General features: G+C 43.5%; 2 protein-coding genes across 47 annotated transcripts; one reads left to right on the forward strand and one right to left on the reverse strand.

Moving 5' to 3' along the window:
* Positions 1–353: 353 nt before the first annotated feature.
* On the reverse strand, positions 354–204,889 carry CCNY (cyclin Y). 46 transcript variants are annotated; one of them, XM_061435814.1, is made up of 19 exons: positions 204,801–204,889; positions 193,017–193,116; positions 187,763–187,886; positions 168,486–168,632; positions 165,320–165,417; positions 165,036–165,178; positions 156,398–156,586; positions 145,962–145,997; positions 142,012–142,168; positions 121,345–121,451; positions 38,282–38,356; positions 34,620–34,654; positions 27,478–27,578; positions 13,892–13,927; positions 12,099–12,156; positions 11,887–12,006; positions 7,225–7,391; positions 3,635–3,797; positions 354–3,005 (listed from the first exon to the last, which is right to left on the reverse strand). In XM_061435814.1, the coding sequence occupies exons 2-19, from the start codon at positions 193,058–193,060 to the stop codon at positions 2,889–2,891; spliced, it is 1,917 nt and encodes a 638-aa protein (XP_061291798.1). In that variant the 5' UTR covers positions 193,061–193,116; positions 204,801–204,889; the 3' UTR covers positions 354–2,888. The 46 variants fall into 46 exon arrangements, with proteins under 46 accessions (XP_061291798.1, XP_061291802.1, XP_061291801.1 ...); XM_061435818.1 differs by lacking the exon at positions 187,763–187,886; XM_061435817.1 differs by lacking the exons at positions 187,763–187,886; positions 193,017–193,116; positions 204,801–204,889 and adding an exon at positions 173,644–173,874.
* Positions 110,800–119,187, forward strand: LOC133259011 (endogenous retrovirus group V member 1 Env polyprotein-like). The gene is made up of 2 exons (XM_061435889.1): positions 110,800–110,906; positions 115,513–119,187. Exon 2 carries the CDS (start codon positions 115,732–115,734, stop codon positions 116,758–116,760), a length of 1,029 nt encoding a protein of 342 aa, XP_061291873.1. The 5' UTR covers positions 110,800–110,906; positions 115,513–115,731; the 3' UTR covers positions 116,761–119,187.
* Positions 204,890–210,020: the final 5,131 nt, after the last annotated feature.

Consider the following 210,020-nt stretch of genomic DNA (forward strand, 5'->3'; position numbering starts at 1 on the left):
AGGGCGGAGATAGTCTTGCCAAAGACCAAGAGGAGGAGCTTGGGGGGTGGTGTGGGTGGGCCACCTGGGAGAGGGGCCAGGTGACGGCCCCAGCGGGTGCATTTAAGGCACAGCAATGTCTGGCATCTTAGCGGGACCTCCCATCTTGCCCTCCAGTTGGTTTTAAATCCAACTTTTTTGCCTCTCCCAGTTTAAAAGAAAAAACGTAAAACAAAAAGGGAAAATTCATTGGCATACTTATTCTCCCAAACGACTTTAAGTCAAATCTAAACTTAAAGGCAATAAATTGTGTGGTTTTCTTCACTCTTCATTAATGAAAACTGCCCGTTCAAAAACTACACTAAGACAATGTATTCCTAAATAGCAATCCGGCTTTAATTGTAGGGCATGAACCACCTTGCAAACAAATTACATCACGATGATTTATCAATAGGTACTGTACTGGGTGTTGTTGGGCTTTTTTTTTTTTTGCAAACTTAGAACAAACCAGAGAATGTAATGTTTAAGTCTTCTTCATCATGTAGAAAAATAAACCCAACCTAAATTACCTTCATGTCAAGGGATCCATTCTGCAAAAGCAAAACTGAAATCTACACTTACAACAGAGTTTTAAAAATCCTCAGTGCAAGAAACATAACCAATTAATACAGATCAATGCTCAGGAATATGGAAAATTTTCCTATACAGAGGTAGAATCCAGTGCACAAGGCTAAAACAATATTCAATAGTCTAAGCAAGACCGAGTCAGGCTTTACGGAATCCACTTTAAGTCAGCAGACTGTATGCACATACATACAATAAATAGACTATACAATTTTTTAAAGTAGTTTAATAAACTCCACAAAATAATAGCAGATGCATTGAAATATTTACATAATTCAATTTTCAAATCTCTCATTCAAATAAAAGGGATAAAAATAAGATGTCTGCTTGAAAGGCAGCAAAACCTCTTTCCTGAAATGGATCGGTAAAGTAAGATACTCTACATGGGAGGAACTAATTTATTTGAGAGGTATTCATAGTCAGCTAAGAAAATATGTCCCTTTTTAAGCTATATAGTTTAGGGAATATAAAATGTTATTTTCTACATTTTTGGGGGGTCTCTATTTCATGTTCTAAATCCAAATCTTACTTGAAGAGAGCAGCTGATTTTGGAACCCATATGGAGTATACTGATACACAGTTACAATGGAAAGATAATTAACTTTTCATGTTCCACTTGTTTGCTTTTGAAAGTTTAAGCCAGAAAGAATCTAACAGTATTTCTGGCCCACACAGTTGGGTTTACACATGCTACAAACTTCAGGGCCATCTGAGTAGCACTGGCCTTTGTGTTCTTGGGCTGCTTGGCTGTTTCTGAGTCCCTCCCACTAACAAAGCATGTCTCCTCAGGGGCAGGCATGTCTGGGGAGCAGGTGTATGAGTTCAGGGCACAAGACAAATAACGTAAGATTCCAGAGTTTTCCAAGCTCACACAGGAGGGTGGTAAAACACAGATTTATCTACTGCCATTTGCCTCAAAGACCTGATGAAAGAAAAACTTAGAAACCTCTGTCCTTGTGACCCGAGAAAATATGCAAACCCCAAAGCACTGTATGCTTCACTGACCCAGATTCTTAGACTTAACTGTGAGGTTCTGTCATTAACCCTTCAATTTTCCTTGCTACAAAAGCTTTCCATTTGGCCCATAAGGAAATGAAGAATAGTCAGAAATGAAAAAGGACGGTCATAATTAATGACATGTAAACCTTCACAGCTTTAGTTTCATATAACTTCACTAAGCACCCACAATGAAAATGCAAGTTGTTTTTTATTCAATCATTCTGTGAAAAATACCTCAGTAAATAGGAACATTTTGCCCTTCAGTGATCTTCCATGTGAATACCCACCCCACCCCCTTTTTTTTTAATTTTAGATTTTTAAAAAATTTTTATACAAATAGACTAACTTTGATTTGAAGTAAACATATAAAAGTTGAGAGGAATATTGCTTGCACAATGGACGTGGAAGTAGAGGAGTGGGGTGGGCGGGGCGAGGAAGGGGCTGCCCCTCGGGGCAGGCAGAGAGAGAGACCACCGCAGGATCAGAAGGCACAAGCACCCATGTGATCTAGAATGTTCCTGGGGGAGGAGCTGGGGGAAGGGAGTCGTCTGGTTCAGCACTACAGTCAAGCTGATTCCGCCACTGTGGAGAAAACCGGCTAGGATAAAGGTGCGCAGACACGGGACAAGTGCCCCCCTGGAGAGCAAGAAAGCTCAGAAGACAGCTCGCAGGAGTGGTGCAGAGAAACAGCCAGTGCTATTTATTTGGATGTCTGTGCCATGGTGGGTACAAACTATATTCTCTGCTCTGTGGGATCAAAACCAAAACAGAATAAAACAAACAAAAATCCCCCCCAAATCCCCGAGAAGCAGCAAGAAGGAATGCAAGAAGTCTTAACGGGACATACTGATCCGGGTGGGGTGGTGAACGCGGCGCGCGCCTTTAATGCGCATCCAACTTTGTCACCTATGCCGGGCTCTCCTATCAGGTTGGTTCGGCTACTGACCGACGGGGACTTAGGAACCAGGCCAAGCCGCTCCCTGCCTCTATGCGACTTCCCGTCCCTTCCCTGCCTCCTCCAGGGTTAGAGTCTTTTTCCTCCACGAAGGAAGCGCTGACCCGGGGCTGGGAAGGCGTGGACGGGATCCCATGGCACCGACTTCCCGTCCTCGGAGCCCTGCTGCGCGTGTGCGCAGCCCAGAGGCGCTCATCAAGGCAGCCTGGCGGAGCTATGAATTAAAAAGAAAAGGAGAAGGGAAACAAAACAAAACCACCCCACGTCTGTCTTTTCTCGAACTAAAGGAGAAACTGAGGGATGGCACGGCCTCCGGCAGGGACGCCCACGGTTAGGAGATGATGGCCGGGGACCACCTGGGCAGAGTCAGATTGTCAGCACTTGCTGACCGCTTCCTCGTGGGTCTTCTCAGGTCCTTGTACTTGTCCTCGCAGAGGCGGGAGATGGCCTGAGGGGCAGGAGAGAGACACTCAGATCAGCCCCGGGGCCGGCACCCTGCCCACACTCTCCATCCTTGCAGTGGGCCAGCACCATCCGCGACACTGAGGATGTGCGGGATGAAGGTGCCGAGGGCCCCGCACCTCCCCTGGAAGACGGCTCTGACCTGTGAGCCTTCTCCTCCCCACACCTGCAGCCGCCAAAGTCGGATGGGAAGAGGCCAGTGCAAGTGCAAAGCCGAGCTATACGTAAGACACAAGTGTCACACAGCTTCACAGTGACGGCCCTAAACCCAGGTCAAGACCAACAACAAGGCTGTGGAGAAAACAGCTTCAAAAAATGAAAAAAGCGGATTCAAACCTTTCTGGATTGCCAATCATAGGGTCATCTGGTATCTTTTCCCTTATAAAAGTGAATGCTGGTTTAAAACGGGTTTTAAAAAACTTATTTGATTTAAAAAACAGAATCAATGCACGTTAAATAAAAACCAGTACTGAGAAGGTTATTAAAAGTATGAGGTTGTACCAATGCAATCCAGGTCATCTGGTCCTTATTTTATGATGACCGGCAATGGCAGAACGAGCCTGAGCACAGAGCTCTGCCGCAGGAGTGTACCCGCAGGACGCTGGTGCCTCTTACCTCCAGCTTGTGGGCCCTCTCCCTGCTCAGGGGCTCCAAGGGGAAGCTCAGGTTGTTGGCTTCCGCCAGAGAACGAAGATCAAAATAATACTTGGCATAAACACTGGAAGGAACGTTGATGTTGAACTGGAGCAATTCAAGGAACTGTCGCTCTAGCTCGTTCCTGCAGAGTAAGACAGAAATGCACAGCTCAGCCACCGTCCCCACCGCAGACAGCCCAGGCAGGCTGCCGGACACGGAGGCCACAAGACCGCACCCTCCAGGGAGAACAGCCATCTCACCGGCGGCCCGCTTGGACGCAGAGTTGCCATCTCACCACCAAACTGGTGATAAAAGCCAAGCCCATCTGACCCAGTGCCCAGAGGATGAGGCCTGATTAACTGGGATGATCAGCACCAGGAAGTGCTTCAGGGTGACCCCAACACTGAGACCAAGCACATGTGTGTGTGCACACACATACACATGCAGCGGGCTCTGGCCTCACCTCACCACATGAACCATCAGTTCAAACGGGGCAGAAGACACAGTTAGGAGCTGTCAAACAGAGTCCAGTGAGACTGGACGGCTGCCTAGAGGACAGGCCTCCGAGACCCAGAGGATCGCCTTGCGGGGAGGGAAGGGTGGGGAAGCGATGAGCAGCTTCCTCAGGACCATGGGAGTGCAGGAAGGAGACCACCAGTCTCAGCATGCACCCACCCACCCCCCCAAACCCTAAGCCTAACCCATCACCTGCAGGGTCTGTGAGGACCCACAGCTGGGCCACCCATCTGATCTGACAGGTCTAGGTGGGCCCAAGAACATGCATCTCTAGTACGCTCCTGCTGCTGAGCCTTCCCTCCTGCCTTCCCTCCTGGATAACAGTGCCTGGTCCATAAAGGAGCCAATCCCCTTATAGCTGATGAAGGCTGGAACACATTGTAAAACGCCCCCATTAGCAGGCCCACCTCTTGGTAGTCACTGCCAGGGGAAAAGCATCCTCAGGGACAGGTCTGTCTGTCAGCACTGGTCCTGGGCCAGATTCTCAGTTCTAGGCCACCCCCCGGGCAGCACCCTGGACTCACTTCTGTCCTTTAACACAGTCTCCCCTCCTCCTCTCCTCCGAGACAGAAACCGTGACATCTGACTGCAGCCTGGCCCCAGCACAGCACCTGACACACAGGTGGTGCTCAATAATTAGTTATTAATTATTGAATGGAGTGGACCAAGCGTAGCCTGGGTGGAGGGATCAGGGAAAGCTTCCTGGAAGTGACAGCTGAGCTAAGTCTGGGAGGCGGTAGTGGCTGGTTCCCTGACAGCAGCTCCTAGGCAAAAAATAACTGAGGAACCTCAGCAAGTTGTTATCGAAGGCCTGAGAGCTTTGGAGGGAAAGATCAAGACATCGAATTCAGTTCATCTAATCAGAAGGGCTGCTTCCATGCAGCTTTGAGGAAGAAGTTAAGCCCCAAATGTATATGTGATGTCAAAATTTACACTTCTAATGACTTTTATTTATGCATGCTTTAAGTCAGACTTAGGAGATCATCCTGTGAAATAACAAGAATCCAGGTAAGATCTTAACAAGACTTGGGAGCTGCCTGTGGACACACTGCCACCTAGTGGCCAAGTGGTGACACTGCAGCTCCCATTCTCCAATGCCAGGAAGAAAAACCAGTGAGAGAGCCAGGAAGCTATTCCCACCCCAGATGGTATCTAGACACCACTGCCTTTTGTTGAGGGTATAACCAGGATTAAAGTCGAGAGGAATCTGGTTTCTAAGAAGGCGGCAGTTTCCCCAGGTTCCTTAAGGGAAAAACAGCCCTTCTGAATATTTATTTTTTTAATGTTTCTGTTTATGTTGTGGGGGAAATAAAGATTTTAGAATGGCTGTGTTTTCAAACTAGGGCAATATTTAGAAAATAAAAATAATTCCCCAAATTTGAATTTCCAAACAATAGCAGTACCTCCTCCAGGGATACCTGACAGCTTGTTACATGATAAATCATCAGAAAACTAAGTGATGCAGAGGGAATGGGCTTGATGGATTTGCTACTCTCAAGGGTGTGTGTGTGTGTGTGTGTGTGCATTTAGTTGCTCAGTCGTGTCTGACTCTGCATCCCCATCAACTTTAGCCCGCCTGGCTCCTTGTCTATGGGATTCTCCAGATAAGAATACTAGAGTGGGTTGCCATTTCCTTCTCCAGGGAATCTTCCCCAGGACATCGAACCTGAGTCTCTTTCGTCTCCTGCACTGGCAGGTGGATTCTTTACCATTAGCACCACTTGGGAAGCCTAATTACCAGTAAATAGTTCTGATGTAAAAATTTATAATAAATAAATTCAAGTGAATAAACCAAAACATTTCCGAAGTATTTGTTGCATTAGGTCATCACTGTAAAGAAACCCAGTTGATTGATGCCACTTAGCAACTTTCGAATGGGGCTCTACAATGAAAGAAAGTTGTTTTCATCACCTCATGGCCTATCGACTTTTCTAGAAAAATGAGCCCACTTTAAAGACCAGCTATTAAGGGGCAATCCCACTCCTCGGCACAGACTCCAAAGAACAGAGAGTAGGGCCTCAGGGAGGAATTTGCACACTGATGTTCACGTTTACAGCAGAGTTACTCAGAGCAGCCAAAAGGTGGAAGGGACCAACTTACGGTCTGTATGACAATTCTCTTAATAACTGTTTTCAGCTTGAAATAAAATCAAGACTTTAAAAAATTTTTTAATTTTCTAATTCTTGCTATCAAAGACTTCATATTTTTCTTACTTTTTAAGGATAAAGAATGACAGGTGCAGGAAAGAGTCTTACTGGTCTGTAGTAGGAAAAGGCTCTGTGGCAAAAGATGCAAGAACATAAACAAGTGTCCCCAGGGCAGCAAAAAGAGGGGGGATGCCCAGCCAGCCAGCAACCGGAGGAAGGGGCAGGTAGGGTCCAGGGACATGGATGGGGTCTGGGACACAGTGGAACCTCCTCTAGCAAGAAGCGGCTGTCCGGCTTGAGGAAGCCAGACAAACAAGATGAGAAACACGTCAGTAAGAACTGGGTCAGCAGTGCAGAAGTTCATCCTGATTGTTTCCAAAGCAGCTCCTTTCGTCCTGACCCCACTTCCTGTACATCCAGCCCCAGGGACCCCAGGCCTCGGGCTGCAGGTGAACCCAGAACAGTGCCCTGAGAGAGGAGTGGCCCAACCGGGAAGCACAGGAGGACCCTGAGGGACAGAAAGTTCATGTGAAGCCAAGTGAACTTGCAACACGTGTCAAAAAGCAGTGATTATCTTCTGAAACTGAACAGAGGCAGGGAGCATTTTAGCCTGTCTGCTGCCTGTCGTCAGTCTGCAATGAGTACAGAGTGGGGATGAACCCCACCGCAGACGGGGAGCAGAAAGGTAAAGGAAGGTTCCCTGGAACATGGTTTCAGAGACTAGATTCATAAGCCAGAAAGCTTGTCCCAGTACCCATCTGGGACCCACAGGACGAGACGCACAGGTTTTTGTAAATCCTATCCGCAACCGTGTCCTTGCTCAGCCAGCTCACAATAGATGCACAGCCACGGTCACTCACTCCTCCCCGTGCACGTCCACACGGGGGCGCCCCCGCCCACACTCACATGTCCTCCACCGTGATGTCCTTCAGGATCTGGCAGTAGTCCACGTTCCACACCGCCTGGTCATCCCACACCTTGGAGGCCAGCAGGATGGCCCCCAGAACAATCCGCTTCCAGTTGGCCGGACAGATGTCAATCTCTGCGTATGTGAGAAGCCGTTCGAGGTACACCTGGAAGACACGGCCACACCAGCACCCTTCAGCCCTAAGCCACAGACAGAGGGAGGGTCAAGGGCTCCCTCCCAAGCCCGGCAGCCAGTCTGTGCGGCCTGTGGTCTGTGAACGGGGGCCCAGGTGGAGAAGCCCAGGGAAGCTGACGAGGGCCAGCACCTTGTCTGCCTCTGCCACTCAAACAGGAGCTCTCTGCCTCTGAGATGAGGGCTGGCACTCAGCTGTCTGCTAAGTCAGTAAACAGACAAGTGATGATGGTTCTTTTGCTTAAAACATTTCATTCTGCTTCCAGTGCTTTACTAATGAAAAGTCAGTTCTTTCCATCTTAAAAAGCAGGATTTTTATGGATGATCTCAGATACCAAGTACTCCTCAGACCGGATGAGGGGCACAGTATGAAAGACAAAATAAAAATCATGAGAAAGAAATTACTAATATAATCACAAAGACAAAATAGCCATACCCAATGAGCTGCCAAGAGGCCCTAAGTTTCCTGAGAGGTGATGAAACGGGAAGCCATCATGTCCACCTTACTGCCCCACCCTGGTCCAGTGACCCAGCCCTGCCACCGTTGGCTGCGTCTCTCCCCAGGCAGGGCAGCTGCCCTCCTCCGGTCTCTCCCCCGAGGAAGCCAAGTCCCCTGAGGACCACGCCCGGGCCTCACTCCCACCATGTGCCCAGCACTCAGCACGCCGCTGGTTCAGGGAGCGGCCCCCACGTGCTGGCCTCAGGGACACAGGGCCCTGCAGGAAGGACGCTCTGGATGTGGAATGCGGCTACAGGAGAGCAGGTCTAGGGAGGCCTGAGTGGATGAAATGACCACAGCAACGGCATTCAGGAAGGAGCCGCGGTCAGAAGCAGGCGGGAAACTCAGGCCCTGGATTTAGAGACAGGTGCGGGGGGAATGGGGGGTCAGAGGAGACCACTCAGGGAAGAGCCAGTCCCCTCTGCGGTGCTCAGCACTAAACATCTGAGAGGCCTTCAGAGAGGCCTCTGGGGTCACGACACGTGCCTGCCAACCGTGCTCTATGGACCTTCAGGGGCGCTTCCAACGTCCCTCAGGGACAGAACAGCACTGGGCTGTGACAACCACTGGTGAAGAAATGTGGGTCACTCAGCAGAGGTCAGTCATCTTTTCCATTGTACAGATTTTAGTTTTTAATGGCATTTATTACATTCAAGGAGCAGGAAGAGTAAGCTAATGTTTTAGATCATTATTTTTGTGTGAAAACTGAAATCCTTCAGCGAGAGATCCAGGCCAGGCTGAGGGGAAATTTAATTAGACACCGACCTCAGGAGCCCAGACTACATGTATGTTACAAAGGTTGATGACTAACTCTTCTTATTCCACCAAGAAAAGAATTTTTTAAATGTGCCACAAAACTGTACTAGGAGCAGAAAACTGAGGCTGGATCTAACTCCAGATTTTTTGAAGCAATCATTATGGACACTCTTCAACCAGATCCCTAAGACGCTACTCCTTTACATAAATGAGCTATGTAAACCTCTCCAAGCTCCCCAATGAAATAGCTTCTCACTGACTCAGTACAAAAAGGTTACTCAAAAAAAAAAAAAAAAAAGGTTACTCAATTTTGTTCTTACTTAACCACAGTAGATATATATTAATAGGTACACTAGGTAACATTTAAAATAATGTTTGGAAAAAAACAAGCCATCTACCACATCTGATATTCCACTAAGATGACCTGGAGAAATTAGATATTAGATATGATAACACAGTCCATTACCGAGGGGAAGCAGATGTTATGTTTGGGGAGAAGGAATTCATAAAAGCACCACATAATAGCATGCAATTTGGAAGAATTTGCCAAGAAAGCTATATTCAAGGATCAGCTGTAATTTCTTTAGTAAACTCCCACTTGGCTATTTTAATTTTCTGCCAAGTAAAATAATATACGATTGATTTTTTCTGAACACCATTCCCTACACCATTGCTAATAGGACACTGCTGCTCAATTAAATTTTCAGATTTAATTTCCTAAGAAGGACCATCCTGAGAGTCTCTAGAAAATACAGGTTAGTGACCGCTTACAGAGCATTCAGGTGACTGTACAAAATAAAACTGTTGGAAGGCATGGCGTGGGGGAGGAGGAGAGGGAGAAAGTGCACAGTCACGGAGTCCGGGGTGCACGGGACCACACTTCTGAGGATGCTGGGCTTCCCTGTCCATCACTCAGAGCAGCCCCGGGGGGCAGGGAGAAAGTGCACACTCACGGACTCCAGGGTGCACGGGACCACACTTCTGAGGATGTTGGGCTTCCCTGTCCATCACTCAGAGCAGCCCCGCCCACACTTCTGAGGATGCTGGGTTTCCCTGTCCATCACTCAGAGCAGCCCCGCCCACACTTCTGAGGATGTTGGGCTTCCCTGTCCATCACTCAGAGCAGCCCCGCCCACACTTCTGAGGATGCTGGGTTTCCCCGTCCATCACTCAGAGCAGCCCCACCCACACTTCTGAGGATGCTGGGCCTCTCTGTCCATCACTCAGAGCAGCCCCGGTCCGTGCACTGTAGGCCCTCACCCACAGCTCAGCTGACTGGGCCTCCCGAGCGCTTCCTATTTGCTAATATTTGAGGTAGCTGGATTCCTCACTGGACTTTATCTGAACAGCACTTTTGACCTCGGTAGAAACCACTAATGTGCCCTAAAAAGGGGGGTCTCTGGGGTCAGAATGGATAGATTCCACAGGTGGCCTCTTCACCAGAGCACCGGCCTCCGAGAGGCACTTTGGGGCCAAGTGACAGCCCTCAGGGCCGCCGCGGGGGACCCAGCTGAGCTGGCATGCCTGGTGCTCCTGGACACGCGCAGCAGCAAGTGGCTGAAGGCTCTAGAAGCGTCTCCCACAGGCAGGCAGCGGTCTGGTTCCCCATGGGCAGTGGGGCAGAGCTAACTGTGGTCCTCCCTGCCTCCTCTGGGCAACGGGCCAGGCCACCAAGGGAAGGCCAGGAGAAAGGCAGACAGGGACGCAGCCCGCCAGCCCCAGCCCAGGCCTGCTGTGAAGGGTTGTTGTGAGCCTGGAATGACGGGTGGGACCATCACACGCCGGGCTCGATCGCAACACAGAGTTGGCTGCCTGGGCCAACCAAGCAGACCCCGGAGACTCAGTCTGCAGAGCTGTGCCTGTTGTGAGGGCCCCTGACGCTGCCCACCTGTCAGCTATAGCCAGAGACGCTCATCTCCTGCTAAGCCGCCAGCTGATGTCCCAGGACAAGGGAGGATTTCAGCAGCTCCCACAACTGACAGACACACACCACTCCCACAGCACTCCCAAGACAAACTAACCACCCACGTCTGCTTGGAGACGGGAACAAACTACATGTTCTCAACAGAAGTCTCTGCAGAAACTATGTCTTTCACAGGACACAAAGCTTCTTCACGCTGATAAATCCAAACTGGAAGGTGCTACAGGGCAAAGTCAGGTCACCATTTTCTTCAGAACAGAATGCAAAAAACCCCACCACATCTTGAAACAGGAGCTTCAATAAATCTTTCTTCAGGGCGTCAAATAAGTACTCATTATCTGATTTTCTTCCTCTTCTTCCCCCTTTGTCACAATCTCCCTTCATTAAAATGTCAACCCTGCTGCCTGGAGGGGGTTTTTTGAGGACTTGACATCCTTTGGAGGAACAAAGCTGAGCCATAAATATGCTTCTCAGTCATGACCTCAGGGTTTATCAGCAGGCCACATCACCTGAGGAAGACTTGCTGGATGTCTGTTCACCTGTCAGGGGGCAAGTTCCACAAGAGAAGGAATTCACAAGCAAACCGGTCACTGTGCCATGAGCTGAGAACAAGGGGCTCTCAGTGTGGCGGAGATGTGGATGGTCCTTACACTCGTCGTCATACCACAGGGTCTCTTCTCAGGGAACTGCATGGGCCCACGGGACAGCCCACGCACTGGCAAGCCCGTTTCTTATCTGAGTGGTGCACAGTGGGAAAGGTCAGTGACAGCGGGCTCCGCTGTCAAAGCTGCTTCCCCAATGAGATCGGAGCTAAATCAACCGTCCCTAAGGTTTTAAGAATCTAAGGAAGGTTATAGGTTTTTAACTTGAGTCAATGTGCAGATTATGTCCACGCTGTCTCTGAATGTCTCATGAATGTCTCAGAATGTAAGATGAATGTCTCATCTTATAGACACGTATTTACACAAAAATCACAGAGGAGAAGGCAGCAATTACAGCAGTCCTCGCGACGTAGGGAACCAACACCAGAAACCTGGACATCAGTGAGGTGGCCCTGGTCCTTCTCAGCACTGTGGACCCTGCATGGGTCGTTTCAGCTTTCCTGCTTCTGAGTGTGATCTGACAAGGGGCTTTAGGTGGGACTGCGGAACAGACCGCATGCTCTCTTTTGGGAGATTCAGTTGCTATTCTGGATAAAAGACAACCCTGAGGTGGCGTTGGGGTTCCCAGGTCTGCAGTGGACACTCCCACCTGCACCCCACTCGATGGCCATGTCATCCTGCGGGCACTCACCAGGGTGACGATGGCACATTCTGCAGTCAGCTGAGCAGCACTGAACAGTGTCCGAACAAACCGGTAAATCTGCTTCTGCTCTGGGTTGTGTTTGTCATAATCTGGTGGCACTTCGGATTTCTGGGGAGGGAGACATTCTCCATGAGTAGCCGCCCCACAGGAGCCACAGAGACATGACTGGACCATACCCTGGGACCCAAGGGGAGGGTTACCGAAAGAGGGTGAAGGTTTTCATCGAAAATATCCAAGAGCATCCTTCCATCTGGGTCCCTGGGGAGGAAAGTAACAGAAAACGGAGTTTCCCTTCTGTAGCAGAGTGCCAGTCAAAATGAAAACAAAATGTATTTTGATTCAACTGTTATTTCAAGAAACAGAGGCAGTACTGTTAAGAGATGCTATTGATTATTCATGAATTATAATTTGCTTTTCTTGGGGACATTACTTAATCACTTTTGAATAGTCCATAAAATAAAGGTTATGAATCCCATTTAGTAAAGTAAAAATCAAAGATTTTCATTTCTTGAGTTTTCAAATGCACCAAATCTAAATTTCTTTAACATCTTATTTCTGAGCAAAGTTTGATGGATCTGTTTAAACTATCACTACGTTGTCAACACAAAAGAAGTCTGAGGGTGAGAATGAACACGCAGCGTGTCCTGGAGATTAGTCTGAAATTCTCACAGCATGCAGCTTAACCACTTCACTAATGAGGGGCTTCACGACTGTATTTTTAAAAAATAACTTTAATGTATGTATTTATTTTTGGCCGTGCTGGGTCTTCGCTGAGGCATGGGCTTTTCTCTAGTTGCTGTGCAGGCTTCTCGTTGCGGAGCACAGGCTCTAGGCACGTGGCCGGCAGCAGTTACCGCACGTGTGCTCAGCGGTGGTGGCTCCTGGGCTCCATGGCACAGGCTCAGTAGTTGTGGTGCATGGGCTTAGCCGCGCTGCAGCACTCGAAATCGTCCTGAATCAGGGATCCAACTTGTGTCTCCTGCACTGGCAGGCGGATTCTTTACCACTGTGAGCCATCAGGAAAGCCCCACGACTCAATTTTGAAAAACAACAGGGGCCATGTAGAAAAGTGCACCTGGCTGTTACCAGCCGGTACCCACACAGACCCACTTAAAGGGGCGGCTCTCTCCATGAACGCGGGCAGAGGGGGCGCTGGGCTTGGGGGGCCACGGCCATGTAGAAAAGTGCACCTGGCTGTTACCAGCCGGTACCCACACAGACCCATTTAAAGGGGCGGCTCTCTCCATGAACGCGGGCAGAGGGGGCGCTGGGCTTGGGGGGGCCACACCCCGCTAGTGACGGCTCTGCTTCCACCTGACTTATGTCATTTGAGTGTTGCCTAAAAAATTTTCTTTGGAAACTGCTGCTTTGGTAACAGCAAGTAACGTTCCAATGTCAGTTAGGCTCGCGATTATCAGAAGCTGCAGATGTGCCTCTGCCATGCACCCCCATGGGACACACCAGTTTCTGCTCTATGACTTACTGTGTGCAAAAAGACGAAAGAGAGCTCGGCTGAACAGCTAACTTCTTATATGATTTTTCCATGATTCACTTCTAAAATTAACTGAACTATCTCCAGACTCCCATCAGAAAGGATTGCTACCACCTTAAAAGAGTTTATGACTAACTTTACAACAAAACTGTTTCTATGAACTTCTTTTTCATGTGAAAGCTGTGCACAGAAACTTGTTAAAATATTTTATAAAAGACAGAATGTTTAAGTGAATGACACAGAAAATAAAGTCAAGAGGAGGCTGAATACTGTCAAGAAACTCTGTTCTCTTTTGCTGACTTCCTTTGGTTTCCTCTGACTCAGAAGTAGTTCAGTACTTCTCTGGGAGGTGTGGGTAAACTGTGTTACCTTTACAGATTCTATGAAAGTGAGATAAGAATACAAAACTCAAAGGCTGAGGCAACTAGAACGCAATAGGAAAAATGTCATTGCAGATAAAATGTGATGTTTTCAGCACAAAATTAAACAAAATCCACATACCTGTTTTTGATGTGGTAATATATTGCGAGAGCTACACTGTAAAATAAAATGCAGGAGTTCAGTGTTTCATAAGCATATTCAAGATGTTGCATTTTCTCTGGCATTAGTCTGATCATAAGTATTTAGAACTTAAGTAAAACGATCCATCTGAACAGCCCCCATTTAATTCAGAATGCTGATTAACAATATGCACTCTTCAAAGTAAATCAATCAGATATTTATATCCAGCAGTTATTAAATCTTTTCCAGAAACACCAAAACTTTGTGATAGTCAGAAATAAATTTCTCTATCTGAAATTTTAAGCTTTCTTCACTTTATAATATAGTCATTATGCAAAAATTAAGTGATTAAATTAAACTCCTCTAGAGGTCTCCCAATTCAGCACCTGCTATTTTAGGCAATCAGTGGTTTCTTTATAACTGCCAGAAAAATGTGAATATTACCCACAGTGGTTTATCATTTTTTCTCTTAAAATCAATAACCTATTGGCAATCTGCCTAACTTATTCATTCATCTGCTGAAATGGTACTTACCTCTTATTTGTAATACCTTATAGTTTAATACCTTAAAATTTCATTTTACATTTTAAAAGAATTTAATGAAGACATTCCCATCCCCTGAATTTTCAAGTACTGTTTCTCTGATTATAAAATGAGATATATTCATATTGTAGAAATTTTTGGAAAATAAAGTATACAGAAAATAATTCCTCTGCCCAAAGATGATTACTACCAGCTTGAGATATAGAGACATCTATTCCTAGTTACCTATAAATTATGTGTGTAAGCAAGCAGGCTGGCATCCCACTTTCATCCTCATTAACAAGTTTCTTACCATTAAAATGTTACTCAAAAATACAACTTTAAATGGCCGACTATATTCCATATTCCACCATACTTTATTAACCATTTCCCTGTTCTTGAACATTTAAGTTGTTTATAGTATTTTGCAATTATGATTAACACCATAATATTCCCACAAATAAACATTTTGTGACCTATTTCCACAAAACATCCTGTAATTGGAAACAGGAGGTTTCTAAGGTTGTTAATAATCGTAAGGCTCCCCCAAACATACCTCCCAAAATCTTTGCAGAAAAGCTGTACCAGTGTACACTTCCTCACCAGTGTCTGTCTCACTTCACCTTCACCAACGCTCACCTTGAATGTTTTGAAAAAATGTTCTCCAGCTGGATAGAGTAAAAAGGGTAACTGCTTTCAACCTGAGTTTCTCTGATCACCTATCAAGTGGGCAGGGTTATTCAGGCTGAACTGCCCAATCTTTTTATTACTTCCTCCTTTGTAACCTGTCTAGATCCTTCCACAATTTTAAAATTTGAAGAGGCCAATTTTTTTTTTTTTAAGCTTCTAAGAACATAGCTAACTGGCTGCATCAGATTGTGCTCTGGTCTCTGAGCCCAGGAACTGCCAGCCAGGGCCCCAACATGGAGCAAGCAGACTGAGCCCCAGACACCTCTTCTCACTCAGTGGTGCCCACTTAGAGCCCGGGCGTGCACACTGGACTCCAAAAGGCCCAGACATTCACCCACGACCTGACACAACAGCTCATTTCACTCTGCCGAAAGAGAGCACGTTCTCCCAAATCTCTCTTTCCAGATCTATGAATTCAAGAGATTTTAGATAAGTGTGAAAAGTATTCCTGAGCAAGTGTAATATATTAGTTCTCCTAAAATCCTAAAAAGCATCTAAGCTGATGAAGGAATTGTAATTGGGGTGAAGGGACTTCAAAAGTTTAAAAAATAGTGGTACAGTTTTCCAAGTACCTTCACATGTACCTAAAAAGCCCTGCCATGGGAAATAATAAATGTTACCTTTTCTATTTTATAAATGAGAAAATTCATGTAAAGATATCAGATGTCAGGATTTCTAACTTATATAATGGTTTTGTGCACTTTCATTCTATAATGCTGGCCTCTGGAAAAAAGGAAGAGATACTGTTTTATTCATTTAAAAGTCACGCTGTGATGATTAAATTGAATGTTTCATATGATTGGGTTTGGTAAAGTGATTACTTTAACTGCTTTAGGAAAAAATACGGTCCCTGTGCTCCCTGTGAGGAAACATGTCATAGGAAAAACATCACTGGACTGAAGTCAGACCAGCTGGGCTCAAAACCTGGCTCCTTCATCAGTTAAGAGTTCATCCACCCCTCAGAGCCTTCACTTCACATTCAGACAATTCAACCTGCATTGCAGAGTGGTTATTACAATCAAACGAAGTAAATAAAAGCATGATCTCAAATATAAAGTTCTCAAATGAAAGTTACTATTATTACTGCTGTTGTTGCCCAATGAATGATTCCATCTCTGGAGGTCTTCCAGCCTCTGTGGAGGGAAAGTCTCAGGGCCCCAGGTTACTACTATCTCCCGTATCTCTAGAACCCAAAGCCAGGTTGGACGTTATCATGACTCACACCCCCGTGAAACACAGGGATGCTCGGAAGGCCAATGTCCACTCAAGGTCAAACCCCGAAAGTGGGAAAACCAAGCTGAGGATGCACGTGTGGTCTAGCTCTACTGGCCAGTTCAGCAGGTCACGGTGAAAGCAGCAAGCAACTCTTGGGGGCAAAGCCTGGCCAGCTGGAAATGGAATCAACCCCAGGCTTCACTCCCAATGGCCAGCTGGGGAGGCCTGGCCAGTCTGCCACATCCTCAGAACTGGCGAGGTCTCCAAGGACAGGCCGACCAGAGGGCTAAAGCAACTGCCCTAGTTGCAGAACCAGGAGGAAAGGGGAGCCTGGAAGGAAAAGAAGCTATTTTCTTGCCCAGGAAAACAAACCCCATTTCTGACAGCTAGCACCACCCTTGCCTCACTTCTGACCTAGAGCTAGGTCAGAGGTGCCGGGTTCTGGAAGGTGTACGAAGCTGCTCTGATCCTGAGGCCAGGGGCCATGGATGGTGTTGCTGCTGCTGCTGCTGCTAAGTCGCTTCAGTCGTGTCGGACTCCATGCAACCCCATAGACAGCAGTCCACCAGGCTCCCCCGTCCCTGGGATTCTCCAGGCAAGAACACTGGAGTGGGTTGCCATTTCCTTCTCCAGTGCGTGAAAGTGAAAAGTGAAAGTGAAGTCGCTCAGTCGTGTCCGACTGTGTGCGACCCCATGGACTGTGTAGCCCACCAGGCTCCTCCATCCATGGCATTTTCCAGGCAAAAGTACTGGAGTAGGGTGCCACTGCCTTCTCTGATGGATGGTGTGGGCAGCTGCAAACAGCTCCTCACCACCTGCACCCATCCTCTGAGCACCAGCCCCATGCTTGTACACAACTGGGGGCCTGGGGCGGTTACAGGGGCACCGGGGTGGATGGCAAACTCTGAATTCATACCACAGCTATCAGCATTCAGGGGAAAAATCAAGTTCTCAGGGAAGATATCATGCCTGTGAAAAAAAAGGAACACAGAATTGTGTGCAAACCTGTCACACATCTGCTTCTTTGACCTTTCAACCCTCCACCCATTCCCTAACCAGAATGTGCAAATATGTTTGCTCTTTGGGCAATCCCCAATTTACAAAAGAGTTTTCTTTTTTTTTTTAATACGAATTTTATTTCACAGTACCTTTCAGTTCCTGGATTTCCAATTGGGTCTTTTTGTAATTTTATTCTTTTTTCTGGCTGCACCGACTAGGTATTGAACCCAGGCCACAGCCATGAAAAGCCCAGAATCCTGACCACTAGGCCACCAGGGAACTTCCCAGAGGGTTTTCTTCTAAAATTAGCTTACAAAGCACTTGTAAGAACCCAGAGCTTTTCTCAAAGGTCAAACGTGGTTAACAGAAGATGAGTTCAGCCCACAAATGCCCCTGCCCCGCTCTGCCCACAGGAAGCTGAATGACTGATTAGTGAGTTTGTATCAATTTTGACATCTTGGGGGAGGAGACCACAGGGGCCTTGGCAGGTGGCAAAATTTCAGAACAGGAGAGCATTCAGACGTCGCACACCCTGCCCTTCATGACATGCATTCCCCTTGTGCAGGCAAAGGCCCTGGCTGAAGTCTCCCAGGCCCGCTAACACCTCAAAATGACCATCACCAAGTCACGTGTGACATACAAGATTTACAGGGAAGGATTCTGATGGTATGTCTACAGTTAGGGTCCACCCTGCCAAGCTCTCAGATCCAAAATGGACATTTGTAAAAACAGGGCACGTTTTAAACAAATAAGCTATTGCCTGAAGGCATCTCAGATCTGGGTGGTGCCCAGGGAAACCACAGCGTCCACACTGGACTCTTCCTCTGGACACTCAACCCTCACCACTGCCCTAGCTTTCCAGCTTCTCTTCCTCTTTTTTTTTTTTTTTAACATTTATTTTTAATTGAAGGATAATTGCTTTACAGAATTTTCCTGTTTTCTGTCAAACCTCAACATGAATCAGCCATAGGTATACATATATCCCCTCCCTTTTGAACCTCCCTCCCATCTCCCTCCCCATCCCACCCCTCTAGGATGATACAGAGCCCCTGTTTGAGTTTCCTGAGCCATACAGCAATTCCCATTGGCTATCTATTTTACATATGGTAATGTAAGTTTCCATGTTATTCTTTCCATACATACATTCTCTCCTCCCCTCTCCCCAAGTCCATAAGTCTGTTCTCTATGTTGGTTTCTCCACTGCTGCCCTGTAAGTAAATTCTTCAGTACCATTTTTCTAGATTCCATATATATGCGTTAAAATATGATATTTATCTTTCTCTGACTTACTTCACTCTTTAATAGGTTCTAGGTTCATCTACCTCATTGGAACTGACTCAAAGGCGTTCCTTCTTATAGCTGAGTAATGTTTCGTTGTGTATCTGTACCACATCTTCTTTATCTATTCATCTGTCGATGGACATCTAGGTTGCTCCCATGTTCTAGCTATTGTAAATAGTGTTGCAATGAATAATGGGATACATGTGTCTTTAAATTTTGGTTTCCTCAGGGTATATGCCGGGGTCATATGGTCGTTTTATTTCTAGTTTTTTAAGGAATCTCCATACCGTCTTCCATAGTGGCTGAATCAATTTACATTCCCACCAACAGTGCAAGAGGTTACCTTTTCTCCACACCCTTCTCCAGCATTTACTGTTTGTAGACTTTTTAATGATGGCCATTCTGACCGGTGTGAGGTGATATCTCATTGTATTTTGATTTGCATTTCTCTAATAAAGAGTGATGTTGAGCATCTTTTCATGTTTGTTAGCCATCTATATGTCTTCTTTGGAGAAATGTCTGTTTAGGTCTTTTTCCCACTTTTTGATTGGGTTGTTTGTTTTTCCGGTATTGAGTTATATGAGCTGCTTATATATTTCATAAAGCAATCTTTTGTCAGTTGTTTCATTTGCTATTATTTTCTTCAGACAACATTCTGAGGGTTGTCTCTTCAGCTTGCTTAGTGTTTCCTTTGCTGTGCAAAAGCTTTTAAGTTTAGTCAGGTCCCACTTGTTTACTTTTGCTTTTATTTCTATTACTCTAGGAGGTGGGTCACATGGGATCTTCCTTTGATTTATGTCATCTAGTGTTCTGCCTATGTTTTCATCTAAGGGTTTTTATAGTTCTGGTCTTGTATTTAGGTCTTTAATACATTTTGAGTTTATCTTTGTGTGTGGTGTTAGGAAGTGTTTTAATTTCATTCTTTTACACATAGTTCTCCAGTTTTCCCAGCACCATTTATTGAAGAGGCTGTCTTTGCCCCACTGTGTATTCTCGCCTCCTTAGTAAAAAATAAAGTACCCATAGGTGCATGGGTTTATTTCTGGGCTTTCTATCTTGTTCCACTGGTGTATATTTCTGTTTTTGTGCCAGTACCATACTGTCTTGATGACTGAAGCTTTGTAGTATAATCTGAAGTCAGGAAGGTTGAGTCCTCCAGCTCCATTCTTCTTTCTCAAGACTACTTTGGCTATTTGGGGTCTTTTGTGTTTCCATATGAATTGTGAAATCTTTTGTTCTAGTTGTGTGAAAAATGTCATTGGTAATTTGATAGGGGTCAGAGTGAATCTGTAGACTGCGTTTGGTAGTATAGTCATTTTCACAGTATTGATTCTTCCTACCCAGGAACATGGAATATCTCGCCATCTGTTTAATGTCATCTTTGATTTATTTCATTAGTGTCTTATAATTTTTTGTGTACAGTTCTTTTGTCTCCTTCAGTTCAGTTGCTCAGTTGTGTCTGACTCCTTGTGACCCCATGGACTGCAGCATGCCAGGCCTCCCTGTCCATCACCAACTCCTGGAGTTTACTCAAACTCATGTCCATTGAATCGGTGATGCCATCCAACCATCTCATCCTCTGTCGTCCCCTTCTCCTCCTGCCTTCAATCCTTCCCAGCATCAGGGTCTTTTCAAATGAGTTGGTTCTTTGCATCAGATGGCCAAAGTATCGGAGCTTCAGCTTCAACATCAGTCCTTCCAATGAATATTCAGGACTGATTGATTTCCTTTAGGATGGACTGGTTGGATCTCCTTGCAGTCCAAGGGACTCTTAAGAGTCTTCTCCAACACAACAGTTCAAAAGCATCAATTCATCAGCGCTCAGCTTTCTTCACAGTCTAACTCTCACATCCATATGTGATGACAGGAAAAACCATAGCCTTGACTGCTGCTGCTGCTGCTGCAAAGTCACTTCAGTCGTGTCCGACTCTGTGTGACCCCATAGACGGCAGCCCACCAGGCTCCCCCGTCCCTGGGATTCTCCAGGCAAGAACACTGGAGTGGGCTGCCATTTCCTTCTCCAATGCATGAAAGGACTGGATGGACCTTTGTTGGCAAAGTAATGTCTCAGCTTTTTAATATGCTGTCTAGGTTGGTCATAACTTTCCTTCCAAGGAGTAAGCATCTTTTAATTTCATGGCTACAATCACCATCTGCAGTGATTTTGGAGCCCCAAAAAATAAACTCTGCCACTGTTTCATTGTTTCCCCAACTATTTGCCATGAAGTGATGGGACCGGATGCCATGATCTTAGTTTTCTGAATGTTGAGCTTTAAGCCCACTTTTTCACTCCTCTTTGACTTCATCAAGAGGCTCTTTAGTTCTTCGTTTTCTGTGGTAAGGATGGTGTCATCTGCATATCTGAGGTTATTGATATTTCTCCGGGCAATCTTGATTCCAGCTTGTGCTTCTTCCAGCCCAGCGTGTCTCATGATGTGCTCTGCATATAAGTTAAATAAGCAGGGTGACAATATACAGCCTTCATGTACTCCTTTTCCTATTTGGAACCAGTCTGTTGTTCCATGTCCAGTTCTAACTGTTGCTTCCTGACCTGCATACAGATTTCTCTGTATGCAGAGGCAGGTCAGGTGGTCTGGTATTCCCATCTCTTTCAGAATTTTCAACAGTTTGTTGTGATCCACACAGTCAAAGGCTTTGGCACAGTCAATAAAGCAGAAATAGATGTTTTTCTGGAACTCTCTCACTTTTTCAGTGATCCAACAGATGTTGGCAATTTGATCTCTGGTTCCTCTGCCTTTTCTAAAACCAGCTTGAATATCTGGAAGTTCACAGTTCACGTATTGCTGAAGCCTGGCTTGGAGAATTTTGAGCATGACTTTACTAGCATGTGAGATGAGTGCAATTGTGCAGCAGTTTGAGCATTCTTTGGCATTGCCTTTCTTTGGGATTAGAATGAAAACTGACCTTTTCCAGTCCTGTGGCCACTGCTGAGTTTTCCAAGTTTGCTGGCATATTGAGTGCAGCACTTTCACAGCATCATCTTTTAGGATTTGAAGTAGCTTAACTGGAATTCCATCACCTCCACTAGCTTTGGTCATAGTGATGCTTCCTAAGGCCCACTTGACTTCACATTCCAGGATGTCTGGCTCTAGGTGAGTGAGTGATCACACCATCATGATAATCTGGGTCTTGATCTTTTTCGTATAGTTCTTCTGTGTATTCTCGCCACCTCTTCTTAGTATCTTCTGCTTCTGTTAGGTCCATACCATTTTGTCCTTTTGTCCTTTGCATGAACTGTTCCCTTGGTATCTCTAATATTCTTGAAGAGATCTCTAGTCTTTCCTGTTCTATTGTTTTCCTCTATTTCCTTGCATTGATCACTGAGGAAAGCTTTCTTATCTCTCCTTGCTATTCCTTGGAACTCTGCATTCAAGTGGGTATATCTTTACTTTCCTCCTCTGCTTTTCGCTTCTCTTCTTTTCACATCTATTTGTAAGGCCTCCTCAGACAACCATTTTGCCTGTTTGCATTTCTTTTTCTTGGGGGTGGTATTGATCAATGCCTCCTGTACAATATCAAGAACCTCCGTCCATAGTTCATCAGGCACTCTATCAGATCTAATCCCTTTAATCTATTTGTCACTTCCACTGTATAATCATAAGGGATTTGATTTAGGTCATACCTGAATGGTCTAGTGGTTTTCCTTACTTTCTTCAATTTAAGTCTGAATTTGGCAATAAGGTTTTCTGTGTTGTCTTTATCTCGTTTTGGTTATCAGGGTGATGGTGGCCTTGTAGAATAAGTTTGGAAGTATTCCTTCCTCTGCAATTTTTTGAAAGAATTTTAGAAGGATAGGCATTAGCTCTTCTCTAAATGTTTGAAAGAATTCTCCTGTGAAGCCATCTGGTCCTAGGCTTTTGTTTTTGGGGAGATTTTTGATCACAGCTTCAATTTCAGTGCTTATAATTGGGTTGTTCATAATTTCTATTTCTTCCTGGAAGATTAAACTTTTCTAAGAATCTGTCCATTTCTTCCAGGTTATCCATTTTATTGCCATATAGTTGTTCACAATAGTCTCTTATCTTATAGTCCTTTGTATTTTTGCATTGTCTGTTGTAATCTTTTTTCATTTCTAATTTTGTTGACTTGATTCTCCTCTTTTCTTGATGAGTCTGGCTAAAGGTTTGTCAAGTTTATCTTCTTAAAAGAACCAGATTTTAGTTTTATTAATCTTTACTATTCTTTCATTTTTTTTTTCATTTATCTCTGCTCGGATCTTTATGATTGCTCTCCTTCTACTAATTTTGGGGGGGTTTTGTTCTTCTTTTTCCAGTTGTTTTAGGTGTAAAGTTAGGTTGTCTATTCGATGTTTCTCGTTTCTTGATGTAGGATTGTATTGCTATAAACTTCCCTCTTAGAACTGCTTTTGCTGCACGCCATAGGTTTTGAGTTGTCATGTTTTCATTGTTGTTTCTAGAAATTTTTTGATTTTCCTTTTGATTTCTTCAGTCACCTGTTGGTTATTTAGAAACATAGTGTTTAATCTCCATGTGTTTGTGTTTCTTACAGGTTTTTTTCTTATAATTGATATCTAGTCTCATAGTGTTGTGCTCAGAGAAGATGCTTGATACAATTTCAATTTTCTTAAATTTACTGAGGTTTGATTTGTGACCCAAGATGTGGTCTATCCTGGAGAATGTTCCATGTGCACTTGAGAAGGTGTATTCTTCTGCATTTAATGTCCTGAAGATATCAATGAGACCCATCTCATCTAATGTATCATTTAAGACTTGTGTTTCCTTATTAGTTTTCTGTTTTGATGATCTGTCCAATGGTATGAGTGGGGTCTCCTACTATTATTGTGTTACTGTCAATTTCTCCTTTTATGTCTGTTAGCGTTTGTCTTCGGAGATGGCAATGGCACCCCACTCCAGTATTCCTGCCTGGAAAATCCCATGGATGGAGGAGCTTGGTAGGCTGTAGTTCATGGGGTCTCTAAGAGTTGGACACGACTGAGCAACTTCACTTTCACTTTTCACTTTCCTGCATTGGAGAAGGAAGTAGCAACCCACTCCAGTGTTCTTGTCTGGAGAGTCCCAGGGACAGGGGAGCCTGGTGGGCTGCCGTTTATGGGGTCGCACAGAGTCAGACACGACTGAAGTGACAGCAGCAGCAGTGTTTGTCTTATGTATTGAGGTGCTCCCATGTTGGGTGCATAGATATTTACAATTGTTATGTCGTCCTCTTAGATTGATCCCCTGATCATTATGTAGTGTCCTTCCTTATCTCTTCTGATATTCTTTATTTTCAGGTCTATTTTGTCTGATATGAGGATTGCTACTCCAGCTTTCTTTTCCTTCCCATTTGCATGGAATATATTTTGCCATCCTCTCACTTTCAGTCTATATGTGTCCTGAGGTCTGAAGTGGGTTTCTTGTAGACAGCATATATATGGGTCTTGTTTTTGTACACATTCAGCCAGTCTGTGTCTTTTGGTTGGAGCATTTAATCCATTTACATTTAAAGTAATAATTGATATATATGTTCCTATTGCCATTTTCTTAATTGTTTAGGGTTGATTTTGAAGATCTTGTTCCTTCTCTTGCATTTCTTGACTATATAAGTCCCTTTAACATTTGTTGTAAAGCTGGTTTCATGGTATGAGTTCTCTTAACTTTTGCTTGTCTAAAAAGCTTTTTATTTCTCCATCAATTTTGAATGAGATCCTTGCCGGGTACAGTAATCTTGGTTGTAGATTTTTCCCTTTCAGTACTTTAAATATATCCTGCCATTCCCTTCTGGCCTGCAGAGTTTCTGCTGAAAGATCAGCTGTTAAACGTATGGTGTTTCCCTTGTATGTTACTTGTTGCTTTTCCCTTGCTGCTTTTAATATTCTGTTTAGTCTTTGTTAGTTTGATTAGTATGTGTCTTAGCATGTTTCTCCTTGGGTTTATCCTGTATGGGACTCTCTGTGCCTCTTGGACTTGATGTGACAATTTCCTTTTCCATGTTGGGGAAATTTCAACTATAATCTCTTCAAAATTTTTCTCATAGCCTTCCTTTTTCTCTTCTTCTTCTGGGACCCCTATAATTCGAATGTTTGTGCGTTTGCTATTGTCTCAGAGATCTCTGAGACTATCCTAAGTTCTTTTCATTCTTTTTACTTTATTTGCTCTCCAGAAGTTATTTTCACCATTTTATCTTCCAGCTCACTGATTTGTTCTGCTTCAGATTCCTTCCAGAGTATTTTTAATTTCAGTAATTGTGTTGTCTCTGTATGTTTATTCTTTAATTCTTCTAGGTCTTTGTTAATTGATTCTTGCATTTTGCCCAGTTTGATTTCAAGGTTTTTGATCATCTTTACTATCATTATTCTGAATTCTTTTTCGGGTAGTTTGCCTATTTCCTCTTCATTTATTTGGACTTCTGTGTTTCTAATTTGGTCCTTCATTTGTATAGTATTTCTCTGCCTTTTCATTATTTTTTTTTTTAAACTTATTGTGTTTGAGGTCTCATTTTCCCTGGCTTCAAGGTTGAATTCTTTCTTCCTTTTGGTTTCTGCCCTCCTAAGGCTGGTCCAATGGTTTGTGTAAGCTTTGTATAGGGTGAGATTTGTGATGAGTTTTTTGTTTGTTTTTCACTCAGCCTTGATGGGCAAGGCTGAGTGAGGTGATAATCCTGTCTGCTAATCATTGAGTTTGTATTTTTGTTTTGTTGTTTAGATGGGGCGTCCTGCAAAGGGTGCTACTGGTGGTTGCATGATGCTGGATCCTGTATTCAAGTGGTTTCCTTTGTGTGAGTTCTCACTATTTGATATTCCCTAGGGTTAGTTCTCTGGTAGTCGAGGGTCTTAGAGTCAGTGCTCCCACTCTAAAGGCTCAGGGCTTGACCTCTTCATGTCCTTCTTCATCAGAGTCCTTGAGTAGTTTCATTGCTTGTTTCAACAAGAAGAAAACCCACCAACAAGGAACTATGAGCACCTCAGTAAGAGGGTGTTAGAGTGTAGAGCACAGGGAACTGCACCTAGTGCTCTCTGGTGACCACTTTAGGCATGTAGTCAACATCACAACATCACAGTGATGAGACAAACGGATACCATAGACCAGTTGTCAGTGTTTACAACGAGAGACCAAGTCGATGTGATGTTTTCTAGAAGAGTCCAGCATCTGTGGTAGTTCTTAAAACAGGTTAAGTTTTCATTTTTTTTGCAGATACAAGTCACAACCTGATGAGACTGAGGGTGTCAGGTTGGACGTTCCACCCTTTGCGTGGGAGACCCTTTTCTTTGTCTTGGTATTAACCATAGGTGACACCTTCGAGAGAATTGGAAGGCAGAGGTCCACAGATGTCTGGGGTCCTCAGCTTTGGCTACCCATGAAACCCTCCTGGAGGGGCTGACAATCCAGATCCTGGATGTGTGGGGCCAGACACATCTCATGGAGCCCTTAAGCCCCTGCGGGGGCCTTGCAGGTGCAGTATGGCTAAAACTGCTGATGCACAAACCACACACACGACTTTGGAGCTGGCACCTCTCAGACTCAATACCGAAGTATCCAACTGTCACCCAGATATCCTGCTGGGCCCCCGAGTGTCTGTGTCACAATCAGGGGCAGTGTGAAGTCATCCCTGGAGGAAGTTCTGAGCAACAGAGTCGGAGGCCCAGGAAACCAACTGGCCCCGAAAACGGGTCTCAGACCCCAGGGAGGCTGAGCTCCAGGGCTGGAGTGGGTGCTAGCTACCAGGTCTCCAGGCTCCCACCCCCCAGCACCTCTCGTTCCTGGCATGAAGCTCCCAGGGCAGAGTGGCTTGACCAAGGGCCTAACAGGGGTGAGGGCACACATGGTCCCCTAGCTGTGAGTGTCCACCATGGGGTGATGCCCACTGGTCACCACCACACCCTCCATCACCAATGGAACAAAGGAAGAAGCTACATTCCCATTTAGGTCTTAGAGACATGCAACTCACCCAACTCTCCAGGTGGGCCCACCTCCCACCTTCCCCCTGGAGGGGACACTGTCCACAGAAGACTATCCCAGTCTCCACTGCCCAGCAGGCCTAACTCACTGTCACATATGGGCATGTGCAGGAAAGGGTTTCTAGACCTGAAGGCCTGGCCCAATGGAACAGAAAGCATCTTATTTAGAAAGCAAACACTCACTGCACACGATGGCACAGAGAGCTGTTAAACATGGATTCTCCTTAAATGAGTACAGAGGCAAAATATCCCAGGTTTTTCACAGTGAAGCCTAGACCAGATCCCGAGCAAGTGGGTCTCTATAACCTCAGTCAAGGCTTCCTACTACAATGCTGGGGGGCACACTTCAGGGAAAACCAGTGCTCCAACCCTCCCATTTCCCACTTTAAAATAAGGGAGCTGAAGCCCAAAGGTCAAGATTTTAATCCAAAGACTCCCCTTCCTCCCTTAAACCCCACTTTACAGCAGAAGCCCAAAGTGAAGGGTCTTCACTCCCACCCTCCCCGCTGGGGAGGGAGCCAAGTCAGAAGCCTGCTGTCCTTGCTCCAGACAAGCACCCTTCCACGGTGCCAGGCCTGCTCTCTACTACAGCCCCAAGTCAAAGTGGGACCCATCACATTCTGACAGTAAAATTCAAGCAGAGTTAGGCTGGGATGGAGTCCATACAAAGTGGGAAGGTAGAAAGCATCCACAAAAACAAAACTATGCTTAACTTACAATTTCAAGTCATTGAAAATTTTGGTCTTTTTTGTAAATAGTAATATACATAAATATTTTGAACATCTCTACATTTTAACTCCCCAAATCACATTTTTAAAAGACTCCCTGAGTATCAATGTCCTCCCCCTACCCAATCCTACCACTCACAGATCCCACAACCAGTTAGCCAGCAGGTTAAGGAACAGAAAAGACATTCAGTTAAGGAAAAAATGTGTATACCCACCATTTAATTGTATACTTGAGGTTTGGTTGACTGACTGTGCTATCATCTAGGAAAATAGTCGAGCAGGAGCTGTATTTCCTCGCTATTTGTCCTGGAGGATGCTACAAAAACAATGGCAACAAGACAAGAACAATTAAAAAGGGGCTCAAAATTCTTCCAAGGAACATCATCCCCTTCACCTTGAGACCAGCCTATAGAGGAAAAGTGTCTTACCAAGAAATGTTAATACTACCAGCAAGTACAGCACAAAACTCACTTTCTTCCTACCATGGAATTCCATGTTCTTCCATATAAAAAAGTCACCACCACCACTCCCGGTCCCAAACCTCCATCAGCTCAGCACACTCCCAAAATCGAGCATCAAAGGGTGTGCTGCAGAGTCCATAAAAATCACTGAGAAACAAGAAGCATGCACTCTTCTCACCAGCAGAAGCCCATGCTTCGGGGGCAACCCCGTGTGAGGTGCCAGAATCAAGACAGGAGTCCACAGCACCCATTTTTTCCTACCCCTGAGGTACAGTCGATTTGGGGACCATGGAAGAGACAGCCACTGTTAATTTAGAATCTCCTACTCCTGAATTGAAGACAATTTCAGGAGGTGAAGATGTAAAGAAAAAAATACTCCTTCTTTAAGGGGAAAATACATTTTAAAGGTGCAAGTTATCTGATGCTTTTGAAAATATGACCAGTGGATGAGTTTCAGGTGGGTGCCTGTGGCAGCTGTGCACCTGGTTCTCTCAGGCTGTGTAAATTTTGAGCTCTTTGGAAAACTTTAGAACTGAGAACTATAGTTTTAGAACTATATTCTAAAACATACTGCTAAGGAAAAAGAATTTAAATTACATGCAGCTGACATCTAACTGAATAGTAAGTAGATTTCTGGCAATTATGTGGGCAATGTGATTAGTAGATACCAATCTGGATCATTCTTGCTCAAAGCATGCTAAAAAAAAAAAAAAATCAAATCATCCAAACGAGTTTCGACTGGCCTGGTGCTATGTTGACAATCAAAAGTTGTCATTTTCAGCAACCAAAACAATTAATTCCTTAAGGATAATAACACTGCCCTAACTCACCTGCCCACCCCCAGGGAAGCCCTTAGTACCCATGGTTTATGAACATGAAGGGAGCCTTAAAGCTCATCAGAGACCAAATGCCCTGTTTAACATTTACTTCTTATTTAATAAGGTTTCCCATGTAATAGGGCTTCCCTGGTGGGCTCAGACGGTAAAGCTTCCGCCCGCAATGCGGGAGACCCGGGTTCGTTTCCTGGGTTGGGAAGATCCCCTGGAGAAGGAAATGGCAATCCACTCCAGCATTCTTGCCTGGAAAATCCCATGGACTGAGAAGCCTCATAGGCTACAGTCCATGGGGTTGCAAAGAGTCGGACACGACTGAGCGACTTCACTTTCCCGTGTAATAAGGGCTTCCCTTGTGGCTCAGCTGGTAAACAATCCATCTGCAATGCAAGAGACCTGGGTTCAATCCCTGGGTTGGGAAGATCCCCTAGAGAAGGGAACGGCTACCTACTCCAGTATTCTGGCCTGGAGAATTCCATGGACTGTATAGTCCATGGGGTGCAAAAAGTCAGACACAACTAAGGGACTTTCACTTTCACATGTGATAAAATTATAGAAATATGCAACAGCCTGAGAAACAGAAGACAGTGTTATAAACAATCTCCCCTCTTGCTGATCATCACTCCTTGGGGCATACAGTTCCTAAAATCCCCACCAGAGGGCACTGCACCACTGAATCACTACAACCCTCTGGAGCGCTGCTTTTGCGAAGGGCATGTGGGTCAGGAGGAAATAACCAGAGTCAGGGAATTCAAAAGATAAGGCTTGTTCTTGGCCAATGTGTTTAGGCACACATTGTTCTGTGCCTGTGTAAGATAATACGCACAGTCGTGTCTGACTCTTTGCGATTCCATGGACTGTAGTCCGCCAAGTCCTCTGTCCATGGGATTTTCCAGGCAAGAGTACTGGAGTAGGTTGCCATTCCCTTCTCCAGGGGATCTTTCCTTCCCAGGGATCGAACCTGGGTCTCCTGCATTGCAGGCAGATTCTTCACCAACTGAGCTACTAGGGAAGCCCTGTGTAAGATAAGGACACCAAAAAAGCCTGTCAAGTTCAAGTTTCTGGAGTGCAATTTTAACATGGCATTTTTCACGTCTATCAGATTAATCACAACAGTTTCATTAAGACAAGCCAGAGACATTAAAAACCATTTTGATCTCTTTTGTAGGTCAGGTAGCAATCACACTTAAGTCACAGACAAAAACTTGCAATCTAATAATAGATTATTAACGTGTGGCAAGTTTTAAAGAAAATTCTTATGAAATTTTCCCCACCAATGGAAAATCTACTATAAACAGAAACCTCAACAGATATACTTAACTCAAAAATTCAGTAATTAGTTGATATATTAAAGAATCTTTAGAGATACAAGAGAATTATTATTTAGGAATAATCACAACAGTGAGGCAAAGGACAGCAATGACTGGCTTCTATTTATGAGGTTTCCACTGTTTCCTCTGACACAAATTTCCTAAGATGAAAACATGATGGGCACAGCCAAGAGTAAGTGGTTTCCCTTAGAAAACATGAGCACTAGACTTAAGGAGAGGAGGTCAGTGATACACCAGGTCACAGAGTGGGCACTTCCTCATCCTCCTTTCAGGAGTAGCAGTACCCTTTGGGTTCACAGGGTTAACTGGAAACCAGCATCCCCAGGGGCTGGTCCTGGCCTGAGGATCCCCCAGCTGTTAGTCTGAGCCCTCTATCACTAAGGGCTGGTGTGCCAAAGGGGGATGCCAACTTAGCTTTCTGACTCTTTGCAACCCCATGGACTGTAGCCCACCAGGCTCCTCTGTCCATGGAATTCTCCAGGCAAGAATACTGGAGTGGGTAGCCATTCCCTTCTCCAGGGGGTCCTCCTGACCCAGGGATGGAACCTGGGTCTCCTACAGTGCAGGCAGATTCGTTACCATCTAAGCCATCGGGGAAGCCCCCTTCAAACTATTTAGTAATTTCTAAATTGAATAGAACTCCTTGGCATTGTTATAATGGGGTTATGTATGAAACCTTATTTGGGCATTAAGTCATTTGCTGGATAGAAGGGCTACAAGGTTCACAGAATGTATACTTCTCTTGATCTGACATCCACCCCCCACCCAAAAAAAAAAAAAAAAAAAGCTGAGAGAACAAGGATCCCTCCACAGAAAGGCTCCTGAGCTCAGTCAGGGCAGCGCCCCTGCCTGGTTCCTGGTTTGAGCTCTTTTGTGTGGCAGAGGCAGGCAGGGATTGTGCTCAATAAATTTGTGTTCTATTAGGAGCAAAGCTCCCAAAGAGACAAAAGCAAAGTTTACAATTTTTAAAATTTCAATTCCTGGATCACATTCACTTCATTCCTTAAGTTCTATGGCTTAATACTTATGAAAAAACTATATCCGTACTCAAAATACCAGAAAGACTTTGATCAGTTTTGCTACTGAACTTGGAAAAGTAAACAAAATTTACTTACAAATCTAATGAGCAATAACAAAAATAACATCAACATACTCAGATGGTGCTAAAATCACCTTCTGTTCAGTCCACTAGGTAAACAGGCGGACCAGGAGTCATTCTACGAGATCAGACAACTATGACTTCAAGACTTTTTCAAGGTCCCCCTGTATCAGCTGGTAGATTTAGGGCTTGAACAAAATTCTTTTGGCTCCAAGTCCAGCTACAAATGTGGCTCCTGCTAAACTGATAAAGAACGCTCTATATTCCTTCACAAAGTTTTTACAGCTACCACCTGTCTCAATATTAAGACAAATAACTGTGATTATTTTGCCGAGGGTAAAGAAGGCTGGCCATTCAACTCCTGACTCACTCTGTTTTAATTTTTTCTTTAACTTAGAATGATCAATTCCCTTCAGGTACGCTGTCATCAAGGGGAGGAGAATGTCATGGAAAAATTAGGCTAAAGCAAAAGATGTGCGTTTTCCTTAAGTTTCAGGAGAGAGATTCCAGATTCTCAGCCACTGACAATGCCACCCACAATTTATAATCAGAGACTACCGCATTTTAATTAAAAGATTCATTAAAACAGCTAGCTCAAACTTCAGCAAATTTTAAGCTGCTGTTGCTGCTGCTAAGTCACTTCAGTTGTGTCCGACTCTGTGCAACCCCATAAACAGCAGCCCACCAGGCTCCCCGGTCCCTGGGATTCTCCAGGCAAGAACACTGGAGTGGGTTGCCATTTCCTTCTCCAATGCATGAAAGTAAAAAGTGAAAGTGAAGTCGCTCAGTCGTGTCCGACTCTTAGCGACCCCATGGACTGTAGCCCACCAGGCTCCTCCATCCATGGGATTTTCCAGGCAAGAGTACTGGAGTGGGGTGCTACGAACTTTAAATAAAGCCATTTACACAATCTTTGCTAAAATACCTAAGTGTCTCTATTATAATGTATTAAATTTTCCTCTGTTTATCTGATAATTACATCTAAAACATAGCGCTGATTAGAATATTAATCTTTATAATTTGCCCTGGTTTAACTTACTGTTAAAACTCCCCCAAAGGGTTTGTCCTCAAATAGCTTCAAGATTTAAAACCTATAATACTTCTTTTAGAAGAAGCTCCTTTTACTTTGTAAGTCTCTCTTGGCAGTTCTCAGCCAGTGAGCAGTGCCCTCTTTACCAGCCAGGGGTTCCTTCTTTTGGCCCCTTCCCTGGAGGCTGTATCCAAAGTCAGCTTCCATCACTTGCTAGACTGGGTTACTGTCCAGGAGCCAGAAAAGGCCTTGTTTCTCTCCACCTGGTGGAAGCTATTTCCCTGTTGTGACCATCACCCCTCACCTTTCCTCACACGGCTGACCTACGTCCACTGCTTTTTCTTAAATAGCAGCCTCTTTACTGTCTTAGCAGCATGTACTAATAAGCAGGTTCTTCAGAAACTTGAAGGGTAAATTAAGAAACAACATCCCTCACAATAAAGCAAATAAAAAACACAACGGATTTTATAAACAAGGGCAAAGAATAATGGTCATTCCAGAGTTCAACAACAAAAGAAACTACAAATGTTAGTTGGGGCCCCGATTCAGAAAACAGTGTTCTCTGTCTTCAGATGAAAAGCTAAACAACTTGTGTCCGGGTGGCGCTTGGTATGACCGTCTGAGGACTGAATGGCCCGGGCCAGCCCCCTGGGGCCCAGGCTGGTTCCACTGCTCGGATGGCTAACTCTTTGTGCCTCACTTTCCCCACATGGAAGGCTGGAGTGACACGCAGTTCCTCCTGGGCAGAGTTACCCAGCACATTAGACTACAGAACAGCGTCTGGCACAAACACGGTATAAAACGTGCACCAGACTGTACTGACGATTACTATTACCACGTCCCGTCTCCTTATTGCCCTAACTTATGACACTCGAGGGTCTCAAAACTTGAAAAGCACAGCTGGTTTATTAGCCTAATTGAATCTGCAGGTCCTTCCACTCCAATTCTACTTCAGTTGGTTGAAACAGCACATTCCAGTGGCTTCTCCCAGTGTGCGCAGAGCTGAGATGCCACTGTGCAATGTGGTCTGGAGGGCACGCTGTTAGCCGGGCATCTGTTACGTAGCTCAGAGATTTCTTCTATCGGCACGAGCACATCTGAGCACATTCTAACAACTGTGCTTCCGCTCTTGGTGTCGGGGGGCAAGAGGGCTGGCAGGGGTGAGAGGACACGCTGGGTCAGGGGCACAGCGCAGGGCAGGTGCCAGGATGGTGCGCCGCAGAGCGTGAGGCCGTGGGGCACAGGGGAGATGTGGGGCGTGCGGCTGGCACAAGGGCAGGCCTCCCCTCCAGCCACTTGAATGGGGCTGCAGTGACCAGCAGAGGTGGTCTACAGGCTCCTGGGCAGACGTGCTGACTGGGGGGCAGTGTTCCAGTGCCCCTGGCATGTGAAGAGGCGGGAGTGAGACTTACAGAATGGGGTCAAACCTCTCATCTCTCCAGGTCCAGGCAGACACAGCTTTCAAAAAAATCAAAAAGGGCATAGCAGTTTTCCACATATTTTCCTTAAGACACAGATCGTAATTTCACAGATGCTTCACACTGCTGTGGCAAAACTGGAGAGGGCCAGGAAAAGGCCGTGAATTGCTGTAAGAATCTGATAAAAACTACAGGGCGTCTCTCCAACCCTGAGACCACTGCCTACGAAGGACTCACCAACCTCCTATGGGCCGAGTGTGGAGCCCTTTGGGTGCAAGGGTCCGGCTATGAATTTCCTTTCAACTGCATTTTGCCCAGATTTTCAAAGAGCAGAAGAGGCAATACTATGGCTTTAAGTCTGTTTAGCACAAAGCTCCATCGCCTAGTACTTCAAGATCTACAAATACTTAAATGCAGACAGTTTAGAAATCCTGAGAAAAAACCCTGAGAAATCAAACACATCATTCTCGTTTTGGATATGAGAATTGATGGCATATACTTATTTGGTAACACACCTGCTTCATCAAGAGGCCTAAGTTTAGAGGATGAGGATGTGTGGCCATAGTTCTGGTGGCTGGGCACCACAGTCCTGGGGGGGGCAGCTTGAGATCACCCCCGGGCAGGGTGGAGGGAGGCTGGCTGCACCCACTGATTAAAGGAGAAAAGATCAAATATCTTTATGCCTGGCCAGCAGGGCAGGGAGATACTGCTCAGAATGGCTGAAAGACTACAGCTGGGTTTTTTTTTTAATTCATTTTAAAATTCAAGTGTTGTTAAGTTCATCCTTTCTTAGAGCATCGAAGGAAAATGCAGACTCTACTGCACCTATAAACAACAAGGGGGAAGAAAACATGTGTTTGCTTATTCAAACGGGACCGAGTTAGGAGACAGTCACTCGGGGGAAGGGAGGCAGGAAAGGACCTGTGGGATCTGCTGCCACCCTGTCCACGCACACCAATCCAGGAGCAGCAGCAGCCCAGGGCTTCAGGTCACACAATGGCCCTGGCGATAAATGCCAAGCCGTGCCCGTCCAGCCACAGGCCAAACAGAGACTGAGTGCCCTGCAGCCTTCTTCACACTCTTCCACGTGCAGACAAGACTCACAGGCCACTTCCCCACTGCACACACAGTGTGGTGGTCTCTGGACAGTTATTATGAAGAACACAGGGGAACAGCTCCACTTACATGGTTAATGAAGAGACTCTTGCGCTTTTCTCTCACTGTGAAAACAAAAGATGCAACAGAAATGTTACACGCCTGCGTGCGAACCCCTGGCAGGTTGCTGAGGATGGGCCTCTGTGTCAAGGTCCCGTCCTTCCACCCCAACATATCCAGCTGCTTGATTATGACTTAAGAAATGTGACCTGCTCACATGCAGATGTGACCTCTGCTAAGAGAGCAGAACATGAAACCACGTACATCACAGCACCCAACAAAACCACTGCACCATAGTTAACTGAGTGGTAACGGCTTCCCAACTAAAGAAACAGTAACTAGTAAAGCTCATAAAATTCTGCATGTGTCCACTAATTAAGATGGTCAACAAAAAGCAGGACTATTTATTTCTAACCAAAACAGACCCATAAAGGTCCATACTACTAGGGTGAAATAAGACACGACATAGTGACTAGACAACAAATGATAACAATACTATCCATAACTGGATTGAAATACAGAACACTGGACATCGGAAGCATCACTGGAAACCAGTTACTCTCCGCGCCGGTGCTGGGGGCCTCCCAGAGCATCCTGCCCCGCAGGGAGGCCGAGCAAACTCACAACAAAAGCACCCCTTTTCAGAGGCTGTTCTCACGCTGCTGGCTGTGTGGTAGGGTCAGCACCCCACCTTCGTTTCCCAGACCTCAGTGTTTCTCAAAATGGGGGCCTCTCAACCTCAAAGATGTAGAAGGGGGAGATAGGGAACCCAGAGGAGATTTTTAACAACCTAGTATCACTGAGTTTTGCATTTTCTTTCCTGAAAACTCCCTTTTGAGAGTATATAGAGTGAGAGTTCAGTCAGGATGATCCCCTGGAGAAGGGATAGGCTACCCACTCCAGTATCCTGGGGCTCCCCTGGTGGCTCAGACGGTAAAGAATCCGCCTGCAATGCATGAGACCCAGGTTCGATCCCTGGGTCAGGAAGATTCCCCGGAGAAGGGAATGGCAACCCACTCCAGTATTCTTGTCTGGGAAATCCCATGGACAGATGAGCCTGGTGGGCTACAGTCCATGGGGTCTCAAAGAGTCAGACACAACTGAATGACTGTGCACAGCACAGAGTAATAGTTGGACCATAAAGGAGGCTGAGTGCTAAAGAGGTGATACTTTCAAACTGTGGTGCTGGAGAAGACTTCTGAGAGTCGCTTGGACTGCAAGGAGATCAAACCAGTCCATCCTAGGGGAAATCAACTCTGAACATTCATTGGAAGGACTGATGCTGAAGCTGGAGTGCCAACACTTTGGCCACCTGATGTGAAGAGCTTACTCACTGGACAAGACCCTGATGCTGGTAAAGAGTGAAGGCAGGAGGAGGACGACAGAGGATGAGAAGGTTGGATGGCATCACTAACTCAATGGTCATGAGTTTGAGCAAACTTGGGGAGACAGTGAAGGACAGCAAAGCCTAGCACGCTGCAGTCCATGGGCGTTGCAGAGTCGGACGGGACTTAGTGACTGAACAACAACAACACAGTAATCAATCAACACAGTTAACAAGCAGGTCACTGGAGAGGACAGAGATATATTTAAACCAAAACGAACATCAGCTGAAAGGAAAAGGGCAGGCGAGGCTCTTTGACTGAGTGTGGATGTGAGGTCCTTGTCTGGGAGGTGCTGCGCCTGGCGTGGAGAAGAGACCCGCGGCTGCTCCAGAGGGCATGGAGATGCTACAGACCCCTTGTCCACTTTCTGCAGGCTCCTGAGTGTGTCAGGTCAGCCCGGGTGCCACCAAATGGCAAGAGCACTGGACACGAGTGACAGTCATTCACAGGCTTTAGGGTGTACTTTCCAGAAACTCCTTACTTTTAAGGAGCTCCCACAACCAGGCGAGAAACTCTTAGAATTAAGTGGATTCTAATTCCTTACTGTCAACAGAACTGAAGGAGAATAAGACTGAATTGCAGCGATGAGGAGGGATTCTGGATGATAAATCCCTTGGAGATTCTGACACATACACCAAGTAGCGTAGAACCTATGGATTCTTCAGTGTTTCACTGCAACACATCCCCTGAGTGGGGATGGTGGGAGGAAGAGCCTAGCGGGCAAGCGGAGGGAAAGAGGAGGAGGAGGAGGTACAGGAGTGTTCGCTCTGCAACCTGGGAGACAGGACACCGCACAGAGATGGGTGTCGGTTCCTCTTCCTTGTTTTTAACCTGTGAGACTCAGGTAGATCCTCTACACTCAAAGGGAAGACCCAGCATTTGAGGAATGAAGGAAAAACAGAAGGACGAGAGTTGCCAACACACCAGTGATCGGTGGAGGAGGGGAGGGTGAGAGGGAAGGGGTAGATGCGCGCCCCTGACTCACACCCGGGGATCCTGTGAGGTCGGAGGACCCTGCCATCCGTTTCCCCATGACAACCAAGCCACGTGTCATCCACTTAAGAGGCTCTAATGCCATTCCATGTGAATCTAGGTAAAAAGCTTCTGGCTGATGTTGGTCTGTGCCCTGAATTCACAGGAAGCGAGAACCGAATCTGAAAGTGTGCCAGATTCGTGTGACTTGTTTTCACAGTACTATATTAAGTGCAAAGACTTGCTTTTGACTTTCATTTTTCATTGTCCCAAACCTTCACCCCACCAGCACTTTCCTGCCTGGCAATAACCTCCCCTCTCCATGGGCTCCCACTTCACCAGGTGAAGAGAAAAATGTCCTGCTTAGCTTCCACCCAAAACATTCAAAACTTATCTCACAAGTATTTGATGCCTACAGTGGTTTCTTCTTATACACTTAAAAAAAAAATGCACCAAATTCTCTCAGATCTCATCACTGGCCTGCTTAAATCAAGATCACCAATATTATATCAGCATTATGCTACATCAAAGTTGTTACCTAGCCATAACTGAGGAGTTATCAGTTCTTAAAATGAACTGTCTTAAGTATGTTTGATTACTTTTCTAGTTAACTTAGGATCTTCTCAAAATGAGAGCTTAGCAATTTGACAAGAGTCACGGCTAGAACCCCCAGGACCTCAGCACTGTCAGTACAGCATCATATAACAGATTCCTCCACTGCTCTTTTCTGCAGGAACAGGCTGTGTCCACTGTATTGTGTCTTTTATCTCTCCTTTGTAGCCAAGAGCCAGGGAACAGTGACATAAGTCAAGGGCTGGAAAGAGGGGAAAATCCCCCAGAAGAAATTCCACGCCACAGAACAAGCAGCTGAACACAAGTGTGACAGAAGGAAAACATCTACCCCTAGTGTGCAGGTCAATCTGGCTCTCAAATGACACAACTGAGATAATGGTGTTTTTATTTAGAGTTGTATTATGATTTCTTTCTATATACTATCCAATACTTCTGATCTTTAGAGAATTTATGCAAATAATAAATTTTTAAAGGAAAGTCTCTGATTCTCAGGGTACAAACTGCCTTGAACTATCCCAACTGATTGGCAAAATGAGGACAGTTGCTTCAAATAGTAAATTCTAAAAATATGACTTAATATAGAGAAACCTCAAAGGGTAACCACCCAAACATCCTTCGTGGTCACTAAGGATGACCACTAGGATTCTATCTTTATCCTGAGAATCACAGTGACTGGAAAATCAAGACAGGCTAGTTACCAGCATAAGTCTTAAAAAAAAAAAAAAAAGAAAGAAAGAAAGAAAGAAAGAAGAAAGAACCTACCGTCTGTTTGAGATTTACTGAGGAATATCGTGCTGGCCCGAGGATGGTCTGAGGGATTGAATTCCATGTTCAAATCTTTAAAGAAAGAAAAAGAAGATATATTAAAACCCACCTGATAACTAAAGGGCATCAAGATTTTCAATTTTTTAAACCTTAGATTACTAAGACATTCAAGGATTCTGGAAGAAACCAACAGTTACTGTGTTAATAGATTCTTCTAGGTTCCACTTTGAACACTTGACTATTCAGAAACTTGAGAAAGTCATACATTAAAAATTAGACACCTGGCTGGAGATCTATTAGCCGAAAACTCCATTTTCTTTGTAAAAGTCTGTTCTGCACCAGTATAACTACAAAATAGCAGGACAACGTCCTAACACGTAACTAAGGAGAGGTACGTGCTAAAACTGACTCATCTAAATCCACAGTTAAGCGAGTGGTATTTCCTCGTTAAATGTGATTAAAATAGGATATATCTCAGCCAAATTGGTATCTACACACTCTGCTTAATTAAGACGGTTATTTTCTGAAAAGGCAAAATTAATTCTTTAGAGCAAAAGCTCACATTGCCCATCTGTGGGCATAATCGGGGCCACAGATGTGTTTTGTCTGATTCATTCATTTTCTTTCTTTTTTAATAAATTTGAACCCATGCATAATTTCTGTATTTCAAACACATATCACAAAGGGAAAAAAACTTATTTCCAGCTTCTCTCGAGAAATCAGATCATTTAGCAACACCAGGACCCACCCCAATGGTAGCAACTGGCAGGACCTAAGACCCCAGTGCCCAGTCCTCACCCTCTGCCCCACCACCCACTCCTTGGGGCCGTTCCTCAGTTCCTCCCGGCTACTGGCATATGCCTTTGTAATTCTGCCTTAGAACAGTCTCCAAGGGCTACAGGCTTGTCCAGTATAAACAATCAGAATCCCATCACAGGGGAGTTTTTTCAATTAAAAAAAAAAATTCCATACGGAAAGAATGGTTAAGCAAAACAAAAGAATAAAGATACAGAAAAGAAGAGAGAGGACCAAAATTAATGGAAACTCAGAATGGTCTTCAAATCAGCTTCTAACATCACAGTGAAAACTTCTGAGTTCCATCATTTCAATAAATTTGCAAAGAAATCTAATCAACACCAACAAAAAACAGAAGGTATCTTATCCTTAGCTTTAATAGCTAATCTAGTCAAAGATAAAAGCAAAGAAAAAACAAGGATGGTCACACGTTGTTGTTGTTCTTGTTGTTGGGGGCATCCAGGGCCCTTGCAAAGTAGCTCGCTGGGCTCAGGGCAGCCTCAGCTCTGGAGGGTGTTGGCGTGTCTGTGCTTGTGAGTTTTCTCTGGAGCCTGCCTTGAAGGAGAGAATGACTGTGTCTCAGCCTGAGGTGCCACCTGCATTAAGGTGTAGCAGCTCATGACCTGGTGAAAGGTGGGCATTTGTGACTTGCTGGTGGAAAGAAAGAGAATCAGATCAGGAGAGCCCTCATGGTGCCTGTGGCTCATGTTAGCTGGGGCCCTGACTCCTTGTTTGTTTTTGTGTTCTATCGCTTCATTTTAAAAATACATATTGTATTTATTATTTATTTATTGGGTTGCCTCAGATCTCAGCTGTGGCAGGTGGGATCAAGTTCCCTGACCAGTGATCCAACCTGGGCTCCCCTGCCTTGGGAGCACAGAGTCTTGGCCCCTGGACCACCAGGGAAGTTGCTCTTTGCTCATTTTAACTTGAGGATCATATCCCCTGAGGAGATAAGTATCTACCTGCCAATCAGGAGAGAACATAGGGGAAATGGCTTCAGAGTCCATTCAGAGTGGCAGGTTAAAGCCTAGGGCTTGCTCTAAGCCAGTGGTCCCCAACCTTTTTGGCACCAGGGACCAGCTTTGTGGAAGATAGTTTTTCTACAGATTTGGGTGGGGAGGATGGTTTTGGGGTGATTCAAGTGCATTACTTTTATTGTGCACTTTATTATTCTTTGTTGTTGTTCAGCCACTAAGTCATGTCTGACTCTTTGTGACCCCATGGACTACAGCATGCCAGGCTTCCCTGTCCTTCACCATCGCCCAAAGTGTGTCCAAATTCAAGTCCATTGCATCGGTGATGCCATCCAGCCTTCTCATCCTCTGACGCCCTCTCCTCCTCCTACCCTCAATCTTTCCCAGCATCAGTGATTTTTCCAATAAGTCGGCTGTTCACATTAGGTGACCAAAATACAAGAGCTTCAGCTACAGCATCAGTCCTTCCAATGAGTATTCAGGGTTGATTTCCCTTAAGATTGACTGGTTTGATCTCCTTGCTGTCCAAGGGACTCTCAGGAGTCTTCTCCAGCACCACAGTTGGAAGGCATCACTACTTTGGCTCTGTGCCTTGTACCCTGGAGGCAACACCTGATGGCTGTCACAGAGACCCCTTTGAGGTGAATGCCTCAGAGAGAAAAGGCAACTTTAGGAGATGTCGAGTCCCTGGAGTTGACTTCAACCCACTGCTTCTTTATGATGATGATACTTATTAAGCTTTCCAGGTGGCTCAGCAGTAAAGAATCCAATGAGGAGACGCAGATTCAATCCCTAGATTGGGAAGATCCCCTGGAGAAGGAAAGGGCTGCCCACTCCAGTATTCTTGCCTGGGAAATCCCAGGGACAGAGGAGCCTGGCAGGCTACAGTCCACAGGATCACAAAGAGTCAGACGTGACTGAGCACCTCACACTAATAGAACATTATAAGAGTCTACAGCCAGACTTTCAGGTGAAAACAGAAATACTCGGTCACAATGCTTTCAGTCCACGTTTCGGCCGAGTACAAGGCATGACAGGATCCCTTTATTCAGAACTGAAAAGAAACTGACAGAATTTAATACAGCAATGCTGTGAGCCTTCCATGTCTGTGGGAACTGCACCTGTGGGTTCAATCAACCTTTGGTCAAAAATAATGCATTTGCCACACATGGGCATCTATTTAAATAACATTCGTATTGCATATCTGCAACTCTGTATATAAAATTTACATAGCATTAGGTATTACAAGTAACCTAGAGATGACTTAAGGTGTACAGGGAGATGTGGTAGGTTATATGCAAATCCATGCCATTTTATATGAGGGACTTGGGCATCCATGGATTTTGGAACCAATCCCTGGTGGTTACTGAGGAATGACTATATTCTCCCATGCCACGTAGCCTAGTTTTTTTCTGTCCTTTCCACAGATGTCATAGCCTTGTTCATCTCAGCTTTTAAACTAGCACCAATGCTATAAGGATCCCTGTGATGGTGCCTAAGAGAAGTGGGAGTCATAATCCATGACTGATGGTCTGGAAAACCAGAAAAAGAAAAACACGACGGTGCAGCAAGGCCTAAACAGTGCTGGGTCTAATTAGGATAGATGAGGAGACATAAAAGACGAGCTGCAAAAACCAGAAACTTTCACCTCCCACCCACTTTCTCCACACTGCCTGGCCTCAGGTTGGTGGTGTTCCAGTGACTCATCCAAGAGATGAGCTTGACAGCATCAGTGAGTAGAGGCCGAAGGACTCAAGGACCCTCTGAGCACTTGGTAGTGTTTTAAGAACAACTGTGGTCAGCTAACCACCCCAACCCAACCTCAGATGACTCCATCAGGTCTGTTTCCTATCTTTAGACAAATGTATTTGACATGATCATAATCTTAAACTTCTAATTTCAATTTTAGGTTGTCACATTGCTAACTGTGACTAGGATCTGCAAAGCAATGATGGAAAATCAACAAATAAAGCCTGTTAATTTTAAATCAGTTTGGTTTACTTTTATTTTAGTCACTACTGACCCACTGCCTGAAGATCAGCAACTCTCTCCATTCATTAGTGCTCCATTCATCAGAACCTGACCCCAATGGTTTGCTCCATTGGTTGCCACCGGGCCAGCCCCAATCCCTGCATCCCGCATTAGCACCCCTATTTATAAACCCTGCTGCTGTTGCTGTGGCAGCAAACTGCTGCTACCACAATTCCGACTGATTCCAAAGCCATCTTTTGTACCCCCGCTGACTTCATGGTTTTTTTTCACAATTATTCTAATGCGCTCACATTTGGTCATTTTCTATTCTCACTCTCCTGGGGGCACACCTATGCATGGTGGGCCTCCAGCCTAGGTCTGTGCACACATCTGACTCACACTCATGTGCTCTGTCTCTCCATCCACCTCCTTCCAAACTGCCTATCTCTCAGTCTCCTACTCACTCTTGTTCTCTTCCTGTATCTGTCTCCTCTTTCCCTCCCGCACCCTCTCTCCAGTTTCACCACTGCCCCTTTCAAATATTTTTTGTTAAGATGAATCAAAGGAGAGAAAAGATCCTAATGTTTAAGGCTAAACAGAGACTGTTCTGCCAATACAGCAACTAGATAACCTAATAAGCTCTCACACTACAAGCACTAAGAAATCTGAGATAAAATACAAGACCTGCATTTAAAAGCCTAGACAGTGAGGCAAGGGAAATGGCTTGAGCCTCTAACCGAAGAGTGGAGTGGAGTCTTCTGGCAGAGCAAAGGCTGTCTGGCTATGTGCCCTGGGTCTCGGGTTTCAACCAAGGTGACCACATGTCTTGGTTCACACCGATTATTCTGGCACAACAGCCAATTCTATCCTCTTTACTTATAATGTCCTGATTAGGAAGTTAGCTTACTTTAGAAAGAAAAACACCAATACAGTATACTAACGCATATATATGGAATTTAGAAAGATGGTAACAATAACCCTGTGTATGAGACAGCAAAAGAGACACTGATGTATAGATCAGTCTTATGGACTCTGTGGGAGAGGGAGAGGGTGGGGAGATTTGGGAGAATGGCATTGAAACATGTATAATATCATGTATGAAACAAGTCGCCAGTCCAGGTTCGATGCACAATACTGGATGCTTGGGGCTGGTGCACTGGGACGACCCAGAAGGAGGGTATGGGGAGGGAGGAGGGAGGAGGGTTCAGGATGGGGAACACAGGTATACCTGTGGCGGATTCATTTCGATATTTGGCAAAACGAATACAATGTTGTAAAGTTTAAGAGTAAAATAAAATTAAAAAAAAAAAAGGAAGTTAGCTTATTTTAATGTCCTGCAGGATAGGATATAAGCCAGTATAGGGGATACAAGTTAGAACAGATGCTTGTATATGTGTCTGAAACCCTCAAAGAGATACAACTGCAACAAAAACTGAATTAGAAAACAAAGTTATCTATAAACCCAAATGAAAAAGGAGCTGGGCCTCAGAAGGGGAAACATCTCCCAAGGCCCCCTCCCCTGCCCACACTGACTGGTACCCACTGGTCTGTCCGAATCTTCAGCATGGTTCTGGAGTTCCACTCTACTCTGCACATATAGTCCAGGGAACCCTGTGACAAGACTTTTACACCAAATTGGTCACATGCCAGTGAGACCCCTGTGTGCCTGGCAGAAGTAACTGCAAACCACTGCCTCTCTGAGCCCCTCCAAAGACAGGCTCCCCATCCCAAATGACATGACTCAGAGGAAATGATCCACTAGAAGTGAGAATCAAGAGACACAACAAATGATGTGACTAGAACCTGGATAACAGAGCTGGTGAGAGACGGCAAAAAAAGCACGGGCTGAGGTACTTAAAGTCCGGGAGAGAAAAAGATTAAAATGTACAACTGAAAATGACAAGACTGAATTCTGGCTTCTCCTCTGCCACGTGAGCAAATCACTTAAAGATGATGGTGACACTCTGACAGGCCACCAGACCCTGTGATGATCAGAGACACTTAAAGCTTAAAGCTAGTGGGATTCGGGGGCCCCGTGGAAAAGCTGAGTGGGGCCCTCAGCCCCACAGATCAGCACTGAGGACAGAGACCACATGTACAAAGTCCAAATGCTCAACAATAATCAACAAACAAGCTGAATAATGGAAATACATAAGAGAATGATCAAGTGAAGCAGCTCTTCTCAGCTTTTCTTTTTTTTTTCTTTAAAGAAAAACTGGCAAGAACCAACCATTAACTCACATGTAGATTAATTCAAAGAGAAAGAATCTCCTAGCAACCAGCCTCTCCTGAGGCCTGAATCAATGCTATTACCAAACAGGAAAACCACCACTTGGAACATTGATATTTTAATATCAGGCAAATAACTAGGTCTAGTATGGGCAATATTGGTAAAATTGGCCATTGCAGACAACTAAAAAGTGTCTGAAGTGACACACTGAAAGTCAGCAGAGACACTTGAGTCCCAATTATTACTTTATTCAACGGTCAATAAATATTTACTCAGAATCAACTTGATGCAGGCATTGCATGCAAGAAATACAAAGTGAAAATCCCGTAGCCCCAGGAATGCTGAGGCCTGGGGGCAGGGAAGCAGTCAGGGCGGGGCGGTGCCACAGAACCCAGGAGAGAGCTGAGGCTGCTGTGAATTGAGTCACACTGCATGCTGAGTGAGGGGAGAGGGATGTGGGGGTGCTGGGGATAAAAACAAACGCACCAAGAACACTCAGTCCACAAAAAGATTCACCTCTGATTTTAGAGGCAGGTGGGACTGAGTAACATCTGGGACAAATGAAGTCAGTGATACTGAGATTTCCCAATAACAGATCCGACAGTATTTCCACTTTCAAACACAAAACCACCAAAAGGCACAGGTGCCGTAAGGAACACAGAGCACAAGCAAGAGGTGGCAAGAGACTCTCTGATTAATTGTCAGCGAGCGATCCGAAGCATTCGCCAGGCACCCCACACATGCAAATGAGGGCCACATCTACAGCAGCAGCAGAAAGCGCTAGAAACAGAGACTATGGTTATATAAATCAGGAATTATCTGAAAGCACTTTAAAGAGAGGAAATAAACCAAAGAAAAAATGAAAATAAGATTACAAAAGGATATCTCGTGAAAGACAGGAAAACAGAAGATATAACTCGGGGCAAGTGCAGTGTAACCTATGTGTGAGGAGAGCTGTTGGGTGAGAGACACCAGAATGTGGGCACCGAGGTGCAACGCCCCAGAACCGTCTGAGGGGAAGAAAGACCTGGCTCCTACTCAACGCCAACAACACGGGAATAAATGACAGGAAAGGAACCAGTCTGCCTCTCTTACAGCAATTCTATTCCACAGACTCTGAAGACTGTTCTGTCAGTTCCAATATGTCAGCCGAGAGCACGTCTACAATTCCAAGAGGTCAAACTCACTCTGCAAATGAGATCACCCTTCAGTATAGACCTGATCTATATCTTATATTCTAAGAAGAAAGTTAAATTCAGAATTCACCTCCTACTTCAGTCTATAACTTCAACCTGCCAATTCTGGAGAAATACATAGAAGGGAATACTGTGGCCCTCTGAGAGTCCTACTTGACTCAGACACAAGGAAATGGGATGCATAACTAATAATAAAACCTGAGAGGCAACTGCCAGGGCCTAGCCGTTCTGTATTTAATGGGGTCTGTCGAGCTTCAGAGGGAAAGAAAACAGGCAGCCAGCCAGACAAGACGTGCATTCAGAGGAGCCACACCGGAAGATCAAAGTAAATAAATGTGCCTCCGAACCTGCCATCACAGACCTGCTGCTCGGTTCACCAGCACCGAACTGAAACAATCACATTTCGTTTTTGAAGCTGAGTCAGCACCAAGTCCAGCAGGAGAGAAGCGCGCTGCGGGCTCTGCTGTCCCATCTGAGGGCTCAGCACTGGGCGCGCCAGGCTCCAGTCCCAGCGGCATCGAGGCGCCGCCAGGTTTGGTGAAAATGCATTTTTTTGTCCTCCCTGCACAACCATCTGGCCAACGGTGGATGCAACTGAACAACTCTCAGCACACATGAGTGCAAGCACACACGCCAGCACACGTGACACCCCTCAGTCCTCTGCAAAACCCGAGACACTGAGACAGGGAGGACAGGCAGCCGAGTGCCCAGCCAGCTACTAAAACAGTCATTGCGACGGCAGAAGAAAACAAAGGCACATTTGACTGGGGCAGGTCACTTAGGGTCCCTGGTTTGTTAGCCTAGTAAACAGTGTTCGACCAGTACGCCAGAACCAGGGGCTCAGCACCCGTCCTGTTCCTCTCCTGTCTAGATCTGGTGAGAGATCAGGCACCAAGCCTGCTCGTGTCCCCAGGCCCGAGCGGGACAGCCAGGGTGTCGGGCATCTTCTCTGTGCTGGCAGCATGGTGGCGACCTCAGGGGGAGCAGAATAGGAGCAGGCCCTCTGGTAGGTTTCTTGTGACGGAGAAGAGGAGGGGAGAAGGCCACATTTATTACATTTTTCCTACCACAATCTTCCAGGTTTGGTGAAAATGGATTTTTAAGGCAAAATTTTTCTCAGCATTCCAAGAAATCCATGATCAACCACATACCCTGGTGACTATGTTCAAAATAGGAAATGTCACTTGTTTGCATGATACAATGAACTGCCCTTTGAGAAGAGGAAAACACTAGCAGGGATTAGCTTTGATTTTCTTCCATAATTAGAATGTCCTAGAGCATTCACTGAAAGGTCATCCTGCCATGGTTACCGCGCCCAATGGAAGGGGACAGTTCCAGCGACATCAGGCCCTCGGAAACCCTCGGGTACTATGGTCACTGCATCATGCTTCTTCGGAGTCGGACTGGTGAGAGGTTCTGAGTCACTGACAGCCTCCTCCTCAAAGCACCCAGCGGCCACCTCTGATCCAAGCAGGGATCATACTGCTTCATGGGAGTTTGTGAACAGAAAACACAGATTTGGACAGGTCACAATCGAAAAATTGATAAGGGCCACAAGTACATCAGTAAAACGCCAATATTATTATTACTAGAGAGCATGCACAACTGCAAAAAGCCTTAAATATACCAGATCTTCTTTTACCTGATTAAACTCTTTTAAAAAGTCTAGTCACTGGAGAGAGAAAAAGTAATTAAAAAGAATTAAAATAAGCTACGCCTGCTCAATTTAGACATCCAACGAGTAGCTTTTGCTAGTTACATTAAATATTAGTATTACGTACTTTCTCACATTGTAATTTCAGACTGCAATCTGAAACTATGAGTCATTCATTTAGTTTTGGGACTCTATCCTAGTGATATGATCTCACATGCAGACAAGGCTTTAATAAGCCCAAAGATGTTCATTACTGCATTATTTATAATAGGAAAAACAAAATTATAAATAATCTAAATGTTCACTAATAAGAGACTGAATAAAGCAGGTGGCAAATTTACAACATTTAAATTTGTAGCTATTACAAATAATAAGTGTTTATAAAATGCATAATGCGTTTATAATTGGGGAAATGCTTCTATATATCATGCTAAATGAAAATGAAAATAAAAAATTTGTACACAGTGTCACCACAATTATATGTCACCCAGGTTTGGATTTTATTGCTTTGGTGGTAGTGGTTTTAAGTAAATCTAGCTTTTAAAAGTACTAAAAGAAACTACACAAAAAAATGTTCACAGTACTTCTTTTGTATAAGGCAAGCATAGGAACTTTTTCTCTTTTCATTTTCTTTCTACTTTATTTTTTTAATTGAAAGATAACTGTTTTACAGAATTATGCTATTTGCTGTCAAACATCAACGAGAATCAGCCCAAGGTACACCCATATCCCCTCCCTCCCAAACCCCTCTCCCATCTCCCTCCCCATCCCACCCCTCTAGGTTGATACAGAGCCCCTGTTTGAATTCCCTGAGTCATACAGCAAATTCCCATTGGCTATCTATTTTACATAGGGTAAAGTAAGTTTCCATGTTACTCTCTCCAGACATCCCACTCTCTCCTCACCTCTCCCCGCGTCCCTAAGTCTGTTCTCTATGTCTGTATCTCCACTGCTGCCCTGCAAATAAATTCATCAGTACCATCTTTGTAGATTCCATATATATGCGTTAGTATACGATATTTATATTTCTCTTTCTGACTCACTTTGCTCTGTAAATAGGCTCTAGGTTTGTCCACCTCATTAAAAGGGTGTGGAAAAAAGGGAACCTTCTTGCATTGCTGGTGGGAAAGTAAACTGATACAGCCACTATGGAAGACGGTATGGAGATTCCATTAAAAACTAGGAATAAAACCACCGTACGACCCAGCAACCCCACTCCTAGGCATATACCCTGAGGAAGCCAAAATTGAAAAAGACACATGTATCCCATTGTTCATTGCAGGACTATTTACAATAGCTAGAACATGGAAGCAACCTAGATGTCCATCGACAGATGAATGGATAAAGAAACTGTGGTACATATACACAATGGAATATTAGTCATAAAAAAGAACACATTTGAGTCTTTTTTAAAAAAAAAAAAGCTTTTCTATATGTTCCAGTTTTTCTCTGTGGACATATTTTGCACATTCAAAATGAAGAGAAAGTTAGAGCTGCCCTTTATATCATGCTACAGAGCGTTAAATCTTACCATTAAATTTTCAGCATCAACAAAGACAAAAAAATTTACTCTAAAATGGTGGAAACTTCCATAGTCACTTAGATGAAAAACAAAGAGTTGGTAGTAATTTCATATATTAGATGGGAAGTTAAACATTACAAATTAAACAAGGTTAAATTTATTTACTGCTGAACAGGAATATTGTTTCATTCCAGATAAGCAAGGTTATGATTGGTTTAAAGAAGACCAATACCACTGTTGAGCTGATATAAACTAAAAGGCTATTTTGATATCTGAATAGGAGGTGTGCATGAAAAGTGTGCATGTCATTTCTTATTTCAGCAGCATTTAACCTAAAGGTATATGCAGAGATGGGGCTTCTCCTGTCGCTCAGCTGGTAGCTCAGCTGGTAAAGAATCCACCTACAAGGCAGGGGACCCTGGTTCGATTCCTGGGTTGGGAAGATCCTCTGGAGGAAGGCTAGGCTACCCACTCCAGTATTCTTGCTTGGAGAATCCCCCAGGAGCCTGGTGGGCTACAGTCCATGGGTTTGCAAAGAGTCAGACATGACTGAGCGACTAAGCACATATGCAGAGACAAAGTCTCACAGAAGAGTAGGAAGCCAAGCAGAGCACCCAGGGGCACCCTGAGTAGCTCAGTGCCCCAAAGAAATCCCAGGATAGACCTACACATTTGGGCTAAAAGCCTATTAATTGTTTCCTGCCTGTTACTTCCTTATCCAATTATCTGTGGTCCCAAATCACAGACACAGCACAAATAGCCAACTTTGGCTAAAAAGACTGAGCAAAACCAGTGAACAGAAATCACATGAAGCCTGCAAACGCCCCAGCGTCAGACACACTATTTCTGGCATTTCATGGTAGACACACTACATTTGGATTATTATTTATAAAGCTTTTAAGCTACTGAAACAACACTGCTACTAAATAGCAGTGTTAGATATCTTAGAAATTAAAATTTTATATTACTTCCAGTCTTGCCATATTTTTTCTTTTTTTAGGATTCAGAGTTAATTTTGGGGGGGCCACACCATGCAGCTCCCACCAGGGATCGAACCTGGGCCATGGCAATGAAAGTGCCGAGTCCAAACCACTAGACCACCAGGGAACACCCTTGTCATATTTCTTAAGAAACATGAATGTACAGTGTTAGAAATAACTGAGATGTAGACAACGATGATGATGGTGATCAATCATCGTCACCACCATCTTCGTTATCATCATCACCATCTCAGGCCCAGAGTGCTGGCTTTTATCCTCTGCTTTTAAATATAAATGAAAACCAACCTGCTTCTTCCCCTCTAACCAGCAGAGCAGGGAATCATAAACAGCCCTGGGGAAACATCGTGGGCAGGGGGGTGGGGGTGGGTGGTCATCAGCTTCACAGATCCCACAGGGGGCAGAGCAAGGACAGAAGGCTGTCTCTCCTCACCACCAAACAAAGATCCTGGCAAAGAGGGGAAGCTGCTCGAGAAAGACGATCTGACACAATTTTATGATAATTCCTGTTTCTGAGTTTTGTGTTCCAAATATATACTATCTGTGGCAAATATACACCACCCATTTTCACTCAAAGCAGGGAAGGAAAGGGAATGACTTCCTGCACACAAACATGGTCCAGAGGGCAGCAGATTTAGGACAGGTAAGTACTATTTAAACGAACTAAAATATTCTGTATTTGGAGGGGATGGAACAAACTCACATTTTCCACTGGGCGTATATATTTGTCCAATGTTGAAGGGGACAATGCTTTAGAGATTGATTTGACACGTAAGTATTTTGAAGGGAAGACTTTTGAACCTCACTAATTTATCTCATGCCAAAGAATGCTCAAACTACCGCACAATTGCACTCATCTCACATGCTAGTAAAGTCATGCTCAAAATTCTCCAAGCCAGGCTTCAGCAATACGTGAACCGTGAACTTCCAGATGTTCAAGCTGGTTTTCGAAAAGGCAGAGGAACCAGAGATCAAATTGCCAACATCCACTGGATCACGGAAAAAGCAAGAGAGTTCCAGAAAAACATCTATTTCTGCTTTACTGACTATGCCAAAGCCTTTGACTGTGTGGATCACGCTAAACTGGGGAACATTCTGAAAGAGATGGGAATACCAGACCACCTGACCTGCCTCTTGAGAAACCTATACGCAGGTCGGGAAGCAACAGTCAGGACTGGACATGGAACAACAGACTGCTTCCAAATGGGAAAAGGAGTACGTCAAGGCTGTATATTGTCACCCTGCTTATTTAACTTCTATGCAGAGTACATCATGAGAAACGCTGGGCTGGAAGAAGCACAAGCTGGAATCAAGATTGCCTGGAGAAATATCAATAACCTCAGATAGGCAGATGACACCACCCTTATGGCAGAAAGTGAAGAGGAACTAAAAAGCCGCTTGATGAAAGTGAAAATGGAGAGTGAAAAAGTTGGCTTAAAGCTCAACATTCAGAAAACGAAGATCATGGCATCCGGTCTCATCAATTCATAGGAGATAGATGGGGACAGTGGAAACAGTGTCAGACTTTATTTTGGGGGGCTCCAAAATCACTGCAGATGGTGACTTCAGCCATGAAATTAAAAGATGCTTACTCCTTGGAAGGAAAGTTATGACCAACCTAGATAGCATATTCAAAAGCAGAGACTTTACTTTGCCAACAAAGGTCCATCTAGTCAAGGCTATGGTTTTTCCTGTGGTCATGTATGGATATGAGAGTTGGACTGTGAAGAAGGCTGAGCACTGAAGAATTGATGCTTTTGAACTGTGATGTTAGGGAAGACTCTTGAGAGTCCCTTGGACTGCAAGGAGATCCAACCAGTCCATTCTGAAGATCAGCCCTGGGATTTCTTTGGAAGGAATGATGCTAAAGCTGAAACTCCAGTACTTTGGCCACCTCATGCGAAGAGTTGACTCATTGGAAAAGACTCTGATGCTGGGAGGGATTGGGGGCAGGAGGAGAAGGGGATGACAGAGGATGAGATGGCTGGATGGCATCACCGACTCGATGGACGTGAGTCTGAGTGAACTCCGGGAGTTGGTGATGGACAGGGAGGCCTGGCGTGCTGCGATTCACGGGGTCACAAAGAGTCGGACACGACTGAGTGACTGAACTGAACTGAATCTATCTCACTTCTCAATTAATAAAATTAATAAATAACACAGTGTTACACTGTGGAATCAAACATTTACTATTTTTTGAAAAAGGTCCAAATAGCCATCATGTTCCTCTACCTTTTCTGCTGATTGGTTACCAGTCAAGAAAAATCAATATCTAAAAGAATATTTTTTATTTCAGAACTTTATAATATAGTCCAAGTCCCACACTTTGGAGGAGTGGCTTAAGCCTCCCATCAGACAAATAACCATAAAATATTTTAGGAGATGGTAGGGTGTCCTAATTATTTTCCAACAGAGTGTCTCAAAAGCCTTTTCTTATGAGAGTAAAGGGTATTAAACAGATTATATAACAAATGTGAGAGTTCTTAAAACATGAACTATTTAGAAGTAAAAGTACCTAATGTCTGCAACTTATTTTCATATGGTTCAGGAAAAAAAAAGTATGTAAGAAAGAAAAAATAATAAAGCGATTGTGGCAAAATGTTAACTACATTTTGTGGTAACGTTAGTACTATTCCAACTTTTCTGTAAGTCTGAAACTGTTTACAAATAAAACATGAAGGAACATGTATCAGCAGGTTTAGTACACAAAAGAAGAGTTATTTAGGTTATGAACTCTTTCCTACAGACTCTCTACCTTTCCTCATTTCTGGTTCTCATCCAACCCTCCCTAGTCAGACTTGTAGGAAGGCAGGCTCTCTCGCCCCACTCCCGGCTCCAAGCCAACTCCAAACACGGCTTCTGTTTCTTCTCACCTGAATCCTTTCTCACCAAAGTCATCAATGACTCTCATTCCCGACACACTAGCTCTAAGCAGACTCCAGCTTTTCTGGTAGAGATGTGACTCCAACTACTGCTCTGCTGTTGTCTCTCCATGAAATTTTCTTCCTCTGACTCTTAATTAAGACTTCCCTTAGACTTCAAATACGATGCACTTTTTGCCCAACTCCTGTCAATTCCCAGTGCTGTGCCCTGGGAAGGATCCTGAGGCTCCACTGTAAACCCACGCAGGGCAACGGGCCCTGAATTCACGGTTTGCCAAAGTCCAACCTCAGCACGTGACCTTACACAACAGGGGCGACACCGATGCGCTCTGCTGGGCACGTAACTGGTCATTTAGTGCTGGTCATGGAGACAAGCTGACCTTTCCAGCCCTTGGGTTATGCCCAGGGACACTTTTCATATTGCTTTACTCAGACTTTTAAACTGTTGTTTAAAACCTTTCTCTATAACTGTTTCACTGTTTAAATTTTTTTCTATCTAAAACTATAAATGCAAACTTTCCCTTTCATAGATTTTCTTATAAGGTTGGGTATTCTCAGTATCTTCAACTCTGAAGCCAAGTTTATTTCCTGAGAAACACATTTTCTTTCTCTTCTAATTTTACAGTGAGTCATTAACCGAAATTAACTTTATATAAAAGGCATCTCCACTGTCAAATGAGACACAACAGATAAACTCTTACCAAATGTATAAGAATAACCTCCTGCTTTTTCCATTTAATAGCCTAATTTCTGGGTACAGTCTATTTATAGACCACGAAGATAAAGAAAACAAGCAGCGCACATACGGCTGATGCGCAGAAGAGGCACTCTATGTAACCACCCAAGGCCACACACACACAACATCTGGGAAAGCTCTGGCTCTTCCTGTCACCGTCCCTTCCACAGTGAAAGTCATTTCAAACAAGACTGTTGCTGCTTCTACGCTGACAATAGTCTAAAAGCCAACTTGTTCCACACTCACAATGGCGCCTTTCTGTGAGACGGTAGAACAGGCTGTGTTCTGAAGGAGGGGGCCCGACACCTGTCGGAGCTGAAGAACCCGCAGCCCAGCCCAGCCCAGCCCATGACGCGCTCCACAGGACTGCCGGGAGCACAGAGGCATCTTTCAAAGCATGGAACGTTACACAACAGTGCTCTTCTCAGATTGTTGTATAATTGCAGCACTTGGGACTCAGAATTAAGTTCCTATATTATATTTCTCTTGCTACATTTTATGTCCCTTTAGTATGAGGAGAACTTTTATGAAGTTGACATTTTGGGAAACTTTACACTTCAAGCAATTTCAGCCTGATCTGTAAAACATGACTTTCCTTAATAAAAAAAAAAAGGCGGGGGGGGGGGGGAGAGGGGGATTTCCCTTCTTGTCATGAACATTTATCATCTTTTTTCTACTACAGGCCTTGTTGTTATTGAGCTGCTAAGTCGTGTCCAACTCTTTGGGACCCCATGGACTGCAGTTCACCAGGCTCCTCTGTCCATGGGATTCTTCAGGCAAGAATACTGGAGTGGGTTGCCACCCTCTTCTCCAAGGAATCCTCCTGACCCAGGGATTGAACCTGAGTCTTCCCCTTGGCAGGTGGATTCTTTACCACTGGGTCACCAGGAAAGCCCATATTATAGGCCTAATCTCAAGTAAATAATCTAATGCATGTTATTCATTTTAGTCTGGCTTCTTAACAGACTCTGCCTTTAAATTTCCAGCAAACGGGGTCTTGTCAGGGAGGTGCTAATAATATAGCATGAACTCTGGATTAGCAACCACAATACTCTAAGTGGAGAAATAGCACAGCTTTCTGCAGTGTCTCAGGCCACAGCTATACAACAGAAATAAGAGCACCCATCCTTAAAAAACATCATAGAAGCACAAGCCAAAATGATGTGTAAAAAGAGATGTTTTGACTCAGCGACACTACGAGCAAATGCAGACATGGTTCAGCTGAGTTGGATGACTTCTGTGGGTAGCATCACTAAACACGCTGTGAACAAGCAAACAAGTGTTGTGTCATGTCTACCGCAAGTGCAGCTCACTAGAGACTGGTCCCAGTGTGCTTGAGTGTGTGTCAAAAGCCCCCAGTCAGACACCCCAAAGAAGCTTCTGGGAGTGTTGGAGAAACAGCCGTAGGAGGCATGGGAAACAAGAAGGGTCTGCAGCAGGGGGACCTGCTCATGTGCAGCTTGTCTGCGGCTGTTTCTGCAGCTCTTTGGCGGAGCTGAGTAGGTGAGACGCAGACCATGTGGCCTTTTCAGAAACGTCAGCTGACCTCTGGTCTAAAGCTAAGGAAAAAGACCAAGGCTGGAAATACATGTGAGGGAATCTCTGGATAGGGGCATAGAGGTGTCACTCCCCAGGAGAACAAGAATGTCTAAGTCAACTGACGGTTAAGTAGTGGGTAGGACAAGGAAGCTTCTAGACCAGTCCCACCTGGTCCTTACTCTTGATCCCCCGACAGCATACACTCTGCTAAGTAAAAAGTACATGTGCAAAAGTACATGTGTTAGTTCTCGTAAACAAGTGACAAGACACACCACAAAAAATGGTGGTTTCTTTTTATCCATGTAAGGAATACAGGGACGTACCATTTATTCAAGTCTCTTACCCTTCAATGTTAATTATCAGTATCTCAAAAAAAAGTCAAACACTCTTAAGTGTTTGAAAGGCATTTATATAACCCAAATTATGCTTCAAAAGATGCATGCACTCTGCTGACACGAGAACCTGCTCTGCCCCACCAACCTGCCTTCCTCTGCCCACTGTTGCACCACCACAGACACAGAGTGGGTTGAGCAGGTTATGCACGGTACAAGTTAACAGTCTTAATGTAGTTAGTTAAAGCAACCCTATAAACATGGTCTTTTAATTCCTATCTTACAAATGAAAACTGAGGCTGGTGCGTGCGTGCCAAGTCGTTTCAGTCATGTCTGACTCTTTGCGACCCTATGGACCGTGGCCCGCCAGGCTCCTCTGGTCCATGGGATTCTCCAGGCAAGAATACTGGAGTGGGCTGCGATATCCTCCTCTAGGGGATCTTCCCAATCCAGACATCTAACCTGCGCCACTTACATCTCCAGCACTGGCAGGCAGGTTCTTTATCATGAGCATAACCTGGGAAGCCCAAACTGAGGCTGAGAGAGAACTAAATAACTGCCCTAGTGTCTCAAAGCTATGAACTGGCAGACCCGATACCCAAACCTAGCTCACCTGACCCCACAGTCTATAAAGCATTTTCATCTCCTGCAGATGTAAATCGTATGTGAACTCAGCACACCAGGGAAGCATAAAGCTACTTCCCTGTAGAGCTGCCCCTAGGGAGCAGTGGATAAGGACAGCTGCCCCAGATTCTTTCTCTCCATAGCCTAAGACAATCCAGGGAAATGCAATCGTAGTCAGGAGCGGAGCTGGCAGTTTCCTCAGTCCACGTTGCCAATCCCTAAATCTGCCTCTGCAAAGGCCAGGTGAATGCTGCTTCATTGAGGCTCTGGCTACCCGCTACCCTATGGCAGATTCCATTCCCCTCCAGGAGACACTCGTGTTCATTTCAACAGTCAACTGTCCTTATTTGGATTGAAGAAAAGGACAGAAGGTCCAGATGCATTCAAAACGCTCTCCTCCAGGGTTCCCTGAGTTTGCGGAAGCACCGCGCAGTGGCTCAAACCAGTGGTTCCCTCCCCTCATGCATCCAGCACGTGCTGCCAATGTCAACACCTTAACCTTATCTCCATGACCTCTCTCTCACCTGCACAACTCCCCACTACATCGCCTCTCTAGGTTGTTCTTGTCTATTCTCCAACCCTGACAAGTGTTCCACCCGCCCTCCCTCTCTTCTCACACCCCATCACTGGCTTCTCACTGCTCAATGTAAACACAGAGAGGATTGCCACAGCCTGCTTGCTGTGTTTCACGCTTCCGGGCCCACCCTCCACCACCCCCCTCCCTCTCATGCTCCTGTTCTGGCCACGTGGGTTTCCTGCAGCTGCTGTGGCGGGCAGCGGTCCACACGCTTACCTCTCCACTCAAAAGTCCTCGCATCACCACTGGTCCCTGCCGAGCCCTCGGGTCTCAGACGCGCCCCGGCCCCGTGGTGCAGCTTCTCCCTGCAGGCTCTCCTGAACGCCCCCGGCATCCATCGTAGAGCGCCACCTCTCCCTCCTGACTGTCAACCACTGGCAGCAGTGGCGACATCTGCTTTGCTCACCATTTTAACCCAAAGCTCGGCATAGATTAAGAACATAATAGACAGCTGTCAGATAAATAAAAGCCAACATATAATCAGAACGTGCTGATACACGCCCAGAAAGAACGAGCCGATTTACACTCTCACAGGGTGTGAAAGTGACTTTCCCCACCTTCGTCACCAGGTACTAGGGAAGTTTCCATGTCCTGGCTAAGTGGTAGCTGCCAGGCCTAGGAGGGGCAGTGGTGAAGGACACAGCAGCGTGCGGCGCCCTCACAGCTGGCATCCGTCAGCGCTTGGCTGGTTGCTGCTTCTTAAATCTCAATGAAGGATGTAATTTGAGACTGGGTTTCAGCCTCTTTTACGAAGACCTCTGACAGACTCCCGCTGACACTACACATATTTGCTCCTGGCAAATCCAAGACACTGATCTCTACTCCCTTGCAATCTATGTTCTTTATTTACACATATGCTTCCATGGGTTCTAACAAATTTATCTCATATATATACATGGAGAATGTATGTACCAGTAAGTATTAAAATATTCACACAGATACACATATTCATTAACATTTATGGAACACTTATTATGTGCCAGGCACAATAACAAAGGTTTTAGATGCATTATTTCAGTTACTTACTAGAAGGCTTTCAAGAACATTCTATGATCATATCCATTTTAAAATGAGGAAACTGAAGGTTAGAAGGCTGTATAGCTGGCCCAAGGCTACATAAAGAAGGATGAGCCCCGAAGAACTGGTGTTTTTGAACTGTGGTGCTGGAGGAGACTCTTGAGAGTTCCCTGGACAGCAAGGAGATCACACCAGTCAATGCTAAAGGAAATCAACCCTTAATACTGGAAGAACTGATGCTGAAGCTGAAGCTCCAATACTTTGGGCATCTGATGTGAAGAGCCGACTTATGGGAAAAGATCCTGAAGCTGGGAAAGACTGAAGGCCGGAGGAGAAGGGGGCGACAGAGGAAGAGACAGTTGGATGGCATCACTGATTCAATGGACATGAGTTTGAGCAAACTCTGGGAGATAGTGAAGGACAGGGAAGCCAGATGTGCTGCAGTCCATGGGGTCGCAGAGAGTCGGACACGACTGAGTGACTGAACAACCACAGGGGAGAGGCAGAGCAGGCGTCTGTCTGCTCCAGACCCGCCATCCCTTCCCCCAAGCTCCCTAGGCTTCTGCCAAACTACAGCTAACCAGCAGGAGCTTGGAAAGGAAAACGTTTTGGCTTTTTTAAGAGAAGAAAATACCATCCTTAGCTTAATGAGTCTTTCCATGCCACGGCAGGCCCTGACCACACACGGAGCTACAACAGTGGGTTCATTCGGAGATCCATCTCCCCCACAGAATGAATTCTCAGGCCAGATGGAAGCACATACAATCACACGCATCAGAGAAAGGCGGGGAAACTACCAAGGGTAATACCACTTACTTAGTACATTTCTTAAAACTGGCTCTTTTGATTCCGCCCTTGCTGGCCTGGATGGAAAACTACAACATGCCCTTAGGAAGCATATATTTTAACTACAGAGAAAATGACCACGTCCCTCCCTGGAAGAACACCCATGACGTACAAACCCTGAAAACGGCAATGCCAGGGCCCTCCGCTCACACTGCTGCTCCTCACCCACCTTTTTTCTTGTCCACTTTTTAAAAATAAACTTTATGGAGGTGATCTACAGGGAATTAAACATACACCCATTTTGAATGTACATCTCAGGGCGTTTTGACAAATTTATACACTGTATGACCACCATCACAGTCAAGACACAGAGTATTTTTGTAACTTCAGATCTGCTCCTGTGCCCCTTCCCAGACCACACCCTACCCACAGCAGGCCCTGATCCCCGGTCACTCACAGTGACCTGGAGGCGTCTTCTCTAGACTTGCACACAAACAGATGCACGGAGTATGACCCTTGCCCACCCCTGACTTAAATCTTCTCCACAGTGCACTGTTTCATACATCCTGGTATTTACTGAATTCCAGCTGTGCTGTCTGATGCTCTGTTCAATGAGACACAGTGTGGAGAGGCAAGTTCATGCCACACTGACGCACCCAGAAGTGTGCATGCAAGCAGCCGAGCCCTGGCACAGTGCCCTACCTCCCAGCACCCCAGGCAGGCTCAAGGCATGGAGCCTGGGAAGCCCTGGTTTCCTGTGAACCCCAGGAAGAGTCCCCTGTGACTCTGGCTGCTGCAAAATGAGCCCCTGGCTCACAGCAGGTCCTCAGGCTCTCTGGAATTGTGTTCAGCATCACTTCTGTTTCATCTTATGCTTCCATCACAGTTTTCCTTTTTCTTTCCTTCCCTTTTAAACTTATAGTATTTTCCTGCGTGTGTAGGTGTCACAGACAAGGTGGAGCTGGTTCCCTGACTGGACGTGAGGGCAGGACTGGGAGAGACAGGTAACCACCTCCTTTTCCCTCGAAGGAGAGCTCCTCTCCTCCCACTGATCCATCCCAAGCAATCGTGCTCACCTGGCTTCAGGTGAGACTCACCTGGGAAGTTTACAAAATACTGATGCCTGGATCAAATCCCTTATGATTATACAGTGGAAGTGAGAAATAGATTTAAGGAACTAGATCTGATAGACAAAGAGCCTGATGAACTATGGACAGAGGTTCGTGACATTGTACAGGAGACAGGGATCAAGACCATCAAGACCATCAGAGCCTGATGAACTATGGATGGAGGTTCGTGACATTGTACAGGAGACAGGGATCAAGACCATCCCCCAAGAAATGCAAAAAAGCAAAATGGCTGTCTGAGGAGGCCTTACAAATAGTTGTGAAAAGAAGAGAAGCTAAAAGCAAAGGAGAAAAGGAAAGATATAAGCATCTGAATGCAGAGTTCTGAAGAATAGCAAGGAGAGATAAGAAAGCCTTCTTCAGCAATCAATGCAAAGAAATAGAGGAAAACAACAGAATGGTAAAAACTAGAGATGTCTTCAAGAAAATTAGAGATACCAAAGGAACATTTCATGCAAAGATGGGCTCAATAAAGGACAGAAACGGTATGGACCTAACAGAAGCAGAAGATATTAAGAAGAGGTGGCAAGAATACACAGAAGAACTGTACAAAAAAGATCTTCACAACCCAGATAATCATGATGGTGTGATCACTCACCTAGAGCCAGACATCCTGGAATGTGAAGTCAAGTGGGCCTTAGAAAGCATCACTATGAACAAAGCTAGTGGAGGTGATGGCATTCCAGTCGAGCTATTTAAAATCCTGAAAGACGATCTTGTCGAAGTGCTGCACTCAACATGCCAGCAAACTTGGAAATCTCAGCAGTGGCCACAGGACTGGAAAAGGTCCATTTTCATTCCAATTCCAAAGAAAGGCAATGCCAAAGAATGCTCAAATTACCCCACAATTGCACTCATTTCACACGCTAGTTAAGTAATGCTCAAAATTCTCCAAGCCAGGCTTCAGCAGTATGTGAACCGTGAACTTCCAGATGTTCAAGCTGGTTTTAGAAAAGGCAGAGGAACCAGAGATCAAATTGCCAACATCCGCTGGATCTTCGAAAAAGCAAGAGAGTTCCAGAAAAACATCTATTTCTGCTTTATTAACTATGCCAAAGCCTTTGACTGTGTGGATCACAATAAACTGTGGTAAATTCTGAAAGAGATGGGAATACCAGATGACCTGACCCGCCTCTTGAGAAACCTATATGCAGGTCAGAAAGCAACAATTAGAACTGGACATGGAACAAAAGACTGGTTCCAAATAGGAAAAGGAGTACGTCAAGGCTGGATATTGTCACCCTGCTTATTTAACTTCTATGCAGAGTACATCATGAGAAACGCTGGGCTGGAAGAAGCACAAGCTGGAATCAAGATTGCCTGGAGAAATATCAATAACCTCAGATAGGCAGATGACACCACCCTTATGGCAGAAAGTGAAGAGGAACTAAAGAGCCTCTTGATGAAAGTGAAAGAGGAGAGTGAAAAAGTTGGCTTAAAGCTCAACATTCAGAAAACGAAGATCATGGCATCTGGTCCCATCACTTTATGGGAAATAGATGGGGAAACAGTGTCAGACTTTATTTTGGGGGGCTCCAAAATCACTGCAGATGGTGATGGCAGCCATTAAATTAAAAGACGCTTACTCCTTGGAAGGAAAGTTATGACCAACCTAGATAGCATATTCAAAAGCAGAGACATTACTTTGCCAACAAAGGTCCGTCTAGTCAAGGCTATGGTTTTTCCACTGGTGATGTCTGGATGTGAGAGTTGGACTGTGAAGAAGGCTGAGCGCCGAAGAATTGATGCTTTTGAACTGTGGTGTTGGAGAAGACTCTTGAGAGTCCCTTGGACTGCAAGGAGATCCAAGCAGTCCATCCTAAAGGAGATCAGTCCTGGGTGTTCATTGGAAGGACTGATGCTAAAGCTGAAACTCCAATACTTTGGCCACCTCATGTGAAGAGTTGATTCATTGGAAAAAGACTCTGATGCTGGGAGGGATTGGGGGCAGGAGGAGAAGGGGATGACAGAGGATGAGATGGTTGGATGGCATCACCGACTCGATGGACATGAGTTTGAGTAAACTCCAGGAGTTGGTGATGGAAAGGGAGGCCTGGCATGCTGCGATTCATGGGGTCACAAAGAGTCGGACATGACTGAGCGACTGAACTGATACCTCGATCCACCCCAATAGCTCCTAATTCCACAGGTCTGGGATGGGCTCAGGCCAGGCGGATCTCAGAGTTGGTTGGGGAGACCGCGGGGTAGCCGGAGGGAGGGGTGGGGTCCTGGACCAACCTCCCTCCGGCAGCGTGCCACCCCCAGCCCCCCACCACGAAAAAGACCCATAAGGCACCCAAGTTCTTCACTCCAAGGCTTTAATGCCTTAGTCCATCCAGGTACCAACTACGTCCCTGACAAAATTCATGTCGCGTGTCCTGGTGTGCAGCTTGAGCAGTGGATTTCTGTGATGCTTAATAAATCTGTGATAGAGGTCACTGCATTTAATTACTAACATAAAGCCCAAGATATTAAAGGGATCTTTTTTCTGCTCTGCTCAAGACACCAATATACTTTTTAAGAGTGCACAATGGATCTTAGAAATGGTTTCTTCCACTGTGGCTACATCTGTCTGGGTCGAGACAGGAAGCCTCAGGGGCACAATGGCTTCTCCTCATTACAAATTCGATCGAACAGTAATGAAGGGACCACAAAGCCTATTGTGACACACAGACGGGTAGAAATTTGACTTCTTCCTCAGAACAAAATATCGAAGTCTTTTCTGTCAGAGTGCTTGTCCACGTAGAAATGATAATTCAACATACTCTAATACTCTACCAGGGTGGAAGGGTTGCTAGAAAGATTTCTGGCCTCAATTTAACATTTTATTTTTGAGACAAAGAGTTCCAGGGAGATGGATATTGTCTTTAAAAGTCAGTGAAACCACTGGTTCAGCATCACAGAATTTCCAGGTAACTGACACTGTATTATACCATGCTGTTAAAGAAATTCTAAGAGTGTTTTAAAAATGTACTGCGTACCCTCCTGCCTTCCTAATCAGAGTATCTGAGACCGCATCTTGCCTGTTCTCAATGCCTGCCCCAAGTCATCTATCAGGATAAATCCTCAGGGACAACACTTGAAGAGGCTACTGAGGATGCTGGGGTCTTTGCACCAATGTGGAGTTCGACTTGGGGTGTTTTTTGAGGTCTTGGTTTATTTCTCTATAGTTCTGCTGTCTCCTTCCTCACTATCATACCTTCCAAATAACTTGCTTCCAACTGGGAAAGCAGGCAACACAGCATGTCTGTAGAGAAGATTTCAGAGCAAAGGCTTAAGTGCTGCTCACTGTGTGTGCAAGTGTGTAAGAATGGGTGTGGGTGTGTGCACACGGGTGTGTGCTGGGGTAGGGGAGCGGGGAGGAGGAAACAGGGTTTTAACTGAATGAAAGAAAGAAAGTGATGTCGCTCAGTCGTGTCCGACTCTTTGCAATCCGATGGACTACAGCCTATCAGGCTGTAGGAGGTCCATGGGATTTTCCAGGCAAGAGTACTGGAGTGGGTTATCATTTCCTTCTCCAGAGGTCCTTCAATAAATAGTTACTATGAATAATGCTGTGATGAACGCCCGAAAGGTGGTAGTCGCTCAGTCATGTCCAACTCTGAGACTCCACGGATTTTAGCCAGCCATGCTCCTCTGTCCATGGGACTTCCTAGGCAAGAATATTGGAGTGGGTTGCCACTTCTTTCTCCAGGGGATCTACCAGACCCAGGGACTGAACCCAGGTCTCCTGCATTGCAGGCGAATTCTTTACCATCTGAGCCACCAGGGAAGCCCAGATGAACACCCTAGACCTTTGCAAATGCATACTAGTAATAAATGCCTTTAAATGGAAATTTCTTGGTCATAGGGTTCAAGTAAATTTAAACAGATATTGCCCAGTCACCTTCCCAACAGGTGTGACAATTCACAGAACTTTTAATCTCATACCAATGCAATCATCGCTAGGCCTTTCCAAGGTCCCTGCCCCTAATAGGAGAAAACAGTAAAGAGTAAGTCAAATACATGGGAACTGCGATCCCAAAGCCCACGCTACTTGGAAGGAGCCCCTCTTACAGCAGTGCTTTCCTGCTGACTCAGCAGTAAAGAATCTGCCTGCCAATGCAGAAGACAAGAGTTTGATCCCTGGGTTGGGAAAATCCCTTGGAGAAGAAAATGATAACCCACTCTAGTATTCTTGCCTGGGAAATCCCATGGAGAGAGGAGCCTGGCAGGCTACAGTCCATGGGGTCACAAAGAGTCGGGCATGACTGAGTGACTGAACCACCACCACCACCACCTTTCGGGGCAGCCTGCCATCTCCGGAGAAGAGGACTGCCATACCTTCTCAGGGCCCAGGCTGCACACCTGGCTGTGCATGTGACTGTACACATGTGGCGTGAAAGCAGGGCACTCACGTCACACCTGGAACACAGCACACAGCATCAGGACTTCTGCAGAACCAGAGAAAACCCCGGCCAGTTTATGGTGTTGAGAAGAAACCACAGTTCTACTTGTTTTAGAACCAATCCTGTACCTGACGTTTTTATTTGCACTTTCCAAGCTCGTGTAGCTGGAGGACAATGCAGATTAGACATTTCTGTAGACTGTGCCTGAGAGCAGATTATGTTCTCAGCAAAGGGAATTTCTACAATCACACAAGGCATGAGTTTCAAAGCATGAATTCTATAAACTATACATGTCTCCTCAGACACATGGTGGAACACCCACCTTCGTTCTCAACACTGGACAGCTGCAGAGCCAGCCTCTGCTCACGCCCCTTGAACACAAGGTCCAGCGTCACTGACAGCAGACAACCCTTTCTGAGAAGATGCTGTGAACCTCAGATGAGAGAATGTGTGAGGCAACACTCTGTAAGCCACTAAGCACTGCAGAAACGCAAGGGGTTATTTACCACAATCAGAAGAACTAACATCTGAGAGCGTACAGTGGGCTCTGCATGCATTAACTCGTCCCACCCTCACAGCTGCTCTGAAGGAGGGGCTCCTACCCGCGCTGGGCAGCTCGGGACGTGGAGAAGCCCAGGCAGTCTGACTGCAGGGCCCGTCCTTGCTCTCTGCTCTGCCCCCTTGTTCTGGGCACATTACTGCCCCGGTTTCCTCATCTCCATACTGAAGGGGGACTTGGGGGCCATCTGAAGGGCTCTTTTCCAACCAGCACGTTCCACTGCGTGAATTCTGTTAGGTGACCAGAAAAGCAACCTTTGGATATGTGCAGCCTCGCTGGAGTTTCGAAACAGCAAAAATGTGAGAATTTTCAAAGGAGGACGTCTGTCAAAGAGGTCTGCTGTTTTTAATCATTTGCCTGATCTGGCCACGGCAGGAATTTCTGCCCAAGGAATTCAAGCAGGCCGAAGTTCTTGGATAGAAGGTTTCCCTGTAGGATCTCCAAGAGGTCTCAGGTGTCGAAACCAAACTGACGCATCTGCCGCCGTCCAGCACATGGGGGAGAAAGCTTCTTCCCAAAACAAGAGTTTCTACCAAAATAACCCACTGCTGCAGTCAACCCCTCAGTATGCACGTCCCCTTCCCCAAAAGCCTCTTTCAGTAGAAAATGATTAAATAAATGAAAAAAGACTATCTATAGAAAACCGAACTGAATTAAAGGCAAGCATCATGCTGACGAAGCAGCACCCAAGGAGGGCCTGTCTTATTTTAGGAGACTGAGGGAGATGGGGGTTTGGTGGCTCAAAATAGAGGTTCATAAATCAAGGGGGTTTTCCTCCCCATTAATTCGAGCACTAAACTGTGGATGACTTAGTGCCATCTAACAACATTTGGAGTCAGTTTCAAAGGCTGCAATTAGATGAAAGCAGAGACTATTTTATTGTGCTTTTAGAGAAAATTTTTATAAGGGCCTTTACCCTAGCTATAGACATTAAATGAGTCAATATTTTTTAAGAGAGAAAGTAAATGGGAAAAAAGTATGCAAAATATAAATCAGTATCTTCAGACTTAACTATATGTGAAAAGTTCTCTCCTATCCCTTCAGCTCTTAAATGGAAAAAACAACAACAAAAAAAGCCTTTTTGTCCCAAACTGAATGTAAACTGCAAAGTCTTTTCTGGGTCCCATCCATCATAAACCTGAACTAACTGCAAACATTGAACTAGCGTCTTTCTCAAGTTAGTAACAGTTCACCGCTTTTTCATAAAGGACATAATATCTACCATTTTCTGAATATCTAGTATTGTGCCAGGAACCTTGCTACTTACTCACATTTAATCTTCCCAAATGCTCGTGAGTTAGAGGAGGAAACAGATCAGGGAGGTTAGGAACCTTGTCCAAAGTTACACAATTAGGTGAGTGTTGGAGCCAGGACCCCAGATCTAATCCAAAGCCCGAGGCTGTTTTCAAAACACCACACCCGCCTGTGTTACAGGGTGGCTGAGCACGTAAGAATGAGCTGACCCATCTGGGACCACTGGGCCAGATGGAAAGAAGATTTCAGAGAATGGAGGAACCAAGACCTGCAAGCAGAATAAAGCAGTGGTATGAGATCTGGCCACAGAGACAGAGGTCTAAGTTCAAATCCCGCTTCCCCCACTTAGCAGTCTTGACAACCTGGGGCAGTGACCTACCTTCTTTGCGCCTCTGTCGCCCCACCTGCAAAGCAGGGATAATGCACCTGGTAAGACCGTGATGAGGAATGGGGTAAATGTGCCCCAAACTGAGAACCATGTCTGGCTACAGCGAGCACTGAGCTAGGGCTGCTGCTGTGAAGGGAGACGTCTGGAGGCAGGGTTACCCCACGGACAAGGACAGAGCACAGAAGAGAAGACAGAGCAGACAGGAAGACACAGCTCCTGCAGGACGACGAGCAACTGTGCTCAGGGACACAGCGTGGGCTGCCCAGACCCAGCGGGAAGGGTCGCTCAGACTCTCGGAGAACGGGGTCCAGCCGGGAAGACACAGCAGCATCTGTGTAAGGCTAGCAGGGTGGTTTTGGAGGAAAACAAAGCCAAGGGGGCATGAAACTGAGTCTCTGACATGAAGAGCTTGACTCTCTGAAATACCAAGGGAGTCAAAAGCCCTTGGCTGCAGGCTGCAGACAGGACACCGAAGGCACACTAGCAAGTTCTGGGCCGTCAAGGTCGGGGGCCAGAATCAGAGAGGAGGGCTCCTGGGCAGGGCTGCACGGCACCGGCCCTGCAAACCTGAGCAACAGGAGACAAGCGTCGGGATCTACTGAAGTAGAGGGACAGCAGCATGAAGCCCCACACTGTCTGCCCAGTAACTCCCAGAGAAGTCAAAGTAAAGACATGTCCGTGAAGCCAGGACTGCCAACCTAAAGAAGAAATGCCCTCTCCTTACACTTGGCCTTCCAAAGATCACCCGAGCAGGGCACAGGCACGGGCTCCTGGACACCTGTGTGGCTGCTCCATGTCCTCAGCCAGGTTCCCTAGGTCCCGTACCCAAGGCCCAGCCCCCGAGCCGAGCAGGCCTCAGCACAGCCTGACTTAGATGACAGGCCTGTCAACCCAGCTGGCTGCGCTATTAAGAAATAAATGGAAACAGGCACATTTACATTTGATGAAGACAGGCTCAGATTTGGCTTAAAATGCTACAGGGTATGACTCTGAATTAGTAACACAATGACACATTTTTCACCGTGGTCGGCCAAGTTAGATTTTGAAATGAGAATTCAGACTCATTTTCATACAGACTCCAACAAATTAATATTGAAATAGTTAAGAATTATTCTCCACTCACACTCAGCCTAGGCAAGCACCTGCTTTTGCAGCATGGCAGCTAGTTGTCTCATTTTAGAGTTGACTTAGCATTCAGTTTCTGTTTTTTAGGTGAGACTTTGTTTTTACTTTCAAATGAGATTTTGAGGTAAAGTAGTGATTTTCCTTATGATTCGATTATCAGGGACCAGATAGGCTATCCTGGGTCCCACACTCCACTCCCTAGGGCCTCCACCCGCAGGTATGGGTCTTTACCTCATTCCAGTCGCACTCCACACATTTTAATCTTTTTTTAACCTCAAATTGAAGATACGCTGGAGAAGTAGGTGTAAACTCACCAAAAAGCTACCTGTGCCAAGTCAGAGGCATAAAAATATCATCACAACAGCTTCACATCTTCTTGAGAAATAACAGGCCACCAGTGAGAAAGACCCAGAATATTCAGGCGGACCCAGATTCCCAAGCTAGCTCCCTCCTCCCCATTAGGAAGGACCACTGGGGCCAGATCCCAGCAGCCCACTCCACCGTACACAAGGCGAACAATACCAGAACCTTCTCGCCCAGAGCAGGACATGCATCACTCAGGCACGGCTCTACACACTCCCACACACAGACAAAAGATGAAGCAGGATGCACATTTCTCTAGGGAGTAAAGTGGTTCAAAGGAAATTTTCTGCAATTTATATACATGGCAACACTCCCACTATTTTAGCTAGGAAAGAGAGACAGTACAGGAAGAATCAGGCGAGTACAGGCCTAGGACCTCAACTAAGAAAAAAGAGAAGATTAGGAACAGGGGGCACCAAACTTTTCCTACAGAGAAAAACTGAATAAGGAAGAAATCATTTGCAGGACCAAATAATGACAGCCATATTTTTCTTTTAATTAGAAAATTTATCTAGGAATTGATAATCAGTCAACCTACGTCCTACGTTCAGAAGAGTGAAGATGACCACAATGATGGGAAAGTATCAAAACCGAAAACACCATGTATACACCTATAATTCACATATATATGAAATCCACACACACATAGGAATGACTAAGGATCAAAGTACAGCGAGTGCTGTGTCTATGGGGACCTAGTTTTGGACAGTCTCCAATTGAGCTACTCAATCAGTCTCTCGACCTCTAATTTATCACCTGATACACACTGCAAAGAAAGGGAAAGGACCAATGCACCCCAGCTCCCTTTATGTCTCCACGGATACCACCCAGGTGCACGCCTGAGGCACACCTGCATTCATTATTTCACGAGGTTTCCAGTGAAACCTCAGGTCCATCATGGATGACTCTGCCAGTGTTCCAACATCTCCGAAACATTTCTCCGTGCCATTGCTTTGCTTAATTTTTTAAAGACTTACAGGACAAAGTCCAACTTATTTAGCATGAAATCACTTTCAAGGTGCCTCACAATTAACCTCAATCTACCTTTTATTAACTTTCCTTCGAGAATTCCCAAGTAATAGAAATAACACAACAGAGCACTGGAGGTATGCTGATTTTGTGGTGATTTGTCACACCGCAATAAACAACACAGAAGGGACAGGTGAAAAAGGGAGAACTCCTTGGACTGAAAGATCAGTATCTGCACCTTGACTCTGTGACAGAGGCTCCATGGCAGAAGGGAACTTGAGAGGTCAAGTTCACCACCACTGGCTCCACATCTCCCCAAGAAAGCGGGGTGAGGGTGGAGGGGCGCCTCTGTCCTGAGCGTCACATCTCCCCATGTCTACTCTCATTCTCAGCCCAGCTCTGCCCGGCTGAGCAAGCAGAGCAAGGGGAAGCAGGAGAGAACCGAACTGCTTGTTTCGTGTCATCTTCCATGCAGGGAGCCTGTCTCTAGGATGGTCGTGCTCAAGGCATAAGACCATTTTCACTGTTCTGTCTCTAGCTTTTGTGAAAGCCTCTGCTTATTTTGGGTTTTGACACTGTTCTGAAAAGTCAGTGCCTCTCCTGCATCTACGGTTATCTCGTTCTAAGGGAACAGGTCAAGGCTGATTTTTTTGGTTCCTTTGTGTTTCCGTACCATCCAAGACGTATGTAAGAATCACAGACAACTTTATCACACGGGGGCAGAGTATCTCTTATCTGTAACATTTTAGTATTAATTTCAATTTTATTTTAACATGACTTCTTCAAGGTGTTCCCTATACTGTGTCTTTATTCCCTAGGAATCATCTATGCTGTGCTGTGCTTAGTCGCTCAGTTGTGTCCAACTCTTTGCAACCCCATGAACTGTAGCCTGCCAGGCTCCATGGGGATTCTTCAGGCAAGAATACTGGAGTAGGTTGCCGTGCCCTCCTCCAGGGGATCTTCCTGACCCAGGGATTGAACTGGGGTATCCTGCATTGCAGGCAGATTCTTTACCAGCTGAGCTACCAGGGAAGCCCAGGAATCATCTGTATGTCTGTTTAAATTAAAGCAATTTCTCTTTGCACTTTAGAATTACAGTACATTTTCTGTTCCCGGCTGTTTCTCTTCTCTCCTCACTCTGGCCCAGCCTCTGGAGGGCAGGAGACCAGCTGGTCCTCTGTTCACAGCAGCCGTTACCTTCCGGCTGCTGGCAGTGACTTCAGTGACTCTCGGAGCGTGTGGCCTGGCCACCCTGGATACAGCTGCCCCGCTTCAGATGCCCGGACAGCAGCTGCAGCCAGGCGCCCTCAGCCAGCGGGCTCTCCCAGCACAGGAGCTCCAGAAAAGGCAGCAAGGGTGCTGGAGCCATCACTGCAGTGCCCCGGGGACACCACAGCTGTGGGGCTGGGGGGTCACCATGGCAGGCGCGGGGCTCGCCCCCACGAAGGCACCTGGCTACACAGCATCACGGCTCCCGACCTGCACTTGGGCTAGAAGCCTGGCGACTCCTGGTCACAATACACAGCCAGGCGAGTCCGTGAGGGAAAGACAGTCCTCTCAACACAGTTTGCTTCTCATAATGAGCTACGATGTAGGGTCACTGATTTCTGCTTTCATCTCTGTGCCTGGGTTCAGGGAAAAGAATAATTATTTTTTGTTTTTCTCCTGGAAAATAAGAACAAGTTGTTAAGCAGGGTGGCGGATGGCAAGAACATAAGCTGAGCCATTCATGATGAAACAATACAGTTTGCTGGCCTGTGTTCATCAATTTCTCATGTCAGGTCCTGAATTTTCACTTATTTTGAGAAAAAACACTTCAGAGAGAGAAAAGCAGGTGCCACTCCCTCCCCCTCCCCTGCAAAAAATTTAGAATCGTGCTGGCTTCTGGCAAAACAAATTTCTGCTATAGCTGTCTGAGGAGAGGACTGGCAGGCAATCGTTCAATCCAGGAGAGTGGAGCTGGAAGGGGAAGTACTCTGTGGTCCTCCGGTAGCACCAGGGTTTCGTTATCACCTCCCAGGCAATGAGGGGGTCACAGAGGAACACGCCGCAACCCCCTCGGGAGTACATGCTCTTCTTCACAGGCCTGCCCTCAGCCCTGCTTCCACTCCTCTCTCCACAGCTGCGATGGAGCAATCACAGGGCAGCTGGGGGCCAGGGATGCGAAGAGGCACATGCCTCTCACAACAGAACCCCCCCAGACAGGAACCCCCCAAACACAAGAACCGCCCGCAGGGGCCTGCCAGCCCCGCACCTTCCCTGCCAGTCCCGCGTGCCCTTCAGAGCACAGCTCACTGCAGTCCGTTTTCTAGAAAGTACACGTGCAAAAGTCTCTTTTCTTCACCATTTTCTCCTTCTCCCAAAAGAAAGTGCCGATTAAAAACAACAGATCACTGCCACAGCATGCCTACTAAAAGAAAACACAATAGTCTGGAAATCCATGCAGAGGTTGCCACAGCAACAGTTCCACAGCCCAACTCGCAGCATCAAGCTTTCAATGCCTCCATGCTGCAAAGATTCCCAGGGCAGGGAGGGCTCCCTTGTTCTGTGATTGGAATTCTCTCCACTGAAAACACTGTTTGGGCACCCACTGCACCATTCATACTCCTGCTCCCAGTCATCTAACCCACAGCTGATGACTCTGGAGACATCTCCTGATAGTTCTTTCAGCTGGAGGACTGGGAGATGTCAGCCAGGAAAATCTCTTTCAGTTCTTAGAACAGAAAACATACTTTCTCAATAAGGCTTATTCTTAACCAAGCACACAAGGTTACTTCAAGTAATCCAATCAAGTCGGCAACTATAAGGCTCCAGACTGTGATGCCAAGTGCCCCCCTCCCTCCATGAGACCCACTGAAGTGCCCTGAACGTGCATTCCCAAAGCAGGAGGATGGGGTGAGAAGGTAACTGTTCAGCTTCTCCTCCCAGAATAAAACCCCAGCACCGTACCAGGGAGATTCTGAATAAAATGACTATTCATTGCATGACAAGGATGACTTATTAGTGTCTCACAAAGGCTATCAGACTTCCTCTGCAAAACTACCCACATCAAATACATGTTGCTGGAAGGGAATCCAAATAGAAAGGAAAGTTATCCACGTGGCTGGAATCAGGCGTGAGAGAGTATCCAAGAGGCGCTGGTGAGCGAGCCTCTGGTTGCACGTGTTTTCTGAGAGCCCCTATAAATAGGAGAACACATGCCTGGCCTGCTGTCCCAATAAAGCCCGATCTTCAGCCAAGGCTACCATTTACTGAGAGCAGCCAGACCCCAGGCTCCTGATAAGCATAATCTCATCTTGTCCTTACAACCACCGCGTGGGGTGGGGGGCACCACTGGGGTGGTGGTGGTGGTGGTGGTGAAGGGGGAAGGTACAGCTATCATTTCCACTTTAAAGATGACAAAACTGAAAACCAGGGCGACCTGCCTGAAGCACACGTCTAGTAAGTGATGGAGTCTGTGCTCTCTCTACTCCACTACCGCTTTCTCGAGGGGGTACTGTGTTACCAGCGAGCTCCTCAGACACTTGGCCTCAGTCCCCACACTGAGCAGGGAAGGCCCTGGCCCCCTTCAGTGTCACCTGAGCAGTTCCACCTGTACCCATTTTCTGTATCTTCAGGATGTAAGAGAACATTAACAACAACAACAACAAAAAACAGGAGTTTTCAGTGCTTCAAAAAATAAACAGCAGTTTGAAAACCACTTTCCTTTGCCATAGTGCCAACTACATGGGCCCTGAGGGGCTGAGACATATTTGGCAGGTATGCTGGGCAAGTGACACGGGGGGAGGAAGAGGCGTGTGCTGGAAACAGAAATGAGGTGGAACGTGAGGGCCAGGAAGTTCCAGAGGACCTGGAGCAGGACAGAGGTGAAGGAGCCTCTAGGGGTGACAACCATCCACACCAAAACCAAATGTGCAGGTCACTCTCAAAGCAATAACGTTTAATACAAACTTCAGAGAGCCTGCTGTTCTGGCATAGCCAGTTCTGATTTAAAAACTCAAATACCAAGACAAATGAAACAGATGTGTAACTCTATTTTAAAATCAACTGAATGTGTGCCAATCTTGCAAAAGAAAGTGAGCTTTCTCAGCATTCCTGCTCCTGGGGCAGTCTCACTAGGTATTCTGGGCAAGTTTTGGGGGGTGTTACTCTATCCAAGGTGTGCCTCCTACAAATTAATCACTAAAAAGGTGGCACAAAGGGCATTCAGACAAAGTCAAAATTAATGGACAAGAATTTATCTATACTCACCTGTAATATAAAGAAAGATCAAATCATGCTTTTTTGCTAACTTATATGATACATTTAATACAAAAATAATCTGAAGTCCTCACAGTTTTACAATATTACCCTTAAGATCAAGGCAATAATGAATGTGTGGTTTGAGATTTTCCACTTTCCATGATTTATTACAAAGCGATACTCAGTTTAGCAAAGAGCAGTCTTCAAATAGACAAGCAGTAATTCATTTTGCACAGTTGGTTTCACACTCATGACCAGCATCAGATGATGCGTTCCTGAGACATGGCTACAATAATGAATTCTACTGCACAGGTAGGTTGTCTGAGCCTTACACTCAATGGTTTTCCAGAAGTCAAGAGACAAAGGGGTTTTGAATTCTTACTGCTTTGCTATAAAAGTTACAATTCTCTAGCTATTATGTTTGTTCTTAAAATCTGGGCCAGGGTGGGGTGGGGGTGTTGAAACAGTTCTGTTTAGCTTGGCAAACACTTACTGAGCACCCTATATTGAGTGCCAGGTGCTGTGGAAATGCTGGGAATTCAAAGGTGATACAGACAACGTGGTGGCCCTAGAGGAGTCTGGGAAATTTAGTAGGAATGAAATATATGTAAACAGAGAACTTCCATATGACTTAGTACAGATCAGGGTACTATGGAAATACAGAAAGCAGAAAAAGCCTGTGGTGGGTAGAATAATGGCTCCAGAGATGTCCACACCCTAACACAGGAACCTATAAACACGGAGAACAGAAGACATGCAATGAGAGAAGCAAGTCAAGAGATGTGAGGCTGCTGTCTCTGAAGACAGAGGGGACCACAAGCCAAGGGATGCAGCTGGAGAAGGCAGGGAGAGAGGGAGCTCCCAGAGCCGCACACAGGGCTGCATGATGTCAGCCTGGTGATGCATGCGCACTTCTGAACCAGAGATAATAAATATGTCTGTAGCATTTCAAACCACTAAGTGTGCAGTAATTTAAGGTAGCAACAGAAAGTTAATCAAGAGCCCTTCAGTGGGAAGATACTATTTACATGTGAACGAGAACACTCACTCTTACTTCATCAGCTTCATCAGCCAGGCTCAGCAAGGAGAGAGGGGCTGTTCAACCTTGACGCTCCACCCAGAAGCACAAATGGTCAAGCTCCACAGTTCATGCTGCTACAGTAGGTCTCCGGGGCCTGCTCTTGAAACACCCTTCACTCGTTCACCAGCCAGAGAACTGTCATTTGGGAGACAAATTACTTGACAAATTACAAGGCCACAACCATTGGGCTGGCACCACCACTCTGAACACGTGCATGCCACGCATCTGACGCAGGTCTTCTGAGGTGCTTGCTAGCTGAGTCTACTTTGAAGCAGCCTTGGTCAACAGAGACTATGCTGCTGCTGCTGCTAAGTTGCTTCAGTCGTGTCCGACTCTGTGCGACCCCATAGACGGCAGCCCACCTGACTCCCCCGTCCCTGGGGTTCTCCAGGCAAGAACACCTTCTCCAGTGCATAAAAGTGAAAAGTGAAAGTGAAGTTGCTCAGCCGTGTCCGACTCTATCGACCCCATGGACTGCAGCCTACCAGGCTCCTCCGTCCATGGGATTTTCCAGGCAAGAGTACTGGAGTGAGGTGCCATTGCCTTCTCCGAACAGATACTACAAATGTTGCTTATTATGGAGCACAGTATTTAAATGTGATGCCACAAAAAGCTACAGAATCAGGGGCCACAGAGTCTGCTTCTCTGAAACTGCTCTGTGAAGGAAACAGGACCCAAGTCTCCTGCCAGGCTGGACGTGAATGTGGACAAGCACAAGGCGACAGCTTCCCCTGGGTCCCAGCCTGGAGTGTGTGTGTGCCTCAAGATGACTCTGGGGAGCACGGTCTCAGGAGGACCGAGGCCAAAGAGGAAGGGCCATGCCTCAGCGGGTATTTTCAGGAAAGTCAGGCTTCAGTATGAAATCCCATAGCTGTCCAGAATCCATCAACGATCTGTGACTTAAAAATTATTCTGTGGATGCTGGCAGCAAGTTGCATTCAATGTGCTGTATATTAACCACTAAATTTATTACACTGTCCAAAATTTTGTCTTAGTTTTTTGCACTTAGAATACTTCCCATAGTAAATTTTTAAAAACAAGTGAACTGTGTGAATACAGTCCTTTTAAGAACATGTGCATCCTCCCCTCCGCTCATGTCTAGAGTTCTTTCTTTTTCCTGATCTCCTCATAGCTTCTCAGAGGTACCACCCAGTGTCCAACTTTGCATACGTGGTCAGCAGGCTGATTAAAGCTGCTTCCCATCCCACCACCCTGTCCCACATCTGCACCAGATGGGACACTGAGCAGATAGCAATGCAAATTATCCTATTAAAGGCTCAGCAGAGGGCTATACGAAAGATGTCTGCTTTACTCTAAACGATGAGCTTCCCTAGTAGCTCAGACGGTAAAAGCATCCTCCTGCAATGCAGGAGACCTGGGTTCAATCACTGGGTCAGCAAGATCCCATGGAGAAGGAAATGGCAACCCACTCCAGTATTCTTGCCTGGAAAATTCCATGAACAGAGGAGCCTGGCAGGCTACAGTCCATGGGGTTGCAAAGAATTGGACACGACTGAGTGACTAACACACACACATTACTCTAAACCACGGTTTTCCAAACTCACTGACAAAGGATCTTTTCCGCCCTTAAAAGAACTATTCCCCAAATTTGCTTGATCTTAAGACTCACCGAGGACTACTGTTGAAACTGAGGATTCCCATCACATGACTACAACCCTGGTCCCTTCTTCTAACCTCTGAGTCTTCGAAGGGAGGATTTTGTCATGTAACAAGCAACCCAGATGGCTTATCATCAGACCAGTTCAGGAAAAGACTGACAAGCCAGCATTTGGCCAGAAACACTGCTTCCTGTTCAAATGTTTCTAAGTGATTTCCAGTTCAATTTCCTAATTTAAAGGCAAGATCTTGGGAACTTCCTGGGGATCCAATGGTTACAACTTGGCTCAGTGGCCTGGGTTCAACCCCTGATCAGGGGACTGAGATCCCACAAGCTGCACAGTGCAGCCCAAAATGAATAAGTATCTAAGGCTGGATCCTAAGCATCATCACCCGTGGACAGCACCTAGCATGCAGAGTGGAGCGTTTCTACTGCACCTGAGCCGTCACAGCAACAGGTTTCCATCCTACATGTCTCCCCACCAAATTAACCATCATTGTTATTTATGCCACCCAAAATTGGCCTCTTCAAGGTATCATTTTCCACAGTTTGCCACAAAATCACTATGAGAAAAGCACTAATTCTTTCCCATTTCAAGGAAATGAAACAGGCTAGGGAATTTTACTTTATTTGCCCTAAGTCAAAGTTTCTCAGCACCATGGACGTTCTGGGCAGACAGTTCTTTGCCGTGGGGGTGGAGAGGCTGCTTCGTGCCCTGGAGGATGCTGAGCTGCATAACCCGCCTCTACACACAAGATGCCAAGGTCAGATCCCCTCCAGCTGTGACCATGAATGTCTCCAGTCCTCACCACACACCCCTGGGCACACAATCAGGTAGGGACCACTGCCCTGAGTGATGCTCCAGGTCAGAGCAGAGGTCTCCACCAGCCCACCCCCTGGGCGGGAGCAGCCTTGATGCCATCCTTTTCGGCTCCATCCAGCTGGCCCTGTAGGAGCCCTCAGTGCTCGGCCTCACAGGCTGCAGGCCCGGGAGAAGTTCGCAGAGGGACAGAGTGAGATAAAGGTACAGTGTGTGCCCGCGGTGATTTCTGGCACAGACTCCTCCTGCAGTGGAGTCCTGAGTCTTTCTTCCTGTCCTGCCAAAGGCTCAGAAAAAGAATTCTGCCTGCCAGGATATACCTCCTGTATTCAACAGCCAGGAAGGACCATTTTTAAAAACACCCCCTTCATATGAAAACACTACTTTCAGTAATAATTATGTAAAAATCAACTATTTTCATGATTTGTTCTTCAGTATCAGAACCACCCATTTAAAAATAATACATTTCAACTTTATTGACATTAAGCAAATTTAGTAAATCAGTTCATGTATGACCTAAAATTTGAACTTACCAAAGAAAAAATATTACACCTCCAGATCTGCTTTAATTTTTAAACAGAAATAAAAACTCCACATGGTCACACAGGATGACAGAATTACTCAATAATACCACTATTGTTCACTTCAAATCTACTGTTTAAATACAGAAATACATAGTACCACAGGGGTTAAGTAGGGGAAGAAGGTCTGAAGCAAGCTGCAACAATTCCAAACTCTTGAAAATCTCTCGAAATGAATGCACATAGCTGAGTCCCTCACCACATGTTAGCAGCTAACTGTATAATTAGCAGTCTCTGATTTAACTTTCATGCAGTCTACGATGTCTACTAAAGGCTAAGTAATCAAAAAGTACTCGTTTGAGGCTTACACATATATTGTTAAAACTCAAGTTACCATAGCAATTATGCAGAACACACACCAACAAATTTTTGCTGGAGGAGTATGCCATCACTGACATTCACAATTACATGCACAATTCTAGACTTTAGGATTTTGCAGACAAACTTTTGGATGGTTTTATTAAACTGTATCAGAAAAGCTAAGAAGCGTTCCCAAGCAGTGCAGTTGAGAGAGTCCGCACACAGGCTGCCAAGGCCAGCTGCTGCTGTGTGACCCTGGGTAAGTTACTTCCTATCTCTGGGCCTGTCAGTTTTCTCATCATCAAGATGGAAATAAATAATACCTGCCCCATGGGGCTGTTGTAAGGTAATAAAAGCAGAGTTAAGTGCTCTAGACATAACGGGCAGCTGTACCCAGGAAATACCTTGAAATTACTGAATCTGGGGGATGAATCTATAGGGATACATCATACTATTCCATTTCGGCATCCTACACATACTCGCCTCAATAACTGGATGTTGGACTGACTCCAGGCTTTCATTACAAAATACAAACCCAAATGGGACCAGCACTTTCAGATCCAAGCCCCCGATGACCCGAGACTGGTGCCTGAATCTTCCTGTTCTTCACAGACCAGAGCACCGCAAAGGACACAATGATGGGGGCTGTTGCTGGAGGAAGGAAATACCCCCTCAAAAGACTGACTGAGCTGAAGGCAATACTACACCACAAATGACTCTAAGCCTTTCTGGGGGTGAGCTGGGAAGAAAGCTGGGGACCCCTTTTAGCACTCGCAGGACTTTCAAACCAAGGAAGCCCTCAGTCAAGCTCACCCTTGAAACACAAAACCATGCCATGTCCTTCCCCTGCTCTCCTAAGACACCCCTCAGTATGCCTGAGAGCCCGCTCGGTGCTCCCCATAAAGCTTCAGATGTGACAACACGCCCTGTGTGTGTGTGGCTTCGTGAGCCCCTGACCTCTGAACCAAGCTCAAGTAGGGGCCACCCTACTCCCACATGTCTCCAGGTGCTCCTTCCAACTTCGGCCCAAGTCTTTTCCATGGTCGCCACTCGGTATGCCAACTCTGTGGTCACAAACCTACAGGCGTCCACAGGAACAGAAGGCCTGAGGACCAGGGCCCACTCCACCCTCGACTACCTAAGAGTTGTGACTGGCAGGTGTGAGTCTCACTTTCACACTTATAAAACATGGCTGGCCATCCTGCCTGCCCTTTGATGATGCTGAGGAGCAGAAGGGGTGGATGGCATGCTGCAAGCTGCGGTGCTACACACTCAGTGGCTCCCCGAGGTGATGACCCCCCCCCCGCCCCAGCACCTGCTCTGCTCTCTGCCCTCCTCCGCTCCCTTGGGCTCTGCTCTAAAGGCTTAGATCACTGAACACAAACAACAAAACCCCCAGCTCTCCTCCTACCCGAGCAGTAACGGAGGACTTCCAGGGAGTCATCCATGTAAACAGGCTAACACCAGGCACAATCTCTCATACTGCCAAACACTGAATATCACACGTCTTATCACAGCCCCCAAGGCCAACAGCAGGAGTTCCCTCTTAACTTCTGAGCCCCTTGGAGGAAGGGAGTATGTTGATCACACCACAGAGAATCACTGAAAAAGAAAAGCCACTTCTCCCACTGACGACAACACTGGTAATAAGGAAGAGCTCAGAAGTCAAGCAGATGTCGATTTTGAAAAATCTAACAAGTCACCTCCAGGTTAATTATCCAAGTTTCAGTGTTAGGATAAAGAATACCAAAACCTCTTTAAGGCAATGGCTCCCATACTCAGAAACTTTTCGTCATCAAATTGAAAACAAAAACAAGAAACAAAACAAACAAAAACTGCTCAAAGTGCTGAGAAAGCAGGTCTTAATGCAGAAATGGATCCAGGTGGAACTCAGCCTCCTGTGGCCCCGCTGCCCCCTCCCTGCACTGGCACGGGCGTTCCCCGTGCACGTCCAAATGGACACTGGGGCCAATTCCTCCAAAGGGGTGACGGCTGGAAATCACACGTCTATCGCCTGCCTGAAACATCTTCTTGAGCTCAAACATCACCACAGAGACTCCCGAGATGGATGTCTCAGCCAAATGTCAAATATCAAAATCTGCAATTATCTGGTACCCTTGGGGAAAACATCACTCACCATCAAAGTTATCAAGAAAGCACCAAAAGATGAACTACTTGTCCCGGAAAGCAGCCTCCTTCCCTTCAGCATCCGGCACAGCAGGCAGCTGCTGAACGCGACCTCCTCCAATACCAACCCGCAGGAGTTCATGCGCTAATCCCAGGTTCATCAGTGCCCTGCTCTCTCTGGGGCACTGTGCCCAACACTGGAGATGGAGCGATGAGAGCCTAGATCAAAGAAGATAGAGCTATGAAGAATTATAACATGAGACCACAGTAGTTGATGTATACACTTAACATCTACTATGTGCTACTCCAACGGACCTCAAAATGGGGTCCCTGCAAAGAAGAAAATCCTGCCTTTTGCTACAGCACAGACACACCACAAGGGCATTATGCTATCTTTATTGTATCTCAGAAACTCTGAAGAGTGGCTTTTGAATCCACCTCTCCAAGTCTGTGCTGCAACAGGTGCTCACAGAGGGGCACAAGCACAGCGCTGTCTGCCTGCTGGTGCCTGTCACGGGCCATCTTTTATGGGAATCCAAGAAGTACAGCAGATGAGAGAAGAGAGACACTTGGGATGAAAGTGAAGGAGAGACGAGTGTGGAGAGGTGGACAGGAACCCAGAAAGCGAAGAGAGACCGGCCCCACACTTGGTATTGAACACAAGGTCATCACTGGGGACTGGCTTCTTCCACTCAGCCCAGTACTCTGGAGATGCCCCCAGGGAGCTACATGTCTAGGTGGTATGTTTCTTCTGATTGTTGTGTAGAGTTCCATGGAGTACTCACTGACCTGTTTAAGGACATCTGTGTGGTCTCTGGTTTCTAACTATTCCAAATAAAGTTGCTGCAAACGCTGGGAGGGCAGATAGGGATGGGTGGAGTGAGGAAGGAAGGGGCTCGGACCTACCCATGCTCTTTCCCTGGAGCTTGTCAATGTCCTTTCTTACAATGGGAACCCTCATCGTAACCCTTATTTCTTATCTGTCGAATGACAAACATCAGAGTACCTGCTCAGCACCACTTCATCACAAGTACTGACAATACGCTTTTGTCTCCTTTGCATTCTGGTTTTAACAATCCAAATCTCTTCTGTGGGCAATGACTTCATTTCCCCCACCCTTTCTGTCAGGGTTCACTTTGGCATATTTACCTATTTTCCAGAGATCCACGTGTTAGACCTCCAGTTAGACCTCTAGTATGCTATGAATATAAACTGTTTCAGAATGCCCATCTTAAAAACCAAGAAACACTTCACAAAGGTCAAGGATGCATCAGCATTCAGTGAGACGCTTCCCACTGGCTCATTTGTGAACCACCACCCCATTTGCACCTGCAAAACATCTCAACACAATCTCTTGGTTAGAAGTGTCATTTGTCACCAGCCTCCATGTCAAGAGACAGATTTTCAGCACTAAAAATTAATGTGCACTCATTTATCACGAAGATGGATGAGAGATAAAACCTGGTGTGACTGGCTATGGAGAGGAACAGAATACTCTTAAAATATTTATATTGGTTTATCGAGTTCTCATAGAGCGAGCTTCTTTTCCTTTCTCTGTTAGGAAACATTTGTATTCCTACTGAGAAAATGGAAGGATCAGCTACCCACAACCATGTCAAATACATTAAAAATTTATAGGAAAAAACGAACCCTGTGGTAGTATTTCTTCTCTGGTTTCATAAGCGATATGGTATGTACACTTTATACAGCTGCCCTACTATACATCTAAGCCTCAGCATTTGTTCTGAAAAGGAGAGGGCCAAAAACCAAATCATTTCAACACGCCCAGAGTTCTGTGGGCAAAGGAAAAACAGAGCAACTTCAATGGGGAAACTAACTTTCCATAAATGCCATAAATGTTATAAATGTCGAATTGTGTGATACTCCTAAATAGCTGCCAATCAAATCTTTTTTAAAAAGTACAAATTGATGCTATTGACTGCAGTGTACACTGCTTTCCCAGAATAAATATGCGCTTCCTTCTATGCAATCACCAGCAGAGACAAATGAAACCGCTATTAGCATAGGACGCTCTAGGAAACAAGGGAGCACAGTCATGAAGAACATCCACCGGCTCTTTATGACATGTGTCACCCGATGCGCACAGACACGGGAAAGGAGGTTCAGAAGGGCAGAATCGCGCACGCCTTCCCCCGCCATCCTGATGAGGAGCAGGGGGCTCCCTCACCCACTCTCCTCTACCTCGTCATCCCCGCCCCCCGAGGCGCAGCCAGATGTTGTTGGGGTGTAGACTGCTGAGTACTTAGTGTGTGCCAGGCCTGGGCCCCACATTGCTAAAAGGTCAGCTGCATGATCCCCACTTTGTAGGTTAATAAGGTGACAGGATGTAACCACCCCAAACCACACCAAGGGAGAAGCAGAGCCTGGATTCAAACTGAAGTCAGCCCAGTTAGGGCTTGTCCTCTGATACTGACATGCATGTTCTCACTACATTTTATTAACACTAAAATTATTCCTGGATTTAAAAATCCTTTCAGTCACAACCTAGCAGAGGAAATAAAAGCATGACTAAAAATAACCATAGTTTTAAGGAATGAGTTTCCATTCTCTATGGAGTGAGATCTACAGTTAACTGACCCACAGCACAGTGGAGGAAAGGGAGCAGGAAAGGCTGATTCCGGCCAAGGCCTGAGCCTGTGTGAGTGAAGGCACGTCGGCAAACAGCCGGGTGTGTTAGGGGAACAACACTCGCAACAGAGAGGCTGGGCAGGCAGACAGGCAATGGCCTGGCCACCACAGAAGTCGCCCGGGCTCACGCCAGCAACAGGGAATCACCTAAGCTTTGTGAAGAGAAAAGGATGACACAAGACAGACCTTTGCCAGACTAATCTGTGCAGGCTCACCTCAGGCTGCCCCAAGTGGGCGGCTAACAGAGAGACTCCTCTCCTCCCAACAGCAAAAGGGACAGAGCTGGACGGAGTGCCCCGCCTGCCTCGCGCCCTTCTCCTCCTTCCTGACTGCCCCAGGGGAACCCGGTCCCTTCCCCCATCCTCCAGACAGCTCTTTATTCTGAATCTTCTCCTCTATACCAGCTCCACCTTCTGAGCCTTCAATACACCTAAGAATCTGCCATTTGGGGAAAAAAAAAAATAAAACCTGTCTTTTCACTTTTAAATCTCACAAAAGTGTGTGTGGTCTGGCTCCTCCCTGCTGCAATTTAACCTCTGTTCCTGTTGAAGCACTTTCAGAGCACACCAGACTGTCATCATTCACTCATTAAATGCAATGGAACTCCCTCAGTCTTCGCCCACCTGCCTGAACATGCAATACTCTCAATTATCCTCTTTACCTGGAAATTCTTTCTTCCCTGGACTTACTGGCTGCCTCTCCTGGTTCCTGTCTCAACTCTGACCACCCTTTTCCACTTGACTTCTGAACCGGAGCTGTAGCCCCACGTCCCGTTCTGGGCCCACAGCCTATGCCAGGAGAACACTTCCACCACCTCGGCCCTGTCCTGACCCTGCTCAGCATGAGCCCTACATTTAAAACTGGGGAGGATGAAAAAGCCGATCCCAGCTGGTACAGACTTGCACTGAGGAGGGACGGACTCAGTCAAAGCAGTGTTCACACATCAGCCTGGCAGGTAGGCGAAGATGGGTCTTGACCACAGAGGAGGAGGCCAAGGAGGCCACCGAGTCCAGCCTTAGGAGATGAGGGCAGGAGCGAGTGTGGCAACAGAAAGGAAGGTCTCACCAGTCAACATCACTAACTCAGCACCGTGTTCCTCCTGCTTCCCCCTGTTGCTGTTACCAACACCATCCATATACAGTCCCTGCTGAGCAGGCTAGGCAGGGAGGAAGGGAAAGAAATCCAGCCTTTTTTAAAAAAACCTCACAGCACAAAAAGTGAAATAAGCTACCTAAGAGGCAATCAACGAGGAAAAGAGTCTAAGAGTTTCTTCCAAGATGAGACCAGAAACAGCTGAGCAGAAGAAGAAAAGCAGTGACATGACCTGGCCAAGTCTCCGGATGATCAGCAATGGAAACAGAGCAGAAGATCGCTGTTTATGGGCAATGTAACTCGCTAAGTAAGAACAACATTCAATTCAGGCTTCATAACCAGAACACCTACCTCCAGGCACACAGCAAATACATGTCAATGCCCAGAGAATATGGCCTGGGTGACAGACAGGATTCACCTCCCCTCTTTGAGCATATGCCCTCACCAGTGAAATCATGGGGATGCTGTGAGTCTTGGAGGAGCTAAGGCTTTAGGACAAATCACCTGGGCAATTTCCTAAAAACACATATTCTGCAACTCCATTCCTGCAAATTCTGATTTAGAAATTTGTATTTTCAAACAGCCACCCAGGGAATTCTGATCCAGAATAATGTACAGTCACCCTTTTCAATATTCTCAAAAGTGGTCTGCCAAGTCTACAGCAACACAGGGCAGAATTCAAATACGCTTTATATCTGGCCACCTCTAATCTAATGAAGATATTGATTTCTCTGGGGTCCAACTGACGAAATACACACAAATGGGAAGTAGAAAAATACTCCATTACACACTATTAGGCTTAATCTCAGAAATATATTTCAACTGCAAATTTTTATATACATTTAGCTCACCTAAGTTGGTTCAGTCCAATGAGAAAAATGCTATGAAAATCTCGAGCAAGATAAATTTAATAGAGGATGGCCTGATGGAGCAGTTTTCTCAAAGGGTATATAAAGCTATAAAACAAAGAATGCTGCCCGCATTCCAGTTCCACCTACAGTATATCACGAAAGGAATTCAGGGCAAAGATCAGGAATGAGGCACTTCAAGCTTCACACAGGTATTTTTAGGAGAAAATGTCATGAACCCAGTTCCTGGCATCTTCCCATACTTAGAAAAACACTAATATCATTAACTGAGATATCTGTTCCTCGTGACGAGCAGCAACCTTCTACCAAGAGGTGTGCCTGATCACATGTTGCTGTCTGTTGTTTAGTCTCTGAGTCCTGCCCAATTCTTTGTGACCCCACGGACTGTAGCCCACCAGGCTCCTCTGTCCCTGGGATTCTCCAGGCAAGAATCCTGGAGTAGGTTGACATTTCCTCCTCCAGGGGATCTTCTTGACCCAGGGATCAAACCCACGTCTCCTGCATTGGCAGGGGATTTTTTACCACTGAGCCACTAGGGAAGCCCTAATTACACATATTACCCTTCACCAGAATCACACACATGATTCTGTCTGTGGAGCAGTTCCTCAGAGCTATCTGAGAGGCTGTCTCCCAGGCTGAAGTCCTTAGTAAAACCACCGCCGTCCCCAAATCAAACTGAAACTCACAGCTCTAACATTGTGCTTTTTTTCCAAGTCAACAAAGCCAAGAATTTATTCTTTTAATTTACATTTTCATAATTATTTCCCATAAAGAACTGACTGGAATTTGTTCTGTGTTTTCTGACAGCAAGAATCCAAGTTTTCAGGGATTACAGAAATGGTTCTGTTTAGGACTTGCCAGAGATCACAACCTCCCTGAACTCTGCTGAGCCTTTCATCCTCAGCTTGGCAAATGTGATTAACAACAACTTTACCCCTGAAACCAAACAATGTTCATACCCTAACAGTTTAGCTGATGCCTCTGGTGGGATGAGATACAGTGCTAATGAGTCCAAGGTCACGGGCAGGACCTCTGTCAAGATTAATCTGTCCTGCTCTGTCCCTCTATCCGCTGACACCCGCAGGGGGACATCAGTTCCCACAGTCACCAGCACCTTCGTTAAGATAATCTTAACTAATCTTGTCCATGACACAGTGCAAGGCCATTTGTACCTGATGATGAATTAGTCCAGAACGCTATTTGTATGTCTGGCACTGAACCACTTCTACAAAGCAAGCTGGGCGGTGTCCATGATGTCAGACCAGCAGGAAGTTCCACAGGATAAAAGGCAGGCTACTGCTGCTCTTTCCTACACATGAGAAAGTGGCAAACACCAAAGAGTTTCTCAATAGAATGATAAGTTCTCAGAATTCAGTAGTGGAAAGTACACTGGCCTGGAGTCTGGAGAGCTGCTTGCCCAGCCCACTGAGCAGACTTTTAGCATCCTTGTGAGTTGGGACAACTCTGAGCCTTAGTTAAGGAGATAGTAAGATGTTCTGTGAGGCCCCTCTGAGGATCTAAAATCTAGGATTTTATGACTCTTTACTCCAAACATCATCTGTAATCCCACTGGGAAGGGCCTGTGCAGGGCAGTGAGTGCCCCAGGGTAGCCCCCGATCTCTGGGCAGGGGTACAGATGGCTCCATGGCAAATTGGGAATGGTCTCACCCATACAGACTATGCCTCTGACAGCCTACGAGAGGACATGATGATGACCACATTTGTGAACAGAACAAGCACATATATTATCTATGAATGCTTGATACAGGTGAAAAGAAGCAAAAGAGTATAAGATGGGGGCTTCCTGGTGGTCCAGTGGATAGACTCTGTGTTCCCACTGCAGAGGGCTCAGGTTCGATCCCTGGGCCTGAACCAAAAAAAAAAAAAAGAAGTATAAGACAATTTTATATAAGAAAACTCAGAACAAAGAAAAGCTTATCAATGCAATTTTAAAAGCTTTCTTTTTTTCCTTTTTGCAAATTAGGAAAAGACTATGATTTTTCCATTTTTTGTGGCAGCGCAGTTTCTGCAAATGAAAGACACTAGGACATGGCCTACAGATGGATCCTAAAGATGAAGGTTAAGCACCTGAAGCCCAGAAAACTCACAGGACTCGCCCAAGGCCATGCAGCTAAGAGCGGCTGGGTGAACATTAGGGCAGGTCTCCTGATTTCTGGCTGCAGAGCTGCTTCCCAATGGAGCAGCTCTCACCTTGGTTGTAAGGCCCCCCGGCAAGACTGTGCAGCCTCACCTGTGACCAGTTCCAGCTCTAACCTTTCTTACTTTTAAGAGTTTCCTTAGCACATGCACCTAAATCACTCTTCTGATAATTTTACCCATTTCCCTGTGCTGATTATAAAAGAAAAAAAAAAGCTAGTGGCCTTCCATCTAGGTAGTAACCAAACTCTTTAAACCAGCACCTACACTCTGAAGCTTTACAGAGGAGTGGGAAGGCAGAACTTGTGTGTGTAACTATTCTCTGTACCCCATTACTCAGGAGACTAGGCAGAATGAGAAGTCCCCAAGAGTAGGTTTTATCTTCAACTTCTGGTCATTCAGACACGCCTTGTTCTAGTTTGTTCCTTGTTCCTAGTTGTTCTAGGAAAATCAGTTTCAAACCACAGACTTGTGAAAAAAATATAGGCCCAGAGGTGCCGTGATGACCCTGCCCACCTCCACCATTCGGCTCTGAGGGGAAGGTGCCCTCTCACAAACCACATGACTCCCCCAGAAGAGGCTGCCCGCCCACCCGGGAAACCAGCCTCTTGGAGAGCAGCATTCTAGAGATGCCGGACTAGCTGGTTCCAAGGTATAATGGTCAGCACTTGGGACTCAGAATCCAGAGATGCCTAACCTGTCCCAAGTTTTCTGGTGTTTGTCTTATTCTATTAAGATTCATGACATTTGAGCCCATGTCATTTCACAAGAAACAACCTTTACCTAGTAATATAATTAATAACAATTAGTATTTGTTGACTCCTTACTTTGTACCAAACAAAGCAAGTGATCTTGATTCTTTTTTTTCCCATGCGAGCCCCAAACACTTTCTGAGGTAGGTATTTTTATTATCCCATTTAGCAGAAGAGGAAAATGAGGCTGAGGGACATGAAGTAACAGGCCCAGATAATCACAGCAGGTGCTCCATGAATGTTAACCCATTTGCCTCTTTCACTTTCTTTCGATCTAATAAAGCCTTCTTGTTTTGTGACTTTTCCTTGTATATCTTATCTCCCACATCACTCTGCTCTCCGATAAGCAAGGGCTGTTATTCCCACCCACATACAGTCCGTTAAAGAAAAAGCTTTCCACCATCCATTCTAAAGTTCAGAGATTTCATCTCTGTGCTAGTGATCCTGCATTTCCCCAGGTTTAATTCTAGCAGAGGTCAGTTCTTACCACAATTTTTAAATTATCACTTTTTCTAAAATGCAGGCAAATAAGCACATGTCATCAGGGAAATGTAAATTAAAATGAGAGACCACCACAGTCCTATAAGAATGGCCCAAATCTGAACACCAACACCACCAAATGCTGGTGAGACGTGGAGCATCAAGGACTCTCATTCATTACTGGTGGGGATGCAAAATGGTACAACTACTGCAGAAGAGGGTTTGGCAATTTCCTACAAAACTAAAGGTACAACTACATGACATTCTGGAGGAGGAACTATGGCAACAGTAAAAAAGATCAGTGGTTGCCAGGAGCTGGGAGGAGGGAGGGATGAACAGGTGGAGCACAGAGGATTTTCAGGGCAGTGAGGATACCATGTATGATACTATAATGATGGATCCGTGTCATTATATATTTGTCCAAACCCAAAGAATGTACAGCACCAAGAGCGAACCTTAACGTAAACATGAATGGTGGGTGATAACGAGTAGGTCCAGCAACTATAACAAGCCCCATTCTGGGAGGGGACGTTGGCAGTGGGGCAGACTCTGCAGCTGTGGGGGAAGGACATGTATGAGAAACTGCTCTGCTTTCCTCTCAATTTTGCAGTGAACCTTAACTGCTCTTTTAAAAGTTGTCTTTAAAAATAAGAATGAGCCAGGCTACTTCCTTTCAACAAGTCTCTGAACTTGAGGCCTTTTTCAAAAGGAAGATAAGACAGAATCGTGAAAGAAAACGGTCCCCTTTTGTCCCAAATGTCAAATAACACCTGTTTTCAGCACTGGACTGGCAGCACTGACCTGACCTGTCTCAGCTAACTTGGTCCAGAGAGAGACATGCCAGCCATGAACGCGGCATCCCCGCTCAGCCGGGGCTTCCATCCCGGGGCAGCAGCGCCGAGGAGAGAGAGCTGGAGGATCCAGGCCCACTGCTGTCCAGGAAACGGCTTCTCTACGGGGATACCCGACAGGCAGCGAGAGCCATGGCAAAAGCTCCCCATAGACCCACCAGACGAGCCCCAACCCTGCTCCCCAGGAGGTGCCGCTGAGCCACCACCCTGAGGTCAACCAGAAAGCCAAGTATCTAACACGACACCATGTTCAGGGTCATGGCATCTCTGCCCTGAACACGGTAGAAAGAAGAGACGAAGATTCAGGCAAGTGCAGATGTCACCTCAAAGCCGCCTTTATTTCAACACATGACACCTAAAATGTGTCTCACTCTGATGAACCTTCCACAAATGCCAGTTTACAGAGTAAACTGGCCCAGCCTTGAGGGACAGGGGTGACAGCAGGGGCACTTTGGCAATAAATACCAAACCAACCTAATATACCCAAGCTTTGACTATGAAACTGTAATCCTAGGAATTTCCTAAGGAACAAAGTGAAGATGTATCCCCTTCCAAAGTGAATGTACATAATTAATCTCCTAAGAATTGCATGTAACATAAAAATTGTATGTAATATTTTAAAAGAATAAATAGGTGCCAAGTAAATGATGACAGTGCCATAAAATAGAAGACTACAACAGTGATTAACAACAATGAGTGTTATGTTTACTGACCTGGGAAAAAAGTTTGTGAAAAAATAATTATATTTTAAAATGGTACCCAAGGGGAATTCCCTGGAGGTCCAGTGGTTAGGACTCCACACTTTCACTGCTAGGCCCAGGTTCAATCCTTGGTCAGGAAACTAAGATCCCACAAGACATGTGGCATGTGATCCCCTCCCAAAAAAGATAGGTACCCAAAAGGTGACTTTCACTAAGGTACCCCTAAAGCAACAGAAGAGAGTCAACATGGTAACATCATTGCTATGTGCTTTAATGGAGATTTTATATCAAAAATGGAGAACTGAATGTCTGTGTCTTTTCTTTTATACTTAAATTGGCATTCAAAGTGGACCACTTAATGAACGAGCACTTGCAGCCACTAGCTACATTTCTTTTCTTTTCTAGCTGAGTATCAAATTTATGTTACTCTTGCTTTCAAATGTCCCACAGAGAAGAAGATAACCTATCTTATTTATACTCCAGAAACCTCACCAGCTCAACAAACATTACTCAGTAAGTGTGAGATAGAACTGACTTTAAGGTATGAAACTCAATGATAAAAATCTTTCACATGCACTTGGAATTTTCCACCTTCCAAAGCACTAATGTTCAAAGTTCAACATGTTACAAAACACATTTGTTTAAATTGACTGATTGTTAAACATATGCTAATTGGCTAGCTTCAAAAGCATAAACAAGGTAGTCTTGAACTTAAATGAGCACTAGAAGAACTCAAAACATCCACATTTTGACAGCTAGTGCCCAATTCTAACTAGGGACAGTTCCCCAAATCAGATTTATACAGCCTTTGCTTTGGCAAAGACCTCAATCTGTAAAAGAAGGTGGCTTAAAAAAAAAAAAAAAAAAAAAAAGTGGCTTTTAGAAGTTCAAAAGTTGTAACAGTTAACAGGCAAATCTGTAAAGAAACCAGTTTAGAAAAAACACAATCAGATGGAAAAAATGAAGTATAAAAACATACAATTCACAGAGGTGAAATGTCTAATAAGCACATCAATGTAGGTAATGTTCCTTTTAAAGCTGACTTTCACATAAGAATTCAGAACTCTTCAGAAGTATGCTGTCTCTTGATATTTTATACCACTATGAACACAAATTCAAAGATCATCCTAATATGTGGAAGAAAGGAAACCCTTGGACACTGTTGATGGGAATGTAAATTGGTGCAGCCACTATGAGAAACAGTATGGAGGTTCCTCGAAAAATTAAAAATAGAACTACCACATGATCCAGCAATTCTACTTCTAGGTACATATCCAGAGAAAACAAAAACACTATGTCTATCTGCACCTCCATATTCACAGCAGTATTATTTACAATAGCTAAGACAAGGAAACAATCTGTGTGTCCATCAACAGACGAGTGGATAAAGAAGATGTGGCATACTAATAAAACAGAGTGTTAGCCATAAAGAATGAACTCTTGCCATTTGTGACAACATGGATGGACCCGAGGGGATTCTGCTAAGTGAAATGAGTCAGAGAAAGGCAAATACCATAGGATTTCACTTATGCGTGTGTGTTCAGTCATGTCTGACTCTTTGTGACTCCATGGACTGTAGCCCTCCAGACAACTCTGACCATAGAATTTTCCAGGCAAGAATACTGGAGTGGGTTGCCATTTCCCACTCCAGGGGATCTTCCCTACCCAGGGATTGAACCCGAATCTCTCATGACTCCAGCAATGGCAGGCGGATTCTTTGTCAACTGCGCCACCTGGGAAGGCGGACGCATAAAGCAAAAAAAAAACAACGAACACAAACAACAAAACAGAAACAGACTCATAAAGAGAATAAACAAGTGATTGCCAGAAGAGAGGGGAGTGGGGTGATGAGTGAAATAGGTGAGAGAGCTTAAGAAATACAAACTTTCAGTTATAAGTCGTAAGGATGTAATGTACAGCAAAGAAAATATACTCAATATTATTTTAATAACTTTGAATGCTAATAGATGGTAACTAAACTTATTGCAGTGATTGTTTTGTAATGTATAGAAACACTGAATCATTATGTTGCACACCTGAAAGTAATATAATATTGTAAATCAATTATATTTTAATACTCAATATTCTACAATGGTCTATATGGAAAAAGAATCTAAAAGAAGAGTGGATTTAAAGTATTTAACAGACTCATTTTGCTGTACACCTCAAACTAATACAATACTGTCAATCTATTATACCCCGATAAATTTTGTTTTAATAAAATTAAAAAATCATCCTAATGGTACTTCTGACCATTCCACCACATCGTATTTTTAAATTAGTTAAACACATAACATTATATTGAATCAACTTAAAAACTATGTCTGGGGGTCAGAAAGCAATCTTTTGGTATATTTAATTACAAGTGAGACAAACAGGACATAAAAGTCAACTTTGTATCATGCTAGCTTGAATAACTTAAAGGAATAATCAAAAGAACCTTTAGTTAAATCTGAATACTTGAATTTCACCCCTACTTGCCTCTTCTCTTGTTTTGAATTATGGGCGAAGGGCTACAGGACCCGAAGTTCCATGAGAAATGAGATCAAAGGATTCCAAACCACCAAGAGCTGCTATAAACACACACCTTCATCAAGTGAAATGACTATAAATCTTGATCCGTTCATCATCCCTTTGATACCAATCTGAGGACAAGAACATTCAGATCTTAGAAAATTACATTCTTAACAGGAATATATGAAAATGAACTGTGAAAACTGATTATCACTGAACACTGAGAGAGACTGTATGAAACCTGTCTCTGCCCCAAAGCTTGCCCCCTCCTTCCTCAAAGCCAACTCCTCCTCTCCTGCAGTTTCCACTCAATAGCGCAGCATCCTCCCATCTCCAAGGACCCAGGGGCAGCTCTGAATCGTCACTCAGGCACTAAACTCCAAGACTGCTCCATTCATTCTCAACAAAGCTGGTCGAGTGAGCGATGCAGGTGTTCTAATGGACTCAGTCTGCATGGAGCTGGGGGTTGTGGCAGGAGGGCACTTCCACAACTTTCAAGACCACTATCCCACCTCAGACTTTCCACGTGAACCCATGGGCTCCAGTCATTTCCTATTAGCAACTTCTCTGGCTCCACAGCTCCAACATACTCATCTTCCTGAACGACTCTGACCAGCTGAGCCTGCTGCCCAAAACCAGATGCTCCTGAACAATGGCATTCAGGACAGCCTGACCTGGCGTTCTCAAACAAATGCCATTCATGAGTTTAGACTGGATCTAAAGAGTAGAGTAGACTGGAAAAAAAAAAAGCCCCAAGAACAGCCTGATACATATGAGAGCCAATCACAGAACAGATGTGTAGCCAGGTGGATCAGGACTGGGGGAAGTGGAACAACCAAGTAAGCGATAATCAGAGGTCCCATGACTATCTCCATGTGGCGATATCAACCGTATTGCAAAGTGAAAAAGTGCAGAAGGATGGCTCCACCGCGATGCCCCAGCGACCCTGCACTCATCTACACAGTCCCGGAGGCAGAACCGCAGCTGACCTGTCCTGGAGGAACACCTTGTGCCCATCCCGGGACATGAGAGGAGGGGGCCTAAGGAGTGCCTGGAGCCTGCCTTAGTCTGCTCTGGTTGCAGATACAAACAGCCTGGATGGCTTGTAAACACCAGAAACTGGTTTCTCACAGTTCTGGTGTCTGGAAGTCCAAGGATGGGGTGCCAGCACGGTGGGGTGAGGGCCCTCTTCGGGGGTGCAGACTTCTGACTGTACCCTCTCCTAGTAGAAGGGGCAAGGGAGCGCACTGAAATCTCTTTCATGAGGTGCTAGTCCAACTCATGAGGGCTCCACCCTCACAACTTAAGCACTCCCAAAGGCCCCAGTTGAATACAAACACAATGGGAGTGAGGATTCCAACATATGAATTCTGGGGAACATACACTCTCAGACACAGCAGAGGCCACTTCTCACCGGCCGCCCCTGCTCTCTGGCAGCTGCCATGAGACAGCTCTCTCTGTCCCCGGGGTTCTGGTGAAGTGGGGGCCTTCTGCACACCTCGCTCTGCCCCGAGCAGACGTCCAGAACATAAACCCACTGACGTGTGGCTTCATGGCAGCAGGGTTCTGCGAGTCACACAATCATGGGTCCCTTTTATTTCAGTGCACCCCTGCTGGTGTGCGGGACAAGGATTATGCGACACCGGCTCCTTTGTCTATATAAGTAATCAACCATCTAAATCTGAAGGTGACTGGCCATATATTTATAGTCAAAGGTCAGGCCCTGGCCTTGCCTTGTCCTGTGTGTGTGAGCAGGTAAAGAGGACTGTTCATTACCAAAGTCCAACTTTCTGATCTCACTCATTCTTCAGCGCAGTCTCATCTTTCTCCACTAAACCATCCATCCCAGGGAGCAGAGCCGGCAACTGTCTTCAATTTTTTCAGCTCCAGATAGAAGGCTTCACACACTGGCTTGTGTGCGCGCTCAACTGTGTCTGACTCTGAGAATTCATGGACTGTAGTCCGCCAGGCTCCTCAGTCCATCGGATTTTTCCAGACAAGGATACTGGAGTAGGTTGCCATTTCTTCCTCCAGGGGATCTTTCCAACCCAGGGATCGAACCCACATCTCCTGTGTCTCCTGCACTGGCAGGCAGATTCTTTACCACTGAGCCACTGGCAGTACTCAATAAACACTGTCAACATCTCACTGAACTCTCTACTCTGTGAGCTACCAGCAGATAAGCTGCCTCTCTTTGATTTCTCAGGCCCAGCAAGCAAAATTGTGTGAGTTTACAAGCGACTGGCTTCTAGTCACATTCTCAGGCAAAATGATTGGCTACTGATGTTACTGTGATGTTCTGGAAAGGAAAATATTGCATCTGTATTTCTTAAGGGGGAAAGCTTTTTCCAAACTAAGAGAAAAATTACTTCTAAAAGGCAAATAACCTGCTGGAAATTAAGGAAGTGTTCAAGGAATGAGGAAGACATAGCAAAATGACACAGCTTGTAAAGAAACAGTCTGCAGTTTGAAGAGGCTTCCACCAACCAAATCTGGGACAACTTGAGCAACAACAACGACAAAAGAAGAAGACAAGGGTACTGCAACTCACTGAATAAAAAAAGAATCTATGACTCCACACTGGCAAATATATAAGTGAGAAGGAAGAGCTCACTCCCACAATAGATGCCTACCCCAAACATGGAAGGGGCTAAGTCACCAATGGACACTGTAGCTCGCAGAAAAAAAACTCATCAGAAACAGGGTGTCAACACAGTCTCAATCTCCCCACAAATCACTTATTACTATTAACTACAGCTAGAGTGCTGAAGAAACCTGGATGACATCATCCCTTAACCAAGGGTGAAGTCAACATCAGCAGCACTAGGATGAACAGGACACATGTGCCCCTGGGTGTGATGTGCCAGTCAAAGCAGGCTAATACATAGTGAATACTTAAGCCTGTACATCTTAGGATGTTGCTCTGTTGGTTAAAAATTGAAACTGGCAGAATGATTTCTGGGAATGTTAAGCCCTCACAGGTTCCTGGGTGGGGGAGCTGGCACCGGTGGGTACCCAGAGGGTATTTGGAGTGTTTCAGGGTCCACTGATTTCTGCAAGGTTTGCTGGCTGGTGCTCCTCTGGAAAAGTCTCCTCGCTCTATTTACTCTAATATATTCCTCACACAATACTCCATTACTGCAGTTGGTGTGTGTGTGTGTTTGGTCACTCAGTCATGACTCTTGGCGACCCCATGAACTGTAACTCTCCAGGCTCCTCTGTCCATGGGATTTTCCTAGCAAGAATACTAGAGTGGGTTGCCATCCCCTCCTCCAGGGGATCTTCCCAACCCAGGGATTGAACCTGGCTCTGCTGCACTGAAGGCAGATTCTTTACCACTGAGCCACTGGGGAACCCCTATTGCAGATATAGATTTGGTAATAATGCTGCTATTTCCTGTTAGAATCTAGAAAAAGCCCTGCTGCTACTACTGGGGCCATTCAAATCAAACTCTGAGAAAACTCAAAACCCACCAACCAACTTGTCTACAAAGCCAAAAAAAAAAAAAAACAAAAACACCAAAAAACCTCTGGGAGAGGCTTTCAGTTCCCATCTTACAATAAAAATTTTTTTACAGCTAAGTCAAAGTGTACATCATTTTAAAATGTTGTGAAAGTAAGTAAACAAGCATGCAAAAATGTGGATAAGAACCTTCTGTGCATTTTTATAATTTATTGAAATCAATTAAAGCCCAAAACATAGTGTTATGAAGACACTTAAGTGGGCAGTTTTAGAACAGAACAAAAATGCTTATTTCAATTCAAGTTACATAAACTCCTAAAAAAAAAAATCTAAGATAGGAAAGCTGACAGATGTTCACAGTCTAAGAACATTTTTTTTAAGTGGATAAACCTGGAATTTATAAGGGCAAGCTCAGAAAGAGTGAGAAAGAGAAACAGTAATTTTAGTAACCAATAGATTTTCCAGCTTTCAAATTAACAAAAGCCTCAAAGAAATTTTTTAATTTGTTTCTTAATAGAGATAACCATGCTTTTCTGCTAAGGTCCCTCTTTTCAAAACTATTTGCAAACTTATCCTTAGCTTGAGTTTTACCCAAATCAATTTATTTTAGGTCTACTAGGGAATTTCTTTTCCTACTAAGAAAAACTGAAATATGGATTAAAAAAATATACCTATCTGAAAAAATTATTTCCAAATGCCCTTCTCTGAAATGTGCTTCCCCCAACCATTCACCAGCCCCTGCATCCTCATCCTTTTATCTGTTTCCACAACAACAGAGATAATGCTTCTATACTCATGTCCAGATTCTCATCTCGACCTTCACACACCATAGCTGACTGCACGCCTTTCACAGGGGAGCCACCCCATTAATTGGGCTGAGTGAATGCAGTCCTTTCTCCTGGGAAGCCAGAACACTGAGATCCTAGTCAGTCGGTGGGGGTCTTAGAACTGAGGGAGGGAAGGAGGAAGGAAGGAAAGAAGAAATTTTATAGAGAATAAAAATTGACACAAAAGTAAATCTGAGACATGGAGAAGGATAAGACCAACTAAGCTTGACAAGAAAATTTGATAGTAAAATACTGAAGAGAAAGGCACACCTGTCCCAACAGGGAGTCCAACTCCCAACTCCAGTTCCCTGTGAGACTCAGGGTGCTCCTGGCCTCGCTTTCCATGAAATATCCTCCCATACTTGCAACAGCTCTTCCCTCTCGCACTCCCCACTCACCTTGCTCTCATGGTCTCAGTGGACTTCTGTTACATACAAGCAAGAGAATCTGGTCTAACGTTCATGGTAAGCCGCCTCCAATACAGCCCCCCAGATACCTCCAGAGATTCGCACTCCTGTGGATCACAGGCTCCTTGGGTGTGGGCCAGCCTTGAGCAATGATGAAATGCCATTTTTAACTTAGGTACAGAAAGGCTGTGGCTTTTACCCTAGGGGTCTCTCTTGCCCTCCCAGACCACTGGTTCCAGGGAAGGCAGCTGCCAGTGTGAACTGCCCTGGAGAGGCCCGCAAGGCAAGGAAATGATATCTACAGCCAGCACCTGAGGCCCAGGGAAGAGATTCGATTCCCCTGGTTGAGCCCTAAGAGGATGGAGGCCCCAGCTGACAGCTGGACTACAATGCCACCAGAGGCCCTGGGCTAAGCTAGGTCTGAGTCCCGACCCACAGACACTGAGGATAATGAATGCTGTTGTTACTAAACTTGAGGGTAGCTTGTTACACAGCCTGATGACTAACACAATTCTCTAAGACACAACTCTCAATCAGACTAACATCATGTAAAGAAGGAATATTAAGATGGGTCAAGATTCATCTCCTCCGGGGAAATCTTTAACCTGGTGGCGAGAACCAGGGTGAAAGGCTCTGACCCCGTCAGGAGACAGCTCCCGCCTGCACACCACCCAGCAGGAATCGTGGAGTGCTGGGGAGGAGCAGCCCTCCCAGCAGGCCGCCTGGCCTAGAGCTCAAGGATCTCGGTGGTCCCTGATGGTACAAACATCCTGTGATTCTATGAAGGTTAACTTCAACAAGCTCAACAAAAACAGTTCTCAAGATATTATTCTGTCTTCCACATTACAACTTTGAGTCATCATTTTCCAGAATCCAGAGTATGTGCAAAATACACAAGACACTGCTCCCCAATGAATATCCATTCATTAGGAAATCTTTTAGAACAAACATCCCCCTAACAAGCATAATCCATTAAATGAGATGTCTGGGGACTAAGCCACCAAGTCCAACATCATCTACTGACTTCACACCATCCCATGACCAATTCGTGTGCGATCTTTCTAAAGCAGTTTCCCTGCCCACTTCCTGCCTCTTCCCCACTCCCACTCCTCTTCCCTCGCCACCCAGGATGCCTTGCCAAAGCATCCCCTGACCACATCCCCTCACCACCTAGGTCAGAGGTCACCACTAGCCTCCCTTCTACCTCAGCATAAGGTACTGCAATCATTTATCTGCATACCTGTCTCCCTTAAAGGATCATCAGGTCCTTAAAGGCAAAGTCTGAGCTACACTGTTCTTTGTAGCCAGGGCTACAATGTAGCCAGTAGCCAGGGCTCTGAGCTGGCACCACGAATTCCCCTGTAAGTGGACCAGACATCTCTCAGCCAACACGTGCTACTGAATTCCACATTCTCTCCAATTCTGTGGCTGAAGAGAACACATTCTAGAAATACTTTCTCACAAGGAATTTACCACTTGCTAGACATATTAGTTTAAGAGAGAAAGAAGCTCCCTGACTTCTCAACATTAGCATTTTGCTCACATGGCCTGCTTTGTCTATAGAGAGAATTCCAAACTGTCACCACAGTGCTGAACTCTGGGGGAAAAAAAAAAAAAGATTTGTGACCAGCTTTGTGATGGGATCGCTGATCCCATTATCAACAGTAACAATCATTTCAAATAAAAATGGTACCAAAAGTTGTGTATTCTAGGTAGACTTTAGGGAAATGAAGACTAAAATGCCACACACCAAGTGTCTTCTAATAATACCTGAAAATTAGGTAAATTACCTGCACCCCAGGGAGCAAACCAAACAACATGGCCAACACAGATCTCAGTGACAGCGCCCAGCTGGCTGCTATGTTAAACCACCAACAGGTAAAAGGAAAAATAGTCCCACGAACTGTTGGGCTGTAGACACTTGCTAGGCACACTGCTCTTTACCGAGGGAACAGGATGAAAGTTCATACTGGACACCCCTTTATATCCTGGTCACCTGCTCACTGAAAGAGTCTTGTGAGGGCACCTAATAAGAAGCTCTTCTGGTCATACTGCCCCACGGTTTTGTTTATATGCCAAAAATAAAAATACTTAAAATCCTCTATAACCACAATCTTCTGTCTCAGAGTTCCCACACATTGCTAAGCACCACTCTGTAAGTGGTGCAGGATGCGTTTTGCTGCTTCTTCTTGTGCAAAGAGACTCGATAGCCGGCCTGCTCGTGAAAGGAGCTTCAAGAACTATGACACACTTCGCCTGGGAAAGGCTAGACCTTCTCTTCCTGAGAGATCTCTTATTTCATGCACACAGGCATGTGCTGGGCTTAGTTAAACTTAGGAGTCACTCTGAAAACAATACTGAAGGTCACTTTGGGGGACTTTAGAATACAGAAAGAACTGAGAGAAAATGACCAAGCTCTGGCTGCTTCCGAGGCTCATCTCTGCATCACGTCCAGATGTGTTCTCCAAACAGTGCTGCTAAATGGCACACTGCGTGTGCGCAGAGAGGCAGCCCCAGACGCAGTCCCAGCCTCAAGGCCTCGGTCTTCCCATCTTTCTGCTGGGATCCTTTTCAATCCTGCAGTCAAGGTCCAGGCAGCCGGTTTCCCTCCTAGCTCTGTAACAAGGGTGCTGACCACCATCCCTCTAACCAGCAGCTGCACCCTGACCACAAGGATGCTTCCTAACCAGTGATCTGTGCTATGTGGGCACTGACCATACACCTTCAACCCCCAGGCTCTGGGAGGACACCTCTAACGTCAGGAACCAATACATACATACAGACACATACTTCGTTTGTATCTTTATAAGGACTTTTACAATGGAGGGACTGACAGCTTGGGTTCAAATATTCATAGAAACAAGGTTTAATTGTCAGGAATACAGCATCACCATATTTTAGGGGGTTTTCTTCACCTAGGCAAGCTACAAATCAAGACCTCAATTTCTAAACTTCCACCTCAAGAAACCCAAACTCCACTTCCTCATTCCAGCAGTGGTGTGCTTGGGTAAAGAAACTTCCTGAAATCAAATGACTTAAGTGGGTTCATCTCTCAACTTTTTTCCTTCAGAGTGTAACAGTGCAACAGAGATCCACGCCCTGAGGGTTCCCCCTCAAGTTTTCCACTGAGCATGACCTGAACACCAGACCCTGAATCAAACACCCACCCAGTTCACCCAGATTGTCCAGCTGCAGAGATGAGATTTGATAAGGTCCACAAAAATACAAAACTGCACTGAGCACTCAAACCAAGCCAGAATGAAGCAGAAAACACAGATCAGAGCTTTACCAACTTGAACAATCTTTACATTTCTCTTCAAAACAGAGTCTCAGAGGAGAGTCCACTGTAAGTATTGATAAAATATGAAAAACCCACACAAAAAACTAGCTGATTTTGAAGTTGAAGTAAAAAATAAAACTGCTGGCTAAAAGAAGAAAAATGTACCACGCCTCTCAGTATATTGCATTAAAAAGGGAAAAAAGAAGTAAAAAAGGAAAAGGCACAGAGAAGAAAAACACATGACCTTTAATCTGAGTAAAGGAATCACACACCATTCAGTGCACCCAGAATGCCACGGCACCATCAGAGTCAAAGGCACAGATTTCTGTCCATAGCACCACAAGGAGCCCCAGCTCAGAGCCTGGGCCAGTTCCACGGAGTCCACATGAGTGCAGAAAGCAGTCCTGTGAGGGAACAGTGGCATGGTCCACACGGTGCCCCAGGAGGCCCGCACTGCAGCCTCTGGTGTGCACAGAACCACCACCATGTCAGTTTCTCTGTCACTTTGACTCGCGGAGCCTGGCAGCTCAGTGGTTCTCAAAAGGGACAGAGGGGAGCTGCCCTCTGGGGAAATGAGATTTAGCAAAGTCTGGAGACATGTCTGACTGTCCTGAGCAGTGGGTAGAGGAAGGGGCGCTGCTAAGCATGCTACCATGGACAGGCAGCAGCAGCACCACCACCAAGGAAGGATCCTGCCCAAAATGTCAATGACGCCAAGGCTGAGAGACCCAGTGGGCCTTCGCTGAGGACGCCTGCTTTACTGAACGTGACCCTGATCTTCACCCCAAGAGGCCAGGCTCCATAAATATCCCCTCACACATGAATACAGCTCATCAAGACAGAAACCCATTTATGAAAATCAGCTTGAGGTCCTTCTTGGCTGGATCTCAGCACTACGTTCCGGACCCAGAAGGCGGGGGACAGCACTCACCCGGTGCCCCGGCTACCACCCTTCTGCATCCAATGTGAAGACACAGATCGAGCCTGAGGCCCCTGGGGGCTGGGTGGCCAGGACGAGGGTGACTCAGCCTGGCCTCAGTGGCTGGGGCCCACGCTTATTCGTTCCGCCCTCTCTTGTCCTCACACTCTGTCCACAGCTCCTTCTGTCCTTACCTCTGAGCCATCACAGCACCATTTTATCCCAGACACAGGAATAACTTTTGTTTTCAAAAAACCCGACTCTAGATTCCACAAGGGCTCCTCCCAGAACATTCTTGGTTAAATGAGAGAAGACAATGTGGTCCAGCCATCCAGTCTCCTGGTTCCATGCCAGAAGCCCACAGGGTCCCAGTAGACCATCCCCACCAACTGAAAACCACGGCCACACTCGCCATCCAGCCCCAGCCATTCTCAAAGGCTCAGAGACACCCAATGTGACCCAGGAGCAAAGCCACTGACTACTCCTGGGCCACCGTGGGGGCTGTGCTTGTCTGGGGGTCTTGTGCTAGGTCTCCTCCCCCATTCTCGAGGCCACTGCAGCTCCTTCACACACACTCTGCTCACATCCTGCACTCCCATCACCCAGGGGCCAGTGACAGCTGCAAAGCCTGCAACAAAGCCACACCACTCTCGCTGCAAAGGAGCAGGCCCTGCAGCCGGGCCAGGGCTCCGAACAACCAGCCTCTGGGAAGAGAGCGGCGTGCAAAGCAAGGACGGGTCCTCTCCTCCTCCAGTTCCGGGCTGTGTGGTTAAAACCTAAACTCACACTTCTGAAGGCCAGCTCTGCTATGCTTCCTCCAGATGTCTGACAAAATGCAAGAAACAGAAAATTAGACATTAGATTTATCTTAAGAGTCAAATGTATGCTAACATTACAGTGAATGAACGAGTCCCCATTGCAGCTTGCAGAAGACAGAAGGCATTCTCCAACACTGCAGAAACTCTGCTTACTAATGCCTTTCAAGCAAAGGAGTAACAAGGACTATACATTAAAATAACCACCCATCACTTACAGCTTGAGGGGAAAAAAGATTGTCTGCATAAAACTGGCAAAAGCAATGTTAACTGTAAATGAAGGTACTGCTTGATTGTTTTGGGAATTCAAAATTTTTGAAGCTGAATTCAAACACAGCATCATGACTTCGACTCTTGTCCTAGATTTTGGCAGGACGCATGGGGAGCCCTAAAACCTGGACTGACAAGCAACTCTACAAAATCTAGATCCACATCTAAAAACAAGAGCGTGTTTAAATGACAATGACGATTACACTTAACAGAACAGCTGTCATCAACTGGTATCCTGAGTCAGAGGTTCATTAATGGATAAAATTCTAAGTGTGGAGCAAAGTCTTCTCTTGAAGTACAGGCCTCTCAACCTATCAATCCATGCGCCAATTCCCCAGGTTAATGGTCAGTTTGCAGAGTGAGACAAGATTCCCCAAATATAATCAGAATATTTTTCATAGCTTTTCTTTCCCCACCAAGGAGCAGAATCACCCAGCCACAAGAAAGAACTTGCTTTCAGAATGTTTCAAGCGCTACACTCATGGCTATACTACATATCAACCAACTCCCATGCAGAGTGTTTCCTATTCACCCTCCTCAGAGTCACAAGGTCTATAATCAGAGGCATCCAAAATAGAAGTGACTTGCATTTCACCATCCAACGAAGATTTCTGCAAAGCTCATGGAGCACACTGGCAACGATGTGACTGCAGTGGCTAACAATTATCTTTAGTGTACTCCAGCTGTATTCCTCTCGGTACCAGGAGCCAGCTGACATGTCTGTGGAGGCTGGTACATCTCTGCTGGGCACGGCACTCATTTGTCACACCCAATGAGCCCCCACTATACAGCCCGAGTAGGGGACAAAGACCGCAGAAAATGACCCAGAAATTAAAATCACACGTGCCAGGTGATGTATCTATAGAATAATGAAACCAGGTTGAATTTTTTTTTTTAATCCAAGCAGTATAACCAAGGGAGACTAGACACTTAGCCCAGAGGTGTCGCCATTGCTGGAACATTTTAGAACTTCCTTTTTGGACTCTTTTCAGTCCAACTTTTGATCCATATGAAAAAACAAATAATGAAAACAAAAATCTCTTTACAGAGTCTAAACCAATGTATAGAATGTTAGTATTCTGACAAAGGTGAAGAATAAAGGATTTCAAGGCTTTCCACTCCAGTATTTACATGTTAAGTAACCTCCCAGCAAAGCAGCAGAGAAGCCAGCACGCTGCTGATTGGGATCAACCGTCCCTGAGATGACCTCTCTTCTAAGAGCCACCAACTGACTTTCTAGGCAGAATCTTGCCAACTGAGGAGCCTGCCAAGTTGTCTGCTGTTGGGCCGACCACTCAATTTTAACTTCAGCACATCCCTCTCTCCAAGCTGGCAGAGAGCAACAGAAGCCTCAAAAAGAAGCCAAGGAAGGGACCACAGGTCTCCTCTGACCTCTGCAGCTGTAGAGCCAGCGGGTCAGACTTTTCCGTGAAAGAAATGGACACAAACCATCCCCCAAATTTACTCAGGGCTGCCTGTGCTTATTTTTCAGCCCATCAACTCCTATTTAGTTAGAGCAGTACTTTAATAAAATAAAACATCTGTATGCAGGCCTCTAAACCTTATTCTTTGAAGAATTTTTCTGTTTTTTTAAATCTCTGGCCTCACCCTCTCTGTCAGGGCACAAGCTGATGTTCCAAGGATGACAGTGGATGCCGGCTGGGTGGGCCCGGCACCCACTGGAGAATTGCCTCAAACACTCATCCCACCCTCTCTGAGCGGCATTATGGTGTGACTGTACAGAGATGCAACCTAGAAGGGCAATAAATGCCAAGAAGAGGAGGATTTGCAGTCCAAATTCTACTGCCAGCAAGTATCCACTCAAGTCACAGAGCTCTATTTAACCTCATCCCACCCAGCTCTCAAATTCCACTTATCTTTCCAGGACTGCCTTGAACCCTCGATGTGTGTGCAAGACAAGCCCTCTGGCTTCTGGCTTCTCTGGCTACAGCGAGTTCACACACAGGCTCCTATAGCTCTTACCACCCACTGCATATTTAATTCAAGAAAATCAACCTGAATGCTATGTTCATAATGACATATATCCATCTAGCACCTCTGGTTTATTAACCATCTTAGTCTAATTTCAGGTTCCTTGGGTCACATGTCAAGGCAGTATGTTTAAGCAGAGATCCAGTGAGGCTCAGTAGGACAGACGATCCATAGCCAAGGCGGGGTCATGGCCAGACTTCAGACTCCTGACTTCTGGGCTCTTCACCCTCCACCCACTTCACATAGCCAGAGGCATATTTTGAAAAATATTCAGGGAAGAGCCCTCCCTCTTCTTCGGGAAAGGTAGGACAGGCTAACAGTGAGTCTCAGAGCACACAGAGGAAACGATCTCCTACCCAAGACTTGCAGCCACAAACTCAACATTTCACGATGAGGCAAAGGCTGCAGAGAGTGAGCTCTCTCTTTCCTTCTAGCTCTCTGCTGAAAACGATGCTGAAAGCATGAGAGGCCCTGACATCAACTGCTGGTGCCATGCACTAACCCTGGGCGCCCAGATGTTGAATCATTAAAGGATTTGTACTTTGAAGTATGACAAGTGTAACACTGTCAATAGCTCTCTTTTGAAAAATACCAAACACTGCTTCCTTACAGACAAGTCCAACACTATACACTTGGAGCTACATCTCTGACCCTGCATGATTAAAACAGGATTTCAAAACTGCTCACGTGGCTTGTCTCCCATATTTTTCCTTTTGGTTCTGCCCTTTCCTGGGTAGGAATGGATTTCATCTTTGTGTTGTTAAGTTTCATCTAGCCAGAAATGTGAAAGCAATTCATCTAAAGATGATAGAGACAATCAGCTTTGTAGAAGAGGGTGAGAAAATCTATTCAATACTATTTCACAAAATTATTTAATATGCACTCCTCTCAAAAAGAAGCAGAAAAGTAAAACTCCTCATCACAAATACTGCTAGCCAAAAGTGCACAGGCAACAACTTAATCTCCAAAAACAAGGCAAGTGTGGGCCAGGCACAGACAACCCCCCACCTCAAACTAGCAGTCACAGCGCAGCTGAGGTGGGATCCTCTACCAAGTGAGGACAGGCTGGACTCCAACTCTGCCACTTACCAGCTGCGGAAACACGAGCAAATATCTTAACCTTTAAGACTCGATTACCTCTCCTGGAAAATGAAGACAAAGACATGAAGAGATTCACTGCCCTTGTCCAGGATCTGCAAGACCAGGGCAAGAGACTGCACCTTTCCAAGATTCAGTTTCCTCATGCATAGCATGAGGGGATGGGAGCAAAAGACCCCCTACTCTAAATCAGAGAGGAAAATTAAGTGAGCCGGGTGGTGGTCAGGGAGCCACCCATATGCAGTCAGCCCACACTTGGTCAGAGCATCTTCACAACCCTGCAGGCAGCACTGCTAATAAATTTTAGTTTGTAAGCAAAGTCTACAGGCATGGTTTTGCCCACCAAGCTGGAAAGGTTAAAGTGGGTTAAAGCCTGAGAAAAAGAATGCGTAAGAGATGAATTTCCATAGGCTGCAGACAGCGTGGAAATGGACTGCAGGAGTCCAAGCTAATATGCCCCAACAGGCACTGCGGTCCCTGGAGTTTAAACACTGGACTTTGCTGTGCACCTCCGGTGCCCGAGATGAGCCGTTCAGATATCAGTGCTGTACAGCCCAGAACACACTTCACATTAAATACATGAAAATCACTGTGAGTGGCTATGTCCCTAATCAAAAATGTTTATCTAGTACTTTTTGGTGTGTTAAGCATTTGAGACTCTTTTTGATCCTCAAAGACGTGAGACAGCTAAAGTCATTCATCTAAAAAGACAAGGAAAGAAGACTGAACAGTATCATGTTGTTAAAAAGATTGCCACTAGCCACGGTTTCCTTTCAGTTTCGTTTGGGTGTTTTTTCTTTCGCTATATGCTTTGAAATCTTTCTTAAGTTTCATTTTCAGGACATGACCCTATCTGCTTACTTCTCAGGTAGAAACGCACACCAACCAAAAAGTTTCCTATCCCAATCTGCTTTCATTACTGCAAGTCTTACACATTCTCTACTTCCTCTCAATAAACACACACGCTGATGCTCTGACTAATGTCCTTCAGTGGGTAGCGTCACTCGTTCATTCAATAAATAGAGCATGTCTGCAAGGTATCAGACAACCCAGTATTGTAAGCATGTGGGTTACATCAATGACTAAAGAGTTCTAGAACTTACATGCTAAAGTAAGTAGAAATAATTATGGTTACAGTTGTATATATGTACAAAAAGGGGCTTCGCAAGCGGTGCAGTGGTAAAAGTCTATATACAATGCACTATAGCTGACATGCAATAAAGAAAAATGGTGGTGCACAGAAGGCATGTTAGGTTTGCTGATGGGATGACAAGAGGGGTGTCTGGGAAGGATTCACTGAAAAGTGAGGCCTGAATTGAGACTGAACGTGGTGAGGAAGCTAGCCAAGAGCACACATGGAGTAGAGAACTCCAGGCAGAGTGACAGAGGTCCTGGGGCAACTGCATGTCTGATGTGTTCAAGAAACAGCACTGAAGGGGCCAGTGTGGCTGCAAAGAGCAAGTGACTGAGGCAGGAAGGAAGACTGCAAAGGACCCTGGGGTCCCCTGGAAGGCCTGCGTTGTCAAATTCACTGTAAGGCTTTTATTCTATGTGACAGAAGGAGTCACTGCAGTTTTCTGAGCAGAGGAGTGATGTGTTAAAGTTCTCAGAAGGATCTCAGTGCAGCAGCAGTGCTGAAAACAGACTGCGGTGGGTAAGCCTGGAGAGAGGCAGGGAGACCAGTCGGGCTCATTACATGGCAACAGCAGGAGAGGTTTTAAAGTGGTCAGATTCTGCACCAGGTCTTGGTTGTGGCACATGGAACCTTTGATCTTCATTGTTGTATGTGGGATCTGGTTCCCTGGCGACTGATCAAACCTGATCCCTTGCACTGGGAGTCTTAGCCACTGGACCACTAGGGGAATCCCTCTGGATGTGCTTTGAAGGCAGAGAGTCATGCCTTCCTAGCAGATCGAACAGGAGATGAGGAAGTGATAGGGTGGTCCAGGATGACAGCTAGTCCCTGGATGAAGTGGCTCTCAATCATTTTAAGATTTCAGTTTGTCAACCCAAACTGACATGCCAGGTGCAGGTATTATAATTATCCTGATTTATTTGGCCTCACTGAATTTTAAATTCTCTTTAGTCTGTTCCTCCTCTTCTTCCATAAAAAATGATCCAATCAGTTAAGACCAGTTGTTACAGATGGAAGAAGAGAAACCACAGACATGACCCAGTGACCCACAGCCTACCCAAAGCGGCAACCCCAGCCTAGTTATTATCTGATGGCTAGTCAAGCAATACTGGAAAGTTTCCACTCGTAATTTAATGGCTCCATGGCTTTGGGCAAGTCATTTCTCCTCTCTGCCTTGTATCTGGTCGTAAAGTAAGGATGATATTGTCCCCAGGGTTACTGTGACTAAATGTTACTAAATGAATGAATTACTAAATGAAATAAATGTTACTGTCACTAAATGTGACTAAATGTTACTAAATGAATGAGCTGATGTCAAGCAACATGTAAGTGCTGTACTTTATTATCACTGTTGCTAAGTGTTTTTGTTACTTCTTAATCTCAAATAACTTTATCAAAAGTAGCATCTATTTCAGTTCAGTCCCTCAGTCCGGCTGACTCTTTGCCACCCCATGAACTGCAGCACACCAGGCCTCCCTGTCCATCACCAACTCCTGGAGTTCACCCAAACTCATGTCCATCGAGTCGGTGATGCCATCCAGCCATCTCATCCTCTGTCGTCCCCTTCTCCTCCTGCCCCCAAACCCTCCCAGCATCAGAGTCTTTTCCAATGAGTCAACTCTTTGCATGAGGTGGCCAAAGTATTGGAGTTTCAGCTTTAGCATCAGTCCTTCTAAAGAACACCCAGGAGTGATCTCCTTTAGAGTGGACTGTTTGATCTCCTTGCAGTCCAAGGGACTCTCAAACATTTACTTAGTGACATTTATTTCATTTAGTAACTCATTCTCTTACCTAATGAGTCTAACATAAATTTCTAAGACAGGAATAACCTAACATTGGGTGTCAACTGCTCAATCATGTTCGACTCTTTGCAACCCCATGGACTGTCCTCTAGGCTCCTCTGTCCATGGGATTCTCCAGGCAAGAATACTGGAGTGGGTAGCCATTCCCTCCTACAGGGGATAGCGTACACTAAAAATAAAAGGAGACAAGTTCCCTTTGGGCATCATAGAAGCCTAATACAATCACTGAAATTCTACGGACAAACATAACCTGCCGTATTTGGGTGTGGAAAATATGAACCTAGTATCCTTGGTGCTCTAAAGAAACTAACCTAACCAAGCTCTATGAATTTCTCTGACTCTTCCAAGTCTAACTATCTGGAAGGTCTTTCAGGACAGAAGAAATACGGTACTTAGGCACTTCAGCTTTTGTTATGTACTAAAATTAAGAACTCTTGAGACACAGTTTTTAAAAGTTTAATCGTCTAACAATCAGAAGTTAAAATACAAATATATATACACACACCTACACACTACAACTTAAATCTATTCTCTTCTGCCAGCTTCTGACACAATGAGTTCCCATGGAAAATGCGTCCGAACAACAATGACAATTCCAAGACTCATCCCAGCCAGTGATTTTCAAACCAGCAGCAACTCAGAATCACCTGGAGAGCTTTACGCATACTCATGCCAAAGCCCAGTCCTAGATTTCTGGTCTAACTGAAATCATTGAGAACAGCTGAATAGGTAAATACTACAAGTATTATTGACTGAATGTGGTAGACAGAGAGAACACTATTTAAATAGTGAACGAGGACTTCTAGGTTTAAATTAGCATCATAACCAGTGGGTTCTGGGGCGAGAAGACATTACAGCCCAGATGAGAAATCCTCTTAACCTGCTCTGCTAGTCTCTCAAACCAAAGCTCCAAAAGAAGAACTAATGATCTTCCAAATGTTTCCTCAAAAACAAATGATGACCAAAACTTAAGACTCCTTCCAAATGAAAGAACACACAACATCATTCTACATTTTTCTGGCAAAATCCTTCTACACCTTATTGCCAAATAGCTGATTACAGTTACTTTTATTTTCCCCTTTCCTTATTATAGTCATAACAGCACGCAGCCTGGGTCTAAGAAACGTGAGTCTTCCTTTTCTTTGTATTACTTTAATCCATTATTTAAAACAATGTCTCTACCCAATATTAGGGCACAACACAAGGGAGAAGTTATTTCCAATGTTCCAACAATGTATATGAGTAACGATATTCTACAACAAAGTCATTCATTCCTTTATAATACCAGTTATTCAGTCTTTATTACATGCTGGACACTTCTTTCAGGTGCTTGGGACCACAGAAGTGATCAGGACAAGTGGGACTTAATATCTTTCTGCTGTGCATGTGTGCTAAGTCGCGTCATTCATGTCCCACTCTTTTCGATCCCATGGACGACAGCCCACTATGTTCCTCTGTCCATGGGATTTCCCAGGCAAGAATACTGGAGTCAGTTGTCATTTCCTTCTCCAGGGGATCTTCCCCACCCAGGGATTCTTTACCACCGAGCTACCAGGGAGGGCTTCCCAGGTGGCGCTGCTGCTGCTAAGTCACTTCAGTCGTGTCCAACTCTGTGCGACCCCATAGACAGCAGGTAAAGAACCCGATTGCCAATGCAGGAGACTCAAGAAATGCAGGTTTGCGCCCTGGGTCAGGAAAATCCCCGGGAGAAGGAAATGGTAACCCACTCCAGTATTCTTGCCTGGACAATCCCATGGACAGAGGAGCCTGGCTGGCTACACTCCATGGGGTCAAAAAGAGTCAGCCAGGACTGAAGCGACTTAGCACCCATGCACCCAGACCACCAGGGAAGCCCAGGCTAACATAATGGAAGTTAAAATAACACCATTAGAAATGTCATACTGAACCCTAACTTACTGTCTACTATAAACCAGATATTAGTCTCTCTTTACATAGGGTACCCATTTAATAAAGTTGTTCTAAATAGATGAATTTACTATTTACAAGAAATTAAATGACGCCAAACAATGAAAAAATTCTTCCCCGTGGCAGAGTTTAAATTTGGCTTTGCATACTAGATGGAATGCGCCATTCTAAAAGTGACAAGAATGAATTATGACAGAGTTGTGCCAATTCATTCACACAAGAAATTTTTTTCAAATTAGTTCAACCACATCAACTGTGAAAAGAATCCGTGGTTTAAAAAAAGTCAAGATTTCATAAAAATATATTTCCAATTTCAAATTTTTTTAAGTTGAAAATTACATAAATTGTTTGATGCATAAACTACCCATTTATTAGATACTAAATCACATAAGCTTATTGATAAAACAGTACTAATAAAATACTGTAAGACCAATAAAATAAACAATCATTACTAGGAGCAGCGATCAGTCTTTTAACTTCCTTTACAAATCCTAGTCCAGAAGTCATTGAAATCACTCAGAAATTCACAGGACTGTAATTCAACCTCAAGCAAAAACAAGGGGACTTATTCCAAAGCTGTCTGCAAATCACTGCGACAATACTGTAAAGAAAAAAAAATGTTAAAGAATTCAGGTGACGTTATTTGACTGCAATCTCTCAACATTCCCCCACCCAAAATCCTTTTGCGAGAGGGCTGAAAGAAATGGGGTCAGGGCCAGCAAGTGGGCTCAATTCGCGAGTTTCCGGGGAGCCGGCCCAGGCGTTCAGTCCTCGGCCGTGACCAGGGTCCCCATCTCCTTCGCCTCTCGGGATACAAACAGGCTCACCCTTTCGCGCGCAACTCGACAGGCAGCTCCGCCGGACAGACAGCCGGAGCCCGGCCTGGACCCCGCCCCGGCCCGCTCTTCGGGGCGAAGACCCCGGTCCGCTCGCGGTAACCGGTCGAGAGCAACGGCCGCCGGGCGGGGCGCGGGGTGCGGGGCGCGCGCGCAGGAGGCTCGGGGCGTCGGAGGAATCAGAGGGACCCCCGCCCGCCCGCCTCACCGTCGATGTTCTCCCGGTCGCTGATGTGCTGCAGGTTGCAGCCCGTGTCCTCGCGGCTCAGGTCGGCGTCGGGCCGGCAGGACTCCAGCCGCGAGTGGGCATTCCTGCGGAGCTTGGGGCTGGACGACACGCAGCACGAGGCGGTGTTCCCCATGGCTGGCGCCCCGGCCCCGGCGCGGCCCCGGGTCAGCAGCGGCGGCGGCGGCGCGGCCTCGCCATGGGCGGCCCGGCTCCCCTCGCCCGGCCCGGCGGCCTGTCCGCGGCGGAGGAGCGCCCGCGCCCGCGCGACTGCGGCCGCCCGGCCCGGCTCACCCCGCCGCCGCCATGGCGGGCGCCGCGCAACCGCCTCCGCTTCCCGATCGGCCCGGCTCTGCGCCGGCGGCCGCAAGCGGTTCCGGTTCAGGGGGCGCGGCCGTTCGGGATGCGGAGACGCGGGGGCGAAAGCAGGCGGCGGGGACGCGAGAGGCCGTGGGCGACGGGAACGCGGGCGGCGGGGAGGCGCGGCGCTGGGCCCGGGCGTGGGCGGCCCGGGGGACGCTGGGGCCCGGCCCCGCCCTCCGCGCGCTCCGCGCCCCCCGGCGCCCCGCCCACCCGCGGGCCCGGTCCCGCCCCGCGCCCCGCCCACCCGCGGGCCGCCCCGCCCACCCGCGGGCCGCCCCCCGCCCACCCGCGGGCCGCCCCCCGCCCACCCGGCCTCGCCCCGCCCTCTGCCCTGGAAGCGGATGCGGAGGAGGGGGCGGCCTTCCGCCCGCTCGCGCCGGCGGTGCAGTGGTGTCGCGAGGAACCGGCGCAGGGAAGAGAGGTGCGTGCGGCGCCTGGGCCACTGGCAGCGGCGGATGGGAGTCGGGGTGGAGGGTGGGAATTTTTTTTTTTTTTTTTTCTCCTTTAAACTCTCAGAGGTCAGAGTTAATGGGCAGGGTTGGGGCGCTCTCCCGTCCTCAGCCGCCCGTCGTCAGCCCAGAATGTACCTTGGGCCGGGGCCGCGCCGCGCTCTCAGCAGGTTTATCGTCAGGTGCGCCAGGCTCTCCTGTTCACCCCACCACGCAGTCGGCTGTGGGTGCGAGAACTTTGCAGGGTGGTCCCCATCCTGCCACACACACACAAACTGCCGGGTGGTCCGCATACACACACACACACACACACTCTGCAGGGTGGTCCCCATCTTGCCACACACACACAAACTGCCGGGTGGTCCGCATACACACACACACACACACACACTCTGCAGGGTGGTCCCCATCTTGCCACACACACACAAACTGCCGGGTGGTCCGCATCCACACACACACACACACCCCCACACTGCAGGGTGGTCCCCATCCTCACACACACACACACACACACACACACTGCAGGGTGGTCCCCTCGCCTCTCGGAAGGACAAAATAAGGCAGCTGAAACAACCCTTCCCCCCCTTTCCAAATGGCCGGGGAAGGCATCCTGAGACCGGGGACAGAATGCTTTAGCGGGTGGAACCTGGCGTGACCCCATTCTCCATACAAGGAAACTGAGGCCCAGAAACACGACGTGTCCACGCAGGTGCTAACTGGTAACAAAAGGGAGCAAATGCTCGGCATCCGCAATGTGTACAGCTTGCCAGAGGCACTGTAAACATGGTATTGTCTAATTCTGGACGAGTTTATTCTTTTTTAAACTTGTGCTTTCCCTTCTGTCTTTTTGTTACTCCGTATTTTAAAAGCTCCATGTCTGAAGTGTATTGTTGCCGTTTATTGGAATAAGTGGTCGGTGTCCTTGTTCTGACTTGCCCGGCTGTGCCGTCCCCAGCCCACCCGCGTCTCTAACGCGACTGTACTAACTGGGGATTAATGGGCGGCCAAACGTAAAATGATTTACACCCCCTCCCCTTTACCTGTGAGTTTGCAGCTGGTGTCATCTCATCTCTCATTCTTTTTTGTATATGCCTGAGTGGCCTCTTCCCCGCCTCAGAAGAAATTTGCTAAATAAACTGGGAGTTAGTATACTCTTAGAACCAGGTAAGAGCCAAGAAGACAGAAAATCAGAACAGAGAATGCATTTGTTAGTAGCCCCAGATGCCCCACCCATTAGTCATGAAAATATTCCCCAAGAAATTAGGGAACAGGTGGATCCTGTGGTTTGGAACTATATCTGTTCCAGAAAAGGCAAAGCTTGTTCCCTGGATGGAGATAGAGGTCAAGCCTGTGGGAAGATACCCCTGGTAGAGGCACTATCTTTTAAAGCCTGAGACCTTGTCAGGGAGGAGGGGTCGCAGATCAAACTGCTGCTTTGCTCACCAAATTCCTAAAACACAGGCCCACTGACCCCAGTCAGTCCTATTACAGCACTCGAATTCTCCCATCCAAAAAGCCTCACAGGGATATGTTTTGGCCCCGGTTTGTACAAGACTTATGGGTCATCCACCCCATTCACCCGTTAGTGCCAAACCCATACATACACCCAACTCACCTAAATGCCAGGGGTGCTCAGTACTTCTCTCTCCTAGACCTCAAGGATGCATGTTCTTTGTCCCCCTTCATCCAGACTCTCACACCTTTCTGCCTTTGAATGGAGGGAACTTGATACCCTGGAAGCACTTGGACAGTGCTTCCCTGGGGCTTTCTCTAGAGCCCCCATCTCTTTGGAAATGCATTAGCAAAAGAACTGATGGAACTGGGCCTGTAATGTGGAAGGCTGTGTTCCAGTATGTTGATGACCTATTAATTGTTGTTCAGTCACTAAATCATGTCCGACTCTTTGTGTCCCCATGGACTGCAGCACACCAGGCTCCCTGTCCTTCACTGTCTCCCAGAGTTTGCTGAAACTCATGTCTGACCATTAATAAGTTGTGAGATAAGGCAAGATTCAGATCAGAATACTGTTAAGGTCCCAAGTTTCCTGGCAGAAAGGGGATATAAAGTCTCCTCAACAAAGCCTGATCTTTTACAACAGGTTCAATGTTTAGGGTTTGTTTTGACCCCCTGGCCATAGATCAGAAAACAGCAGTTCGTGCATTACCACCTCCAGCCACAGAGAGACAACTCCGAGGCTTTCTCGGAATGTCTGGGTTCTGCCGTATCTGGATTCCAAGCATGGCCTTATGTATGAAGCTCTGAAGGGAGAAAGGGAACCCTTTCAGTGGAGTAGGGAGCACCAATAGCACTTTGAGACTTAAGACTGAGTTGAGCAAAGCACCAGCACTGGGGCTTCCAAATTTAGACAAACCCTTCACCCTATCCATGAGAGGGCAGGGATAGCACTAGGAGTCCTGACCCCAAAATTGGGAGCAGATCAACGGCCAGTGGCTTACTTCTCAGAACAGTTCTACTCAGTAGCCTTGGGATGCCCCAGCTGCCTTCAGGCGTTAGCAGCATGGCCCTACTGGTCAGTGAGGCTTGCAAGCTCACCCTGGGACAACATCTAGATAAATTAACCCTTCATCAGGTGCAGTCTGTGTTAGAAGCCAAAGGATACCATTGGTGAACCAGAGGGAGGTTAGCAAAATACCAGGTTCTTCTAATGGATGCCCCTGATATTACTTTAAAGGTGTGCCAAGCCTTAAACCCAGCACTTCTCCCAGCTATTGAAAATGGAAATTTATTGCATCAGTGTACAGAGACAGTAAAACAAACTTATTCTGTCAGATCCAGTCTTCTGGATGAACCTCATGACAACCCTGAGGCTGAACGGTTCATTGACGGGAGTAGTTTATAGAGATGGGAATCCAATGGCAGGCTGCTATAGTTAGGGCTTCCCTGGTGGCTCAGATGGTAAAGAATCCACCTGCAATACTGGAGACCTGGGTTCAGTCCCTGGGTTGGGAAGATCCCCTGGAGGAAGGCAAGACAACCCACTCTAGTATTCTTGCCTAGATATACCCATGGACAGAGGAGCCTGGCAGGCTACAGTCCATGTGGTCGTCATGGGTCGGACACGACTTTGAGACTAAGCACAGCACACATAGTTAGCTTATATAAAATCAGCGAAGCCAAGGCCCCACCACCCAGACTTCAGCCCAGAAAAATATTTTTACTGATTCTAAATATGGATTCCATATGATATGTACATGCTCATGCTGCCATTTGGAGAGAGACAGGAATGTTAACTGCTAGAGATTCTGCCATCAAACATGAAGATTTAATCTTAGCTCTTTTAGAAGCAGTGCAGTTCCTGACCCAGGCGCCAGTAATTCCCTGTAAGGGCCTTCGGAAGGACAGGTCCTTTATAACCCAAAGAAAGAACAAAGCTGAGCAAGTCCCTAAACACACAGTGCAAGTGCAGAGCATCACCAAATCATGGCCCTAGTGATTGTCTCCCCACCCTGAATGGCCTGCCTTCCCCAGTATTCCCCACAGGAACAAGAGGATGCTGAAAAATGGAGCTATAAGAAGGCTGGAACAAGCTGGTATAGAAAGGATGACAACTTTCTTATCCCTGGAGCCTAACAATGAAGGTTCATCAGGGTTCATATGATGCCACCACCTATGGGAGGAGTGCACTATGGGACTTGATACTAAGGACTTTTTCAGGAAAGGGGCTTAAAGGAACAATAAAACAAGTGACCCTTGTTTGTGATTTGTATCCCCGTAATAATCTGCAAGGCCATGCAATCCCTGGTTCGTTACTCAAGCCAGTTCAACACCAATGGATAGACCTGGGGGAAGACTGGCAATTGAACTTCACCCAGATCCCCCCACAGTCAGGATAAAAGTATCTTCCTGTGTCCATCAATACTTTTGCAGGATGGTTGGAAGTCTTCCCCATTCAATCTGAAAAGGCCACTGAAGTCTGTGAGTCTTTCTTAAAGGAGACAGACAGTTGCTTGGTTTAGACTTCTAAAAGCCCTCCAGAGCCATAATGGGCCCTCCTTCATAGCAAAGGAAGGCCTAACAAACACCTTGGGGATTAGCTATAATCTACACACCTCTTGGCACCTCCAATCTTCAGGAAAAAGTAGGGAAAAATGAACCATACGTTAAAGAAAACCTTAACAAAACTTTGCCAAGAGACTCATGAGCCCTGGTTCCTCTTGCACTCCTTGGGGTACACATTGCTTCCAGGGTATCCTGAAGTTTAGCCTATTTGACATGACCTAGCAGAGGCCCTTCCTTACCACTGGTGTGAGGAATTGAGCCAGTGCCTACAAATGTACTGTTAACCTGGAACAGGATCACGAAGCAACCTTGGCTAGTGCCAACAAGGCACCACCAGCGCCCACTAGGGATACAACAGAGGGGCAGCTTCTTTATGACTTAAGTTTGGGGACCAAGTTCTTAAAACTTGGAAGGAGGGAATCCCCTGAAGATCAGCTACCAAAATGGAAGGGCCTCTAAGGAGTAATTTTAGCTACCCTCACTGCCAGTGAACTACAAGGAATACCTAGTTAGTTACATTTAACTAGATTAAATCTCTTGCCTCCAAAAACCCCACAGGCTACAACGGAAGAACACACCTGTGAGCCAGTTGAAGACCTGAGATTCTTATGCAGAAGAAAAGCACCACCAACTGATGAGTAAAAAGTGATGCATTAGGCTGGACTTCTGGTTGCTAATTTTGTCATTGCATTTTCGGTCACATATTCCTGGTTTGCTCAGCCACCCCCGCCCCAGATAAGCAGTTTTGGACCCTCAGAGCCTAGAAGACCAGAACCAATGACAGGATGGGAAACATGGACTCTTCTCCTGGCCCTTCTCCTAAGGAGGGGTTGGGGACAAAACAACGAGGAGAGGGGAACCTGGAGAGAGAACTCAGTCGTCAACTTCTCCAGCATTTTGGCCTCAGGAAATAATCTCTCCAGTTGTTGGACCTGTCATCCCCACCCACAAGAGGGGATTCCTCAGCTCCAAATTGTGCCGGTAGATGAGGATGTCAATCTCACCCTGACTTCTGAACCGGTTAGGAACACACTGCTTCTAATAGTGGATCTTGAAGATCACGAGGAAATGGGGTGTGTAGAGCTTACAGACCCTTGGAACCAAACGGGTCTCTGGATCAAGCGGCCCTTTCTCTGCACAGGGCAAGGAAAACCCTGTTGCCCCTGCCAGACAGATGCCTGCCTTATTGATGCAGGAAGCTCACTGTCTATTTATCCAATGTCATTTTCCACGTTAAGCTCCTCCTGCACCCCTAACCAGACTCACTGGTGTGTGGACTCATCTCTGCTCTCCCCAGGCACCCAGCCCAACACATCTTGTACGCATTGGAGAGGAACAGCAGCCCCGGCCTGGAGGCTCACCTATCAGACCCCCTCTGCTTTCAGTGATGAGGAGGAAATAGAGGAAAACTCAGAACTAGATGGGGGACTGCTAGAAGGAGGGCCTTTGTCCCCCAGGTGCAGTAATGCCCCTCGTTGGGGTGCCCTTTTACGTCGATGGTTTAATTCTACTTCACCCCGCCAAGCTTGTACCCCTGCCGGATATCTATTCCTCTGTGGTCCACCGCAGAATAAACTACCCTTTGAAGGGAGCCCAAATTCCTCCTTCTCCTGGCCTCTCCGAGCAATGGCCTACCCATGCTTAGACAATGTTCACTTCCGAGGAGAATGCACTTTGGGCCGATTGGGCGCTAAAGGACAAAGCACCACTGCATATAATAATGCCACCTCTCAAAACAGACATAACTGGGCACTCAGACTAGTCCTGGCAGGAATTTGGGCGGCCATAGGTCTGGCTGCCCCTTGAGGGGTTTTGCCTATCACGAAACAATCTTAAGAAACCTCACACAGGCCATAGAAAACCTGGTCTCAAAAAACGGTGATGGGAATTCCCCGGTGGTCCAGTGGTCAGGACTCCATGCTTTCACTGCCAAGGGTGCAGGTTCAGTCCCTGGTCAGGGAGCGAAGATCCTGCAAGATATGCCTGGTGCAGCCAAAAAAACAACTGGTGATGCCTTTAAGGGGTCTCCAAGAGTCCCCAGATCCTTAGCCAATGTTGTGTTTGACAATAACCCTGGATCATCTTCTGGATGAACAAGGGGGTGTCTATGCAGTGATTAACAAAACTTGTAGAACATGCATCAACAACTCAGTGGAAGTTGAAGTAAATACTCAGGAAATTCATGAACAAGTTAAATGGCTATGTGGGTTCAGCTACCCCACTGCCCAAACTATATGGGACTCAGTCAAAGGCTTCATCCTGTTACATTCCTTGGTTCTTGCCTCTCCTGGGCCCTCTAGTGGTGGTAGTTCTTTTGCTATTATTCAGAGCCTGCCTGTTTAATCTTTAGTTAGATTTGTGTCTTCCATGCTTCAACAGTTCCAAGTGAGGCTCCTGATGGCCCAAGGATTTAAACCCATTCCTAGAAGGTGACCCTGGTCCCTGTAGGTCTTTGGAACAGTCAGCGAGGGACTTCTGCACCTCTCAGCTAGGCTAGGGTCTCGGCAGGAAGAAGCTCCAGTAGAAGAGACATTCGGCTCCTTGACCCTTAAGAACAAAGGGTGTAGAACCCCTCAAAGGAAAATGAGATCAGCTGGGATCTTGGGTCATCTGCCAGGACACTTGCCCCTGGACAGCGCCTCCTTGAACAACAGGAAGCTGGCATCCGTAGACTGACCAAGGGGTGAAGCTTCCTTAAACAACATGGTGCTGAAGGCGATAAGTTAACTGCAAGTGATTAAAAACAACCTCCCGCCTATGCAGTAGGCCGATGTTGACCACTACACACCCTTCCCAGTGGCGGTAGTCGGCAAGTCTGCCATTTTGAAGTGCTAATGCAGAAAGCAAAAAACTGCACAATTTTTTCATATGGCACTGCCAAGGAGGAGGGACAGACCATCTGAGCCATGCCCCCTGCCTGGACTGCAGATCCATTCTCACCGTCACCCCATGTAAAGACCCAGGGAGCTCTTTGTGAAGGAGCAGATAGGCAAGGACACCTGATCCTTGCCTTTCTTCCCTTGTGCTGCAGTGTGAGCTGCCATAAAACCTTGTCAGAAATTCTCATCTGGTCTCATGTCAATGTCTGTTGATTAAAGAGTCCAAGGGCCCAGGTCAGTAGTACTGGGAAAATGAATGACAGCAAAGTGCTAATGCCAAGATGAGGAAGGAAAGTTCTAAAGAACTGCAGTCACATAGAGGTGTGGAGGTAGCAACAGGATGAAATGACTTCTCTTTATTAAGGCAGTTCCGACCCTTTTGCTTCCCAGGCAAGTTTGACTGGAATGTAACTGCAAGTCAGTGAATATTCAGATTTTCAGGGCTGCGGTGCATGGTTACTGTGTGATCTGTTCCAGTTGCTGTTTTGTGATGTGGGTGCTGTGTGAAAGGAAGCATGCAGTCATTCGACCCTATGTGTGCAGCATGTCCACGCAGACACATGAACTTTTTATTTAATCGTAACAGTTAACAGATTTATATTAGTGATGTGGGCTGAAGGGCTTACAAGGAGACACAGAATGGCACATAGGAGACAGCATGACTTCTGCAAGCTTTCCGTGCTGAAGGGTCATTGGCAGAAGAGAATGGCATTGTCAACTGAGAACACCATCTGGGGGAGGGCGCAGACATGACCAGGGGGCAAGGCAGCCACAGGCTGTTGCCCAGTGATGGATGGCTGCTGGTCTACAGCGACTTTTGTGCACTACCCGCCCCCATCCCACCTCTTCCTCTAATGTTCCTGCCATATTCCCCTTAGCAATGTGTCTGCAGGGCTTATTCAGAATATGACTTTGGGTCCGCAGGCCTGGAAAGGAAAGATAAGTACGAAGGCCTCATCAGTAATTTTCCAGAGTGCCAACCCCCTCCCACCAAAACATCACACGCACATGAAAATCCTCAAGGCAAAAATGACTCCTGCTTGACACCTGGTGAGGGTTCCAGGAAAGGCCACAGAAGCAGTGTGATGCCAAGATGATGATGAAAGGCATCTCTTACTGAACACCTGGTGCATGCTAAGTTGGTTGTTTATATATATGTATATATACATATATATGTAAAACCAAGCCTATGCTTTTATTCTCCATTTTACAGAGAAATGGTGCCAATATGATGGTGAAAGGTGTCATTTATTGAACACCTGCTGGATTCTAAGTTTTTTTGTTTGTTTTTACTACCAAGCCTATGCGTCTATCCTCCATTTTACAAATAAAGACACTAATTCTGATCATTAAATCTGTGGAAGGTCACACTACTGAGAAATAGCCAAAGTGGGGATCTTGTCTGCAAGATCACCCTCCTGCCCCACCTCCAGGAATCACTGAACAGGAGCTCAGGAAAGCAGATTGGAATAACGAGAGAGGATTCTGCAGATGTTTTGAGTGGAAAAGAGACACATTCTAGTGAGCCTTGCTTCTCTCCTTTACTCTTTTTGAAGTGGTTTGGGAGTGACTGCTTAGGATTAGTTCTAGACTTGAAGAGAGGGGAGCCTTGTTATTTCTGTGGAACTCAGCCCTCCCAACCAAAGGCAGCAAGGTTGAGAAGCGTTATTCAGGAAAAACCCATGCCTTTAGCCCAGCATCTCCTGTGATGTAGCCCTTGGAAGTCTGAATGCAGGGGCACTTTCTCACATGGATCTGGCCCAGGTGTGGGGCTGGAGGGGGCGAGGGGAGGTAAGCAGTGCAGCCTGAGACCCTGTCCTTGAACACTCAGCCTTCTTAGAAAGCTTCCAGCTGGATCAGCTAACCCCACCCTGCTCTCAGCAGACAGAAGTACTTGGGAATTTTTTTTTCCTTCATCTCCATAATCACTTTTGAAGGTTTTGGTTGTTGTAGAGAAGTAAATATGAAACTTGGGGGGATGGCTTATTACTGCTCTTCAAACTTTTTAACTACAGAAGCTGGATATTTTTAAGGGAATCACAGTATTGAAAACATGAGCAATATCACTGTCAGCTCAAACAATTTATAAATATCTGCTTATATAAAGAAACCACCTCAACTGAATCAGGGAGCCATAATTACACAAACCAGTCATTTGCACAACTCCCTGAATCACCTCCTAGAAGACAGAAAACACTGAGCCAAGTTAACCCAGGACGTGGACCTTTGTTCAAAAGAAGGAAAATGGCCCCAAGCTCAGGCTAAATACCTGCTCCGAGTGTGTGTGCTCCACCCACCCGGTGGCCCGTTTCCATGGCAGCCGCTGGCGTTTGTAAGGCCGCTGTGGGGTAACCAAGACTCTTTGTTGTGCCACCAGTGCTCTTCTGTCACTTTATTTTCCAGTGACCCCTCCCTCTCCAAAACAGGCCCCTGGAAAATCTACAGGGGAAGTATTGACTCTGATAGCAACTTGACCTGGACCAAGGTAAAATGCTTCATTTATCCGTAGAACATAGCTCCAAGGTTATTTTCTCTACCATTGAGGTGAGTTAGGAAGTAAGGGAGCCCACTCCACCTTGCGATTAATTGTAAGTATACATCCTAAACTGCACTTGTTTGCAGAACATTCTAGAATACTTTAATGCCTTGAACTGTTTGTAATCAACGAGTGGTAACTTAGGTTTAAAGATACAACTAGTGAATAAGGGAACTTAGAGTTGAAAAAGAAAATGTGGCCAAGATTCATTCCCTACCAATCCAGTTAATTTTTTAAAAGCCTTAAATAACATAAGCAATCTCAGTAGTCTTACATTTGAGTGATTTTCTGAAATATTCACTGAAGTGTCAGATGTACATGCAAAAGCCATTGCTTCATTGCCTGTAAAACAGATGAATACCTTCACCTAGATAGAAATCAGGGAGAAGGCAGTGGCACCCCACTCCAGTACTCTTGCCTGGAAAATCCCATGGATGGAGCAGCATGGTAGGCTGCAGTCCATGGGGTCGCTAGGAGTCGGACACGACTGAGCGACTTCACTTTCACTTTCCATTTTCATGCATTGGAGAAGGAAATGGTGACCCACTCCAGTGTTCTTGCCTGGAGAATCCCATGGACAGAGAAGCCTAGTAGGCTGCAGTCCATGGGGTTGCACAGAGTCGGACACAACTGAAGCGACTTAGTAGTAGATAGAAATCATCAGTCCAGCCAAGGATTATTGGCTAGTATGGAATCTGTACTGAATAGAAGTCTCAGTGCCAGCCACCAAAAATCTAGTGTCTCTAAAAAAGACTTTTCAAAAACCAAGTCACCTTAGTTTCAGGCCACCTCCTAACATTGCTGAGGAAACCAGGGTACTAACCTGCAAGTTTGAGTTTGCTACCCTCCAGGCTTCACAGCCCACATAGTGGGCAGTGTCTTAGAAACAAAAAGCTTTTTTTTTATTAGAAACAAAAGCTTTTTCTAGGAAGGAGAAGATGTTTAGCACTGGAAAATAACAGGACCAAGGCTCACCTGGTGGCAGAAAGCTCCAGGGCAGGGAGTTCCAGTCCCAGTTCAGCTCCTGACATGATGTGACTGAAGAGACGTCGGGCTCACCGCCCAGTTTCCTCACCGTGACCCTAAAATGACAACACAGCTGACTTCACAAAGGGGCCAGGATGTGGGGCAAACAAAGGACAGCAGCACTTTTCCCATTTCAAGATGGGAAAACATTAAAAAAAAATGGGCACGCACAACCTCATTATGTGAGATGTCCCCACACACCTCTGCCGTTTTAACTATCAGGGCACTGTGTTCAGTCATGTCCAACTGTGCGAGTCCGTGGACTATAGCCCGCCAGGCTCCTCTGCCCGTGGAATTTTCCAGGCAAGAATACTGGAGTGGGTTGCCATTTCCTACTCCAGGGGATCTTCCCAACCCGGGGTCAAACCCGCATCTCCTACATCACCTGCTTTGGCAGGTGGGTTCTTTTACCACTGTGCCACCTGGAAGCCCATTAACCATCAGTGACTTATGTAGTCTCAGTCACAATACCTTCTGTTCGGGTTACTCTGGATTCCCTAATCTTGACTTTGATCTCTGATGGTGAGCCCTGAGTAAGCTTTCCAACAACCATATCATCTGCCTCCCAGCTCACCGTGCATCTCCAGGACCCCAGGCCTGGCTTGCCCGGGATAAAGGGCACACCTCTCTGACCACCCCCTCTTCCCACGTGCAGCCCACACACTGTAATAATGTCCCTTGTGTGTCATAACTAGGTCATGACCCTTCTCAGGCCGTATGTCACCTCCTCACTTCTCTCAGACTCCTAGTGCTCTGTACATAAGACAGTTCAATATACACCCCCAAATGGTAATTATCTGTTAGACCTGTTGTTCTCCAATGGTTTGGAGAATGTTTTCCCAACTCAACGGATTAGTGCTTTCCTTAATTAATAAACATTTCACTACCATACAAACACGGTTACCTGAAAATATTCTGGCATAGTGTATGTCCTTATTACATCATGGTTTAAGTTTGAAAAGGCCCCTGTATGATCATTATACATGGAAACAGCAATGTCTCACTGATGTGGCATTATAGGAAGAGGTCCAGACCATTTAAGTAAACTCCTGGGTAAATGAAAAGACCTCCTTAAAGGACCCTTGGAAAAGTTTCACCATTTTTGATAGCACTCTTCGTTTCAGAAATAATATAATCAGACGTTTCAGTACTTACATATTTATCAGTGGCTGTTTTCTAAAATGTGTATAGATGTCTGCCTCCTTGTGAATGGGAAATCAGACATAATTTAAGGTTTTCATTACATTCCAAAGCATCGTTAAGTATACATTATTGAATATTGTAATAATCCAAAGTGCTAGTTTTGCTTCTTAGAATTCTTGTTTCTCAGCCAGATGACACTATTATTTCACCTGCTGGTCCCTTCTAATTCACTGCTTCTGATCTACTCCACAGGCTTCCCAGGTGGCTCAGTGGTAGAGAATCCACCTGCCAGTGCAGGAGATATGGGTTTAATCCCTGGGTCAAGGAGATCCCCGGAGGAGGAATGGCAACCCACTCAGTATTCTTGCCCCAGAATCCCATGCACAGAGGAGCCTGGCAGGCTACAGTTCAGAGGGTCGCAAAAGAGTCAGACACAACTAAGTGACCAAATAAGCAATCTACTCCAGACCAGCACACCAGGAAATCAAACTTAGGAGTAAGAAACGTGTTTGTGCACTGCTGGTAGGAATGTAAACTGGTGCAGCTGCTATATAAACTAGTATGGTGGTGGTGGTTTAGTCGCTAAGTTGTGTCCGACTCTTGCAACCTCATGGACTGTAGCCTGCCAGGCTCCTCTGTCCATGGGATTCTCCAAGCAAGGATACTGGAGTGGGTTGCCATTTTCTTCTCCAGAGGAATTCCCCCAACATAAAACTAAAATTATTGTGTGATTCAGCAATCCCACTTCTTGAGTGTACTCCCCCCAAAAATTTGAAGGCAGGGTTTCAAAAAGATTTTTGTACATTCCTGTTCACAGCAGCAGCATCTACAGTAGCCAAAAGGTGGAAGCAACCTAAGGGTCCATCGACAAATGAGTGGATAAACAAAATGTGGTGTGGAAAATGGAATATTTTCCAGCCTTACAAAGGCTGAATTTCCCCTTGAGAATCCCTATGTTGTCCTGGGCCTGGTGAGTTTACTTCCCTCTCAGGCTTTCCCCGCCAGGCCATGACCTCTGCATGTCATGACTGACAGCTCACCCTGGTCCCTCCCTCTCTCAGTTCCTAGGAGGGTCAAAAGAAGAGAAAGGAAATTGAGTAGGGGGAGATGGGGTACAGGGGAAAACCATCTTGAGGGGACTAGCAGGGGAGACCTAACAGCCCCTCATCCCCTCTTTTGTGCTAGGCAGTGGGCACATGAACAGGTATATATTATGACCCAATCTTACAAATGAGGGAAATTGAGGCCTATTTCCAAAAGGTGAAATTAAGAGAAATAAGGGCACTGCTGTGAGTTCATTATTCTCAGATTAAATCTTCGCTAATTTTTCTCAGGGAGCAGCAGGTGGAGGGGGAGCTGTTAAAAAAAGGAAGAAAGGAAATTCTGACATATGCTATATATGAACCAACCTGGACATTGTGCCAAGTGAAATAAGCCAGTCACAAAAAGACACATATTTTAAGATTCCACTTATATATGTGAGGCACCTGGGAAATCAAATCATAGATAAAGTGGAAGCACAGAGTCCTAACCTTAGGACCACCAGGGAATTCACATTATGATTAAAATTTTAATTTTTATCTCTCATCAACATCTGAGTGTATCTGCTTAGTTTTTTTTTTTTTTCTGTTACAGATTAAGGAATGGAATGGGAGAGACTGAATGTACAGAAACCCAATGGCCAGACCATCAGAGCAATAGGTTGACCCATGACCTGCAGCCACCTACCCCAGAGACCAACCGCTTATCCATAGTAACCAGCCCAAGAAGCCAGCCTCCTTGAAATCAAACTTAGAGGAAGCAAGATTGCTGTCTCTAGCAACAAGCCAGGAAGCTAAATAGTAACTTCTGTAACAATTGGCCTCAGATGGCTAGGGCTTGATGAATAATGGACACACCTTCCTAATTTTGCCCCTGCTTCCAACTTAAAGCCAGCCAGAGGTAGTCAAATCTGACCCCCAACCAATCACGTAAGATCCCTGGTTCTAGGTTATCCACCTTCAGCTGCCCCCTGCCACCAGCCTCTGGTCAGGCACACCTGAAACCTCCCTTTCTCCATCTTACAAAGTTTTCCCAACTCCTTGCCCACCTTTGAGTCTCCACCGAAACACCAGTGACGGTGGCTGGCCCCCTTACTATTGCAAACTCAGAATAATGGCGTTTGCTTTTCTCATTTTGTTCGTTTCTCTTTCTGCAGATGTATAGTTTCTGCTGTGTAATGGCAAAACACTATTCAACTTTCTGCAACACTTAACTACCAAAACATAACTGTTACAACCCCAGTTTCCTAGCAAGTTCTTTATTACAGTGCTGAAATTTTTAACAGTGGGTAGTCATTTGGAAAAATTCTTTTAGAACAATTATTTTGCCACTTAGACTCTTCTATAATACTTCAGCCACTGAGAAACAGAGAACATCTGTTTGTTCTAGTGTTTGTGGATGGCTGGAGTGGCCCCAACAGATGACCTCCAAATAGCAGGGATATTTGTCCATCTCACTTGAAAATGTACATGTGTTAACTGAGTCCAAGCTTGTACTGCTCACTGCATGACAGACCAGTACGTCAAGAGATGAGTTGTTGGGGCGAGGAATAGCAACTTTAAGAGGAAAGCCAGAAGCCTGAAAAAAATAACGGATGTGTTCCAAATAAGCAGCTTGTCTGGAGTTAGCATTCAGGCTTCTTTTATACTAACAAGGGAGAGAGTAAAGTCAGACATTTCCTGTTTCCGGTCAGCCTTTGGAGGGGATGTGTTAATTTCTTTCTCCCTGAAGTCATTCACAGATGGGTCTGGTTAGGATGTTTCCTGGGAGCTAAACAAAGGTATTTTAGCATAATGCTCATTACCTGGGAGGCAGGGTTCCCAGAGATGGGCCATTATGTATGATTTAGGTTTATAGGCAATATCCCTTTAGTGATTAACTTGTAATAAAATTAAAGGTAGGATGTATTTCTGTTTGCTTGGATCTGAATAACTACTGGCTAAACATCAGGTGTTAGAAAGTACTTGATAAAGCTGGCTTCACTGTCATGCTGAAAAATCATAATGGATATTACTTTTTAATTAGGTGATGTCCTTCTCTCCCTGTACCTCCATGTACATGACCTCCCTATGCCCTGTTGGTAGCATCTATTTGTCTCAGGCAGAATTATGATTCTTCTAGAATACAAAGAAAAACATGTTTGTGCAGTCTAGCCTTTGCTATCGAGAATTTTTAAGATCACAAACTTGCAAATCAGGCTTTCAAAAGAGACAGGACTTTCTAAATTCCAAATGCTCTTTGTATTTCCAGGGGCAAACCCAGGCTGGCTGGTACATTATTACAAGAGCTTGATTTTTAACACTAATGATCTTGTGGGAAAATGCAAGGGTAAAACAGAAGTTTACTTTAAACCAGAGTGCCAGGGAGTCCCTTGAAACAGGAAAGGAAAATAGAAAAATCCCATCTCTTCCAGGTCTGGGGAGAGGAAGCAACAGCAAAATGAGTTGGTTCGCCCTCTAGTCAGAGGACTGCCGGGAAGGTAACATCCCACTGGTGGAGAGAATGGAGCTTGGCGATTTCCTACACTGTTTTCCTGGTATTTGATTCTGATTTGCAGTTTTAGGTTCAGTGCATTACATCGTCAGTCTTAGGGCTTGTTACCTGGGTATTTCCTGTGACTTTGCACCTTCTCCCTTCTACTCCCCATCTCCATTCAAGGCAAATGGGAAATGTTTAACGCAAAGCATACTCTTGTTGAAAAGCATATGTTGTCTGATACCTTTTTTAGACATTGGATACGTTAATTATGTTATTTTGAGGAAGTTAAAAACCCATCTCTTTCAGAACAGTGATTCTCAAATAGGGTTCATTTTGACATGCCATTGAGACTAAGCGGACCCGGGGATGGGCTGTTATTTCTGTTTAACAATTTGGCTCCATCTAGTGGACTGCAAGGAGATCCAACCAGTCCATTCTAAAGGAGAGCCGTCCTGGGTGTTCTTTGGAAGGACTGATGCTAAAGCTGAAACTCTAGTACTTTGACCACCTCATGTGAAGAGTTGACTCATTGGAAAAGACTCTGATGCTGGGAGGGATTGGGGGCAGGAGGAGAAGGGGACGACAGAGGATGAGATGGCTGGATGGCATCACCAACTCGATGGACATGAGTTTGGGTGAACTCTGGGAGTTGGTGATGGACAGGGAGGCCTGGTGTGCTGCGATTCATGGGGTCGCAAAGAGTCGGACACGACTAAGCGACTGAACTAAACTGAACTGAGTGGTCAGTTTTGGAATTTTCATAGGCTCTCATCTGTTCTTTAATAATAATATGCAGTAGTGTGTGCTTTCCTGTCTTGACTCTGCAATCCCATGGACTGTAGCCCGCCGGATCCTCTGTCCATGGGATTTCCCAGGCAAGAATACTGGCGTGGGTTGCCATTTCCTCCTCCAGAGGATCATCCCGACCCAGGGATCAAACCCGTCTCTTGTGTCCCCTGCACTGGCAGGCTGATTCTTTACCACTCGTGCCACCTTTAAAACTCCTCTTCAAACATAGTCATTTTTCCTAGGAAGGTTTGGGGGGGTGGATAACTGACGAAGAGAATATATGCATTTTTAGCAAATACGACAGTCATGTTTTGAAGAATGACTAAGGTTTTTTTTCAAGTGGATAAGGAATCTTTTCCATTTTAAACCTTTTGTTTTATATTGAAGTACAGCCACTCAACAATGTTGTGGTGGTTTCGGGTGCACAGCAAAGGGCCTCGGCCACACACACACATGCTATCTATTCTCCCCTAGACTTCCCTTCTATCCAGACTGCCACATAACATTTTTTGAAGAATGACTAAGGTTTGTATATATGGTTGGCAGGTTTAGCAAATAAAATTACAGGGTACTCAATACAATTTAAATTTCAGATTAAAAATAATTTTAGTATAAAATTTAGTAAAATTTTTTTAGTATAAGTATGCTCCAAATACATTAATCTGGCAATTTATGTGTTTCTATCATATTTTGCATCTCACTTGACAAATGAGAATTCTAAGGATCAAAGGCTCAAAAAAATAGTATTTTTCCCATTTTACTATGGCCTGTCCTTTTTTCTTTAGAAATTTTCCTCTAAGTTTCCAGAAGAAATCAGATCAGAGTCTGATCAGATAACACTTCAGTTTAAGCTCCAAGTATCCTGAGACATCTTTGTTTTAACTTGACCAGGTGAAATGATCACTATGCAAGTTCCCAGGGGACCCTCAACCTCTCCCTGAAGCTTCCCTACCTGGCCCCTGGGGCTCACCTGTGGGTTCCAGTCATTTGTGAGGACACAGCTACTACATGAGGGCAATCTTTATAATGAAACTCAGCCCAACGGTAGGCTGCCTCAGGTTCTCTCCTGCAACTCCAGACTGTCATCATAAAATACATGGGGACTTCCCTGGTGGTCCAATGATTAAAACTCTGTGCTTCCACTTTCCACAGCAAGGGGCATGGGTTTGGTCCCTGGTCAGGGAACTAAGATCCAAGAAAGTGTGTGATGCAGCCAAAAAAAAAAATTATCTCCTGGTTTTGATGAAATCCCAAATTACAAATGATATCTTCAGTTCAGTTCAGTCGCTCAGTCATGTCCAACTCTTTGCGACCCCATGAATTGCAGCACACCAGGCCTCCCTGTCTATCACCAACTCCCGGAGTTCACCCAGACCCACGTCCATCGAGTCAGTGATGCTATCCAGCCATCTCATCCTCTGTTGTCCCCTTCTCCTCCTGCCCCCAATCCCTCCCAGCATCAGAGTCTTTTCCAATGAGTCAACTCTTCGCATGAGGTGGCCAAAGTACTGGAGTTTCAGCTTCAGGATCATTCCCTCCAAAGAAATCCCAGGGCTGATCTCCTTCAGAATGGACTGGTTAGATCTCCTTGCAGTCCAAGGGACTCTCAAGAGTCTTCTCCAACACCACAGTTCAAAAGCATCAATTCTTTGGTGCTCAGCTTTCTTCACAGTCCACCTCTCACATCCATACATGACCACTGGAAAAACCATAGCCTTGACTAGACAGACCTTTGTTGGCAAAGTAATGTCTCTGCTTTTGAATATGCTATCTAGGTTGGTCATAACTTTCCTTCCAAGGAGTAAGCGTCTTTTAATTTCATGACTGCAGTCACCATCTGCAGTGATTTTGGAGCCCCAAAAAATAAAGTCTGACACTGTTTCCCCATCTATTTCCCATGAAGTGATGGGACCAGATGCCATGATCTTCGTTTTCTGAATGTTGAGCTTTAAGCTGACTTTTTCACTCTCCACTTTCACTTTCATCAAGAGGCTTTTTAGTTCCTCTTCACTTTCTGCCATAAGGGTGGTGTCATCTGCATATCTGAGGTTATTGAGATTTCTCCCGGCAATCTTGATTCCAGCTTGTGCTTCTTCCAGCCCAGCATTTCTCATGATGTACTCTGCATAGAAGTTAAATAAGCAGGGTGACAATATCCAGCCTTGATATACTCCTTTTCCTATTTGGAACCAGTCTGTTGTTCCATGTCCAGTTCTAACTGTTGCTTTCTGACCTGCATATAGGTTTCTCAAGAGGCAGGTCAGGTGGTCTGGTATTCCCATCTCTTTCAGAATTTTCCACAGTTTATTGTGATCCACACAGTCAAAGGCTTTGGCACAGTCAATAAAGCAGAAATAGATGTTTTTCTGGAACTCTCTTGCTTTTCGAAGATCCAGCAGATGTTGGCAATTTGATCTCTGGTTCCTCTGCCTTTTCTAAAACCAGCTTGAACATCTGGAAGTTCACAGTTCACATATTGCTGAAGCATGGCTTGGAGAATTTTGAGCATTACTTTGCTAGCGTGTGAGATGAGTGCAATTGTGCGGTAGTTTGAGCATTCTTTGGCATTGCCTTTCTTTGGGATTGGAATGAAAACGGACCTTTTCCAGTCCTGTGGCCACTGCTGAGTTTTCCAAATTTGCTGGCATATTGAGTGCAGCACTTTCACAGCATCATCTTTTAGGATTTGAAATAGCTCAACTGGAATTCCATCACCTCCACTAGCTTTCTTCGTAGTGATGCTTTCTAAGGCCTACTTGACTTCACATTCCAGGATGTCTGGCTCTAGGTGAGTGATCACACCATCATGATTATCTGGGTCGTGAAGATCTTTTTGTACAGTTCTGTGTATTCTTGCCACCTCTTCTTAATATCTTCTGCTTCTGTTAGGTGCATACCATTTCTGTCCTTTATCGAGCCCATCTTTTCATGAAAAGTTTCCTTGGTATCTCTAATTTTCTTGAAGAGATCTCTAGTCTTCCCCATTCTGTTGTTTTCCTCTATTTCTTTGCATTGATTGCTGAGGAAGGCTTTCTTATCTCTTCTTGCTATTCTTTGGAACTCTGTATTCAGATGCTTATATCTTTCCTTTTCTCCTTTACTTTTCGCTTCTCTTCTTTTCACAGCTATTTTTAAGGCCTCCTCAGACAGCCATTTTGATTTTTGGATTTCTTACCATTCTTTATATCACAGGAAGCAAAATAAAAGCAAGTTAGTTCACTATAAATGGGCATGAACCATCTTAGTGGAGTGGTGGCAATGCTCTAACTTCTAGAGTGTGGTGATGATTACACAGCTAAAAGTCACTGAACTGTACACTTGAACTAGATGAATTGCAGCATGTGAATTATATCTCAATAAAGTTACTCCCACACGCCAAATTCATTGCAGTACACTCTATGGCCACAGAGTGTCAGCCAAGACAAACATGAAGGATTTTCCCATAAACCTATCTCCAAAGATCTCCATCAAACCTATCTCCATCAGCAACCATGCTGACTGTGGCTGCCTCTCACCACAGAAATTCCTGTGTCCTGGGCCTCAGGGGTTTGAAGTTACCAAGCACCAAAGTCAGGTAGCAGGAATAAGGAAATTTTTTCAAATATTTGCTTATGCAAATCTACAGTGATCATAGCTATCAAATCATTTAACCGATGATATTTGCTGAAGCTGAAACTCTACCTGATATGAAGAACTGACTCATTGGTAAATACCCTGATGCTGGGAAAGATTAAAGGCAGGAGGAGAAGGGAACAACAGAAGATGAGATGGTTGGATGGCATCACCGACTCAATGGACATGAGTTTGAGCAAGCTCCAGGGGTTGGTGAAGGACAGGGAAGCCTGGTGTGCTGAAATCCATGGGATTGCAAAAAGTCGGACATGACTGAGCAACTGAACTGAACTGATATGCAAGTAAAAAAAAAAAAAAAAAAACCCTCACACCACAATAATCTTCAATAAGAAAACTAGAAATTTAGTCCTATTGGAAATATTCAGTTCAGTTCAGTCGCTCAGTCGTGTCCAACTCTTTGCGACCCCAGCACACCAGGCCTCCATGTCCATCACCAACTCCTGGAGTTCACTCAGACTCATGTCCATCAAGTCAGTGATGCCATCCAGCCATCTCATCCTCTGTCGTCCCCTTCCCCTCCTGCCCCCAATCCCTCCCAGCATCAGAGTCTTTTCCAATGAGTCAACTCTTCGCATGAGGTGGCCAAAGTACTGGAGTTTCAGCTTTAGCATCATTCCTTCCAAATATTAAAGTCCTTTAAAACTGGTTTTGGACTAGTTATATGTTCTGTTATATAAACTTTAATTTGTATAGTTATTATACATTAAAACTGTAAATTTAAAAGAATTTTTAAAATGTCCATCTAATTATATAAAAATCAATAAAACTATTAAAATAACAAATTTGATTTAAAAAATCAGATAAAATAATCAATAAAACTTTTCAAATAACTAGTTAACATGGAGAGAAATCTTCTAAAAGGAGTATAGTCTCTCTTATTTATGACTAATTTAGTCCTTTGAAGAAGTAAAATCAATAAGTCGGGTTATGGGAAGGTAAATCTTCTAAGGCATTGAAAACCACAGTGGTTTCTGGGCTGGCAATACTTCCTTTTACTCAGTGCAGCCGTGTTAAGATTGAGCAAGGCAGAGACTTGTGAGCTGGAAAATTTTCAGTCACATTTTGAGCATATTCATAAATAACTGTAAGTGAAGTAACATTTGTCTAAATAAAGTCTTCAGGTGTCAAAATCTTAACCTACATGATCCGGATCAAAGTAGACACCCCTTCCTTCATTAAGGCCAGTTTCAGTCTAAGGGCATTTTGCTCATGAATTCTGTACCACGTCAGAGATGGATGGATCCAGCAAGGTCCGGCAGCCTCCCACTGTTTCAGGGGTCACAACGGCAAATGGTTTCTCAGAAAACTATGCTTTCACCAAAAGCTGGTAAAAAATCCAGTTTATAAAAAAAGAGAGGCATTGTGGTAATGGAGTTAAGAGTTCTGAGTATTTCTAATCTCACCATTCCCAGTAACTATCAACATTTAAATAAGTCAACCTGAAATCTGGTTTCCTTGTCTATAAAATGAAAGCAGTAAGTTACACCTTTATCACCTCTTTTTAGCTTGGGGATTCTATTCCAATGTGTAAGTCTGCAGCTTTGATATCCCAACATCTAATCCTCAATCTGTAGTACCATTTTCTCCTGACTGGCTTCATGGATTTTAAACACCAGAGAGAAATGGATGCATGCTCTCAAACGGATAACCAGCAAGGGCCTCCTGTCTAGCACAGGGAACTCGGCTCAGTGTTGTATGGCAGCCTGGATGGGAGGGGAGTTTGGGGGAGAGTGGATACATGTCCATGTATGGCTGAGTCCCTCTGCTGTGCACATGAAGCTATCACAACAATGTTAATTGGCTACATTCCAATATAAAAGAAAAGGTTTTAAAAAGAAATGGATGCATGCTCTTGTTCATTACAACAGGAAGGGTTCAGGCGTTCTTAAGTCTACCCAGTGGGGCCACAGAGTGTCTCCAGCCACCACCCACCTGGCCAGCACGCATGCCCTCCGGCCACCTTCTTGCTTTGGGTCCTGGCTCCCTTGCTCGCTGCCAGGTTTGCTCTCGGCCCTGAGCTCTAGCAGTTGTGTGACCTTGGGCAAGTCACTTACCCTCTCCAAGTCTACTTCCTCGTCTGCAAGATGGGGGTGATGGTAAAAGCACCAATACTGATGAGAATTAGGTGCGATAAGCCCGTGTGGCATGCAGTTTGGTGCTGGGCACAGGGACAGCACTCAGTGAATGGCAGCCATTGCTTTGGATAACAGCTGTGTGGTTGGAGCCTCCACAGGACTCGGGATGTAACAGAAGAGTCCATGAAGTGCCAGTGTTGCCACGGGCCCTGACCCTCTCTCCTTCCAGACCCTTTCTCACTTGTAGCGATGAACATCCTGCCTGACCCCGCAGGTCTCTTTCCAGAAACCTCTCATCACAGTCCTGAATACGGCACAGCGACCTAAGGAAACAGGAGGCATCATCCATGAATCTCTTTCCCAAAAAAGAAACTGGTGACCGCAGTTGCCTCCCGGGTGACGGGAGCCAGGGATGGGAAGCAGACTTTGCACTCTACACCTTTGTATCCTTTGAATTTTCAACCTCAAATATGTCTTACCTATATTAAAAACTAAAGTTGATTTCTGAAAAGTAAAAGGATACAATTTATTTTTTAAAGGTGACACCTTCCCTCCGGACAGTCGGGGAGCTGAAAGTCGAGCCTCACAGGCTTCCTCATCCCCCGCCCCAGACCTCAGGGTTGTGGGCAGAAGCCATGGGGGCACAGAGGGGAGGAGAAAGGGTGTTAAGTTCAGACTCTGACTCTTTCTGCACAAAGATCCAAGGAATTCATAGATTCGGAGCAAGGCTTTATCTCCAAATCTGATCAATGGCCCAGGAAAGGTAAAGATCTGGATTAAAAGCAAGAACATGGACTCCCTCGTGGTTCAGTGGTTAAGACTCCACATTCCCAAAGCAAGGGTCACTGGTTCAATCCCTGGTCAGGGAACTAAGATCCCTCGGCCAAACAATAAAAAAAAAAGTAAAAACAAATGGTAATGAAGTGTGTGCAGTGCAACCCACACTGAGCTTTGGTACTATTTACAAACAAGCAGACTTTTTTTTTTTTAATAAGGAAATCTGAAAAAACAAAAACCTCTATCTTCCTGAAAACTAAGACTGGCTTAGAAATAAGAAGGGTTGCATTTTATTTAAGCACATACAACCTACTGTAACAGAATGCAAGGTTACTTTTGTTTTATTAGTTTTCCATCTTTGATGAGCTTCCCTCGTGGCTCAGATGGTGAAAGCATCTGCTTGCAATGTGGGAGACCTGGGTTCAATCCCTGGGTGAGGAAGATCTCCTGGAGAAGGAAATGGCAACCCACTCCAGTACTCTTGCCTGGAAAATTCCATGGATGGAGGAGCCTCGTAGGCTACAGTCCATGGGGTCGCAAAGAGTTGGACTGAGCGATTTTACATCTTTGATGGAATTATGTGTGAACAGACTTATCTTAAATCTCGTCATAAGTCATCACACAGTATCCTGTGGCAAAATAAATCTTTGAAGTACAAACACTGTGTTAACAATGGTTTGTGTTTTTAAAAAATACATTTGTAATTCTTGTAATTCTGAAATGTAGGAATATGAAATGTGCTTAGGAGAAAATGGATTTATAGAGAAGCTTACCCACAAAGCATAAAGATTAAACTGTGCCATGCTTGAGTAGCTGGCGTGGGGTTGGGTGTCTCTAGGACCACCTCAGATGCGGCACCTCAGATCTGGCACCTCAGCTGCCGAGAAGCTTGTGAAGTGCTGATAACTCAGCAGGGCTGGCTGAGTCTCAGGGGCAGCCTGTGCCGCACATGTGCCCAAATCACGCCATGATTTTTGGTTGAGGACTAGAGAAGCAGTGTGTTGGTCTCAAGAGTCCTCATACTTTAAAAATGTACTTTAGGCACAAAGGCACAGCCTTACTGGACATAAGAAGAGCTGATGAAGGAAGCAGAGAGGCAAGGCTGCTGATACAAATGGTGCTACTTCGGGTAAGTGCAGAGCTCCTGGCCACACACCCAGCAATGTCCTCCCTCTATGCTTCCATTTTGAGCAATTTCAAGTCACAAGCCACCTAGTTAAATCTGACAAGGTGGTGTAATCCTCCAACCTAGGGTCAATAATTTCTATTTCAAATAGTCCAGGTGCAGAAACTCTTAGGATTAAAAGAATAAAGTCACAAACACAGTGACAGTTCTGGATTCCATGCAGCACTGCTGCATGAGACAAACGATGTTCACACAGCTTCCAACTTACCTCTGGCTCCATCTACCAGGAGGCTGCAGGCAGTATCTGCTAATGCTGGGTGGAGAGCTAGCACATTGTGCTAATCTAGCAGCAAAAGATGAGGTTCCAAGGTACAAATCAGATAAGCCAGAATCTGGGGAAGTCCTGTGCAACTCCAGCCTCAAGTCCCACCAAGGTCCCCAACCCCTGGCCAGCTGCAGCCTCACACATCACCAATACGGGAGACCCCATTAGCTGCCCACACCTGGCTCTTCTGGAATCCAGTTCTATTCAACACCAATTGGCCATATGCTTCACAGAAGCTGGCCGCCCTCCCAGCCCCAGAGGTTGCATCCTCACTAGGAATCCAAAGCTTTTAACTCCACTCTCCAGGCCAGTGAGCAGCTGCGGAAGGGGGTGACGAGCGTCTGGCAGGTGAGACTCAGCTGGTGAGACCTGCAGAAGGTCTTCTGTGCAGGTTTTCTTTGCTCTGAAGACAGGACAACCAGAAGAGGTGCTGCCGGCTGCCCTCTGGTGCTTGTATCCAGGCAACGATACCAGGATTGGGAGGCTAGCCTACACAGGGAGCTGATGAGCGTGAGGCCGTGTTGAGCCACTGAATCTCTGGGCCTGGTGTCTCATGAGATGATAACATTTCCTCATGTTTAAACTACTGGGGAAAAGGGGGGGGCATTGGCTATCTGGGGGTCCCAAGTAGTCAGATGCAATCTCCTTCCCCTGAAATGACAGAGTGGGGTACACATGTATACGCACAGCTGCTGTCGAACCAAATGGACTCCCCCTCCATGAGTCCTAATTTCACCTCCTCCATCTCCTTGACTCTTCTCCTAGGAGGGGGTCTGCTCCGTACCCCATCTAGATACACACATCCTCACCGCTGCATTTCCAGTCACTCCCAAGTCTGCCTCCTTCAGGAAGACCCCGTCTGGCTCCGCCCACATCTGCCTCCCCTTCTGACCTACTGCATCTCCTGCATCCACTTGTTTACGCCCTGTCTGCCAATCCCTGGGTCACCCCCTCAGTGTCCACACTTCTGAACATACATCTCATTTACACAGACTCTGAGCAACTGAATGAAAGGTTGAGTGATGGAGTGAATGGTAACTGCATGAGTACCAAGCACCCTTCTCCTTCACTTGAAACCTGGGGTTTTCCTTTCCTCTTTTCTTTCTTATCTTCCTTCCTCATCTTACTTCTCTGTAGAATGAAAGACAAACATTGAGATAAGAGAGATTCAGAGCTCAGGCTCTGTTGGGTGGATTAAGTATTTCTAGAGAAAGCTGCAAACGGTGCACCTGGCCTCCTGGGAGTTACAGATAAGGGATGATGACGTGGGGTGGCACTAAGATGCCACACAGCGGCCTCCTATCTTGCACCCCACACTGCACACAGAAGCCAGCTCCACTGCTGAAACTGGGGGAGGGGCAGCCTTCACAGGTCGGGAGTTACAGCAGAAACTAAGCTGAGTCCAGCCCACAGGAGGCCTTCAGCAGATGTCCCATGAGTGAGTGAGGTGACAGAGTATCTTGCGGTCAGGGCTTTGGGCTTACACATGTCTTCGAGGTTTTTTATTATAAAAGTAGGATGAGATGTGAATACCAGTAATAACCCATTCGACGTAATGAACTTCATCTGAAAGTGCTGACTCAAAAGTATTTGATCTAACAAGTAGCTATCTCAAAGTGAAAAATAAACTCTTGAGTTGTCTTAGATTTTCCTTTCAAATTCCTATGGTGGGACTTCCCTGGTGGTCCAGTGGTTAAGAATCTGCCTTGCAATGCAAGGGGCTTGGATGGGATCCCTGATTGGGGAACTGAGATCCCACAGTCTGTGGGGCAACTTAGCCCATTTGCTACAACTAGAGAGTCCATGAAGCAGCAAAACATCCCGCGTGTCGCAACTAAGCCCTGACGCAGCCAAACAAATAAATATTTAAAAAAAACAACAAAAAACCAAACCCTCCCATGGTTGTTAGCCACAACTCACAATAGAGGGTCACCAGCAGGAGATTTCCAGACCACGTGCAGAGAGGCCTAGTCCATCACACCAGCTGAATCTCTCAGAGCTACTCCGCTGTATACAGCTAAGCCCTGGGGCTGGGTTTCTGAGACGATGGCAGAAAACACATGGCAGAAAACACATGGCAGAAAATACGGCCCACTGTGGAAATGGGCAGTGGAGCCCATGAAGGTCTGCAAATACAATTTGAACTTGTAACTCGGCACAGGTATTAAAATATGTGTCACCTTTCATCACCTTAAGAGCAAACCAACACTAAAAGCTTCTGCAAGATCTTTTATATTACACCGTAGAGTAAAAACTGTAGTCAATGTTCGGATAGTTGAAAGAGCACAAACACTACAAAGTGTAACCAACATGGTTCTATTAAAAACTGTTGTCAACTCTGGCATTCAAGGACAGCAATACAATATTTTCTTTACAAAGCAACCAATATAAAAATCTGCAAATGCCATAAATTCATTTATAGGCTATTATTTTCACATAGGCATGTCACTCGATTCTTTCCATTCCTTCTTTCTTTCCATTCTCTCCTGAGGTATTTTTTTGTGGTTTATTTTTATTGTACTGCTGGATGCATTTATCTTTGATCACCCTTTCCTAAAATGATTTTTAAAGATCTGCAAAAAGTTTTTATTGCATAGGACACTATTCATGACACAGAGATTGGGAACTGCAAATATGTGGCATTGGAACAAGTCTTAGAAATATTGCATTTTAAGAATCTGTTACAGACTTTTTTTTACAGTTTGTCTCTTTTTAAAAAAAATTGAAGTTACGCTAAGAGTTAACTACGTACAGTGAAGCAGTTTGGGAATGTTAGAGATTAGAAAATACGCTGAATGATACAAAGGAGGAAAAAAAAGCCATAATTCTTGCTGGCTATATATTGTATTGCCTTCAAAAGCAACTGTACAGGTTGTAATCAGTTCATAGTTAAATATTTCTACTAATCTGTTTTGGGAGAGCAAATGTCTTTCAAGGTTTCCAGTTCCTCTATAAGCTTCTTGTTTTGAACTTCCAGCACCGCGACTCGACTCTCCAGACACTTGACATATTCTTTCTTTCGACGTCGACATTCTTTAGCAGCTTCCCTGAAAGAAAATAGAAAGCAAAAGGGCAAACAAAACATTTTTTCGCATGCACGCTACTGACAAGGAGGCTGAAGGAGGCTTGGGAAGTGTGATCATGGTTGCATTCCCCATCCTGGGACAAGAGGTCTCGTTCAATTTCAAACACTAAAGCCAAACTGGGTTCTCAAGGGTCACCGGGGTCCCTTCCACAAGTCATTCCACATGGCAATTAGTAGCATGGCTGCACCTCCTGCCTTGATTAGAGTTCAGAGCAAACAAGGTCCGAGTCAAAGACAGTTACTCTGCTTTATGGCAATAAAGATCTTTGAGGGCCTTGAGTTCCTCAATGAGGGTCTTGTTTTGGTTTTCAAGCACAGCCACGCGGTTTTCAAGACACTTGACATATTCTTTCTTCTTCCTGCGACACTCCCGGGCAGCTTCCCTGGAACCAACACAAGGCAAGTGACAAGGGGAACAATCTCTCAGCGCAGTCCAGAGCGGCCCCCCGGGCTCAACCACCAGGCGGTCCTCGGTCAGGTCTGGAGAGAGCCACACGACAGCTGTGACCAAGCACGTGCCTGGGCGTGTGGTCACCCTCAGCCAGCAGGAGCGATGGCAGAGCGACAACAACTGGCCCGGCATCTGTGGTACCAGGTGTTTCCTTAGGGCACATGGCCCATGGTCACAGGGACCAGAGAGGTTTTCAGTAACCAAAATGATAGGAACACATCCCCACATGAATTTCTACCAAAAAAAAAAATTACAGATCTGTTCAATTCTCTTAACTATCTTTGTCCACCAAAAGCTACATGTTCCATCACGAGTTAACTTGGATCAAAAATGATTAAAAAAATTAATCCTCAGCAACCTTAAACCTCAGTATGGGAGGTTATTATTCTTCAAGACTAAATCTCAGTTAAGACAAGATCAACTGGGACGGCAAGCAATAATTTATTGGCTGGAAAAACAACACAGATAAGAATAACAGGTCATGCACATTCTCATAAACCAAAATTAAAGGACTCAGCTTTTGAAAATTAAAGGAGAGAAGACAGGGTACAGAATACAACCCTCAGTAATTCAGACAACTTAAACCTGGACATGTGAGAATGCCATGACAGAAATCATGGAAAGGACATGAGACATACCTCTGCAAACCAGGACTGCAAGCAGTGCAGACACGCCCAGAGGAAGGCCAGACCAGCAGCCAAAGCAACACACACAGATGAACCCACGAGCCGAGTCAGCTACTTTCACGCGTAACCCCACCAAAAAACAATGGACACAGCCAGCATTTTCTCTCCTCCTCTTTTTTTTTCAAGGAGGGAGAAGGTGGCAACCACATCATTTAACTCCTCTGCAGAAGATACCCTTTGATCACAGCTTTATTTTGGAGCATTCCTTTGAGAAGAACTGCCTTTCGGGTACTCATTGTATCAAAAAGCCTACATTGAAACAGATAATTCAAATATATAAACAAAAGTTGTGTCGAATGTCTAATTACCAACTACAGTAATGCCAGTTACCTCTGCTGCAATCCTGAACTAGGATTGACATATGCAACACACTTGGCCGATTCTGTTTTATGTTTGGGGATAGTTGATGCTCACTAACAACTGGTTATCTGTGTTTTCTCTGTGGGAATTAAGGGTCAGCAGAAGAGAGACTTTGAAATCCCAATGAACTGCAGGAAAAGATCAAGCCTTACTGCCTAGCTGGGAACAATGCCGTCACCCTGTGAATTTAAGATGTTCTCAGACTTCTCAACCAGTTAACAGAAAAATTAAGTGTAAAAGTGAGCCCAATCTGATAAACACAGATTAAGTTAATCTAAATGATTCACATGGCAAAGTCAAGAGTAACTCCAATCACACTTGGCAGTTTGGGAGCATAATTCAACTCTTTCACAAAGAAATGAAAATATATTTCTGAATACCAAGCTTTTCATGATTAAATCATCATATGGAATTCTAGATCTGGAAGGAAGATAGTCATTTTATAAAACAAGTTACCATGAAAGGAAATTTTAAATATTGAAGAGCAGTGTCGTGGGATGTCTAATTTTTCAAGTTTTATTTACCAAGGTCAACTATTTCTAGTGAAATGTCCATACTTCGTGTTTCATGTGTCTGCCTGCATGTTACCAGAGTCAAAATGTTCTAGGCACAGGACTATTTCTAGTGAAATATTCATACTTCACGTTTTGTGCGTCTGCATGCATGTTACCAGAGTCAAATGTTCTAGGCACAAAGCTCTGGATGGTCATACCAGTAGGTGGTACATTCCTAAGTTGTCTCAGCTACGGAAAACACCTGTTTCTTCTATTAATAGTTAGCTCAGCTTTCAGGTCTTGCATTTGTCTGAAGATATCCTTGGCGTGGAGAAGAAATACAGAGCAAAGAGGAAACGCTGACAAGCTTGTTAAAAAAATAAAAACCGTCGTGGGATTGGTAGAAATACAATTAAGTATCTATTATGAATGCCAGCCAAAGAATTTAGTCTTTTTAGAGAGAGAATGTGTAACAGGTCTTTTACATGAATAAGTCAGTCCTACGTGTCTCTACATGGTGGGGCTATGGGTAATTTTAATTCTTTCTGTAAGGCCATACAACTAAATGTGCAGCTGACACCAAGGTCTCTTGCAGGTGACCTCAGTGTTAGTGCTGTGTGGGCTCTGGGTAAAGACAACCTGAACGCACTTCCAGGTTCTGGGCAGTTTGGGCTGTGTGATTTTAGCCAGCTTGTTACCTGACCTCTCTGAACCTCAGCTGCTCATCTGTAAAGTAAGGAGAATGTGTATGTGTGTATGCTCAGTCATGTCTGACTCTTTGCAACCCCATGGACTGTAGCCCACTAGGCTCCTCTGTCCATGGGATCTCCCAGGCATGAATACTGGAGTGGGTAACCATTCTCTTCTCAGAGTATCTTCCCGACCCAGGGATCGAACCCAGGTCTCCTGCATTGCAGGCAGATTCTTTATGGTCTGAGCCACCAGGGAAGCCCATGAAAAGTAAGGAGAATAACTAGACCTATTCTCATGTGAAAGCTGTGTGCCTGCGAGTTAAAGAAATGGTAAAAACAAGCATTGAAAACTTGCTCAAAGCATTTGTCATCTGCTTTTCTCTTGTCCTGCTCTGAAACTGAAATCTCAAAGCTAAAATAGACCCTTCTCAGAATTCCTCGCACCTAGAGACTGTCTCAGTTATTTCAAGCCCAGAAAATATGCAAGAACATGTGAGAAAATGAGAGAGGGAACTAGAAGTATATGTACTACAGGAGGTATCTCTACGTGGTGGGGCTGTGGGTAATTTTAATTCTTCCTCTTGCTTTGTCCCTGCACTCAGCGAGAATTTTTCAGAATAGACTGTACTTTGGTATAATAGAGAAAAAACGAAGTTACAAAATGGATAGAAAACTACATGTAAAAGACTTAGAAAATTCTGAACTCATACTCAAATTTATTTTGCTCATAAAGAAGCTTTTTTTTTTTTTTACAGGATCTTTAACAACTCAGAGGGGTGGGATGGGGTGGGATGGGGTGGGAGGTGGGAAGAAGGTTCAAGAGGAACGGGACATATGTATGCGTATGGCTGATTCATGCTGATGTATGGCAGAAACCAACACAATCTTGTAAAACAATTATTCTCCAATTAAAAAATAAATAAAAAACAAGTCAGGCAATCGTTTTATTTCAGTCTTTTTGTATAAAGTATAGAAGTACTTCATTATCATCATCGAACCATTTTCTAAGGTTTTCATTGTATCTGAATGTCTTATTTCATAATAATGATAATTATATTGACCATACTAATTGACAAATTAAATAATGATAATTTTTTAAAATATTGATTATTTTAATTTTTATTGAGTATAGTTGCTAAGAAGCTTAAAATTACTTATCACCTATTTCACAAAGTAAATACCAAGTATAAAATGAATCTTTATTTGTAATAAAGTCCTTCTGTTGTCATTAAAAAAATTTAATGTTTCATTTAGATATTACCCTACAACACAGGGGGATGTACCTCGGCTGATGAAAGAGTTTCACGGCTGGAACTCTGATTAGAAAACTTACCTATGAACACAAGCAGAGCAGGAGTCTACACAGAATGCCACAAAACACGTAACATGGGAGAAATAGCTGAGGACTGTAGGAAATGACAGGTCCCCTACATGGCCGCAGTCCCTGATGGGACGCCTTACCTGTTTTTCATTAGCCTCAGCTCCCGTTTGCGTGTCGCTTCCTCTGCTAGCTGCTGGGGACTGTGCAGGCTTCCGGGGGAGGCAGCCATCACCACTCCCTGTGGCAAAGCAGTAGTCGGAGCTCGGATCTGGTAAGTCGGCATGTCGCCAGTGGCAGCTGCAAGGAAACAAAATGGCACAAGTCATAAACAATTTCCCACTTGATATATTTTATATAAAGTTTACCTGGAAATAACCACCTTCTTTTTACAAGTTGTGAGAGGTGATCTTGCTAATGTTTAAGATGACTGTTCAGGGCATTATAGAAATCTTAGGTATGAAAGATCTCATGAGCATTTGGAACAATGATACTCAGGATGGTCTATACATTTAATAGAAAAATGCCCTAACACTTTTTAGAAAGTTTTTTTTTTTAAATCAAAGGCTAAAGTAGGGAGACTTTTGAATTAATAGTTCATTTAGCCTAAAATCAGTGGTGTGCTGATACATATTTAACCGCAAGCTCTCCAGGAGGGAAAAAAAGCCCTGGTCTGTAGTGTTTATCGAATCCCAGGATATGAACACTTTCACCATGGCCAGTTTCAAGCTACCAGTGTGACTTCACTAGATGTAGAGGAGGAAAGACATACTACAGTAAGGGGCACACCATGGAGACAAAACAGATATAAATAACCTCAAGATCATGGATATAATTATTAGAAAGGATGAGTTTTAAGTGTTTATTAATGTAATTTATTTGTTAAGTTTATGTGTATTATCAATACATCTAATTTTTACTGATAACTGTTTTTGCAGTCAGTTCATAAAAATCCTGAAAATGTAATCATCAGTACCAGCAAACCAGTGGGAGCTGCTCCTTGCACATCACTGCAAGAATGTTATTTAAGCAGAACATCTGTATCCTCTGAATAGCCCAGTGAAGAGATTTTCCCATAGCCTACATCACACCTGAAACAGTTCCTGAAAATCTTTAAGTGCAAGTGTTATTAACAGATGATGACTAACTGGGCTGCTGGAAGGAAAATACTCGCTTACTGTATTTTCCGCTTAAAAACAAGAACAAAATAAGAAACAGGAAAGCTCTACTTAAAACTGGTTTCTCTGCAGAATAATAATTTTTGTCTTTCCTAGGTTCCTTGGAATAATAACACATTTCTAAGCAATCATTTTTTAAAAACACATTTTCTAATTATAATATAATCATAGCTAAGTGATAAATTTAAATATTTAGTATTCAGACTGAATACTAAAAGTCCTCAAAGTGTCCTGATTTCAAAGTTTGTCTATCCACTGCCATAAACACAGCTTCCTAGAAAGGACAGATGGATTTAAGTCATGAAACATTTTTTTACCACCAACTTTTCAACTTTGAGAATGAATGATCCATAGTTAATCTGAGATTCATTTTGATGAGATATTGCAAAATGCATGCTCTCTCTAAGTTAAATGCAAGAAAGGTTTAAAAAGTTATCAAATTCTATAAAAATTGGTCTGAACCTAGTGCCAATCAAAATATGAAAGGCATCATCACTATGTGTCATTGAAATGTATTATACCCATTGAGTAAGAAACAAAACTTTACCCGAAAGGGAGACAAAGACTTTCTCACTAAAGTGGAATATTATTACTGAAAATAGCCAACCAGTTTAAAAGGTTCATCAAAAATGATCTATGTGCTTCTTTTGGATATATACCAGGGTTTTTTTTCCCTCTAGGGCTTGAGAATTAAGTGAAAGAATAAAAATATGGCTTTGAGTGAAGATAACAAGATCTTTGTAAAATTAACAAAACCACTTATAAATTTCTCCCTTCTGTATATAGTTTAATAAACAATCATGATAAACAGGAACTGTGATAGATATAACAATCAGTAGCAAAATTCAATATTAGTAAACTTGGGAAAAATCCTAAATTTATTTTTGTGACTATTTAAAACACTGTATACACAGATGTCTTATTATATGTCGCAGAAAATTTTGAAATATTTTGAAATTATTTAAGAAGATATTTTAAAAAATCAGTTGTAAACTGTTAACTTCCTTAAGATTTTTAAGAAAAACTTCAAATCATATTGCCAGGGGAACTAGAACGGTGCACAGAACACCACAGTGGTCTCCTTTCTCTGTACTCACATCAGGGGAAGGTGGTTGAGGGTTAATAAAGGTTAAACAATAGAACAGCTGGAGGCGACAGAGGCTTTCTAAAATTGGAACAATGGCCTGTGACGAATGAGAAGTTCTTGTGTCGTCCCTGTGCTGACATTTGCAGGCGGCAAGGATGCAGACCTTGGTCTAGGGTTGCTCTGGCCAAACACTGCTCACAAAGAGTGCAATAAAAATTAGCAGCAAGGCCCAGAGGGGTTCAGGATGCTTGCTCTAGTTTTGTATATATCTGCTATTTTTGGTACTGTAAGTTAGAGCAGACTGGTTATGTGATATACAAAAGTTAAAGAGCATCCATTTTTTAAAAAAGGAAAAGGAGTAGGGGGAGGAATATTTTGCAGGTGAAAAAATAAAGTTCATTCACTGGTCTTAAAGCCAGAAATGTTTCTAAACTTGTGCCTGTTTCCAAAAGCTGAAACTACCCTCCAAGGGCCAAACTTGGCACCGTGAAGAAGAGCGGCACTTTTTAAAGAAGTATTCTTAAAACATTTTGAGCAACAGCTCCGGAAAAAATACAGCTATAAAATGATATCTTGGAAAGGAATGTTGTATTTGGATGTATTAGTTGTAGATTATTCGCTAACAAAACTAAGTTTTATTATACTTTTTCAGACCTAGAATATATTCATTCTATCTCCTTCAACAAAAAATCACCCTGCAGTGCATTAGTTCAAGCCACAGATAGGAATTAATGTAAATTAGTAAGAATTAGCATCAATTCCTATAATATCCCCAATAATTTATGTGATGGTGCTATTCTAATGTCTAATGGTTACTGAATAAGGATCAAAGATGAATTCCATATATTGAAAATATGATCTTATTAGTAAGCATGTTAGTAAGATATGGGCAAAGAGAATCTTTTGTTTTAAGGAAATTCAAATGTCAAAAAGTTTTGTTTTTGAAACAAGTTATCAAAAAGTTTTTGTCTTAGCTTTACTTTTCAGCGAAGTGATTCAGTGGTAATAAAGCAGGTCAGATGTTGAGGATCACAGTTCAAAGAAACCTATTAGATTCTTCGGTGTCACACTCTGATCCATGGATTCTTACAAAGGCCAATTCCTATTCCTTCTAACTACTAAAAGTGCCCAAATTATTTTTCATTCCAGAATTTCACTGTACACATTATTTCTGAAAATAAGTAGACCATGTGTGGGGGCTTTAACCTCATGATCAACGAAAAACAAGGAAAAGATATTGATACACTAATTTTATTCTAAGGCTGCAAACTTTAAAGACAAGTCAGGGACATCTTTTTTACCTTGGTATCCCCTAGAATCTAGCTCGGTCTTTGATACTGTAAGTGCCTAGTGAGTTTACATGTGTACCACACGGAGTAAAATGTAAACTTCCTGGGGTTTTGCAAAAGTCCACTGTCATTTAGAATGTCTAACATAAGCAATATTAATTATAAGACCATAATGAGCTATTGTTATTATAGCTAAGTCTTTAACACTAAGCCATGGAAAGCCCGATAAGGTGCCATGTGTTGATTCAGGCTTCTTGATAAAAGGCACTATTTCTTCAGTCTTCCCTTAGGTAGTGGTCATCTAACCTGGCATTTTAGAAGGAGAGAAGTTCTATTTATAGTGCGATTCCAACCATCTAACTCCTGACATGAAAAAAAGAAATGTTTAGGTTTAGTATCAATATTTCATGAGAAAGAAAACTCCTAGAACTCTCACTTCTGGTCAGTAACTTCATACCTCTCTTCGCAAGCTTTAAACACGGTACAGCAGAAAAAGCATGGGGCTTGGAGTTGGGGTTCTAGTCAGCTCTGCCACTTACCAGCCATGTGACTTGGGGCAAGTTCAGTTTCCTCATCTGTAAAATGGGGATACATGGTCTCATTTAATACTCACAATAAACCCTGTAATGTATGTCAAAGTGTCTAGCACAGTGCCTGGCACATGGTAGGTTTTCAGCAAATGTTAGTTCCCTTCCTCTTCCCTTCCTTAAGTTCTGAAAGACAATATTCCAGATTATGCTTATACTGTATATTAGTTCAAAGGCATATAACAACCATAAATATATTTCCCCCTGGAGTTTCCCTTCTAACAAACCTAGGTAATAGAAATGGTTGAAATGTGTGGCTCTTATTCCTTATTGTGCTTTTTAAAAAATATGCCTCTTAAAAAACTTTTAAAATTTCTACTATAAAAATTTATACTTTATATTCTATCCCCTTAGAGAATAAATTATTAAGCAATAATAGAAAACATCCTTCTTAAGGTGTATAGTCATTTAAAAGAGAACCTCAAAGGTGGAGAATCACAAATAAACAGATGGTACAATCTTATCAGCCTGGTGATGAGAAAACTGTCAAAGGTGCTTATTTCTTTCTAACAAAGAAAAGAGGAAACCCAGCCAAATGCCTAGCTTGATAACTTCCAGAGTGAAACAATTTACCAACACCCCTATTGTTGGTGATATCATTTGCTTATTTATTGAGTTCTCTGAGCACATTAACTGAGTAAAGATCTCTTTTTCTAAACACAGCTCCTACCTTCATGTGTCACGTTGCTCTATGTGCCCAATCCCAAACACACTGGAGAAATGCAAGCAATGGAGGTGACTTAGCAGTCATACTGGTTAGCACGGGTTGCTTGCCCTGGCTCCAGCAAAGCAACAGCATCCTCATTTTCCTTTTCTGGTCCTCTTCCTCCCTGCCACCACACCAGGACTCAAAATGTCCAGACCAGGCGTGTCCTCGCCTGCTGTCTCACACCACCCAAAACCTCCCCTCCTCCACTGCCCCCCACTTTTCCCAGGTAAATGAAGTCCTATGTAAATGTAACTAAATACTGAACACTTTCAAATTTGTTATAATTCCTGTAACACATAGACCCCATAGAATTGAGCCAGTACTATTTTTCATTAAGTTATCCATAAGGGACCTTCCTGAATTGTTCATTAAGTAAAATTCTTCAAGTGAAAAAAAAAGTCCATGTAAAAGATGAAATTATGAATATTAAAATTTAAAGTTCTATACAATAGCAAATATATACTCTATCATCCTAGGAGAGTAAGAATAAATATTCTAGAAAAAAATAACATGATATGGTGTGAACAGGACCCAACAAGGAGTCTGAAAATCCAAAAGAGTTCATCGCTTGCTAACTCTGTGAGCTAGAAGAGCTTCACCCACTCTCATCCCTGTTCAGTTAGATGCAAATAAGGGTAACATCATCTGCAGTCAGTACCTCAATGACAAAGCATGGAAAGTGCTTCTCCTCTCACCTATCTAAACATGGTTTCCTCAGTGGGGACTTTCCCGATCCCTTAACCCTGTTAGCTGCTTCTTGTGGTCTCTCATGCTCTGCCAGCTTTCTTATAGCACTCACCACATTTGTATTTATTTGTAACAGTAAGTTACAGATTGTTTTTAAGTTTACATAAATGCAAAGTATCATCATAATTATTTTATTAGGCAACATATTCATATAGGCATATAAAACTGGGCAAAGTGAAACAAGCATCCAAAATTGTATTTCATTAAAATGTTTTTTCAAAAATAGTGGGAAAATAACACAATGGCAATTTCTATATACTTTCCATGCAGTTACAGCCTGATCCAAAACATTTTTTCATGTGAAAATCTCCAAACAAAAACCTTTTCCAGCAGCCCCTTTTCACAAAGGTGAAATATATCCTTATTCTCATGCATCAAATATTAATTAAGATACTATTTTCCAAATTTGAATAAGTTGTAACTTTTTAACAATTCAGAAATCCAGGCTGAATACCATGACAAAAACTATTTCTGATAAAAATTTAAAGTATAACCAACAGAATCAATCATATAATTCTATAAACCATGGATATTCACTCTCACATTCAATTCCATGATCCTCCTAAAACCTTTTCCAGGCCAATCATTATTCTGGAGCCTGATTCTGGTCTAGATAAGCTTTTCAAACTATAAGTTGTAGACCATAGTAATTCATTAGTTTCATGGGTCAAGAATGGCATTAAAAAAAAGAATAGAATACACAAGTATATCACAGAGCGTAAGCACTATTTTTGAAACTATTTTATATAAAGGTACTTGTTTTATATAAACACACACACACACAAAGTCTACTGCAGCATGATGTCAAATGTGCATCATGGTCAAACCGGGTGGGGATGATCCCCTGGAGAAAGGAACAGCAACCCACTCCAGTATTCTTGCCTGGAGAATCCCATGGACAGAGAAGCTTGGTGGGCCATAGTCCATAGGGTCACAAAGAGTCAGACAGGACTGAAGAGACTTAGACACGTGGTCAAAAAGTTGGCAAGTCAAAGATCCAGTTCCATCCACTCCCTTCAAAATCCTAATGGAGAGGGGGTGAAACTGGGAGTCCAAAGGTGGGGCCCAGAGCTGCACTACTGCCTTCAAAAGGCCCCTTAAACCCTGGGTTTTGGGAGCTCCTCAAAAAAGCAAATAAAATACGCTTTTCATTCTCAAATAGCATTTTAAACAGAACTGATTCTGTGAGAACTGACCAGATTTCCAAAAATAATGATTTCTGAAGACACAATGAGGTCTTGTGAAAAACGTTTGAGATTTTAAAAATTTCAGCATTCTGAAAATTTTAAATTGGAATGGGTAAATCAGGTATAAGCATTGTGGGGAAAACTGTGAGAAAAAAATCTTTTCAAGGATAGTAGTATGTTCACTCTGTAAAGATAAATGTTCTCTTATTTACAAGCAATGGTTAAAAATGTATGCACATTTTTACTTTAAAATTTAATGTTTAAATATAGTTATTCTCCAATCATTTAATTTCATTTTTTGCTATGATTTGTTTCTCATGTTTGGACATGAAAATTGGAATTAAAGGCTTAGTAAAGAAAAATACACACCAACTAATGATTTTTAGAAAATAAATGCATGCACAAAAATGCCTTTGGTCCTAAAATCATAATGACATGCAGTGTTTGAGGTTAAGTCCATCTATCTCTTACAATAAGTCTGTCATCTGAGGGCTTCTGTAATCTATAGCACTTCCAAAACCTCAACCTCACAAAAACTTCTTTGAGAAAAACAATTTAACACAGGCTTTACTTGCTCAAGACAATGGAATGTTCCCTTCGGGAAGAGAGCGAGATCCACCGAGAGAACAGCTAAAAGGTGTTTACAGTAACCCTGTCTTAAGAAATTCGGCTGCAAGTTTAGTATGGGTCTGGCACTCAACTGCAAGTCACTGAATCACAAGCATTACCTGTAATTGAGAGCATCAACCCCGGGAAGAAGTGAAGGCGGGGGTGGGGTAGGTGGGGGGCGGCCAATCAAAGACTTGCACTCCCCGGGCCAAGCACGAGCGGGCGCTCGGTCCCCAGGCACCTGCGCAGGCTGCTTGGCCCCGCCGGGCACACACTTACCTGCGGCGCAACGTGATGGCAAGGCTCACGGGACCTGCTGGGAGCTAAGGGCGCCGTCGGGGAGGGTGGCCGCCCCCACCTGCGCGCGGCCGAGCGGAAAGAACTGAGTCAATTACGGCGTGACTCGGACTGACGTCAGCGTGCAGCTCGCCTGCAGTTTAACTTTCCACTCCCCGCTGCACCGATTCCAGGAAATGTAATGACGTAGGCCCTCTGAACCCGGTGAGCTGAGCAGCAGACCGTTTTCCACAGGACGGAAGGAACGGCAGGCTCACCAACACCCTTGACGCACTGGGTTCCTTATTCTGTTTTGCAGCTACATTTGAACACAGCGTGAAAAAAATCGGAAGCTGACTTTGACTTTTTTTTTTTTAACAACTTGAACAGAATGTGTGTTTCACTCGCAGCTGCATTGGATCTGCAACAGGTTGCAGATGAATCAACAGCTTATTTTAGTAGAGCAAATGGAGAGAGGGGGGGGGCGTGGGGTGGGGGCTGGGGGGCGGCGGATTACCGCTTTGGCTAAGGAAGCAGCTCAGTACTGAGGAAAGAAGCAACTACACTCGGATGCCTTCACAGGGTGCCGAGCAGATACGGTTACAGATTAGAAGAAACATCTTACTTCTCAGCTACTAGAAAGTTGATACTTTGGGAAACACTGAAGAGGTCCCTAAATAATTTTTCTAAACTTTAAAAACAATTCTGCGGAATGTAAACCCCTCTTTAAAATTCTTACCTGTTTCATCCCCAGTTACAGCCATGATGGGCTTCTGCATACAGCACCGCCTGGCTTCCCCTGCCGCGGGTCCACATAAAGTGTTCCAAACCAGCAAGCTCGTGCGGTGTGAGTAGGAGTACTGACATCACAATGACATCACTAGCCTATCACTGCCATCAATTTGCTTTGTCACACACGAGCTCACTGAAACCAAACCCTATTAAAACCCTTCCTGTAATAAATCATCTCAGTGTTCTAGTTCCTCATTTTACATAAAAATCGAGTTGGGCTCTAGCAAAAAAAAAAAAAAAACAACCATTTTATTAGCATTAAAAGTTACCTGGTTGTTTTTTATGGGGCTACTTTTAATTATTGTTATGTCCAATGTTTCTAAGTAAGCAAAGTAGGCATAAACCTTAAATATTTTTCTTAACTCATAGATAAAAAGCACTTAACAGATTAAAAAAAAATTGACAATCAGCCCAGAAAAATGCTGTGAAATACACAGAAGTGTATTTCATTGACGCTTCTAAACTCACCAGGTAAGGAATACCCAGCCACCTTAGTTGACTTAATAAATTTTTATTTGCTACAATACCATAAAATCCAGCTGTTCCTAGGATGACACAGAATTTGCTAATTTCACTTGAAGGAAATGCATACTGAAATTTTAAAAATTCACTCTGCCAAAAGTATTATATAAATTCCTCCAGAAAAATTAGATTGAATCATATGAATTAGCTGATAATTAACCTTTTTGGCCCATAAAATAGCAATTTCATGTGGCTCAATCTAATATGCTATTTTGCTCAATTAAAATCCCTTGAAAAGAATTTTGTGGTTTATAAAGCTCATAAATAAATCACAATTACTATTCATACATTTAAAAAAATACATCCAGTTTTATTTGGATCACTTAGTAAAGGTTCAGCATATGAAGAGCTGGATCATTGCTGGAAATTTAACAATTACAAAGTTAGACAAAAGACTGGCACATGTTCAACAGAAAAACAGACTACAGCCCTGGGGAAGAAAATCATCTACATCTCTCCTGCACAAAAATAAGTGATCTGTCACTGATCTTCTACCCTTATCGGTGGGCTTACAAAGTCCATTCCCTGTAGGACTAGGATTCAATTCAATGTTACCTCAGTGAAAGGGTATTCATTCCACTACCTCCTTCTTGCTTTATTCAATGAAGTACTTCTAGTAAGGCAGAGACTTCACATTCAGACACTTGGGAGGCAAAACATGATGAAGGATCCATGGTTCTAGTAATTTTCCGAAGCACATAAACTAAAGACATCCTGACGAAGTAAGAAAGTCTGGAGACCAATGGAGAGTCCATGAGGGACTCTTTTCCATCCCAGCCATGACTGAGGGCTTGGGTTCAGGACTGTTAATCAACTTTTATTTCAAATTTGAGAAAGTTCACATTGATTTTAATCTCAACATATCTTTAAATTGGCACTTGGTTGCTCAAACCTATCTGTGTAAAAAAAAAGTGTGTGTGGGGGGTACATCCCTGGTGGTCCAGTGGCTAAGACTCCCAATACAGGGGGCTTAGGTTTGATCCCTGGTCAGGGAACTAGATCCTGCATGCCGCAGCTAAGACTCAGAGGAGCCAAGTAAATAAATAGAAATGTATTTTTTAAAAAGAGTAGAGGAAGGAAAGGAAGAAGAGGGGTTGGTTGCTTGGCTGACTACTGCTATTGGTACAGTTTTAATAAATCCCCTGGACTAGATAAACTTGGTTAATCAGCACATGGAACTAGTTAGTAACATTTTTACAGAGAGAGACTATTTCGCTTTCGTTCAATAAATGGTTATCGAACATTACACGTCAGGGGTCCCAGCAGCCAGATGTAGAAGGTTGAGGAAGGCTGCCTAGGAAAGTGTTTCTCAGCATGAAGTGATGGGGGAAGTGCTCCTGCCAGGGTGAATGGCTTGAGGTGAGGCCCCTAGCAGGGAGAGGGCACATGGCACAGGACAGGAAAGGAAAGGAACTCTGCACAGAAGAGGGACAAGTGTAGGGAGAAGTCCAGTGAGGAAGGAAAGCCTGGATCAAGCAGAGGCTTGGGCTTTGTTAGGGACTCTGACTCTAACAAGTAACAGGGTTACTTGTAACACAAGGGTTTTGAGCAGAAGAGGTTGACGTGCTTACACACTTGAAAATTTTACAAACACTACTCTGAACTGCAGAAGGGAGAGCAGAATGGGAAAGAGGAAATGCTGGAGACAGAGACTTTTGTTTCTAAGAAATATTAGTAGCTCCCAAAATCACTGGGAAGGATGAGTAAAGGGAGCCTAGCTAAACTTTCAGGAGCAATCCAAAACACCAGGTCAACAAGGGAGCTGCTGCTTCTGGCATGAGGAAGAAAATCAGGGTGCTGCTCCATAGCCGCCAGCTTCAGGGCAGCCACTGGGCAGTGGCCAGGGATCGCCAAGGTCCGGAAAGAGGACTGTGTCAGTGGACGTGGGGAGGAATGAAGAGATGGGCTCTTTAGCAAGGAGGAGGGATGAAGACAGGGCGGGAGAGTGACAGGTGACACCCAGGATTCCGCATGAAGTAACAGGATGGACAGTTACTGAATGAAATAGGGTAACAAGAAGAGGTGGGGTGGGAAAAATTAATGTGGGGTTTTGGACTTTAGGCACCAAGCGATGTGAGCCAGGAGCAGGGATGAGGTAATCCAGAGAGAGCACTCAAGCCAGGCGGAAGAGGGCCCAGGATGCAGCCTGAGCACCACCACAACCACCAGCACCTGGGAGCTGGGCGGAGGGGACCGGAAGAGGGGCAGGGCTACCCAGGAAGTGAAAGAAGCAGAGGTCAGCAGTGCTAAATACTGCAGAGGGACGGGGTCATCGAGATGACGCCAAAGACAATAAAACTAGTACTATTTCTATCTAACACAAGCAAAGTAAAAAAGTACAGGTAATCAGCATAATTACAGGACCATAGGTGTAGCTTATTCAGATGATCCAGAATGCCTTTGTATTATTATTAAATTTTCATCTAAACTGTTTAGAAATAAAAGTATGAAACACTGCCAGACCCCTGGGATCTAGAAAGCTGTTTAAGAAGTAGTCATTTATAAACTTCTGTTGTATAGGAACACTTTGCATTCAAAAGCATTATGTGGCATACTGTGGGAAAAAAAAAAAGATGAGGACAGAGACTCACAGGGAAACTGCTGTGACCTTTCAAGGGGCTGACAGGGTGGAAGGTGGACAGAGAGTAAGACAAGAACGCCCACGGACCCTGCTATGTTTAAGGAAGAAGTAGAACCCCTGGCCACCATTATTTTTCAGATGAAGAAGGAGAAGATAAAAGTAAAGGCAAGGAGAAAGAACAAGAGGAAAATTTATTTTTATCTTATTTGTGTTTGATATAAACATTCATGTAGGATCACAGGGAGATTCACCAAGAGTCAGAATATTATTAGCAGTAGAAGTAATTAGAGTTTTAGCAAGGTTCATAGATAAAAGATAAACTTAAAAAAAAAAAAACACAATTATTTCTCTATACCAGCAACCAGAAAATGTAACAAAGAGCTACCACTCCTAATAACAAAAACAAAAACTCAACCCCACCAAGTATTTTAAGAATTGAACACTGTTCAGAGTATGAGAGGACCCTGCCCCCATGGAGAAAATTTTAAACTGTTACAAGAAGTTAAGATCTGAATAAGTTATGCTCTGTTTGGTGGGAATATAAATTGGTGCAGCCACTATGGAGAACACTATGGAGGGTCCTCAAAAAATGAAGAATCAAACTACCCTATGATCCAGCAATCCTACTTCTGGGTATTTATCTGAAGAAAATAAAAATACTATCTCAAAAAGATATCTACACCCTCATGTTCACTGCAGCAATAATTACAATAGCCAAAACATGGAAACAATCTAAGTGTCTATCGACAGATAAATAATTAAATAAGATGTGGTATATGTGTATATATATATATTTTTTTTTTCAATCAACTGTAAAAAAGAAGGAAATTCTGCCATTTGTGATAGCACAGATGGACCCTGAGAAGAGCATTATGCTAAGTAAAATCAGTCAGACAGAGAAAGACAAATGCTGGATGATACCACTTATATGTGAAATTTAAACAAACAAAACTCAGACTCAAAGACAAAGAGAGCAGACTGGTGGATGCCAAAGGTGGGGCATGGGGGAGAGCAAAAAAGGGTGAAGGGGATGTCAAAAGGTACAAATTCTAGTTATAAAATAAGTCCCAGGAATGTAAAGTACAAATTGGTGACTAGAGTTACTAACATTGTGTTGTATGTTTGGAAGGTACTAAGAGTAAGTCTTAAAGGTCCTCAGCACACACACACAAAAAAGTCTGTAACTATACACGGTTAAGTATGTTATAATAAATAGCCTTAACACAGCGATCACTAGCTGTGACTGTACAAATGTAGGATCATTATGTTGTATACCTGAAATTAACAAAAATGTTACGTGTCAGGTATACCTCAATAAAAAAAAAGACTTCAGTTCTCCCTAAGTCAATTGATAAATTAAGTGTAATCTCATCATTGGTTTTCTTACTGTATTATACTATTAATATTTAGAAATTCAACCTTATTCCCAATGCATATGAGAGAACTATAGTTCACAAAAGCAAAAATAGCACTACAAACAGAAAGTTAAAAAGACAAAAAAGGGGCGCTTGTTCTGTGACAACAAAAGCAGTGTAGTGCTGGCATGCAGCAGCGAGAGTGCTGGGACATTTCACGACTGCACAAGGCCTACTTGCTGCACAGTTAAGACGGCGCATAACTGGCTGCGTATGCGGAGAGAAAAAAATAAAAACAGGTTTTCACCCAACGCTACACACAGAGGTGGATCACAGGTAGATTAACAATGTAATGTGAAAGGTACCATAAAGCTGACAGAATCAATGCAGAAAAATATCCTTTGTGACTTATTGAAGAAAAAGACTTGTTAACATACCCCCCCCTAAATATAAGACTTATGTGTGTATTATTGATGCACAACACAAAACATTTAAAAAAAACTCTCCTTCTTAAAGTAGCAAGTTTTCAGTAGATTTTCCATATTAAAAAAAGATAAAAGGAAAAGAAATGAGAGCATTCTTTATGATTTTTCATTTAGGTATAAAGGATTTATGAGTATCAGATAAATAGAATGGGTGCTTTAATTTTATATTTAAAAGAAAACATTAAAGCACTGGGTAAATACTACTGATTTTTTTAACTCCATAAATATCACCAGTTTAGCTTTTCATACACTTTTATTATACTCCATACAGTGCCCCAAATACTTCAGAGTAAATCTAAATTATCAAAAGACTCATCGATTGTAATCTTCTGTTTTCTATACTTGCAAAACTTTCAAACTAAAAGAACTGATGTTACTCCCCACCCTTAAAATTAGTGCAAATAGACCAAGGGGAGTTTTTTGAAAGTTGCATTGAACACATTATAGTTATTTGAGCACAACTGAATGAAATAAAAAATACTGTATACTCAATTTTCATTGAAATCTTAGGTTACCCTAAAAACTTAAGGGTATATATCACAAACCCTTAAGTGAATGAAGAGTGCATTAAGAATACCCTTAATGAAGAGTGCTTCATTTCACTCCTCTTAGCTTTAACGAGAGATAGAATAGGTACCTCAGAATTCAAATGTACTAAAAATGCTCGAAAGAAAGCACAAAATCAGCATTTGTTTTTGAAATAAGATGTCTAGAAAGTAGGCTTGAGTGTAACAACCGGGGAAAAACCCAAATTCAGTGCATTGTGGACTGAATACTTAAGTCTTCCTAAGACTAGGTACTAAAAACATATTCGGTACATTTCTAATACCCAAAGGAAGAATATTTATTTAAAAACTTCATGTTTCCAACTTCTTTTTTTCCATTGTTACTCTGAATTTAACTTTAGAGCCAATAAAATCTGCTAAAAATTGAAAACTGTATAGTTTATTTAACTTTTGGTTTAGTATGCTAAAATACTTCTCCAAGCCTTTTTAAGTCCTCTCTACCCCCACTCCCTCCCCAAATCTACATCCTGTATGTTTCAGAGAACTATGAAATCACCACTAAATGGCGTGCTCTAGTAACCCACAGGTATTCTAAATGTATTAGATGAATGACATATACCTTGAACCACCACCTGGCTGCCTGGGACAAAGAACTGCTGTGTGCCATCTGCTGACTGTGCTGCGTACTGCACAATTGTAGCACCTGGTGGAGGAGCTCCTGAATTTGTCATTGTTAATGCCTGCAGTCCCTGAACACCATCAGATCCTGGGTTAGAAATCTGGATTGTTCCACCTTGGGCTATAGCAACTTAACAGAAAAAGAAAAGAAGTATTAGAGAATTTCAAGATTTGTTCTTAACAACCCCATATTGGAAGAATATATACTCTGGACCTATATATGACCAAAGCTTCTCATTCTTAAGTTACCCTTAATTCTCTATGCTAGATTGATCAAGGGACCCTCCTTCATAGGACTACACACTGGAAAAGCTCAAAACACTTGAAAATGTCTTATATTCAGAATTGCCTGAAATACACAGAACTCAAGGAGTTCTTCCTCCTCCCTGGCACCCATATATATATATATATATATATATATGTATATAATATTTAAGAGGAAGAATGGAGATGCTGGCAGGGATAAAGTCCAGGTTTTGACTTTCTCCTTTCTTTCTCATATATTATTAGTTATAAACAACATTCTTCTAAGATTTAAGAAATGGTCAGTTAAATTCCATCAAGCATCATAATTACAATAAAGTTGTACCTTCAGCTAACTACTTGTCTAATTTATCATCAAAAGTACCTTTTAATGGAATATATATTTAATATATAGCTTTAAAGCCTATATGTATTTATTAAAATATATGTGTAATTATATATTTAATAAAACATATGTGTGTGTATATACATTTAGACATGAGGTTTTAAAGTGCAAGTCTATAAAACTGTAACTTTTTACCATTTTGATTATGTCAGGAGAATCCTGAGATATAAAATGCTAAGTCGGAAAGAACCTTAAAAGGTAACTGTATGGAAAGAATTTGTGCTACAGTATTTACCTCTACAAAATATCTTAAATAACTGTAGCTATGGCAAAAGATATGAGGTAGACTTCCCTTAAATATAGAGGCTTACCAACCATGTTTAAAAGCTGACATATTAACAGAAAGTTTCAAAAGAATAACTGATCAAATGTTATGTTTTAAAATTTTACTCTAATAGACAAAGAAGTACTATTGAAAATATCTGAGAGCTCTATATACTTTAATATAAAGATGACTCCGTGTTTTAGTTTAGACACTAGAGGTTAAGTGGAACAAGGGCTAGTCTTTATTTTTTTTTATTTTTTTTTTTTAAATTTTATTTATTTATTTGTCTGTGTTGGGGCTTAGTTGTGGAACACGGGCTTAGTTGCCCCATGACATGTGGGATCTTAATTCCCTGACTGGGAATTGAACCCACATCCCTTGCATTGGAAGGTGGATTCTTAACCATTGGGCTACCAGGGAAGTCCCAAGGGCTAGTCTTTAAAAAAAAAAAAAAATCACATATAAACCAGCTAACTAGACTTTACAATGAAGATAGAAGTTAACACATAATCAGAGTAACATGACCCTTATAATTTAATGTAAGTGCCCTTCAGGAATGCTGTGGTAGTGTCTAAGGTAGATTCTGAATATTTCAGAGTCATTTTCTAACTCTGTTATGGCATCTAAGCAAAGGTGACAATCTGATCGGATAAACCTGTCAGAACTATTAGTAACAATAACCACCACCACCACCACCACATCTTCAGTTCTTTGACCTAAAGTTCTAGGGCCAACACAGAAAGATGAGTTAACATTTTAAAAAAAGATTTCAACACAGAGGCACTATCTGGTTTTAGCTCACTGGCAGGCTACCACAAGATTGATAGAAACTGAAGAATCAGTTACCAAAATGTCAATAGTTGAGAAACTCTGAAGCAATCTCACTTTATTTGTCTCGTTCATCTACAGCATTATATTTTGTACACATTTTCAAACCAACATTTCACCATGACTGTCCAAAGATTTCAAGGGTCTCAGGACTCACTCTTAATAATAAAAGGGTTTGAGAGAAATCTAAAAAAGAAGAGATATCGCCTCCTTGGATCTTCATGGCTGGACATGAATGAATGTCATATGTTGTTATATATTTGAGTGCATATTTTCAGTTGATAGTTGGATGTCAAAGAAACAGTGCTTTATAAAGAACAGGCATGGGCAGTGTACCCACCATGTTAAGAAGCACAGAGCCTAGCACACAGCACGCACTCAATAAATATGATTGATGAGTGAATGGCTATCATTTCCTCAAGACAGGACAGATTAAAAACTTAAGCCACATGTGAGTGTCGAAGAGTTAAAGTATGGTTTCAAATTGTAATTATAGAACTTAATTTTCCATATTGACAATATTATCAAGCTTTTCAACTAGTAACAGATCTGAGTTGTTACTTCCAAGGATAAGAACCATGAAATAGGTAGATAAAGATCCTTTCTTTCTTCTTTTCATACTTCCTTTTTTTTACTCTTTTAGTTTTCAATGTTTTCCCAATAGATCTAACCAAATTTCTTTGCTTTCACGCTGTGAAAAACTGAATCTGTTCTTATCATTTTATTTTTCTGATCATCATATAATTAGACATGAAAAACAAAAAGACAAGGAGGCACACAGAAGCTGGCTCTAGAGAGAAAATGTTTCTACTGATGAGTCTTGTCCTTTAGCCTTTTATTTTTTTATATCAAAGGCACTCTTGAGTTTGGCATAAGAAAATGACAGAGGGCTCTCCCATTTAAAAATATTATCTCTCAACTGACAATATCCCCAATGCTGAAAGATTTCTCAGTGCTTCAGGATACCAGAAATAGGCTTTGTGAGCATGTGTGTATATATTCAAAAGATGTGAGGAGGAAACTTTTTAGGTTACAGAAATTTTCAAGGATAGCATAAGATGTTTTCAATAAACACATCAATATAAATTAAGTAGTAGGAAAAACAAAAATGAAATTAACTGAGTGAGTTTAGTCATATCTTAGCTAATTATTAACTTTATAAACTTATGGAAATTTTTTAGTGAACATAAAAGGTAAAAGAATTTTGTGTCAGTTATTTGCCCTACCCGCTTATTCCAAACTTTTTTTTTTGTGGGGGTGGGGAGGTCTGGAGTATTTTAAAACCAATCTCAGACATCAGGTCTGGCAAATCATTTTAAAATAAAATCACTGGCCCATATCAAGGCCATTAGGAACCAATGAAAATAAAATAGCTTTGTATTTCCTACTGATTCCTAGGTCCTTGGGGACCCAGGTTTTACTGATGCTCTTTTGGACTGAAAGGGCTGCCCTGGTGGCTCAGACAGTAAAGAATCCACTTGCAATGCAGGAGACTTAGGTTTGATCCCTGGGTCAGGAAGATCCCCTGGAGAAGGGAATGGCTACCCATTAAGTATTCTTGCCTGGAGAATTCCATGAACAGAGCAGCCTGGTGGGCATGCAACTGTGGCATAAAAACTTATACTTATGGCCACTTTATTGTTCGTAATGGAGAGCCTACACGGGCCTGTGTATAGTGGTTAGGATGCAAGCAGAGGTAAAGTAGTGTGTTATTTTAGGCCACTTAACACATGTACACTTATTTTCCTCTTCTAAGTAAGCCTTAATAACATTACGATTTGATGAAATAATCTCAACTGAAGGAAAACCGAATGGTTAGATTCCATGATCAGTTAAATTCTGCGTCACTGTCCTTTCTGAGCTGACTCAAGCCTGATGTATACTACCTGCTCATAGTCGTGGCGGCAGAGGTTAAGCTCTGGTGTTCCAGTTGCTCTGGGATACGCCTAACTTTCTGTCCCCTAAAGTCTCAGGTGAACTTCACCCCATAATTAAGTAGGTCACTCTACTCTACACCCACAGACTGAATGTTGAACACACTGACCTTACATTAAAAAAAAAAAAGTTTGTCTACAGAGAGTTTAATTCATTAGTTAAGAAGTGTTTTTCCACTAAGTCAGTTTTAGTGGTTACACTGATGTCTTCATATACATTCTGACATAGCCATGATATTTAGTTTCAAATCAGAATTAACAAGTATGGTCTCCCTAACTCCAACTTACCATATCCCATGGTAACCAGGATGATACCATACCAACTAGTCTAGGCAATGAATTCTTTAAAAATTCTTGGTATAAAAAACTGTTTAAAAAAATCTGCTACTTCTACTATTCACTGCCATGGCACACTTCTTTTCTTAGAGGAAGTAGTATCACTGAAGCAAGGAAAACACTACTTATAGGATGAAAATTCAAGAACTTTGGTAAAAAAAATTTAATTAAAAAATAAAATTTTAAAGGCGTATATAATCAATAAAAGAGGAAGAGAAAAATAAGGATGGAAACTGAAAAAAAAATTCATGACCAAATGAGGAAGAAGCAAAATTTAAGATTTCATCTGACCTCTTTTCACATGATACATCTTTTTAAATCTAAATCTGTATATATGAGCTAATTCAAACTACAGGATCTTCCTTATAGCTCAGACGGTAAAGAATCTGCCTGCAATGAAGAAGACCCAGGTTTGATCCCTGGGTCAGAAAGATCCTCTGGAGAAGGGAATGGCAACCCACTCCAGTATTCTTGCCTGGAGAATCCCATGGACAGAGGAGTCTGGCGAGCCAGTCCACGGGGTCGCAAAGAGTCGGACACAACCAAGCAACTAACACTACCACTACTACTATATATGAGCTAATTCAAACACATAAACATGTAAATGTTTAATTACTTACAATTTACAATTTAAAACCATCTTTATTCCAACTGCATTGAAAGGATTCATAAATAAAACCTCATTGAATGAACTTTAAAAAGGAATAGCCAAAAAAAAAGAAAGAACAGGCCTTATTCCAGTGAATTCTCAGAATGAAATTCAAAAAGTGAGCACAACACAGAAACTGTGAGTACCTGAAAGACTAAAACAGCTGGGTGCTACAAGAACAGCAACACCAAAGTTAAAGAACCAGATTTACACTAAGCAGATACCATCCAAAGTCTGCTTTGCAACGTACCTTGGGAGCACAGAAGCAAAGTCATTCCTAACAGTAATAAATGCAACTGCATTTACTTTGGAATGCACAAGCCGATCATGCCAATTCCTCTATGAAGAAATGGAATGGGTGTTTATTCATTCGAGCTTCCTGAGAATTCTGAATTCTTCAAGCAGGCCACAAAGGTCACAGAAACCTTTCTTCATAATGGTGGATTCAGGATGGACTTACTTACCGTTAGCATACAGATGAGTTAATAGAGACTCACTCTAACAAGATTCCTAGGAAAACAAAGTAGGAGCAAGAAAAGAGACAGAGATATTTAGGAAAAAATAATCTGAAGTCTTGGATGATAGCCCTTAACTGGTAAGGGAAGAAGTAGGGTTAGCTCGACAATGGATTAAAAAAAAAAATTGTCTTTAGAGAAAATTTAATGAAGAAACTTCAAAAATTTAAATTTCTTTACCTGCAACAGCACAAATAGAATAACCACAACTTCTGTTCATGAATTCATTCCCACTCAATGCATGTCACGCAGCAAGTAACATTCTTTGCTAATTCTAAGACAGTCTGAACCACCATTGTTCAGAAATAGTCTCTTGAGACAAATCACAGTTTCTTTGACCAGAATGACTTAATTGGCATACAGCAAACCTGTGACTAACATCAGTACTTCCAGTAAAGTTTCGAAAGTGTAGCTCACTTTCTTGCTGTTGCAATAATGAATCCCTGCCTATTTTAAGTTATTTTCCCTACTCCTGGAAATAGCCTATTCTACCTTTCACTTCTTGCTTTTGTCATTTAAAAAATAAGGTGAAATAATAAGGCCAACTTCTATAAATATCTCACTTTCAACTACTAAAAATGCAACTGCTTGTATATGAGAAAACTTAAGCACACTTCATTTTTTTATTTTTTATTTTATTTCCTCAACTTTTACAGTTCCTTTGTTTTTAACACCAAAGAACTCACTATATCAAATTAAAATAAATAATAATTAGTATAATAAATAATTATAATTTATATATAATAATTTTTGAAGTTTTTTTATCCATGGATAAAAGTTGAAGAAAGAATTAAACTCTTTTTATAATAAAAGTTTATAAAACAATCTCAAAACTAGGTACATATAAATACACAGAAAAATCTCCAGAAATTCTAGTAAAATAAACTCTAATCTAAAAACCAAAGGACACCAGTAACTCTATTTCTAGATATTTAAGAACATTTAATCATTAATTTCTGTTAAGCTACTGCTAGTAAGAAATGGTTGATGAAAATGGATCTTGTATAAATATACATTTAAAGCAAGGTCTTCTAAAGAAAAACTTATATATTAGTATTCCCTTGTCAAATGAAAGAATTATCAACATAAACAAGTGTCACTAAGTATCTAAGAAATTCGTTTTTAACATAGGCAATATCCCTTTTTTGAGAACCGATAAAATGGCAGTTTTTAACCTGCAGACAACACATATTGGACAAACACAACTTTTTATTAAAATAACTGCCAGGATCATACTGTATGGGTCCAAATTAAGAAAACTAAGTAACAAACTGTCCATGACATCTTATGGAGAAACTATATGGTAAACAGTAAATAAATATGCCTGAACTTCTATGCTAAGGAAAAAAAAAATTGCCCATGACTTCTAATGTGGCAAATAAATATATACCCTAATTTCTAAACATTTGATTTTCTAGTTCTCAACCAGAACCCTGACTCCACTCCCCCACACCCACATACTCCACACACAAGGTAGTGACAGCAATACTGAAGCCCAGCTCTGAGCGCACGCTAAGAGCTCAAGAAATGCTGCTGGAGAGGACAGTTTAATGACTGAGTGAGACACTGCCACAGCTGGCTTACCTTTCTCTGTTTCATGTCAAAAGCAGTATGTCTCTTCTGACATGCAGAGTCAAAAGATTTTACCCCCACAGGTAAAATCTGTTGTCTCCTTTTGTTCTCACATTAACCCTGAGCTTGGAAATTTAGTGTTAGTCACACTTCAAAGACTAAAAACCTGAGATGTGAAATTATACCAGGCAGTGACTGGCAGGACCATGTACCACCACCTTCCCCATATCATCGCCAGCCTCAACATCCTCTCAACCCAACATGTTCTCACAACTCCAAATTCTCAGCTAATAATCTAGGCAAATTCACCCACAGCACCCTTGCCATGTCACTTAGAAACAGATCAATTACTGAGCAGAGTGAAGATATGCCAGAGAGATTTGTAAGATGCCAGCATCTTAATCACCCTTCAAACTTTAAGATATCTTAGCATAATTTCAGCAGTAATTTCCAACATTTTCCCTGTCAAGACACAAAAGAGACATGATAAGATGGTAACAGCCCACTGCTCAAGGCCAGAGCTGACTAGCTAGGAGGTTTCAGCATCTCCAAGCCCCACCCAGTCACACTGGTTCTAAATTCCCACCATCTACTCCCATGGGTCAGACAGAAAAAGGCACATAAATCAGAGAAGTGATAAAAGAGAATGAAGGGGAAAACCTCAAGGTCTAATTCTTACAGACCGTGGAGAGTTCTCTTTTCCTGACATTGACTTTGGACATGTCCAATCAGCGCTCTGTACAGGATGTGGACAAATTATATTATAGCCCAGTTCTGCCTAGATTCAGGGTAGGAGTTACCCAAAGAACCAGAATCACCAAAGCAGAATTTGCTTAATACTGCAGATCTACCACCACTAAAAGAAAAAAACTCATGACTGTGTAAGGCTTTCCCACAGATTACAGCAGCCAGGTCTTAAGTTAAGACTTGAGATTTTTTTTGTAGGTATTATTACTTTTTAAAGGGAAAACAGAAAATATATCTAAAATATTAACACTGTACTTGGATCAACACAGTCATTAACATCACACATATTTCTGTACCTAACTAGCTTTTTTTAAAAAACTTTTTTCCTGCCCTTTTCTCCCTTTTCCTCCCCACTTTTCTTTCTTTTTTTACTAAAGTATTTTTTATATCAAATGTTCTTGATTTAGGGAAAGACTAGTGCTTTAACTGGAGCACAAAGCACAGAACTAACAGCCCATTAAAATGCACAAGACTAAATTTGAATGTATCTGTTTATTTACAGCTTTTGATGCTTAAAATTTCAAATAAAATGATCTGTCCAATTGCATTAGTTTAAAAAATAAGTCATTTTTCCATTCTCTTCTAGAAAAAGCTGCAGCACAAATCAACACAGTAGACAGTAGTGAAAACAGAATTACATTTAAAACATAGTTTAGAAAACATAAGCACCTCTTTTAGATTAGTAAGTATAAGATGTAATTGTTGGTGACAAAGGTCAAGAACGAAATACAGACATTTATATCTTATTGTGTTCACATGCATCATAGAGACAAAAACAGTAAGTTTTAAGTGTTTACTAGATGTGAATACAAACATATAAATTAGAAAAACCTTCCCTTTATTTTGACCCCAAAGTTTTCTTCATTTAGTAAACAAATTTTTTTGTTATTTTTCAAAAGTATACGACAACTGTCAGTACAAATCTCTCACTTCTTTAACATGTACTTTTCACACTGTGATACACAATTTAGGTATTATGATGCAGTTTTTAAATGGAACAGTTTAGTGCCAAAACCCAAGCTGCTTCAGGGAAACAAGAGCCTGAAAACTAGCACTACGTCATATGGAATCGCCGCATACATACTGTATTGCCCCGTGCTAGTCTGATATATGCTAGTCGGCACTGCCATAGCAGCGATGTTAGGTGGTGTTCCCTCTTCCTCTGATTTTTCTTCTTCAATCTTGGGTACACCAGGCACATCAGAGGAAAGTTCATTCAGTATTTTTCTAAAATATAATTCAACAATACAAAGAATTAAGATACATGAGTGAGATTTAAAACAGAAAAGCTATCACAGGAGAATCTGAGCTATCTTTATTTCTCCCTTTTTGGAAAAACTTTTCATGACTGTAGGAAACTTAACTTACCTGTAAGAGGGTCTTCGTGAAAGGATTTCTCTACGTTTATGAGAATCAATTACACCTTCTGATTCTGCAGACTCATCTGTTTCTGCAATGGTTGCTACCTATAACACAAGAATTCCTGAGATGCATCATAAAACCCATGGTATCTCCTTCATTCACAACCCGGTGTCTGAAGGGGCTCTGCGTGCAGCACAAAGCCGGCACTGCCAACAGAGCACACTGAGCCGGGCTAGCCGTGCTCACAACCTGGCTCAGGACAGGAAGTGCAGACACTGACACTTGGCTGTAAACCAGCCTGTGTGCCAAGGATGACACAGACGACACGTGCTACAGAAACGCACAGTGCCAGACAGGCTTCAGGAAAACACTGAATGTAAGACACACAAGGCCTAAGCCCCAGCCCTGAAAATGTCTCACAAATCCAGCAGAGGGTGAGCTAGCAAGTGACAGAGGAGCAAACACCACTGCTGACTTAGGCTGGGTCTTCAAATTACACATTAGATAGACCCAAAGAAGAAAGAATATTAAGTAGGTAAACATTTGTGTTAACAAGCCTGGTTAAAGTTATGATTTATATTACAACAAGTAGGTTGGGCTTGATGTCAGTAGGTCTTGTCAAAATAAGGAATTACTCCTTAAAAGAAAGAGCAGTTTTAAATACAATTTCATTTTTTGAAGGAATAGTATAATAACATGAGTATTAAAGAAAGGAAACTAAAATAATAAATCTCTCCACAACATGACTGTTCTCAATATATTCAGCCATCTATCACAGGTTCTGAGTTTACAAAACTACCTATTAATATCATCTATCATCTAGTTCTGAGCTTACAAAACTCCTCCAATGAATATGATAAGGACATGGGATTTGATCTGGGTATAATCAAAAAATCATATTAAAATACCAACAATGTAAGCAGGAACATATACTTCCCAAGGTACATGGATGTGCATGTATGTTTGCCCACACGTATGATCATGCATCTTTGGTCACGGATACCTTATACATAAGCACACTCAGGCATGAAGAGAATCTTTAGAGAAACTATTGTTGCAGTCAGACAACCACACATCATCACCAACTATTTATCACTTTCCATTGGGCTTTCACACATCTCTTGTATAATCATAACCACCCCTTTGTGTAAGGTAGGCTATTACTGTAGAAAGTGAAAACTGAAGTTCATCACTCACCAGGTTGGAATTCTAAGACAAGATCCACAGGCCCCTACCTCTGTAAAGATAATTAAGTCACCCATTTAACAAAATCCAAAACAGCCTATTGAAAATGAGATAATACTCTCTCTTCCAGTGCCACCAAGGTTAAAGCTAAGTAGAAATATCTGCATCCTAATAAAAGTCACAAAAAGGAGAGTGGAAAGTCTTGTTTTATAATCAGAGTCAGAAAGAGTCAGAAGCTCCTAGAATTAAGGTCCTCACAAGAAAGGAAAAAAAAAAAAAGACACTACTGAGAATCACTCAAACTTTTGAACAACTCGGAAGAGACATCTGTGCCACAAAAATAAACAGACTTTTATTGCACATGGATTTATTACTTCAAGTATCATGGTGCAACCCTTATCCTTATTTTGCAACAAACTGGATTCAAATACACAGGAAAAGGACAAGACCAATTAAGTATAAGCAACTACATTTTCTTCACAGATCTTTTTGTCATCAGATAGGTTCAAATAATTTCAATATTTAAAGGATAAAGACAAACTGATCTTAAAAAGGAACAGAAATAAATTTAGTAAAAGAGAAGAGTATGCTTTAAAAATGCATACTTAATAATTTATATCTGTTGATGCAAAAAAGAATGTTTTTGCTTAAGAAATGTTAAGAATTTATGACCAACTTTGGTGACAATAAATAACAAAACACATCTCTGGATTACAACCGCAACACTAACCACATCTAAAAAAAACAAGGTTTAATCTGATGTATAAATCCAACAGCAATTAACAATGATATCATGGCACACATACTGAATGAACAATAAATCTAAATTTCTACACTTTACTGTGAGTATTGGTGAAAAGTGTTAGTACTAGAATATTTACATTACGATGTTTATCAGACATCTCCAAAGAAGCCTCAAAGTACTTTTAAGCATTTTTGGAGAGCTTTGCTAAATGAATCTCAGTTTGAGCAAAGAGAAACCTTATTTAAAGGAGACTGACTGGGCCTGCAAATTAGGAGCTGACAACGAAACTGCAGCCCGAGTCAATCTCTGTATCCAACAGGGCACCAAGCACTTCACAAAGAAAAAGGAATCTGCCTGCAATGTGGGAGACCTGGGTTCAAAGCCTGGGGTGGGAAGATCCCCTGGAGAAGGGAACAGCTACCCACTCCAGTATTCTGGCCTGAATTCATGGATAGAGGAGCCTGGTGTGCTACAGTCCATGGGGTAGCAAAGAGTCAGACATGACTGAGGGACTTTCAAAAAAAAAAACTTCTACAGGAATAAAAAGGAAATTCTTACAAATGTTTAATAACAAGAGTTGAGCATCACTCTTTTCCATGCCCACCAGTTCAACCACTTAGAATTTATCCTAAAGAAATTTTTAGGCAAATGCACAAATATAGCTTATGTACATATATTTAGATAAACACAGGATGTGTATAAATAACATTTCTCAAGGTATTAAAAACTTAAAAATACTTTAAAATATGGAAATTGTTACGTTATATTGAATTATATTAAAATAATTTATATTGGGTCATCTATGACTAAAAAAAGACACTACATATAATTGGTAACATTACTACATTATACTTTGGTAATAATATAGTACATATAAATAATAGAATACTAGCATGCCATTAAAATATGTTTATGTATGCACATAGAAAACATATATGGAAGACTTTCAACCAAATGTTAATAGTACTTGTATCTGAGTGCTGAGATTATTTTTACTTTCTTCTTTTCTGTATTTTATAATTTTTCTCTCAATGAACATAGGCAAATGTGCAATTTCAAATTAAATAAAGAAGCCAGTGTTGACATAACAAAAAGAAATTACCACCATACTAATAGATTGCTCCTTATGTGGTTAAAAAAAAAAAGAGAGAGAGCATCAAATCTACAGGAAAAAAAAATGATAAATGAATTAGTAAAAAGCTCAAGAAAGTCAAAGAGAAGTCATTGAGGAAGGACGCTAACCTGAACAGTTTGTATTTGTGGTGACTGAATAACGGATGGCTGTGGTGTCTGAATTACTCCCTGGACATGGACGGTCTGGCCGGAAGGTAACTGTACTAGAGTTACAGCTGGGGAGCCTCTTCCGGTGCTGGATCCAGCTACAGAAACCTGCAAAAAACAGCATCATTGAGGATTAAGGCTGAACGTTTTTTTTTTTTCCCACTGTTACAATCTGCCTATTTTCCCTGCTTTTAAGAAATGACCAGCAAGCCAAGGTACTCACCATTAGGAGATGGTTACTGTGCTGGAATAGTCATTCTCTGATGTGACAGATATTAAAGAACCCATGCGTCTCACTTTCAGTTCCCATGCTTCAGTGGCTAAGAATGTTCCAAGCACAAAGTTCTAAAGCAGTTAAACTACCTCACTACGACCTCAAGACTAACAGTGAAGCCTTCTTTAGGCCAGAGTATAAACCACTCTCTCTAACTTAAGAGCAATCGGAGACAGAACTTAAATATGGTAAATTATTTTTTCAATAAGTGCAACTTCTGACATGTGATATTAGAGTATTACTCCAGATACAAGCTAATGCCTTGTCTCTATACTGATGAAAATTGCAGTTACTTTTATGCCCCAATAGTCATAAAACAAGGCATAGGTCAAAGAAATCCCAGGACCTCTCAGGCCCTTAGCATCTCCAAACCAGAGAAAGCTCATTCCCTGGAGACTGTGTGGTCCTTGCACACTCCCCTCCCCACAGCTTGAGCATGCAGAACCATCACTTGGATTGCACAGAAAGGAGATACAGCTGTTTCCCACCACCTTGGGTGCTTGCAACAAAGAGCCCTGCCAGCAAAACACATTAAAACCTGTTTTGTTTTGTTCACTTCTCTGGACTCAAAACCTGCCAAGTTTCTAATTGGTAAACAACTCAGTCCTAAGAGCCAGCATAATCTTACAAACTCTGCCTCACTTTACTAAGTTTCACTATTGATTATGACTTCCTTGGAACAGACAGAGACTTTGGACGTGAAAGAACCTGCTAGTTTCTATCATGAGCGGTGGCAGACCACAGAATCTAAAAAAAATTTTGAAGAAAGCCTCTGTGGGCCCTCAATTGAAGGAAAACCAATCATTTCCAACCAACTTACACAAATACTTTTTAAGAATTACTAAGAACCAGGTTTATAACAAATAATCAGATGTGTTTACATCATTCCCTTGGAAGGCAAACTTCTTTGGCAACCTAGAAGTAAAGTCTTCTATCCATGCAAGAGAACCTACATGGAGAGCACTGAACTAGGTGCACTGGGGTGGAAAGCAGAATTGGTAAAACCAACACCTCAGAAACAACAGCACACACACAGTAGAGGACTAATTGCTCCATTGTCCAGGTCATGAAAACCACAGGAGTACAAAACAGACAGATCAGCAGGAGTCTGAACAAGCGGAGGTGTTGTGTAGAAGCTGCCCCTTGAGCCGGGCCTCATTATGGTCTGCATAACAGCTGGACAGAAAAGTGAGAAACCAGGGCAGAGACCACCGATATGGAGCCCCATGGGCAAATTCAGCCCATCTGCCCTTGGAGTGTTATTGCCAACTTTAGATTTCAGGGGAAAGAAAAAGGGCATCCCATAATGGAGCCCTCAGATTTAACATCCAGAAGTTTAAAAGCCACTAGATTTATTCTACAAATGTTCCCTGCATGAACTATATAAAGGGATCCTTCTCTTTGTGAACCAGTTGCCCTCCCCCCAAAAAAGGTATTCCTCTGCCAAATGACTAAGGCTCAGACTTTTTAGTCTCAGGACACCTTTACTGAAAATGACTGATGACCTCAGTTTTGTTTATGTTATATCCAGCAGGATCCTGTAAATGTACAGCCAGCTCCTGGGAAGGGAAAATGCTATGGGTAACTTTTGCAGATTTCTGTAATGAAAATACTCCTACTATGCAGATTTTAAGTTGCCAATGGGTGACACTGAAGACAAAGCTGGAAAAAGATGTGTGCGACTGGCTATGACAAGCCTCTCAGCTCTTATATATATAAGCTGTTATATGTTTTTATATATATAATATTGATATTTACTAAATAGAAATTAAAACAGAAAAATTTAAAAATACTTAGTAATTAATTTAAAAACAATAATTCTATCATATGCTAACATAAATAGCATTTTCTGAAGACTGTTTTCAAAGACATAATAATTAGTGACAAGAATGTCAATGTTTTACATTTTTACAAATTCTTTTAATGTCTGGTTTAACTTAAAACAAGCTGGATTTTCATACCTATTTCTGCACTGAATCTATTGTAATAAGTTATTTTAATTGGTATATGAATATGCCTTATACAGATATATGATTAGAAAAGGTGGAGTGTATCAATAGCTTTTTCATAAAAATGTGGGTATTCTTCTGGATACTACCCCAAAACTCAGCAAGTGGTTGTTTTTCTCAAAGGTTAGTGGCCATGTGGAATCTGAAAACTTAGTTACGTTAAAATCGATTGATCTGGGACTTCCCTGGGGGTCCAATGGCTAACACAACGCACTCCCAGTGCAGGGAATCCAGGTTCAATCCCTGGTCAGGGAACTGGATCCCACACGCTGCAACTAAAGATCCTGTGTGCTACAACTAAGACCTGATGCAGCCGAATAAATAAATGCTAAAAAAAAAAAAATCTATTGCTCTGTCTTATACTTCAGATGGTTCTTTAGCCAGGCATGATTTTGTAATGTCATGTAGTAGCTACTTGGAAAATACTGAGTTATTGAATTAAGTAGATCTCCCAAATGCTGATAAATTTCATGATACTCTATCAGAAAACTACATTCATTAAAATCAAGATCAACATCATCAGAAAACTATAAAATATTGGCATGTTATCAAGCTCAAAATGGCAGATGAAGAATTTCCACAATTTGAAACTTCTGCTAAAAGCCTGAATTTTATCATCAGCAATAAACACTGTTAACTGTTTTCCTTGATGTGACAAGCTTACTTCATTTGCTTTTGAGAAAAGTTTTCAAATACTCAAGTTTGAACAGACATAGATATAATTTAGTTACTTGCCACTGCTTTAAGAAAAATTATATCCTGTGGCAGGGGCGGGTGTGTGTGTGTGTGTGCATGCAGCTAGTTCATCTTGTCCCTCAGACAATAACTTGTGTTTTTTCTCAAAATCACCACTGCTCTTCAGTAAGTGGCGGAAATGCTTTCAATGAATGTTCCACTTCCAGAACACAGAATATTAAAACAACATGTACTTGAGGGTCAAGATTTAATATAATTGGTAATGTTTACTGCTTCATCAGGGACCATCTTAAGTGGAACAGACTTTTTTTAAAAAACTGCAAGTGAATGCAGTGAAGACTGTAATGACCACTAACAAAGTTTGGCACCACTTATGTGACTGGGATGAGGCACCAACACTTTTAAACCCCCACTGTTTTTGTGCCATCAGGGCAAATGCCAACCCAGAGGAAAAAAAAAATACATCTTAGTATTATTATGAAAATAGGTTTGTCCTCCAAAACCTCCAGGCATGATTGTGTAACATCATGTAGTAGTTATTTGGAAAATACTGGGTCCTTGGAGTCTCCTCCAGGGTTCCCTGAATCACACTTTGAAAACTGCTGCTCTGTCCTCATGCAGCCTCTGGGCCCTGCTCACAGCTCAAAGCGCAGAGTGCTGAAACGGGCTGCAATTTTAGCTCCACCACAGCAGGATGGTCAAAATCACCACCCACAGTAATTTTGATAGAACATTCATATGTCAGAGACTGAGCAAAACAGAAGGTACATTATACCCAAGAGCATCACCAGTATTCCTACAGATGAGACCTGTGGCTTGAGATGCAGTTAGTGCTACACACACTTTCATGGAAATGACCTGCTGGAGAAAAATTAGATATTCTGGAGAACAACTCAAGAAAGATTCATGGGGGTTTTGATAAGTATAAATCATGCTTAGAGTCACTCTAAATGTTCTTCAAGTGTAATTTTCAGGACTTTACATTATTAAACAATGCTCCATCAAAATGGCTTAGTGAGAAGAAACTCTGCTATAGAAAACAGAGCTATACCTACTAGAATAGAACTGAATTCCCAGAATTCTGGAGATGAGTTACATGAATCTGTATCTGCAGTGAAAACTCAATGTCCAAACTCTGGGCAGTGAAGGAGGTCATGTGTGCATGCGCTCAGTTGTATCCAACTCTTTGTGACCTCATGGACTGTAATCCACCAGACTCCTCTATCCACGGAATTCTCCAGGCAAGAATACTGGAGTCGGTTGCCATTTCCTCCTCCAGGGGATCTTCCCAAACCAGGGTTCGAACCCAAGTCTCCTGTGTCTCCTGCATTGCAGGTGGAGTCTTTGCCCATTGAGGCACCTGGGAAGCCCCATTTTTCTTATAAACATCATATATTCATTCCAAGAATTTTTAATAAGTCAATCTCACAGAAACAAGTCATACTTAAAAATTAACTCATTCTTTTGTTCCCTCAACAAATGTTGGAAGCCTGCCTTGTGGACCAGTCTAGACAGCAGAGATAAGGCAGTAAACAAGAAAAGTCTGCTCTCCTAAATCAGGAGATAGAAAACAGATGAAGAGACTAAAACATAATTTGGGAGAGGTACCAAATTCTTAAAAGAAAAATAAAGAAGGGGAACTAGTGAGGTGGGCTTCCCTGGTGTCTCAGGGATAAAGAATCCACCTGCCAATGCAGGAGACATGAGTTTGATTCCTGGGTCAGGAAGATCCCCGGGAGAAGGAAATGGCAACCTACTCCGGTATTCTTGCCTGGGAAAATCCCACAGACAGAGGAAACTGGTGGGCTACAGTCCATGGGGAATTGGACACAACTAAGAGACTAATCAACAACAGCTAATGAGGTAGAGGGAGGATGGAAGGAAGCTACATTAAGGTATACCTTCTGTGGGAAGCTTCTCAGAGGAGGGAACTTCTGTGCAAAAAAAAAAGTCTAAAAGAAAAGTAGGAAAGAAGGCCAAGGGAGGATCTATCAATACACTCATCACATTCCATCAGTCAAGCAGGCAACTGCCCAAAAAACAAACACATAAAATGGGTGTGTTTTATATTTTATAATTTTACACCTCTATTTATGAGGCTCTAAAAAGTGTAAAAATGAACTCATGCCAGACAGTTTACCTTTTTTTCCAGATCCCCTGAAGAATAATCCTCTTCTATAGGATGCCTGAAACATAGATTATGCTGAGGCCACCACATCCACCAAAAACCCCACTAGAGACAGGAATTAACGTGATGAAATAAATGAAGATGATGCAGTTGACAGCCTAACTTGGCTTTGCAATTAAAAAAAAATCTAATAATGACACTTATAACTGGTAAAACCTCACAATGTTGTCACACAGCATTTGATTAGCACCTAGTGGACTGGCACCAATGCGTAGCTAGGTTCCCTTATGATGGGGTTTATGAGGTCACAGTGCAGCTGAACGTGTCACACAGTCACTGAGCCCGCATTCCAGACAGTTAATAAAGGATGAGAAGAGGTGAATGCATGGTCTAGCAGACTTCACTATCAATTCTGCTGCCTGAAAAATCAAATCTATACATTATCTATTTTAATTCCAAGGACTCCAATGAAAACCCAGTAACACCCTATGGGAGAAGCTGGAAAAATATCTTGATTTCTGTGTATTAAGACAAGATTCTCAAAAAGAGTCTGTTGATTCTACAGCGAAAAAAGAAGTGTTTAAAGAATAAGGCTGAAAACAGGCAAATAATATTATAAATGTGTACACTTTAAAATAGACATAAACTATTTCACTTCACTTTTTAAAAAGTTGTACTTAGGGACTCCCCTGGTGGTCCAGTGGCTAAGACTCCATGCTCCCAATGTAGGGGGCTCAGGTTTGATCTCTGGTCAGGGAACTAAATCTCACATGCCACTACTAAGACCTGGTGCAGCCAAATAAATAAATAAATAAAAATGTTTTTAAAAGTTGTTTTTAATCACATTAAATGAAGACAAACACAACATGAAAAATACAGAATTGGTATCACTGTAGTGTCTTTACTGTTTTTCTTTCCCATATTGAGGTTCTGGTTTTTTTAAACAATGTGACTAACAAATTGCAAAAATCAATGGAGTTAAATTTTACCTTGTAAATATCAACTGAAAGCACTGATAACAGAGTTGGACACATGAGACTGATATTTTTATATCTATGTTAAAATTATAAGGAGAACTACAACATGATCTTTGAATCCTTTCTGTGTATAGGGAATAAACAAAAACTATCTAAAATTTATAATCTGAATTTAAAAAGGAAGTAATTCGAAATGGACAAATATGTCTCTCTTAAAAAATTCCCCTTTTGAAAGCAAAGCAAATATCAGAATCAAGTCATTCTTAATTATATAGTCTATTCTGATAATACTTCCAATAAGCAGTGGTGATCACTGTGGCGACTGGTGATGACAAAATTAGGGTTTCTTTATGCTTTGAAAAACAACGCTCTAGCGGACTTTTTTCTCTAGCTGATCCTTATCATTTCCTATTAACAGTACTTGGAGCATCATTTTATATTCTAATATGATATGTGTTTTACTTATATAAAGACTGACTATGAACATGATCTTTAGGGAAGTCAAAATTCTTTTAGCTCTAGACTTTTAAAAATCAATCTTATATATTGATTTCAATAAGACTGAAACTAAAACTGATCATAATTTTCTAGCCAACTCCATTATAAAGTAATAAATGCACGTAGTGAAGAAGGTTGCTATGAGATCCTGAGCCCAAAATGACATTTACCCAACAGATGGCTTATATGGGCAAACAGTGGATATTAAAACTACTCTTAACAATGATATAGATTAGATTCATTTTAATACTGAAGAAGAAATGTACATGCCAAAAGCCTGAAGCTACAGAATGAATGCTTAAACCACTTACCTTTATTTCTGACCAGTATCAACTTATTGGGATCTTCTCTCATAGCTCAGTGGGTAAAGAATCTGCCTGAAAGGCAGGAGACCTGGGTTCGATTCCTGGATCAGGAAGATCCCTTGGAGAAGGAAATGGCAATCCACTCCAGTATTCTTGCCTGGAGAATTCCATGGACAGAGGAGCCTGGCAGGCTATAGTCCATGAGGGTGCAAGAATCGGAAACGACTTAGCAACCAAACCACCACCACAGTCTCAACTCATAGGAATGCCTATGAAGGAAACTTCAATTCACTTGAACTATTCTACATTAATTTTTCTACCAATCATTTGGTATATAAGCCCTAAAGATTACTGACTTAACAAAAACAACTTTAAAAAACAGTAATAATAAACAAAATGTGGTGTGTACATACAGAGAGGAAGGAATTCCTATCACATACAATACAGATAAACCTTCAGGACATTATGTGAAGTGTAATAAGCCAATCACAAAAAGACAAGGAAAAGAAATGCAAAAAGTCAAAATGGTTGTCTGAGGAGGCCTTAGAAACAGCTGTGCAAGAAGAGAAGTGAAAGGTAAGGAGAAAAGGAAAGACAGGCCCATTTGAAGGCAGAGTTCCAAAGAACAGCAAGGAGATAAGAAAGCCTTCCTCAGTGATCAGTGCAAAGAAATAGAGGAAAACAATAGAATGGGAAAGTCTAGATATCTCGTCAAGAAAATTAGAGATACCAAGGGAACATTTCATGCAAAGATGGGCTCGATAAAGGACAGAAATGGTATGGATCTAACAGAAGCAGAAGATACTAAGAGGTGGCAAGAATACATAGAAGAACTATACAAAAAAGATCTTCATGATCCAGATAATCACGATGGTGTGATCACCAACCTAGAGCCAGACATCCTGGAATGTGAAGTCAAGTGGGCCTTAGGAAGCATCACTATGAACAAAGCTAGCGAAGGTGATGGAATTCCAGTTGAGCTATTTCAAATCCTAAAAGATGATGCTATGAAAGTGCTGCACTCAATATGCCAGCAAATTTGGAAAACTCAGCAGTGGCCACAGGACTGGAAAAGGTCCGTTTTCATTCCAATCCCAAAGAAAGGCAATGCCAAAGAATGCTCAAACTACCGCACAATTGCACTCATCTCGCATGCTAGTAAAGTAACGCTCAAAATTCTCCAAGCCAGGCTTCAACAGAATGTGAATCACGAACTGTTCCAGACGTTCAAGCTGGATTTAGAAAAGGCAGAGGAACCAGAGATCAAATTGCCAACATCCGTTGGATCATCGAAAAAGCAAGAGAGTTCCAGAAAAATATCCATTTCTGCTTTATTGACTATGCCAAAGTGTCCGACTGTGTGGACCACAACAAACTCTGGAAAATTCTTAAAGAGATGGGAATACCAGACTATCTCACCTTCCTCTTGAGAAATCTGTATGCAGGTCAGGAAGCAACAGTTAGAACTGGACATGGAACAATACACCGGTTCCAAATAGGGGAAGGAGTACATCAAGGCTGTATATTGTCACCCTGCTTATTTAACTTATATGCAGAGTACATCATGAGAAATGCTGGGCTGGAGGAAGCACAAGATGGAATCAAGATTGCCAGGAAAAATGTCAATAACCTCAGATGTGCAGATGACACAACCCTTACGGCAGAAAGTGAAGAAGAAGTGAAAGAGGAGAGTGAAAAAGTTGGCGTAAATCTCAACATTCAGAAAACTAAGATTGTGGCATCCAGTCCCACCACTTCATGGCAAATAGATGGGGAAACAGTGGAAGCAGTGACAGACTTTATTTTTGGGGGGGCTCCAGAATCACTGCAGATGATGACTGCAGCCATGAAATTAAAAGATGCTTACTCCTTGGAAGGAAAGTTATGACCAACCTAGACAGCATATTAAAAAGCAGAGACATTACTTTACCAGCAAAGATCTGTCTAGTCAAAGCTATGGTTTTTCGAGTAGTCATGTATGGATGTGAGAGTTGGACTATCAAGAAAGCTGAGTGCTAAAGAATTGATGCTTTTGAACTGTGGTGTTGGAAAAGACTCTTGAGAGTCCCTTGGATTGCAAGGAGATCCAACCAGTCCATCCTAAAGGAGATCAGTCCTGAATATTCACTGGAAGGACTGATGCTGAAGCTGAAACTCCATTACTTTGGCCACCTGATATGAAGAGCTGACTTATTTGAAAATACCCTGATGCTGGGAAAGATTGAGGGCAGGGGGAGAAGGGAATGACAGAGGATGAGATGGTTGGATGGCATCACCAACTCAATGGACATGAGTTTGGTTGAACTCCGGGAGTTGGTGATGGACAGGGAGGCCTGGCGTGCTGCAGTCCACAAGGTTGCAAAGAGTCAGACGACTGAGTGAACTGAACTGAAAAGACAAATGTTGATGATTCCTCTTATATGAGGTATCCAAAAGTAGGCAAATTCATAGAAACCAAACATAGAATGGTAGTTACAGGAGGTTGGGGGGGTGTGTAAAAAGGAGTTGTTGTTTAATAGGTACACAGTGTTAGATCTGCAAGATGAAAAAGATCTGGAGATCTGTGTCACAACAATGCGAGTACATTACAGCAAACACTACTGAACTATAAACTTGAACTTAAGACTGAGGATTTTATGTCTTTTCTTTAACCATATACAAAAATAGCAATAACGAATTGCCCCACATTTGCTGTAGATGATAATTAGCTGGCTCATTGCCAAGAAGATAATCAATCCGTTGATTTTACCAAAGGCAATGAGACTGACTTCCTCATCATTTTATAAAACATAATTCTAAAGCTGTGGGCGCTCTCGTGCTCCTGACCCCAGAGTTACTGCTTAATAGTTAGATTGGTTATTGGTGCCAGGATTTATATGGACCAGTTACTAATACATCAAAATGGATAAAGTTTAAATCTTCTACGCTCTTCATTTACCCAAGATCAGAAGCTGAACTGGGACATAAACATGAAACTATCTTGAAAGTGAAAAGTGTTAGTTGCTCATTCTGTTGTCCTACTCTTCGACCCCATGGACTGTAGCCTGCTAGGCTCTTCTGTCAATAGAATTCTCCAGGAAAGAATACTGGAGTGGGTAGCCATTCCCTTCTCCAGGGGATCTTCTTGACTCAGAGACTGAACTTGGGTTTCCTGCACAGGAGGCAGATTCTTTACCATCTGAGCCACCAGGGAAGCCCCAAAATACTGGAGTGGGTAGCCTATCCCTTCTCCAGTGGAAATTCCCAACCCAGGAATCAAACCAGGGTCTCCTGAATTGTAGGCGGGTTCTTTACCAGCTAAGCCACCAGGGAAGCCCCATAGTAACTATATGTAGCATACAATTATGATTACTCTTTGCTGATCATGCATGTTCCCAGGTAATGTCCTCTGAAATAATCTGGTTCAACACTGAGTACCTATGTATTATCACAGAAGTAATAGAAATATTTAATGCTATTTAAAGCCAGGTTTCCTGGGCTCTGCCTTTTACTAGCTATGTGACTTGTGACAAGTTACTCAGCCTCTCTGTACCAAATTTTCCTCAACTGCAAAAGATAATGAAAACAGTACCTTTCTACAGAGTTGTTGTGAGAACTGAGCTATGTGTAAAACACTTAATTCAAACTGAATATTGGTGTAAGTTAGGGCTCTTTTTCCTTATACCAAGTACAAAGCAGGAAACAAGCCCCTAGAAAAGGTAAAACTAGAAAGTTCTGAGGAACTGGGAGGCCAACTTATACTGGCAGTACCTATCATGGTATATTAACATATCTGATATCAAATAAATTACCATTAGTTTTCAAAAGGTATTTAAAAAGTATAGAACTTACCTACTTAAAGGCAAGTGCTTTTCCTGAACTATTTCTGCTTGCACTATTTTCACCTGATATTGTCTTTACTTAGCATTGGGTTTTGCCGTAAAACCTGAACAAACTTTTTTGGCCAACCCCGTATTTTTGACCTCACAAGCAGGCTTTTCTCTCCTACGCCTTTTTGGAGAACCACACGTCGTACCTCTGGGGGTGGGGGAAGGCTCAGAAAGCTCACAATTCTGAAGATCATTACTAAGATGCTGTCATCACAATTAATCAATGAGTGAAAATTTCCCAAAGCCTCTGTGCTTCCCAGTGTAATTCCTTTAATAGTTTGGGGCTTACAGAGGTTGTAGCAGCAAAAATTGAAGTGAGGCAAAGTAAACAAACTGAATCTTACTCAAGGAAGAAACTATAAAAATTAACATTTCTAATATTAAAAAATTTCAGTGTCTAGTCTATTTTTGTTTTTGCCGTTCTTTTATTGTGGTAAAAAAATACATAATATAAAATTAATCATCTTAACCACTTTTAAGTGTACTGTTCATCATATTCATACTTTTGTAAAAGATTTCCAGAACATTTTTATCCTTCAAATCGGAATCTATAGCCCTTTATCAACAGCACCTCCTGTATTCCCTCCCCACAACCTACTCGTTAACTAGGAAAAATCAGAGAAAGCATTAAAAAAGTAACTGTTTATACTCAGTTATTTTTCCATTACTGTTAGTGACAAACTACCTGCTACTAAAACTAAGACTTGAGCATCAAAAAGTACCTAAAATCATTACAAATGACAGAATATCTCTAACAATCTCTTAAACACTAAAACAGATTTGTATTTTTTTTTCTGATTATAAGAAGTGAAAAAACAAAATCTTATTCTGAAATTTGACTTTGCTTTATACCTGCTGAAATTATCTTTGAAACATCAATTTTCTTATTTTTAAAAAAATATTTATTTGGCTGCATCAGGTCTTAGTTGTGTGGCACATGAGCTAAGTTGCTCCTCGGTCTGTGGGATCTTAGTTCCCTGACCAGGGATCAAATCTGCATCCCCTAAACTAGAAAGTGGATTCTTAATCACTGGGGCACCAGGGAAGTTCCTGAAACATCAATTTTCATACAAAGCAAAGTATTATCACATGTAATACACTGGGATGAAAATACAGAGTGCGTTTTAAAGCCAAAAATTAACCTTTAAAGAAGCAGAAGGTGAAGAAGAACTAAAGAGCCTCTTGATGAAAGTGAAATAGGAAAGTGAAAAAGTTGGCTTAAAGCTCAACATTCAGAAAACTAAGATCATGGCATACTGTCCCATCAGTTCATGGCAAATAGATGGGGAAACAATGGAAACAGTGGCAGACTTTATTTTTGGGGGCTCCAAAATCACTGCAGATGATGATTGCAGCCATGAAATTAAAAGACACTTACTCCTTGGAAGGAAAGTTATGACCAACCTAGACAGCATATTAAAAAAGCAGAGACATTACTTTGTTGACAAAGGTCCATCTAGTCAAGGCTATGGTTTTTCCAGTGGTCAAGTATGGATGTGAGAGTTGGACTATCAAGAAAGCTGAGTGCCAAAGAACTGATGCTTTTGAACTGTGGTGTTGGAGAAGACTCTTGAGAGTCCCTTGGACTGCAAGGAGCTCCAACCAGTCCATCCTAAAGGAGATCAGTCCTGAGTGTTCATTGGAAGGAATGATGTTGAAGCTGAAAGTCCAATACTTTGGCCACCTGATGCAAAGAGCTGACTCATTTGAAAAGACCCTGATGCTGGGAAAGATTGAGGGCAGGAAGAGAAGGGGACAACAGAGGATGAGATGGTTGGTTGGCATCACCGACTCAATGGACATGAGTTTGGTTGGACTCTGGGAGTTGGTGATGGACAAGGAAGCCTGGTGTGCTGCAGTTCATGGGGTTGCAAAGAGTCAGACATGAACTGAGCAACTGAACTGAACTGAAAGAAATATACTAGCAAAATATACTAGCTATTATTATTAGGAAAGAAGGGGGCGACAGAGGATGAGATGGTTGGATGGCATCACCAACTCAATGGACAAGAATTTGAGCAAACTCTGGGAGATACTGGAGGACAGGGAAGCCTGGCATGCCTCAGTCCCTGGGGTTGCAAAGAGTCAGACCTGACTTAGAGACTGAACAACAATACAACTAGCTATTATATACAAAATTATCAAAATATGAGTACAGATTATATAAAAAATTATTATTCAAATCAAACAAAATGGTCACTAATATTAATAGTTCACAAATTATTTTTACTTATGTCCCTTAAACCCTAAATTACCTTCAAGAATGAGTTACATGTCAAAGTAGTATATTTTCTTGAATTAGTTAAGAAACAATGAAGATTTAGCATTTACTGAAAAAAAAAATCAGTGTTCTATTTTCTCCTCCTAATTTATGTTAATTTTTAGAGCTAAATGAATACAAGTATTATGATCAAAAAAATTAAATTATGGCACTTAAAAATAACCAGGAGAAAGAATACATAAAATTAAAGAGCAATAGAAAGAAAGTCAACAATAAAATGAAACTTTTTATTTTACAATCTTAAGAGGAATATTTCCTCCAGTAAGAGCCTCTCAAGTCACGGAATCAGCATCAGTTCAGTTCAGTTCAGTCGCTCAGTCGTGTCCGACTCTGCGACCCCATGAATTGCAGCACACCAGGCCTCCCTGTCCATCACCAACTCCTGGAGTTCACCCAGACTCACGTCCATTGAGTCGGTGATGCCATCCAGCCATCTCATCCTCTGTTGTCCCCTTCTCCTCCTGCCCCCAATCCCTCCCAGCATCAGAGTCTTTTCCAATGAGTCAACTCTTCGCATGAGGTGGCCAAAGTACTGGAGTTTCAGCTTTAGCATCATTCCTTCCAAAGAAATCCCAGGGCTGATCTCCTTCAGAATGGACTGGTTGGATCTCCTTGCAAGTCCAAGGGACTCTCAAGAGTCTTCTCCAGCACCACAGTTCAAAAGCATCAATTCTTCGGGGCTCAGCTTTCTTCACAGTCCAACTCTCACATCCATACATGACCACTGGAAAAACCATAGCCTTGACTAGACGGACCTTTGTTGGCAAAGTAATGTCTCTGCTTTTCAATATGCTATCTAGGTTGGTCATAACTTTTCTTCCAAGGAGTAAGCATCTTTTAATTTCATCATACTGAGGTTTAAAAAATAAAATTCAATTAAACACTGAGCTTGAGCTAGATGTACTCAGCCAATAATAAATATAACAAATCAACCTAACATGATGCAGATCATCATATACAAATATGATGTTGCTGGCCAATTAGCAATAACAAACATTGCTTGTTTTGTTTTCTGACAGCTATTCATATTATTCCTGGTCCTACTTAGGACAGAGGAGATAGACTTTAGGCACAGCTGGCAAAACAATGAGAAATGCCATCCCAATTTTCCACCAGTTTGAAAAAGCAAACATGTAAGTCATACACTGAAACCTATCCCTTGTTAAATCAATCGTTCCTACTCCAATCCCTCACTGCAAGCCAGGCCTACTTTTCTCTAAGGCGCTTCTTTAGCACGCCGTTGGCATCTATAGCAGACAGGATAAGGAAGGAATGAGCAGACTGCAATCCCTGAACACTCCCTAGTGGCTTCCTCTGCTCCACAGAGTCCTCTTGCTCCAAAACTACAGAGGGTGTCGGAAAGGTGGAACTTTATATTAGAACTAAGTCTCTCAAGGCACTATGCTGACCTTGATGCTCTCGAGTTTCCTTCCAGCTCTATAATCCCTGTGGTTCTGCTCCTTGCATCTTTCCTTCCTAATCTTTGCTGAAACTTTGAGAATTGGTCATTTACACAGCAGAGCTATTGAGCCTTCCGAGTCAGGCCTTGGGCTGCACCAGGAGCTGTAAGGCATGAAACCCCAGACAGCACACCCTCTCCCAGGGCTCCATCCGGGTTCCCTCACTCAGCCAAGAGCTTTGTGGCAGCATTATCAATTCCCAAGAGACATGGGATAAAGAAAGGGCAGGGGGCCATCACTGCTGCTTTCAGAGCAGATTACACATTGTGAGATAAATGGGAAAACATGAGTATGGTGAGCATATTATGCCAAGGAATTATGCTCAATTTTATTAGGTATGATCATGACATGTGGTTATTTTAGACAATATGTATAAGTGTTGCATACCCAGAAGAAAGGAGGAATGAGATGACGTGATGTCTGAGATCTGTAGAGCTGCTTAAAATTCTTCCACAAAAAGGGAAAAAGAAAAAATTTTTTAATATAAATTTTGTAGCAAGTGCTACAAAATCTTAATTTTAGGTTTCTATAAATGTCAAAGTCTTATTCTACTCTTACATATGTCTAAAATCTTTCATCACAAAAGAAATGATAAGTTCCCATTACCCATTTAAGGATTATATTACTTCCAAAGGCTGTATGTTTAACTTTTAAGACTACCTGTATATACAGTAATTTTGCTTGTCACTATTTTGGCTTTGGGAAAGGGTTTTCTCCTGGCTTGGTGATATAAAATAGACTCTCTTAATTTATCACAACAGTTTTTCCAGGGGGAGAGGAGAGTAGACTCTAGTCTTATATACGTATTAACATATACACTTAGACAAGACTCCAGCTTCAATTAAAAAAAAAAAAATCAACATAAAAAGTAATTCAAAGCAAGAAAATACACAAATCACAGTACTCAAACCTCAACGATCTTCCATGCCAGCTGCTAGCCCTTGGGTACTGTTACCACATGACCTCTATTTGCTTTTGGATACAGACAGAGGAGGGGGCAGGCTCCACTGATACCTGGGAAGTTATAAAACAGAAAAACTGCAAATGAGAACTCTAGCCTCCCTCCATCAGTCAGCAGAGCAGAGATATGAGGGCCAAGAGCAAGCTCAAGTTTTCACATCTTTATAACTGGGATGATTTGCAGCGTTAACTTGATTAGCAGAAGCCCTGGATAGGCAGAACTACTATCGAATGACCAGAGGCAAAGGATCAGACCCACTGAAACTTTGGGTTATATCTTTTGTTCTCACACTATTTAATGATAAATAGACCATGTGAAAAGGAAAGTAAGTGTCATAAATTCCATTTTATACAAGACTGAATTTAAGTCTAAAACGTCTTGGAATTCACAATCCTCTAGTTTAAAATAAGTGGCAAGAATGTACAAAATATCAGGAATTATTCAGAAGAGTCAGTCACATTTAGCATACATTATAGGCTTAATGAATGAAGATTTCAGCTTGATTTCCTAATCCTTCTATCATATAATATTGCATAATAATGAATACTCAAATGAACTGCTTCAGGCATCACAAGAATCTAAATTGATAATAATGTTTAGAAAATTTTGACTCTTAAGAACTGTGTCCTAATTCTACAAAACATCATGATCCATAAAAGATTTATGGCCTCACATCCATGGAGGACAACTCTTATTTAATCAAAAGAATCAATGAATCAGCATACAGATTTCTTCTTAATCTCTTAACATTCCTAGTATGTGAAAGATAAACACCGTGATATATTTTTTGATCAAGTATTTTAAATATACGGAAAACAGAATAAGATAGCAGGTCTATGAACTTGCTAGCCAGATGTAATGACTATCAACATTTGATGTACTTGAGATTTTTAAGGAAGTAAACATTATGAATGTAAACCACAGCCTTTTCCTTGCTCTGTGGTTCCGTCTTCTCACAAGTCTCTATCTCTGAGCCCTTCTGTTCTATTTAACTCTTCAAACTTCCCCACACTCCTATTTAACACATCAAACTTACCCCAGTCACACTCCTTTGTCTCCCAGACCCATCTTTCTCTTTCACAGGAAAATTTCTTGAAGAATCTATACTTCCAATTTCTACTTTCTCTCTTAATTATTCTGTAACCTACGAAAGCCTGGTTTCTGTTAACTGGACTCCTATGAGATTTCAAAAACCTCATTAATCCGAGGTTATTTTTCAGACTCTACATTACTTGACCTCTTCGGCAACTTTTGACCAAGGCTCACAGAGCTGGGTGTCACCCAGGCTGAAGGCTGGAGGAAAAGGCACGTGTAGAGGACAGGGAAGCAGTACCTACAGGGAGAGAAGCAGGCGCAGGAGGAAGAGTTGCTCTCAACTAGCACTTTAGCAAAAGGTGAACTACAGATCTGGAATCACAGTTATAAAAACTCTAGTTGCCATTTTTATCTTTTCTGAAATTTTGTCACCAAGGAAGGCAGGACTGGACTTCCCTGGTAGCTCAGACAGTAAAGAATCTGCCTGCAATGCAGGAGACCCAGATTCAATCCCTAGATTGGGAAGATCCCCTGGAGAAGGAAATGGCAACCCACTCCAGTGTTCTCGCCCAGAGAATCCCATAGACAAGAGCCTGGCGGGCTACAGTCCATGGGGTCGCATAGTCAGACATGACTAGGTGACTAACAACACACTTGGTACTTTGAAATGGTAAATATTTGTGATGTGTGAAAAAGCATGATACATAACTGTATGACCTTAATTACATAAAAATGGACACTTGGTTGTGTAAATACACAAATGAGACCTAAAAGGATGCATCAGATGGTAAAGTGCTTATGATTCTGGATGACTTTGGTTTTTGTTTTGGTTTCCTATTATGCACAGGTTAACTTTTAAGAAATAAATGTGATTTTAAAAACCTTAAAAGAAAACTCTAGAAGACCCCAGATTAATCAAAAGATATATGTATACTCTATTAATATTCTTTTTGCAGACAAAAAGACAATAGGATAAACATCAAGATGCTAACTAACAACAATTAAATTTCTGCATGTAAAGACTACAGGTGGCTTTAATTTTCTTCTTCATTTAATAATACACATTTTGCCAATTTTCTACAATGAACCTTTTTTTTTTAATGAGAAAAAGGCTGCTTTCTTGAAAACAGCATGGTCTGCATGCCTGTTTTCCAGGGTAACAAAGAAGGGTGTTGCCAGGGAGATGCAGCTCCACAGAGCACTTGTTAGGAGGAAACCCCAGGGAGCAAGTGGGTGTTGAGAGCCTGAAAGAGGAAAGAAGGGCAGGCTGAGTGCAGGGCGTTTTGGAAAAGTCCAGACCATGCAGGAACCAGGCTGGCTGGAGACAACCCAGGAATTGCCTGGCACTGCCGAGGGCTTTCCAGGCAGCCATCGGTCCTTCCTAGTCTCTCTTCCAGATACTGCAAAGTCTCTCTACTGCTCAAACTCACGTCACTGTGATGCCACCCACTCCCGGCTTGCTCATGTCCCACCCAACACCACCTGGCCACAGGTATCCTGCTTTGGTTAACACTTAGAACACGGGATGGTCCACTCTCTCAGATGCATACCACCCTCCACTTAACCCTGACCAGCTCCACTTCCCAGCCCAGACACAGCGCCACTTGTCCTCAACATCAGCAGTTCCTGCCCCCATCCTCTGCCTTCTGTATACTCTTCCCTGGCCTAGAGAATAGGATTCTCTCTCCTTATATACCCAGTGACCTCTACTCACCCTTCATAATAAAACCCTCTACAGAGCACTCCGAATATTCAGGAAATCAACCCTGAATATTCACTGGAAGGACTGATGCTCAAGCCGAAGCTCCAATACTTTGGCCCTTGATAGCGAAGAACTGATTCACTGGAAAAGACCTTGATGCTGGGAAAGATAGAAGGCAGGAGGAGAAGGGGACAACAGAAGATGAGATGGTTGGATGGCATCACCGACTCAATGGACATGAGTCTGAACAAGCTCTGGGAGATGGTGAAGGACAGGGAAGCCTGGCGTGTTGCAGTCCATGGCGTCACAAAGAGTTGAACACGACTGAGCGACTGAACAACAGAGTGCTCCTGGTCACCAGGCTGCTTCCCCTCTGCACAGCTCTGTCATTTCTATGTAACGTCTTACAGCACTTCTTACGTGGCGAGACTTATCCCTTAAACACCCCTCCCCACTAAACCGTGAGATGGCAAGTCCAGGAAATCCACAGCCTCATGCATCCAAAACACCACCCAGATATGGAAGGGGCTCAGTAAGTGGTTGATGAGCTAAATAAATATATCTGTTTTTACTATATATTTTTATAGATATTTCAGAAATGAAGTTTAAGAGCTGAAAAACAGCTAACTGATATTGGTACTCTCTAAACGAAACCAATTCAAAGTTTAAGGCCTAAGTAAAGATTAAACCAAGTATATACTGGGCAAATGGCAAGATTTCTGTCATCTTTAGAGCTGAGAATATAAAACTACATCAATCTGGAATTACCAACCGTACCAAATAGTAATCTGAGGACTACACACGATGCAGGGGGTTTTGTTTCTCCTTTACATAGTGTCTGTTACAACGCAAAAGTAATTCAAACACATATCTTCTCTTTGAAGGCAAATCAGTAAGAATGGCTGATACCCAGGCAACAGGGGAAACTTATGATCAATGGCAGGAAAACAGAATCTGCATGTAATTCTCATACTGCGCGTAATTCTCACTTCCACACAGGCTGACTTTCGTGGGTGCCTGCCTGATGCCTACGTTGAGTTTACCTGAGCTAAAGTGGGGATTGAATTTTGACCAGTCTGCGTCTGCATGTGAGCAGATTCGCTCTCTGCCACAGAATCTGGTAAACTTCCATCCTGCTGAGAGTCAATTGTTTCCATGGTCATTTGTCTGAAAAGACAATAAAAAGGAAGAAGAATTAAGGCCCTATCTGAAATACCTGTTTTCACCTGGCTTTCTGGTTGATATTCATTTCTATCATCCAATTATTCTACCTTGTTTTTCAAGAAATAGATTCAGTGGCAAAGCTCTAACTCTCCAAATGTAAAGGCACCTTCTCTGCTCACTGGATATGAACACTATACCAAGGGAGCAATGTCCCATGGGAATTAGTTTATTTGAAAATTTTTAAATCTTACAATAAAGTTTCCTTGATAATTATTTTAAGCTCTCTATCATAAATTAGTGATAAAGTTAGGTTTTATATTTTACATGAAGTTTAAATATCCTACGACTCTCATGGCCTAATAAACCTGCTTTATACTATGATTTAGTATGAAAGAATTTCCACATTACCTACATTAAATGTGTTAGGATATAAAGATGTGTCTGGCTTTGTCAGCACTAAATAGTTTCTGATTTAAAAAAACCTGTCAAATTGAATCACTGAGTGGACCACTTGTCCTGCAGCTCCTCCTTCACTTAAAGTGGAGAATCTAATTTTTCCAGGAAAAACTTGTAAATTTTTATCTTATAATTTCAACTTAAGTTAATGATTTCTATATAGGCTCTTCCTAGACAGAAGGTAAGCCACATTATAATGTTAGCCTACTACGAGAACATATAAAATGCAAACAAAATCAACAAAAAAAAATTTTTTAAACTTATAGGAACTACTCCCTGCAATTGTGTATCTTTTCGATCGTTAATAATATAGTGTGTTTTTTTCACCTCAGTAGCCTAAATATATATCCCGAAAGTCTGCAGGCAACTTAGAACTTTAAATTGAAATGTCCAGACGTTTTTTCCAGATTGAATTCTTCTGCATTTCAAGAGGCGTCACCTGAATCCAAGCCTTCTGTTCTCAAAGCTGTCTGCTGTAGCCTGCACTACACCTCGAATTACTTCTCTCCATTCAGACAGTTGAATACTTAGAACTGACCGTGACAGTTTAGAGCAATTATGAAAATCTAGAGTCTACTATGAAAAGACGTCTTTCCCTCAACGTTCTCCAATTCTTTTATCTCTTATCATTTCCCAGCATGGACTTTCTAATTCTAGGTAAGCAGAGGGCATCCCCCTGCAAAAACTGCCAATTCCTGAGGTTCCACTTTTGCTTGTAAGCAGTTTCCAAGGAGAATACCTAGAACATTTGATTCTGCAGGATATGAAAAGGTATTATCTGGGCAAAGAGTGTAAGAGGAAAAACGCTTGGTCAAAGTTTAAAATATCTGGGATTAAAAGGGTTTCTTGGCCGCAGAACTTTCTCTGAAGCTTGACTATTCCAGTTTGACTTGGGAAGGATGATGCAGATCCAGTCAATAGCATTTTCCAAAAGAACCATTCCAAACCCTTTTCCCACAAAGCGAGTCCTAGCAGAAATGGTTTGGAAAGAGTGTGAGAAATGTTGTCTTATGCTACTTATACCTTTATTAAAAGCTCTCCAGGTTTTGTCAAGAACTTGAGTTTCCACTCAAAACATTATCCTCTGAAAGGCCTTCCCCCTTTCAGAAACATTCCTTTAGCACCATCTACATGACAGACCCTGAGAATACAAAAATCACAATCCTTGCTCTCAAGGACACTGTTCTCCACTTGGGCCTTAGTTTCTCCAAGAGTCCTCGGACAACCTGACTTAGAATTGACACACACACTTGTAAAGGAAAAAAAAGCAGATTCCCAGGCTTGACCCTAAACCTACTGATTCAAACTTTCTAAGGGGTCTAATTTTTATATCTAAGAGATTCTGATAGCTATTAAAATTTGAGAACAACTTAGCTTATTGGTAAATGCTATTGGTTAGACCCGTAATGAACACAAATTGTGGGAAGGGTGCTATGTATGAAATGCTAGGGGAAACACAGGAAAACTGAAATAGGCCTGAGGATGGGGCCATATGAGTTGTATGCTGAAGGAGAGGGTAGAAAAGATCAGGACAACCAAGAGAGGAAGGAAAATTCAGAGCATGTTTGGAAGACAGAGTATCTGACTGGAGCAGACAATCTAGTGAGGCATGCAGGAGCCTGCTAGTTTTCATCCTTAACAACTTCTAAAGGGCAATATAGTTAGTTCTTCTTATAGAGGTGAGGGAAAGGAGACATAAAGAGGTTTAGAATCTGATTTTCAACAAAGGGATTGAGTGGCAAAGCCAAGTTTTGAACCAAGGTCTTTTCCCAAAGCACATTCTCAATGACCACACCAAACTGCCATTCAATCTCTCTCACAACATGAGCTCACTTTATCTTCACAGCCTAATCTCCAGTCACTCCATTCCTTCCCACATTCTGCAATCCAGCCTCCTTACAAGCCATGTCTTTGGTCAAATACGCATCTTAGTTCCCCAATTCTAATTTTCTATATCTGTACTTCTCTCTTCCTCGGATGCCCTTCAGTCTTTCTTTGTCCAAAGGGCACATTTCTACTCATTCTTCAAAGTTTGGATCAAGGACACCATCTTTAAAAAGTCTATTCTGATAGCCTTGGGCAGAATGATTCTGTCCTGAGTTCCCAAAGCATCTTGTGCAATCCCTCCATTTCAGCACTTGTCTAGCATATTCATCTGTCCACAAAGTTCTAGCAATAGTGTGAGGAACAGACACAACATCTTAGATTTCAATGTATTCCCAGTGCCTAGAATAGAATCTACCATAATCATTAAGTGAGGGAATTAATTAACCAGCTATTCCAGAAGACTATAGGACTGTTAGGTGTTACTAAGATAATAAGAAGATGGTTCAGAGAGGTTTGGTGTCTTTCTCCAGGGCTCACAGAAGACTGCATGATGGGGGTGAACAGGAGGTCCGGTGTTTGTGACTCCAGGGTTCCTCCCACAGCTGGTACCCTGAGCAGTATTCCCGTCTAGACACGTCTTACAAAAACGGTGTGCTTCTCAGTATGCTGTCACAGTCTTCACTCAGATGGGATGTACAGACTCTAATTTTATCCCATGTTATTCTCCTGGAGTGCCTTGTACAGGGCCCGGTACATGTCATTCAGTCCAAGTTTGTTACTAAATCAATTTATTTGAAAATAAAAATCTACAGAAGAGCAGGTCAGTACTACCAATTTACACAGCCTGTCATCTTCAAATAAGTTCATTCTGCTGATCTATATCCAACTCCTCTCCAGTACAACCTCCTAAACCCACTAAAAGCCAACCCCAGACCAAGACTCGGGGCAGAAGATTCAACTAACATTGGAGTGCTCAACGTGGATCAGGCACTGTACTGGGCATTTTCAGACACTAACCCAGCAGGAAATAAAGGGCCCAGACCTCAGATGGAAATGACACATATCAACACTAATATCTGTAAATCAGTCTCAGCTAGTTCCAAAGGAATTTGTTTACCAAGTGTAAGAGACAGACCCATTTAAATCTTCCACTGTTCACTTACCTACTTTACAGCAAAAATTAAAGAGGTGAATCATACAATATTTTCCCCCAAATCTCACTTTCTATACCAAATTTTAAACACAGTTGTACTAGTATTAATAATCTGTATATTAATTAATTATATAATATTTCAATCTTAAATACAAATGAGAAAAAGACCAATTAGGAAATAGAAATTACAGAATATTTAAAAATAAACACATACAAAATGATAAAAACAAAAAGTTAAAAGTCCATTAAGCACTATAATCTACAAGTAAGCAAAATACTGGCAAACATTTGGTTCTACGATTCTAAAGAACAGATAAGGATTTGCTAACACAGGCATATTTAAACTTATAAATGATTAATGGTAGTAGCAACATGCTTATGAAAGTTAAATATTTCTTCTGAAATCTTTATTTATTAGCAAACCATTCTCTTCTCCAGTAGAAAAGTAAATGTTATCCCAACATGTTTTGAAAAATTGGGACTCATTTTAATAAATGTTAATATAATCATTGTTTTAAAAGAACAGGATCCACCCAGTTGCACAATTTTCAAAGTCTTCTAGGGTGAACTGCCTTTAGTGGGGGTAGCATTGTATTTGTGGATTACTCTGTTATTTTCTAGGTTTTTAATAGAACATCTATGTCATATTTCAAAAACTCCCCAAAATACTAAACTACAGCAAACAGTACAGTACAGTTTATATATGTTTTATATAACACACTTTGAAGAAATGAATACAAAGCAGTATATTTGTAAAAATTATGTTTTTACAATTATAGAAATATTGAGATAATTAATGACCAAAGTTATTTTGGCACACCTATGTACCAAGCACACACAAGATATTTAAAAAGAAGGAAAAATGAGAAGAAAAAGGAAAAGAAGTTTTGAAAAATTCTATCCTAGGTACCCAAGAAGATATTCTTAAAAAAAAGGAAGAAAAAAAAAGAAACAAAGAAAAGACATACAAGCCAAAAATATCTACATGAAAAATAAAAGTAGTTTCCTAGTTATAATTAAAGTGTACAATTAATAACTTTGAAAATCTTAGTTGTATCCAATTTGCAAAGACAAATTATACAGTGGAGCAACTATATTTATCCATGCAAAAGTTTTTCACCTGCTTAAAAAACAGAATCCAGTAACAAAAGGAAAAGTGATTAAAGTTGTTTTTATTATCTCTTTTTAAATAGTTCTATTGAAACTGTCATGAAAAATTCATTTTCTTTTTGCTGCTAGACCCCACTGATGAACCAGAATGTCTCTGAAAATCACTAAAAGAGAATCTGAAAAATAATATTTGGATTTCCAGAAAACATTGGTAGAGATGTGCTGTTTTATAACTTTAGGTACAGGTGTTGAAAATGAAAACTCTTCTCCACTTTCATATATATCATCTCCTTTCTAACTGAAAAGGCCAGCACTTAGAACAAGCTGACCATGAAAGACCACTCAACTCCTACGTTGCCTAGCACAACTCATGGGAGAAGACAAACTCCCTAATTGAACAGCTGAGCAATTTGGGTACATACTATTACAGTTTTATTTTAAAATGTATACATATATATACACACACACCCATATACATACACAAACACATATACATATACATATATACACACACCATTAATTTATCCATTTTAACTTTAAGCTGAGTAGAACTTTCAAAAGAACAGAAAAATAACATATCCACCTACCTTAGATTTGTCTTCATATATTTTTTCCTGCCACATTTGCTCATTATTAAGACATTTATAATCAATGCTTTGCTCCTTCTTGTTTTCTTCTTTATTTACCCTGCAGTAAAATTATAATGTTGAATTGGGGGATCATAAGATTTTATTTAAAAAAAATTAAAATCTCTCACAACTACAGCAAAATACCCTAGTTTCACAAAACTAAAAAAAAAGCATAGAAAGCTGAAAATGATTGTATTTTTTTTTCAAACTTATTCCTACCCAATTTCTTATCTTTGGAGGGAAAAAAATTTTCAGAAAAATTAAATTGTATGCTATTTACCAGATGATTTTCTATTGAACAGAGCAGTGCTGATTGAAACATTTAATACACACTGCAACGTGCTTCTATCAGCTCTATTTTACAATGATAATAAACATTTAATAAACTGAATGAATTATTGTTTTCTCAAATTTCATTTCACTGAAACAAATTTGTCAACTGTTTTTCATATACCTTAATTTCAAAACTGGGTTTTGTTAAAAAAAATTTTAACTCCAAAAAGAATAGTAATTTTTCCTTTAAAATCTCCTCTGACAGCCTTCAATCTATTTTAAAAAGCTGTCTTAGACACTGTAGAAATTAAACTCCATTTATTTTTTTAACTAATATCTCTTTAAAATGTACATTTGACATGCTGCTGCTGCTGGGCTGTGTGTGCTCAGTTATGTGTCTGACTTTTTGCAACCCCATGGACTGTAGCCTGCCAGGCTCCTCTGTCCATGGAATGCTCCAGGCAAAAATACTAGAGTAGGTTGCCATTTCCTCCTCCAGGGGATCTTCCTCACTCAGGGATCGAACCTGCATCTTTTGTGTCTCCTGCACTGGCAGGTGGATTCTCTACCACTGTGCCACCAGGGAAGCCCTCGACATGCTGAATAAAATAAAATCGACAAAGAAAAAGACCAAAGGAGAGCAGTGAGCTCTCAATTTATTTTAGATTTGAAAGGACAAACACTGGCATTCCAAAGTTTCTTCCGGGCGTCTATGCCAGCAATGGGTGCTCTGCCACAAACAGCCTATCTTCAGGGCTCCCTCATAATGGCCCCTTTATAATGATGTTACACCGTCTCACCCAATTTGGAAACTGAGTTGGCAGTCAGGTGTGCTACCCCTCACTAGGGGCACTAGGACGATGATTGTTGTTGCCACCTGCCCCCAATCTACAATAGGGATGAGAAAAGGTAGGGCATTTGAATCAAACCCCCTGCACCCACCTCCGCCCTGACCCCAACCAGGCTTCCCTGGTGGCTCAGTTGGTAAAAAATCCACCTGCAGTGCAGGAGATTGCCGGCAATACAGAAAACCAAGGTTCGATCCCTGGGTCAGGAAGATCCTCCTGGAGAAGGAAATGGCAACCCACTTCAGCACTTTTATTTTTTAATTTATTTTTTAATTGAAGGATAATTGCTTTACAGAATTCTGTCGTTTTCTGTCAAACCTCAACATGAATCAGCCATCAGTTCAGTTCAGTTGCTCAGTCATGTCCGACTCTTTGCGACCCCATGAATTGCAGCACACCAGGCCTCCCTGTCCATCACCAACTCCTGGAGTTCACCCAAACTCTTGTCCATCGAGTCGGTGATGCCATCCAGCTATCTCATCTTCTGTCATCCCCTTCTCCTCCTGACCCCAATCCCTCCCAGCATCAGAGTCTTTTCCAATGAGTCAACTCTTCCCATGAGGTGGCCAAAGTATTAGAGTTTCAGCTTTAGCATCAGTCCTTCCAAAGAACACCCAGGACTCATCTCCTTTAGAATGGACCGATTGGATCTCCTTGCAGTCCAAGGGACTCTCAAGAGCTCAAAAGCATCAATTCTTCGGTGCTCAGCTTTCTTCACAGTCCAACTCTCACATCCATACATGACCACTGGAAAAACCATAGCCTTGACTAGACGGACCTTTGTTGGCAAAGTAATGTCTCTGCTTTTCAATATGCTATCTAGGTTGGTCATAACTTTCCTTCCAAGGAGTAAGTGTCTTTTAATTTCATGGCTGCAATCACCATCTGCAGTGATTTTGGAGCCCCCCCCAAAAAAAGTCTGACACTGTTTCCACTGTTTCCCCATCTATTTCCCATGAAGTCATGGGACCAGATGCCATGATCTTCGTTTTCTGAATGTTGAGCTTTAAGCCAACTTTTTCACTCTCCTCTTTGACTTTCATCAAGAGGCTTTTTCGTTCCTCTTCACTTTCTGCCATAAGGGTGGTGTCATCTGCATATCTGAGGTTACTGATATTTCTCCCGGCAATCTTGATTCCAGCTTGTGCTTCTTCCAGCCCAGCGTTTCTCATGATGTCCTCTGCATAGAAGTTAAATAAGCAGGGTGACAATATCCAGCCTTGACGTACTCCTTTTCCTCTTTGCAACCAGTCTGTTGTTCCATGTCCAGTTCTAACTGTTGCTTCCTCACCTGCATATAGGTTTCTCAAGAGGCAGGTCAGGTGGTCTGGTATTCCCATCTCTTTCAGAATTTTCCACAGTTTATTGTGATCCATACAGTCAAAGGCTTTGGCATAGTCAATAAAGCAGAAATAGATTATATAAAACCCATTCTCCTTATTGATCAATTGAAGCAGTGTAGCAAGAAGCAAGCACTGTATGGACTCACCTTGTTTCCCAGGAGTTTGTAGAGGAGCTACCCCATGTCCGAGGTCAGGGGCGGGGGCCGAGAGGAGCTACCCCCTCTCCTCATCCGAGGTCAGGGGCGGCGGCCGAGAGGAGCTGCCCCACACCGGAGGTCAGGGGCGGCGGCCGGGAGGAGCTACCCCACGCCCGAGGCCAGGGGCGGCGGCCGGGAGGAGCAACTCCACGTGCAAGGAGCAGTGGCTGCGCGGGCACAGGAGGGCTGAGAGGAGCTACTCCACGTTCAAGTTCAGGAGGGGCGGCTGCCAGAGGCGTCAGAGGGCAGACACACAAACCATAATCACGGAAAACTAGTCAATCTAATCACACGGCCCACAGCCTTGTCTAACTCAATGAAACTAAGCCATGCCGTGTGGGGCCACCCAAGTCGGGCGGGTCATGGTGGAGAGGTCTGACAGAATGTGGTCCACTGGAGAAGAGAATGGCAAACCACTTCAGTATTCTTGCCCTGATAACCCCATAAACAGTATGAATCAGCCATAGATACACATATATCCCCTCCCTTTTGAACCTCCCTCCCATCTCTGTCCCCATCCCACACCTCTAGGTTGATACAGAGCCCCTGTTTGAGTTTCCTGAGCCATAAAGCAAATTCCGGTTGGCTATCTATTTTACATATGGTAATATAAATTTCCATGTTACTCTTTCCCTACATCTCACCCTCTCCTCCCCTCTCCCCACTCCAGCATTCTTGCCTGGAAAATCCCATGGACAGAAAAGCCTGGTGGGCTACAGTCCATAGGGTTGCAAAGAGTCAGATATGACTGAAGCGGCTTAGCACAATAAGTAAATTGGCACCCAAGGTACACCAGCCCTTGTGCTAGGCACCCAGGCACAGATAATAAGATGTCTCTGATCTCCAGGAACTTGGATTCTAATGAGAAAGACAGACATTTAAACAAGGAGTAATTATAATATTATCTGAATAATGATGATGGGCATGACACCATCCAGTAGTACTTGGGCCACCTGATGTGAAGAGCCGATTCATTGGAAAAGACCCTGATGGTGGGAAAGATTGAGGACTGGAGGAGAAGGGGATGATAGAGGATGAGATGGTTGGATGGCATCACCAACTCAATGGACATGAGTTTGAGCAAACTCTGGGAGATAGTGAAGTAGAGGGAAGCCTGGCGTGCTGCAGTCCATGATGTTGCAAAGAGTCAGACACGACTGAGCGACTGAACAATAACATGACACCATCTAAGAGGGGAGAAGTAACTCCCAATTTCTCTTGGAAATACCATTTTCTTGAGTTTAATTTCTGAGTAAGTAATACATTATCATTTGAATCTCAAGTACAAAAAGGCATTTGATCAAGTCCCAGGACCAGCCACCCATTTCCTCTTCCCAGCTTCCTGCCACCCCTGCCACCAGACATCAAGAGAGAAAATGATTAACCTCACAACAGAACAGTGACCATCAGTTAAACCTGATCCTGACTCAGGCTAATCAAAGAATTATTTCATTCCCAAATACTCTCTAAGAAGTCATCACTGATTGCCTGCTTGCAACATCTAAAGCAAGATGGAGAAGGAAATGGCAACCCACTCCAATGTTCTTGCCTGGAGAATCCCAGGGACGGGGAAGCCTGGTGGGCTGCCGTCTATGGGGTCGCACAGAGTTGGACACGACTGAAGTGACTTAGCAGCAGCAACATCTAAAGCAATGATTTTTAGTCTCTATCTTCCTTAATACACCTACAGCATTTCCTACTCGCTACACTTTGTCCTCCTTGAACTCTTCAGGGCACCACATTCAAGCTTCCCTTCCAAGTTATCCAGTCCTTTGCCCCAGTCTCCTTTGGCCCACTCTTTAAGGGTTGGTGTTTCCATGCTCCCAGTCACAAAAACCACAACACTCTCCCTCAAGACTGCTTCATCCCTGTTAGATGAGTCTCAAATCTCACCTCCAGCCTGACCCCTCTCTGGTCGAATGCTCAGGAGTATCCGACTCTTTTGCAACACCATGGAAGTTCCTCTGTGCATGGGATTTCCCAGGCAAGAATCCTGGAGAGGGTAGCTATTTCCTTCTCCAGGGGAATCGTTCTGACCCAGGGATCAAACCTTTGTCTCTTGTATTGGCAGTACCACCAGCACCATCTGGGCCTATGTGTATCTGCCTATTTGACATCTCTCAACAGTTTGTTCACAGATCCTCAAGCCTGAAATATTTAAAACTAACCTCAACTCCTTTGCTCTACATCTCCCTTCCTGCTATATTTTTTATCTCAGTCGGAGACTGACGTCACCATGGCCTCAGGCACCGTATCTGGGTATTCTCTGCCTTTACTCCCGCTTCCTTTGTCTGTCCCCAGTTCCTGCGGAGGCAGTGCGGTCTAATGGTCATATGTAGCAGCACAGTGTGCAATATACACAGCACAGCACTGCAGGCTGATCTGGGTGTCAACTTGAGTTCTAGCCCTTATTGGACTATGGTTTTTGCAAGAAAGACAAAACTGAAGTCCCACTACAATCAGCATGGTCAAAATGAAAAGAATGTGGAATAAAGGGCAGTGCACCTCTAATGGAAATTTCTACAATGATTCATTCATTAGTGTATAGCCTAGGCTACTGTGCCACTGTCAATGCACGAATCATTATATCTATAAATGAAACAAAATTTCTTTTCATATTATCTTTTCATTTTTGATGTCTAGTGTTAGGAATACATATAACAGCTACAGTGTTTTATATCATCTAAGATGGTATTGATGTACTGACAAATGATTCATCTTGTCAATTTATAGTACTGATAAATACAGTACAGTCCTATAAATGTTTCTCTTCATTATGGTTTTCTTAATAACATTTTCTTTTCTCTAGCTTCTTTATTGTAAGAATATAGTAGATAATACAAAACACATTTCAATTGACTGTTTATGTTATTGGTGAGGTTTCTGGTCAATAATAGGCTATTAGCAGTTAAGTTTCGGAGAAGGCTGTGGCACCCCACTCCAGTACTCTTGCCTGGCAAATCACATGGATGGAGGAGCTTGGTGGGCTGCAGTCCATGGGGTCGGCTAAGAGTCGGACACGACTGAGCGACTTCACTTTTCACTTTCATGCGTTGGAGAAGGAAATGGCAACCCACTCCAGTGTTCTTGCCTGGAGAATCCCAGGGACGGGGGAGCCTGGTGGGCTGCCATCTATGGGGTCGCACAGAGTCGGACACGACTGAAGCGACTTAGCAGCAGCAGCAGCAGCAGCAGTTAAGTTTTAGGGGAGTCAAAAAGTATATTGGGATATATAGGTGTTGGCGCCTCTAACCCCCATGTTGTTCAAGTCAACTTCAATTACCAAAAGCCATATATGTGAAGTTGACAGGGATGAGCCTATGATTATTATGTATTTTTAGGTAAAGATGAGTATAGGAAAAACAAAACATACAGTAGTAACAGGAAGTCATGCCACTTTTAACTTTTTGTAGTCTTTGTGAAGCAAAACTAGAATAACTTTCAAATAATTTTTACACTTCTCTGTAAAAATACAAGTGGTCAGGAAAAGTTTTTGTAAATAACTATTTGAAACTTGCAAATACTGTCTTTACTATTTTGAACATGAATCACCCATAAAATCAAGCAGCATTCTAATACAGATTCAAGACCACCCAGTTTAATTGCTTCAGATACCTATTAAGCGTGTATGCATGCTCAGTCACTCAGTTGTGTCAGACTCTGCGATCCCACGGGCTGCAGGCTGCCAGACTCCCCTTCTCCATGGAATTTCCCAGGCAAGGATACTGGAGTAGGTTGCCATTTCCTCCTCCAGGGGATCTTCTCAACCCAGGGACTGAACCCATGTCTCCTGCATCTCCTGCATCGGCAGGCAGATTCTTTACCACTGAGCCACCTCAGATACCTATTATTATTTAAGAAATATTAACTCTTTACTAAAATCACCAAAGGATTAAAAATTATTCAAGCATCTCACTCTCATTCATTCCCCCCTGGTGCCTGCTTTTGTCTATTTCAGTCAATGAACAGCAGAATCTGCTGCTAAGGAGGAAATGAAAAATGAAATTCAAATAATCATGGCCTATCTCCTCGTCTCCAAGTCCCCCTTCCCTGCCCCAGCCCCAATTCATGAAAGGAAACAAAACTTTCAGTCTTTGGGGGTGTTATTGCTTGACTAACAATCACTGTAGGGTTTTTCAACAGCATGCTCCGTTGCTGCACTTTAGGTGTATTTCAGAAACCCTTACCTACATGTAAAGTACAACTGCACTGATCACTAATTAGTAAATCTGGGAAAGAGTAGGTAAGACACTGGAATTAGCTAAAGTTTATAGAAATGAATTTCAACGTTGTGATACTCAGGTTGGTCCTATCTTGCGTATACAAACAAAATTAGTGTCCAAGTGCAGACACATGTCTAAATACGTTAAACTTCACTCCTCCGATAATTTTAAAAAATGCAAAAGCATCCCAAGTGTGTATGTGTGATACATAGTTGTCCCAATGCCAGAGCTGGAAACTTTCATGATAATCAATGCTATGCTATAAATTACTAAATTATTAAATAATTTTTGTGCTACCAGTGGAAAAAAATTGAAGCTGTTTGAGACTGTGAACAAAACTCTATGACATTTGACATTCTGAATTAGGATGTTCTAATTTTAAGTCTGCTGAGTTTAAAAACAAAAACAAAAACATTCATTAAGATAACTTTGAAGAAACTGAGTTTACTTTCAGGAATCCTCAAAAGTAAAAATATTAGAATCACATGAACCCCACTGTTAAAATTTAGCAGGATTTCATTTTGACATTTGATTGGTCTGTTCACTGTTCAGAAAGTGTGCATGAAGCTGCTTCTCATTTGGGGAGAGAGACTTCAGGAGAGCCTCACAAAAAGTTGCTAGTAAGGTTTTCTTGGAGGCAAGCCTCCTTCCTCACCAGTGAGACAATTATTTGAAACAGTTCCAAATAACCTTACCAGCCCATGCTTCTTTTCAAAACTGTTTTGCATGCACCTTGCCAGTAATTTCCTGTAATACTCCTGGGATGGTCAGTCAAGAGATTTGCAAAGTAGGTATTTTTAAAATTTGCTATAATTGAATTATACCGTAAGAGACTCAACTTGTCTTCATGAGTAATATTAAGATAAATCCCCAGTAATGTCATCCTTAGGTTATTCTCCTCATTCTCTCTTACTTTCTACTGGATATCCTATAGCATCATTAAAAGAAAACCCATGAAGGAAAGATTTAAAAACAGGGCACTGTTTATTGTGCAATTCTCATGGTAAAAAGTATTTTACATACTTTGTGTGCTTTAAAAGGGAATTAACAAAATGATTTAAAATGTATATCTCAGTTTCTTCAAAGTTATCTACATGTGTATAATGGATGAGAAACACTTCCCCTGAAATCTATATTTTTACAATGTATATACCTGTACTGATAATATTGAAACTAGATTCAATGTAGGATCCTAACTGTTCTCAAAGTTGACTTTTACATGGGTCAACAGCAATCCCATTAAGTAGAAAATTAACAGGATTCAATGACATTTCAGGTTTCTTTCCTTAATGACCAATACTGATTGCCTGTCAAAACAATGGTGCAGTTGTTAAGTGTTTGCATTGTTCAGTTTTATTTTTCAAAGTTTATCTAAATAGGCCAAGACATTTAAGTACATTCCCCAGTTGAACTGGCCCAATATTAACTTGTAGAGAACACGAGGGTGGAGAAAACAGGATCAGGAATATATGTCTGTACTGATAAAAGATTCAGTCAGGATTCCTTTTGTATGTTAACCTGAAACTCTTACCTACTATTCATGAAATGTCCATAATTCTAAACATGATTTCATATTTTAAACATACAATGATTTGCCTCAGTAGGAAACTAGTCTATGGAGTCTGGAATTTGTTAAATTCACCAGATTTCAGGAAAGCTTCTGGGGCAAAAGGGAAACAGAAAGACTAAAGCATTCTTCTTTGTTTACACATTCAATAAAAATTTATTCATACACTCTTACAAAATGTGTACACAAAACATCCATATAATTACAACTTCACACTCACCAAAGGAACTCCAGGTTGAAGAGCAAGTCATTGTGCAAGCATTAGCTTACTCTTAACTATTTTACAGATGCACCAAAAATGTCTGTGTCATTACCATCACTTAACATGACAGTTTTCATTCCAATCCCAAAGAAAGGCAATGCCAAAGAATGCTGAGACTACCGCACAATTGCACTCATCTCACACACTAGTAAAGTAATGCTCAAAATTCTCCAAGCCAGGCTTCAACAATACATGAACTGTTAACTTGAAGATGTTCAAGCTGGTTTTAGAAAAAGCAGAGGAACCAGAGGTCAAATTGCCAACATCCACTGGATCATGGAAAAAGCAAGAGAGTTCCAGAAAAACATCTATTTCTGCTTTATTGACTATGCCAAAGCCTTTGACTGTGTGGATCACAATAAACTATGCAAAATTCTGAAAGAGATGGGAATACCAGACCACCTGACCTGCCTCTTGAGAAACCTATATGCAGGTGAGGAAGCAACAGTTAGAACTGGACATGGAACAACAGACTGGTTGCAAAGAGGAAAAGGAGTACGTCAAGGCTGGATATTGTCACCCTGCTTATTTAACTTCTATGCAGAGTACATCATGAGAAACGCTGGGCTGGAAGAAGCACAAGCTGGAATCAAGATTGCCAGGAGAAATATCAGTAACCTCAGATATGCAGATGATACCACCCTTATGGCAGAAAGTGAAGAGGAACTAAAAAGCCTCTTGATGAAAGTGAAAGAGGAGAATGAAAAAGTTGGCTTAAAGCTCAACGTTCAGAAAACGAAGATCATGGCATCTGGTCCCATCACTTCATGGGATATAGATGGGGAAACAGTGGATACAGTGTCAGACTTTTTTGGGGAGGCTCCAAAATCACTGCAGATGGTGACTGCAGCCATGAAATTAAAAGACGCTTACTCCTTGGAAGGAAAGTTATGACCAACCTAGATAGCATATTCAAAAGCAGAGACGTTACTTTGCCAACAAAGGTCCGTCTAGTCAAGGCTATGGTTTTTCCAGTGGTCATGTATGGATGTGAGAGTTGGACTGTGAAGAAAGCTGAGCCCCGAAGAATTGATGCTTTTGAACTGTGGTGTTGGAGAAGATTCTTGAGAGTCCCTTGGACTGCAAGGAGATCCAACCAGTCCATCCTAAAGGAGATGAGTCCTGGGTGTTCTTTGGAAGGACTGATGCTAAAGCTGAAACTCCAATACTTTGGCCACCTCATGCAAAGAGTTGACTCACTGGAGAAAACGCTGATGCTGGGAGGATTGGGGGCAGGAGGAGAAGGATGACAGAGGATGAGATGGCTGGATGGCATCACCGACTCGATGGATATGAGTTTGGGTGAACTCTGGGAGTTGGTGATGGACAGGGAGGCCTGGTGTGCTGCGATTCGTGGGGTTGCAAAGAGTCCGACACGACTGAGCAACTGAACTGAACATGACAGTGGTCTCAATGTTTACTTATCCAGGATCAAACCCATTGAAATATGTTCTCAAAAACTATGTCTGGATCACCAAGTAGCTCTTTAGACATCAGTATTTTTACTGCTGCTGCTGCTAAGTCGCTTCAGTCGTGTCCGACTCTGTGTGACCCCATAGACAGCAGCCCATCAGGCTCCCCCATCCCTGAGATTTTCCAGGCAAGAGAATCCAACCACTGGAGTGGGTTGCCATTTCCTTCTCCAATGCATGAAAGTGAAAAGTGAAAGTGAAGTCGTTCAGTCATGTTGGACTCTTAGCGACCCCATGGACTGCAGCCCACCAGGCTCCTCCGTCCATGGGATTTTCCAGGCAAGAGTACTGGAGTGGGGTGCCATTGCCTTCTCCGAGTATTTTTTTTTTTTTAACTACTTCTTATAAAAAGGCCAAAACACATTGTTTGCAGATTGCCTTTAGTGGAAAGCTGAGCATTGAAGAACTGACGCTTTTGAAATGTGGTGTTGGAGAAGACTCTTCAGAGTCCCTTGGACTGCAAGGAGATCCAACCAGTCCATCCTAAAGAAAATCAACCCTGAATATTCATTGGAAGGACTGATGCTGAAACTGAAACTACAATACTTTGACCACCTGATGCGAAGAACTGACTCACTGGAAAAGACCCTAATGCTGGGGAAGATTGAAGGCGGGAGGACAAGGGGACGACAGAGGATGAGATGGTTGGATGGCATCACCGACTCAATGGACATGAGTTTGACTAGGCTCCAGGAGTTGGTGATGGACAGGGAAGCTTGGCGTGCTGCAGTCCATGGGGTTGCAAAGAGTCGGACACGACTGAGCGACTGAACTGAAGTGAACTGAGTGGGGAAAAGTTCCTTTTAAGTTCAAAGATTCAAACACTGTGACTTATGAGGGGAAAGCAGCTTGTTATTTAAAAGTAGCATGGCGACTAGGCCAAAGATGTGGTACCCACAGGGGAACAACCAGAAAACACGACCTTCCTGTCTTCTCACAGTCTTCACCTTGGACCTCCAGCCTTGCGCATCTCGGTTTGTGTTTATTTCCAGGGAGGGTGGCTGCACTCCCAGGAGCCCGGCGAATGAGGCGGGGAAGCCAGAGGTGTTCGGAAGCCGCTTGGTGAGCCGCTCGGTTACGGGGCCTCCGTTGTGGGCCGGGCAGCATCGCTCACTCCCGGGCCGGCCGGCCGCCGCTGCCCGAGCCGCGCAGGGAGGGAAGCGGCTTACACTAGGGATCCGGGTCCGGCGGAGGGAGCAGTGAAGACGTCCGAGGACGCTCGTCCCTCTGAGTCCGCGGTCTGGACCGCGGTCGCCTGGCTGGCTGGTCCCGGCGCCAGCGGGGCACGGGAAGGAAGGTGGCGCGCCTTCCAGAAGCACCGCTCGGTCTGTCTAGGGTTGCAAGGATCGGGGACGGCGGCTCCGGAGAGCGAGCGAAGCCGACCGACCCGCGTCGCCCGCCGGCCCTCGCCTCCCAGGAGCCGGAGCGGCGGCCCCTCAGAAAAAGCCCTCGAGGTGCGCTGGGCAAACGGCCCCCGGCTACCCGCTCCGCCCCGCCCCCAGCTCCGGCGCCGCCGCCTCAGGCCCCGCGGGTCCCGCCGGCCGGCGCGCCACTTACCCGCAGCGAAGCGATTTACGTAGCGGACCTCGTCACTGCTTACGGACGCGAGGAGGTGGGACGACGAGCCCCACCGGGACCGCCGCCGGCCCACGTTGCCCCACGTCAGTGCTGATGCGGCCGCGGCCTCCCAGCCGAGCGCGATCCAACGCGGCGTCGCAGCCGCCCGCCCGCTCGCGGCCTGGAATCCGCGCGTCCACCCGCCCGCCCCGCTCCGCGCCTGTCCCTGCCCAGTGGACGCCGAGGAAATCCACGCTCGAACCCCGCCCCCTGCCGGCCGCCGGTGGGAGTGCGGCGCCGACAATCCAACAATTGAATGGAACGAGGCGGGGGGGGGAGGGGGATGAGGGGCGGGGCCTGAGGGCGGGCTGGAAGGAGGGGTCTGAGGTGGGGAGGAGGGGCCAGGGGCGGGGCCTGGAGAAGGAAGTAGGCTGGGCGGGGAAGAGGACCGCGTTGCAGACGGGTTCTGAAGCGGTGCGGAAGAAACCAGAAGTGGCCTTGTGGCACCTGCTCTAGGAAGTCAATCCTTAGAAAACTGCTAACCCAGGCGGTCCCGTTGTGTGTGCCGAAGTGGCTTCCCTTTGGATTTCCCCCGCTGCCAGGCAAGGCCCGGGAGCGCATCCTACCGACACCACCCCGCCGCCGCCGGCCACGAGCCCCGGAGACCCCGCCTGCCGCCGATCCTCGGCGACCTTGCCAGGGTACCGGGGTCCCCATTTGGTGATTTCACGGAGGACAGGAAGGCTTTTTGGTAACAAGCAAAACCCTCGCCTGGAAGAGGGGAGAGTTTCGTTTTCGTCTAGCTGGAAACCCGGGGTTTTCTAGTAATAGGGGCGGTCCCGGCCGATAAAACGGTCACCTGGTGTGTACCAGGAACCCTGTTATAACGGTGACCCAAGGTCCGACCTTAGGTTCTCAGTAGTGGGTCACACCGAAAACTGCCGTCAGGGACACTATTTGAAAAGTTGCTGAGTAAAGAAAATAAGAGCATAAGTCACGTAGTGCAGGTGGAGAAGGGCAGCTTTGAGAAATAGTAGCATCCCAGTGCGGTTCTCCCAGAAGGGGAGAATCCTGAACTGTTCAGTGCTAGATTGTTGCCATTCCGACGTACTGTCAGCAGTAAATGCTTGCTAGCAGAGATGAGAGGGTAATAACCTGGTCGGTTCACGTCCTCCTTTCCACATTAGCAGAGCTTTGAAATTCTTCCGGGACAATAGTCGATGCCTGTCTCCTCCTCCTGTTAAAAATGAGGGACATTACAAAGCTAATAAAAAAGTTAACCAAATCCTTTTTCTGTGTGTGCTGAGGTAAGGCTGGCACAGGATATTTATTCATAAGTAATCAATGAAGCTCATTTTAGTTCAGAAAAAAAGAGAGAGCGAGAGAGCCATTAGAAGGAATGAGAAGGAAAGAAAGACCAGAATGCTAAACCTGAAAAGTCATAACCTTTGTTTTGGTCAAGGTTGACCATGTGCTGGAAGAGTAGATTTTTAGCTTCCAGTGATTTATGGGGAATTGTGATCACTCTCCTTCCCAAAACATTGTTCTCCACCTACTTGTTTATCACTAAATTTTTTTAAACAAAGTGTACATTCTTTGTAGATAGAATCCATCAGACAGAGGACTTCAAATGCAAATATGAGTCAGAGGGGGCCGAAAAGAATTTGCAGCCCGTGCCAGTGACAACTCAAGACAGAGAGCCTGTATCCCTGTTGTTGTTCATTTGCTAAGTCGTGACCAACTCTTTGGGATCTCGTGGACTCTGCAACTGTGGCACTTCAGGCTCTTCTGTCTTCCACTATCTCCCGGAATTTGCTCAAATTCATGTCCATTAAGTAGATAATGCTATCCAGCCACCTAATCCTCTGCTGCTCCTTTCTCCTTTTGCCTTCAGTCTTTCCCGGCATCAGGGTCTTTTCCAGTGAGTTGGCTCTTTGAATCAAGTGGCCAAAGTATGGGAGTTTCAGCTTCTTCAGCCTCAGTCCTTCCAGTGAATATTCAGTGTTGATTTCCTTTGGGATTGACTGGTTTGATCTCCTTCCAGTCCAGAGGACTCCAGCACCTCAGTCCGAAAGCATCTATTCTTGTATCCTTAGGAGCTTTCACAAGCACCACTTAACCATGCCCAAATAGATCCAAGTGACCCAATCCTGCCTTCTGGCTTTTTGTAATTGATCACTTTCCTGACTCTTCTCAGCCCCATTCAGCCCCTCCCTGTTCTTCCATTCTCCTTTGAAACACTCCATTGCCTTTCTAAAGTTGATGTTGAATTCAGTTCATGCTAGACTCTTTTTCTCTATTGCTATAGTAGATAGGGGGCTTCCCTGGTGGCTGAGTGGTAAAGAATCTGCCTGCCAATGTTAGGGGGCTTCCCTGGTGGCTGAGTGGTAAAGAATCTGCCTGCCAATGTTGGAGACGTAAGAGACACAGTCTCGATCCCTGGATCAGGAAGATCCCCTGGAGGAGAACATGGCAACCCACTCCAGTATTCTTGCCTGGAGAATCCCACGAACACAGGAGCCTGGCAGGCTACAGTCGATAGAGTCACAATGCGTTGGGCACAACTGAAGCAACTTAGCACACAGGTGCATAGTAGATAGGTGATTAAAACCACTTTCACTAGTGTTAGCTTTATCTGACCAGTCACAGGAAGCCATTAAATCATTAAATATCCAATATCCTTGCAGTCAAGGATGCAAGGATATTTCCCACCCATGAAGGCAGAAAACGGTGATTGCCCTTCCTTTCCTTCTCTGACTTTCTTCATTAGAGAGATTTTTTTTATACCTGCCACACTCCCTTTCCCAACAGTTAGGTCCACCGTGGGTACAGTGTTCTCCCTCTGTCATGCTGTGCTTTCCTCATAAATCCCACATGTATGCCTTTTTCTTCCACATCCACACCTGTGCCTTCCTCATACACCCCTACATCTCTGCCTTCCTCTTGCACCCCACACCTATGGCTTCCTGTTATTCCTCCTACCCCCACATCTTTGCCCATACTCTCTTTAGTTTCTCCTTTTTTCCTTTTTGACTACCATTTAGTTGCTAGAGGAGAAAATCAAAAGCACCTTTTTTTCCTTACTTTCTCTGATTCTATTTCATTTAGAAAGCCAGAACACATAATCATGTTCATTATGGATTTTTGCATTAAATATTCTTTTTAAGTATTACATTCAAATGTCATTTATTTTGATTACTGAGTTCTTGTGCCATCATAAATTCTGTGCCCAAGATGGGTGGCTCTCTCCTATCATGGTAACCCAGGCTTGATCTGTGACTTATATTCAAATTTTATCAATTTTCCCAGTGTTATTCTCAGTAACTGTCTTCTCCCATCCATGATCCCATTGGAGTCATGCATTGCACTTACCTGTTTATATCTCTTTATTCTGGAACTATTCTTCAACCTTTTTTTTCCCCTTAACCTTGATATTTTAAATAGAATAGTCCAGTTATTTTGTAAAAGGGCAATTAAAAAAAAACTATTTATGGAGAACAGAGTTCAAGGAGAACAGTCAATAGAAATTACCTTATAGGTTAAGTAGGCGTCATGGTACTATTGTTTCTACTATTTTGGGCATGGGAAAGTATTTTTCCTTCTAAACAATTTCTCATCAAACTTTTAGAATATAATTCATCTATAAATTTGATGTTATGTTCAAATTCAGAAATTAATGAATTGGTGATAAAATGTCCCTAACTGACTCTTGACTGATGATAATCAAGATAGGATGGATTTTTTTTCATGCTCTTAATTCCTGGAACAGGCCACTACAGGCCCTTTGCACATGCCCATTCCCTCTGACTGTTAGCTTTTCCCTTTTCTCTTTTCCTGGTTAATGTCTATTCCTCCTTCAGAGCTTAGCTCACTGTGTCTTGTTCAATGAAGCTTCCCTTTACTTGGCAGACTGAATTCAGCCCCTTTAACCATTTATGTATCCTCATTTTATTAGATTTTTCTTTTGTAGCACTTATCATAAGTTTAATTAAGTAATTATGTCATCATGTATTTAAAGCCCATCTCCCTTGCCAGAATGTAAACTCCATGATGACATCTGTCTTATCCAATGCAGTTTGCCTGATAACTTCTGAGTTATTCCTTAATTCAATAATAGAGAGAAACTATGACATTATGGGTAACATCAATACAGTTGCATCCTCGTATTAGGCTCTTACATAGCTGTTCACCTGCTTTTGTTCTACTTATCCAGTTCAGGGCCATGTGCTAGAGATGATTAATAACTGTTTTCTAAAAAGATGAGGAATGAGATTATGTTATCAAATGAACCATGTGAAAAATGAACTTGAAAGATTAGCCAGTGCCTCTCTGTAAAACACAAGGGAAATGATACCCATATTATTTTGCATATAAAATGCCTTATTTTAAAAAATATATCTATTTAATTGACTGAGTTGGCTCTTAGTTGTGGCACGGGGAAATTTTGCTTTCCCTCAGGGCTCTCTGGCTCAGTAGTTATGGCAGGCAGCTTTAGTTACTCTGAGGCATGTGGGATCTTAGTTCCCCAACCAGGGATGGTTGGAAGGCATATTCTTAACCACTGGACCACCAGGGAAGTCTCTAAAATGCCTTATATATATATATGCATTCTCCATCAATAATAAGTATTTTAACTAGAATTTAAAATTTAAAAATGTAAGGCCATGACAAACCTAGACAGTTTATTAAAATACAGAGACATTACTTTGCTGACAAATGTCTGTATAGATCGGAGAAGGCGATGGCACCCCACTCCAGTACTCTTGCCTTGAAAATCCCATAGACGGAGAAGCCTGGTAGGCTGCAGTCCATGGAGTCGCGAAGAGTCGGACATGACTGAGCAACTTCCCTTTCACTTTTCACTTTCATGCACTGGAGAAGGAAATGGCAACCCACTCCAGTATTCTTGCCTGGAGAATCCCAGGGACGGGGGAGCCTGGTGGGCTGCCGACTATGGGGTCGCACAGAGTCGGACACGACTGAAGTGACTTAGCAGCAGCAGCAGCAGCAGTCTGTATAGGCAAAGCTTTGGTTTTTCTGGTATTCATGTATGGATGTGAAAGTTGGACCATAAAGAAGGCTGAGCACCAGAGAATTGATGTTTTTGAATTGTTATACTGGAGAAGACTCTTGAGGGTCCCTTGGACTGCAAGGAGATCAGACCACTCAATTTTAAAGGAAATCAATCCTGACTATTCATTGGAAGGACTGATGCTGAAG

The sequence above is a fragment of the Bos javanicus genome, chromosome 13 (assembly GCF_032452875.1).
Source record: "Bos javanicus breed banteng chromosome 13, ARS-OSU_banteng_1.0, whole genome shotgun sequence".
Taxonomy (NCBI): domain Eukaryota; kingdom Metazoa; phylum Chordata; class Mammalia; order Artiodactyla; family Bovidae; genus Bos; species Bos javanicus.

Coding starts and splice junctions, on each gene's coding strand:
- CCNY (XM_061435814.1), bottom strand. CDS start 193,060: ATGAGCAAATGTGGCAGGAAAAAATATATGAAGACAAATCTAAG. Junction 145,998..156,397: donor CAGCCAGGTGGTGGTTCAAG/GTATATGTCATT, acceptor CCCATTTTACAG/ATGAGGAAACTGAACTTGCC. Junction 12,157..13,891: donor TATTACCACATCAAAAACAG/GTATGTGGATTT, acceptor TTTCCTCCCCAG/GGACCCAGATGGAAGGATGC.
- LOC133259011 (XM_061435889.1), top strand. CDS start 115,732: ATGACAGGATGGGAAACATGGACTCTTCTCCTGGCCCTTCTCCTAAGG.